Here is a 288,358-nt window from a genome sequence, read left to right as displayed (position 1 = left end):
CCGGTCCCCTGTTCCGGAACAGGAAGTTGATGTCAGATAGGGCAAGGGACCAGCAGAGCCGGCAGTCAATGCACCTACTCCATGCACATTCCTGTTGCAGGCACCCAGGGTGCAGCGCCACTACCAGCCCACCCTAGGTACACTAGAGACCTAAGGGTGAAGGGGTGAACATACATGTGGATAAAGGTGAGCTGGTCAATATTGTGTATCTGGATTTTCAAAAGGTGTTTGACAAAATACCTCATAAAAGACTCCAGAGGAAATTGGAGAGTCATGGGATAGGATTAAAAACTGGTTAAAAGATAGAAAACAGAGAGTAGGGTTAAAAGGTCAGTATTCTCAATGGAGAAGGGTAGATAGTGGGGTTTCCCAGGGGTCTGTGCTGGGACCGCTGCTTTTTAACATATTTATAGATGATCTAGAGATGGGAGTAACTAGTGAGGTAATTAAATTTGCTGATGACAAAAGTTATTCAAAGTTGTTAAATCGCAGGAGGATTGTGAAAAATTACAAGAGGACCTTACAAGACTGGGAGACTGGGCATCTAAATGGCAGATGACGTTTAATGTGAGCAAGTGCAAAGTGATGCATGTGGGAAAGAGGAACCCGAATTATAATGCCAGGTTCCACATTAGGAGTCACTGACCAGGAAAGACATCTAAGCGTCGTCGTTGATGATATGTTGAGGACGTGCAGGACGTCAGACTCAGAAACAGAACGAAGGAAGAAGAAGACCTCGGCTGGCGGGGGTTGGGGTCCCCCGCCAGCAAAGGTAGGTGACAGCGGGTTGATGGCGGGAGGGGGGGGGGGTCGAGAGGGTCATTGGCAGGGGGGTCCAGGGCCAAATCTACGGGGGTTCAGGCCCCCGTGGCCCCACGTAGCTACGACACTGCTCTGCAAACTCAGAAATTCAATGCTAGTGCCCGGACATGGCCTTAAATGAAATTCCCGGGTTTAGTGCTGGCAGTGGTCAACAAAATGCTGATCGCTGCCAGCTGTATATTGGGCCTCTGGTGTAAAAACTTGCACCTAGATTCAGAAGGTATGTGCACAACATATAACACTGTATAAATTACATGCATGGTGGGGTGTGGGGGGATGGGAGGAGTGGGGGGAGTTAATGGTATTTCAGTATAATTTGGGAGTGTTTTGGTGGGGGTTATATTTTTTTGTTTTATTCTAATAAAAATTTATTGAAACAACAACAACAAAATAATTCCATGCATAAGTGTGCGCCCCATCTGTGCTCCACCTACTACTACTACTACTACTTAGCATTTCTATAGCGCTGCTAGGGTTACGCAGCGCTGTACAAGTTTAGCATGGGGAAGGACAGTCCCTGCTCAAGAGAGCTTACAATCTAAAGGTTACAAACTATGTAGTCAGTGTAGGTAACTTACAACTTAGGTAGTCAATGTAGGTAGCTTACAATCTAAAGGTTATAAACTATGTAGTCAGTGTAGGTGACATGAATGGGGAAGGTGGTTAGGCGCCAAAAGCAAGGGGGAAGAGATGGGCTTTGAGTAAGGACTTGAAGATGGGCAGGGAGGGCGCATGGCGTATGGGCTCGGGAAGTCTGTTCCAGGCATAAGGTGATGCGAGGCAGAAGGGGCGGAGTCTGGAGTTAGCGGTGGTAGAGAAGGGTACAGATAGTAGTGATTTGTCCTGAGAGCGGAGGTTACGGGTGGGAACATATGGGGAGAGGAGAGTAGAGAGGTAAAGGGGGGCTGCAGATTGAGTGCACTTGAAGGTCAATAGGAGAAGCTTGAACTGTATATGGTAGCGGATCGGGAGCCAGTGAAGTGACTTGAAGAGAGGGGTGATATGAGAGTATCGATTCACGCGGTAGATAAGACGTGCGGCGGAATTTTGGACAGATTGAAGGAAGAAGAAGCTAAGCGGGAGGCCAGCGAGAAGAAGGTTGCAATAGTCAAGACGAGAGGTAACGAGCAAGTGGACGAGGGTTCGGGTGGTCTGTTCAGAGAGGACTGGGCAAATTTTGCTAATATTAAAGAGGAAGAAGCGACAGGTTTTAGCTGTCTGCTGGATATTGGCAGAGAAGGAGAGGGAGGAGTCGAAGATGACTCCGAGATTGCGGGCTGAAGAGACGGGGAGGATGAGGGCGTTGTCAACAGAGATGGAAAGTGGGGGAAGAGGAGAAGAGGGTTTGGGTGGAAAGACAAGGAGCTCGGTCTTTGCCATGTTCAGTTTCAGATGCCGGTTGGACATCCACCCTTATGAACATCCACCTGAAAAATATATGCATACTTGTAGAATAGTATGCAGCTGGCATATTGTTATTTATGTACATATGTGTTTATATATGCATGTAAATAACTAGCATACCAGCATTTACGTGTGTACTTGCTGTCTACCTTTAGGCGGTTCATAGAATTATGTCTGTACCGTCTGGCATGCTACGAGGTGATCCTGGAGCAGAAGGATGAAGGCCGCACTGATAGCTGGAAGGCAGTTATAAGCTGGCTGATCGAGTCCAATGATATACTGGTCCCAGACATAGAGTAACGTGCTCATACTCAGGAAGCCTGCCAAGAGAATGAATGTGGATTTCATCCTTTTGCACAATAATGTGAGTCTATGTGATTGCACACCTGTTTCTCAGGCCTATTGTTCAACACTGGGCCCCTAGGGCCAATAAGGGTCATGAGCCCCTAACCCCTATTAAAAGTGATTAAACTAGATGGAAGCTAGGAGAGAGCGGACCCCCTACTGCTGTGAACCCTTGGGCACTGCTCTATGGTCCCAATGGTCAGTCCCCCCTGCCAGAAACAGCAAAGTTTATCAAGAATCATACAAGTTTTAGATCAAAGTGCCATTCTGTACCCCTTGGTTAGAGGATGTTCAAGGGGCAGAGGAGGAGTATGGGGGCCCAACATGGGGGTGATGAGATATGTGGTGTTGTGTTTCTGAAAGGAACAACCTACTTAACTCGAACTACACAACAAAGCTCCAGTGGCAATGCCTTGAATAATACTGAAAGCAAACTATTATAGCAAATGAAATGGTGTCTTTGTGTAACATCATTCACCGGTCTTGTTAGTAAGTTGGAATACCTGCCTGCTTGCTTACAATGCCAGCATTTACGAGCAATGCTATTCTGGCATAGGAAGACCTTAAACTCTTCTGAGCTGCTTTCTCAGAATAAGGCAATAATCTCCAGAAATAAAACTAAAAAGGGAAGGGAAATGGGACTTGATATACCACCTTTCCGAGGTTTTTGCAACTACATTCAAAGCAGTTTACATATATTCAGGAGCTGCAGTGGGAATCAAACGCAGTTCCCCAGGATCAAAGTCCACTGCACTAACCACTAGGCTACTCCTCCAATGTTTAAATTTTGGTCATGAATTGAGCAGCCGAGAAACTTCAGGGAGTAATTTTATAATTTCGCACCCTGGCAAAAAAGTGTGTGTAAGGAAACAAAGGGGCAGACGATCTGCAAGCTCCAAGATGGAAAATATACAAAGCAGATCGTTGATGGATAAAAATGATTTTAATAATAAATTTTTTTTTTTTTCGGCATTCTGGGAGATAAGTGACTGTCTGATTGATTGTATGCTATTGATCATTGGTTTCAACATCTCTGAGAGAGCCGTTTTTTCAAGATATCAACTGTATATTATATCACAGTTGCTTTTATCATTTTACTCCTCCTTTGGTAGTGGAGAAACATTGAAGAGCCCCTGAAGCAGCCCAGTAGGGCGAAACACGGCCTGTGTCGGGCTATTGTATGCATATTCCAAAAAAAGTGTGTGTATACTTTTCATGCTGCAGACTTTGCTAGATTTACAAAGTAAACGTACATGCATGCTTTCACTTTTACAATTATCTCAGGAAAAGTGCTCACACGCGTTTAACACCTGCTAATTTGTATGGGCACTTTTCTCACTAAAAATACATGCATACTTTTGAAAATGCAAAATTGAGGGCCTAGTTGCAAATCCTGTTCCTGCTCCACCCATAAGAACATATCCCCATACAGAGGGTAAAATGATGCACAGAATGGCATCACATACATTCTTGTACCTGCATATGGGGGGTGGGGGTGGAGGAACAATTTAATTAAATCCCATATCTATAAGTAAAGCACTGCTTTGAAGATTACCCTCTAAGGGGGTGATTCTATAAAGTGGGCACTACCATGTATGTGATGATTACAACTCATAAATGTTTAGAATAGCAGCATATAAGCTACTCTAAATATGCACATATTTTACATAGCATGTGTTTTACACAGTGGCAGCACCATACTGCTCTCTCCCCTCTTTCCTCCACAGTATTTTCGGTATCTGCGTTTCTGTCTCTGAAACCCATCCTTCCCCAGTGTACTATACAGGCATCTTCGGCGCCTGCAGCAGTTCATTCTCGGTGCTTGCGCCAGCCCTGCAGGCTTCCATCTGCCATGTCACATCAGATAGGAAACAGGCAATGATGTCAGTGAGGGCGGGATACAGGCACATAACAGATGGAAGCCTGCGGGGCCGGCACAAGCAGCGAGAATGAATCGCTGCAGTCACTGAGAGTGCCTGTATGGTACACTGGGGAAGGATGGGGTTCAGAGACAGAAATATAGACGCTGGGATGCCGCAGAGAAGAGGAAGGGAGATGCGGAGTAGGTGAAAAAAATCTGTATTTTTAAAGTATCTCCTGAAAGATATTTTTTTTGGGGGGGGGAGGGGGGGGGGGAGGGTGGAAGGGCCTGTCCAAGTTACCTCTGGGCCTATCCAAAACACTGAGTCTGGCTACGCCTCTGGCACTATCTGGTTATATGCCACGGAGGGGAAGATTCTATATATGGCGCCTAAGAAATCCACACGGAAAACATTTCCGCCTAAGCATATTCTATAAGTGGCACCTAGATTTAGGCGCGGTATATAGAATATGCTTAGTTGACATCCCAGCACCTAAAATTATGCATGTTCATTTATACCAATAAAAACATGGCATAATTCCTGGCGCGTAGATTTAGGCGCACTGAACCACTTTCTATAAATATGCATGTAAATTTTAGAATGCCCATGAAATGCCCATTTTCCTGCCCACAACCATGCCCCTTTTTGCCTGTGCGCATTAAAATTTAGGCGCTCTGTATTACAGAATACGCTTAGTGATTTGTGCGTATAAATTCTAATTATTGTCAATTTTAGTGCTCATTATTGCTTGTTAAGTGCTGTTAACAATGCTTATTGGCTTGTTCAGCCAATTAAGTTAGACACGCTGTTAAAGAATCCGCTTGGATTTCGGCGCAGAACGCTAGGCGTGCTATATAAAATCTGGGGGTGAATGTCTCTGGATAGCCCCACCCAGGAGTCTCTCCTGCCTTGTTAACTCGCTTTGAATATTGACCCCCTGGATTCCTAAGTCTGACTGAAATGTTACCTTCCTTTAAGCTCCTAAAATTCAGGCACCTAGGTCAGACACTCAACTGTCTTTGAAAATAAGGCTGTGCAACTTTTTTCTCTTTCTGTGTGTATGGGAAACATATTTTAAGAAATCAGACATTTTGAAAACGTACCAGCAAAGAGAGCTTGAACCACTGGCTGCATCATGCACTGTACACCTGTCGGCACGGAATCCGGGGCTTTGTTAGCTACAATGTAACAGAGGGGAGACAGTTAAGAGAGCCTTAGGAACAATGATGCTACGGTGCACGAGTTTGATCTTATTCTTGATGATTGTCTGTGCTAAGGGTCTACACAACATTGTTTAAACAATGATTTGTGCTTTTTTGCTCTCTGAAAATATTGATCTGAGAGAGTGTTTGTGTGTAGCCAGGGGTGGTGAGTGGGGTGTCTGCCTCTGGCCTTGAGCCCCAAAGGGCCCTAGGCTTATCTCTTGATTTGTTGTAGAAGAGGCTCACAGAGCAATGAGTTGATTTTATTCTGCCATTGGCATCACCCTCCCCCCTACACACACACACTTTCCTTCAGCAACTTGTGCTGGAAATTGCCCATCCTCCTCTCCTCCCATAGCAGCACTCATCTGCCCTTGGCCCTGTACCCTCCTAGGCTCTGCCTGGTCTGTAGAAGTTCACTGCAATTCCCCTGGAAGAGCACACTGTACAAAGAATAAGAGGATTTGGAATGATCAGCTCATCCTATGAATCAATTCCCTAAATGCTCTCTAGTGCATTATAGTGGAAGAAGACAAATGTGCCAAAGCTTTTAGACAACCAATCATTATCTCAGAAACATAGCGATGAGATAGAAGTTCCATAATTCTCTGGCACTGAAAGACCTTGCTGGGTGTAAATGCCTTGAATGGTGTTGGCCAGATCACGGTTGATTTGATGTAACAGAGAAGCAACTTCCTCATACATATTTCTGCCAGTGGAATCCTGCAATATGAAGCATAAAAGATTTGGTGGGCAAGTTAAAGGTTTTGACGAACACACTTCTCTGCTGGTGTGCCACACAAATAAATGACTGAATACTGTGGAGCAAACATTTTTCTCAGAAAAGACCTGCAGCAAATAGATCAGATGCATTAGCAATACAGCAGAACATGAATGATTGTCTTGTGATCTAACCAGTCAACTTTACTTAAATGCAGTAATTACAGTGTCTGCTGGGTCAACAGTACAGCTGGCAGAATGACTTTTGCAGCAGCAGCAATAAACCACTGCAGTATATTTCTCAAAGAAACAACCTAGAGTTAATCAGTGTTTTTACCTGGCAACAGAAGTCTCTGATAGATCTATCTCCAAGCACATTGGGGGTAAGTCTAATTTTAAGTGGCAGAAAGATGTGTAAATATGCTATTTTAGTCATTTACACCTGTAAGTGACTGCTTATGCACTCCAGTGACCTCTTATAGAATACTGACTAGTGGGAAAAATATATCATTTGATGGTGTATCATTTGAAGGTGCATAATTTGCTGCTGGATGTACACCTGGGTGGAGTTTGAGTGGGGTATGGGCGGCATGTGCATGAACATGTGTAAATTATCATGGTGGCTGAGGAGAGCCCAACCCCATGGCACTAAATACCCACTTTGTTATAAAGGCAGCTGGAAAAAGGGAGGGTTTTCTTTAAGCAGTGGGACTACAAATCCCATAATGCAGTGAGCTGTGAGGTCAGCAGAGCCAGACTTGAAGGCTAACACCTGCATTAATATTATTGCTCTGGTTTCCTGGCAACAACTGACACCTGCAGTAATTAGCTGATAGGTAGATGTCCAAGAGGAATTTAAAAGAAGTATGCCTGAGGTAAGGAGGTACACAGCAGAGAGAAGGGAACTGAAAGAGAGGGGAAAGACTGAGCTCGGGAGAGGGACAGGCAGCCTGAAGCCAGAGAAAGGGAGAACAGGGGAAAGTTCTCCGGGAAGAAGGGGCTGGGATGAGGGTTCCCTCCAGCCTCCATGGCAGGCAGTCCATGGGGGCAGGTATGGGAGTAAGCTCCATCTCAGAAGCAGGCAATGGGGCCAAGGCTGTAGACAGATATCCACAGGGGGGAGGGTGGAACCTGGCAGGAAGAGGGGAGAGGCATATTCACAGGCCAGATTTTCTCTATCCTTGGGGGAAACAGGGTGCTTCAACTCTCCTACTAGCCAGAGGAAAGGGGTCAGAACAGTTTTAAAAATAGGTTTGGATAGCTTCCTAAAAGAAAAGACCACAAGCCATTATTAAAATGGACTTGGGGAAAATCCACTGCCTATTTCTAAGATAACCAGCATTAAAATATATTGTACTGTTTTGGGATCTTGCCAGGTACTTGTGACCTGGATTGGCCCCTGTTGGAAACAGTATGCTGGGCTTGATGGACCTTTGGTTTGTCCCAGTATGGCAACACTTATGTACTTATGTATGATATTCAAAACCATTTAACTGGCCAGAAATGGTACCTGGCTGGTTAAATGGTATTTAGCCGGCTGTAGGCAGTTTCCCCGCTGAATATCATCGGTTGGTGGCTAGCAGATAGCTGGTTATATCAGGTGATATAACTGATTATCCACAAATTTTTAGCGTCAGTTTGGTGGCCATGTTTGGCTGCGTGAATAGCAGGTATATCTTTGTCCGGTTCCAACTTAACCAACCAGCTTGGCTGGTTAAGATGGAACCGGCTAAAAATAAACTGGATATTCAATGCCAATCACGGGAAAGGGCTCAGTGCTGTGGGAGGCAGCCCGGCTACCTCCTGCAGTCTGAATATCTGTCCCCTTGTGTTTAAAGCGGAGCCTTTACTGCGAGTGAAAGTGGGAACTGGAAAACCTGGTCTGGAGTTTATTCCAGAGCAGACCAGGGACTCATCTCATGACAAGAGGAATACAAGCTTCCATGAAAAGCTTGAGGAAAGCATAATGTTTATGTTTAAATGGTATCTTCAAACTTGAGAAGGGGAAGATAACTGATTCTAAAGTTTATGTGTAAATAAAGACCTTTATATAGTGCCTGGATACATTGGAATCATTCTCTCTGGGATCCTGACCAAGTATCCGGAAGTGGAAATAGTGTCAACGAGCTTGGGTAACCGCAGTAACAAGGTCAGCAAGACTTGCCGAGCATGGCGGACATGACACGCTTGTGCCTAGATGTTAGCACAGGGGTGGGTGACCATGGTCCTCAAGGGCCACAACCCAGTTGGGTTTTCAAGATTTCCAGAATGAAAATGCATAAGATCTACTTGCATACAATGGAAGCAGTACATGCAAATCAATCTCATGCATATTTAATGTGGAAATCTTGAGAATCCAACTGAGCTGTGGCCCTCAAGGACCACGGTTGCCCACCCCTGTGCTAGCATCTAAGCAGAAGCATTTACACCAGGCATAGGGCTGGTGTAGGTGATCGTGTTTTAATATATGCTCGCTTTTGATCACTTGAACTAGTATTCTGTAAAGAAAAGTAAGCACTTCAGTTCTTCAGAGTGTTCCTCAGGGCTCACCTCTGTCTCCAGTGTTATTTAACCTTTTTTTATTGTTTTCTCTAGGAAAAATTAGTTTGATCGCTGGTGAATTCTTATTATCATATGTGGATGATATTTCGCTTTTGTTGCCAGTACCTCCTAATATTATCAATTTGCCTGATACTGTGTTATCAGGGATTAATAGAATTCAAAACTGGGCATTTACTAACAAATTAAAGCTGAACCCAAGTAAAACAAAGATCCTATGGTTAAAGAGGTCAGATGTAATAGGTACCTTCATCTTTGACTTTAGCTAACAATCAGGTGTTTACTGTTGAAACCGAATCACGTGTGTTGGGGGTTATTTTAGATTCCTCACTATCTTACAGTTCTCAAGTTAATCATTTATGGGAAAAAAACATTATTTAGAATGAAACAGCTGCGGCTAATATGGTAGTTTATTACTTAGGAGGCAATTTAACTCTTAGTCCAGATGTTATTACTTTATCTGGACTACTATAATGTACTTTATTTAGGGCTAAGTATTAAACATCTTAAAACGCTCTTGCTTATTCAGAAAACTACACTAAGGTTAATATTTAGGCTACATAAGTTTACAAGTGTTTCACTATTTATGGTGAAATTACATTGGCTCCCTGTGGTCAAACAGATTTTGTTTAAGGCATTTTGCCTACTGTTTCAAACTATCTATGGTTCTACTTCTCAGTTATTAATAAATATGATCTCTAAGTCATTATTGGTCACTTCTCTCGTTTACGGGGTCAGCTCACTCTCTGCCCTCCTTCTTTTGGTCAAGTGCGTTTTTTGAGGATGATCAGCTCTATCTTTTCAGTTATTATAATTCCTGAATGGAATTCTCTTCCATTGATAATCTGAATGGAACAGAACTATTTGACATTTCGTAAAATGCTGAAAACATATCTTTTTGGTCGGGCTTAATTAATACATTTTCTTCTCTGGTTATTATGTGTTAGAAGTTTATTACTATATTTGTATAACATTAGATGTTGCCTTTACTGTACACCGCGCTGAACCCTAATTTTGGGAAAGTAGTGTGGAGTGTTGCCACAATTTGGGTTTCTGCCAGGTACTTGTGACCTGGCTTGGCCACTGTTTGGAAAACAGGATACTGGACTAGATGGATCATCGGTCTGACCCAGTATGGCTACTCTTATGTTCCTATGTAAAGCAGTGGTCAGGAAGTATAGCATTGATATTGATATTGGCTTCTCAACCCAGTCCTCAGGGCATACCAAGTCCTAGTGGGTTTTCAGGATATCCACAATGAATACACATGAGATAGGTGGGCATGCACTTCCTCCTTGTATGCAAATCTATCTCATGCATATTCATTGTGGATATCCAGAAAACCCGATGGTGTACCCTGAGGACTGGGTTGAGAAGGCCTAGGCTTAAAATAATCACCATAAACACTATTTATAGGAGGCCATTCTATTTCTGCGGGCTGTGAGCCTATTCTATAGGCTGTGTTGGTATTACTGCACAGGCAGCTGCTAGTATGGCTTTGTAAAAGGGGGGTATATTATTACACGATTTCTTGACTTAATTCCCTTTTGTTCCCATTGAAGTGGGCTTGAAGTTGTAAGATTATTCTCCTGTTATACATTTTTATTGGATTGTACTGCTTTCTTTTTCCTTTTTAGTTGCTTTATGTAACAATTTAAATTTCAATGAAAAAACCCCCCACATATTACTGCTCTGTACCATGAAACTAAAAAAAGAATGACAAAGTCAGAGTAGCACTAATAGTTTTGCCTTGGCTGGAGAGAGAGATTTCTGGGGCTTTCTATGTCAGATCTGCAGCCAACCAGGAAGCCACATTGCCACATGAACATTTCATTGCATTTACCTCGGTGGATGCCAGCCTCATGTAAGAAGGTCGGAGCTCCATGAATGTAATGTATTCCTCAACCAGGAGGGTGGACACAGAGTCCACGGAGGTGCTGGGGGTGGATGTGTCAATCACAGCTTGGAGCAAAGGCACCAGCAGGAAATAGTCTGTGCGGCATAGGCCAGCTGGAAGGGACCGATGCTTATGGTAATAGGAGAGCACGTTTCTCATGGCCCTGAATGCAACTTCAAGAAAAACAAAATCAGATGCTCTCATTTGTAGCATCATAAAGTATCGGTCCTTACTAGTTAAAAACATAACAGTTTGAAAACAATTTTGCTCAGGACAGGGCCAACCTTATGCAGGGGTGACAGGGGTGGTGGCACAGGGCTCCACCGTGGTATGTCCTCCTTAAAACATGCATTTTTCTGTAGAGGGCTCAGGGCAGTGGCATTTGTATAGATTGTCTGCCGTCAACCCCAGAGCCTGGTCTTTCCTGCGTCCCATCTCCTTCTGACATAATTCCCTGCTTCCACAAGGGCAGGATGCAGCAGAGGGCAGACTCCAAGATCGGTGGCAGACTACCTATGTGAATTGCTGCTGCTGCTGCTTTGAGCGCTCTATGTAGAAATGCACGTTTTAAGGTGTGTGTGTGGGGGGGGGGGGGGGGGGGGGATCAGAGACAGGGGGACATACCAGACCGCCAGGGTAGGGTGGCCTCCCAAACTGGTCTACACAGGGGCCACCAATTAGTAAGGCTGGCTGTGCTTAGGGTGAATTACACTGATATTTTACCCACATTAAGCAAATGTCTGAGAACTGTCCTTCCACAACATGTACCTATAGTTGCTCTAAGAGGAGGCCTTCCAGAGGTTGTATTTAGGCCAGGGAAGGATCAGTGCTTGCAGAGATGACATTTTCAACTCCACATGCATATTTGGTTTAGAAAACGTCTGTCTGCAGAAAGACCAAATGCAAGTGACCACATGTACCTCCCCCCCCCCCCCCCCCCCCGATATTCAGTGGCGTTGCCCAACCAGGATCAGCACCTGGCCGGTTAAATGCCGGAAAATTATCTATCTGCTGATATTCAGTGGTACAAGGCTGGCCATGTACTGCTAAATATTGATGGTTAGTGGCTAGCGGATAGCTGGTTATATTGGGCGATATAACCTGCTATCCTCCAATGTGACCGGCCAAGTTTGGCGGCCATATTTGGCCATGTGTAACCCTAGAATATCTTTGGCCGGTCTGAATTTAACTGGCCAATGCTAAATATCAGCTTGGATGGTTAAATTCTGACCGGCAAAAGATAAACTGGATATTGAATGCTGGTCACCGAAAACGTCCCGGCATTGAATATGAGGTCTCTGTGCAGACTGCGGGAGTCAGCCAGTCTAATTCCCGCAGTCTAAAAATCGGCCTCTTCATCTTTCAAATTTTCTCTCCAGCGGCATTGATCACCTGCCAGGACAGTTGTAAAAAGTGCTTCAACAAAGATCTGGCACCAGCAAATGGAGGCTGAAACAAAATGGCTCCACATCTGTATGGATGATTTCACTGCAGCTGCTCAGGAGCAACTGTACTGGAAGAGACACATTATGAACACCCTTGCCAGGGGCGGCCCGTCCATTAGGCCACCTGAGGTGGGGGCCTCAGGCAGCACTCTTCAGGAGTGGCATCTCAGGGAGTGGCATCTCCCCCTTCACGGTGTTTCACCTCATCACAGTGATGTTCTAAACCCAGCAGTGGCAGCGATTCCCATAAACTGCCCTGCTGCCTCTGGCACCCGCCTCTTCCTTTTACTGCGGCTGCCTCTCTGAAGTAACTTCCTGTTTTGTCAGAGGCTCAGGCCGCAGTAAAGGGAAGAGGCAGGTGCCGACAATGGCAGGGCAGCGTATGGGAATCGCTGCCAGGTTTGGAACGTCACCATGATGAGGTAAAATGCCCAGGGGGTGGCATCTTGGCCCAAGGGGGGGGGATGCTAGCTCCGCCTCAGGTGGCATCTTGCCTTGGGCTGGCCCTAGCATTGCTATTGCTACCATAGCACCTGTAGAACTGCCCTTCTAATGAAGGGGCTGCCCTACTGGTGCTAGAGTATTGACTTGACTTGATCCACAGCAGATTTTAAAGCAAAAGAATTTCACTTTGAGAACTGGTGCAAAGCCACAGAAAGAAAGCATGTGTAATCTTTGACCCAGTGCAGTTTGACAGTTGGCTTCTCTATGCTCTGTTTCTGACTGATCCAATTTAAAGTTCTATTGTATTCTTTCCCTTTTTGGGCGATCACAAAGCTCTCTGTGAAAGCTCCGATTAAAACTTTCTACTAAACTGAACCATTATGCTCCAGTGTAAAGCCTACGTTCATCTCAGCGAAAACTGATATAATTGCCTTAACTAGATGCAGTGTAATTGTCTACTACTAGGAACAGAAGGGTTGATATTCAAAGTGATTGAAAGAATCAGAAACGGCTCCTGGCTGGTTAAATTGCTTGTCCAGGGCTAACTGGGCATATTCAGTGGCATTTAACTGGTTAGTGCTGCTGAAAATGTCCGGTTGGCACCCAACTTGAAACTGGCTATTTTGGGGGTGTTCTGGGGATGGAGTCAGTACTTGCCTGATTAAGTGCTGATAATCAACTCTTAACTGACTAAGATAACTGCATAAAATGCAGTCCTACTTTTATGTGGTTCACCATAGCCAGTTAAGTGCTAAGTATTCCACTATTTTATTTATTTAGATTTTGCTCACACCTTTTTCAGTAGTAGCTCAAGGTGAGTTACATTCAGGTACACTGGATATTTCTCTGTCCCAGGAGGGCTCACAATCTAAGTTTGTACCTGAGGCAATGGAAGGTTAAGTGACTTGCCCAAGATCACAAAGAGCAGCAGTGGGATTTGAACCGGCCACCTCTGGATTGCAAAACTGGTGATCTAACCACTAGGCTACTCCTCCACTAGCAACATTCTATGTAGAGGCCTGCCCTTGCAGATCACCAATGTGGCCGCGCAGGCTTCTGTTTCTGGAGCAACAGTGGGATTTGAACCGGCCACCTCTGCATTGCAAGACCGGTTATCACTGTCTCTGTATAACAGGAAATTCTAGAGCCCAGACATAGCATTACATTGAATTTCCAAGGATAACACCAGTGTATTGGGCCCAGAGTTTTTAGTTATGTCAGTCCTCATCGGTGTAAGTTGTGGAACATTTCTAGTTACCTAACTTTTAGGAAAGCCTTGAAGACTTGGCTGTTTAAACAGAGTTTGAGAGTATTTTTGATCCTATGTTTTAATATGAGGGCTTCCCCCCCCCCCTTTGGTTACTATTTAATATTTGTAATGTGTTATATTTTTATTCTAAAACAACTTTAATACTGTTGTGCTAAGAAGTATATTAAGCTAATAAATCAAATCTTTGATGCGTGTAAGTGATGGTACGTCCAGGTGCCATTTCATAGAATTGCCTGGAAAGTGCAGATGGCAGCGGAGTAATCCTCACCTTCCTGCCTTTAAGAAAATTAATCCTTCTGTAGAAAACTACTGTTGTTGCTGTTTTTAACATCACATCAATTTCAGTCATGCTCTGGGGTTACTCACGCTTATTATCCTTCAAGTGCTGGAATGTTCTTTCTGAGGAGAGCACAGACAGACACTGAAGTGAAATGTCTCTGTCCAGCACTGATGTGGCTTTGTTCATAGACACATGTGACAAATATTCCATGCGTGCTGGAAAAGATCCAAAAGCATTGATGGGGATGACATTCTGGGGAGAAAGAAATTTCAGCACCACTAATGCTGTCCAGCTACTAGGGTTATAAGGTTAAGGTTAAAATGTATTTCTTATCTACCTTTAACAAGGCGGACTACAATAAAACATGCATTTAACATATATCTACTAATCAAATATAAGAGGAAGGACAAAACATTCAACCGTCTGTGGTCAGTGTTTGGCTGACTGTTGCTGGCTTTAAGCCCAGATATTCAATGCCGAGCCATGTCCGGGTTCCAGCACTGAATATTTGGGCATATGTGGCCGGATAAAACTTAGCCCGTTTTGTGCAATTTTCAGTACTTAAGAGGAATGCAAAAAGATACGACTGTGTTTTATGTGGTCCCAATTATGCGGTTATCGTAGCCAGTTAAATGCCAAATATTGGCACTTAACCAGCTAAGTGACAACTGCGCCCCTGGAATACCCACAACATAGCCGGTTTCCGCTCGGGCCCTAACCGGACGTTTTCAGTGATACTATCCAGAGAAGTGCTGCTGAAAATGCCCAGTTAGCCCTGGACAGAGGATTTACATGGCCAGGAGCCTCTCATGGCTGCCCATAGTTCTCATCTGCAGTATGTTTAGAGCAAGGCAGTGAAACTGCTAGAAAGACAGTGCAGTCGCCCTGGTACTACCCTGCAGTTTCTGCGTGGAAGGAGAAGGAAGGGATTTAGTACATGGCTTTTTTCAGTTGTAGTTCAAGGTGAATTATATTCAGGTGCAGACGATATTTTGCTATCCTAAGGCAGCAACTCTATAACTTGGTGCTTTGATCTAGGCACCACAATGAGGCACATAGTACCAATTCTGTAACAGCACATAGGCTGGCGTAAGTGTGCCATGCAACGCACATAACAGTATTCTATAAGTTGCACACATCACTTGGCGACACACCCATAAATCTGCCTATGCTCCGTCCACATCTACATCCCCTTTGCAGTTATGTGCTATTGGCACATATGTGCTAACTTATAGAAGAGCACCTACTGTACATATGGGCCAGATTCTGTAAATGGTGTCTAAAAAACATTCGTGTCCAAAAATAGCACTTAGTGTTATTCTATAAACCATGTCTAAAGTTAGGTAAGGTTTACAGAATACAGCATAGGGCCTACATTTAGGCTTAGCCATTTATGCTACTGAAAACCTGCTGTAAATACCCGCTCCTAAATGTAGGCACGTTCCTCCGAATTCTATAACCAGACGTCAGCAAGTTCACACAAAAGAAAAGGCGAGAATTTTTGGGGCTTAGGTCTCGAACTCTCTCCCTGGGAGGAACATTTAAGCTGAAATTTGCATGCAGATGTCTTGTTTCTTTTGGTAATATTTATTATGTTTTCTTTGATCCTGAAAAATTGAAGCTCCTATTAATAAGTAAAGAAAGCAGGGATCTTCAAGCCTCTGAGGCACCCATAGGGAGCTGAAACCGCAGGCTAACTTGTGATTCTGTCCTCCTAATGTCTATTGTAAGAGTTTTTTTTTACTCTTTTATTTCCTCTGACTAATACCTTGTATCTTGATCATTAATAGTGGACTAAGTATAAAAGAAATTTTTTTGAAAATCCATGGAAATGTAATGGATGATTCCTTAATCTTTGGATGTATTTCCTGATTTCTATACATTTATTATTGTGAATGTATTAATTTTGAAATTTAATAAACAAATATTAAAAAAAAAAACAAAAAAACAAAAACCATGTCTAAAGTTAGGTAAGGTTTACAGAATACAGCATAGGGCCTACATTTAGGCTTAGCCATTTATGCTACTGAAAACCTGCTGTAAATACCCGCTCCTAAATGTAGGCACGTTCCTCCGAATTCTATAACCACGTGCGTAAATTTGTGGAATGCCCCCGACACGCCCACACTCCTCCCGTGGTTGCTCCTGCTTTTCAACTACATGTATTAAGATTTATGCGCACCTCTTTTCAGAATAGACCTAAAAAGATGCACACGTAAATCCTAATTATTGCCAATTAGTGCTGATAATTGGTTTGTTATTGGCCAATTATCGTCACTGATTGGCTCGTTAGTCAATTAAAGTGCATGCGTAAATTGGAAATGTGCCCAATTTAATGCGTGTAACTCACCACGCCGTATATAGAATCCAGGGGAAGGTGTGTAACTGGAAATGATTAGCACTGCTGATGCAAGTAAGTCTAGGTGCCAGTTTATAGAATTGACCTATTTGTACCTGAGGCACTGGAGGATCTTGGAAAACAGCAGTTGGATTTGAACCCTGGCTTCCCTGGTCCTCAAAAAGCAAAATAGTACGGGTAGGCCACAAACCTTCAGTGGCCAAATATAAGCTTACAAAACTATTGTCGAAGCACCTCACATAAAAAGACCCAATATGGGACTGTGTTTCGGCGGGCCCAGAGGATAGAGGAGAAGCCTTCCACCCTATGTCTCCACCACAGACGTGTAAGCTACAGAAGCTCTACTCAGAACCCTGGTGAGGATCTTCATCGATGTTTTACAGTAGTATTTCATCAGCACCTTTGCTTGAGCATTCATTTGTACTGCAGTTGACAGTGTATATGACCCCTTGAGGCAGGCGATTTTTCACCGAAGCACGGTCCCGTATTGGGTTTATTTTTAATGTAACATGCTTTGACAATAAAGTTTTTTAAACTTATATTTGGCTGCTGGGGGTTTGTGGCCTATCCCACCGTTTTGCTTTTTGTTCTCTACATAAGGTTTTTTTTTCTTGCTTTTTTAATTCTTAATTTTCCCTGGACATTGATTTCCATGGTTCTCAGCCTGCTGCTCTAACCGCTAGGGCCCCAGGCAGAAAAGTTAAGATGAGCCCCTATAACACCAGCTCTCCCAAGGTAGTGGGGACTCTGGGGGAGGATGGAAACCCCTTCAGAGCTCCAGTAATCATACCTCATAAAGGACAAACACATTCCAGACATATATACTGTAGAAAATCTATCACAATAAAGCAGCACTTATGTCCAGGACTCAAATAACAACAACCTTAGGGCAGCATCCTAGAATACCAATATATTTTTTGCTGGAAAAATATAACTACTCAGACTGCTACAGATCCCTACACTCCTATCACTTCTGCAGAATACAAACAGAGTTTCAAAAATCTGAATGTTTTTGTTGTTACATTTGTACCCCACACTTTTTCCCACTCATGGCAGGCTCAATGCGGCAGGCAATGGAGGGTTAAGTGACTTGCCCAGAGTCACAAGGAGCTGCCTATGCTGGGAATTGAACTCAGTTCCCCAGGACCAAAGTCCACCACCTTAACCACTAGGCCACTCCTCACCTTGTAATGCAACACTGGAGAAACAGAACAGCACTAACTCCCAGGACTCAAAGAGCAACAACCTTATCCAGAAAATGGGGCACTGTAAATATTAAACTTGGCCCTAAAACATCAATTCACTTACTGGAAAATAGAACATATGGGACTGCTACAAGATTTCTACATAGAAACTATATGCTAGCGTAGGTTTGTCCAACTTTGGTCCTCGAGGGTCGCAATCCAGTCAGATTTTCAGGTTTTCCCCAATGAAAATGCATGAGATCTTTTTCATGCCCATCCTTCATTGTAACATGGGGAAATCATGAAAACCTGACCTTGCGAGGGCTGAGGTTGGACACCCCTGATGACAGCTAGCAGAATACCACAACCCTATCACATGCAGATAACACAGACAGACTTTCAACAAATATGAAACAAGGGATGACAAATTAGTAATAAAAGTATGAATGTAAAAAACGGAACTAAAAACCTCAAGAAGTTAAACTCTGCACTTATAGCAAAACTAGAGAAATAGAAACTGAAATGTAAGATATCAGTGATACACATTTCCCAAAGCAACATATTCCAATTAATAAATTCACAATACAATTATTTTTTCTACCTTTGTGGTCTGAACATTTAATTTTTTTCATTTGCTTTGATCCCAGTGTCTCTTTTCTGCTTTTCTATGCTTTTTCCTAAGTCGTCTCTTGTCCATATAAAGTTTTTTCTCTAGCTATGTTTACCATCCATCTTCCCTTTGCATCCCTATCTGTCCTGACCAGAATGTGTCCTTGTGTCTATCCTCCCCCCATATTCAGCATCTTCCCTCTATGTCCTTATCTTAATCTGTCCAGCATCTCCCCTCTGTATCCCTGTCCTTATGCTCCCTCCATACCAGGCATCTCCTTTCTGTGTCCTTGTTACTCCCCATGTTTAGCTTCTCTCCTCTCTTTTTTCTTCCTCCCAAACCCCCATCCTGGGGCCAGCATCTCTCTCTCTCTTTCTGTCTCCTGCTGTTCCCCACCCTATGGACAGCAGCTCTCCATCCCTCTCCCCTGCCCCCCCACCCACAGTGCAGCATCTTGCCCTCCCTCCCCCCTTCCCTCTGTTGGTCTAGCTTTTGTCTCCTCTCCCTTCAACCACTCCTGGGTCTGGTCTTTTTCTCTCTCTCTGTCTCTCTCCTCCACCCCCTCCATGTGTTTGGCATCTCTCCCCCTCTCTTCCCCTCACTGTAAGTGTAGAGGACTGGGGGGGGGGGTACAAGAAGAGATGCCAGACCCACAGGAGAGGGGAAGGAAGAGAAGTGAAAGGAGAGAGAGAGAGAGAGAGAGAGAGAGATTCTAGACAGAGGGAGTGGAGAGCGAGAAACTAATGCCTGGGAGGAGGGCACTCCAGTCCAGCAGCAGGCAGCCCTGGGCTTTTCGCCAGGTTTGTTCAGTGGTAGTTACGTCCCTGAGTACATTGGCTCATCATGTCTTACTGCAATGTCAGCACTAGAACATCACCTCCAGCATTGTCAGCATTAAATAATGGGCTAGTCTTGGACCTGTGACCTAATATTTATATGCATAGATCTTGTTTATGAAAATTAAGGTAGGCAGTTTGTACAGATGGCATTATTTTTTCTGAAAAAATACATAGCTTGACTGAAGAGGAGTTTGTTCATGTTCTGCAGCACTTGAAGAGAGATCCTTTATGCACTGGAATAGTAGCGATTTGAGGAGCTGATACAGCTTCAGTCAAGCTAAGTACTTGTGGGACTGTATTTTGAAATAAGTCATGAACTACTAGTGGTGTGTGTTGGAACTTTGGGGATCTGATGTGGATATTTTTGTTTTTGGATGACTACAACAGACTATGTGGGTTTTATTTTTTCTCCGATTTTTTAGTTAGCAATTTTTTTGTTCCTCTCTTTTTTTTTCTGGAGATAGATAATTTAGTGGGGCCAATGATAATATCTGTGAATCCCTTTGGGGATAGACTGACACGTTTGGTCAGACCATTGCTCTTTGAGTTTTGAGGCCTCGTTTGTTTAAATTGGGAGATATTTCATAGCTCCCCACAGTCTGGGTTAGCCACCCTGTTAGCAAATTGCATATTTCATGCTCCTTTTGGATTATTATTTCAGAGACATGCTGAGATTTCTTACCCTTAGTATTGGACAGATGGAGTCTCCATGTTAATTTTCTCAAGGGTGCAGGCAAACACTGATTGAAAAGAACATGCAGTTTCCCCTTCATGTCTGGCCTTTTCTCCAGCAAGCTCATCTGAAAAGTGAATGCACAGCTGCTAAGGGTTTTCCAAAGCCCAGTCTTTCAGCACATTTCAGTATAGTCAATCCCAAGAATAGACTTGTATCTTGTATGGGAATCTTAAACACAAGGGATGATAATAAAGTCAGCTGACATCAGACATGCACACCTACATACAAACACCATACACAAACATACAGACACACAAACACGCTCTTCTGATACCACAGGCATAATACATCCTATGGACATGACCTGTTTATGCTCCCTTTTCTCTCTTCAGTGGCAGAAATTTGACAAAAATTAAGGGCCCTATTACTAAGCCATGCTGTAGGTACACTAGCATTTGTAGTGTGCGCTAATACTAGAGACACCCATATATTGCTATGGGTGTCTCTAGCATTAGTGTGTGCTAATATTTAGCACATGCTAAAATGCTAGCGCACCTTAGTAAACAAGGCCCTAAATGTGTCAAATATAGAGAGCAAAAATGAAGGAGTGCGCACTGACAAAAATACACACAAAAAAGAAAAAAAATACTTTATTTATTTATTTGTTACATTTGTATCCCACATTTTCCTACTTATTTGCAGGCTCAATGTGGCTTACAATTTTTCCGTCATGACTTATGTCATTTCAGAATACATATACAATTGGTAATATATATAGAACATGAATGCTAACAGTCGAATAAAAAGGAAAATAAATACAAATGGTATAAAAAAATACAAATGGTACCACATATTGAACATGGATTGCATATTAAAATTAAACAATACAGTGTAGGAAGAGAATGAACCTATTGTTAAGTAAATGATGGTGACATACAGTTCCAAGTTATTATGGTATGTCATGTTAAAGAGACGTGTCTTTAGTGCCTTATGGAAATTAATTAGGTTGTGGATTATTTTCAGGTCCAATGGTAGAGCATTCCACATTTGTGAACTCAAGTATGAAAAGCTGGATGCATGTATTAGTTTATATTTTAGACCCTTACAACTGGGGAAGTGAAGATTTAGGAATGTGCGTGCCAATCTTTGTTAAAACAACACAAAAATTAAAAATAATGTGATCATATAAGACCTGGTTGTCAATTGCTTTAAAACTGCTGATTGCCAGGGGCTGAATATCACTCCCACTGACTTTAGCTTCTTGTATATGAATTTTTGAAAGGTATAATTTAGGACTATATGTAAAGAAAGTTTTTAGATTTTTTTATTAACCCCTGACGCAGGTATAGGCTGAAACATGATCTTGTCAAATTTTATGGGATCACCTTCTAGTTGATATTCAACATGATTTAACTGGCCAGAAACAGCCACTGACCGGTTAAATTGCTTGTTTGAGGCTATCTGCTAATTTTCAGTGGCACTTAACCGGTTATCACCACTGAAAATTAGTGGTTAGCGCCTAAGTGTAAACTGGCTATTTTGGCGGTATTCCTGGGGCGGAGTCAGCATTTGCCAGTTAAGTGCCAATATTCAGCACTTAACTGGCTAGAGTAACCAAACAAATGGGACCACATAAAACACAGTCCTATCTTTATGTGGCAACCCATTGCTGGTTAAGTTCTAAATATTGACTTAATCAGCCATATGTTAGCCAGAGCTGTATAACTGGATATTCAATGCCAAAGCTCAGACATGGCCCGTCATTGGATATCTCGGAATAATACTGGCAGTGGTCAGTGAACACCCAGTGCCGCTGGTTGAATATTTACCCCATTATTTTTAATTTTTGTATTTTTAATAATGTATTCATTCATTTTTCAATTGCTTTTGTTTTTTTCTTTGTGAGTGTGCCCTCCCTTGTGTTTGCCATTTCATTTGTTTTGCACTTGCCTCTCTTTTATTGCTTCTTCCAAATATATTGAGTACACATAAGCTGGAACCAAACAGGGTCCTTTTACAAAGGTGCACTAGTGTTTTTAGCTTGAGCTAAAAATGAGAGAGGCCCATATATTCCTATGGGTGTCTCTAGCATTTAGCGTACGCTAAAAATGCTACCACGCCTTTGTAAAAGACTCCTTAAGACATTACAACCCCGGAGAGATACCGTACTCGAAAGGTCTTATTTTTATAAAGTAGAACTCATTACAAGAGGAGCACTTTTAAATTGAGGACATTGGTGAGCAACTCTTTAGTACTCTTTTTAGTACCTGGATGATCTTCTAGACTTTTCAAAAAGTGTTTCATTTATTTAAGTTCTTTTTCTTTGGGGGGTGGAAGGAGTAGCAGTTAAGCGGTGTAATTGTGTCTGTTATCATATACAATAGAGTTGACTTTTGATAATGAGCTTTGAACATACCATGCCTGTCCTCACATTGCTCATCACCAGTTCAGATCTGTTTTTCGGAAGGTGGTCATCTTGCATTTCCCGAGCAACAAATCTGTAGAGCTGTTCTTCTACGCAAGTGCTGATGTGAGTTGTGAGTGCAAGATACGAGTCACCTACAACAGGTAATAGGATCTATGAAGAAATAGGACCAAGAACCATTTCAAAAAATATAAGGATGGAAAAAATGAAGAATGTCATGTCCATCACTTACACTGTATGAGATTAACTCCTGATCTGACAATTGCAATGGCAGTAGGTGATAACTGAGATACTGGGTAGAGGAAAAGATGCCAATCGTGGAGGTCCCCAAGACCTTGGGTCTTTGTGGCTCATGTCATATGGGCCACAGCTCTTGAAAGCCTATTCACACTTCCACACCTGTACTTCATCTGCAATATCTTGCACTAGTATAACTACAGATTGTGAGAATAAGCCCCAAGTTCTGCACAGGAAGTCTCCAGAAAGGTTCGGAACTGAGCCTCTATTACTGATGGATGCATTCTCGCTGTAGAGAATATAGTCTCTTCAGGTAAGGGCATCGGTGGCAGTAAAGTAGTGTTGGAAAAGTTGAATGGAGGAGATAGCAGGGTGAAGATAGGCCCACTACATGCCCAACAGTAATTATTTACATTGATAGGAGTAGAAGAAAGGGCTTCATATTCTAATACTGGCAGTCCCTCAGTACTTCCACATTTACATATTCATTCTCAGAAACCATCACCAGCATCGAAAATAAATCAGCCACCAACACTGATTAAGTACAAACAGAAGGGTCAAGACAGAATAACACAGACTTTCTTCATTACCATCTTGGATTGTTCTGGTAGCTCTTTCCATGATAAAATTATTTTCTGTTTCCGAGAGGTCTGTGAAGAAGCTGATGTGGTTTTCATTCATTTGTTGCTGGACTGCATCAGATAGCTTCACTGTGAATTCCTTCCATTCCTGCTCAGTTCAAACAATATGGTGACATCAAGCTTAGTATTCCTGTTTAATGCAGTCCCTAAAGGTCCATTCCATAGTACCACTCTGAGCCAGGATATAATTATTGCCACCCTATCCACCAGTTTGACTGCAATCACTAAACCCCCGTTATACTAAAGGGTTTTTACCATTTGGTATGATAGGGAGAATCATAGGAGCCAGAAAGGGGTGGGCCATGGGAAATCATGGGCCAACCAACTTTATGGCGGTCAATGACTGTGGAAGAGATAGTGCCAGTTATATGGCATGTAATTAACTGGAGCCCTGGATTTATTGCCTGAGATGACTGAAGCAGCCCAGCAGAAGAAGGCAGGACAGAGGCATATACCATAAGAACATAAGACTAGCCATAATGGGTCAGACCAATGGTCCATCTAGCCCAGTATCTTGTTTCCAATAGTGGCCAAACCAGGTCACAAATACCTGGCAGAAACCCAAATAGTGGCAACATTCCATGTTACCAGTCTCAGGGCAAGCAGTTGCATCCCCATGTCTGTCTCAATAGCAGATTATGGACTTTTCCTCTAGGAATTTGTCCAAACCTTTTTTAAACCCAGATATGCTAACTGCTGTTACTATATCCTCCGACAAAGAGTTCCAGAGCTTAACTATTCATTGAGTGAAAAAATATTTCCTCCTATTTGTTTTAAAAGTATTTCCATGTAACTTCCTTGAGTGCTCCCTAGTCTTTGTACTTTTGGAACGAGTAAAAAACCCGATTTACTTACATAGTAACACAGTAAATGACGATAGATAAAGACCTGTATGGTCCATGCAGTCTGCCCAACAAGATAAACTCATTTTACATGGTATGTGATACTTTATATGTATACCCGAGTTTGATTTGTCCTTGCCATTCTCACAGACCGTAAAAGTCTGCCCAGTACTGTTCTTGTACTAAGTTCTGAAGCTAACGTCGAAGCCCCTTAAAATTTACACTCCAGCCCATCCCTATCCAGTTACGATCAGGGCATAGACCGTAGAAGTCTGCCGAGCTCCCGTTTTGTTTCCTACTTCTATTCATTTTACCATACCAGAGTGTGTGTGGGGTGAACCTGGCTTGGAGATTTTTCTGAAGATTGGAAGCCAGTGGGTATGTATCTGTGTGTGTGGGGGAGAGAGGAGAGGAGGTAGATTGTGGATCCCGTGGTGAAGAGAGGGGATTAAGGTGATGCTGGGAAATGAAGGCATAAAGAAATGGGGACAGGAGATAATGGGTAGGGAGCACAGGATAAAGATAAGCGGGGGATGTGGGGCAAGGAAGAGAGGGAGAAATGGAGTCAGGGGGTTTTAGGTGGAGAGACAGAGTGTCATGGAGATTCTAGGCAGTGGGTGGGGCAGAGAATCCTGATCAGGGTAGAATTAGATAAAAGAGGGACAGGAGCCATGGGAGGAGCTTGGTTGGTTTATCTACCTCCTCCCCAACTAAAATTACATTATGCTGCCCCTGGAAAAAATACTTAGAGGCCGTTTTATTAAGTCATGGCAAAATCTGGGCTTAATGCATGCTAACGCGGGACTTTCTTGCGTGCTAACTCATATTTATCACTGCCTATTGTTCAAGCTTTTTTTTTAAATTTTGTAGGTCATGCATTAATATCAACACGTGGTACCTGCAAGAAAATAACCACCTGCTATTTAGGAGGCACTCCATGTTCCCGCATTATTTATTTGTTTGGATTTTGCTCACATCTTTTTCAGTAGTAGCTGTAGGTGAGTTACATTCAGGTACACTGGACATTTCTCTGTCCCAGGAGGGCTCACAATCTAAGTTTGTACCTGAGGCAATGAAGGGTTAAGTGACTTGCCCAAGATCACAAGGAGCAGCAGTGGGAATTGTCTGCATTATTTAGTTTGCATGTGCTAATCAGAGCACGCTAGCTGGATAATGCTTCCCTGTTCGTTCCCTCCCCCCACCCCAGGCCACACTCCCTCCCAAAAAATATTTTTGAAAAGTACAGTAAATATTGCACAATTAGCGCAAGCTAAGAGGCAAACTACTGCAAAACACTTTAATGCATCTCGTGATAGGCCTTTTCTACTGCACTATGCGTGAGTTAACACTTAACATGGTTTAGTAAGTTAACATTCAGCTTGCACTATAGCTTTCCTGTAGATTTTACTCCTCAGAGTTCAGGCAAGTTGTTTCCTTACTGATCATATGTCCTGTGATTTTGTCTGATCTCTAGGAAGAGAAACGGATTGTAGAGATGAGCAGAAACTGTGGATAAACCAGATAGTCTTTAACTGCCATCATGTTCTATGTTTCTATACTTTAGCATCAGATCTAAAGACACGTAATTAAATAAACACCATTATTGTTTATTGGCTTGCTTGTACACTGCCTTTGGCAACGGCTATAAGCCTGGTGAAGAAACTTATTAAATTATTATTACAGATAATCACATGTAGCTTAACACTGACACCTGATTATGAGAAAACGGTATTGCTGTAAAGTAATTGAATGAGATAGAAACAAGATATGATGACAGAAAAGGACCATGAGGCTTGTCTAGTTTGATTTAATTCAGTTGAAGAAAACTACTCATGTTAGTTATTACTGAGAAATGGTGCCTCTAGAGTTTTGCTGCTAGGATTTCAGTCTAATTTAACTCTGGCTTACTGTCCCTAAATGGAAGAATTAAAAGCAAATACGCCTAGGGTAAGCAAGGTGAGTTTTTGAGTCTCAGGATATTCTACCCACTTCTCTGCATTTTCGTTGTTACCTGTGAATTCTCAATCTGGGTCCTAGCGTTCTCCAGCCAGGGAGAAGATTGTGAGGCTGCTGCCATGGTCCCACTCTGCTCACTTCCTGCCTTATTGCAATCAGTTGCTGTTACTAGGAAGACTGGTTACCACAGCAAACTTTACAAACCAGTTTCCACAGGTAACCTGCACTATGGAGGGAGGAAAAAGTCTGCATTCAGATGGATTCAACTTTGTTTTGACTGAATCTTAGAGCACTTTATTTTTGGCTTCCTCATTTCCTTCTCTTTTGGGTTCCCAGCTAGATCAGAACTGGTCCTTATTGGTTGACAGTGCTATAAGCCTTTATTTCCATAAACCTGAAATTTTTTTCCACTATTTTTCTATCCCTGACTCAGCTTAGCCATCTCAATGACAGTCCTCAGCCAGGGGCCATAGACTGTAGCTTCCTCTGAAACCCAGGACTCCAATTTTGCCCAAGAGGTGGTGCTGTTGTGCAATGACTGAGATGCCCTTTGCCCAGGGGTTTCAAATTCTGCCTTTACAACATCCTAACCCCAGCCAGCCCAGGGAGTAGAAACTTGGCTCACTAATCAAACTTTAGTCTTCTGAAGAGTCAATGTGTAGCAATGGCCCCCTGAGCTACAGGGTTGGCCCTGCAACCAAAGACAATTGCAATAATGAAATATATTATAATAATGAAAACAGCATTGTTTATTGTTTAGGTATTATATAAGACAAGACCCAAAAGCCACTATTCTGTGAAATCCACAGGTGTGCAGAACATTCTGCACTGAGATCATCCTCCAGGTTAGAGCCTCATATCCCTCAGTCCACAAACACATGCTTACCACAGTTTAAGAGGCTTACTATGGGATACACTGAGGTGTCCTGTAGTCATTTTGCACTCTGCACACGCACACCACATGCTAAAAATTTGTAAATATTTGTTTAAACAGAGGGGTACAGAGTGAGCATATCTGTGCTAATCAGTGCATCAGCATTCCCGTGTGCTAACTGATTAGCACATGTGGCCTTATTGCTTACAAAATAGGTGGTGGTAAGGGCTCACATGCCTATCTTTTTAATGGAATCCCCAAGGAAAACAGGGAGAAACTTCAACAAAGAAACAAGAAGCAGCATAGGGTAAAGGGTGACTCATGACTCTCAAGATGGGAGGAGCAGATGAAAAGTCTTTATTAAGGCACCAAAGTAAGACCCGGCATGGCTTTCTATTTCAGCGGACTAGCCTCCTGCTTCAGGGGTCACAAGACTGAAAGTTTGACAAAGGTGGGAGGCTGTGGAGTTAGTTCCGTTTTCCCAGATGAGCGAGGAGTTTTGGGAAAGCCAGGAGAGGGAAGGGTAAGAGTCTAACCTTCCAGCACAGTAGAAAGATTCTCTATGCATGCTGACAATAGGAAGCAGGGGTGGGTCATCCCTCTTCACAGCCTCCCACCTTTGTCAAACTTTCAGTCTTGTGACACCTGAAGCAGGCGGCTATTCAGCCGAAATACCTACCCTTGTCTGGTCTTATTTTGGTGCCTTAATAAAGACTTTTCATCTGTTAATCATTTTAATGGCAACATTAGTGCATGAACTCAAAGAAAAAATATCAACAAAAAGTGGACCATAGATTCACCGTATTCTTATTATGGAGAGATGGTTGCAGTACCTTCGTTATGTGGTTTATGTCGGAAGGGGATGCAGTGGCAAACATGGTTAAACAAAATTGGGACATAATGAGAACCCATCCTGTGTTTAAAGACCAGCATTTACGTGTGGCTTTTTCACATGCAAAAAATTTGAAGGAGCTATTAAGCGCTGCCCAATTTCCAAGAATGAATAGGGTTTCGACAACATCGCCGGCGGGTCATTTCAGATGTGAAGCTTCTGGTTGCAAAACATGTGAGATCACTGAACAAACCAGCAAGTTTTGCAATCCAGTAGACAAGAAATTGTATTATTTGAAGCAACATACCTCATGCCTCACCTCACATGTTATCTATGTGTTAAAATGTCCTTGTAATATGATATACATTGGTAAGACCAAGAGAATTCTACACACTCGCATTAACGAACATAGATCCTGCATCATGAGACAATGTGTGGGAGCTCCAATAGCCCAACATTGTATCACACTAGGGCACAGTTTCACAGATCTGAAATGTTTTGCAATTGACCATGTCTACCCTTCCTTGCGAGAAGGCAACATTAATAGAATTTTGTTACAGAGGGAACTTTTTTGGATTTTTCATTTACGCTTCCTAGAACTGTTGGGCCTCAATACTAGTTTACATAGGGATGTTTCATATAATCTGGAATTTCTACAGTAAGAAGATCACAAGTGCCATTAGCTTGACATAAGTTACTGATGTATATCATCGGTGATTTTCAACTTCCGGCGCTTTTCTCCAAAAAGAGACACTGCTGCCATCTTTTTGACAGCTGACTGTCAACAACATTTAGCGGGAGTTAAGTTACTGTGAGTCGGGTTTTTTGAATGTTTCACTGTATGTTCACTGTTTTTGAAGGATGACAGTTTTTAAACCTTTTTTGCAGGCATTCAGGCTCATATCCATTGATAAAGCAACGGCGAAACGGATGACCGTAGGGATTCAGCGAGCCAAAGACAAGTGCAGTCCTGCTTTAATTTTTTGAATTTATTGCCTGTCGCCCAGTAAAACATTTCCATTTTGACTGATCAATATTCAGCACTATTTAAAATATGATTTAAACACGTATCACTTTCAAGTTATTCTATATGGATGGAGGGTTTTTTTGTCGATGATTATATCAATCGCCTAAAGGGTTCTTCAATAAATTCCCCTATAACGGGGTAGAGTGTTACCTGGCAATAAATGAGACTTTTTTCCCCCCCATCTCTCCATAATAAGAATACGGTGAATCCACAGTCCACTTTTTGTTGATATTTTTTCTTTGAGTTTTTGAGACTGTGTTAAAAGCCTTTGAACAACTGAGTATTAAGTATTCTTAAATATTAGTGCATGGTCATTAAGCCAGAAATGGGAAATCAGCCATTTTTTGGCTGCGGGAAAAAATGGCCATAGCATGCGAGAAAGACCTGCATAAAGGCGTGCTAAGGCCTCTTTTTCCAGCCTTTGGAAAAAGACCCCAAAATCCCTAAGCAGTGGTGTACACCAGACCAGAAGGACTCACCAATGCAGCACAAACAGCACACAAAAGGAGTGTAGTCAGCTCTTCTCGTGGTTTGACTATGCTCTTATTATAAGCAGTGACGTACCCAGGACTCTTAGTGCCCTGTGCCGTTGCTACTTCAGACTGCTTGGACCCGATTCCAAAAGGAAGAGGTGCTATGATCCACCCATTGGTACACCCCTAACCATAAGAAGAATATTTTCAGAGTGCCAGACATTTAGAAGTTCCAGGAATTTGGCAGCATGGTGACCATGGTTCCCACGTCATCCCCACCTTCACCTCTCCAGTGAAGAAAAGTTTCTAGGCTAAGGCCGAGATTTGATAATGTAGGTGAGTAGGTTGAGAGGTAATTCAGTTGTTCATTCTGGAAAGGTGTCTAACTCTTTTCTCAGTGTGGCTGTTACATTACTAGCTGTTCCGAGGTGGATTAATGTCCTTCAAAAACTAGAGCTTCCTGACAAGCATAAACACTGTATTCACCAATCTCTGTGGAAAACATTTCTAAGAATGTAAAGATAACACTGACAGTGTGTTTGTTGCTATACAAAAGGATTACTCATCAAGATCCCTGCCTCAGAACCAGATTATCTCAATGGCTATCCTTCGTCTGATTTTCCTTTGTTTAGTTTCTTATGTTTTTTAATTAATATTTTGTCAAGCTTTTAAACTTTTAGTTATATTATTTTTTTTATAAAGTTATTGGTTGTATTTGATCGTGTACTGCCTCATTGCTAATAATGTGATAGATCAAATAGATAAATGGGAAGGAAAATAACCAGCTGAGTAAACCAAGGTACAGGGAGATGAAGTCAGGAACTGTCCTACACTCTCCCCTGTTAAAGCATTCCTTGTATCTTTGTGTCAGTGGAAAGGCCAGAATAATGACACACATTAGAGCATGCGGTGTTCCATTGTTCCTGAGGCCAAGATTCCACTGCTGTGCTGGTGTCATACTACCATGCTATTCTGAAGTTATGGATCATAGAAACAGGGCCGGCTTAACCACTGGACTAGATGAGGCTCTGGTCCAGGATGCCAACAATTAAGGGAGTCAAAATACCCAGCTTTTGACCTCACCAGGTCTAAAGATTAAGCCTTTTCTTCATCCCTCTTCCAGTCTGGTCTCTCCCAATTTTCCCAATTAGCGCATGGCCATTAGTGCATGAGCTCTTACCGCCACTATTTATGAGGCAGTAAGGGTCCCGTGCTAACCCTTTGCTAATCAGGAAGCATGCGGAAATTTACCTGAGCTACCCGATTAGAGCAGAGCACACCTACTCTCTGCCTCCAAACATGCCCCCTTGCTAAAAACATAAGACCTACTTTTTAGCATGTGGGTAGCGTGTGCCAAGTCCAAAACTACCATGTGATGCTTGAGCATGTCCCATGGTAGTGCCTTTTAGTATGCGGTAAGCACGCATTATTGTTTACCATTGCTTAGTAAAATGGCCCCTATATTTATCCAAATCATCTCTCCACTTTTCTCCTACTGGAAACAAAATGTGGATATCAGTTTCCAAAAAATGATACTAGAAATTTAGCATAACCAGCACTTTGCATATAGAGGCCATAAAGATATTAAACAGTCTGAGTAGGCTGGGGGTGGTACCACGGAAGGTAAGGTCCATTGCGCAGAACACCAACCCTCAACACTACTTGTTGTGTCCTCCTGTGAGGGATTGAGTAGTATTGGGGCAGGAAACACTCCCTCACTGATGCAGTTCAGCCCCCTTTCGGCCGATGGCGCTAGTCTGCTGAGGGGTGGCTGAGGCTGACTCAGTTCAGCCACCTTGCTGCAGGTGGCGCTAGGCTACAGAGGTGAGCCTGAGTCAGAGGAGTGGGGCTCAGGCCAGAAGGGTGTTACAAGCCCTCAGGCAGTACAGATCAGAGAGGCCTCGATACAGAGGCTCCAGATCCAAGGAGAGCAAGCAGGAGGCCCCGATACAGTGGGCTAGAGATGAGGGTAAGAAGGAAAGAGTTCCTCAAGAGAATCACAGCATGTCCAAGGTAGGAGGATTACATTTTGCAGTATCTATCTAACTTGCGATTGCAGTATTTGGAGTACAGTCCATGTGAAAAGTACCCAGATTAAAAAGGAAGTACTGAAGTGAGCCTGCTAGGAGTAGTCAGTGTGAGTGCTAGCAAGTGTGAGTCAATGAAACTGGACTTCAGATGTTTAGACAATGAAGTTTCTTTTTCTGTGAAGTGAATGCCATCTGTATCTGTAAGAGTAACAGACTTTTGGTACTTTTTGTTCTCAATAACTACTTTTCTTTTGGTTTACCCTGTTCTCTGCCTGTGTCTGTGAAGGGTCCAAGCCTGGCTGCTAGTGCACATTATCACACCTCACAATAGGAATGCAAAGTACTGAATCCTTAAGGCCCAAGCTAAATCTAGAAAATTTCCTACAACATCCAAACCATTATTAATCCAGTAACAAACTCTGCCCGTTTCAATGCTGTGGTATTTCCTGGATCCAGACTGAAACATTCAGAACAGATCATGTCTCTAAAAACTGCAGGTTGAGACTCTACACTTTTGTTTTCTCAATCAACTTTCCTATAAATGGAAAATTGAAAACTGCTTTATAATTTACCATAGCTTTAGCTTTCTTTAAGCTATCTGGAACCTAGAGAGAAATCATTTCCTATAGTCTGTGAATCAGTCCTGATCCAGCTGTCTGGACACTGAAGACCTTGTCATAGATGTCGTAATCTAGTCCAATAAAAAGGTCTCACCTAAAACTTATTTCTTGACCCTTATTTCTTACATGTGCAAGTGGATTAAGCTGGCTATGACACAGAATTTCTTCTGACATGGAGGTTATCAGCTTCAGTAGAATTTCCGTGGAACTCAGTAGCTCATATGAAGATATACCACAGAGTGGAGAATTAGCCTTGTGGTTAGAGCAGTGGGTTGAGAACCAGGGAAGTCAGATTCAAATCCCACTGATGTTCTTTGTGATCTTGGGCATGCTACTTAACCCTCTATATCCTCAGGCACATGCTTAGATTATAACTCTCCGGGGATAGGAAAATACATATTACCATCAGGTGCTAGTGCTGAAAAAGATGTGAGCTAAATTCAGAATCCCTTCCCTACAGACATGTCCATCAACTGAATCAAAATGGCGCACAAAATCTCTTTCTCCATGTCCCAGCTAGTGTAATTTACTCAAGACTGTGGCCTTTCTCCAGTGCCTGCCTGTAAGTTCTTAAATGTACAAAGAGAGCAGGGATGGTGCAAGGATATTAGGCACCCTAGTTGAACCTTTAATCTTGTGCCCACCCTGAATCCCCTTCACCTGCAATCCAGTATCTCATTGCACCCTCTTTTCCCCCATTGTCTAGCATCTTTCTGTCCTCCCCTCCCCCCCAGCAATCCATAGTCCAGCAACCCATGTCCTCCCTACCTGGTGGTCCAGCATCTCCCTTGTTCCTTGCCCCGTTTTAGTGCTGTGGCAGGTGAAACAGCGGGAACAAGCAGGCGAGCCAGTAGCTAAACAACAAGAAAGTCTGGGCCTCAGCTCATGTGTGGTTTGAGGGTTGCCGTGTCCCCACCACTCCGTAACAAGAAGTCTGTGTCAGGGTGGCCAAAGATACTGCAGACCTTCCTCACAGGCATGTACTGAGGCCCCAGGCTTCGCACCTGCTGTTCCTCTGGCCGCTAATTGAGAGGGAGAATGTAATACTTGTATGGGCTGCCCACATTTTTGTTACCCCTCAAATCTTGGCACGCTAGGCGACTGCATATTTCCCCTAATGGAAGTGCCAGTCCTTAAGATGCCCGTTCCTACTTCTTCCACTCTCACATCCCGTCTACAAGAAACTGGCAAGTAATGGGTGTCAGCAGCTCCTCCTCTCTTGGATAGCCGCTGTGCATCATCTGGAGAAAATGTTACTGTTTTCCCACTCTCTCCTTCCAGGAGTTATCTGTAGCAGTGCATCCTTTCCCTTGCTCTTTCTTCCCCTTGGATGAGCCTTCAGCTTTGACATCCAAAGGACTGAGGTCATTATGAGCCCTTTATAGTCTCTCCCTCAGGCCCCGTCCTTGGAGAATACGCTTAACAGTTACAAGCTCTGTTAAGGAACTGAAGTATTACACAATTGTCCCAGTATGTGTAAAGGTCATTTAGTTTCAGTCAATTATTGGTTTCCATGGTAATAAATACTTTGCTCTGACCGAAAAGAATGAAAATTTGAAGCGCACCTTTATGTAAAATGTTTGCATATAGCATATTTCCATGTCAGAGCTTTCCATACAGTGTATTTGCATGTAATGATATTTTGCATACAGGACTTTCATTTCTAACTCAGCTGCTTTTCCCACAGTCACTGGAGCCGGGTGAGCCTCTGACTGCTAATGAGGATAAACATCCATCCGGTCACATGGAAACCCTCAGACCTCTGTGGAGAATTTCCCACACACAGTCTCCATTTATAACTCATTGTCTTTTATGTGGTGCTGTTCAGGCTGGTTCTGTGGCCCTGTAAACCAGCCCTTGGTCAGAGAAGACACCACTGGACAATATACACTGCTATTTTTTTTTCACAGCTCGACAGGAGAAACATTCATTCTGAGGTTTATCAGGCATATTTAGCCTTTATTCCCTGGACTACTGAAATCTATCCTTGCTTTGAGGACTAGAAGTTTATGCATTGGCTTCCCACTTGTGCAGCAGGATCTCAGGGCTCCAGCTCACACATGCAATGAATCTGGCCTCTGTCTAGTCCCAAGAATGGCTATTTTGTCTTCAGAATAAAAGCATCAGTGGGGCATCACACTGGCAGTTTCATGACCAGGGCTGGATTGCAACAAGCTCCAGGAAAATCAGGAAGGCAAGTCACAAATCACACTGAAAACTAGACCATGGACTAGACTAACCCAGAGTTACAGTGGTCATCTGCCAGAGCAGTGAAATATTTCAGAACAGGGGGCTAACAAGGCACATAGGTGCAAATGTTGTGCCTATTTTATAACCCATGGCTGAAATGTTTCAATACTTATTAAAGTGGTGTAAGAAGTGCAGTAGATTCAGAGACTGAGGCTCTGATGCTCAAAAGTCACCTTTAAATACTGAATGCATCTATACCTGCAGTTGAAATGACCGATTTTGAAACAGCGATTGATGCTCAAAGGAACAGGGCTGCCAAGAAAGAGGGCAAAATTCCTTGAGCCCAGGCCTCCAAGGGGGGCCTGATGCTGGGGTCTCTCTCTCCTCCTGATGGGACCCAGGTGATCACGTCCCGACAGGAACAGGAGAGAGAAAATTCAGCCGCCGGGCCTCCCTTGGAGGCTGGGGAGGACCTGGAGGAGAAGACACAGCAGGACCTCTGGTTTGGCTGTTGGAGTTCAATGTGGCTTACAATAAACAGTACAGGATATATAACAAAGAATAATGCCTAAGAAAGTAATTTGTTGTAAGAATCCAATTCTACAATACAGTATCATTGAGGTGGCGCTAAGGGCTCCTGCTCTAACCTGGCGATAACTGGGCAGCACATGCCACTGAGCAATTACTGCCAGGTAAGCACCGCCAGAAATGGTATGTGCTGGAGGTGGGAACTACTGCTGGGCTCCTGTGGTAGCCTGGTGGTAGTTCTGGATTGGCACACGGCAAGCCTGTTGCCGCTCGCCAACCCTTTAGTAAAAGAGCCCCTCAATCTCTCTGTGCCTTGTTCATCTATACTCTCCCAGCCAATTTTATGTGCGTACTTGAACACATAAAGGGGTCCTCTTATTAAGCTGAGGTAAAAGGTGACCTTAGAGAACTTTTGCGCAGGATTTTCCTGTGCTTTCAGGCCATTTTTACCACAGCTGTAAAATGGCTGATTTTCTATTTGTTGTATTAATGGTCATGCTGCCACCCATATTGTAAGCAGTAAGGGCTCATGTGATAATCCTATACTAACCAGTTATCATGCAGTAATGTAGATGCCCACTCTCCGCTCCCTGACAGGGCCGCTGAGAGACTGAGCTGGGCCCGGGGCAGGGCCACTGCTGCCAGGCCCAGGGCAGAATCGTCATCGCTGCCCCTGCCGCCCCCCCCTAAATCATCACCACCGCTGCCGCCACTGCCCCCTTCCCGCCCCACCGAAGTACCTTGGCTGGCCCCACCAGCTGCAGGCAGCATGGCTCCTTCCTCTGCCCAGCATTGGCTGCTTTCCTCAGGCCACACATGCTCAGTCTCAAAACTGCAGCTATTCACAAAAAGTCCCACAGTCTTTGGTAAAAAAAAACAAATATGTTGAACAAGAACCAAGACTACTACTGCTACACTAGAATAGCTAACGATAATTTAACCACACATTATTAAGTCATAAGTGGAAGTATTTACTTCTGCATTTCTTTTTTACTTCCTATTTATATTTATTTTTCTTAAGAGTACCCTCAGCAAAAAAAACACTGTTTTCAGGCAATTACATTTCTATTGCTGAGTGGCATAGCACTTCTTTCATCGGGCTACTCTTTTTTTCATTTTTTGTATGTGCTATTTCATATCAAGTAGTGCTACAACTCAGAATATAAATAAATCAAGAAAATAAAAAAAACGTGAACTTATCTTTTAATATTTTATCGGCATTCACACTGAGTCCTTGCTTCACTCTCTCAAGGTACCACGACCACTATAGAGTCTCCGACTGCCTTCCACTGAAAACGCCTGACTCCATGGGTTTCAGAAGTCTTTCCTGGGTCTCAAAACTGAGCATGCATGGCCTGAGGGCCCAGCAGCTGCTAGGCAGGCAATCAATGCAAGGGGGGCCTGGCGCCGGAGTTTTGTCTCTCCTGCTCCTGTCAGGATGCGATCACCCAGGTCCCTTCAGGAGCAGGAGAGAGAGAGAGAGAGAGAGAGAGACCCCTGTGCCGGGCCTCCTCTGAAGGCTCGGGCCTGTGGAATTTTGCCCCCCTGCCCCCCTCTTGGTGGTTATGCTCCCTGACATGCCACCTCAAAAATATTTTAGTGTGTAATTAGTGTGTGTTGATTTGGCACTTACTGTGGCACGCCTGAGCTCCTCCCATGGTTTGCCATTTTAAGCTGCATTAGGCGTGTGTTAGCGCCTAATGCAGCAGCTTAGTAAAAGGACCCCAAAATGCTGCTCTATACACTTATACCTTCTTAAATTCTCCCTTAAGAGCACAAACTCCTAGTTAAAAGCAGAACATTGTCAGCTGCCAATGACTGTGATAAATCCACAGAGGTTTAGAGTTCTAGAGAAATTCATTTAGGGAAGTGATAAAAAAAAGGACAAACAGATAAGGGAAGTCTATGTCCTCTGTCCTCTCACACCCTGTGTAGGGAAGTTTCCTTGAATCTTTCAGTGCACAAGAGCTCACTTTTTTAACAGGTTGTTAAAGGTGAACCTTTTGTCTCAAGCAGTAGTAATTTAGGCCCCCTTTTACTAAGGCACGCTCACGTTTTTAGCGCACGCTAAAACTGTGGGCACTCTAAATGTTAGAGATGCCTATAGGAATTCATGGGCGTCTTTAACATTTAGCACGCCCACAGTTTTAGCGCACACTAAAAACGTAAGTGCGCCATAGTAAAGAGAATTCAGTTATTGCAGAACTGCTGAGTTGTCCAGTTTGAGGAGGGAGATTTTGGGCTAGTGCTGAATTTTTGATAACCTCATTCCGATGCAATATGGGACTTGAAGCACTGATTTCAATGGGTAACAATGGGGAGGGACTACAACTACCATACTGCTTTGGGATGTAAGTTCAAAATCAGGACTGGCTATCAAGTCTCTCTCCTGGAATCAGGCCCACCCAACAGCAGCAAACGTATTAGCGATAGCAGGTGGGGATCCCAAGCTCCGCCAGCAGAAGACTTCCCCCTGATGGTAATGAAAATGCTATTCTCCAGGATACCAGCACCTGCACGTGTTCAGTTTTCAGCGCATGCCTGCTGCAGACTGCTAAGGTGGAAAGAAGCGTTTTCCCGCCAGCTGAGATTTTTTTTTGCTGGTGGGTGAAGGGGAGAACATTTGGTGCCCACCCACTTCTTGCCTAGGCCCACCCAAAATCTGTTGTCTGGCTACACCCCTGCCTGGAACTAGATAACTTGACAGCTCCATTACTGTGTGGTTTTTTGTGAGCACATGTAAGGGACAGACTGACCTAGTCCAGGCTTTGCCTGATTGTATGCATGGACTCCTAGTTTAAAGTGTCTTAAGAAAAGGAGGTTGAACTGGTAAGTGGGCGAGATCAAGCAGCTCATCAGTATATGGAGAGGCCTCAGCATCTTGCAAAGCAAAATCTTTTTATCTTTACCAAAGTTCAATTAAAAAACTAAGTGGCCCTTTTACAAAGCAGCAGTAGAAGTAGCGTGTGGCAAATCGGCACCACCGCAGGGCACACCCAGGCACCCTGTGGTAGTTGTGTTTGCTGAGCAGCATTTCCCATGCCAGAAAATATTTTTCTATTTTCTAGCATGGGGGTGCGGTGTAGGTCTGCCCAGTGGTAATCGGCCATTGCCGTGTGCTGTTCGATTACAGTCTGGTTAGCGCTTGAACCCTTACCGCCTTCTAAATAGGTGGTGGTAAGGGCTCAGGCAGTAAATTGCTGTGCACCAGTATTTTTATTAGTGCACAGCCTCTTACAACTTACATGGTAACATAGTAAATGACGGCAGATAAAGACCTGTACAGTCCAGGGGCGTAGCCAGACTTCGGCGGGAGGGGGGTCCAGAGCCTGAGGTGAGGGGGCACATTTTAGACCCCCCCACCAGTTTAGACCCCCCTGCTGCCCCTACCACCTTTCGACCCCCCCTTCCCGCCATCGCCAACCCTCCCCCGCCGTGCAGGACGTCAGACTCACAGAAACAGAAGTCTTGCAGATCAGCAACGCGGCCGTGCCGGAGAAGAGGACTTCGGCTGGCGGGAGTTGGGGACCCCTGTCAGCAAAGGTAACCGACAGCGACGGCAGCAGCAGGGGAGGGTTGGTGGCGGGAGGGAGGTCGAAGGGGTCGGCAGTGGGGGGGGGGGGCCAGGGCCAAATCTATGGGGGCCCATGCCCCCATGGCCCCACGTAGCTACGCCCCTGGTACAGTCCATCCAGTCTGCCCAACAAGATAAACTCATTTTACATGGTATGTGATACTTTATATGTATACCCGTGTTTGATTTTTCCTTGCCTTTCTCAGGGCACAGACTGTAAAAGTCTGCCCAGCACTGTTCTTGAACTTTCCATATCTATTAAGTTACGATCAGGGCGTAGACCGTAGAAGTCTGCCCAATTACCGGCATTGCCACCCAATCTCCACTAAGATTCTGTAGATCCATTCCTTCTAAACAGGATTCCTTTGTGTTTATCCCACGTGTGTTTGAATATCATTACCGTTTTCATCTTCACCACCTCCCGCGGGAGGGCATTCCATGTATCTACCACTCTTTCCATGAAAAAATACTTCCTGACATTACTCCTGAGTCTGTCCCCTTCAACCTCAATTCATGTCCTTTAGTTCTACCACCTTCCCGTCTCCGGAAAAGGTTCGTTTGCAGATTAATACCTTTCAAATATTTGAACGTCTGTATCATATCACCCCTGTTTCTCCTTTCCTCCAAGGTATACATGTTCAGGTCAGCAAGTCTCTCCTCATACGGTTTGCAACGCAAATCCCATACCATTTTTGTAGCTTTTCTTTGCACTGTTTCCAGTCTTTTTACATCTTTCGCAAGATACGGCCTCCAAAACTGAACACAATACTCCAAGCGGGGCCTCGCCAACGACTTGTAGAGGGGCATCAACACCTCCTTTCTTCTGCTGGTTATATCCCTTTTTATGCAGCCTAGCATCCTTCTGGCCACAGCCATCGCCTTGTCACATTGTTTCTTCACCTTCATATCCTCTGACACCAACACCCCAAGGTCTCCCTCCTGAGTCGAGCTTACTAATCTCTCCCCTCCTATTCAGTAAATAATGGAAATTCCAGTTGTGGTAACAAGTGGCCTCGGCGTGCGGCAATTTCACGGGCCCATGCTACCACAAGTCACTTTTTACCGCAATTTTGTAATAGGAACCCTAACAGTGAAGAATTTAAATAAACCAACACATCAAAATAGGTATTAATGTCTCTCTCTATCCTCCTTACCAACACAAATTGAATGAAAACTCAAGTTAAATAAACATAAAATACAATTCCTCATATTCATTCAGATAACCTTGATCCAGAAGAATAAGAATCTTTATATTTTAACAAAGTTTTCCATACAACACAACTATGTATCTCACTTTCTTCATCCTTGAACAAAGTATTTTATCAAACAGCCCAGCTTAATGTCTTTCTCTGAGAATAACACTAAGGAATAACCTACAGGCAGTTCTTTCTCCCCTCAATTTCACAATTTTCATTGTATCCCATCTTTCAATCAGATTCAAAATTGCTTATACTCCATGGAAAAAGGTACAGTAATTTCATAGACACTACGGTGGCTATACAAAAAATATCCATATACTGGAAACCAACTGATGGAAGCAGCTACCTCCACAATGCCAGCATCCATCCTTCACACAGAAAAGAACTAAAAAAAAAAATCCAATATATAGAGTCAAGCCTTAGTATCATCCTATATGTTCAGACCTAGGAGACAGAGAAAACCAATCAAAATCGTTACCGAGGGCCAGTGGTGTTCCTAGGGGGGCTGGCACCCAGGGCGGATCGCCGATACGCCCCGCCCCCCGGGTGCAGTGCCCCCCCCCCAATGCAGCGCGGACCCCCCCCCCGGTGAAAGGACACCCCCGTGAAGGACCCCCCCCGCCGGGTGCACGCCGCCGGGGGGGGGGGGTGCCGCGCGCGCCTGTCCTCCATTGTTCCATGCTTCTTCTCTGCCCTGGAACAGGAAGTAACCTGTTCTGGGGCAGAGAAGAAGCATGGAACAACGGAGGGCAGGCGTGCGTGGCACCCCCCCCGGCGGGCGTGCACCCGGGGTGGACCTTAGTAAACAGGGCCCTGAATCCTTCATGCAGGATGGCTATAACCCAAAAATAACTTCTAGGAAGTTTGCCTCTTCATTCAAAGCACCTTGTAGTGACTTACAATCCAGACCTGGGAAAACAGAACAGCCATAAAAGTTCCTGCAATCACCATTCCACTATGATGAATTACTGATAGAGATATTCTCATCTCCATCAGTGTTGGCCTTCCAACAACCACCATAAATCCGAAGCAAAAATTAGTGAAAAACAAAATCCCAACAGAAGCTCAAAAAGAAGAGAATGGCACAAATCCCTGCAATATACCAAGCTGTAAATTGTACTGGCACATCTGACAGGACCCCACAGCCACAGTTGCCCATATGGGAAAAATATTCCACATAAAAGGATCCTACTTCTGCTCTTACTCAAATGTAGTATATCAATGCAGAAAATTTGAACAAGGGTGCTAAGTTGGGGAGATGGGCCAGATGCTGAAGACAAGAACCAATTCACATAGACACCACAAGGCAAACCAAGGCGATACTTTGGCGGGCGAGCATTTTTCTGCACCAGAGCACTGCCTCAATGATCTTAGGGTCAGAATACTGTTGAAAGTTTAAAACAATCCAGGAACGTGAGACCTTTGAAACTAAAATGATGATATATTTTGAAATCCACTAGACAGGACTTAAGCACATTATAAACCATAAAATTCCTCTGCTTTGTCATCTTCTGATCACCCATCCATCTCTCTCTGTTTCTCTCCCCTTCCACTTATTTTTCCCCCTGAGATTCATTAGAAATCTTTTATTTTCCACTTACATATTCTGATATTGTCATCTTTTGCTCAAATTGTTCTGACTTGAGGAAAAAGGTTTTGGCCTTTGAAAGCAAGTCAAAAATGTATTTAGTCCAATAAAAATGTATTATCTTCTTTTTCTTTTTTTTTGTTTGATTTCTATTTATTATCCCCTTGAAAATGGAAGTGTGAATAAATCAACAAGGAATAAAAAATGCCCTTGTCCCGGCTTCCTTTCTGTCCTCCAGGTTTTCAAGATGTCCACCTTAGGCTGTGCTTTTTCCTCTTCTAAATAAAATACTACTACCTGCCTTCAAGCTCATAAGAACATAAGAATAGCCATACTAGGCATAGCAGCCAGCTTTGTGGGTGCTGTGCTTGCTTGAGCACCCCTGATATTGAGAAAATTCCTTGTATGTCCAGGGAGGGGTTATTTCCATTGGGCTTAGCACCCCCAATCATTTTGAAAAGTTGGGTCCTATGATACTTTGCGGATGATACTAAACTCTGCAACAGGGTGGACACCCTGGAGGGTGTGAATGACATGAGGAAGGACCTAGCGAAGCTAGAGGAATGGACCGATATTTGGCAACTAAGGTTTAATCCCAAAAAATGCAGGGTCATGCACTTGGGTCGCAAAAATCCGAGAGAACGGTACAGTATAGGGGGTGAAGTGCTTCAGTATGCGAAGGAAGAGCGGGACTTGGGGGTGATTGTGTCTGATGATCTTAAAGCTTTCAAACAGGTAGAAAAAGCAACGGCCAAAGCCAGAAGGATGCTTGGGTGCATAAAGAGAGGCATGACCAGCAGGAAAAAGGAGGTGATAGTGCCCTTGTATATATAAGTCTCTGGTGAGGCCCCATTTGGAGTACTGCGTGCAGTTCTGGAGACCACACCTACGGAAAGATATAAACAGGATGGAGTCGGTCCAGAGGGCGGCTACGAAATTAGTAAACGGTCTTGAATGCAAAAATTATAGGGACAGGCTTATGAATCTCAACATGTATACGCTGGAAGAGAGGAGGGAGAGAGGAGACATGATAGAAACGTTTAAATATCTCAAGGGCATTTATGTACAGGAAGAGAGCCTTTTTCAAATGAAGGAGAGGTCTGGAATGAGGGGGCATATGAAAAAGTTAAGAGGGAATAGGCTTAGGAGTAACCTAAGGAAGTATTATTTCACAGAAAGGGTGGTGGAGGCGTGGAATGGCCTCCCAGTAGAGGTGGTGGAGTCGAGGACTGTTCCAGAATTTAAAAAGGCATGGGATAAGCACGTGGGATCGCTTAGGAATAGGTAGAATTGGGGGGGTTACAGATGATGGGCAGACTGGATGGGTCATTTGGCTTTTATCTGCCGTCATGTTTCTGTGTTTCTATGTTTCTATACTGGGTAAGACCAATGGTCCATCTAACCCAGTATCCTGTTTCCAACGATGACCAATCCAGGTCACAAGTACCTGGCAGAAAACCCAAATAGTAAAAAAAAAAAAAGGGAAATGAAGATACTCCATCAAAGATATCATCAGGGCAAAAGAATAGGAAGTACTTCAACTGGGCAACCAAAACTAAATATCTGGTACCAGACATTTAGAAACCCAAATAGTAGCAACATTCCATGCTACCAATCCTAGAGCAAGCAGCATGGGATGTTGCTACTATTTGAGTGTAAGAAGTCCTGCTAGAGCTACCACACCCACAGACTTCATAAATTTTCAGGGTTCACCTGCCTATAACTTCATGACTACAAGAGTGGTTCTCAAACCTTTTAAGCCCTGTCAAAATGTACAAAATGTGTAAAATGTGTTCACCCCCATCAGAGCCCACACATGGAACAAATCAAATTTAGGACTATTTCAGCCTATTTAATCCTTATGATCTGGATCCTTTCGGGAACCCTTGGAGAAGCCTGTATGTTGGAACAAAATAAACCAGAGAGAAGCTGTAAAGCTCTCACCACTGCAACCCCTTTGCATCCAAGCAAATCCTTTAGAACCCAGCCAGTTGGGTTTTTAGACATCCACTATAAATATGCATGAAAAGGAGTTGCATGTAATGGGGGCGGGGTGGGGTGGGGCGGGTCATTCTATCTCATGCATATTCTTTGCGCATATTCTGAAAACCTGACTGGCTGAGTATGTCCTAAAGACTGGGCTAAGAATCACTGTTATAGAATCTCATTTCATACATCAGTTGTGTTCCTGATGTCTGTACTTCCTTTCCTTTCAGCTGCCTGGGGGATAGGGCAGAGTGCTGGAGGTACCAGGCATCTGGATATGGCTCTTCTCTTCCCTTGGTTTTCTGGGCAGGAAAAGAACTAAAACCTCATGCAAAAATCTTACATTGTACTTTTCTGAACTACAGTTTCTTCTGTCCCCGGGCAGAGTAAAAGAAGAGGCCTGGAGGTTATCCTAATATATGCAGGCAGAAGGTTGGGCTTAAGTTGCTAAGAGAACCTTGATATTCTTTCACTTCTCACCTCTTGGCTGTAATGCCAGGGCTTCCATTAGTTTCCATTACTATCTGAGCTCTGCATTTATTCCATTTCCTGTGCTTACTCTGCCCTCTCATTCTTAACCGGATTTTTAAATTTATCTTTATAGCTTTGAGAAGTTTATACTCACAAAGAGAGAAACTCTTGTACCACACCAATACTTGTTCAAACAATATATACTGTGCAGTGGCTCCTAGCAGTCTTAATCCTAGCAGTGACCCTTTCCAGGGCTTTTTCTGAAAATGGTTATAACCCAATGAATGCAATGTCAATAGCAGCATCATTTTACAATTTGTGTGTGTCATTTTATGTTAGTTTATTTTATTATTTGAAGTGATTATTTGTTTGTAATATGAATTAGTCCCAAAATTAAGAATATAAAAGCACAATTTACATTATTTATTTATTTATTTGTATCATTTGTATCCCACATTTTCCCACCTATTTGCAGGTTCAATGTGGCTTACATTGTTCCGTAATGGTGAAGTACCACTTCCGGAAAAGAGAAATACATAGTTGAGGTATTGGAGACAGAGAGGATTAGGTATTCATGTAATAAAATACATTGTATAACGACCAATAAGAGGTATTGGATTAATCTTCTATCCTGATACACAACAATACATACATATTCCATAATAAAAAAAAACAATTCTAGAACTTTATAAACAAAACATCAACACACATCATAGCAGTTCACACAACATTTTGCTCTAACTCAGCTACCTAATTAGCCAGGTTTTTACTTTCCCTCTGAAACTCCATAATCTAAGTCAGACTGGATAGTCATCAGATTAGTTTCCTGGAGGAGAAGTCCATAGTCTGCTACTGAGACAGACATGGGAAGCAACTGCTTGCCCTGGGATTTGTAGTATGGAATGTTGCTACTCTTTGAGATTCTGCATGGAATCTTGTCACTCTTTAGGATTCCAGAATCTTGCTATTGTTTGGGGTTCTACATGGAATGTTGCCACGATTTGGGTTTCTGCCAAGTACTTGTGACCTGGCTTGGTCACTGTTTGGAAAACAAGATACTGGGCTAGATGGATCATTGGTCTGACCCAGTATGGCTACTCTTATGTTCTTATGGTTTATTTTAAAGAAGAAACGTATGTATGTATTAATAAAAATGCAGATGAATATGCCCTCTGAGTGACTTCACTGATCAAACACCAATATAAAACTTTGCTGCTAAGGAAGACAATAAATCATTCAGAAAACACTGTTATTTATTTATTTAGAACATTTATCATCCACACAATCCATAGAGCTCTTGGCGGTTTACAATAAGTACATTCACAGAGATGAAATGACATAAAAACAGAGACCATCACATAAAACACCATATCAAGGAATTCTTGCACAGACAGCAAATTAACATTAACTGCATATTACATACACCTTTACCTGAGCTGATAGGACTCATATCAATTCATAGGCATGCTGGTCACCAAATGCCTCTAAGAATAACAGCTCCTGCCTAAATTGATCCAAGACCTTCAAAGACCTTATATACACAGGCAATTCTTTCATAATTTAGGCTCCCAAACTTTAAAAGGAGAATTGTGATATTCATCAAGTTTGATAACTGAAAAAATGGCATCTCTAAAAGGTCTGTGCCAGAAGATCGCAAAGTTCTTGCAGGTTGGTACGCATGCAAAGTAGAGGAAATAACTGCAGAAACCAGATTATTTCTCACTTCAAACACTAATAATAAAGTTTTAAAAGCGATCCTTTGTTTAATAGGGAGCCAAAGCAAAGTTTTTAAAATAGGAGTTACATGCAGATATTGGGAATATCCAAAAAGGACTCTGGCTGCAGCATTTTGAGCAACCTGCAAGGCTCTTAAAACATTCCCGTGCAAGCCCAGAAGTAGACCATTACAGTAATCGAGCATGGAATAACTATAATCGGAACAATTAACCAGGGCCGCTGAGAGGGGAGGCAGGGGGGGGACAAAATTCCCCAGGCTCGGCCTCCAAGGGGGGTCTCTCTCTTTCTCCTGCTCCTGATGGGACCCGAGTGATCGCGTCCCGACAGGAGAAGGAGAGAGAAAACACCAGGCTCAGGCCCCCCTCTAGCGCTTCACTCTGCCGCAGTGCCAAGCGGCTGCTTTTCCCCTCAGGCCACGCATGCTCGGTTTTGAAACCGAGCATGCGCAACGTGATAGAAAAAGCAACTTCAGGAGAGGGCAGGCAATGCGGTGGAGTGAAGAGCAGAGCTGGAGGAAGACTTCCTCTGCTGGTGGGGCCTTGGGATCCTCGCCAGCCCCAAAGTATTTGGAGTTGTGGCAGCAATCCTGGGTGGGGAGGGGGGGGTGTGGCAGTGGCGACAGTGATCCTGGGGGGTCGGTGGCCCTGCCCTGGGCCCAGCTCAGTCTCTCGGCAGCCCTGCAATTAATGAAAGTTTGCGAAGGTAAGAAGATCACGCAGCCACCTAGTCAACCTTAGTCTGTAAAATATTTGCTTTATCACTGGTGGAGGACATTGCTCCCAAGACTGGAGAGATCTGTGTTTTCTTTTCATGGAGTTTTGGGAATTGATCTTCCTTAGCTTCCTGTAAAAGAAAGGGTACCTGTACCTGGTATTTATACAGTTTGCACAAAGTTTTGTTTTGTTTTTTTAAAATTCTAAATAAAATACCAGGAATACATATATGCAAAAGGAACCTAGAGCAAAAGTAATGCCTGTCACACACAGGATGAATGAAATACAGCGATGTCCTCCATCACACCCTGCCTGCTCATTATCACATTCTCACAGCCCAAGTAATGGGAATTTTGTATTTCTCTGATAACACCCAGCTGAGCTCATGTGAGAGAGTGTACGCTGGAAGCATGATGGGAGTTCATTGATCACAAACCACTGTTTGAGTTGAAAGGTTTTACAAGTAAAAAGCACACGGTGATGTATTTGTGTGAGAACATGTTTGGATGTGTGTCCATATATATGTAAGAGTACTTTTTTTTAGGTGCATTTCTTTTCATGTGTGTGATTGCATATGTATCCATTGTGATGCAGACACCTCCATGATCCCCAAGGTTGGAGACAGTAACAGGGCAACTAGGGAAATGTCCAGAGGAAACGTATTGGAGCAGGAGGGGAAGAAACACCGATTTATTTACAATAGTTACTTGAGTAAGACAAACCAAATAACATTATTATAAGTCCCCCCACCCACCCACACCAAAACCTTTCACCCCCTGGAGTCCAACAACTGAGCGACTTTAACCTGTGAATCCCAAAATTCTTCTCAAATTCATCTAAACTGTGTCCCCATAGCAGAAGTAAAATAAGCAGCCCCAAATAAAGATTCCCTCCTAGTCCGAGCATCCCTCCTACAAGCAGGCCTGTCACCTGCAGCCTGGGGACACTCCTTCCACAATGGCAGCCTTTTTTGTTTTGGGAGAAGATTTTAAAGCGGTCAGTCCCACCCATCAGCTCGATTAGCAGCTGTTTTCAGTTTATAGTTGACACAGGGGCAGTATATGTGTTCATGCATATTTGATGTGAATGGGTGTGTTTGTGTGGCTTTTGTCTTAAAGCATGTTTACATGTACACTTGCAGGTGAGTGTAAATGTCTATTTTTGGCATATTTATAGATGTGAATGGGTATTTCTGTGTGTGTGTGTTTGTATGTATGTGTGTGTACATATATGCATAAATTAGAACGCACACATATTGGATATGTATACATGCATATGCAGGTATATATGTGAATGTGTTTGTAGTCAAATTTTGGTCATGCTGAGTGTTCCGTGTTAGTGTGTGTGTGCTCTAATTACAAAGCCAATAGCAAGAGAACGTGTTGTTCTATTTCTTGGTTGTGCTTAGATTGATTGTAGTTCCGATGCTGTTTTAACCCCATTTGAACGAGAGGAAAACACCGTGCATACAGGTGCCTGGTAAGACAAACGGCCATTAGTCTCCTAACGTGTCTTTTTAATAGAAGAACCTTCAAAGCACAGCTGTTGGGTAAAATGATCTTTAGTAGAGATCTCAGGAAGTGCTTGAGGTTTTTTTATGGGGGGAGAGGGAAGGAAGAGAAGAGAGAGAGAGAGAAGGAAGGAAGGAAAAAAAAGATAGGGGGAAGGGGCGGAGAGAGACAGAGGAAGCATCCGAGCTGGAGTTTAGAAGTTAGCCTGTTACCTGCATCTGACAGATGTTCTGCGCTTTATGGCTTCACTTGCCTGCAGCCCGGGGATGAGTAGAGGGAGGTGGTACTGGTGATGAATATTATCCGGGCGGTGCTAGGTAGAGGCTGAGTTTGGAGCCTCCTTCCCTCGGTTGGTAGGAGCAGTGGCCCCCGTCCCGACCACACTCAGCTCCGGACTGCGCTCCCTTCGGACAGCGGTAAGTGCATTAGACAACTTATTCTAAACTTCTAGCATTATAACGCGCAGTCCATGTACTGGATCGCAAGATAGCGCACTTATGCGGGTTCGGAGCTAGAGAGATCTGTCTTACTGGCCGATCCTTTGCAAGGGTGGGACAAGTCTATTGAAAATGAGAAGTCTCTTCCTTTGGATCTGTTCAGAAGAATGTGCTTGTTTCGGGGGCTTCATTGGGCAACTTTTGGCATTTATTTGGGGCAAAGGAAGTGCAGGTCTTTAGATTCACCCCCCCCCCCCCCAAGTTCTCTCTTGCCAAATTCGCCTATGATTTGACATCCAAATATCAGAATCGAAATCACTTGATAACACAAAGATTAGTAACGGTCGTATTATCCTGCTGGGTTCTTGCTTTAATCAGATGTTATTCTGCTCTTCCTCCAACTGTGGACACTGCGATGGATTTTATAGGGCTAGAATTTATATGATCGTGTACAGTAACTGCCTTTTATTAACTTTTTAAGATCGGGTCATATTTAGGATGCTTAGTGCAGTATGTTACTCTTAATCTAAACTTTTATCTAGGCTTGCAAAAACCGACAGCTGCAAAAGAAGGGCAGGAAGGACTTTGAAGGCAGGGTGGGAATACATTTAAACGTAAATATAACTTTCTCAAAAGCAGCGTTACACCACAGAAAAGGCCAGAAGAGACGGAGGGAGAGAGAGAATTGGGTGACAACATGTTGAAAAGTTGTTGTAATTATCTTTCCACTACGTTCACTTTCCGGCTGGTGTATTTTTAATCTCTATAACTATGTAATCTCCCCCATTAGAGCACCACGATTAAGAAACCGTATATCCCAGAGTCCTGAACTGTAGCGCAGTAGTTCTGGGTGTCTTTCTTTATGAAATACGTTTGTTATGATCCCGCGAAATCCGGAGAAAATAATTCCGCACAGCAGTCCATTTCTGGAGGACAGAGGCGAATATCTCCCCACCTCCTTGCCCCAAACCCTTGCTGCAGCCGGATTGAAATTGCACAGACTCGGCCATTTACAGGCTCAGAAATGTTGCTGACTGAAAGCCTCCACTGTCCGTGCTTTACATCTCGTTTTAACTTTTAAACGTGCAAAACCACAGGCCGATGGGTGAACGGCCACACTTGTTGCTCTGCGCTTTTTATCACCCCAGTGCCACACCCTCTCCTACCATATCACACAGTGTAAGACATCCTCGGTGTACATCGCATGTTGTCATATGTTTTTACACAGAATACCACACCCTCTGCCGTGTTATAATATGGTGTATCAGCGTTTAATTATCGTACATCATAGATTTTTCGAGAGCACACCACACCTCTAGTGTCAACACAAATGTATATAATCTTGACACCTAGCAATCTAGACATTTTTTGATGCTTTATTTTAAAACCAGTTTATCAGAAACTCCTCTGTCGTGTATTCATTGTTACAGCACCATAATAGGAAAGAATGGGGGGGTGAAATTAATGTACCAAACACAAATTATGAAGAGCCAAGACAAACCCCATTAATTTCCAGGGGTGAAGCAGCTCAGGAACTGTTTTGTTTTGTCATCCAGTCGAGATGAGTTTGTTTTCAAGAATTCCATGTGGATTCTTTAAGAGTTTCAGTGAATTGAGGTTGTTTCAAGGACACCAGAAAATGAGATTAACATAGTTTGAGAGCATTTTGTGACTGCTATGCATCACTATTAAGAGAATTTGGAGATCGATGACTGAGTTTAGACCCCTACAAGCAGTAAACAATCTTTTGGGGCATTTTCTGAAATCTTTTTCTGCTTAAAAGTTCTTATACAAGTATAATATTATTAAATTAGTAATAATGTTTGAAGCAGACGAGGTTGTGAAGTCTATATAGAACGCCATAACGTCCATTGGGCATCTCTCTTCATTGTGTTGCAGAGTTCACAATTTTGTGAACCATTCAGGAAATGTTAGTTCACAGCAGAAGGGGGCATAAACCATGCCAGAATCTGAGTGAGCGGGTTTGGGGTCAGGGCTACTTTGAGTACTTATGGGGCCCTGGGCAAACCTTTGACGAAGGGTCCCCTTTTCCACATTGAGCCCCACCCAGCCCCACTCCCAGTGAATGCTTCCTTTCTAGTCCTCCCAGTCCAGCAGTAGCCTTTTGATCCACCCATACCCCCACCTCCACCCATCCAGTTACTTCCTTTCCCCCCATCCTGGTCCAGTAGCTTCCATACCCCCTGCCTGCCAAGCCACTTGCCAGTAAAAGAAATTAAAAAATAAAACAAAGACACAGAGCCACTGTCTAGCTCCTTCTGCTGATGGCTCTACTGGTCCTGTCCATTTGGGATTAGAAACTCAATTGTAGCTCGTCACACGACTGAGGAGTGAGAGTGTGTGTAGCACAATCGCCAATGTTGATTGACCAACAACGTCTATGGTTCATAGGAACCAAAGTTCAGTATCATAAGTGGCATTGGACTCCTGATGCAGGCCAGGTGGCCGAAACACAGGCCCATGTCAAGTCATGCCTTGTTTTGAATTAAAATATTAACAACGCCATCACTGACTGTGCGTTGTTTCATTGTCATCTTTGCTGCGTTTATTTGCCACTTGTCTCTCAGAAACAGGACGCCACCTCACAAGGGACAGGTCTGGCAGAGCCATCAGTGGCATGGTCTAGACAGTGGGTCCAGAGCTTTGTGCTGTATTTCTTTCTCCAAGAAGCAGCTTCACTGGTGAAGGGGAGGGGGGTAAGGAAGCTGCTAGATTGGGAGGGGGGATGGGAGAAATGAAACTGATGGACTGGGGGATATAAAGGGAGGGAAGGAAGCTGCTGTACCAGAGGGAAGCTAGACACCATTTAGCTCTGACTCCAAATGTTATCTGGTGGGATGACTTGCAGTTGGGAGGGAAGATCATGGCTGGGCTGGGGAAACTTAGCCTCCCCAAGTCGTTATATGAGCACTTGTGGGGAGCAGGAGTGAGCCTTGCGTTTAGGATTACTTTTACTTCTGGGCCCCTTGTTAACCTCAACTCAGGGCAGCTGCTCTTTTTGCCCATAGGTAAAAGCGGCCCTGTGTGGGGTGCAAGCCATGCTGCCTTCTGGGAAATGAATATGGCTGCAGTGGACTTCCAGAAAGGCTGGGGTAACTGTTATGGAGCAGTTATGGTTATAACATTAACCAACAAGAATGGGAGGAGGGGAGATTGAAGGCAGGGGGCGGACGTGCCAGAAAAAACGTCACTACTTTTGGTGGCTGCTTGGTGATGATGGGGAGCTGTGTGTTTAACTGGGGGTCATTTAAGAATCAAAAGAGAAGATATCAATGCCTGGAATAGCCAACCAACAGAAGTGATGGCCAGCAGTAGATTGAGTTTAGCCCACGATGGTCAGTATTTTTAAAAACACTGTCATAGGCTGAATTAGACCTGGATATTCAGTGCTGGGACCATATCTGGCTTCTGGCACGGAATATTTGCTCATCAGAGGTCACTATAGTTTATCTGGGTACTGCCAATATTAAGCGCAGGTACGTGGGTAAGTAACCGGGCATAATTAAGATGGATTTTTATGCAGTCCTACTTCCTGGGCACCAGCTCTGAACATCTGGTTCTGCCACAATTCTGCCCCTACACTACCCAGCACTTACAGGATGGTTATACAGTGGTCAGACATATTCAGCAGCATTAACCAGTTAAGTGCCAAGGAATATTCTTTCCCAATCTGGTTAGCGCAGCTTAACTGGGTAGGGGCCTCTCCTGTCTGGTTAATTAGTGCAGAATGTCTGCCCCTTAAATACGCTTGGGACAGACAAATCCAGATATAATGGGAACTGGGTTGACAAGTTGGATAGGGGACATTGGGGAAGATGCTGTTGTTTAAATATGGGGATTTATAAGCTCAGATGCCAAAGAGAAACAGAGAGAAAGACAACTGTGCAGAATGGATGGGCCAATTGGTACTTATCTGGCCTCATCGCTTAATGCAATCCAAACATTTATCAGCACATTTTCATAGGAGGCACTTAAGAAAATTGCATTTTCCATCTCACAATCTGAAGAGGTTTCTTGGTAATCAAATCTTGGGTCTTTAACTGTGCAGGAAACTCATAGCCAGAGGAGCAGAATCTATCAGGAAAGGCCATAAAATCAAGAAATACAAATTTGTAATTAAACTTTAATGTTTCTGTCTAGTACTGGTATTTGATGGGTAGAAAAGGCTACCAACAGGGATTTGTGGGCCCAGGTCAAGCCTAAATAAATGGGCCCCTTCCCACCCATCTCATCTGTTCTTGTAGCCTGCAGGGGGGAGACACCCTGAATGGCTGCCAGTCACTTCCTGCCCAGCAGACAACACTGAGAAGAAAGGATATACCAGTGACTGAGGATGTCATTGGAAATTAATGGCTCTAACTGGCAGGGCCTACGAGAGACAGAGTTTTAGTTTTGCTTATAATCCCTGAAGCAGCCCAAGGTGAAATGTGGTGCCATGTCATGGTATTTCTCTTTTGATACCAATAAAGGGATTTAATTTAAGGTGCGGTTTTCCTATTGTCTTTCCTGGATGCATCTGTGAGCTGGTCATACCCCTTCTTTCTATTTACCTTCCTGTTTCAGGTCCAGATTTGATCTGAAATGAGGTAGAGGGGGGTTGGGGGGGTCTGTGATACATTCATGTACTTTAATTACATTTATAGGGAGTCAAAGGACAAATTTTGACTTTGTATCATAGTGTGTGGTGAAACTGGTTCCATTTCATACAGAAATTTATTTTTCCATCATTCTGCTGAAATTCCTCAGGTTGGGCCAGTCTAATGCTAGGATCCAATTCGTTCATTTCAGTGAAATGATACTATCCAGTCTCTTGGCATGATTTGAGCAATTAGAATCTGTTTCTTTTCATCAGATCAAAAAGACCAGAATGTTTAGGGATGTGGATTTGAAAACCAGGACTGGACTAAATTCTTGATGACAGGAGTGGGTACAGAAAGGGGTCAAAGGCTGCTGCTGCACTAGGAGTCTTCAAAAGATTGAGAGTCAGGCCATGCTGCACATCAGAGCTAAAAAGTGAGCAGAAAGCATACTTCCTGACTGTGATTCTAATATTTACTTCCTCTTCCCCTGTCTTTCTCTTTAGCAAACGTCTGTGAGTCTTCTGGCTCTCCCTAGTGCATTGTTCAGTATCTGAGAACTTCACCCACAAGGAAGATGCCGAAATCAGACTCTGAATCGGACTCAGATTCTGATTCTAATTCAGAGCAGCAGGAACCTACCAATCGCAATAAGTTTTCTCTGGAAGCTCATGACAAGGATTCACTACCCCCAAGGTCAAAAGACAGCAAAGATGATGATGATAAGAGAAAAGCCCCCATGGAGTCCCCATACCAACCAGAGAGTAACTGCTTCCCTGAGATTATTGGCTTCAACTTGGATTTTTTGGAGACCATAGAAGTGAATGGAAACAAGTAGGTATTGCAGATCAAAGAGATGACACTACGCTGCGAGAGAGTGTCCAGGGTCCTGGGAGTCCTCCAGTGATTTACACTCCTGCTGAGGAATGCAGAGCTCTGGATGGTTCTTTCAGGAGCTGTGACATCATTGCTGGTAGAAGGATCTGTGCCTAGTGATATTACGTTTGGATCAAATACATCCTAAGTTTTGCAAGTACTGACAAGTCACTGAACATGCGAGAGAGGTGATTTTAACCAGAAAACAGCATTGCTACTAAGATAACCTTAAAGTCATTTTTATAGAGTAGCTCAGTGGTTCCCAAACTTAATCCTGGAGTTACCCCAGCCAGTCAGGTTTTTCAGTATATCCACAATGAATATTCACGAGAGAGATTTGCATGCACTGCCTCCACTGCATGCAAATCTCTCTTCTGATTATTCATTGTGGATATCCTGGAAACCTGACTGGCTGGGGTGCCTCCATGATTAGGTTTGGGAACCACTGGAGTAGCTTATTAGTGGGTATCCATTTTACCTGGAGTAGATGGGCATGATTCATGTCAGTTACTATTGAAGTGCTTTGCAGAGAGAGGTTATGCCAAGGACATTTGTTCCAAGCATCCTGTCTGCTTCTTTTCAGTTATAGCAGTCGACCCTTGGGAAGGTAACATCAGAGGTGAGATGCTCAGATCTGTTGGTCCATTTTGGTCCTGGAAAGAAGGAGGACAGGCTGTTATTAATTCTGGTTGATATTCAAAATGATTTAACCAGCTATTAAATGACCACTGACTGGTTAAGTCGGTTGTTTGGGACTATCGGCTAATTTTCAGTGGCACTTAACTGGTTATTGCTGCTGAAAATTAGCGGTTCGGGTCTAAGTGAAAACCAGCAATTTTAGGGCAGGGGCGTAGCCAGACAGCAGATTTTGGGTGGGCCTAGGCAAGAAGTGGGTGGGCACCAAATGTTCTCTCCCCCACCCCCACATCAAAAAAATATCTCAGCTGGTGGGAAAATGCTTCTCTCCAGTCTCCACCTTGGTAGTCTGCAGCAGGCATGCGCTGAAAACTGAACATGCGAAGGTGCCAGTATTGTGGACAGCAGCATTTTCATTACCATGTGCTACTGTTGGATGGGCCTGAGCCCTAAGTGGGTGGGCCCCAGCCCACCCAGGCCCACCTGTGGCTACGCCACTGTTTTAGGGGTGTTCCGGGGCGGAGTCAGCAGTTGGCCGGTTAAATGCTGATATTCATCACTTAACCAGCCAGGATAACTGTATAAATAAGAGACATAAAATGCAGTCCTTTCTTTATGTGGTAACCCATGGCCAGTTAAGGTCTGAATATTGGTTTAACCAGCCACGTGTTAGCTGGCACTGTATAAATTGAATATTCTAAGCCGAAGCTCGGACATGGCCATTCATTGACTATCTGGGAATACTGCCGGTGGTGGTCAGCAAAATGTTCTCCACTGCTGGCTGAATATTTACCTCATTATTTATAATTTTTAGAATTCATTTACTGCCTTTTTTGAAGAAATTCATCCAAGGTGCTGTACAGCAGGAATAAGCCAAACATAGGTTGGACTGCTTTTCTTTTTTTGTCAAAGCTTCACAACCAGGCAGGTTTTCAGGATCTCCACAGTGAATATGCATGAAATTAATTTGCATATATGCTGGGTCACCTGCATAGTTATTGTGGAGATTGTGAAAACCCAACAAGCTCTGGGGTCCTCAGGACTCTCTCCATGCTGGAGCCATTGTACTTTTCTCTGTTCACTTGATCATAGCTCACAATTTTGGAACAGCAGCAGTTAGGCAGGAAATGGAGCAAATGATAAAGGCACTAGACAATGTAAATTAGAAGAGCAACATGTTACCCCCTTCACACTCCTCCTCTGCCATGTCACCATCCATCAACACACATACATACACACACATATGTTTGCACAGATACACCTATACACAAACACATGTATATACACATGTGACATCCACAGACATACATACATACATACCTATACACATATATGTATACACAAAGATACACCTATACACACACACACACATGCACACACACATATACTGTATATATACACACACACACACACACATATGATACAAACATACACACACACACACACACACACCTATACACACATATGTATGCAGAGAATACACCTGTACACACTTACATGTATATATATACACATGATACACAACACAAGTGCACATACATACATACCTACATACACACATACCTATACATTAAGATATATATGCACAAAGATACACCTACGCTCACACATACATATACACAAACGCACATACACATTCATACATATCTATACATAACATGCTTGCACATATACACACCTACTTACAGGTACATATGCATATACACATATACATACACAGACATATACATAAAGACATGCATACACACACATACATTCACAAAACACATGTATACAAATACACGCAGACACACATGCAGGCATACAGATCCATACAGGATTTATTTGTGAGGATGTGGTGGTGGTGGTGGGGGGGAAAGACATTTGTTTGGAAGGGGACTAGAAATACAATTCAACAAAAACATGGCAGGGAGGAAACTCATTTTAAATTCAAGTTTTGTGAGTGGGACGTAGCTGGAACTCAGCTAAGGCTGAGGAGAGATTTAAGAACTTTTTGGAGCATGAGAGGGAGTCTATGTGGTGGCAGCTGTCCTCACTCCTGGCCAGTCTCAGCCTTTAACCAGTGCAGAAGCACTTGGGCTGGGTGTGGTGATTTCTGGGTTACCAACAGTTCTTGATCACACACATTACAATTATAGAATTCTTTTTTATATTTAAATAGCCCAAGATTGTGGTCAGAAATGATCTACTTCATCAAATTTCTCCATTCCCAATACACTGAAGTAGACCAGATGTTAATTTATACATCTACAATTAGAACTAACCAAACTAAGGCATCATTTATGTAGTTCAGCCTCACCCTATAGATTCCACTTCCTGCTGACATTAGAGTACTTTTTTGCATACAGGCTCCACTGTTCCTTGTTCATGACATTAGGACAGCTCCCTGACTTGATTACTTTAAATCAGAAGTCAAACAAAATACTTTGAAACTGCTATAGTTTATGTGCAAACTGCAAACGATGATTGGCTTTGTTCAAGAAGTAGTATCCTGAGGTCTGAAGTTGTATCATGCTCTCTGTAGAAGGCGGCCATCTTTATCAAGGACCTTAGGGGACAATTCGATAAATGGCAGCAAAAGTTGGGTGCCAAGATGCAGTGCACTGAGTGTGAATTCTATAATGACATCTGGGAATCCAAATTCTGTTATAAAATATTAGCATAATTGGCATTTATGTTTCAACATTTATTCATGCCCACTAATGCCATGTCAATAATAGGTGTAAATGCATGGGCCTAAATGCAGTGCTTTAATTCTATAAGTTATGCTTGTAATTGTTTACATGCCCAAGCCCCACCCATGCATCTCCTCCTGTGAGCACCCCTTTGCATTTATACACTAAGAGGACCTTTTACCAAGCTGTGGTAAAAAGGGCCCTTTTTGCCGCGTGCTGCGGCCCTTTTTACTGAGGTGGGTATAAAGGCCAAAAAATGGCATGACTGCGCGGTAAGACTTCACTTACCTCGTGGCCATGCATGGGGGGGGGGGGGGGGGGAGCACAATTCCACCCATTGAGGTGGCGTTAAGAACTCCTGTGCTAGCCCAGAGGTAACAGGCTTACCGCTGCTTTGTAAAAGGGCCCCTAAGCGAGTTGTGTGCTAAAAAGTTATAGAATACTGGTTTGGGCTCAGCTAGCACTTATGTAACAGTCATGCATGTGAGTACTAAGTATTCTATAATTTAAGCATGCAAATTGGGGCCTAACTTTAGGTGATGTTGGTGCCTTCACTGCATACAGAAGTTGATAAGCACATGATATAATCTGGACGAGTGATATGTTGGAAGGGGATCCGAGGCATATTTTCAAAGCACTTTGGGAGGCTAAGTTCCATAGGTTTCTATGGAACTTTGGGAGGCTAAGTGCTTTGAAAATGAGCCCGGATCATCGTGTCCTTGTTAAATTAATCTCTGTTTTTACTAAATATCTCCCTGAGGGCCATGCGGCAGGGAGAGCCCCTTGATATGAAGTTGATAGTACATTGCTGACTGATACTGTGTTACTGCCACATGGTGCTTATTAAGACCTGGAGTTGTAATTTTGTCACAATAGCCAGGTGACAGGTGTCCACTCCATTGCACTAGCTAGGAGTCATTCCTTTATAAAGTCACTATCACTCTGATTCTGCCTCTTCAAATGTTTCTATCGGAGACAATTCTTTTTGTCATCGAAGAGCTTTGAAATGGAGACATGGCTGCATCTACAGCCTTCTGCTGGGATAAATAATCTGTGAAACATTCTTCATAAATTTTGTCTTCTGAGTTTCAGCAATTTTTATAGATTTCCGTGGTTTGTACTTTTTAAAAGGATTTTTCTCCATTTGTTTTTGTAATTTCTTGATTCTTTATTGCTTAGAGAAGATAGGTACCTTTTACAATTCACACACTTCTCAGTCATTTATTAAGAGATCAATAAATTCAATTAGAACATGCTTAATTGACATTACCACTAGCTGGATTTTTTGACATAAGCTGGATATGAAATTGTGGAAAGTGAAGTTCATTTGAATTGAAAACTCCATCCATGACTAAGAATTTTTCACAGTTGTCCCCCATTGTTCCATGATGTCAGGGGCTTGGGGAGGCTGTTAGCATGGCTGATTTGTAATTTTTTCCTTGATTTAAGAGGCTCTAGACTAATCTGCATTTTATTCTGCAATGACAGGGACCCTTCAGCAGAGCCCAAGGATGTTTACAATCGGAAGAGGATCTTTGATGCTGTGGTGAAGGAGGACATAGAGGACCTGGGAGGCCTTTTTGACTACTTACACAGGACCATGAAACTTCTGATAAATTCAGAATACAGAGGTATCTCACAGTGCTGTTTCTTCTGAGATGCAAAGCCTCAGTCATCTCAGAGTCATTCTGTCACTGATCATCAAGCTAACATTTCATCCCAGCTTTAGAGATCATTATGGTACCCTCAATTCCTTGTATAAAACATTTACTTAAGTTTGATAAGTTTCCTTGACATGTCTTTGATATAAGGTAGAGAACCAAAAAAACAGACCAAGTACACCAAAGTAAATATCCACAATTAATAAATAATGCAATTAAAATATTTAAAACAGACCTGACATTATGCCTAAAAAGGCTGCATCAGGAGTTATATGAAGAGCCATTACTACCATTAGAGTGACAACGCTGTCATCTGTTTCTTTATACTAACTAAAGCATACCATCACATATAGTATTTTCACAATTTTTGCTGTAGACAGAGAAATACCACCAATTTAATTATTTGTGAAAGTATACACAATTATACCGAACACCGAGTAATTTGCATTTCAGAAAGATGCTGGGTCTGTTTTATATTGTTTCTTGCATTATTAAATCTAGACTACTTACTCTGGTGTTCTTGGACTGTAGACCACAGTCTCTTTTTTTCTGGGTTCTTGGTAGAAGATATCCTTGAAAAAATAACCAATTCATTCAGTAGGGCCAGGCATGCTCATCAAGTATGATGAAATGTGAGGAACATTGAATTTGCCATTTTCTCAGCTAACCAGTCACAGTAGTTCACATGAGTCCTCTTTAACAGCAGAAACTGTAGAGCTGAAACAGATTCAGCTTTGTTACAAGGTTATCTATTCCCTCCCTCCCTGCCCCTGTGGTCCAATATCTCTTCCTCTCTCTTCCTTCCTTCCCTGCCCTGCCCCTGTGGTCCAATATCTCTTCCCTCCTTTTCTGCCTCTGTGCTCCAATATCTCTTCCCTCCCTTCCTGCCCGTGTGTTCCAATATCTCTTCCTCTCTCTTCCTTCCCTCCCTGACCCTGAGGTGCAACATCTTTCTCCTTCTCCTCTGCCTTCAGGTCCATCACTTCTCTCTTTCTTCCACTCCATCCCTTGGATCCATCATTTCTTCCCTCCTTCTCCTCAGGTCTATCACTTCTCCCCCTCCACACCTCCTGTCCATGGCTTCTCCCTCCCTCCAGTCCATGGCTTCTCTCCCCTTTTAGTCCATGGCTTCTCTCTTCCCCCAGTTCATGGCTTCTCTCCCCTTCTAGTCCATGGCTTCTCCCCCCAACCCCAGTCCATGGCTTTTCTCTCTTTTATCCCTAACTCCCCTCAACTTCCCAGATTTAGAATTTTTCTCTTTCTTCCATATCCCTCCCACAGGTCCATCATTTTATTTTTCTTCTTTCCCTTCCTTTCATCTCCTCTCCACCCCCACTCCGGTCAACATCTCTCCCTCTTTCTTTCTCTCCAACCCCCACCGGTCAACCTCTCTCCCTCTCTCTTTCTCTCCCCTCCAGATCTACCTTAAACTGTGAACCGCATCTTCAAGGAGGATCCCCAGAAGTGGAAGTAATTCACTGCCGGTGCTTGGAGCCTCTCTTCTACTGCAACCCACCTGCTTCTGACACAACTTCCTGTTTATGTGGGGGTGGGTCAGGGCAGAAGAGATGCTCTAAGCAGCAGCAGCTGCTGTGAATTACTACTACTGCTGGGGAACTTCCTTCAAGACGTGGTTTAAGGTAGACATGGGGTGTGTGGTGTGTGGTGAGGGAGGAGAGTCAAAGAAACAGGGAGATGTGCAGCACTGGGCCCCCTGCTGCTCTGGGTCTTCGGTTGCCAGAACAGTCAGTCTGCTTCTGCCCGCAACACATCTGGGGAGCAGCTGTGACACACCAGTTCTGAGCTAGGTCATTAGTCTGAGGGCCAGTTTGGTGGCAGAATGGTGATGGTTTTTTTTTTTTTCTCTTTCTTTCCTCTGTCCGTTCCTTTAATGTTGTAGTTCCTTTTCCTTTACATAGATTCTCATTTAACTCAAGTGGTAGAAGACCTGTGTTAGTTCTAATTTTGCCAAGGGCCACAGATCTTTCATCCCTTCCTATGCAGGACTATGGAAGATAGTAGAAATGTCAGTCACTTATACCATAGAAATGCACTTTCATATATTCTTTCCTTTAACAGATCCGGTCACTGGAAAAACCTGCCTGCTAAAAGCAATGCTGAACCTAAAAAATGGGGAAAATAAAACCATCCCCTTGTTATTGGACATAGCCAAAAAAACAGGCAAACTGGAAGAGCTGGTGAATGCAGGATTCACAGACCAGCGCTACAAAGGTAAACCTACAGAAGGAGATTGCTGTTGAGAATCCAGGGGTTGCTGACCCCGGAAGTGGAAGGATCCATAAGGAGAGCAGGTCAACTGCTTGGAACTTATGATCCTTCCTTATTAGACTGCCTTCATTAATGATGCTATGGGATATCTTTGAAGAGGGATAAGACTGGCTTATTACCAACAACTGCCTCTAGAAATGCAGGTGCACAGACATGCAGACTGCATGTTGCATGGTGCACACGTTAATTACTGTGTAGGACATAAAGGGCCAGATTCAGTAAATGACACTCAAATTTAGGTGCCGGGGAAAATCCACGCTAAGCGCTATTCTATAAAGGGTGTTCCGGGCTGAATGCTCTTTATAGAATACTACCTAGAGTGGATTCCCACACCCAACTTTGGGTGTGAGGGCTTACGCCAGCTGAAATCTGGTATAAATCCTGGCACACAAGTTGGGTGTGTAACCCCAGAATTCTATAATATTGTGCCTAAATATTTGAAATGCCCCAACCCGCCCATGCTCCTCCTGTGGCCACGCCCCCTTTTGGTTTGGTGCAAGACACTTTTGGCATTCAGAGTTATGGAATAGTGCACAGGCAGATGTGCATGCAAATCCAAATTAGTGCCAATTAAATGCCAGCTAATTCCAATTAACATCAATAATTGGTTAGCACCCAATTGACTAATTAGTTTACATGCTCATCTGGGCTCTGTACCCAACTTTGGGCAACTTACATAGAATCCAGGGAACAATTCCAGGGGTTGCTTGTTGATCATAGAATTGCAATGTGAGCCTGGATACATCACTTGAAAAAATAACCATCTCTCATGAGGTCACTATCAGGGGCATAATCGAAAGAGAAGAGTGCCCTTCTTTTGACACAAATCGGAATATGGACATCCTTCTCTCAGGGTTGCCCAAATTGGCATAATCGAAAGCTGATTTTGGGCGTCCTCAACTGCTTTCCGTCATGGGGATGACCAAAGTTCAAGGGGGCGTGTTGGCAGCATAGCGAGGGCGGGACAGGGGTGTGGTTAAGAGATGGGTGTCCTTGGCTGATAATGGAAAAAAGAAGGGCGTCCCTGACGAGCATTTGGCCGACTTTACTTGGTCCCTTTTTTTTCACGACCAAGCCTCGAAAAGGTGCCCGAACTGACCAGATGACCACCAGAGGGAATCGGGGATGACCTCCCCTTACTCCCCCAGTGGTCACTAACCTCCTCCCACCCCCCAAAAAATTAAAAAACATTTTTTTGCCAGCCTCTATGCCAGCCTCAAATGTCATACCCAGCTCCATCACAGCACTATGCAGGTCCCTGGAGCAGTTTTTAGTGGGTGCAGTGCAGTTCAGGCAGGCAGACCCAGGCCCATCCCCCCCACCTGTTACACTTGTGGTGGTAAATGTGAGCCCTCTAAAACCCACCCTAAACCCACTGTACCCACATGTAGATGCCCCCCTTCATCCCTAAGGGCTATGGTATTGGTGTACAGTTGTGGGGAGTGGGTTTTGGGGGAGGGGTTGGGGGGCTCAGCACTGAAGGTAAGGGAGCTATGCACCTGGGAGCAATTTGTGAAGTCCCCTGCTGTGCCCACTTGGGTGCCCGGTTGGTATCCTGGCATGTGAGGGGGACCGTGCACTACGAATGCTGGCTCCTCCCATGACCAAATGCCTTGGATTTTTGAGATAGACATCCTCGGTTTCCATTATTGGCGAAAACCAAGGTCGCTCATCTCTAAGGTCGACCATCTCAACATTTAGGTCAACCATCTCGAAGGTCGACCTAAATGTTGAGATTTGGGCATCCCCAACCGTATTATCGAAACAAAAGATGGACGCCCATCTTGTTTCGATAATACGGGATGCCCCGCCCATTTGCAGGGACGTCCTCAGAGATGGGCATCCTTAGAGATGGTTGTCCCCGTTCGATTATGCCCCTCTATGTAACCCTTCCTTACTCAACATTTGTTCTTGATTATGACTGAAATAAGTAATAATCTAAATGTATCTATCCCTTCTTTTATAAATATTTTATAGCTTAATTTTCTTATCAAGCTTCTCAAATTTGGAATTCTCTACCAATCTTGGTGAAATCTCAATCACATTATTTATCTTTCTGCAAAATTTTAAAGTCAAACTTACAGTATTTAGGAAATATGTGCTTTCTAATTAGTTATTGATGTTACGTTTTTATTCTATATTAATTGATCATATTGTGGGCTCCCAGTTCTGTAGGCTGGTTTTATCTTGAATTGTAATCCACTCCGAACCTATTTTAAGGTGTTGAAGGGAATATAACATTAACATAACAAATATTGAATATCTTGCCAAATAGCTAAAAAATCCTCCTATCTTGCTTTCATACTGAGCAGATGGTATATGGACTCATGGCCATGAAAAACATAACTGAGTCAATACAAAAATACAATGAATGATTTGGCAAAGGGGAGGGCATGTGATAACAGATACACTACTTGGTATATTCAGAGGGTGGATCCCAGGCAGCTGTGTGTGACTATTGGCTTTGAATGAATGTCTCTATTGTAAAACTGAATATTTGAAAAAAAGTTTTCCACTTAAAACCAAATTTGTTTGTTTTAAATAAATGACTTTATGGCTCTTGCATTTCAATTACCAGTTTTCCTGCAACTTTTTCTCACTAGTTTTCTGCTCTCCTAATTTGCCCCAAGCAGAAATGCTGTAGGAATAGTCTCAAAGAGGAAAGATTTGAGGGCACTGCCATTATGGAGGATCATGTACAAACTGTGGACTAAACATACCCAAGAATGTTGGGTGGCTTATTAATTAAGTCATTCATTTAAAAATGCTCATATTTATAACTCCTGCCATCTATCTTTCTGAGCAGGGTACAATCTTAGCCTCCAAGAAGCAAAGAGCATCAGAGATCAGGTTTTCCCCACATATCTATTATTATAAAAGGGGATTTGATCACTAACTGCTATATTTTCAAACTCAAAAAGATTTTTGGAAGGTCCTGAAAAATGATATTTGGAGTGTGCAGGAGACAGAACCTGCTAATGATCTCCATTATTGGGATCCACTCCATCTGTTTCTGCCCTCATATAATGACTTACTCACCTAAATACATAGTTTTATTTACCTATCCTGGACCAGTCCTACCACTAAGTAACATAAAGTAGTTTTCTAGGGCACCAGAATTTGGAGGAGGAGAGGAAGGAGTGGCAAAACAGCCAGTACAGCAAGCCAGGTAGAACACCACCAACTGAAGAGAGAATTTAGCAAGTTTTTGGGGTGGCGGGAGCTGATATGTTGCTTCCCAAGCTCTTCCTCCTCTTCCTTATGGCTGGCACCATGAGCACGTTCAAAATGCATGGCCAGAGGACTAAACCAGTAAGTTCTGGCCTCCTGACCATGTAATGTGAACAAGCTCTTGGTGCTGGCCTAAAGGAAAAGTGGCAGGTAAGTCATGGTCAGCGGGGCAAGGAGGGGGAGGATTGATGTGGCAGGCACGAGGCTGATTTACCTAGGGCTTCCATTACCTTTGCACTGGCCCTGTACCTCCCTAAGACCTTCAAATCAAGTAGAGATAATTCAGCTGCAAGCAGGAATAAACCCGGGCAGCCTCCCTGTTGGCCACATAGCTCCAATTATTTCTTTTGGGAGGAAAAATGACATATTTTCTTTTCCTTTCATTGAAAGTTATGGGATCAGCTCATGTTACACAATTTCCTGTTACTGAAGGAATCAGGAAATAGTTTCAACAAAGTGCTCTTCGGAGGGACAGTACTGCAGTGGCCACGACATATTGCAAAACTTGCTTCTGGAAAAGCACCATTGACAGTCTCAGCACACTTATCTATACAGCCCTTTTCTCACTCTTAGCTCCTCCCATTTGTACCTTTCTCACAATCACTCTCACAAGAACACACCATTGAGAGCAACGCTGCACACACATGCTGGTTGTTTAAATCGCCTATCTGGAGCTAACTGGACATTTCCAGTGGCACTTAACCAGATACTGCTGCTGAAATTGCCCAGTTAGCGCCCATTTTGGGGGCATTCTGGGAGTGGAGTCGGCATTTAGCCGATTAAGAATTAATTTTCAGCACTTATCTGGCAAAGATAACCACATAAATAGAACCACATAAATTGCAGTCCTATCTTTATGTGGTTCTTCTTCATAGCCAGTTAGTGCTGAATATTGCACTTAACCGACTATGTTTTCGCTGGCTCCATATACCTGGAAATTGAATGCTGAAGCCTGGACACGGTCTGGCTTTGAATTTCTGGGTATAATGCCAGCAACAATCAGCAAAACGCTGATCACCGTTGGCTGAATATTGGTCCAACATTTATCACTAATCACTATTGCAGAAGATAGGAAATCCCTTTCCTAAGCAGTCCAAACGTTCTGGAGTAGGTGGCAGTAAAGAGTGCAGCTTCCACTGTAAGTTTTCCACCAATAAAAATTCTTTAAACTATTTTTCTTTAGGAATGGACTGATTTCAGGTGTGCCCAGGTACTGGGCAGCTTCTACACGTTGATTGAGCTGCTTGGCATGCATGCATCCTTTTGCTCCATAAAAGTCTAATTAAGATTTAATACATGGTGATGTCAGCAGTATCTGGACTCTATCTCCGCCTCTCAGAGTCCATTCCATTAGTTAGATCTAAGCATTACATTCCCTACTGAGAGAATCACCAGAAGTAATTAAGAAAGATAATGGATTTGCTGTGGAGTTAAGAGTATTGGGTTGTAGGCCAGGAGACTGGCTTAATACAACACAACACAACACAACGCAGCCCTACGCAACTCACCAGAGTGCAACACATTGCATTACAGCACAACACAATAAAACTCAACAGAGGTAAATCTCCAAAACAATTGCTCCCTAATACTGGGGTCCTTTTACTAAGCTGCGGTTAAAGGAGCCCAGCGCTAGTTGTGGCTGCTGTTTTTGCCTCGTGCTGAGGCCTTTTTTACTGTGAGTAAAAAGCCTGAAAAAAGTTTACTGCTGCTTAGAAAAAAGGACTCCTCTATATATATTGCTCAAAATTGTGTGAACAAATTTGGGTGCGCGCCCCATTTGTGCACATAATTTAATTACTTAATGAGCCAATTAGTACTGATAATTGGGCACTAACCATCAATTATTGGTGCTAATTGTCAACCACTGGAATTTTCATGCACACTTTATAGTTGCTATTCTATAAAGATGTGTGCTTAACTTTTTCTGCACAGATCCAAAAAGGAGGCATGGCTACTGGAGGGGCATGGGTAGATCAGGGGCGTTTCTAAGATTTGTGTGCTGTGTTATAGACTTCAGGGGATCTATGCCTATGTTAGATGTGGGGTTTAGACCAGGGTTCAGTTGGTGTAAATCCTTGTGCCCCAAATTGGGTGCGATCCCAGTGCTAAGCGCTATTCTATATATGATGCCCAACTTGGAGTGCTGTTTATAAAACAGTGCTTAGTGTGCATTTTTTTGGCACCCAAATTTGGGCACCATTTACCGAATTGAGTCCTTAATGTACTTTGCACAAAGGCTATGCACAGAGTAAAACTTGCTGGTTGATCCAGTATTTATCAGCTCGTACCCCTGCGTTGTAGCTGGGAGTCAGAATCTAAGTGATGCTCCAGCACTGGTATATTATCTTGTCTGACTTTGACTCCAGAAGTCATTGGGCCTGATGATGATTGATGTCTCTCCAGGTCAGACAGCGCTGCACATTGCTGTGGAAAGACGGAACTTGGATTTGGTGAAGCTGCTGATGAAGAACGGAGCGGACGTCCATGCCAAAGCAGATGGGGACCTCTTCAGAAAGAAGAAAAAGGGCATTTCATTTTATTTTGGTATGTTGTCACTAGAGAATCAGCAGATGATGGGGGGGGGGGGGGGGTGTCAGTCTGTTTGAATGATAGCAAGAGTCTGCTCCATACAGAAATTTTAAGCATGACATGTAGGTTTCTTCATTAGCCCAAGAAGCACCCAGCAGCCTTATGATTATGGGAAAATTTGTGTAGTACCAGAGAAGCAATTTTTTTCTCATTCCAAATTCTTTTCCAAGTCTCTTTTCTGATTTCTAGGTGAACTTCCTTTGTCTTTGGCTGCTTGCACCAATCAACCAAACATAGTCCGCTATCTATTGGATAACCCGTACCGGAGAGCTAACATCGCTGAACGGGATTATGAGGGTAACACAGTTCTCCATGCCCTGGTGATGGTGGCTGATAACACAGAACACAACACCAGGTTTGTCATCAGTATGTATGATGACATCTTAATGACAGCTGCAAAATCAAACCCAACGCTGAAGTTGGAGGAGATAACAAACTGTAATGGCTTAACACCATTGAAGCTGGCTGCAAAAACAGGAAAGATAGAGGTAAGTAGAACTGGATCCATTCAGATACCAGGTACAATGATCATGACAGTGCTTTACATATAATAAAAGATATTCCATTCAACAATAAGCCATCAGATATAGGTCAAGCCCTGCCAATTTTGTCAGCCAGTCCTAGAGGAGCAGACCTATATCCTTGTGCCTATTCCCCAGTCCTAGATGTGAGAGGCTCTGTATCTTTGTATCTGTCCCATGAGTCCTCCAGTCCTAGAGATGAAAGGCTTTATCCATGTGACCATCCACTAAGACCTCAGTCCTAGAGATGAAAGGCTCTAAATCCTTGCGACTTACTTCAATTGGCTGGTTGAATACATTACACCCAAGGATTCCAGCAGACAGGAATCTACAGTGTGATGATTCAGAAGGTCAGTGCAGTGGGCTATAAAAAAGAGACCATCCTTAATAATCCTCAAAGTCCTATTACTCCAGACCTCAAACAGAACTCCACACAGCAGTACATAGGTGACAGAGTTCCACAGGACTAGGCAATATTAAAAAATACGGCAAACCACTTACTAACTTGTATTACACAAGTTCAATATGATCCATAGGCAGAATACTGCCTGTTGAACTTTAAGCCAGTGGGAGTTAAACTGGAGATACACAAACTGCCTGCCTGCCTGTTCGCGGTCAGTAAAATCACATTAGCGGTCAGCTGGAAATGTACTGCTGTTCCATCTGAATATCAAGCGTTAAGAAGACTAGACTATGAGGGGCATAATCAAACGCAAATGCCCATCTCCATGGCTGTCTATTTCCAGGAACGTCTACGAGAAGGGGGGGTCCGAACTGTATTTTCGGAAAAAAATGGGCGGCCATTTTTTCTTTCAAAAATACGGTTTAAACCGGCCACTTTCCCTCCAGGCCCGCCCACCCAACATCCCATTGCCCGGCGTTTAAATCTTTTTTACCTCCGACGAAGCGGCTGCGTCATTGAAAGCCCTGCCTATCGAGCCTTCCCTTCGTGAGTTTGTTCCCTCAGAGTACTGCCTTCTGACGTCATTTCCTCTTTCCGCGAGGGCGGGACTCTGAGGGAACGAACTCACGAAGGGAGGGCTTGATGGGCAGGGCTTTCAATGACGCGGCCGCTTCGACGGAGGTAAAAAAGATTTAAACCAGAGGCTGGCCCCTGTGTCTTTCTGCTAGGAGGAGATCTTCTGCTGACGGGGCTTGTGGATCCCATGCCAGCTCAGGTATTTCTTTTGGTTTTATTGGGGAGAGGAGAGAACCAGAGGGGGGCTGAGGAGAGTAGGAGAGCACCGGAGGGGGAGAAGGAGGGCAGGAAGAACACTGGAGAGGGGCTGAGGAGGACAGGGAAGAGATGAGTTTTCGGGCCCACCTTCTTTGGGCTCAGGCCCACCCTATATTTGCCAGCTGGCTATGCTCCTGGTTGACGGCCATCCAGCACATGTTGCAGTTTCACAAAGTTTGGTCTATCTGTAAGGCCTGACGAATATACCACAGGGGGAACTGACCTTTGAAGCGTTATGTTGTGGGATGTAATTAATAAATTAATGACTAGTGTGGTTTGATGTCATGTAAGAGCAGGGTGGGGAGGGGGTAGGGAGGGCTAGGGTTTTGTGATGTTATGATTGCATTTTTTATAAACTGTGTTTTTCTGGAAAACTTAATAACACTATATATATTTAAAAAATTACGGCAAATCAGCCAACAAACATGCAGACTAAATTAATCCTAGATATTCAATGCTGACTGCAGCAACCTGGAGGTTAACCAGGCACTGGTCGATATTGAGACCAGTGCCAGGTTAACTCAGCAGAAAATGTTAGGACGGCACTTCAGCTGTTCTAACTTTGGGCCCCTTTTAAAAAGGCGCTGTAGGGTTACGGCGTGGGTAGCATGCGCCAAATCAACCCTCCGCCAGGGTACCACAGTAGTTCCAAAGTTGGTGTGCGAATTTCCTGGCGGTAATTGGCAGCATGGCCACATTGCCATGCGCTTCCTGATTACCATGGGGTTAATGCCGAGCCCTTACCGCCAAGTAAATAGGAAGTGGTAAAGGTTCAATCGGTAAATGGCCAGGCACTAATCTTGGACTTAGCGCCTGGCCATTATTGTAAAAAATAGAAATTTGGTCGGTACAATGCACTTTGGAGAAGGGGACCCAGGCCCATATCTTACTCTACCTGTCACACTTGTGATGGAAACTGTGGGCCCTACAAAACTCACCAAAAACCTACTGTACCCAAATATAGGTGACCCCTTCACCCATAAGGGCTATTGTAGTGGTATACCGTTGGGTACAGTAGGTTTTTGCTGGATTTTGGAGGGGTCAGCAGACAAGATAAGGGGGTAATGGTGAGATGTATACCTGGGACCTTTATGTGAAGTCCACAGCAATGCTCCCTAGGGTGCTCCACTGCTCTGCTGGGATGTCTGTGTGGCCAGTCACTAAGAATGCTGGCTCCTACTACATCTCAATGGCTTGATTTTGTGCATTTTTCACTTGGACGTTTTTTTTTTTTTTTCAAAAATGGTCCACAAAGATAGACCAAGCTTGTCCAACCTTTTCCTGCTGGGGGCCACATTTTAAATGTTTTAGCCATTCAGCGGGCCAAAACATATATCGTCATACTTTGCCACATGCTTTGTCAAATAGTGACAAAATAGTGCATCGTCCCCTCCTCAGCTTTTCCACAGTCTCGCTGTTGTTCATGTAACCCCCCCCCCCCAGCCTTCACCCAGTCTCTCTCTCTCATGTAACTTCCCCATCCTTCACCCAGTTTCTTTTCCCTCACCTGGTTTCAGCTGAAGGATTCCTGCTTCTCCACCACAACTTGGCTCTCTGCAAGCTTGGACAAGCCTGAGATAGACACACTGAGCACAAAAATATCTAGCAAGTAGCCATTTTTGAAAGAAAAAGATAAATGTTTTGCTGTTTTGAAAATCACTATGTTCGCCACTTGAATTTTGAACAAACCATCCAAAGTCACCTTGGAGTTATACACTATTGCACTTAGACATGTCTTTATAGAATAGTGCCAAGTGCACCTTTGTGTAAGGCATTGTGCAAATCTAGGCATGAGCTTATAGAATTGCCCTGTGCACTAAATCTATTTATATTCTACACACACCTTTTTCAGTAGTAGCTCAAGGTGAGTTACATTCAGGTACCGTGGGTATTTCTCTCTTTGTGAAGGACTCACAATCTAATTTTGTACCTGAGACAATAGAGGGCTAAGTGACTTGCCCAAGATCACAAGGAGCAGTAGTGGGATTTGAACCAGCCACTTCTGGATGTTAAGACTGGTGCTGTAACCACTAGGCCACCCCTCCACTCAGATTTATCAAGTTCATATTCCACACCAGAAAGAAATAAAAAAATAAATAATTTCATTCTCCTGCCTACATACGTATAATCATACTAAATATCATAATTTTTATTTATTTATTACATTTGTATCCCACATTTTCCCGCATAGCAGTAGGCTTAATGTGGCTTACAGGTTCCGGAGAGGAGAGTACCAACTCCAGGAATATATACAGAGTGGAAAATAGAGTAACAGTAGGTGCATGGAAGCTTAATAATAGTAATAATAATAAGAAACAGCATAAGGAGTATCAAGTCAAATGCAAAGCGCTAAGGAAGGCAAAGAGGGACGTTGAAAAAAAGATTGCGTTGAAAGCAAAAACACATAGTAAAAATTTTTTTAAGGTATATTAAAAGCAGGAAGCCGGCAAAAGATGTTTCCGGGATAGCCATGTATGTATCAAAGAATCCTAAATTTAAAGCTTGAACTCTCAAAACTAAATCAGATTTACTCAAAGACTAACAACAAAATCAAAAACCATACTGATTACGAGACACATGTTGGTTATTAGATTATACTACCATATGCTTTTTGAAATAACATAGTCTTAAGCTCCTTCGATTTAATGCATATTAATTTATGAATTAATGCACATTAAGGAGCCTTTTTACAAAGGTGCGGCAAGCCTACTGCAGGCTTGCTTTTCACCAATTTGACACTGTCGCTGGGCTACTGCAGGATCCTGGCAGTAGTTTGCGCCCCCTCTGTGCGCCATTTCTGGTACTTAAAAATATATTTTTCTGTTTTTAGCGCCAGAGCTTACCCAGGTTTGCGCAGGAGCCCTTACCGCCACCTAAATAGGTGGAGGTAAAGGCTCCCGTAGGAAATGGACACACGATAAGTATTGAACTTACTGCACAGCCATTTCTTTCTTTCTTTCTTTCTTTAAACCTTTTACCCGCTGCAGTAAAAGGGCGCCTTGGAGCACGGCTGTCCCACAGGGGCAAAGCTGATGCCACCACAGGGCCCCTTTTCCCACAGCTTGGTAAAAGGGACCCTAAGTTAATTAGTGCATTTTAAAAAAGAAGTGAACTAGCAAAATGTCAGATGAACTGGAAATTTTTGCATGTATACATTCTTAAAGGCTACTACTGAGAAAACACGTGACCTAATCCATTAGTACATTGTATTTCCAAAGATGCAGATAGACAAATCCCTGGGCTGGATTGCTTCACATGCCCTGGTCCATAGCTCACCACTTTGTCTTTAAGAGAAAAAAGACCAAGCCCTCACAGAGCCTTAAAAACAAGGATCATGATTTTAAGCTTGACTCTTCCCATCAGAAGCAACCAAACTGGAGTTATAAGGAAGCTAATTCATCACAGCTGGCTAGTGATAAAGACAAGTTAAAATTCATTCAATAACGGAACAGAAGCACTTTTGATTTTATGCCTGGCACTTACAATCTGTGTTTTTCTGTTCTGTGCTTGTCCATATTAGATTTTTAAGCACATTCTCCAACGGGAGATCACAGACCCACAATGCAGACACTTGTCGCGAAAGTTCACTGAGTGGACGTATGGACCAGTTTCCTCATCTATCTATGACCTGACATCAGTGGACACCTCTGAGAAGAACTCTGTGCTGGAGATCATTGCGTTTAGTGGTGACACACCCGTAAGTGAGCTCCTAAGCCATCACATTGTACCACTTGTTTCCAAGATCTTTATTGTTATCAATATTCTTTCTTTTAATTTGATGGATTTCCCTGGCGCTTATAGGATTTCAGCAATGAAGATGTAACTTGGCTTGGGTTACATAACCACCAGTAGTGTAGCTAGGAGGGGCCATGGGGGCAATTTCCTCTGGGCCCCTGGTTTTGCTGGCGGGGGTCCCCAACCCCTGCCAGCTGAAACATTGTCCAGTGCCGGTCTCCGGTGCTGCCGCGTTGCCTGCCCTGCTCTGTCTTCCCCTCATGTCCAGCATGCTCCTTTTAGTGAAACTGAGCATGCTCAATTTCACTAAAAGGTGTGTGCAGGATGTGAGGGGAAGACAGAGCAGGGCAGGCAACACAGAGGTGCCAGAGACTGGCGCTGGACAATGCTTCAGCTGGTGGGGGTTAGGGACCCCCACCAGCCAAGGTATTTGTTGCAGCAGTGGGTGTGGAGCAGCAGGGCAGCGGGGGGTGCAGCAGGGTGGTGAGGCGTGAGGGGGGTGAGACGGGGCAGCAGACCAAAATGTGCCCCCCACCTTGGGCTCTGGCCCCCTCCCATCGCGAGGTCTGGCAAGCTGTGGGAAGAACAGTAGGTCTGATATGTAGAAGCATTTATCGAAGTAATAGTAACTGCTACCCAGATAAAAAGTGTTATCTGGATAATGCCACTGAAAATCATTGCAGACTGCCCAGTCATTTAAAAGCAATGCCAATGATAGAGTTAATTTTTTAATCAACTTTATTTATTCAATTTCATTAATAAACAAGGCATAATACAATGCTATTTTAAACATATAGGAAACCATTTCATAGTTCAATATACAGAATCAAATGGATCCCTCCTCCCTACCTTTTCCTTCCCCCCCCCCCCTTTAAAGTCCCTCAAAAACTCAATAATAAGGGTAGTCGTGGCCTAAAACAGAATTCAAATTAAAAAAATAAGGTCTGGCAAAGGGTTGAGTATTAGGCTTGTGAAACAGCTGTCACTGTGGTTTGGGATCTCCACATAGTTTTATGATAAAGCAGGATCCGGCCATACTTTATAGTCATCTACTTGGACATTAAACATACTTAGTCCAGCTTTAAAAGAACCATCTCCAAAGGTAGAGTTTGTGGCTGTTTCCAACATCTTGCCAGAGTGAATTTGGCAGCTGTGAAAAGATGAGTTTCCAGTTTGTGAATTCCAGTCACTTCGTGATGAAGTAGACAATATTCTGCCGACATCTGTCCATGGTAGTTTTACAGATCTTGGTTAGACAAGCCGGAGTATAGTACCATTGATAAAATATTTTGAGAAGCCATTTTCAATCACACTACTATCCATTAATATTATAAACAAGGAAATGAACATCTTACTTAAATTTGTAAATTCCCAAGTGTGTGCTAACAATTTTCCCATTTGCCAATATAAAAAGACTGGTGTATGTTAGGTGAGTATGGCTCTATAAAGTCTACTTAACCCCCCTTCCCATGCATATATATACTGCTTTTTTCAGATCTGTTTCTCCTAGCTGTAAATCTTCCTGGGCCCTCAAGTATAAAATCACCAAGTTGTCTGTATTGAAAAGTATCTTGTTGTGTATCACCGTATTCCTTACTAAGATCAGATAAGGATAATATTTCTCCTTGCTCCTATACTTGCCCTAGGGTATGTAGTGAGGCTGAGGCCCACATCTTCTCATCCCAAGGGCAAAACCCTGTGCACATATGTTGGAAGTAGACTGATGATACTTTCTATCAGGGAATGTACTAGGCTGCACATTTGGTTTGCTATTCTCTAAACATGTTACAAAATATTACAGGCAAAAAATTCAACAGGAATTAGAGAGAATTAAAAGTCTTTTTATTCTTACTCAGGCTGTGGTGAGTATCCACCTCTTCTCTACCCTGGGCCAATCATAGGTGCTGCATATGTGCTGGAGACTTGTAATTGGGTCTTTCATATGTGCTGTAGGCTTGCAATTGGTGTCTTTGCCATACCTCTTCTCAGTAAATTACATTTGCAACAAGTTATACCAGGTAGCTGAGTTGCCCTAGCAACATGAGGCACCATCAGAGTTTGTGACCAGCCAGAAATTCCTACATGTGGCTGATAGGAAAATAGAGATGGGGGATGGGAAATAGTGCAGCATACCTAAAGTAGAACTTTATAGCTAAATAATTATAGACAGGAACCACCTAGTTCGCTGCACAAGCCATGTGGCCAAAGGATCTCTCATGTAAATAGTTGGACACAGAAGAAATCTCCTTGCTGGTTGCATAGGCAACAGGGGGCATCCCCAACTATGTTCTGCTCTATGACCAACCATAGTTTCTGAGATCCCTGCAGCCATTCGGATATTATCTGAAGTTGTGCTGCTGCATGGTAAAGAACAAAGTGTGGAACCCCCTTGCCCTCATCTTGTTTCAACTGCTGGAGCATAGCCCTATTCACTCTGGGTGTTATTTTCTCCAGATGTAGATAAAAGCCTTTCTATTTAATAAATGAAAGAGGCCCCTGGACAGAGCAATAGGGATGGCCAAGAAAAGATATAACAGTTTGGTAACACAATCATTATTTTTGCATTGATTCATCCCAACTAGGACAAATTCAAACCTTCCCAATGTTCTAATTCTAAAAGTAGCTCCCTGAGCTTAGGAAGAAAATTGAGTTTGTATAATTCCTGAAGTGAAGCAGACAACTGGATGCCCAAATACTGTATTGACTTTTGTGATAGAGTTTAAATATTGACCTGAGTGTTATTAGTTGAAGTACAGCCAGGGCTGGTGTTTGGGAAGTGCATTCTGGGCAATTGCCCTGGGCCCCTGTGCCATAAGGGGCCACAAGCCTGCCTGAAGCTGAAGAAGGAACAGCCTGTTGATGGACTTTGGGGTACCCTTCCAAATTTGTACTGAGGGTCCCAGCATATCTAACACCAGCTCTGTTTGCAGCAGTGTGTACTGCCTAGATCACAGTGGGCAACCTGTGGCCTGCAGGCTGAATGTGAGTGACCCACCATTGAATTTTATGTGATCCACAAGACCATGAGACGTATACACAAAAAATGTCATTAACTAGAGTTTTGGTGATTTTTAAATACTGTATTTCACAAATATATTCAGAATAGCCACTCTAACAGTTTGTTTCCATAATTTTTAGTAAAATATTTATTTATCAGAGAAAGGTCCAAGGAGCTCTGTGCATTTTCCTGTTCCAACATTAGGCAATGCCAGGGGTGGCCCGACCATTAGGCCACCTGAGGCAGGGGCCTCAGGCGGCACTCTTCAGGAGTGGCATATCCCCACTCTTCGGGAAGCGGCATCTCCCCCTTTTCTAGGGTTACCATATGGCTCCAGAAAAGGAGGACAGATTGAGCCAGTCTGGGTTTTACTTCCATTGCTTTCAATGGAAGCAAAACCCGAACTGGATCAATGTGTCCTTCTTTTTCTGGAGCCATATGATAACCCTACCCTTTGCAGCATTGTCACGTTTCAAACCCGGCAGCAGCAGCGATTCCCATAAGCTGCCCTGCCACTGGCACCTGCCTCTTTCCGTTACTGCAGCTGCCTCTGTGATGTAACTTCCTGTTTTGTCAGAAGCTCAGGCAGCTGCAGTAAAGGGAAGAGGCAGGTGCCGGTGACAGGGCAGCATATGGGAATTGCTGCTGGGGTTTGAATGTGACAAGGTAAATGCCACAAACGGGCTGAAGGTAGGAAGTGGGGAGGCATCTCGGCCTGGGGGAGGGGGTGGCATCTCAGTCTGGGAGGGGATGACATCCTAGCTCTGCCTCAGGTGGCATCTTGCCTTGGTCCAGCCCTGTGTAATGTTGTGGCCTGCCAGGGATAGTATTGAAATTCATGCAGCCCTCTGTGTATAAAGATTGCTCACCCCTGCCTTAGACACAACTCTAGCCACATACCAGAAAGGTTAGTACTGGAGGACAAGAAGGTTTAGTCTGAGGGACTGAATGTCTTTTCTAGGATGGCTCCTGCTTTCAATACCCATAATTCAGTTTCCCTCATTGTTTTCACAGAATGGACCTGAAATGGTCATTTTGGAGCCACTGAATAATCTTCTGCAAGAAAAGTGGGATAGATTTGCTAAACAAATATTTTTCATCAAGTTCTTGCTGTATGTGGCTTACATGATCATCTTCACTCTTGTGGCCTATCACCGGCCTCTTACAGGACAGGTAACAAATGCTTGATGCTAAGAGTACTTGTGTTAAGCACTGGCAGGACTGTACTGCCCTTACATTACCCCTTGTGATATAGACAGGTCAGTGTAATCACATCCAATAACCTTAATCTGCCTCCTACCAGGGGTCATTACATGAGTCCACAAAATCATGTACGGCGTAGTCCCAGGATACATGACAGATCTTATAGACTTACCAATAAGAAACAAAATCAGATCGTCAAGATCCTACCTAAACCTACACTACCAAATTGCAAAGGACTGAAATACAAAACAACTTACGTAGCCAGCTTCTCCTACATAAGCGCACAACTATGGAATGGGCTCCCAAAAGCTGTGAAACAATCCACGACCACTTGAACTTCAGGAAATCACTAAAAACCTATTTCTTCAAAAAGGCCTACCCCAATGACTCCACGTAACCCTCTTCACCTACCAACACAGCATGACTATGATCGAACAGGACATCACGCAATCTTCATCCATTCCGACCCTCCACTTATACCTCATACGATCACTATACAACTTTGTATTTGTTATCCACCAACTGGGCAAACGCCTTTGACGGTACTATGTAAGCCACATTGAGCCTGCAAATAGGTGGGAAAATGTGGGGTACAAATGCAACAAGTAAATTTGCCAGTGTGTTCCCCCTCACTGTTTCAATTCATGGATTTCTTTCGCGTTACATCCTTTCTTTAGATTATCAAAGATAATATGCCACTTGTCCATCCATCATACATCACTAGGCCATGGAGGTACTTTGGGAAACTACTGAGTTTAGGAGCTTCATGCTTTGTTCTGACAGGTCCCTCATGTTAACAGAGCCCAACAATGCCAGCTGCGGCTTTATCCTCTATCTAATGTATCATAGCATTATGACTGCTGCATATGTGCACATGTTATATATATTTATATAGAAAGTGATAGCTCCATATGCTCACAAGGGGTTGCAATGAAAGGAGATTCCCCCCCCCACCAGCCATAAACTCTGATGCTGAAGGATTATCTTAGAGGTATGCCATCATAGGGGCAGCAGCGTACTATTGTATTGTTAAATAACCTCAATAAAGATGATTTTAAAAAAAGATGGATACATTCCTTACTCCTAGACACATTATTTACTCCTAGACTCTGGAGAAATAACCTAGTAGTTAGTGCAGCAGGCTTTGATCCTGGGGAACTGGGTTCAGTTCTCAGTGCACTCCTTGTGACACTGGGCAAGTCAGTTAACTCTCCACTACCCCAGGTACAAAATAAGTACCTGTATATAATATGCAAATCACATTGATTGATTGTAACCACAGAAAAGCAGTATATCAAGTCCCATCACCTTCCCCTTTCTCATCTGGTAACAGCTCACTTCTGCCATTGTAACTTGATTTTCTCTTTTGCAGCCTCCATTCCCAGTGGAACAAACCTCACAGGGCCGCCTTCGCTTCGTTGGTGAAATCCTGGTCATGCTGGGAGGAATTTATTTCTTCATTGCCCAGGTGGGCATCGTTTGAGGTGGAAGAATGACAATATGGCAATCCAGTTTAGGATAGGCTGGAAAGGACTTCAATGGCAACTTCAGTATCTGGAACTGAGGACTGTGCTGGGCAGACTTTTACGGTCTGTGTCTCACAAATGACAAGATGGATTTGGATAGGCTGGAGTGGGCTTTGATGGCAACTCCACTAGTTGGAGCATAAGGACAGAGCCAGGTGGACTTCTATGGTCTATGTCCCAGAAACACTAAAGAAAGACCATGATCAAGTATATAATATCAAATTCATTGTTGATTTAATCATGAATTGATAATGAGTGTGACTGTTGGACAGACTGGATGGACCGTTCAGGTCTTCCTCTGCTGTCACTTACTATGTTACTGTAAGGAAGGCGGGACAAAAATGTATATCATTCCCCTTAGACACCCCAGTATCTAGTGATCATCCTGACACTTTTCTGTTCTGGGAACATTTCTTTGCATAACAAGAAAAGCATAGCTCGGAGCAACTCTTGGATTGTCCAAAGTAGTTGGTTGACTTTTCTTTGCATCTGGTACAGGTAACATTAGTTATCACTGTGGACCTTTTCTTCTCTTGCAGATCGTTTACTTCTTGAAACGACGATTGAAACGACAACTATCTTTAAGGATGGTGTTAATCGATGGTTACTGCGAGGCACTTTTGTACGTTCACATATTTGGTAGATCCAGCCTTTATCACGTTTTGATGTAGTTTCTTGTTGACATTGTCTGTTGCCTGTTCCAGGAGTCACACAGGATAAGATCACACTGTTGCTTGTGTGATGAGGTTGCATGTAACATTTCACTCATGGGGACTGAGCGGTTTGAAATAGGTTTCATGTCTGCTAATGCTGGTCAGGGGGTAGCTTCCAATGAAATACACCAATACAATAAATCTGAATGAGAAGAGAATGGGAAAAATGAGAACATTTCTGGCTAAGGACAAGTCAATTTTCTTCATAAACAGGGGAAGCTGGCATTTCCATTGTCACTAAAACAATAGGGTCAATATCAAGTAACACCAGCAAGTTTTGTTTAAACGCTGAATGTGATGTTTAAAAAAATATGCATACTCAACATTGCTATATAGATAGCTGGCAGCATGACTATACATGTAAAGCACTTGCTGCCAGTGACTGTATTCTTACAGAGCTATTTTAGATAGGTTGTAGAAGTAGGAATTGAGACATATATTTCAATTCATCTTTCAATTTTCACATGTATTTTAGAACAGAATCCGCCAGCATAGACTCTGTTCTAAAATACAGGGAAATGGACAATTATATGCTGGGTATGTGCAGCATAAACATCCATTACAAAAAACCCCAAAACAAAACCTGTACCAGCCGATATTCAACACTATTTAACCAGCCAGAAATGGCCGCTGACTAGTTACAGTGGGGGAAATAAGTATTTGATCCCTTGCTGATTTTGTAAGTTTGCCCACTGACAAAGACATGAGCAGCCCATAATTGAAGGGTAGGTTATTGGTAACAGTGAGAGATAGCACATCACAAATTAAATCCGGAAAATCACATTGTGGAAAGTATATGAATTTATTTGCATTCTGCAGAGGGAAATAAGTATTTAATCCCTCTGGCAAACAAGACCTAATACTTGGTGGCAAAACCCTTGTTGGCAAGCACAGCGGTCAGACGTCTTCTGTAGTTGATGATGAGGTTTGCACACATGTCAGGAGGAATTTTGGTCCACTCCTCTTTGCAGATCATCTCTAAATCATTAAGAGTTCTGGGCTGTCGCTTGGCAACTCGCAGCTTCAGCTCCCTCCATAAGTTTTCAATGGGATTAAGGTCTGGTGACTGGCTAGGCCACTCCATGACCCTAATGTGCTTCTTCCTGAGCCACTCCTTTGTTGCCTTGGCTGTATGTTTTGGGTCATTGTCGTGCTGGAAGACCCAGCCACGACCCATTTTTAAGGCCCTGGCGGAGGGAAGGAGGTTGTCACTCAGAATTGTACGGTACATGGCCCCATCCATTCTCCCATTGATGCGGTGAAGTAATCCTGTGCCCTTAGCAGAGAAACACCCCCAAAACATAACATTTCCACCTCCATGCTTGACAGTGGGGACGGTGTTCTTTGGGTCATAGGCAGCATTTCTCTTCCTCCAAACATGGCGAGTTGAGTTCATGCCAAAGAGCTCAATTTTTGTCTCATCTGACCACAGCATCTTCTCCCAATCACTCTCGGCATCATCCAGGTGTTCACTGGCAAACTTCAGACGGGCCGTCACATGTGCCTTCCGGAGCAGGGGGACCTTGCGGGCACTGCAGGATTGCAATCCGTTATGTCGTAATGTGTTACCAATGGTTTTCGTGGTGACAGTGGTCCCAGCTGCCTTGAGATCATTGACAAGTTCCCCCCTTGTAGTTGTAGGCTGATTTCTAACCTTCCTCATGATCAAGGATACCCCACGAGGTGAGATTTTGCGTGGAGCCCCAGATCTTTGTCGATTGACAGTCATTTTGTACTTCTTCCATTTTCTTACTATGGCACCAACAGTTGTCTCCTTCTCGCCCAGCGTCTTACTGATGGTTTTGTAGCCCATTCCAGCCTTGTGCAGGTGTATGATCTTGTCCCTGACATCCTTAGACAGCTCCTTGCTCTTGGCCATTTTGTAGAGGTTAGAGTCTGACTGATTCACTGAGTCTGTGGACAGGTGTCTTTCATACAGGTGACCATTGCCGACAGCTGTCTGTCATGCAGGTAACGAGTTGATTTGGAGCATCTACCTGGTCTGTAGGGGCCAGATCTCTTACTGGTTGGTGGGGGATCAAATACTTATTTCCCTCTGCAGAATGCAAATAAATTCATATACTTTCCACAATGTGATTTTCCGGATTTAATTTGTGATGTGCTATCTCTCACTGTTACCAATAACCTACCCTTCAATTATGGGCTGCTCATGTCTTTGTCAGTGGGCAAACTTACAAAATCAGCAAGGGATCAAATACTTATTTCCCCCACTGTAAATAGCGTTTTATTTATTTATTTATTGCACTTGTATCCCACATTTTCCCACCTACTTGCAGGCTCAATGTGGCTTACAAAGACCTGTTATGGCATCGCCATATCAGGGTACAGAGTACAATTGGTGTTACAAAGAAATCAAGGCAGACACGAGGGTCTGGTCAAGCAGTTCTAGAAAGAGACATTCTGAGTAAAGGTGTGTAGGTGTTGTGTTATAGTTAGTTATGGGTTATCGTGGTAGGCCTTGTTGAAGAGATAGGTTTTCAGAGATTTGCGGAAGCTAATTTCTTCGTTGATTGTTTTCAGGTGAGTTGGTAGTGCATTCCACAGCTGTGTGCTCATGTAAGAAAAGCTGGTCGCGTGTGTTAGTTTGTATTTCAGTACTTTACAGCTGGGGAAGTGTAGGTTATGAAAGATGCGAGAAGATCTTTTGGCGTTTCTGGGTGGGAGGTCCACGAGGTCTAGCATGTAGGTCAGGGCCTCTCCGTAAATGATTTTATGAACAATCATGCAGATCTTGAACGTGATACGCTCTTTAAGTGGGAGCCAGTGTAATTTCTTTCTTAGGGGTTTTGCACTTTCATATTTTGTTTTTCCAAATATGAGTCTTGCTGCGGTATTCTGGGCTGTTTGAAGTTTCTTGATGATCTGTTCTTTACAGCCAGCGTAGAGTGCATTGCAGTAGTCCAGCCTGCTTATAATCGAACGAGAATAACGCCCAAGTTCCGACCTAAATCGGGAGATGGGCGTTTATCTCACAAAAACGAATAACGCGGTATAATCAAAAGCCGAATTTGGGTCGCTTTCAACTGCACTCCGTCGCGGATGCGGACAAAGTGGACGGGGGCGTGTCGAAGGCGTGTCGAAGGAGGAACTGGGGCGTGGTTATCGGGCGAACAGAGATGGGCGCCCTTCGCCGATAATGGAACAGTTTTGAGCTAGAATTTAGAACACTTTCCTGGACCCTGTTTTTTTACGAATAAGGCCCCCAAAAGTGCCCTAAATTACCAGATGACCCCCAGAGGGAGTCGGGGATGACCTCCCCTGACTCCCCCAGTGGTCACTAACCCCCTCCCACCACAACAAATGATGTTTCACAACTTTTTACTTTCACCCTCAAATGTCATACCCTCCTCCCAAGCAGCAGTATGCAGGTCCCTGGAGCAGTTGTTAGGGGGTGCAGTGGACGTCAGGCAGGTGGACCCAGGCCCATCCCCCCCCCTACCTGTTACAATTGTGCTGCTTAATGCTATTAGTCGTCCAACCCTCCCCAAACCCACTGTACCCACATGTAGGTGCCCCCCTTCACCTCTTAGGGCTATAGTAATGATGTAGACTTGTGGGCAGTGGGTTTTGAGGGGGATTTGGGGGGCTCAACACCCAAGGGAAGGGTGCTATGCACCTGGGAGCTCTTTTACCTTTTATTTGTTTTTTGTAAAAGTGCCCCCTAGGGTGCCCGGTTGGTGTCCTGCCATGTGAGGGGGACCAGTGCACTATGAATCCTGGCCCCTCCCACGAACAAATGCCTTGGATTTATTCGTTTTTGAGCTGGGCGATTTCATTTTCCATTATCGCTGAAAAGCAAAATCGCCCAGCTCACACCTTGACGAATAAAACATGGGCGTCTTTTTCTTTTAAAAAATACGATCCGCCCCGCCCCTTCACGGACCCGTTCTCGGAGATTAACGCCCATGGAGATAGGCGTTTCTGTTCCATTATGCCCCGACAGGTGACTTAGTACCATTGACTGTACCAGGTTGCAGAAAATGGCTCTCGGGAAGAAAGGTTGTACTCTTTTGAGTTTCCACATAGAGTGGAACATTTTCTTAGTTGTATTCTTCACGTGGTTTTCAAGTGTGAGGTTTCGATCAATGGTAACTCCCAGAACTTTCAAATTGTTTGAGACGGGGAGGGAAAAGTTTGGGGTGGTTATGGTGGTGAATTTATTTGTGTTGAGGTAAGTATAAGACATTGTGTTTTTTTTGTGTTGAGTTTGAGCTGAAATGCATCCGCCCAGGAGTGCATGATTTGGAAGCTTTGGTTGATTTTGTTGGTGATTTCCTTTAGGTCATGTTTGAACGGGATGTAAATCGTGACATCGTCTGCATATTTGTATGGGTTCAGATTTGGATTGTCTAATAGCTTGGCTAGGGGTATCATCATGAGGTTAAAGAGGGTTGGTGAGAGGGGGGATTCTTGGGGGACTCCGCATTCGGGTATCCATGGGTCTGATATCGCCGCGTTAGTTGTTACTTGGTATGATCCTGTTGTCAGGAATCCTCTAAACCATTTAAGAATGCTACCTCCAACTCCAAAGTATTCCAGGAGTAGATGGCATGGATGACCAGACTGGATGGGTCACATAGGCTTTATCTGCCTACATTTTTCTGTGTTTCTATGTTTCTAAATAGGACCACAGAAATAGCTGTCCTATCTTTAACCACTAAAAGGTTAACTGGTTAGTGCTGAAATTAGCATAATGTTTTAGTGATTAAAAAAACCCTGGATATTCACTGCTAGTCACCAGAAATGGCCCGGCATTGAATATATGGGTTTAATACTGGCAGTGGACAGCAAAAGTGCTGCCCACTGCCAGCTGAATTTTGGGCCCATAAGTCCCTCTGAATATTGGCCCAAATGTTACTTTACACATAAAAGATACAAAAAAGGATTGAATTAGGTCAAGTTTGAGATTTGTAAACTGTAGCACGAGTTCTCAAGGCTTCAACATTGGGCTTTATGGTCTTTGGTCTGACTCGGCATGGCTTTTCTTGTGTTCTTAATGCAAAGGAGGAATGGCATGGACTGGATCCACTCCTTGTAGAGCCCAACAGAATTTTGATTTTGGTTTTGATGCTGAAATCGGCCCAGAATTCGGGCTCGGGTTTTGGCCAAAAATGCCTTTGCATTTTCGGCTGAAACGGAACCTCTCCCCCACCCCCACCCCCGCAATCACTCTCCCATGTCCTCCCTTCCTGCCCGACCACCCGTAGGCCCTTTCTGGGCCTACCTTAGTGAAACCCTGGTGATCTTGTGGCCTCTCCAGGGGCAGGAAAAGACTCCTCTCGTTTCTGCCTTGTGCCCTACTCCAATCCAAATGGCTGCTGAGATTTACCACGGCAGCCTCATGAAACTGCTGCGGGAGGTCCAGGCAGCCATTTTCCGATTGGAACCAGCACACGCAGAGGACTCACTCCTGCCCATGTTAGTTCCAATTGGAAAAAGGCTGCCAGGACCTCCTGCGGCAGTCTTGGCAGCCATTTGGATTGGAGTAGCACATGGGCAGGAACAAATGGGGTCCATTCCTGTCCCCAAAGAGGCCACTAGATCACTGGGGTCACTTTGAAGGAGCAGTGGCATGGGGCAGGAACAAGTGAGGTTTGTTCCTGCCCCCAAAGAAGCCACTAGACTTCCAGGCTTTCACTAAGGTAGGCCTGGGAGGGTAGGGGGGGGCATAGGAGAGTGATCACGGGGGGGGGGGGGGAGCTTTCAGTCATCGACAGGAGGGGGGTTTTTATGGTCCAAGGGATGGAGTAGGGGGCAGTTTTGTTTATGGTTTTGATTTTTGCCTAAACCAAGCAGCCAATTTTGGCTTCAGATTTGGTTTCAGCAGAAACGAATGATCCTGGGTTCGGTCAGGCTTTAAGTCCTAGTGGCAGTGGGATGGGGCAAAACACAATAGAAACACAATAGAATCTCTAATGCATGGGACAAATACTGAAGACTTTTAGCTCCAGGCAGTGAGGGGAAAGCTAGTGATCAAGTATCGATCTACAGTATTGCAGTAGAAAGGGAAAATGGGCAGACCGGATGGAACTTGGAGGTCTCACTCTCTATCATTTCATCTCTGTGATTCTAGCTTTTTTCAGTCCGCTGTGCTGCTTTTGTCTGGCGTGATCTATTTGGCGGGACATGAGGAGTACGTTGCCCTGATGGTTCTCTCTTTGGTGGCTGGCTGGATGAACATGTTATATTATACCCGAGGATTCCAGCTGACAGGAATCTACAGTGTGATGATTCAGAAGGTCAGTGCAGTGGGCTTTAAGAAAAAAGACCATCCTTAATAATGCTGTTGTTTGGCATTTACAGATCCCTTTTCATTTTTGGCTCCAAATCTTGTGGATTTTTTTAACACCTGAAATAGTGTTATAGGTATGTCAATGGACCAGTTAGATACTGGATGAATTTGAAAAGGGCCTAATTGCAGTTATCTGAAATTTGACATGGGACAAGATGAACCGGGTGGAGGTTCAGTGTCCCACTGACTGCAGAGAGCACACTTTCTGTCATGTGTTAATATTGTGGCTAACAAGAAGCCAGCCTCATACTCAGGCTGGGTTCTAGGTACCTGATACTGATTAGAAATTTGTCCTCTCTTCTATGAGTTCAATATTCAGCCAACTGCCAATGCATAAAGTAAAATGAATATTTATGTATTTAACTTTATGCATATTTTTCTTGGAGCTGACAGTCCAGGAATAAATGCTGAAGATGCCAGCGTAACTTTAAATGCATAACTCATTCCTGCTAGTTCTGCTCTTTGATCTAGACATATAGGGGCCGATATTCAGATCGTGGGAGGCATTCCGCCTAACTCCTGAAGTCGGCATTGAACCTGGAAATTCAATGCCGGGCCATATCCGGTGACTGCCATTGAATTTCCATGTTTTTCGGGCCACTGTGAACATAGCCAGTTAAGCCGATATTTATCGGCTGACTGGCTAAGTTATAGTAGCCAAAGATAGACCTGCTATTTATGTGGGTCTATCTGGCCACTAAACTTAGCTGGTCAGCCTTATGAATATTGGTACTAACCGGCTATGTTGTGTGACGTGGAGGGGCATAATGGAATGGGGCCGGCCATCTATTTGGGCGGCTATCTCTAAGGCCGGCCCCATAAAGCGCCATACTCGACCGTGTTATGGAAACAAGATGGCCGGCCATCTTTCGTTTTGATAATATGGTCGGGGCCGGCTAAATCTCAACATTTGGGCCGGCGTTAGAGATGGCCGCCATTGGTTTTTTTCCGATAATGGAAACTAATGGCGGCCATCTCAAACCCGGCCAAATCCAAGCCATCATGGGAGGAGCCAGCATTTATAGTGCACTGGTCCCCCTGACATGCCAGGACACCAACTGGGCACCCTAGGGGGCACTGCAGTGGACTTCAAAATGATCCCAGGTGCATAGCTCCCTTACCTTGGGTGCTGAGCCCCCCAACCCCCCAAAACCCACTACCCACAACTGTACACCACTACCATAGCCCTTACAGGGTAAAGGGGGGCACCTACATGTGGGTACAGTGGGTTTTGGAGGGCTCCCATTTACCACCACAAGTGTAAGAGATGGGGGGGGGGGATGGGCCTGGGTCCGCCTGCCTGAAGTGCACTGCAGTACCCACTAAAAACTGCTCCAGGGACCTGCATAGTGCTGTGATGGAGCCGAGTATGACATTTGAGACTGGCATAGAGGCTGGCAAAAAAATGTTTAATTTTTTTTTTTTTGGGTGGGAGGGGGTTGGTGACCACTGGGGGAGTAAGGGGAGGTGATCCCCGATTCCCTCCGGTGGTCAGTTGGGGCACTTTTTTGAGGCTTGGTCCTAAAAATAAATGGACCAAGTAAAGCTGGCTAAGTGCTCGTCAGAGCCGGCCTTCTTTTTTCCATTATCGGCCGAAGCCGGCCATCTCGTAACCACGCGCCGTCCCGCCTTCCGTACCCTGCCAACAAGCCCCCTTCAACTTTGGCTGGCCCTGCAACGGAAAGCAGTTGAAGCCGGCCAAAATCAGCTTTCGATTATACCGATTTGGCCGGGTTTAGGAGATGGCTGACCATCTCCCGATTTGTGTTGGAAGATGGCCGGCCTTCTCCTTCGAAAATAAGCAGGATAGCTGGTGATCTGGCTAGCTGCTAAGCACTAATATTCAGCCGAGATAGCCAGCTATCGTGCACTGAACATTAGCACTTAGCCAGCTTAAGAATATTTAACTGGCCAGGATTAATTCCTGACCGATTAAAAAGTGCTGAACATTGGGGGTGGGGTGGGGATAAACTATACAGAAGATGGCTAAATACGCTGTGTGCTGGATAACTTTTAGACCTACCCTGAACCACCCCAAATTTCACTCCAATTTAAAACCGTTCACTTTAGCCATTTAGAAATGTAAATAGCCAAATTATCCATTTGTGCCACTTATTTCCTTTTTTAAATGTACCTTCTGCTGGCTGTGTAAGTGTTTTTGCATACCAGGCCCTGTGTGCACAACCCGGCTGGGATGGATAAAATCAGGAGTGAAACGCTGTTCTGGCTTTGTCTTTAGATAGATGGGGCTGCTGCAGCATTTCCACAACTGTTTATGGGCTAGAGCACAACTGGCTCTTGGAGTATATCTTGGCTGAACATTGGTTGTGTTGTGTTTAACGATTTAACCCCTTGTAACCCACATTCTGACACTGTATTTCAGACCATCCTGAGGGACATCTTACGCTTCCTGTTTGTCTACATTGTCTTTCTCTTTGGATTTGCAGCTGGTGAGTGATGGTGAGATTTACTCTGCTCTGCTCCATTTATTGCTAGCTTTATTTTGATGTCTGAGTGATTTGATGCCTCAGCTGCTGAGTGTATCACAAGTGTCCATCACTAGTTATCACATGCTTAGGAACATTCTGCACATCTGTTTCTTGTACACTCACTGCACTTTGTGTGCTTGTTCCTTGACGCTGCACCTCTGGTTCCGATGCGTACCACATGACATCTTCAATTCTTATGCATCTTAGATGTTTTTGACACTTCTGTTTGTTTACTGTGATAGCTTTAGTCACACTGAACGGAGGAGCCCCTGCTGAGACGGGGAACAGCACTAGCACCAATGATGACCGTGGAAACTATGGTGGACTCTATATCACCACCCTAGAACTCTTCAAGTTCACTATCGGCATGGGAGACCTGGAGTTCAATGAGAACCTGAAGTTTAAGCACCTCTTCATGTTCCTGTTGATCCTGTATGTGGTACTGACCTACATCCTCCTCCTGAACATGCTGATTGCACTGATGAACGACACTGTTAGCAAAGTGTCCAAAGAGAGCAAGAGTATCTGGAAGCTGCAGGTGAGCTCTCTTCAGCCTCTCTTCTGATGAAACAGCTTGCAAAGTCTTCTGTGCATAAACCACCAAAGAAAGTATCACTTCCTGGCAGTCGCACACTGCAGGAGACATGTTGTCAGCCACAGTGCTGCAGTTTCCTGTGGGACTGGTAATGCCCTTCGTTCACCGTTGGCAATGCCAGAGGCCATGATAGGGTGTGCTACTTCCACAAATCAATGAAATGTGGCTGTAATATATAATTCCTTTGACAAAACTGCAAAACTAACTCACAACTCTGATGCGCCTCCATGACAAATAACAATGGGCCAGGTACTCAAAATGATTAAAGCGCTTAAATCATGCTCAGTGGTCTGTCCGCAGATATTCAATGACCTTTAATTGGGCAGTGGTGCCGAATATCGGCACCAAAGAGAATTTATTACAGGAGACGGCATGACATCAAAAAGTTGAAGCCGTCTCCCCCGCGCAACTGTCATATTGTGTGACCCCAAACATTTGCAGATGCTATTGAAAGCAATAGCAGACTTGTCAGGTTTATGACCGCTTATGTTGTGTGTGTGTTTTAAAATTTGACAGCTTATTTATTTATGTGAAAGCTTTCCATAAGTAACCTGAGGTTTTTTTAAACATCTGTGGTGGTGGTGGTGGTGGTGGGGGCTCACAACTTGGTCCCGAGACAGTTGCCCCCTATAAAAATTGAGCCTCCCATGGCTCCAAAAAAGGTCTGATGCTCTAGAGTGCCCACACCAGCAGACCGCAGCTCATGTCCCAGGACCCCTACAGGTTAAAAAAATACCCCCAAAAACCTTGGGTTATGTATTGGAAGCTTTCAAATAACCTCCCCCCCCCCCCCCCCCACCAACACATACATAGGCAGTCATAAACCTCACAAGTTTGCTATTGTTTTCAATAGTGTCTGCACGTGTTTGGGGTCACACAATATGGCTGTAAGCTCCGCCCACTGGCTTCAGCTCATAGAATGAGCCAGATAGGCTCACGCCATCTTCTGTCAAAATCTCCTTGATCAGCACTATACAGCCATTTTGAAAGTGAGCAGGAGAAGGGTGTAACAGGAGCAGAGTTGGTGAGGAGCCAGCAGTTATGCGGGTGCTGGTGATGGCAGTTATGTGAATGCTTTAATGACGGTGTTCACATAGCTAACCAGGCATGCAGGACCATATAAATAGCAGTCCTAACTTTGCCAAGTTAGCTATGCAGGTGCTGGCACTGAATATCAGCTGGCACCTGCATAACTTCTGGGTACTGGCCTGTAGCAGTCCAAAGTTCTCTGCTCCCTCCTGGACTCCCTCTAGTGGTAGTACTGCAAGACCACCGTTAGAGTTCATGGCTGCCATTTTCAAGCTGCAGCCACTACAGGTAGGAGCGAGTGGGCTTTGCTCCTGTCCTGTTTACCCATTAGACCACTGATAAAATTAAAGCAGATCTGGAAGGGCTTACTACAGTGGGGGTGGGGGAGGGGCTACTATTTTTGTAAGGGGCCTGGATGGGGGATCGGTATCAGGGTGTGGGCTTCTATTGTTAAGATGGGGATCTTACTGTATTATTAGAAGTTCAGGTACAATAAGTTGTGACAGTCATTCACAGCTTGAAACACATATGTCCATTAATTCCATGAACCCTATATGTGCTATCTGTCTGTCTCTCTGTCCGCTTCAACAAGCCCTTTCTTTCTTAGAGAGCTGTCACTATCCTGAATATTGAGAACTGTTTGCCACAGTTTGTGAGGAAGAAACTGAGATCTGGAAGCATCATCAAGGTGGGCAAGAGCCCCGATGGGAAGGATGATGAGAGATTGTGCTTTAGGTAAATGATACATGCCATGGGATCCCCCCATTCCATTTATTGTCATGACTCAGTAACCTCATGACTCATTTTGTAGGTGCATGGTGTGCAAGGGAACATATTTATAATTTGAGTGTTCAAATATCTGTACAACAAGGCTGTACATGTTCATATTTTAATGCTGTGTCTTTGTTTTCTGTGGGACCAATATTGAGAATGCGGGAGGGAGCCAGGCTAACTGCTGCGGTTGGCGGCGAACCTGGAATTTCAGTACCAGGACTGTATTCAGTGACTGGCATTGAATTTCTGGGTTTTTTTGGGCCACTAAAACATAGCTGGTTAAGCCAATATTCAGCAGCTGACCGGCTAAGTTATAGTGGTTAAAAATAGACCTGCTATTTACGTGGGTCTATCTGGCCACTAAACTTAGCTGGTCAGCCAGTGAATATTGGTGCTAGCCAGCTATGTCAAACTGAATATTATCACTTAGCCACCTTTAGGCTATTTAGTGACCAGGAGCCATTCCTGGCCGGTTAAGTAGTTTTAAATACTGACCAGTGTGTCTTTACTTTTGAACTTCTTGATAATTGGGAGGAGAAAACCAGACTGAGGGTGTCTGTGGCAGAGTCAACCCAGCAGTGGTGTTCCTAGGTTGGCTGCCACCTGGGGCGGATCGCTGCTGCGCACCCCCCGGGGTTTAGCGGTGTCCATCCCCCCAGGGTGCAGCACGACACCCCCCCCCCCCCGGGTGCATTCTTAGCTGCAGAGAGCAGCCGCGTGGCTGTCGGCTCCGCTGGCTCCCCCTGCCCCGGAACAGGAAGTAATCTGTTCCAGGGCAGAGGGAGCAGGGAACCAGCGGAGCCAACAGGCGCGTGGCTGCTCTCTGCATCCCTCCACCAGCATGCACCTGGGGCAGACCGCCCCCTCCGCCCTGCCCTTGCTACACCACTGCAACCCAGTCTTTTTTTACTAAGATGTTTATTATACCCCTACAGCTCTGATTATCTAAATATGGAAGCAGCTTTCGTCCTCAGGTACCACCAACCATTTTGGATTTCAGGATGCCCAAGATAGATATTCATCAGATGTTTGCATATGTCTGACCTATGGGTTGGGTTATTCTGCATATTTTAATCAGAGCTGTTAGCAACCTTTGAAAGGCTATAGGCCCTGTTAACTAAGCTGTGCTAGAAGTGCATTAGCATTTTTAGCGCGTGCTAAGCATTAGTACGCACTAACCATGTAGACGTCCATAATATTCCTATGGGTGTCTACATGATTAGTGCATGCTAATTTTTAGTAGGCGCTAAAAATGCTAGTGCACCTTAGTAAACAAGGCCCTATATTTGCTATCGTTGATGTAAAGAAACAAATCTTGCCTTCATAGTTTGTAAAAAATGTAAGTGGCTGGAATTCTACTGACAGTTTGAGTTTATGTGGCACCTAGCTAACTAAACTGGAGACCAAATCAGTTATTGGGTCATCACTGTCCACTTGATCCTTGATTTCTGCTTCCTTGATTGAGCTGTATACAATTATAATATTGTGTGATAATCCACCCCTGATTGAACAGAGGAGAGCAGTATGAGGCATTCTTATAGCAATTGTGTGTAAGTCAAAGGAGGTTTTTTAAGCCGATGAAGATTCCATCCCGCAAAAGCAGATTCTAATATATTCTGAACCAGGAATTCAGAGGCTTTTTCCTCCACAAACACATATATGGCCATTCTTTAGAATTAAATAACATGTAAGTCAAATATAACATTTATGCTTAGCAATGGGACATGGCTGATTTAATTGTCTGTCCAACATTAGTGGATAAATATTTAATAAGACAACTGGGATAATTTCATAATAGGGCACCTATGTGAAATGTCCAAAAAGTCATCTCTTTTATGCCTTTTTTTTTTTTTTAGAAAGATCGCATGTAGTCTCAAGCTATCCTCAGTACTGTTCTCAATGTACAGTTGGATTGGCGAGTTCAGTAGTTAACTTCATTACTGGCCACCCACTCACCCATTTTCCGAGTGTTAATTATGCATTACAATGGAAAATACTTTAGAAAATGATCCCCTGAAATGCAAGGTTGCACATGCAGTAATAAACTTACACAGAGAAAGGCAAATTTCAAACACAAGAACAGCAATTCTAGAAATGGCAACAGCAGTTACATGTGCCTCGTGTGTAAAGGGGAACCTGTATTGGCAGTTGTGCATACAAAGGCACTATGTGCTCTTCTGTAAGGTAGCGTGCACCTGCAAAGCGAGCGTACAAGTGGGCAGGCCATGGGCATGTCCACCATTAATGTGGGCGTCTTATAGAATAATATCTGATGCATGTGTTCTGCGGTGCGTTTAGGCATGCCCACTTAATCCTGCCATTGATTTGGCCTTAACGGGTGCACCTTCTGTTTGAGCATAAGAACATAAGAGTAGCCATACTGGGTCAGACCAGTGGTCCATTTAGCCCAGTATCCTGTTTTCCAAACAATGGCCAAGCCAGGTCACAAGTACCTGGCAGAAACCTAAATCCATACTACAAATCCCAGGGCAAACAGTTGCTTCCCATGTCTGCCTCAATAGCAGACTATGGACTTTTCCTCCAGGAATTTGTCCAAACCTTTTTTAAACCCCAATACGCTAACCACTGTTACCATATCCTCTGCAAAGAGTTCCAGAGCTTAACTATTTGTTGAGTGAAAAAAATATTTCTTCCTATTTGTTTTAAAAGTATTTCCATGCAACTTCCCTAGTCTTTGTAGTTTTGGAACGAATAAAAAATCGATTTACTTCTACTTGTTCTACACCACTCGGGATTTTGTAGACCTGAATCCAGTGCTGTAGCCAAGGGTGGGCCTGCGTGGGCTTAGGTCCACTCAGTAGCAGCACACCTATGATGTGGCTAGCAGGGATCCCCCATATCTACTAGCCAAAAACTCCCAACAGCTGTCCCTCCTGCATACCTACAGACCTTCGCCTGCAGCGAGCAGCGACTGATACATACTGCTCGCACCGGCCCCACAGCCTTCCCTCTGATATATACCCACCTATGTGGAAACAGGAAGTTGCATCATCAGAAAGAAGGCTGTGGGGCCAACATGAGCAGTATGTATTAGTTGCTGCTCGCTGCCAGTGAAAATCTGCTATTTAAAAGGTATGCGGGGGAGGAAGGATGTTTGAGAGACCATATGGCATGCAGGCAAGAGAGGGAAAGATTAAATCACTTGTGGGACAAGGCGTTCTTCTTCTGCCCACCCATCTTGGGTCCAGGCCCACCCAAAATTGGAAGTCTGGCTACGCCCTCGCCTGAATCATATCTCCCCTCATCTGTCTCTTTTCCAAGCTGAAGAGCCCTGATCTCTTTAGCCTTTCCTCATATGAAAGGAGTTCCATCCAGGAGCACACGGATGTAGGTTAGTACTAGAATTCTAGAATTGCCCCTAAGGTGCTCATGTTTAACATTAACGCTATACTATGGAGAGCAAGGAAAGAGATACTGAGGCTACCGACATCTTTTGCCTTGCCTGGTGCCAGCCCAGCTATTTCCTAGTCTGAACTGAGAAATAGATGGAGTAGAATTAGGTAGAGGAAAAGCTGCAACTTAGAAACATTAACCATGTACACTGGTTTGAAAACCAGGTTGTTATGCTGGTAGATGTGTGTGCATACACTTAGGAGACGTAAAACAGGACAGCAAGGAAGGACGTTTTGCTGGACTGTTGTCTATCAGGTGAATTTTCAAATGAGAAGGACGCCCATCTTCCGACACAAATCGGGATAATGGAAAAAAGAAGGGCGTCCCTGACGAGCATTTGGCCGACTTTACTTGGTCCATTTTTTTTCACGACCAAGCCTCGAAAAGGTGCCCGAACTGACCAGATGACCACCGGAGGGAATCAGGGATGACCTCCCCTTACTCCCCCAGTGGTCACCAACCCCCTCCCACCCCCCCAAAAAAATTAAAAAACATTTTTTGCCAGCCTCTATGTCAGCCTCAAATGTCATACCCTGCTCCATCACAGCAATATGCAGGTCCCTGGAGCAGTTTTTAGTGGGTGCAGTGCAGTTCAGGCAGGCGGACCCAGGCCCTTCCCCCCCTACCTGTTACATTTGTGGTGGTACATGTTGAGCCCTCCAACCCCCCCCCCCCCAAAACCCATTGTACCCACATGTAGGTGCCCCCTTCACCCCTTAGGGCTATGGTAGTGGTGTACAGTTGTGGGGAGTGGGTTTTTGTTTTTGGGGGGGTTGGGGGGCTCAGCACCCAAGGTAAGGGAGCTATGCACCTGGGAGCAATTTGTGACATCTACTGCAGTGCCCCCTAGGGTGCCCGGTTGGTGTCCTGGCATGTGAGGGGGACCAGTGCACTACGAATGTTGGTTCCTCCGAAGACCAAATAGCTTGTATTTCATAGTTTTTGAGATGGGCGTCCATGGTTCCCATTATCGCCGAAAACCGGGGACGACCATCTCAAAAACGACCTAAGGACGACCATCTCTAAGGTCGACCTATATTTCATGATTTGGGCGCCCTGACCGTATTATCGAAACAAAAGATGGACGCCCATCTTGCTTCGATAATACGGGTTGCCCCGCCCCTTTACCGGGCCATCCTGCGAGGACGCCCTCATAAGAACTTGGGGGCCCTGTTCGATTATGCCCCTCCACAGGTGCACTTTTGGAAACTGTAACATACATGCCAACAGATCTCCATTTCCCTCACTCCCTCCCACTGGAGCAAAGCATCTTATTCTTTACAGCTCAGCTTGCATGTACTTTCAGCTGGTTGAAAATCAACTTAGTTTCACACAGCTGCATTACACAGGTATATTCAGTTTTTATCTGCACAACAGACAATTAAGAGGACAAATTATCACCAGCCTGCGGTATATCAGTTCCACAGTTGATGACTACTCTAGTGAATGAATTACTGCTTGAGAGCCACCCTTCAAGCAGCGTTATTCTAGTGGCCTGAAGTATTGGGCTGTGGCTGTGACCTTCAGGATACCCCCATCAAAGTAAACCCCACCCCAATCCTGACCCCCCCGATCCAACTTCCCCCGATACAGACCCCTTGATCTAACCCCCCCAAAGTAGAGCTCCCTGATCCTGACCCCTTGATCCAACCCCCCCAGAAGTTAGAGCTCCATGATCTTGACCCCTTGATCTAATCCCCAAATCCAGACCCCTTGATTCAACCCCCCCCCAGAGTAGAGCCCTCTGATTCAACTGCCCCAAAGTAGAGCCTCCGATCCAGACCCCTCTTAACCTGGTCCCCCCCACCAAATTAGAACCTCCAACAAGGTTCCCCCTGATACAGGCCTTCTAAAAGAAGAGGCCTCTCTGAAGTAGACCCCCTGATCAAGTCCCCTATCCCTAAAGGAACCCCCCATATCCATACCTTAATTCTCTGGTGTTCTGGGGGAGGTCCCCAGGCAGAAGCGATCCCCAGTTGCTCCTACTTTCCAGTGCTATCAATCACGTGACAACCACTAGGGGTTATGTTTCCATATCTGTCCTGCACTAGAACCCTGGTGGTAAGAGATATCAGCTCTGGAAGCATGCCTGTGTATATGTCTTGAACTATAATCTTGATAGTAAGAGATATCAGTTCTAGAAGTGTGCCAGTGTATCTGTCTGGCACCAGAACCTTAGCAGTAAGAGACAACAGCTTTGGAAGTGTGTCATCGGTGAAGGATGGTATCTTTGCTGACCTATCTGCCTCTAAGCGCCATTATTAAAAGCTCTTTATGACTTTATTTTCCCAGAGTGGAGGAAATGAACTGGTGTGACTGGAACCGGGACCTGGGCTTCCTGCATGAAGCACCTGACTACTATGAGGAATCCAGTCAGAGCAGCTCTGATGACTCTGGCATTTCCCCTCGTAGAGGTGAGGATCATATATTGTGAACAGGCCCAGTGCAGACGTCAGCCCCTAATCCTTCGTTCCTTCAATCCTTAATTCCTTCAAAAAGGCGGTAAATAAATCCTAATAAATAAATAATCCTGACTTGGATATTTCACTGAACTGAGGGTGGGGTTCTTTCTTTGCTATGCCTGCACTGCACGGTATCAGCCCTGAAAAATGTCAGTCTACTGTGGACATAAGTGGCTATCTGCAGCCAGTTCCACAGAAATCATTGATAACTTTTCTATTTTTCTCACGCCTTTTCAGTGGTAGCTCAAGATGAGTTACATTCAGGTATACTAGGTATTTCCCTGTCCCTGGGGGACTCACAATCTAATTTTGTACCCGAGGCAATAGAGGGTTAAGTAACTTACCCAGGATCACAAGGAACAGCAGTGGGATTTGAACTGGGCATCAAGCCTGGTGCTGTAACCACTAGGCTACTCCTCCACTCAAACCCAGTTGTCTGCCTCTGTAAGCTAGGCCAGGGTTGGAATTTAATCATGACCCTGGAAAAACATTTCTTTATCAGGGAAGTACCCTTGGACCTCCTGGGTTTATAGAACAAATAGGACCCTAGAAAAATGTCTCACCTGAAAGGTGGTAGAGTGCCCCTTAATTTGACAACAGAGGAGTAGCGTGATCAAAAAGACTCTTCCAAAAAGCTAAGGCGACGGGATAAAGAGATATGCTCTTTACTGGTAATAAGAATGGACTCAACACTGCACCGTGTTTCAGCAAAAGTGTCTGCCTCAGGAGTCTAAAAATCACAATAAAAACACATAAAATTATATGGAAATCCAATACAAAGCCATGTATACAAGTACATGTGATGTAAAGAGATTTACAAAGACAAGGAGTTATGTTAAAGCCATCGTGAGTTGCAAAGTAGGCTATAAAAGGAGGTATGGAAGGGACTTATAAAATATATCGGTGAATTTAAATAAAAGTATGAGTACAGGTAAACAAACATATAGGTGACAATCCAGCTTATTTTTGAAAGTGATCACTGGCCATCTTCCGACACAAATCAGGAGATGGCCGGCCATCTCCTGAACCCGGCCAAATCGGTATAATGGAAAGCCGATTTTGGCCGGCTCCAACTGCTTTCCGTCGCAGAGCCAGCCAAACTTCAAGGGGGCGTTTCGGCAGGGTAGAGAAGGCGGAATGGGGCGTGGTTACGAGATGGCCGGCTTCAGCTGATAATGGAAAAAAGATGGCCGGCTCTGACGAGCATTTCACCGGCTTCACTTGGTCCAATTATTTTCAGGACCAAGTCTCAAAAAAGTGCCTCAATTGACCAGATGACCACCGGAGGGAATCAGGGATCATCTCCCCTTACTCCCCCAGTGGTCACCAACCCCCTCCCACCCCAAAGAAAAAACCTTTTTTTGCCAGCCTCTATGCCAGCCTGAAATATCATACCCAGCTCCCTGTCAGCAGTATGCAAGTCCCTGGAGCAGTTTTTAGTGGGTGCAGTGCACTTCAGGCAGGTGGACCCAGGCCCATCCCCCCCACCTGTTACACTTGTGGTGGTAAATGGGAGCCCTTCAACCCTCCCCCCAAAACCCACTGTACCCACATCTAGGTGCCCCCCTTCACCCATAAGGGCTATGGTAATGGTGTAGAGTTGTAAGGAGTGGGTTTTGGGGGGATTTGGGGGGCTCAGCACCGAAGGTAAGGGAGCTATGCACCTTGGAGGTATTTTAATGTTTTCTTTTTAATTTTTAGAAGTGCCCCCTAGGGTGCCCGGTTGGTGTCCTGGCATGTCGGGGGGACCAGTGCACTACAAATGCTGGCTTCTCCCATGACCAAATGCCTTGGATTTGGCCGAGTTTGAAATGCCTGAGATTTAGCCGGCCCCAACCGTATTATTGAAACAAAAGATGGCCGGCCATCTTTTTCGATAATATGGTTCGGGACCGCCTTTAATTATGCTCCTCTATATAACAAGCTATCACATGAAGCTGACCTGTGTATAGTTGTAGCATGCAAGATAAAATTACGTTGAAGTAAAACGTGGAAATAAGCCAGTTCAAGCCTACAAACAAAATAGAAAAACAAAATTTATATGTAAAAACAATGGTATGTCAAAGAAAGAGAAAATGCATTTGGGTATGCACTTGCCCACTTTTATCACACACACATACCCAAATGCATTCTCTCTTTCTTTGACATACCATTTACATATACATTTTGTTTTTCTATTTTGTTTGTAGGCTTGATCTGGCTTATTTCTGCTTTGTACATCAACACAATTTTATCTTGCATGCTACAATGGGTCAGCTTCATGTGATAGCTTGTTATATTGTCACCGATATGTTTGTTTATCTGTTCTCATACTTTTATTTAAATTCACTGATATATTTTATAAGTCCCTTCCATACTTCCTTTTATAGCCTACTTTGCAACTCACGATGGCTTTAACATAACTCCTTGTCATTGTAAATCTCTTTACATCATATATATACATGGCTTTGTACTGGATTTCCATATGATTGTATTTATGTGTTTTTATTGTGATTTTTAGACTCCTGAGGCAGGCACTTTTGCCGAAACACAGTGCCCTGTCGAGTCCATTCTTATTACCAATAAACAGCATATCTCTTTATCCCGTCTCCTTGGCTTTTTGGAAGAGTCTTGTTGATCACACTACTCCACTATTGTCGAATTGATTTTTTCATAGCAGATCCAGTTTCTCCACCTTGGTGGTTTATCCCTAGCATGCCCCTTAAAGCATACTGGGACATTAGCTGAATAGGAGGTGCCCCCTTATACTTTGCTTAGACTCTGCTCAGAGGGAAGAGTGACCCTCACTGAGACACTGGGTAAGGTTGGATCAGAGGGAAGAGTGTGCCATCAGTACCATGCTGGGACATTGTCTTTAGCATAGATGCAAAATGGAGAGTGCCCTCCACAAGTAATAAACAGCCTAGATTCTCCTTTAGTGCCTCAGATGATGTGAAGAACATTCTAGAACTCTGAATAATAGGAACAAATTTAATTCTGATTCCTTGTTATTTAATTTACAGCAAAGAGTTGGAAGAACCCATTAGCATGGTTAAAATCCATGGAACAGGATCAGGACACAGAGGAGAAGGTGCATTTAAATTCAGTTTCTGTAATCCCTTCAGAGGAATCTCCTGGAACAGAGACCACGACTAGTCCCACAGATGCCCAGAAGGCATAGACCACTGGAAATGTAGCTTCCATCAGCGCTCTTTCACTGAACACTTCAGCCCAGTTCCATTACTGGATTTTGGACCTAGTGAACTTCTATTATTACAAAGGAAGGTGTCTTCTATTGGACACCTGGCCTTTTAGTTGTATCATTGGTCTCAGAGGTCATGCTGACAGATTCACTTCTTGATTTAAAACCTTCAGGATACTCTGCTGTGCATATGTGCCACTGCCTAGCCCATCAAAAACAGAAATGTGCTCACTTGCCACCAGCTAAAGTGGCTCAGAAGGAGACTTAGGGAAGAAAGAAGAAAGAGTTCTTCATCTGCTCTAAAACTGTACCAGAGTTGGGAACTTTTGGAAGAGAAGATGTGAAAAGTGTTCCTTTAAAAAAAAAAAAAAAAAAAAGATCAAAAGGTCTCCCTCCCCAAAGGAAATTATAGCAACTATTCCATGTTTGTAGCCATTAGTAGCCAGTGAAGACTTCCAAACCATGGTCCACTGTCCAAGGAGGATGTGGTTAGTGATACTTACGGATGGGACTATGGCTTATTTGTTTTGTCTTGAATAAAACACTGATTTGAAAATCACCTTTTCAGATGTGGATCCAAATTGGGACTCACAACCAGATGAACATATCCTATATTATGACCCCATCTCTCTATCCCCTGCCTGGATTACAGATTCTGATTTGTGAATCTTTCGATCCTAATCTAACAGCCAAGAGAGACATCAAAATGTCTGAGGCCAGACAGGGAGTTCATCAGTGCCTTAGGAATGTGCACAGGGCAAAAATGTTTGGTTCATTTTTGGTTTGTTTAGGCTTTTGCCTAAATTTAAGAAGGTTTTTCAATTCATTTCAGACATTTATTTTAATAAAAACTTCCTAATGTATTTTAGAAATGTTTAACATGCACAAATTGTTTTATTGTGCATTCAACCATAATTTGCAAGAAGGCACATCAATGGGGGGTTTCTAGTCATTGAGGAGCCCTTTTACAAAGCGGTGGCAAGCCCAGAGTGGGCTTAGGTTCTTCTGGGTCTACCACTTGCCCAACAAGGCCACTGGTGGTAGTTCCGTGCTGAGCATGCGCCATTTCCGAGGAAAAATGGCTTGCATGGCAATAACCCGGTAGTACTCAGGCATCACCGCACGCTTTAGCATGGAAGCTCTTATTGCTACCTCAATGGGTGGCAGTAAGGTCTCCCCGCCGCATGGCCATGCGGTAAGAGTTATCTCACTGCATGGCCATTTTTTGGGGCTTTTACCGGCTGTGGAAAAATGGCCCCCGGCGCTAGTGCAGGGTCATTTTTCCCCGCAGCTTTGTAAAAGGACCCCTGGAAGATGCCCTCCATGGGTTGCAATGAAGTCCAAGAGAGAGTCTTCACTGTTTCTGAGTCTGGCAGAGTCAGTGGCAGCATGCAAGGGGAACGTCCCTATGCCTGCCTTTTGCATGCTGCTGCCACCACAGCTATGGTGAAGACATAAGCAACGGACTGGTGCAAGAGCTTCAGATCACCTATAATGAGTGAGCCAGCAGGAGGGATAGAGGATAGGGAGACAAGACAGGGCAATGCAGAATACAGGAAGGCAGGAATAGATGGAGCAATGCAGGATATGGGGGTGGTGGTGAGGAGAGACAGAGCAGTGCAGACTATAGGGAGGGAAAAAGATGGGGCAATGCAGGATATGGAAGATGCAGAGAGATGGAGCAGTGCAGACCATAGGAGGGGGGGGGGGGAGAGATGGGGCAATGCAGGATATGGAAGGTGGGGACAGATGGAGCAATGCAGAATATTGGGAGAGAGAGATGGGGCAATGCAGGACATAGGGGAAAGCAAGGCCATACTAGATGGTTGGGGGTAGAGAAGAGAGAGATGGGGCAATGAGGGATGATTGTTTTGTTTTTGTGGTAGTGGTGGTGGGGAGAGGAGGAGAGATGGATGGGGGCAGAACCAAGAGATGGGGCAATACTGGATGGTGATGGTGTGTGAGAGGGAAGAGATGGGTGATACTGCATGGTGGAGGGAGAGACACACAGAGAGGTGATGCTGGATGGTGAGGGTAAGAGAGAGTGAGATGGGTCGATGGTGGATGATGGAGAGAGAGGAGCAATGATGGATGGTTGGGGAAGAGAGGGACAGATGTAAATGGGGGATGGAAGAAAGAAAAAAAAGAAGGGAGATAATGAACATGAACAGAGGGTAGGAGAAGGGAAGAGAGGGGAAACACACAGATGGCAGGGAATGGAAGAGAAGGGTGGAGAAGCCGCCCATGAATGGAGGGAAAGGGAAGAGCCTGAAACTAAATAGATTTGAGAAGGAGGCAGAAAAATGGAAAAAAGATGGGCATGAAAGATGGATATAGGGCAGGGAGTGAAGAAGAAAGGAGATGAGAAAAGAAAAAGTGAATGGACAGTAGGCCCTGGAAACAGAACACAGAAAGAGGAAAGCAGAACCAGAGACAGGGAATAAAATGATTAGAAAAATAAAATTATCAGACAACAAATGTAAGAAAAATTATTTTATTTTTAATTTTAGTAATTGAAACGTCAGTTCTGAGAATTTACTTCTGCTGTCTATATTTTACACTGTATAGGAGGAAATGTGAGGGAGGACACTTTATGTGATTAAAAAGTTTAATTGCGATTAATCATGTGATTAACATTTTTAATTGATGTGCAGCCCTAGAAAATACAGATGTTTTTTCTTTAGAATATTCATATGTGTTGACTTTTCAAAATAATTAATGTCAAAGATACACATAGGTTGAGACATATCAGTCAGGAATGAATGAATTAGCCTATGAAAGCTGCTTCTTATGTTTAAGAAAGGTGTTAGAATGGGGGAAGGTAAGTGGTGCCTTAGCACCTTGACATACACAGTGAGAATCCAGCTCTGTGATTGTATTACAGGCAGCTGAGGGACTGAAATGCAGGTCATGGAAAACGAGCCCTCGCACATGATGTGAGAAGAAAAAACTACCTGCAACTTTTTTCTGCTAAGCAGAAATGGCAGCTAAACTTTGATGTGTGGACAGATAAAGATCAGAGTGGAAAGTCTGAGTCTCTCTATTTTTATGGGTGTCTATCACCCATGTAGGGCTCTGATATTGCTAGCGCGTACACTCCAAGCTGAAGGTTAGGGCTCTTCAGCTTAGAGAAGAGGCGGCTGAGGGGTGATATGATAGAAGTCTACAAGTTAATGAGCGGAGTAGAGTGAACACTTTCAAACAACAATAGAACCAGGGGACACAAGATGAAGCTATAATATGGCAGATTTAAAACAAACAGGAGAAAGTTTTTCTTTACTCAGCGTGTAGTTGGAGGAACTCGTTGCCGGAAAATGTAGTGACAGCAGCTGGCATTACGGAGTTTAAAGGGGGTTTGGACAGATTCCTGAGGGAAAAGTCCATTGAACATTATTAAAAATTAAAAAAAAAAATTTATGGGTTTTGCTGGGTTCTTGAAGCCTGGATTGGCCTCTGTCGGAGACAGGATGCTGGGCTTGATGGACCCGTGGTCTTTTCCCAGTATGGCGGTGCTTATGTTCTTATGTAATACTGCACTGCACTTCAATTGTTACTGACAGGTTAGGTGGTAGTTTTCAAAACGTGCAGAAGTGAAGTGCAGAGGCTGTGGAGTATTTTCACTTGTAAATTTTGCACCAGTTCTGAAAGGAACAATATGCTTGGATTTCCCCTTTGAAAATTACCCAAGGAATAAGCACTTTGCAGAGAACTGAAGCTGCTTTTTTGGGGGACTTTTCTGTGAAAATTAACTTGGGTAGTTGCTTTTGAAAATATAAAAGTACACACCTTTAGGCCAGTATTTAGCTCACATTATGTTACATGTTATAATACATGCTGGCACTGGTGCTTCACTTAATGGAGGCAATTCTGTAAGAATTTGGCACCAGGAACACACATAACTTACCAGAATACTGGCATAGTTACATGTATGGGCACACATATGCACAAAAATGCCAATATTTTATAACATGGCATCTAATCACATTAATTTGCAGGTGGACATTCGCATGGGCATGGCACAAACCTACCAATGTAGGTTATAGAATACTGTAATCTATGTCCGTGCAATCATTTACACTAGCTGTAGGGCCAGTGCCAGTGATCATGCCTTAAATGTAAGTGGATATTTGACCTGTTATGCTGGTAGTCTAGAATGGACTACAAACAAAGGCATTGGAGGTGCCCCTTTATAGAAACTGCCCTTTACATGATTATTTAGTGCTGCTCAAACAAAAAGGACGGTGAGAATGACCTCTCCGTGTTTCCAGTGTTTCCGCAACTCTGTGTGCATGCAAAGCTGAGGACTTTAAACCTAGTCTCTAGAGTTGCTTGCCTTCTCTTCAGTACAATGTTCATATTGACCTAGGCTCTGGACTTCTGATGAAGGCATAGGCCGAAACACGGACCTTGTTGAGTGAAGCCTGCTGTTTTCTTCTGATGTGCTGCTTTCAAGCAAATGCTGATGTAAATATAAATAAAGAACTTGTGTTTTTTTACTTTGATTCATCGCATTGGTCATTACCACCCTCCTTTTTGTTTGCCTTGATTCTTGTGGGTTTTGTTGGTACTCAGTGCTGCTCTCCATTCTGTCATATACATAAGTACCTTCAGCCAGTTTGTGGTATGGATGGTACTATAGTCATTTACAAAACTACAGGTAAGAAAAATCCTTTTACAAGGCTACAGGTAAGAAATGGCTTTAATGCGTTTTTAAGTGGGTCATTTCTGTGCGATAAGGCCATTTATACTGTGGCCATAAACCCCCCAATTTTCTAATTTTTTCATTAATGCCCATGCGTTAATGTTGTCATGTCCATTTTTAAAAATGACCACAGGAACACTTACCATCACCTCTGTATGCAGTAAGGGCTCCTGCGTTATCTGTGCACTAGCCAGTTAGTGTGCCATAATGTGGATGTTCTAACTAGTTAGCGTAGGAACACCCACTCTCCGCCCCTGACACACCCCCTAAAAATTTCCCCCCAAATATTTACTGTTTCTGTGCGCACACCTGTGATAGAGTTACATCCAGGATAGTTGGGTTAAGGCAGTTTCAGTCTGAAATACAAGTCCCAGATGGCACTGCAGGCAAGGAGCCAGGGGGTGAGATGAAGAACCCGGACTGGACTCCTAGCTGCAATAGGGGAAGACATGGGTGTAAGCTGGCAGGATGTGTAGATTGGCTGCCACTAGGGGGAAAGAGAGATAGGAAACCCTGTGTGCAGGAGCTCATCATTAGTCTAATGCTTAACTCAGCTGGTATGGGTGTGGGGGAAGCTAATGACAGGAGAATGATTGGTTGTGGTAGCAGAAGCCAGGGATTGATTAGGCAGGTGGAAGGAGAAGCAGAAGGAGAGAAGAGGGTAGAGTGAAGCAGATGCAGGATGAAATCCCTTGGGGGTGAGAAAGTCCCAAAAGTATTTGCAGGCTGAAAACCCTTGGGTAATAGAGGTCCTTAAAGTATTGAATCTACCAGTGAAGCAGATGCAGGGTGGAATCCCTTGGGTATGAGAAGTCCCTAAAGTATGGAGGTATGAAGGTAAAGAGAGTAGAAGGTAGAAACCTCTGCTTTGTGATTTAACTGTGATGATGAACTGAAAGAACTGCTTCTATTTGGAATTGAACTACTGTTTATTGTGCACTGGATAAAGAACCCAGACTGGAGCTGACCGTGAGCCTGTATTGAATCCTGGTATGTGCTGATAGCCTACTGCTTAAAGGGGACTATTTGCCACACACTTTCAGGTAGCTTACATGTGCTTAAGATTGAAGGTGAATGCTGCTGTTGGAACTGTGTATCAGGTCTACTAGAAACCTGCATGGAATAAAGTCCTTAAGATTGAAGTTGCTGGTGGACATTTATTTCTTGACTGTACCGGGAGCCTATGGTTGGAGCAGATTGTTCTATCCTTGGCTGCACCTAGAGGTACCTGGTTACACACCCCAAAATTAATGTGCAAAGCTTTAGAATTTCCCGTGTTCGGCCATTTTTTGCTGTGTTAGATGTGTGTTGGCACCTAACAGCTTTAGTAAAAGGCCCCTAAAATTGTTATAAGAAAATTCCACTTATAAGAACATCTTTCCCCAGACGCAATGTGTGTGCTTTTCTTTGTGAACTTTTCTACTTATAAAGCACCCTTCTCTTCCCAGTAGGATTTCCAGTGTAAGGACTGAACTTGCTGTCGCCAAGTTGCATTCCCAGCATGGGTACAGCAGGCAAAGTTTTCAGGCCTGTCTCCAGCATTATGCTTGTGTTAGGAACCAGTGCGCTAAGCCGTCAACACATCGCTCTAATGCAAGCTTACTGCACCAGCCCTTGAGGTAGCAGGGAAAACTTATCCATGGCAGACTGATTGCATCCTTCCTTCCTTCCTCTTTCTTATCACCCATCATCCTAAAAAGAGGTTTAGATTTTTAAAAACATGTTTTGACTGTTCTGAAGTTCTGAGAGGAAGCATGGATACTAAGGGCAGCTGAGGGCCTGGGAGGATTTTATGAGCAACCAGGTGAGCAGTTTTCAAGGAGTCAGACATCTCTGCTATCTGCTGCTTATCAATGTGAATCTGCCTGATTACTGCCAGGTTAGCATGTGAGCCCTTACCGCCTACTAAATAAGACTTGGTTATGGCTCAGGCAGTAAATGGATTCATGCCAATTTTTATATTAGCACATGGCCATTAACAACTTCCATATAAAAATAGTGCTGGGGTTTACTAAGCCGGTAGTGTGGCTGGCTGTGCATTAGTGCCAACCCAGTGCCAACCCAGTCCTTTCACTTTAAATGAGCTGCATTGGCAATGCTGCGCAGAAGCCGCTAGCACGGTTTAGTAAACAGAGCCCTTGTTTTTTCCCCACTGCAGTAAAAAGTGGCCTGGTGTGCAGCGATTCCACGTGCCCACACTAGCACAGGCCACTTTTTACTGTAGTTTGGTAAAAAAAAAAAAAAAGCCCCTTAATTTGTAATTTGTCAATTTGTACTTTGTATTTCTTAACTGTTCGTTACTTTTTATTCTTTAATTTATTTAGGGCTGAATTTTGATTAAATTTTATATTGTGATTAATCACGCGATCAAAGGTATGTTATTTATTTTTTCCCCCACTGCAGCTCCTTGTGACCCTGGGCAACAGAGGGTTAAGATATTTGCCCATAATCACAAGGAGCTTCAGTGGGGAAAAAAATAACAAACATTTAATTGTGCAATTAATCACAATTACAATTTTAATCAAAATGCAGCCCTAATAACAATGAATGAGAAATTTACCAAACAATCTTCCCGCTTTGTGCAGTGGCTGCAAGATTTGAAAAGCCTTCTGACTCAAATGACAAGTTTCCTAGGGGCCTGTAGCCCCTGCATCCCCCCAGTCCTGATATAAGGTTGTCCAGTGAGGTGGAGTTCAAAGTTTTGAGAGCTCTAAGAAGGAGGGCAAGACAAAGTTTTCTTTTTACCCCCTACCCAGCTTCCTAATGTTCCTCTTTCAACTGCTCCCCAATCCCACTTCCATATTTTCTCTGCTCTCCCTCAATCCTGCCTCTTTACACTGCCACTCAATCCTTTCCTGGGCCCTCCAGATCTTTCAAACCATCTCTAGACTCTCTTTCCTCCTTCTCACCTCTTCTTCCCACTAGACAACATTCTTCTCCTCTTCTCACCCCTCCATCCTTCCTCTCCTATAGAGGTTCTTCCTTCCCCATCCACCCACACAGTGCAAGTTATTCCTTCCCTCATCCTATTCCTCTCTCCATCCCTGCTCTAGAGCATTGGTTCTCAACCTTTCAGCTGTTGTGACACACATAGTAACACTAGTAAAAAAGGCCCGTTTCTGACACAAATGAAACGGGCGCTAGCAAGGTTTTCCTCGGAGTGTGTATGTTTGGGAGAGTGTATGTGAGAGTGACTGTTTGAGAGTCAGAGTGAAAGAGTGAGTGTGTGAGAGAGAGAGTGAGTCTCTCCCTGAGCCCTGCCCTCCCAATCCATGGCCATCCATGTTTCTCTGTCACCTGCCCCCTCCATTCATCCCTATCCTGCATTTCCCCTCTCTGCCTGAGGCCTGCCCTGCAATCCATATCCATCCATGCCCATCTGTCCCCTCTATTCATCCCTATCCAGCAATTTCCCTCTCTCCCTGAGTCCTGCCCTCCCAATCCATGCCCATCCATGCTCCTCTGTCCCCTGCCCCCTCCATTCATCCATTTCCAGCAATTCCCCTCTCTCCATGGGCACTGCCCCCTCCATTCATCCCTATCCAGCATTTCCCCTCTCTGCCTGTGGCCTGCCCTGCAATCCATATCCATCCATGCCCATCTGTCCCCTCCATTCATCCCTATCCAGCAATTCCCCTCTCCCTGAGTCCTGCCCTTCCAATCCATGCCCATCCATGCTCCTCTGTCACCTGGCCCCTCCATTCATCCCTATCCAGCAATTGCCCTCTCTGCCTGAGGCCTGTCCTGCAATCCATATCCATCCATGCCCATCTGTCCCCTCTATTCATCCCTATCCAGCAATTTCCCTCTCTCCCTGAGTCCTGCCCTCCCAACCCATGCCCATCCATGCTCCTCTGTCCCTTGCCCCCTCCATTCATTCCTTTTCAGCAATTTCCCTCTTTCCCTGAGCCCTGCCCTCCCAATCCATGCCCATCCATGCTCCTCTGTCCCCTGCCGCCTCCATTCATCCTTTTCCAGCAAGTCCCCTCTCTCCCTTCCATGGCCCCCCCCCTCGCATCCATGCTCCTCTCTCTCCCATGTCCCAGCCTGGCCCGCCCCCCCCCCTTCGCATCCATGCATCCCTTTTTTGTTTTTTTTTATTCTTTTTAACTTTACCTCCGTGGCGTTTCCGGCAGCGAAGCGTCAGGGAAGGAGGCGGCGCTCCCGACGTCTAGCTTTCCCTTCGCTGTGTTCCGCCTTTTTTTGAAGGCGAAACACAGCGAAGGGAAGGCTAGACGTCGGGAGCGCCGCCTCCTTCCCTGATGCTTCGCTTCCGGATTTGTTTGTTTAGACGCGAGGGCGGGGCAGAGACGGCTGGCTGGCTTGAAGGCTTCACACCACGAATCCACGAACCCTTCAGCCTGGGAGTGACGTCAGATGGCTTCATGGCTTCACGGCTTCACAGAACGTTGTCCTCAGAACGTTGAGGGTGCGTTTTATTATATTAGATAGTAGATGACGGCAGAAAAAGACCTGCATGCTCCATCCAGTCTGCCCAACAAGATAATTTCACATGTGCTACTTTTTGTGTATACCTTACCTTGATTTGCATCTGCCATTGTCAGGGCACAGACTGTACAAGTCTGCCCAGCACTAGCCCCGCCTCCCACCACTGGTCTGGCACAGACCGTATAAGTCTGCCCAGCACTATCCCCGCCTCCCACCACCGGTTCTGGCACAGACCGTATAAGTCTGCCCAGCACTATCCCCGCCTCCCAACCATCAGTCCTGCCTCCCACCACCGGCTCTGGCACAAACTGTATAAGTCTGCCCAGCACTATCCCCACCTCCCAACCACCTGCCCTGCCTCCCAGCACCGGCTCTGCCACCCACACCTGACAGATATTCTCATGTGTGACACACAAAACAAAGAAAAAAACCCTATATATCATTTCACTGTTGCTAACAATGATGCATGGAAAATACAGATGCAAATACAGATGCAACTGTGGTGCGTGCCGAGGAGGAGGAGGCGGGCCAGAGGTTTTCAGTCATTAATCAATGAACAGAGCTGCACTTACAAAGGAGTTTCTAGTGGTTTTTCTTTTCTCTATACTTTTGGTATTTTGACCTATTGGTACTTTGAAACCATTGGATGTTTTCCTACAGATATAGCATCAAGACTCCTGAAGCAGGCCTTTGGTCAAAACGCTGTACTGTGTTGAGTCTTCAATCACTAATAAACAGTGTTTCATTGAATTCTTGAGGTTTTCTCCATTTGTCCTTAGAGGGTCATAGTCCATTTCCCACAGTCTTCTTATCCTCATATCCTTCATAGGATTCCTGTGTTCTTCCACTGCGGTGGACAGTTTTGACATAAATCACACAAACAGAAAAGCAGGTGCAGGGCATTTTGGGTCACATGAACCAAAGACCCCAACTTCCTAGTTACAGGATTTCTGAGTAGCTCACTTCTCTAACAAACATGATCTTGAGTTTCTGAAGGTCATATCAAGAGCACCCTTGTTCACTGTAGGAAACTCCCTCATGACTCACTCTAAAAATCTGCTCCTGAGAAGATTCTCTACCATCTTGTTCACAAATCCAACTGAGCTGTGAGCAAAGAAGTGAAACTGGACAGAAGGATCAGCAGAAAATGTTTATTACAGTCGACCGCTTCTGCTTCGCCTCTGACTTTCTCACAAACAAGAGCCTCAGGTCTGTTGGGGCTGGGGAGCATCCCTGGTTAATGAGACTGTTACTACAATGACCAGATTATGCTGCTAATGGGAGAAGAAGGATTATTATAAAAAAGGGGAGAAAGATCCTGAATAGTTGTGATTGATGGATTATGGTAGTAGGGAAGGGATGTTGGCCAACCAAAGAATAAGAAATTCAGAGGCTGACTGCAGTGAGTTGCATATATTTAACAAATGTCAAAAATAGAAATAGACTCGACATGGAACCATGTTTCCGCAATGAAATGCCTATCTCAGGAGTCAATGTATCTGATATTTAATCCCTGTATGTTTTGCAGTCCTTATAGCTAAGGAAAAACACCAAATGTCACTTTAATATGAAACAACAAACTGCCTTTGCAGTGCGTACACTCAGGCGGTTTGCAGTTTCATATTAGCTGATCAGCTCATTAATCAATTATGTTGCATGGACAAATTGGCTTTAGAATCCAGGGGTTTGTGTCTACTCCATCCCTTTGCTTTTCATATAAATCCTTAGGGCCTTATACTTGGACCATCCTTGGAAATGTTCACAAGGGTGTTTGGATTTATTTCATGCCTTTTTCAGTTGTAGTTCATGGTGAGTTACATTCAGGTACAATGGGTATTTCCCTGTCCCTGGAGGGCTTACATTCTAAGGGAGCAATTCCATCCCCATAACTCATAGCATTCTATTTCCCAGGCTTGATATACCGCAAGGTTGCCAATAAAGGCAGTTTACAAAAAAACAAAACAAAAATGGGGGCAGGGAGAAAATGACCTCTCCCATGATCCAGTCACGTGTATAATAGCGCATAATCCACTCTATATATGCAAGTTTTGCTTTTCTGTGCACTTCCACAAGCCTAGTTATAGAATTGCCTTACGCATTTTTTTGCTGAAGTAATGGAGATTTAAGTAACCTGCCCAAGATCACAAAGAGTAGTAGTGGGATTTGAACCCTAGTATCACTGGTTCTCAGGCCGCTGCTCTAAAGATGTGAGAATAGAACTGCACGGGGAGCTCAAACTGCAAGTGCAGAGGAAACCACAAGATACGTAGACACAAAAGAAAAAAGACCTTGATACACACACACACACACACACCACGTCTCAGAGGTCTGTTGAGGCGCCTTAGTACATCAACACTTCTGGATGATTTCAACTCCAGGGAAAAGACAAAAACATGAAGACAGATATCTTTCTGAGCTGTCTCCTCCTTCTGAATGGTAAGACTTTCTGGCATTTTTACTAGAAACGTTTTGGTTACTTGTAGAAGGAGAGATAGCACGGAGATTGTGGGACTTGCCTTTGTCTGACTGGAAAGAAGAAAACTTCCTCTATGTTTTATAATATAAATAAATCATTTGCTTGGAACAGATGATTACAGCATATTTTGATTTGTTGAGTTATAGGGTTTTGCTCTTTGCATTTCTGGACAGCTACAGAGCTGACTGCTTAGTTCTGATGTTAGCTAGCTGTGCTCAAGTCTTTGGGAGCTGAGTAAAAGGCCATGTTAAAAGACAGAACCAAGTGTCGCCACACTCATATATGACAAAACACGTGAAGGGCGATTCTATAACCAGCTGCCCACATTTGTGTGTGTAAATGTAGAGAATACTAGCACTTTCATGGGTGAGTGTATATTTACATGCGTATGACAGCAAAGTGGCTAAGCTCTCCTCTGTAAGGGCGTGTGTAACTAGCACAGCATGGAAATGCAAGGGGGCATTTACAAGGGTACAGCATGGTAGGGGCACAGGCAGTGCTGCATGTGTACAACTTACAGGGTACTGTTAAGATATGCATGTCCTTACTGCATTTATGACCCTGAAGCTATGCCAGGTCTATGGCTGATGTAACTGCAGGCACCTAGGCATGCCGACGCAGGGTTATGCTTGTATTCAAAAAAAAGAATCTGGGCTCCCAGTGAGGCCACACAGGGCATAAGAGAGGCCGGGGCACCAAAATTGTGCCCCATCCATTGGCTGACCTTGCTGAAGTCACAAAAGTGGGTGGGGTGGGACCACAATGGGAGCACTTGAGGGCGTCTTGCTCAGGGTGCTTTTGTGGCTTGTGATGCTCCTGGCATTCAGTTATAGAATTGCCTCCATGGAGGATATTGAGTTTGGTTTTTTTTTTTTGCTTTTTTTAGAAAATTGATGTGGTCATGATAATTTGGCTGGAACAGAAATATGGTTCTCTGCCCAGTGCAAAATGTGCTCTGGTTTTTATTACATTCTCAAAGATTTTTATAAACTATATGCTGATTTTTGTAAGTTATTTAGTATTTCATGATATCTGCATTTCTTTTAAATAATGATTTCTTCCCAACTGTTTTTCCTGACATTAAGCTTGTGTAATAAGGACAGTATTTATTTATTTCACAGACTTGATATACCGCTATGGACTGAACATAGGCATAAACTGGTTTATGTAATATAAAACAAAGAAGGAGAGGGGACTACGGGAAATATCTAAGTAGTACTAGAGAAAGAGATGGAGAAGAGGTGGGTTTTGAGATCCTGCTTGGATTTAGGGAGGGAAGTCTGATTTCGACATGTAGTGGCAGGTCGTTCCACAGTTTGGGGCCAAGGTAACAGAAGGCAAACTCACAGGTGGAAGATAGGCATACACGGGAGGGAGGTGGAAGAGTAAGGAGGTTATTGTCGGCTGAGCGCAGACCGTGGAGGGGAGTGTAGGGAATGTGGAGGTTATTGAGGTAGGCAGGAGCAGATAGGAGTTTTGACTTGAATACCAGCAGGAGGATTTTGAATTTAATTCGTGAGGAAACAGGAAGCCAGTGTTCTGTGCGTAGGAGTGGAGTGACATGGTCAAATCGATGTGCGTTGTGTAGAAGTTTGATGGTTGCTGACTGAACCAATTGTGGGCATTTCAGAGAATGAAGAGGTAAACTGGCATAGAAAGAATTACAGTAATCGAGGTGAGAGATGACCAGGGCCAGTATGATAGGATGTAGAGGGGCAGCAGGGAGGATGGGGCAGACTGAGCGGGCACGGTGAAGGGCAAAGAAAGCAGAACGGAGGACAGCATTGATCTGCAGTTTAAAGGTGAGGGAAGAGTCAACTGTGACATCAATTAGATATTGTGCTTGATCCTCTGCATCCCCGCATCCCTCTCCCCTGCTGTTTCCCTCTCTTCCCCTCATCTACTTTTTCTACCCTGATTTGCACTAGTATTGTTATGCTGAAGTTTACCTCAAAAGCTGTAAGCAACATAGAGCCTGCCTTGGTGGGATTATGTGGGATATAAATGTTCACAATAAATAAATAAATAAATAACAATTTCCTCATTAGGAAGGTAACTAGGCCTGTAAAATGTTACCAGGGTGATCAACTGTGGTCTTAATATTGAAAAGTGCAAACAGACAAGCGTCACTGTGTTGTTATCTTTTACAGATTAACCAAACATATACATTAATTAACCTATTACATGCAAGGCTTTCTTATTATTTTTGACAGATCTGATATTCAGAAAAAGCTGATCAGTCAATATTCAGCCGGTGAGGGTCAGTCAGTGTTTCTTTAAATGCTGGCTGCTGTTAGCTGAATTAAACCTGGATATTCATTGCAAGCCCTTTTTCAGATACTGTCAATGAATGTCCAGCCACAAGGCAGCCATCGGGAGTTACCCAGGCTCCACCAAAATTTAGCCACCCAGTTAAATTAGGACAGTGACAGTCAGAGCAGATGTTGGCACTATCCGGTCAAGTGCCACTAAATATCTGCTCTAGAGCCAGTCAGCGCAATTTAAATGAGCAGGAGCCTCTTCTGCCCGTAAAACTGCTTTCAACGTTGACCCCTGAGTTACTAAATTTGTCACCTATTTTCAGCCAAACTTAGGGGCCTAAGTTTTCAGCTGATTCTTGAATGTAGGCCTGCCTTTCATTTGTGTAGATTTAGGAGCGTAATTTAGCTGCCTAGTGCTGGAAATCATTTCTAAGTTCCTACATTTTTCTCCTTATTCTAAATCTGCCCCTGTTGTTACCATGTTTTAGGATCCTAAATTTGGGAACCTGGTGAAAACAGGAGTACAAATTTAGGCACCCAGATTTAGTAAATTTTCAAAGAGGCCAATTTAGTAGTACTTTTCCTTAAATCTAGCCTTAGGTCTTCAGATTCTGGTTAACTGAGTTGAATGTGTCTCTTGTATAAAGTTAATTTTGTGTCATAGATTAAGCTATTATGGTATGTAGATCCTAGACACTTGATCTGGCCTCTTTCCAGTTGTAATCCGTCCTGAATTATGTAGGTTGTGGCAGAATACAAGACATAACATAGCATAACATAACATAACTTAAACCCTTTGAATATTGGTCTCCATCTTTTCACTTTCTTTTAGAAACACAAAAAGTGAGAGTAGCCAAGGCCTCAAAAAGCTTATTTAATGAACCCATTTTAATTGCTGGTGCACTGTCAAAGGCCTCAGCTTATCTCTGATTTTCCTTCACTTTTGCATAAGACTTTCTTTCTTCTGACCTTGGATGTCACTTAATCCTCCATTGCCTCAGGACGAACTTAAGATTGCAAGCTTTTTGGGGATAAGGAAATACCTACCATACCTCTATGTATCTCACCTTGAGCTACTACTGAAAATGTGTCAGCTAAATCCAAAAATCCCCTTTCTTTTCTCTTTCAGTTTTTGTCTCCATCATCTCCCTCTGGGAGTCGAGTTCACCTTAAAATAAATTGGGCTTACTAGCTGGGCACAGCTGGGTACAGAGACTATGAGGGCAGAGATATCTGCCCTCATAGTCTTTGTTTATAGGTATTAGGAGGGAGGCCAAAGATTGCACAGGGATGGCGACTGATTGACCCTATTACCCTTGGAAGTAGTACTCCTGGACAGGGCAAGGCTGAGAACCTGGGGAGTAGGGTTCAATTCCCTCTGCAGTTCCTTATGATCCTGGGCAAGTCACTTACCCTAAGCCAGTGGCATAGCCATGGGGGGTGTCTGGGTACCCCACTTTGGGCTCAGGCCCCCTCCAGAACTGCAGCACCCCTTTACCTTTGCTGGCAGGGATGCTAAGGCTCTGCCAGCCAAATAAATACAGTGCCGCTGCTTCCCTTCTCCTCGCACTGCTTCCCTGCTGCTCTGAGCATGCCAAGATTGATGTGTGAGAAGGACCGGCACATGCTCAGAGCATTGTCAGAGAAAATGACAATGTTCTTGAGAAGGACCTTGTGACAAGGCGGTGGCCGTAGCGAGAAGGTTGCTAGGCTGTATAGAGAGAGGTGTGATCAGCAGAAGAAAGGAAGTGTTGATGCCCCTGTACAAGTCGTTGGTGAGGCCCCACCTGGAGTATTGTGTTCAGTTTTGGCGGCCGTACCTTGCGAAGGATGTTAAAAAAATGGAAGCGGTGCAAAGAAAAGCTACGAGAATGGTATGGGATTTGCGTTCCAAGATGTATGAGCAAAGACTTGCTGACCTGAACATGTAGACCCTGGAGGAAAGGAGGAACAGGGGTGATATGATACAGACGTTCAAATACTTGAAAGGTATTAATCCGCAAAAAAAATCTTTTCCGGAGATGGGAAGGCGGTAGAACGAGAGGACATGAAATGAGATTGAAGGGGGGCAGACTCAAAAAAGATGTCAGGAAGTATTTTTTCACGGAGAGGGTGGTGGATGCTTGGAATGCCCTCCCGCGGGAGGTGGTGGAGATGAAAACGGTAACGGAATTCAAACATGCGTGGGATATGCATAAAGGAATCCTGTGCAGCAGGAATGGATCCTCAGAAGCTTAGCTGAAATTGGGTGGCGGAGCAGGTGGGGGGGAAGAGGGGTTGGTGGTTGGGAGGCTAGGATAGGGGAGGGCAGACTTGTATGGTCTGTACCAGAGCCGGTGATGGGAGACGGGACTGGTGGTTGGGAGGCGGGAAATACTGCTGGGCAGACTTATACGGTCTGTGCCCTGGAAAAGACAGGTACAAATTCAAGATATGAGTTTATCTTGGGCAGACTAGATGGACCATGCAGGTCTTTTTCTGCCGTCATCTACTATGTTACTATGTATGATTTAATGCTGGGAGAAGCCACTATTGATTAGAGATGTTACATCATAGATATGGGTGTTACACCAAATTGAGAAGCAGCTGCGGGAAAGCGTTCCATTTTTTCCCCCTGATGAAGCTAAGTAATCTTTCCTTTGGGCTACCATCTATGCATTACTGATTTTTGAAATTGTTCTTCCAATAGTAGTTATTCGGTTTGTAATACATATTGGTTTTGCTTGTGCACTTTGAAAATAGATTTGTCACAATTAAACCTCTCCGTTTTTTCTTACTGCAGATCTTTTTTTCTCCATTTTGGAGTTGTTTTGCTCTGCAGGTGTTTTCAGAGGTGGTTTGGGGCCTATGATGAAAGCCATTTCAGGTTGTGTCCATAATATTGGTACCCAGGGCTTATGAGGCTTATTTGTTTAAATCATAAGAAGTGACTCTTTACATAGGTGCACAAGTAACACCAGTTCTTTAGAACAAACAATATATTAGTTTCTGAAATTATTGCTCTGAGCAGATTTTTAGATTTTTGATACTATACTACTTACAATGTCAACACAATACATAATAAAACATTTTAATAGACAGCGTAGGGTATAAGCAAAGATGGAACATATAGATAGGTAAAAGAGTAAGAGGAGTTAGAAAATAAGGGGACTAATTTAAATAAATAATAATAAATGTAAACTGCTTTGGTTGTACCACAGAAAGGTGGTATCTTCAAACACATCACACTTTACCCCCATTACCCAGTGTGGAGAATCTTGCTGAGTTGAAAGAGGTGAGTCTTATACTTGTTTCTCTCATGGACTGGCCAGAAATCACCCAGTGACTTTTCTGTGTGTGCCAAAGACCAGGCCCCAAATTTTGCTTTTGGCATGTGCTTGGGCCTGTGATTCAGGCACTTGGCCATGCTGCTCAGGGTTAGGGTTACCATATGGCTCCAGAAAAAGGAGGACACATTGATCCAGTCTGGGTTTTGCTTCCATTGAAAGCAGTGGCATTCCTAGGGGGGCTGACACCCGGGGCGGATCACCGATGCGCCCCGCCCCCCCGGGTGCAGTGTGACCCCCCCTCGGCGAAAGGACACCCCCCGGCGAAAGAACCCCCCCGGGTGCATGCCACTGGGGGGGGGGGGGTGTGCCTGTCCGCTTCGTTCGTTTCCATGCTCCCTCTGCCCCGGAACAGGAAGTAACCTGTTCTGGGTCAGAGGGAGCACAGAACGAACGTAGCGGACAGGATCGCGGCACCCCCCCAGCGGCGTGCACCCGGGGCGGACCGCCCCCACCGCCCCCACCTTAGTACGCCACTGATTGAAAGCAATGGAAGCAAAACCCAGACTGGCTCAATCTACCCTCCTTTTTCTTGAGCCTTATGGTAACCCTACTCAGGGTGATTGCACGAGTTCTGCTTTCTGCTGAGGTTTCAGTCACTCTCAGATTTGTAATGATAGAAAACATGGTAGATGTGTTTCTGCAAGTATGGGATTTGGTATATCACCTTTCTGTGGTTACAATATAGGTGCTTATTTTGTACCTGGGGCAATGAAGGGTTTAAGTGACTTGCCCAGGGTCAGAAGGAGCTTCAGTGGGAACTGAACCCAATTCTCCTGGCCATTTGCTACGCTTCCACATACATATGTGGGACCCATACTGACCCTGTACTTATTATACCTATTGAAAAACTCAGAAGGGCATGTTTTTTTCACTGATCTGTGTATCAGGGGGTTACAAGGATGACTTCGGTGGCTTGTTGAACTTAGAACATAAAAAAAGATGGTGGCTTGGAATGTCCAGAGTTCATGTATTTGCTTCTGAAAAGCCAACAGCATGATATATGTGATTGTATTCCTGACAATATTATGCACTGTTAAGGATGATATATAATGCCAATAAAAAGAATTATTAAACAACAAAAAAACAGAAGCGTAACTGACCTGTATCAGGATGAATATATAGAAATCCATCAAGCCTCTCCCTTCTGGGAGGTGGGGGGAGGGGCTGCGCTATTGCTGCTGGTGATCCACTTGTAATGTACAAGTTCCTCAGAGCATTAGATGAACGGCAGCTCTGGGCTAAAGTTGGTGTGACTAGGCATGTTTCCGGAATGAAGCTGAAATGCAAATATAGCCAGGCTTGAGCCTTCATTGACATAGGTAAATATGGTAATTTTCAAAGACCTTTCTATGAATAAAGCTGTGCTTTACTCACAGCAATGACTTGCTACAAAACTGCCTGCCCAATACATGGGTAAACCTACTGCCAGACAATCTGTAGGTGCCTCTAAGTACACCGGCTGTTTGAGGAGTTGTTTCTCAGGGCAGGAATGGGAAAAGATTTTTATTTACATACAAACCTTTGAAAATTCAAGCATGTGTGCATAATTTATTCCACATCACAAAGATTAAGGAGTGAAGTCTTCCTGATGCCCATAGCCAATACACTTAACTGAAAACGTGTTCAGTACAATGCTTTCTTTTAGAGCAAAAGTTGTTTACATCTATACAAATATAGACGTAGATCATTCAAAAAGAATGGGGAGGAAAAAGCCTCAGAAATTGCAGGTCAATCCAGTAATTCAAACGAATCTGCTATATCAATAATTGGCATAAAAAGCCATCCCCGGACATTAAAGATTCACTTTCTTTACTTATTTTCCTTTTCACTTTTCCTTTTTATATACATATTTTTTTCAAACTTAATTCAAAAAATTCCAAAAACCAGCCATTTAGCTTCAGTATAACAGCTACTGTTATTAAGGGGCTGGTTGCTGGAATTTTTTGAATTAGGTTTGAAAAAAATCTCTCTATATAAAAGGCACCACCAACGTTCTAAATGAAGCCTCCAGCCGGAAGTGTGAAGGGGGAGAGATATCTGGTTTCCCCATGAGTGTTTGCCCCGCCCTCGCTCTCTCTGTAACACAAACAGTGAAGAAAAACACAGCAAAGCATGAAATCAAATCTCTCTCTCTGTAACAGTGAAGGACTCAGAGGGGGGAGGGGAGAGAGGGCAGAAGCCCTCACTATCTCTGTAACACAAACACAGCACAGCAGGAAACTTAACACTGAAGGACTCGACTCCGAGGGGGGAGGGGACAGAGAGCAGAGGGAACAGACAGCACAGGGGAAGGGAGAGAGGGCAGAGGGCAGGGACACACACACTCCCACATGCACACAGAAGAAAACCTTGCTAGTCCCCGTTTCATTTGCATCAGAAACGGGGCTTTTTTACTAGTATATATATAAAGGAGAAGTGAAAAGGAAAATAAGTAAAGAAAGTGAATCTTTAAGTCTGGTGACGGTTTTGAATGCTAAAAATTGATATAGCAGGTTTGTTTGAATTACTGGATTGACCTGCAGTTTCTGAGACTTTTTCCTCTCCGTTCTTTTTGACTGACTTACATCTATATTTTTATAGATTTAAACAACTTTTGCTTTAAAAGAAAGCACTGTACTGAGCACATTTCCAGTGAAGTGTATTAGCTATTGGTGTTCAGAATTTATTCCATGAAATTTATGCGTTTCAAATAGTATGGGTAAATGAAAGTACACCGTTTTCTGTGGCAATTTTCAAAGTGGCAGAACATGCATAACTTCAGAGAAGAATACACACAGAAAAAAGCATGCACAAACGTTGTACCCATGCGGATATTTATAAAAGTATCCCTTAAGAAGGATTCTTCCGCTATGGAAAAAAATTCATCTAGGGCACTCCATTTCAAGTGCAGTTTTCTGAAGTGTTTTTAACTTTCGGATGTTGGTCATCTTCTATCTACCTCATGGTACCATTCTTTTGTCTTATGTTTCTTTATAGCAACAGCAACTCTGAAATGTTTCAACATTGATACCAAGAAGAAGTGGACTTATGCATCATCCCATCGAGATTCTCTCTTTGGACAGAAAGTTCTTCTGCATCCTACTAAGACCCAAAATTGGTAAGACCAATAGTAAATTCTAAAGTGCCCATATGTGCTGGTGGGATGGGTTTATTTCTATGAAGGAGGATCAAGAAGGAGAGTTGAAGGGGGAAGGCACCAGAGCTTCATATCTTTCTTAACCAACACTGAAAGGAGATGATCAAAGCCACTGAAACCTATTCATGCATCAATTAAAATGAAAACTTAAAATCTGAGAACTAGCTTGAACCAACTTCCTCTAGAATTTTTCCACAAAGGGAATTTGACTTTGACACTTGTCCATTTGTTTAATCCAACCACAAACTACCCATATTATTCCAAAGCCAACCCAGTCTAACTATTTGCCTAAATAGGCTGGGTTGGCTTTGGACTGCGGCTAATAGTACCAGACGATGAGGCTGGGTGTTTCTTCATTCCTCACCCTGTGTTAGGGATTATTCTTCTCATTATATTTTAAGCACTGATTCTTTTCCCTTCAGAATTATTATTGATGTAGCAACACCATATGTCTAGTAAGGAGCAGGTATGTAAAGGGGAGGACTTGGGGGTTGCCAGGCTGGACAACTTGTACCTACCTCTCTGAGCTGCAAGCAGAATCTGAGCCAAGCTGACACTGTGGTTCCAACAGGTTGATTGTTCTACAGTCTGAGCAAACCAACTCCAGGAAACTGATGCGGGTCACCATGGAGACAGCCTTCCTCTCTCTCACTAGAACAGAGTAATGGTGGTTAAAATTCAGGTACCAAAACTTCCTGCTTCAGTGCAACATGTGCAAGTACTTTGAAAATTAGGGACATGGTTTATGGGTACAAAGATAAGCTAAATGCAGTTTTATTTTATTTTTTATTTTTGTTACATTTGTACCCCGCGCTTTCCCACTCATGGCAGGCTCAATGCGGCTTAGTTGATGTTCAGCTCAACAGCGAATGCATAACTTTAAGTAGATAAGTTATTTGTTTTAAAATCATGTAAATTTTCATGCACTACGAGCTCAAGTATGAATAATAACTTTACATGGATGCCTTATCCGAACATAAGAACTTAAGAACAATAAGCTTGCAATACTGGGACAGACCAAAAATCCATTAAGCCCAGTATCCTTTTTCCAACAGTGACCAATCCAGGCCACAGTATAACAGATTTTATGCTGCTTATCCTAGCAGTGGATTTTCCCAAGTCCATCTTAATAATGGCTTATGGACTTTTCTTTTAGGAAATGATCCAAACCTTTTTTAAACCCTCTTCTCCAAGTTGAAGGGCCTTAGCCGCTTTAGCCTTTCCTCATAGGGGAGTCTTCCCATCCCCTTTATAATTTTCATCGCTCTTCTCTGTACCTTTTTTAATTCTGCTATATATTTTTTGAGATGTGGTGACCAGAATTGCACACAGTATTTGAGGTACGGTCGCACCATGGAGTGGTGCAAAGGCATTATAACATTCTCACTTTTGTTTTTCATTCCTTTCCTAATAATTCCTACCATTCTAGTTGCTTTCTTAGTCACCACTGCATACTGAGCAGAGGGTTTCAACGTATCATCAATGATGACACTTAGATCCTTTTCCTGGGCAGTGATTCCTAATGTGGAACCTTGCATTGTGTAGCTATAGTTTGGGTTCCTCTTTCCCACATGCATCACTTTACACTTGCTCACTTTAAACATCATCTGTCATTTGGATGCCCAGACTTGTAAGGTCCTCTTGCAATTTTTCACAATCCTCTTGCAATTTAACAACTTTGAGTAACTTTGTGTCATCAGCAAATTGAATTACCTCACTAGTTATTCCCATCTCTAGAACATTTATAAATATGTTAAAAAGCAGAGGTCCCTGGGGAACCCCATTATCTACCCTTCTCCTTTGAGAATATTGCAATTTAACCTTACTCTCTGTTTTCTATCCTTTAACTTGTTTTTAATCCACAATAGGCCTCCTATCCCATGACTTTCTAATTTCCTCTGGAGTCTTTCATGAGGTACTTTGTCAAATGCCTTTTGAAAATCCAGATACACAATATTGACCGGCTCACCTTTATACACATGCTTATTCACCCACTTCAAAGAAGATTTCCCTTGACTAAATCCATGTTGGCTTTATCGCATTAATTCATGATTATTTACATGCTTTGTAATTGTGTTCTTTATAATAATCTCTATAATTTTGCCCAGCATTAATGCCAGGCTCACTAGTCTATAATTTCTCAGATCACATCTGTAACACTTTTTAAAAATTGACATTGCATTGACCACCCTTCAATCTTCTGGTGCCATGCTTTATTTTAAAGATAAATTACATATTACTAACAAAAGCTCTGCAAGTTTTTAGTTCTATCAGTACTCTGGGATGTATACCATCTGGTCCAGGTGATTTGTGACTCTTCAGTTTGTCATATTGCCCTATTACATCTTCCAAGTTTACAGAGATCTGTTTCAGTTTCTCTGAATCATCAGCACAGAATACATTTCCAGCACTGGCATTTTTCCCACATCTTCCTCGGTGGAAACCAAAGCAAAGAATTCATTTAATCTCTCTGCTATGGCCTTGTCTTCCCTAAGAGCCCCTTATATCCCCTTGATCATCTAGCAGTCCGACTGATTCTGTTACCAACTTCTTGCTTCTAATATACCTAAACAAGTTTTTACTATATGTTTTTGCCTCCTACACAATCTTCTTTTCAAAGTCTCTCTTTGCCTTCTTAATCAGTGCATTGCATTTGACTTGCCATTCCTTATGCTGTTTCCTATTATTCCTGATATTTTGGCTTTCAGAGTTGAACACATAAGTTAGACACACAGAGGCTGAATTTTGTCTCTCTCCATGCAATTTTTAGCCCTGCCCCTGGACAGTTCCATATCCTGCCCCAAATAAAAAAAATACATAACTTTGGCTGTGCAGTATGTTACACACCAAAAGCTAATTGGTGGCCTGGGAGGCCTGGGAAATTTAAGGCAGAGCTGTCATGTGGTCAGCAACTACTGTTAACTGCACAACTGCTTCTAAATATTTGTTTTCCTTGTATGAAGAGCTCATGAACTTTTGCACCTACCTTTTCTGTGGGTAAACTTTTATACAGAAAATAATGCATGTAGATTGAAAAAATACTATTCATGCGTGTTATTTTCTAAAAGTGCCAAAATAACACCCATAGAAATGCTTCCTCCAATCCAACTAAAAGTACCTGTGGTCTGGAATCTTGTGCAAACATTTAGCCAAATTGAGTTAGAGCAATTTTCAGACAGTTTACCCACTCAAGTGGTTTTGAAAATTGCTCTCTATAGGTAGTGCAGATCTGCAGAAAGAGACAGTTCAGTACTAGTTTCAAATGGTAGAAGCAGGAACTTCATGTCCCATTGTATTAATTGGGAGGGAGTGTTATTTTTCAGCAGTATGAGGGGGATATAGAGGTCTGCATCTAGGTGTCATTATAGACAATATGCTGAAATCTTCTGCCCAGTGTGAAGCGATGGCCAAAAAAAGCAAACAGGATGCTAGGAATCATTAGGAAAGGGATGGTAAATAAGACCAAGAATATTATAATACCCCTGTATCACTCCATGCTGCAACCTCACCTTCAGTATTGCGTTCAATTCTGGTCGCCATATCTCAAAAAAAGATATAGCGGAATTAGAAAAGGTTCAAAGAAATGATAAAGGGGTTGGAACTCCTCTCATATGAGGAAAGGCTAAAGAATTTAGGGCTCTTCAGCTTGGAAGAGAGATGGCTGAAGGGGAATAAGATTGAGGTCCACAAAATCCTGAGTGATAGAACAGGTAAAAGTGAATCAATTTTTCATTCGTTCAAAAAGTACAAAGACCAAGGGACACTCAATGAAATTACACGGAAATACTTTTAAAATGGACAGAAGGAAATATTTTTTCACTCAATCAATAGTTAAGCTCGAGAACTCGTTGTTAGAGGATGTTGTATCAACAGTTAGTGTATCTGAGTTTAAAAAAAGGTTTGGAGAAATTCCTGGAGGAAAAGTCCATAGTCTGCTATTGAGACAGACACGGGGAAAGCCACTGCTTGTCCCTGGGATCAGTAGCATGAATCTTGCTACTATTTGGGATTCTGTCAGGTATTATGCCCTGAATTGGCCACTGTTAGATTGACCCTTGGTTTGACCCGGTGTGGCTATTCTTATGTTCTTCTGTTCTTAGGGGAGCACTCATGAATGGAGAATGTGTGTCTAACGTCTGGGTGGGTTCCCATTTGGGCAGCAGTGATAATCACACAGTGTGGTTTGATATACAAGCTAAGTGAAACCAAAAAGTCCTGAACTTCAAACATGCTAACTTCAGTAAAATAGAGAAGTTCTTGACAGAGGAGCTGACAGGGTGGGAGGAAATAAAGGAAGTGGAAAAACTGTGGAATAAACTGAAAGGGGCCTTTAAAAAGGAAACAGATCTTTGTGTAAGGAAAGTAAATAAAAGCAAGAGGATAAGGAAACCAATATAAGTCACCCTCAATGAAACAAACCATTCCTTAAACCACCCAAGTACACCAAATTACCTCTCTCACAACCTTACCTAAAACCTTCTACCTAAATTCCCCTTTCACCTCAGCTTATGATTGAACAACTGTTTTCTTAGATTATGTAATGACGTTCTCATTTCTTCACACTGTAAGCCACATTGAGCCTGCAAAAAGGTGGGATAATGTGGGGTACAAATACAATAAATAAATAAATAAATAAAATATGGCTTTCCAAAGAAGTGACTGCAAAATAAAGGCAAAACAGGAAGTGTACGGAAAATACAGAAAATCACAAGAACAAAACAGAAAAGAATACCAGACAAAGCTGAAGGAGACACAGAGAGAAATCAGAATGGCAAAAGCATACAAAGGAAAAAAGATGGAGTGGAGGAGTGGCCTAGTGGTTAGGGTGGTGGACTTTGGTCCTGGGGAACTGAGGAACTGAGTTCGATTTCCAGCACAGGCAGCTCCTTGTGACTCTGGGCAAGTCACTTAACCCTCCATTGCCCGCCGCATTGAGCCTGCCATGAGTGGGAAAGCGCAGGGTACAAATGTAACAAAAAAAAAAAAAGTGAGGTGACAAGACTGTTTTCAGGTATATGGGGCAGAAAAGGATGACCAGAGGTGGCATTGCAATACTCAAAGATTCTGAAGAGAGTGATGTGAAAAAGAGGAAATGGTAAACAAATACTTCTGTTTTGGTGTTCACAAAAGAAAATCCCAGAGGAGGAATGCAAATGATTAGCAAAGGAACATGTGGAAATGGAGTAGATACCACTCATTCATGGAAGAAAGTGTTTATGAACATCTTGCAAAGCTAAAAGTGAAAAAAGCGCCAGATGAGATACATCCTAGGATACTGAGAGACTTTCTAGAGGATATAGTGAGACCTCTAAAGGATGTATTTAACAGATCCTTAGAGATGGTAGAGGTTTCATGAGATTAGAGAAGTATTGATGTGGTCCTTCATAAAAGTGGTAACAGAGAAGAAATGGGTAACTACAGGCTAATAAGCCTTACCTTAGTGGTGGGAAAAGTCATGGAGATGCTGCTGAAGGAAAGGATAGTGAACTTTCTAGAGTCAAATGGATTGCAAGAGATCTGAGGCAACATGGTTTTACCAAAGGAAGACTTCATGCCAAGCAATCTGATTGATTTATTTGACTTGGTGATCAAAGAACTAGATTGAGAGCATGCATTGCATATGTTCTATTTGGATTTCATCAAAGCCTTTGATACTGTTCCTCATAGGAGGCTTATAAGTAAAATGACTGCCCTTGGGGTGGACCACAAAGTAGTGAACTGGATCACAGTTGACTGACAGATGACAGAGGATAATGGTAAATGGAATTCACTTGGTAGAAAGAATGGTGAGTGGTGGTGTGCCTCAGGGATCGGTCCTGGGACCAATTCCATTCAATGTCTTTGTGAGGGACATGACTAAAGATTTGCAACAGAGTGGATACCCTGGAGGGAGAAGGCAACATGAAAAGTGGTCTACAAAAATTAGAAGTGTGGGCTAAAGCTTGGCACTTAAGCTTTAATGCAAAGAAATGCAAAGTGATGCGATGTGGGTGCAAAAAAACAACAGTAGGCTATTTCTCCACATAGCTGTCTATATGGCCATTTTATAAGATGGATGTTCCTCAGCTGCCACAAAGCCATCCATGTTCCTCATTTTGCCCCTTTCATAATTTGCACGTTTCAGTTTGTAAAATGGATGCTCAAGCTGGATGTTCCAGCACATGGAGGTCCATCTCGCATGTATTTTAGAACAAGCTAAAATACAAGCAAAGAAGGGCGACAAAGATGATACAGGGGATGGGACGACTTCTCTATGAGGAAAGGTTGAAGAGGCTGGGGCTCTTCAGCTTGGAGAAAAGGCAGCTGAGGGGAGATTTGATAGAGGTCTATAAGATAATGAGTGGAATGGAACGGGTCGATGTGGAGCGTCTGTTTACGCTTTACAAAAATACTAGGACAAGGGGGCATATGATGAAGCTGCAGTGCAGTGGTGTAGCAAGGGTGGGGCGGTGGGGGCGGTCCGCCATGGGTGCACGTCGCTCGGGGGGTGTTGGCTTCGCTGTTCCGGGGCAGAGGGAGCAGGGAACCAGTGGAACCGACACCCCCCCCAGCGGCGTGCACACGGCAGGCAAGAATGCACTCGGAGGGGGGGGGGCTTGGGTGATGCACCGAGGGGGGGGGGCTTGGGTGATGCGCTGAGGGGGGTGTCATGCTGCACCCGAGGGGGTGTGTGCAGTGGCGAACTGCCCCAGGTGGCAGCCACCCTCGCTGCAGTTTAGTCAATTTAAAACGAATCAGAGGAAATTTTTCTTCACTCAACGCATAGTTAGACTCTGGAATTCGTTGCCGGAAAAAGTGGTTAAGGCGGTTGACTTAGCAGAATTTAAAAAAAGGGTTGGACAGCTTCCTGGAGGAAAAGGCCATAGAATGTTATTGAATGGAAGTGGGAATAATCCAAAATTTCTGGGATGGGTGGAACAAATTGTTCTTTTGGCTGCTGTTGGAGACAGGGTGCTGGGCTCAATGGACCCTTGGTCTGTCCCGGCATGGCGATGCTTATGTACTTATGCACTTATTTATGATGTACTGACTGGGGCGTTCACATTCTGTGTTGGACATACTTTTAAAAATGCCCCTCCACATATATTACTATATCTTTGTGTTCTGCACAGTGAAAGAGGAAATGCACTGTTTCTATTTCATCAGTATTGCATTGCCTGCAAAGTCTGGCTTCTTGTTTTTTTTTTTTTATTGTTTTAAGCTTAGTGTTTGCATGTTTCTATTTTCAATTTGTGTTTTTTTATTCTGTTTTTAAGATCTCATGTACTTCAATACAAGAATATTCATGGTTGGTACATGTTTTTATGAAAACAAGCCGCAGACAAGCTTGTGGCTCATTTACATCCCTGAGTTAATGTTGTGTGAAATTTCTTGCACACTGCTGGCTGTGGCAATGCAAGAGAAACATGATAAAAGAGCATGTTCGCATGGTGGCAGTGGGCAGATTTAAAGGGACCAAAACAGAGGACCCCTGGATCCTGGGGGCCTCTAATCCCTGGTATCTAGTGGTCCTCCTTCCCTGCCCTGTTGCAGAGCATAAACGTCAGTCTTCATTTTGACAAAGTTCAATGCCTTAAATAAATCAATCTGAGGGATGGCCTGGCCCAGCCCTCTGCCCTCCATCTCCCCATATGACCCGTATTCACTGTAAGTGGAGTGAATGGTAGACCTGAATTACTTGTTTACTTTTTCCAAAAATACAAGGACTAGGGAGCACACAATGAATCTACTAAGCAATACATTTAAAACAAATCAGAGAAAATATTTCTTCACTCAAGATGTAATTAAACTCTGGAATTCATTGCCAGAGAATGTGGTGAAAGCAATTAGCTTAGAAGGGTTTAAAAAAGGTTTGGACAAGTTCCTAAAATAAAAGTCCATAAGCCATTATTAAGATTGACTTTTTAAAGTGGGTTAACAGCATAAAGTCTGTTTTACTCTTTTGGGATCTTGCCAAGTACTTGTGACCTGGATTGACCACTGTTGGAAACAGGATACTGGGCTTGATGGACTGTTGGTCTGTTCCAGTATGGCAATACATACGTTCTTATGTAATGGGGGAGGGGGTGGGGGGGCAGGAGCAATCCCTACTTGCTCTTGCCTCAGTGGCTGCCTCTTCAAAAAAGTTGCAGATTGACGTTTTGGATTTTGTCTTAGTAGTAGTTACATGATCATATAATTTATTCCCGCTTTATAGTCAGACAAATATTTTACTAGCACTTGTAGATTCATAAATAGGACCAAGAGTAATCAGCTCATCTTCGTGTTTCACAATTTCAGCTTCTGCTGCTTTTTGCATTCAAAAGAACACTAGAACTGAGATAACATCTCCCTTCCATTTCAGCTCTGTACAGTTTGATTTTGCAGGCACAGAGAAGTACCATACACCATTGTTTCGTCTACTACTTGGATCATTACATGTATGCAAATGTTAATAACCTAGAGGAATAACCTGATATTCACATATCTCAGTATATGCACCTGCAATGTGTCTCCAGGTCCTGATACAATTTTGTACACGATATGAATTCTGTGGCTAATGTGTACCAAATACAGTTATGTATTTAGTCCTATATTTATTTATTTTTGTTACATTTGTACCCTGCGCTCAATGCGGCTTACATGGGGCAATGGAGGGTTAAGTGACTTGCCCAGAGTCACAAGGAGCTGCCTGTGCCTGAAGTGGGAATCGAACTCAGTTCCTCAGGACCAAAGTCCACCACCCTAACCACTAGGCCACTTCTCCAGTGTTGCTACTATTTGAGATTCTACATGGAATGTTGCTATTCCACTAGCAACATTCCATGTAGAAGTCGGCCCTTGCGGATCACCAATGTGGCCGCGCAGGCTTCTGATTCTGTGAGTCTGACGTCCTGCACGTACGTGCAGGACGTCAGACTCACAGAAACAGAAGCCTGCGCAGCCTTCTACATGGAATGTTGCTAGTGGAATAGCAACATTCCATGTAGAATCTCCAAGAGTAGCAACATTCCATGTAGAATCTCCAATAGTATCTATTTTATTTTTGTTACATTTGTACCCCACGCTTTCCCACTCATGGCAGGCTCAATGTGGCTTACATGGGGCAATGGAGGTTTAAGTGACTTGCCCAGAGTCACAAGGAGCTGCCTGTGCCTGAAGTGGGAATCAAACTCAGTTCCTCAGTTCCCCAGGACCAAAGTCCACCACCCTAACCACTAGGCCACTCCTATATATTGTCACAACTTGATTATTGCAATTCTGTTTATGTTGGCCTTCCTAAAAAGCAACTAGACAGACTGCAACTCTTACAGAGTGTCATGGAGAAGCTAGGCAGTGGGTGAGGGAGCGTGAAAGGGGCAGAGAATCCTGATCAGGGTAGAATTAGATAAAGAGAATGGAGCCATGGGAGGAGCTTAGTTGGTTTATCTACCTCCTCCCCCCCCCCCCCCAATTAAAATTGGATTCTGCTGCCTCTGGAAAGAATACTTTGAGGCCCTTTTATTAAGCCATGGTAAAATCTGGGCTTAACGCGGGACTTTCTTGCATAGTAACCAAGATTTACCACATTCTATTTTTCAAGCTTTTTCCAAAAAACATTTTGTAGGTCCTGCACTAATGTTCGTATTAGCACCCTGAGGTTGTGCGGTGAGATCCTTTTCTGTAATGGCATTTGGACACTCAGATTTATTTATTAAAAATATTCATGAGCCACACAATCCACTATTCTAGGCGAGGTTCAAAAATTACATACAGTACATAATATATAAACAAACAAAACATTACAATGACATTTACCACAGCATCATTCATCTATTGCTACACTTAAAATTTCATTTGTTAAATGCTTGTATAAAGAACAATCTGGCTTATATCAATGCTATTTAAGCAGCCAGGAATAGCTCCTGGCCGGTTAAATAACACTTAACCAGCTAAACGCTAATATTCAGCTCGAGATAGCCAGTTATCTTTGCTGAATATTATCACTTAGTGCTTACCCTGAAATTCTATGTATTATGCCTTCATTTCCACAAGGAAATCAAAGCGTATTCTATTACAAGGCGCGTAACTTAACTAGTTAACTAGCTAATCAGCGCTGCAATTGGATGTTAACAAGCAATTATTAGCACTAATTGGCATTAATTAGGATTTACGTGCACAACTCGCTAGGTGTATTCTGCAACATAGTGCATGCAAATTCTAAGTCACATAGTTGAAAAGGGGCGTGGCCATGGGCAGGGCATGGGCGTTTCTACCATCTATGTGCATTATTATAGAATACACCCACTCTGCACCTAATTTAGGCGACGGGATTTACACCGTGTAAAACATGGCCTAAATGGATGCGACCAAATTTGGTCTCGTGGAGAGATGCTCAGCTTAATTCTATATACTGTGGAAATTTAAGCCTATTCTATAAAATGTAAGCATACTATAAAGAATATGCCTAGGCGTCATTTTTTTTTTTACTGTGTGGATTTTTCAGGTGCTATATATGGAGTCTAGCCCAAAGTGGCTAACCAGCTATTTTGCATGATATAACTGGCTAGCCACGAATATTCAGCGCACTGATGACTAAGTTTAGCGGCCAAATCAGATTGCCTAAATAGCAACTCTATCTTTGACCACTATAAACTTAACCAGCCAGCGCTGAATATTAACTTGGGGGTCAATGCTGGCTTACCACTTACCGCTTGCTAAAAAGGAAGTACCGCCAGGGCTACCACAGCAACCCGGCGGTAGTTCTCACCCCTTGCATGCGCCATTTCTGGCGTTACAAAAATATTTTAATTTTTGTAGCGTTGGTGTGTACCCAGCGGTAATCAGGCAGTGCCATGTGCTGCCTGGTTACTGCTGGTGTAGCGTGGGAGCCCTTACCGCCACCTCAATGGGTGGTGGTATGTGCTCCCATCTGAAATGGGTGCATGGCAAGTGCTTCACTTGCCGCACATCTATTTCTTAAAAAAAAAAACCCTGCCTTTTACCCACTGCAGTAAAAGGGGGCCGCGGCGTGAATCAAAAACACGTGCTGATGCCAACGCAGGCCCCCTTTTGCTGCAGCTTCATAAAAGGACCCCTTGGCTAGTTAAGTTTACACCAGCCCCCCCCCCCCCCCCAAAAAAAAAGGATATGCAGTGCTGGCCTCTGGAAACAGCCCGCCAATCACAGGACTTAGCCAGTCTGCCTCCCGCAGGCTGAATATCAGCCGGACTGTTTTCAAGTGTTTTCTAAAGAGGCTATAACTCTCAGCCAGTCTGATATCGCTTCCTAATTTATTCCATTCAAAAGGACTTGATAGCTTAAAAGATCTTTTATGTGTTTCCATCAAATAATATTGCTTACATAAAGGAAGTTGCAATTTTCTATTTCTGAATGTATTATATTGTAATGTCCGTTTCCGGTGAATGGCATTGAATATCTGATTTAACTGGCCAGTCCGATTTTAACCTGCCACGCTGATATTCAGCGCTGGCCGCTTAAAGTGAGACTGGCCAAAGTTGTTCCACCTATTTGGCCGCCAAACTTGGCTCTCTCACTTTAAAAATCGGCGGATAGATGGTTATATCGCCCAATATAACCGGCTATCTTTAAGCTGCTAAGCGGCGATATTCAGTGCCTGATAGCTGGCTATCTGGCACTGAATATCACCGGATAGCCGCTTAAGTGCCATTGTAGTGGCCATTTTTATTTGAATATCAGGCGGAAAGTATTTTAAATTTGACTCTCCAGACAACCGGGAGCCAATGGAGGGAAGAAAGAACTGGTGCAATATGTTCAAATGTGGATTTTATTTATTTATTTGTTACATTTGTACCCTGCGCTTTCCCACTCATGGCAGGCTCAATGCGGCTTACATGGGGCAATGGAGGCTTAAGTGACTTGCCCAGAGTCACAAGGAGCTGCCTGTGCCTGAAGTGGGAATCAAACTCAGTTCCTCAGGACCAAAGTCCACCACCCTAACCACTAGGCCACTCCTAGGCAGGGGGGGGGGGGGGGGGAGATTCTATAAATGATGGTTAAAAAATCATCACCCAACAAAGCGAGTAGCAGTAGTCTATAAACTTCACCTAAACGGGTCCTTTTACCAAGCTGCAGTAAAAAGGGCCCTGTGCTAGCGGTGGGAGCTGATTTAAAAAAAAGGAACATTGGTTACTTTCTGTAGTTCTTTCTTAGGCATCCTTATAAAATTACCTTCTATGAAGGCAACTTCTAAAAGTCATTTACTAGAATAAATGAGCAATTTGAAAATTGCTTGCTCTCCTTGCAAGTCAAAATGTGCACTGACGAGTCTTTGAGAGCCTATCAGGGCCTATTGTGTGTTTGACTACAGCTGCTTTTTGCCACCTCCTGCCCTTCCAGAAGGTGCCGCTATAGGTTATTGTCTAATCTATCTAATGGTTGTACCAGCCCTGAAAGGCATGAATACTAAAACAGTTTTTTTTCTTATTCATTGTAACTTTCTTCTTCTTTGTTAGGGTTCTAGCTGTTGCCCCTACAGACAATATTTGGAGCCGAAAGTTTGGAGGGCTACATAAGTGTACAGTCAAGTCCCCTGCCCCAACACTGTCATGTGAAGCGATAGATCTCACCAGAGGTAAACTAGCAATATATTCACTGTCACCTTTCTTCCAGACAGCTAGGGGGAGGGGGTGGAGGGGGGCTAGTGATTCATTGATCATGGATCTATCTCCAGACCAGAGTTCAGGTACATTAGTAGAGCTGGTTATGAAGGTAAACCTTTCCTACTGTTGCCTATGCTTAGGGCTCTGATAGGTGCTTATAAATTTAGAGGTCGAAATTAAAAGTGAATTAACAGACCAGAAACAGCTCCTGGGCAGTTAAATCACCTGTTCCGGGCTAACTGCTAATTTTCAGCTGCATTAGGGGGGTCTTTTACTAAGCCATGGTAGCGTTTTTAGCTCATGGTAGCAATGAACTGGCGGTAAACGCTGAGACTTCCATTATATTCCTGTGGGAGTCTCCGTGTTTACAGCCAGCTGATTTCTACTGTGAGCTAAAAACGCTACCGCGGTTTAGTAAAAGTCCCCTTAACTGGTTAGTGCCATTGAAAATAATCAATTATTGCCAAACTGAAAACCAGCTGTTTTGGGGGGCAGAAGAGTTGGCACTTGGCCGGTTAAGATCTGATATTCAGCACTTAACCAGTCAGGTTAAGTGACTAAATATCAGTCCTATCTTTATGCAGTAACCCATAGCCGGTTAACTGCTGAATATCGCACTGAACCGGTTGTGTATTAGCCAGTTCTAGAAACCCGGAAATTCAATGCTGGTGCTTCGACATGAATTTCCAGGTTTGATGCTCAGAGATTCTTTGAGCAATAAAACATTGCTTTGGTGTTTCTGTGCCACAGGTATTTATTTATTTATTTTTGACATTTATATCCCACATTATCCCAAACAAGTTTGAGTTCAATGTGGCTTACAATAAACAGTATAGGATACATAAAAGAGATTAATGCATAAGAAGTAATTTTTTGTAGAACCAAATTATACAATACAATACAATACAATTATACAATTTGGCGTGCCTGTTGCGACACCTAGCAACTGGGTGTTGGCTTGAAGGAGTTTACTCCTTGGGGGGTGGAATGGGAGCTCTTTAAACCACTCCATCCTCATTACTTATTGCATGCCCCCCCCCCCCAAGGAACCTCCTTCACCTTTGGAAGCATCACATATTATTAAACCCCATGCTGATAATCTGGCAAATTTGTTACTTATCTATGCCAGAATCTGACATGTATGGATTTTATACCTCTTATTGGTAATTCTGATTTTGGGTCTGGATTGGAGGTAGGGATATTTTATTGATGAGCAACTAAACGGATGGTATATGTAGCGAACGTACTACAAGATAATGGTACTTTGAAAACCAGAGCCATGTTACAGTAGATTTTGGGATCCCATTGTTCGGATCACTTTGCATATCTCCAAGCATCTCGTTATGCTTCACAATTGCTTAGGAATAATTGTTCTCTGGACCTGTTCCATTTGCTAAAACAGTTGCTATGTGTATGCCTGCGTCACTTGGTGTTCATGCACACAGAAAAGGCACAAAAACTGATTGGAGGATACACGACAAGCCAAGGGAGGGGTGAGAGAGTAGTAGGGGAAGTGTTGTTTTTTCAGTATTTATCCAATATCTCTTTTAGGGGCCCTTTTACTAAGATGCGTAAGCATCTATGCACGCCAAAATGAAGTTAACTCCCTGATTACTACATGGCTCTTGCAGTAATTTCATTTTTGGCGCGCATCTGAAAAATATTTTTTATTTTTGGGTGCATGTAATGGACGTGCGCCAAGTGGCATTTGACACACGTAGGTCATTACTGCCCAGATTCTTTACCGCTAGGTCAATGGCTGGCGGTAAGGTCTCAGACCCAAAATGGAAGCGCGGCAATTTTGATTTTGCCGCCCGTCCATTTCGGCAAAAAAGGGCCTTTTTTACAGGTACTCTAAAAAGTGGATCGGCGTGTGCCCAAAACCTGTGCCTACACTACTGCAAGCCATTTTTCAGCGTGCCTTTGTAAAAGGACCCCTTAATTTTTTCACGGGGTGTGGGGAGAGGGAGTTATTGGTGTTTTCCAGTTAAAACTTCTCGTGCTGTATCTGTTCTCTGGTGGATGAGTGTGTCCAAAACTTGAGCTGCTGTGCTGAGTTTGATCTCTGGAGGAGGAACATGAATGTATGAGATGTTTTGGAGGCCCTACTGCAGTAGCAGGGGGCCTGGAGTGGATTCCCACTTCCCTGCCACCTAACATTCCAATTTAGAAGTGTTTGCCTCTGGTTGGAAGGGACATCAATGAAATAAATAAATTACAGTTAGTTTGTGTTAAAAGAGAACAATTATATCTCTGGTGGCATCAATTAATACAATCTAAAATCTTTGAGGCAAGCCTACAAAGAAACACATTAGATTTCATATATCAGATATATAAAACACATTTCTGAGATTTGAATGGATAAGATAAACCACTGTATAACATTCAGGAGAGAAAGCAAAGCAGGACTACACACAGGAAATCAGAACAGGCGGTTAGATCTCACATACAAATAGCTAACTGCTTCTCTGAAGTTACAGAACAACTCGAATGATGATGTCTCATTGGAGTGGGCCATAAGACACAAGACCTCCTACTTTAATTGAAATATATTGGTGGCCTACAGGATGGGGGGTGGTCTTCAGAGGGAGGGATTGGGGCTTAGTATAGGAGGATGGGAAGGGATGGAGGGAGAAGATATGGCTGTGGTAGAAAGTGGGAATGGAGGGTTTGGAGTTTTGGGTTCTAGAAGGAGGTTATAAGAACACAGAGTTCTTTAGACTTTGGCATTGGCTGCATATTAGAAAGGGACTGGGGGAGGGGGCACATAAAAGAGTAAAAACTTGTTACAGTATAGTACATTATACTGGTTGTTCATATATTGGTTTCCTGCTTTGTATACAATGAAGTGTTTGGACCTTAATAAAAAAGATTAAATCTTAAGTTACAGGGCAAATGAGAAAAAGGTAGGGACTTTGGTGTCACGTTTTCAAAGCTGGAACTAGGTTTGTGAGCCCTTGGGCCACTGCTGAGGAGTGGCAGTGGCAGGCAAAACCACCCCACACCGGAGACTAGGCAGAACAGGACTGGAACCCCGGACTGGAGTTGCAGCAGAGGCAAACAAGCAGGAATAAGCAGAGCAGGCACACTTAAACTTCACCTGCACTTGGCCGCCTTTCACCAGGAGTTGAGCCCCTGTCTGCAGGTGGCCGGCAGGACTTACTGGGCAAGGCAGGACTGGATACCCACTAGGCTGAACCAGGACTGAGGGTCAGAGGGGAAAGGAACATACAGGGGCAGCAGGGCAAGGAAGGGAAAGCTAAAGGGCAGGACTGAAAGCTGCAAGCAGCCACTAAAACAGGGAACAAAACACTGATAACAAGACACAGAAGTGAAAGCTGCAGAGCAGCCACAAAGACACAAACAGACAAAGACTAAACACAAAACTATAACCCAGAGACAGGACTAGCAAACAAACAACAACCTAATCTAAACTACACACAGCCTAACTAGAAACAAACAAGAATCTCAGGCAAGAACTTAAACAGAAGTGCAACAAGCAGCAACATACCAGGGCCTAAGGCGATGCAAAGGCAAAGGCAGAGAATTTCCAACTGACTAACAGTGGCGTAGGAAGGGGGGGCGGGGGGGGGGGGGCGGTTCGCCCCGGGTGCACGCTGCTGGGGGGTGTCGGCTCCGTGCTGGTGCACTGCCCTCTCTGCCCCGGAACAAGTTACTTCCTGTTCCGGGACAGAGAGAGCAGTGAACCAGCGCGGAGCCGACACACCCAGCAACGTGCAGTCGGGGCGGATCGGCTCTCCCGCCCGTCCCTCGCCGCAGGTATGCGCTCCGGGGGGGGGAGAGGTATGCACTCCGGGGGGGATATGCGCTCCGGGGGGGGGGGGGTGCGCTCCAGCGGGAGGAGGTGCGCCGTGCTGTACCCGGGGGGGGGGGGGTGCGCAGCGGCGACCCACCCCAGGTGTCAGCTCCCCTCGCTACGGCTCTGCTGACTAAGAAGCCCCGCAGCAGCTGAGGCTTAGCTGCAGCAATCACCAGGCAACTACGGGTGCTGTGTAGGTTCAATCCAAGCAAGCAAGTCTGGCGGCCCGGAAGATCTGGACCGGACTGCGCTGAAATCTGGAACGGCTGACAATAACCAGACAGTCCATTGCAGCCACCAGGTCTGGCCACCAGGTGGCGAGAGGAAGGAGAGCATGAAACATGGGCACAACCGTGACATTTGGTAGGTCTTTTTCTCTTTTCTTCCAACAGCTGCAAAAACGTCTACATCTGAAGTATAGCTAGAAAACATTGTCACCAAAGCTGCTGTCTCCAATACAACGTCTGCCTCTGTCCAGACAGAAAGCATGATCCAAGGCAAAGGACCGGTTCCACATGCAAGATATCTGCAGACTGAATCCCTCATGGAAGAAGTGGAGAAACTGAGAGAGGAGATGGTGAGGCTGAGAAGCATCTATGACAATGACAAATACATTGATGAAATGCTGCTACGCACATCAAGGATCTCTAGCAGTGGGCAGGAAGAAACTATGATGAAGAAGGGTATATGAACACAGATCACCAAACCCTGAAAAATTGATACCCTGATTCCACCTTCCCTCCAATTCAAGAACCAGTATACAGTCCAGGAAGTGGAGGAGGTGAGAAGATCCCTGGAGCATGAAGAATCAAAGTTCAACCCCCCCCCCCCCAAAGTTGCTGGATTGATGACCACTAGGAAATGAAGGATAGTAGTGGGTGGTGATTCCCTTTTGAGGGGTACAGAGGCATCCATCTGTCAACCAGACATGATGTCATGGGAGGTGTGCTGTCTGTGAGGTGCCAAAATTCAAGATGTTATGAAGAGTTTGCCAAGACTCATCAAACCTACTAACCATTATCCGATTCTGCTCATCCATGCTGGCATGAATGATACTGCTAGGTACCTCACTGAACATATCAAAAGTGGCTTTATGGCTCTGGGAGAGAGGGTGAAGCAGATAGGTGTGCAGGTGGTGTTCTTGTCAATCCCTCCTGACAAAGGTAAAGATTGAAGCAGAGAATTTTGCATCCTGGAGATGAATGCCTGGCTGTGCAGATGGCTCATCAAGAGCATTTCAGCTTCCTGGACCACAGGACTATTTTCCAAGAACCACTGAGCAGAGATGCAGTGGTGTAGCTAGGGTAGTTGACACCCGGGGCCGGTCATTTTTTAACACCCCCCCCCCCCAAATCCAGTACAAGGCATACCGAGAATACAAAACACTCAGGACCTATATATAGAGCAATTATACCATACCATAAGCAGTAATTTGTACGAGTCACACAAGGAAAAGGAAAGCATCTTAAACACTACAGTGAGCACTAGAACATCAATTCACCTACTGTAAAACGAAAACAGACAAAATAGTACAGATCGTCAATCCTGCACAGTCAATGCCAACCAAAAGCCATGTCTTTTTCACAAACACAGATACACCCTAATCCACTATAGAATAAGTAATAATAAACTTTCCATTTAGACAAAAATTAAACTGAACCCCCGATGCCAGACTCTGCATACAATGCAACACCACAGAAACAGAAAATGTCCCCTAGTACTGTGCAAAATATAAAGACAGCAGATGTAAATTTGAAAAAAAACTAACAAATACCAATCACCGCTTTACAAATTAACAAATAGAAATAAAACAAATACAGAAAATAAAATAATACCATTTTACTGGACTAATACATTTAGCTTCCAGAGGCCAAAATCTCCTTCCTCAGGTCAGTACAGTATAGTGCTGTTACAGTATCTTATCCTGACCTGCGGAAGGGGGTTTTGTTCTCTGAAAGTTAAGTCAAAATGTATTAAAATTAGTCCAATAAAAAGATTACCTTATTTACATGTTAAAGCAAAAAATTAAAAATATGTATTTTATTTACAGTTTGTTGGCTCTGGTTTCTGCTTTCCTCATCTTCTTTTCAGTCTTCCTTCCATCCAGCATCTGTCTTCGCTCTCTCTCTCTCTCTCTGCCATCCAGTGTCTGCCCTCTCTAATGTCCCTTCCATCCAGTGTCTGCCCTCTCTCTCTGCCCCTTCCATCCACTGTCTGCCCTCTCTCTTCCTTCCATCCACATCTGTCCTCTATTTCTGCCCCTTCCATCCACCAGCTGCCCCAGTCTGCCATCTCTCTCTCTCCCTTCCATCCACATCTGCCCTCTATCTCTGCCCCTTCCATCCACCATTTGCCCCAGTCTGCCCTCTTTCTCTCTCCCCCTTCCACCCACCATCTGCCCTTTCTCCCTGCCCCTTCAATCCGTCTGCCCTCCCTCTCCCATCCATCCATCCAGGGTCTGCCCTCCCTCACACTCCCCCCTTCCATCCAGGGTATGTCCCCTCTCTCTCTGCCCCCTCTTTTCAGCCCCCAGTTCCAGCCCCCTTATTCCACCTGCCCCTGGTTCCAGCCCCAGCCCACATCTCCCACCTGCCCCCCTTTTCAGCCTCACTATCCCACCAGTCCCCAGCCCTTTTCTTCCATTAGTCCCGAGCTTCAGCCCCCAGCCACTTCTCCCTGTCTCCTTTTCAGCCCCCAGTTCCAGCCCCCTTCATCCACCACATGCCTTGCATCCCCCCTTTTCAGCCCCAGACACATTCTCCCACCTGCCCCAGGCATGGACCCAATTTCCCTCCTGCCCCTTGTCAGACCCCAGTTCCAGCTTCAGACCCCTTCTCCCATCTGAGCAATCCCCTCTGAGCACCCCCACCCCTCCCCAATCCCCTTCTTCCCATCTGAGCACTCCCCTCTGAGCACCCCCACCCCTCCCCAATCCCCTTCTCCCCTCCGAGCGCCCATCTGGGCTCCCCCACCCTCCCCAATCCCCTTCTCCCCTCCGAGCACCCATCTGAGAACCCCTCTGGGCTCACCCACCCTCCCTCCCCAATCCCCTTCTCCCCTCTGGGCTCCCCCACCTTCCCCTTCTCTCCTCTGAGCTCCCCTCTGGGCTTCCCCACCCTCCCCAATCAACTTCTCCCCTCTGAACACCCCTCTGGGCTCCCCCACCCCTTCCCAATCCCCTTCTCCCATCTGAGCTCCCCCACCCCTTCTCCCATCTGAGCACTCCCCTTCTCCCCTCTGAGCTCCTCCTCTCCCATCTGACCCCCCGACCCGGTCCCGTCCCTGTCCCCCCTCGTGGAGAGCTGACAGAGCCCTGTCTCCTGCCATCACCCTTCGTTTTTTTTAATCCATTGCAGCGACGCAGGCAGCGCTTCGCGCCTGCCCTGCGTGTGCTGTGAAGATAGAAAATCACCTCGTTAGCGTCGGGCCTTCCCCCGTTGTGTCCCGCCCTCTTCTGAGGTAACTTCCTATTTCCTCGAGGGCGAGACACAACGGGGGAAGGCCCGACGCTAACGAGGTGATTTTCTATCTTCACAGCACACGCAGGGCAGACGCGAAGCGCTGCCTGCGTCGCTGCAATGGATTTAAAAAAAACAAAGGGGGCAGGAGACGAGGGCTATCCGGAGCACCCCCCCACCCGCTGACACCCGGGGCGGACCGCCCCCACCGCCCCGCCCTTCCTACGTCACTGCAGAGATGGTGTCCAGCTATCATAGAACAGACGAAGTGTGGTAGACCATGAATGATTTTCAAAGGACTGTGTTTGTGAAAAGCTAGCTAAACTAAAGGTGGACAAGGGGCCAGATGGCATCTGAAGATACTGAAGGAACTTATGGAAGTTCTACCGGCTCCACTGTCTGACCTTCTCAGTGCTTCTCTAGAGGTCAGGCATGGTGTCGGAGGACTAGAGAAGGGCAGGAAGAGGTTGGGAACTTCAGGATGGTTAATCTGACATGTGTGATGAGTATATTAACGGAAACACTTCTAAAACAGAGGAGAGTAAGATTTCTGGAATCCAGTGGATTGCAGGATCCAAGGGTTTGCCAGAGGTAAGTCTTGTCAGAATAATCTGATTAATTTCTTTGACTTGGTGACCAGAAAGTTGAGGGAGAGTGCTAAATGTGGTGTACTTAGATTTTAACAGAGCCTTTACCATGATTCCTGATAGATGACTTATAAATAAACTGAGTGCCCTTGGTATGGGCACTAAAGTGACTGACTTGGTTAGAAACTAGTTGAGTGGAATGTGACAGAGAGAAGTGGTAAATGGAGTTGTCGCTGAGGAAAGAGATGCTACTAGTGGTGTGATGCAGGGATTGGTCCTTGTCTGGCTCTTTTTAACATTTTTGTGAGCAATATTGCAAAACAGCTGTCTGGTAAAGCTTGCCTTTTTGCCAATAGTATCAAACTTGGGGGCCCTTTTACTAAGGTGCACTGACATAGACACATGTATTGGACGTGGGCAGGTCCATTTTTCAGTGGGTCTGCAAAAAAAGGCCTTTTTTTGCCACAAATGGACTTGTGGCAAAATAAAAAATCAGCGTGCATCCATTTTGGGCCTGAGATCTTACTGCCACCCATTGACTTAGTGGTAAGGTCTCATGCGTTAACCGGGCGGTAATTGTCACCGCGCGTACACTGCTGATTACCACCCAGTTAGTGCCACGAGGTAGAAAATAGAAATAAGTTTCTGCTGCGCTTTTTGGACACGCGTAGAAATTAGAATTACTGCCCAGGGCACATGGTAGCCGGGTGGTGGTTCTAATTTGATGCGCATTGTATGCGCGTAGGTGTCTCTTTGTCATAGTAACAGGGCCCCTCTGTAATTTGGTAGACACCCTTGATGGTTTGGATAGCATGAGGAGGGATCTGGTGAAGCTTAAAGAATAGTTTACAATTTGTCAGCTAACATTTAATGCCAAAAAAATGCAGGGTCGAAACCCAACTGGCTGGGTGTGCCCAGTACTGCTCCACCAGAAATGGAGACCCCATTAGTCCTGAGCATTTTTATTTTTCAGTTAGGCCAGACACTTTGAAAAGTAACACAGAACCCTGCAAAAAGGCACTCCAAACCTATATAGAAAACTTACCAAATCATAATAGCCCTAACCCACCCATGAAGACGGGCCCTAGAGCACCGAAATAACTTGCTACTGGGAAACTGGAACAAGATGGACTGTTACATAATCCTACACAGACACCACATGCCAGCAGAATCCTTCACCTCAGTTGCAGATGCAGAACATGATTCTCACCAGATACAAAATAGGGAACCGCCAAAAACATGCAGACAGAAACTGAAAGCAGAGATACCAGACTCTGCATGTTGTGCTACACCAGAGAAACAGAAAGAAATGCAAAATAAAGCCGACAGATGAACACTCTCAATACCGATAAAATTCAATCACCTAACTAAAAATAAAATCATTTTTCCTATCTTTGTTGTCTTGTGATTTTATTATTCTAATCATCTTGTTTCCTATCTCTGGTTCTGCTTTCCTCTGTCTGTGCCCTTAACTCTGTTTCCAGGGTCTCCTTTCCATTTCATTTGTAGTTCCTTTTCTTACCACTTCCTGCCTTATGTCTGTTTGGCACTGATCTTTCACATTCAGCTTTCTTTAATTTTTCTGCCGCCTTCGCAAATCTATCTAGCTTTCCCCTCTTCCCTTCCCTTCATGTGCAGCATGTTTCCCCTCTTCCCTTCATATGTAGCCTTTCATCCTCTCCCTCCCCTTCCATTTCATCCATATGCATTTCCCTCTCTCCCTGCCCCCCTAAGTGCACCATTCCCCCCTCTCCCTTCTCTCCTATCCAAGTGCAGCATTTCTCCCTCTCCCTTCCCTCCTATCCAAGTGCAGCAGTATTTTCCCTCTCCCTTCCATTCCATTCATGTGCAGCCTTTCCCCCTCCCTTCCCTTCCATCATATCCATGTGCATTTCCCTTCTTTCCCTTCCATTAATATGTAGCCTTTTCCTCTCCCTTCCCTTCCCTGCCCTCCTATCCAAGTGCAGCAATTCCCCCTCCCCCTTCCATACCACTCACCTGCAGCCTTTCCACCTCTCCCTTCCATTCATGTGCATTCCCCTCTCTTCCTGCCCTCCTATCCAAGTGCAGCCTTTCTCTCTCCCTTCCCTTCCATCCATGTACATTTCCCCCTCCTTCCCCTTCCATTCATATGCAGCCTTTCCCTCTTCATTGCCCTCCTATCCAAGTGCAGCCTTTCTCTCTCCCTTCCCTTCCATCCATGTACATTTCCCCCTCCTTTCCCTTCCATTCATATGCAACCTTTCTCACTTTTCTCTTCCCTACTATCTCCCTCTCCCTTCCCATCAAGTAGTACCTCTCTCTCCTTGCCCCCGATGCAGCACCTCTCTCCCTCAGGCAGCAGTGTTCCCCAGTTGCTGCTGCCTGTGCCGGCTACAAGAATCAAAATAGTAGTTGTGGTCTCTTGCAGTAGTCTCGTGGCCACCATTTAGAACTGAGGAACAGTCACGGGAAGCAGCGATTGGGGGATCACTGCTGCTCGACCAACACCAAAGCCTCCTCCATAAATTGGGAAAGCCCCAAGTCCCAGGCCTACTCGAACCATTTGGATAGGTCTGTTGACTCATGGATTTCACCTATGGCCTGACATGGAACCTTTTCCTCATACATGTGTATTCCCTTTGTAACGTAGATAATGCATGTGTAGATTTTAGTCCCATCCACATCATGCCCTCTTGAAACCGCTGTGTGGTGTGGATCTCTACATGTAAATAGCATTTTTTTATGAAATCGGTATTTACATATGTATGTAATATACACATGTACATGGCACTATTTACACTTAGCTCTGTTTCTAAAATAATGGCCAGTGTGTTTTGTGATACGTGAAAAAAAACAACGGCGCCTCATGTAGCAGCAACCAGAACAAAACATCAGGGCAATAAAATACAAGAACCAGTCCAATAAAAGCATCAAAAGTGTTTAATATTCAGTCCATCAATACATGTCTGGGGCACAAATGGAATGACTCAAAAGACTCGACATGGTTGTGTTTCTGCCAACAGTGCCTGCGTCAGGAATAAGAACATAAGAATAGCCATACTGGGTCAGACCAATGGTCCATCTAGCCCACTATCCTGCTTCCAACAGCAGCCAATCCAGGCCAAAAACACCCAGCAGAAACCCAAACAGTAGCAACACTCCACACTACCAATCTCAGGGCAAGCAGTGGCTTCCCTCATGTCTATATCAATAACAGACTATGGAACTTTCCTCCAGGAACTTGTCCAAACCCTTTTTTAAACCCAGACAGGCTAACTGCTGTCACCACATCCCCCGGCAACGAGTTCCAGAGCTCAACTATTTGTTGAGTGAAAAAATATTTCCTACTATTTCTTTTAAAAGTAGTTCCATGTAACTTCATTGAGTGACCCCCTAGTCTTCATACTTTTTGAAAGAGTAAAAAAATTGATTCACTTCTACTTATGCAGTACTTAAATGTGTCAACAAATACTTAAGTGATGAGCAGATGTAAGCAGCCAAATATGACTAGTGACCGCAAAATGGTATCGAAAGTTTGTAGCAGGACTGCCGCAAAGCAAACGTTATTGCAAAGAAAGTATGTCTTGTACCATGATGTGTATATTCGAAGTCACACTAAGAGAAGGTGTTCCAAGGGCACTGTGTTTCATTCAGGCGATGGAAAGTAGATGGCATTTTCACATCTTAGGGTGTAACTGAGTGTTTCCATTTAGGTGCCCCGAGGCCACATAGCGAGAGCTATTCTATAATGGAACCTAGGCAGCCAGGTTCCAAAATAGAACTCTAGTGTAACAGGTATTGGTATGCCTAATATTTAGGTGCCCACAGTTACACTAGCCAAAGACCTGGCGTATGTGTGGGAGGCTAAATGCAGCAGGGATGTGCGTGACTTACAGTATTCTGTAAGTCCTGCCCATACTCCACCCATGTGTATGCTCCCCCTTGCAAATACACACGTGGGGCCCTTTTACCAAAGGGTGGTGAGGCTACTGCCAGCCTGGCTCATGGCAACTGGGCGAGCCCAGTAGTAGTTCTGGTTTTCCCATGCGCCATTTCTGGTGCTAGAAAATACTTTTGTATATTCTAGTGCTAGGGGGGGGGGGGGGGGGGGGGGTGTGCTCAGTGGTAACCGGTCAATACCACACGCTTCTCGATTACCGGGTTGATGCTGGAGCCTTCACCGCCTCCTAAATTGGAAGTGGTAAGGGCTCCAGCAGTAAATGATCGTGCAGCAATTTTTAAATTACTGTCAGCCATTTACTGGTCCTTTAAAAAAGGTCTTTTCACAGCAGTGGTAAAAGGTGGCCTTGGCACGTGGCAATCCCATGAGCTTACACTACCGTGAGCCACCTTTTACCGCCATTTTGGTAAAAGGGCCCCATTGCTGCTTATAATCGAATGAGAAAAACGCCCAAGTTCCGACCTAAATCGGGAGATGGACGTTTATCTCACAAAAACGAATAACGCGGTATAATCGAAAGCCGAACTTGGACATTTTCAACTGCACGCCATAGCAGAAGCGTACAAAGTTGACGGGGGCGTGTCGGAGGCGTGGTGAAGGCAGGACTGGGGCATGGTTATCACCCGAACAGAGATGGGCGCCTTTCGCCGATAATGGAAAAAAAGTATGCGTTTGTAGCTAGAATTTAGGGCACTTTTCCTGGACCCTGTTTTTTCACGAATAAGGCCTCAAAAAGTGCCCTAAATGACCAGATTACCCCCAGAGGGAATCCGGGATGACCTCCCCTGACTCCCCCAGTGGTCACTAACCCCCTCCCACCACAAAAAAAATGATGTTTCACAACTTTTTATTTTCACCCTCAAATGTCATACCCACCTCCCTGGCAGCAGTATGCAGGTTCCTGGAGCAGTTGTTAGGGGGTGCAGTGGACTTCAGGCAGGTGGACCCAGGCCCATTCCCCCCCCCCCACCTGTTACAATTGTGCTGCTTAATGCTTAGTCGTCCAACCCCCCCAAACCCACTGTACCCACATGTAGGTGCCCCCCTTCACCCCTTAGGGCTATAGTAATGGTGTAGACTTGTGGGCAGTGGGCTTTGAGGGGGATTTGGGGGGCTCAACACACAAGGGAAGGGTGCTATGCACCTGGGAGCTCTTTTACCTTTTTTTTTTTGTTTTGTAAAAGTGCCCCCTAGGGTGCCCGGTTGGTGTCCTGGCATGTGAGGGGGACCAGTGCACTATGAATCCTGGCTCCTCCCACGAACAAATGCCTTGGATTTATTCGTTTTTGAGCTGGGCGCTTTCATTTTCCATTATCGCTGAAAAACAAAAACGCCCAGCTCACAAATTGTCGAATAAAACATGGACGTCTATTTTTTTTGAAAATACGGTTCGGTCCGCCCCTTCACGGACCCGTTCTCGGAAATAAACGCCCATGGAGATAGACGTTTTCGTTCGATTATGCCCCTCTATGTAATTTAGGTTGGTATTTGCAGAGTAGCACTTAGGTGCCTGCTAGCCATCACACGGATAACTGTACACTTACACATGTATTCTGTACATCTACGTGCATAAGAGGATTGTAAATGCAGGCACTTACATTACGATATTGTCCTTTATGTGCCTGCCAGCAAAACTCTACCTGTAGATAAATCAGGGACCACTGACAGCATGGTCCATCCATGACAGGCTTCAAAGCAAAAGTACTCGTGTAGCAGTGAGCTTCTTCTTGACAGAGATACCAATAAAATACAAATACAAATGTTCTTATATTCCACATCTACCTCATGGTTCACTGAATCCAACCTTCCAATAAATTTACAGGAGTCCTGCAAGACTAAATTAAAAACCTAGGGAACTCATCAACAGATTGAACAAGGTCGGTGACAGGGGTGATCCCCGAGGCACCCTATAATCTGATCTCCAGAAAACAGTATGTGTATCCTGAAATTTTACACTATAAGTTCTAAGAGTCAAAAATGCTTGGACCCAGTCCAGCACTCTTCCCAAAACACCAAGGTCATGCAAAATCAATAATATACCTTCATGATCCACCAAGTCAAAAGCACATGGTAGATCAAACTGGAGTGGCCCTCTGATCTTTACTCAATAAAACTTCTTTCCCCTACAATCGTACCAATTATTGTCTCCATACTATATTGTTTTCTAATCCTGACTGTGAATCATGAAGAACCTCAAATGATTATAAATAAGATTGAAATTAATCTGTTGCTAAGCCCTCCATAATCTAACAAATAGTGGAATAGAGGCCACAAGCCTATAATTTGTGACCTTGTGAAGACCTAGCTTAGGATTCTTTGGGACAGGTGTTAACACTATTGCTCCCTTATTTCCTGGAAACTGGCCTAGTGATAATAGAACATTTATCCAGTCTAATAATTTATAAAACAAATAAGAAGGAGCAGCTTTTATTAAATACAGTGGACAGATATCCAGTGAACAAAAGGGGGTATTGTTTCTAGAGAAGGCTCTTTGAAACTCCTCGACAGTACAAGGTCTAAAATTTGTCCAATATCTATCTGTGGGACATGCATGCAAGGGAATAGTAGCATCCTCTTGACTCATCATTGTCAAAGGTTGTAATAATAAATTTTGATGAACTGACTGAACCTTATCCTGAAAAGATAGAGCTAATGATTCTGCTGAGGGACAATTCTGTAGAAACTCAGTAGGATTCTTTAGAAAATTCACCAACTTAAAAAGTTTCTTACTATTTATTTATTTATTTGTAGCATTTGTATCCCACATTTTCCCAATTTGCAGGCTCAATGTGGCTTACATTTGCCGTAATGGCGGTTGCCATTTCCAGGTAACAGAATTACAAATGGTAATGTGTTAAGTTGCATACATACATGGTAACATACATGTAACATAACATACGTGAACAGATCATGGTATAGATATATATCATGTGCATATATATGTTAAGGAAGAATAAATTATGGTAATACATGAACGTTTCTAAGTACGAAATTGGGTTGTATCATTCTTTAGGTCATCGACTATGGCGAGACCATATTCGACATAGAGATTAAAGTGGTTATGCTTATTCATTAGTGGTAAGGAGGTTGATCAGTCAAGTGATAAGATTTCAATTATGCCTATGTCGTGTAAAGTCTTATTTTTTGGTGTTTAAGATGGGTGTTTATGGTATGCCTTCTTGAACAAATCTGCATCAACTATCTGTTTAGAATAATAATCTTTCTTTTTTTTTTCTTCAATAAGGATTTTTACAACCTTAGTGCTTCTCTCCATTATTAGTAGCCAAACTAGTTTTCTTCCATTTTCTTTCTAACTGCAAACCTGTTTATGATGTAATAAAATGTTATCAAACCATGGATTTAATTTCCTATTCTCCTTAAATTTTTAATTTCATTGGAGCAAGATCATCTAGTATTAAAGCACTTACTGAGTTCCAATCTTCTATTAAACTCAAGGAAGGCGTAGCCTGTAATTGCGATGCTACTTGATTCCAAAACTCTTCCACGGGTAACTTATTCTTTGTACTATATGAACATTTGATTGGGTGGTTTAAAACATTTCTCTTTCCATCTTATAGAAAATGTTAAAGTAAAGTGATTGGATCACACAACAGGTTCCCAATAAATATCAATTATGAAATTTTACAAAACGTAATTTGTATAAACCATTAAATCTAAATGATGACCTTTTACATGTGACTTCCAAATGAGATCTAATGATATAAGAAAATCAATTAGATCCCTAGTTTTATAATCAAATACATCTTCAAGGTGTAAATTAATGTTGCAGACTACAAGCAGACTTTGATGTCCATGGCCTGTTTAGTTAAAAATCATTAAAAAAACAGTCCTAGCTTCACTCCATTTCTCTGGAGGACAATAAAATATCATAAATCAAAACTTATCTTCAAATGCGCTATCTGAAACCTCACAGGTGCTAAATAACTATTTTGTGTGAATTTTGATTCTTGGTTCTTTGCAGGATATCCTCAGAAGTTAAAAAATGCTCAGCCCAGTGCATCATTGGCAAGGGATGCTTCCGGAATCCTGGTGAGTGGAGAGTGAGGAGGGTGGTTAGAAGGAAGGATTGGAAGATTTGGCTGTCATCAGGTTTTGGTGTCCCTTTGTCTCTCTAGGCCATCATTATCTTAGCTGAGTGAGGGCTTGACCCAGTTTATTTCCTAGATACATCTACTTGGATCAAAGCTTGTTCACCTTGTGTTATGGTTTTCTTCTAGGCTTGCGTGCAGCAAAAAAAGCTTCAGAAGAGGAGCATTACCGAAGAGCTAAATGGGATGTGCACTCTGCTCTCAGCAGAGTTTCACGATGAGACACTCCTTAACATTACAGAGATCGGTATGCAAGCAAAACAATGATGTGTCTTATGTTTTGGCAGAGGGAGGTTAAATCAGGAATTAATAATAGGTGTTGCAACTGCCATACTTCACTAAATCACCACAATGAAATGGTACATTGTTCTTCATGGGGACCATACCCTACTGCATGCTCCTAGTACAGATACACAGCCCTGTAATGTGGTGCTTCTTAACCCTCTCCTGGAGACACACCTAGCCAGTCAGGTTTTAAAGATTATCACAATGAATATGTATGAGATAGATTTTCATATACTGGAAGCCCATTGTACACAAATCTTTCTCATGCATATTCAGGCCCCCTTTTATCAAACTGCGGCAAAAGGAGGCCGGGGCTGGTGTCGGCAAGTGTTTTACACGTGTACCGAAGCCCCCTTTTACCCCAGATGGTAAGAGGGAAGTCTCACTTTCCAACAGGAAATGGCCGGGTGGCAAGTAAAGCACTTGCCACGCAGCCATTTGGGGGGGAAGCCCTTACCGCCATCCATTGAGGTGGCAGTAAGGGCTCCCCCGTTAACCCGGCGGTAACTGGGCAGCACATGGCACTGCCCGATTACCACCGGGTGTACTCCAGTGCTACAAAAATAAATAAATTTTTGTAGTGTATAAAATGACAGAGTTTCTGATTCCTGACGTCCTCCATGCACGTCCTGTATGTAGCCCCATGCAGGACGTGCACGTTGGACATCAGGAGTCAGAAACAGATCAACAGTGAAGGCATTGGAGTCGACCAGCGCTGAAGAAGACCGGCTGGCAGGGGTTGGGCACTGAGAATGAGTTCTAGCCTTAAGTAGCTTTTTAAAAATTTCTTACCATCATCTGGATTGTGATCTGAGTTCAGATGTTTCAGGTCCATAGTGGGGGAGGCGGGATCTGTGAATCTCAGACTGAAAGTTTCCTGTTTGCTCCTTAGTAGAAGATCATCTAGCCAACAAGAACCAGTACTACCTCTACAATCGCAGAGAAGAGCCCCAAAGCAGAGGTAAGAGGAGATGAAACCAAGACATCTGTCATAAAGAATTAGAAAGTATTCTGAAGGATCTCCCTAACAATTTGCTAAACTACAGGCTTGAAGTTTATCAGTGTATGCAAAGTAGACAAAGAGTGGGAGAAGGGAAGCAGGCTGAACAAGCAATGGAATAAACACACCGGTTTATTTACAGCAATATATAAGACTTGACACAGTACCGTGTTTCGGCACAGAAGTACCTGCCCAATGTTTTATTGAGATAAACTACAAAAACCATGCGTGAACAAATATTGCACTCCTGAAAGGATAAATCGCTGGTTAAGTAATGCCGAACAAGCATGCTCAGTGCCTACCACCTCTGTGGTAGGAAACATTCTAGTTCTCTTCTATCTTAAAGAAAATGTTGATTTGGATGACTGTACTTCCTCTTCTGCCCCCCTCACATGTTTTAGATGAAGAATTTCCAGAAGGCAAATCTTTGCAACAGAATAGTGATAAAATGAATAGAAACCATAAGAACAGGAGGAGGAGGAGGAATGTGGAGGAAGAGCAGAACAGAAGTAGAGAGGATGAGACAGGTGAGTATAAAGTTCTAAAAGGAAGGTGTAGGAGCATGGGGCAATGAAAACAGATGTCCAGTTCCTGCTCTCGTTCCATTAAGCTGTGTGTTCTACACTAGCTTGCAGAGTTTCTGGGTTTGGAGGGTCCCATGCTAGTCTCAGGGGGCTCTACCTCAACTACCTGGTCCCTACAGAGAGAAAGAGCTAAAGACAGAGCTGTCACCTGACCCATTTCCTGGTATAGGCCAGTCCTGTCTTTTGGACACTCCTTCTTCATACACTTTGAGAACTGTGCTGTTGATAAGAAATGGAAGAAAGACTACAAATCCCACCATGGCAACTATGCAGCCAAAGAGCAATGGAAGAAGTTGTGGCCATCCCCAAGTCTATCTTAATAAACGTTTATGGACTTTTCCTCCAGGAACTTGTCCAAACCTTTTTTAAACCCAATTACAATAACTGCTTTTGGTATATCCTCTAGCAACAAATTAGGTGTTAAGTGAAAAAAAAATACTTTCTCTAATTTGTTTTAAATGTACTGCTTAGTAGTTCATGGTGTGTCCCCTCATCATTGTACTTTTTGAAAGAGTAAACAATCGATTTGCATTTACCTGTTCCATTCTACTCAGGATTTTATAGTCCTGTATTATATTTCTCCTTAGCCGTCTCTTCTTTGAGCTGAAGAAACCTAACTTTTTTTTAGTTTTTCCTTATATAAGAGTCATTCCATCCCCTTTATAACTTTGGTTGCCCTTCTTTGTACCTTTTCTAATTTCACTACATCTTTTGATATGCAATAATCAGAACAGTGCACAGTACTTGAGGTACAGTTGCACAATGGAGCACTACAGAGACGTTATAATATTCTTTGGGCCCCATATTCAGCTGGTGGCAATCAGCATTTTGTTGACCATCACCAGTATTAAATTTGAAAATTCAATGCCAGGACATGTCTGGGCTCCGACATTGAATTTCAAGATACAGAGAGCCGACTAACTCATAGCCGGTTAAGGGGCCCTTTTACTAAGCTGCGGTAGGCTCTATGCATGTGCAGCATGCGCCAAAATGAGACTACCACCAGGCCAGTACACCCTCCTGGCTGTAATTTCAGATTTGGCACGTGCCCATAATGCCTGGTTGAATTATTTATTTATTTCCTCCTACGTGTGCCAGTTCCGGCAATAATCAGCAGTTGGCGTGCACCAACCGGTCACTACACATGTAGCCTTTACTGCTAGAAAAATGGATGGCGTTAAGGCCTCAGGCCGGTTTTCGGTGCGCGCTGTTTTCATTATTACTGCAGGCCCTTTTCCCTTCCCATTAAAAAAACCCATTTTTTGTAGATGCGGTAAAAACTGGCCCGGCATTCCCAATACACGTGCATACACTACCACAGGCCACCTTTTACCGTGGCTTAGTAAAAGCACCCCGACGTGTGTTATTCAGCACTTAACAAGCTATGAAGAGCCACATAAAGATAGGACTGCTTTTTTATGTGGTTATCTTTAACCACTTAAGTGCCAAATGTCTCTTTTTCCCTGCAAATTGCCAGTTTGTGTAAATCCGGGTTTTTTTGTTTTACGCCAGTTACGCTCTGTTTGTAGGTTTTCTGATCAATCTACTTTTCACACTCTTGCTTTGTCACTACTCATTACTCATCTAGATTACTGTAATATTATTTATCTTGGCAGTTCTCATTCAAACCTGAAAAAGCTTCAGTCAGTACACAATACGATGATTAAACTCATGTCCGTAAATTTGATCATGTTTCTCCTCTTTTTCAAAAACTGCACTGGTTACCAATTGAACAGCGTGTCATTTTCAAATTGCTTATCTTTACTTTCAAGGCATTTCGGGTTAGTCTTCCAGATTATCTCACAACATTGAACATTCCCTTTTCTCCTATTCGTCTCCTCCGTTCCATACATGACTATCGCTTAGTCCTTCCTAACCCTAAGGCTGCCCAATTTGAATGTACACATCATTGTGCTTTTTTTTCACTGCCCCCCTTTCATTAGAATGCTCTCCCCCTTCCTCTTCGGGCTGAATTGTCTTTTAAAATGTTTGAGGTAGCTTTAAAAATGCACCTTTTTAAGCAAGCTTTTTCTCTAGAAAGAATTATGGAGAGGTCTCAGGTTTAGTGTCACCAACTCCTACCTTGCTTTTTCCCCTCCCTCTTTCCCTATTCTCAAATTTCCCTCCCCCCCTTCCGTAGTGCTACTATAATTGTCTTGGTGTGATTAAGTACATAAGCACTGCCACGCTGGGAAAAGACAAAGGTCCATCAAGCCCAGCACTCTGTCTCCGACAGCGGCCAATCCAAGCCCCAAGAACCTGGCAAAACCCCCAAATTTAATAACAATCAATGGACTTTTCCTTCAGGAATCTGTCCAGATCCCCTTTAAACTCAGCAAGGCCAGCTGCCGTCACTACCTTCTCCAGCAATGATTGTTCTTTTGCTTTCCTGTCGCATTGTTGTAACATAGTAACGTAGTAAGTGACGGCAGATAAAGACCTGAATGGTCCATCTTGATTGCTCAACAGTCACATTCATTCTCAATTCTAAATTAAATCAGCAATGAATGTGATATTATATACTTGATCATGGTCTTTCTTTGATGTTTCTGGGACACAAACCGTAGAAGTCCGCCCGGCTCTGTCCTTGTGTTCCAACTACTGGAGTTGCTGTCAAATCCTATCTGAATCCATCTTGACAATTGCGGGACACGGTCCATAAAAGTCTGCCCGACACTGTCCTCACGTTCCAAATGATTGGAGTTTCCATTGAAGCTCTCTCCAGCCCATCCTAAACCAGATTGCTGTATGCGGCACTCAGACCGTACAAGCCAGCCTAGTACTGGCCTTAGTTGATACAGCCAGAGTTGCCATCTAAGCACCACTTGACATGCAAACACATATGCAACCCTTTGTTTTGTTTTTTATACCATTCATTTTCTAATTAGAGATCCTCTGTGTTCATCCCATGCCTTTTTTGAATTCCGCCACAGTGTTTTTCTCCATCACCTCCCTCGGGTAGTTCCTTTCTTACTATTTTGTTTTAATTTGTAAACTACTCAGTTCTGCAAGTCAGCTTGGATGTGTTTGTGCTTTTTCGTGTGGCCTCCAGAGTCTCTAATCACGGTCCACACTACTTACACAATCCAATTCCTCCCAATCGTTATCTTAAGAGCTGGACAGCGGATAAAACTTATTTAGACTGAAATAAAGAAAAAAGGACCAGAGAAGCGCTTCTCGGGGTTAACACTGGTTTATTTAATTATCCAGAGATTAGGATAAAAAATTAAGAAGATAGTCATAAGAATAGTCTAGGTAGGATATGGTAGAAATAAGAACATATTACAGAAATAGAAATTACAAATGAAAAGTAGGCCAGGGCAGACTCCCAGTTCTCTGGCATGAGACAGGAGCACTGCACACTGACCTGCCTCCTGTCTGGCAGAGAGATATTATATAGGATTTCTTTTTCCCTTTCAATACCAGAGGAGCACAGGAAGGGGGAAGGGTTTCTTCTTACCCCCCTTAATTAGCATCCCATGTTCAGGCAGGATCTCCTGACAATAAAGAAATATATAGCATCTGTTTCTATTTCCTTTTGAGGATGCATTTGGTCTGCTGTCCAAGTGTCTTGGACATACCTTTCTTAAACCTTTTAATTAGTATTTTCTCCTATTCTGAAAGAGGAGAAAAAGGTTAATTATTGTTTCCTTATAGAGTTGTTATAGAGGTGTTATGTTTCTCTTGTCAATAGAACTATTGCTTTTGACTCCAGGGACCAGGGAGATAGTGCTTGAATTGTTCTAGGCAGAGAAGGAAATAAGGTGTTACCTGATTGTGGTTGTAAAAGGGAAATTCTGTCCTGGATATATTAGCCTTACTTCCAAGGGCATGGGAAAGAGTTCTGTTTCTCATGGGAAAGAATTCTGTCTCTTGGCCATATTAAAAGGGGAGAGATTCTCCCCCTTCTGCAATAATGTTTTCTTATCCAGTCCTTATTACAGGATTTCTATCTCTCTCTCCTCTGTCAACCCTGCCCCCTACACCTGGAACTTCCTTTGATCTGCATCCTAAAAGTCTCTCAAAGGCTAATACACACATTCATGTGAACAGCAAATGGACAACAAATGGCAGGAGCTCATTGTCTTTCACTTGCTTGGTCAGAGGACTGTGGGGGGAAGAGGTGGGGGTACTTGCTTCACCTGGCCTGCTTAATATCATTGTAATTTACAGAAAAAAGAGACATTTCCACTTCTCCTCGTCTGTACATTAATTCTTAGATATTAGATATTTAGCAGCACTGAAACTGCTTGGTTCAGGCCTTCATAAGTACAATGTACACCTCCACCAACAGATGGTATTTCAAGTTTTAATAAATTATAAACTATAAACGATCACACTTAACCGCTTACGTGCTGACTCTGCCCCTGGAATGTCCCCAAAATAGCCGGTTTTGGCTTGGCCGCTAACCTGGCATTTTAGCAACACAGTCCAGTTAGGGGCCGCTGGAAATGCCTGATTAGCCCCAGACAGGCTCCTGGCCATTTAAATTATTTTGCATATCGGGCCCATCATTTTGACCTCTATTCCTTTTCTAATAATTCCCAACATTCTGTTTACTTTTTGGGCAACTGCGACACACTGAGCAGAAAATTTCAACATAATGTTCATAACGATGCCTAGATCCTTTTCCTGGCTGGTGACTCTTAATGTGGGACCCAGTATGGATTATTTTGCCCAGTGTACATTACTGTGCGCTTATCCACATTAAATTTTGTTTGCCATCTGGATGCCCAATGTGGCAAGGTCTTCCTGCAATTTTTCAGAATCTGTAGGTAATTTAACAGCTTTGAATAATTTTATGTCATCTGCAAATCTGATCACTCGTTCTGATTTCCAAATCATTTACAGATATGTTAAAATTCACTAGTCACAGAACAGAACCCTATGGTACTATTCACTATCCTTCACTAAGAAAATTGGTCATTTAGCCCTACTTTCTGTTTCCTATCTTTTAACCAGTTCCCAATTCACAATGGCTTTTTGATTTCCTCAGGAGTCTCCCATGAGGGACTTTGTCAAATGCTTTCTGAAAACCCAGTGCATTTAACCACAGGCACTTTAGAAGCAGGGGGCCAAGCCAAGGATCATATTCAGCTCGTTTGCTGAGCTGTAGAAATCCTGAACCATTGAACCAGCAAAAGAGACACTGATCTTGCAATCTGGACCACAGGATCTCTTGGGCAGACTGGATGGACCGTGCAGGTCTTTTTCTGCCGTCATCTACTATGTTACTATGTTACTACTTTATATATTCTGAGACACATTTGAGGAATGGCACTTCTCACAAATCCAGAGGTAGGGATAATGGTCTTACACTGGGAGGGACAGAGCCCCTCCCCATTTTTTGATGTGCTAGTTTTCTTCAGCTGCTATTTATTCCAGCTCAGTCAGAACCTGGCTGGTTTGCACTGCCAAGGAATCCCTCCCCTATTTTTATCACCCCACTCCAGAGGGCCCAACCTGTCAGAAATCATATCAGTGCATACTATTTGAGCCATCAGGCAGAGACTAGAAGCATGGGACTGGTTCTGAGTGCATGGAGGTGGAAGAATTTGCTGAACAATGTAGAAAATGACCCAACCATTTTACACATATCCACAAAAATATTCATCCAACCCAGGTGTGTTTCAGTGTAGCTTTCCCAGTCCCCCTTTTCTTATGACACGTAGCCCAAAATAGCCCTAAAATACCATTTGAAAATTGGACACGTTTACAGCAACCGGGTGTAAAGCTGGCAAAGAGATTCTGCTCTGAGTGCTGATTTCGCCACATGCTCTGCTCTAAGTCTGCCACCTTCTGGTTTCAGATGACTCTGGAACAGAGATTGCAATTGTTCTGGATGGATCAGGAAGCATTGAGCCTGAAGATTTCCAAAGGGCTAAGGACTTTATCTCCACCATGATGAAGACGTTTTGGAGAAAATGCATAGAGGTGTGAAGCACTAAATTCTAAATAAGTTCAAGACTTGAATAGTCTAGATAAAGTCTGTAATAGATCTAAGCAGAGCAGTATAGAGACTATCACTGAGTCCTATTGTGATAACCCATTCTAAGCCTAGGGAGACTGTACTGATTGAAAGGATGTGAGAAATGAAAACTAGAACCCCCTCCTCCCAGATGTAATGGATACTACAAGTTTGCTTTACACTACCACTGGGTGTTATTAACAGAGAAACACTAGTTACTTTTAACGTTAAGCCTGGCCTCAGTATCTGGACTCTTGCATCCCTAAAACCAATTCATTTTAGCAGTGTATGCTTCATATTTCACTGACAATAATACTATTTTGTTGCATTATACAGTAAATACAAACAGGGCTGGCCTTAGGAATTGTGGCGGCTTGGGTCTGACAAGTTTCTTCCTGCCTGCTTCCAGGTCTGTCAGCTTCTGCTCCTGCGTGCTGCTCAGTACCTGGATGATTATATTAATGCGAAATTGCGTTAATGCAATTATCCAGGTCCCAAGTGCTCTTGGCACACAGGAGCACTCGAGCAGGAGAGGACAGATCGAGGGAACAGTGCAGTAGAGACTCGGAGACAGAAAGGTACGGCTGCGGGGGTGGCCTGGGGGGCAGTGGTGGTGGAGCAGCCCAAGGGGGGGCAGCAGCAATGGCAGCCCGGGGAGGGGGGCATACGCACGCAGTGGTCCAGTCCTACCCTGGGCCCAGCTCTGTCTCTTGGCGGCCCTGCAAAGATGTCCTCTCCTCTGTCTTATTGGACAGTAGTGTTAGAAACTATCATGGAACTTCAGTTGTGAATACAAACATAGGAGATGCATTTCGTGAAGAAATGAGACTAGGGCCTGTGCTTCTATTAGGCAAACTAAGCAGCTGTCTAGAATATCAGCAAAAGGGCAGCAATCAGGCTTTAAAAATTTGCTGGGGATTCAGCAGTTCCAGAGGCTGGAGGAAGAAGGAGAATAAGAGCATATTGCTTTCCTCTAAGGCATGGGTGACAGGAAGCTGATACTCTCTTAAGCACCCTTCATCCTGCTGTGGCTTCAGGAGCTTAGCCTCATGTACGGACCCTGCACCTCAGAGGAATCTGATGCGCTCTTAAGCACTCTTCCCTCTCCAGCCTCAAGAACTGAGCTGCATGTACTGATCCTGAACCTCAGAGGAAAGCAATGCAGTCTTATGCAGGGGTAGGCAATTCTGGTTCTTGAGAGCCTGAGGCAGGTCAGGTTTTCAGGATATCCACAATGAATAGGTAGGAGATAGATTTGCATGAACTGTCTTTTTTTTTTTTTTTACATTTGTACCCCGCGCTTTCCCACTCATGGCAGGCTCAATGCGGCTTACATGGGGCAATGAAGGGTTAAGTGACTTGCCCAGAGTCACAAGGAGCTGCCTGTGCCTGAAGTGGGAATCGAACTCAGTTCCTCAGTTCCCCAGGACCAAAGTCCACCACCCTAACCACTAGGCCACTCCTCCACTCATGAACTGTCTTCTTGGTATGCAAATATATCTCCTACACATTCATTGTGGATATCCTGAAAACCTGACCTGTCTGGGGCTCTCGAGGTCCGAAATCACCTACGCCTGCTCTTAAGTGTCCTCCTTCCTCTGGCTTCACAAGCTGAGACACTAGGGTTCATGCTTGCAGCGGGTTAGAGAGTTTAGAATTGACAGGAAGGTGTAAGGTTGACAATTTACCTAGGGCACAAGATATCCTTTCAGTAGAATTCACTGAGATTTTCTTTGCTGCCCTTTTCCAGTGTGAGTTTGCCGTGGTGCAGTATGGAGAAGATATTCAGACTGAGTTTAATCTGCAAGAAAGCCGAAATAGTCATTTTGCTTTACAGAAAGTCCAAGAAATACAACAGCTTAATCATACGACTAAAACAGCCTCTGCCATACATCATGTCTTGTGAGTAACAATACTTCTGTATACCACATCCTGCCAGTAACAATACTACTGTATTCCATGACTGCCTGTGAGTAACAATCCTGTACTAAAAACTACCTCCTGTGAATAACAATACAGTCATTAATTACCTCCTGCAAGTAGCAATCCCTTCCTATACACAATTCATGGTGTCTCCAACTCAGAGCAGCAACTCTTTGGTCATTGTTTCCGAACACTATTAGAGCTTTGCCTAGTTTTGACTATTTTAAGAAGGTGATCAAAACCTATTTGCTTAGGAAATATGTTTTGTATACTGTTAATTAATTAGTATATCTCCTGGGGAATATTGATGTACATCCTAGATGTATATTTAAGTCTTTTTTACTGTAATCCACTTAGAACTATATTTGGTAAAAGTGGATTATAAGAACAGTAACTGTAGCTGTAATGATTTACACTGAATTTACATACATAAATGCAACATTACAAATTATCATTATAATGTATATAAAAATCCAACTCATCGTGTTGTAGAAGACTCTAACAAAGTAACTTGGTCACTTTTTAGTTTCTTCTCCAAATGTCAACTGTTGAATCTCTCAAGCCCAAAATTTTCTACTTAGGATCATTTAACTGGCATTGTGGGAATAAGAATGGGTGGGATGCATGAGAGGATAGCATGGTAGGTTGGAGGTACAAGCTGTGGATAGAGGAGTGGAATGGTCTCTACAAGTCTATAGTTGGGGGTCTAAGTGTGTCTGTGCTTCACTGAACAGTAGGGTGTGTGACTGAGTGAACATGGGTGCATGCATGTGTGTATGTGACTACATGACTGCATAGGTAGTTACTAGGTGTGATAAATTTAAGTTGGTGGGATATGGGTGTGACTGGCTGCAGAGTGCTTTCTTCAAATGTGTAGGTGGGATCAGGGTGTACAAGTGTTGTGTATGTGCCAGCGAGTGGATGGGGATGAAGATGTGACTGAGTGAATGGATTTAGGTGCCTTTGATTGCATGGGTAGTGAGTGAGTAGGTATGGTGTGATACATTTGAGAGGATGTGATGAGTCTCCTCTTTCTTCCCCCTCCACTCTCCCTCAGTCCTCTCTCCTTCTGCCTGTTTTCACTCTCCTCCCATTCCTTCCCATTCTCCCCCCTCTCTTCCTTTTCCCCTTACATTTTCTTCCCTTCCCTCTCTCTCTCCAACCAAAGGCTCACAGCCCTCCAAACACAACTATTCATCCAATCTATCCCCTAGATTCAAGCACTCCACCCCAGCTCACCCCCTATCTCTCACACCCCCATGTGCATTGCCTCAGGCACATTCTTGTCATCTCTTCCAGGCTTACCCTCTCTCTTCCTTCTCTCCAGGCTCTGTTCCCCAGACACATCCCTTCTCTTAACCACTACTAAAGGCTCATTATCCTTTCATCTCCCAGGATTCACTCCCAGCATCCTTTGCCCCTGTTTCTCTCCCTCCTCTATGCATCTGCCTTCTTTTCCCTTCCCACTCCCTTAACATGTGCCAGCATCATGGCAGCAGGGGCGTAGCCAGACAACAGATTTTAGGTGGGCCTAGGCAAGAAGTGGGTGGGCACCAAGTGTTCTCCACACCACCACCAAAAAAATATCTAAGCTGGCAGGAAAATGCTTCTTTCCACCTTGGCAGTCTGCAGAAGGCATGTGCTGAAAACTGAGCACGTGCAGGTTCCGGTATTGTTGAGAGCAACGTTTTTGTTACCATTAGGCTGAAGTCTTCAGCTGACAGAGCTTTGGATCCCCACCAGCTACTGCTAAATGTCTGCTACTGTTGGGTGGGCCTGAGCCCTAAGTGGGTGGGCCCTGGCCCACCCAGGCCCACCTGTGGCTACGCCACTGCATGGCAGGTTTGTGTCTCTTCACTCAACTCTGCTCTGCATTTTCCATCATCGTGCCAGTGTGTGCAGAAGCTTTCTGTTACTCACCAATAACAGGATATGTGTTTCAAATGTGCTTGTGGTAGTAGCCCCATGATAGAAGAGGCAGAGTTGTGTGGACTGAAAGGGAACCACTGTGGCTGAACACAGGAATCCCACAAGGACCGTGACACAGAAAAAAGGGAGTGGGAGACAGAAGAAGGCTCAAAAAAACCATGGGACTCAGAAAAATAGATAAAACAGTTTCTTTATTCCTGCTGTGTAAAAAAAACTCTGCTTGAAAGACTCGACATGGCACCGTGTTTCAGCCTGCAGTGCCTGCCTCAGGAGTCTGTAAAAAATAAACAGCTCTAATCTATATACATCGACAACATATTTCACCAAGAACAATTTTAAAAAATGTACACAATTAAAAAGTATGTGTGTATATATGTATATATATATATATATATATATATATATATATATATATATATATATATATATATATGTGTGTGTGTGTGTGTGTGTGTGTGTGTGTGTGTGTGTGTATGTGTGCACATCCCTCAAAAACATTGGTGTAATGCAATGACTAAAAAACGTTGAAAATATGCATATGTCGGTGCCATGTCGAGTCTTTCAAGCAGAATTTTTTTTACACAACAGGAATAAAGAAATTGTTTTATCTATTTTTCTGAGTCCCATGGTTTTTTTGAGCCTTCTTCCATCTCTCACCTCCTTTGTGTTGAGTTTTCCTGCCAGGTACGTGGATCTGAGAAATATCCCATTCTGGACAGCCCAGTTCCACATCCCGAGAGCTTCCTGACACAGAGGGTAGGATTCTGTACCCCCCTGCTTGCTGATGTGATACATCACAACCTGATTGTCTGTTTAAATGAACACAATTTGGTTCAGCACCTGATCTCTGAAAGCCTTTAGAGTGTTTCAGATTGCCCAGAGCTCCAGAAGGTTGATCCCAAGGTCTATGGTCAGCCCATTTCCTGGGCTGACCATAGACCTTGAGTGTGGAGCCTATCTAAATTATTATTTGTTACATTTGTACCCCACATTTTCCCACCTATTTGCAGGTTCAATGTGGCTTACGTGGAGGGGCATAATCGGAACGCGAACGTCTATCTCCATGGGCGTCTATGTCCGAAAATGGGTACATGAAGAGGCGGGACAGACCGTATTTTCGAAAAAATGGACGTTTTTCAGTTGGGCGTTTGTTTTTTTTAGCGATAATGGAAACTAAAAACGCCCAGCTCAAAAACGCCCTAATCCGAGCCATTTAGTCTTGGGAGGGGCCAGGATTCGTAGTACACAGGCCCCTCTGATATGCCAGAACACCAACTGGGCACCCTAGAGGTCAGTGCGGTGGACTTCAGAAACAGCTCCCACATGCATAGCTCCCTTACCACTGGTGCTGAGCACCCAACCCCCCTCCCCTAAAACCCACTACCCACAAATGTACAACACTACCATAGCTCTTAGGGGTGAAGGGGGCATCTACATGTGGGTAAAGTGGGTTTTGGAGACCTCCCATTTATCAGCACAAGTGGTACAGGTAGGGGGGGATGGGCCTGGGTCCACCTGGCTGAAGTGCACTACGGTACCCACTAAAAGTGCTCCAGGGAACTGCTTGCACGCAGGCCTCTAGGACTTGTTGCTGCTATATAACATTGGCACACCAGTTGACACCTGAAGACTAATCTCTCCGAAAACGTCCTTTATTGGAATAAGCACGCTTACTCACAGTTAACTGCAGATCAGAGGTTGTGCCCCACTGGCAAAGAGTCTCCCTGAGATGAGCAGTAGGTCAGAGCTGGCAGAATGCTGTACAATGCCCACTTTCAGCCACATTCAAGGTAAGAACTAAGTTCTGTAACGTGGCTAACACGTGAAAGGGAGCTAAAACTGGCTTACAAAAATGGCCACTACCTCATGGACTACCGGAAACAAAACAGGGCACACTCTGACCCAGTAGGCACGGGGAAAAGCACCATGGGAGTAGAGCCTACCAACTACCAATATCGTGAGCATTGAACACAAGCTAGTGGAATCATGAAGCCCAATACCCTACACCCACCATAATACATTGCTGATGTGACTCTGCAGTGCGCATAACAGAAAAGGTGTCACACTCACCTGAGAGCCACATCAGAACCAGGGAAAGGCTGTCACAGGATAGAACACATTCTGCTGTCATGGAGGTGGGTACGGCATTTGAGGCTGGCATAGAGGCTGGAAAAAAAGTTTTTAAAGTGTTTTTTTTTTTGGTGGGAGGGGGTTAATGACCACTGGGGGAGTCCGGGGAGGTCATCCCCAATTCCCTCCAGTGGTCATCTGGGCAGTTGGGGCACTTTTTTGGGACTTGTTCGTGAAAAAAAAGGGTAAAAAAAAAGTGACCCAAAATCGCGGTAAAAACGCCTTTTTTTTTGATTATCAGCTAAAGACGCCCATCTCTCCTCGGCCGATAACCATGCCCCAGTTCCGCCTTCACCACGCCTCTGACACGCCCCCATCAACTTTACCCATTTCCGCGATGGATTGCAGTTGGAAACGCGCAAAATCGGCTTTCAATTATACCAATTTGGGCGCCCACGGGAGAAAGACGCCCATCTCCCGATTTGGGTCGCAATATAGGCATTTTTCTCTTTCGATTATAAGCAGGATAGTACCGTAATGGCGTTCGCCAAGTCGGTAGATAACAAATAAATAAACAAATGAGCTCCCCACCCCCCATTTGATGCATCCATAGCCAGCACCTTCTGGGGCTGAGGAATTTGGAAAGGTAGTCCCACTAGTTTTCCTGAAACCTGAAACTACTGGAAAGCTAGGGTCCACTGGGCAATTCTCATACGAAGATGTGCCAAGGGCATGACATGCATGGTGGAGGCCATGTGGCCCAGCAACCTCAACATCTGCAGAGCTGTGACCTGCTGGCTGCTGCGAACTTGAGCAGCAAAAGCAACAAGGGTGTTTGCCTGTGCTGGTGGGAGAAAAGCTCATGCTTGCACCGTGTCTAGCAGGGCTCCTATAAACTCCAATTGCTGAACTGGTGGCAGATGGGACTTGGGGTAGTTGATAACGAACCCTAGTTGTTTCAACACCAAATAGTTCTCTGTGTAGACTCCTGAGCACCCTTCTTCAACATGCTGTTCACCAACCAATCGTCCAGGTAAGGAAACACATGGACTCCCAGTTTGCTTAGTGATGCTGCAACCACTGCTAGACGTTTGGTAAACATCCTGGGAGCTGATAAAAGGCCAAATGGCAGAATGCAGTACTGAAAGTGATGTGTCCCCACCCAAAATCTGAGATACTTCCTGTGACCTAGAAGTATCGAGATGTGAGTATAGGCATCCTTTAAATCCAGAGAGCATAGCCGGTCTTGTTCTATTCAATTCTATTCCGCTTCTTGTATACCGCTTTTAACAAAATTTCAAAGTGGTTCACAACAAGAATAATATTTCATTCAGATATAATATACAATTATATATTACAATGTTCCTGAATCATTGGGAGAAGGGAGCCCAGGGAAACCATCTCAAACATTTCTTTGAGCAGATATTTGTTCAGGACCCTTAGGCCTAGAATGGGACACATCCCTCCCATCTTTTTTGGTACAAGGAAGTACCTGGAACAGAATCCCTTCCCTTTTTTCCCCTGGTGGAATGTGTTCAACTGCATAGGCCTTGAGAAGGGCGGAGAGTTCCTCTACAAGTACTTCCCTGTTGTGAGAATTGAGGTAAGTAGTTCTCGTTGGGCAATTTGGTGGTTTCTTTTGCCAATGAAGAGCACAACTAAGACAGACTATTTGAAGAATCCACTGGTCAGAGGTTACAAGGACCACCTTTCTTGGAAAACACTTAGCCTCTCCATTACCGGAAGGTCATCCAGGACAGTCACTGTGACTGCGGCTATGGTCTCTTGGAGCCAGTCAAAAACTCGTCCCCTTTTTTGACTAGGGAGCTGACTGGGCCTTTTGCGCATGCTATTGATGAGAACGAGCACACTGGGGTTGAACAGGCTGAGCGGGGTGAGAAAGAGGAGTGTACCTATGCCTTTGAGAGTAGTAGGGACCTTGCTTCGACTTGCCAGAAGAAGAGGAGAGCACAGAAGGCGTCTGCTGAGAGAGGGTATTGATGATATCAGTATACTTTTTGATCAGGACCATGACCTCTTCCACCTTTTCCCCCAAATATTTGTCTCCATGGCAAGTGGAATTCACCAATCTCTGCTGGATCTCTGGGTCCAAGTCAGAGACACACAACCATGAGAGTCTGTGCATTGCTATACTCTGAGCAGATATCCTGGACGCTATGTCAAAAGTGTCAAAGATGCCCCTAGCCAGAAATTTATGACAGGCCTTCTGCTTTTTGGCCATCTAGTGATGTGAATTGGCCTGCTCCAAAGGGAGAGTGTCTGCCAAGTCAGTCATACTGTGCACCAAGGACTGCAAGTACAAGCTTGTGTATAGCTGGTATGATTGTATACAGGAGATGAGCATTGGAGCCTGATAGATCTTACGCGCAAATGAGTCCAGTGTCCGGGTTTCCCTGCCTGGGGGAGCTGTGGCAAAGTCCCTGAAGCTTCTGGCTTACTTGAGCGCAGATTCAACCACCAAAGAATGATGAGGCAACCGCGGTGCACTCTGAATCCGGTATATCGTGTCGATCTTCTTGGGAAAAACCAGGACAGACAGAGGGGACTCCCAATTCTTCACCTGAACATCTTGTGGGATCCTGTGAAGAGGAACAGTCACAATCTCTCTAGGAGGAGAGATGTAGTCCAGAACCTTGAAAATCTCAGCCCTGGGCTTGTTCTCCATCTCTAACTTAATGGCCGGCTAAGTTTAGCGGACAAATCAAATCATATAAATATCAGTCCTATCTTTGCCCGCTATTAACTTAACTGGCTAGCGCTGAATATTCACATAGCCAATTAAGTTATGGGCAGCCAACCTCTCCCCCCCTGCATATTAAATGCCGGTCACTGGAAATGGCCCACCATTGAATATCTGGGGTCAGCGTCGATCGTAGGACTTATGCGGGCTGCCTCCCATTGGCTGAATATTGGGCCCCAGTGTTTTTATATCCAATGGCAGCCAGCATTTAGAAAAATGCTGACCACTGCATGCCAGTGCCGTAGTGAGGGCGGCTGACACCCGGGGGCGGGTCACAGCTGCGCACCCCCCCCCCCCCGGGTGCAGCACAGCGCCCCCCCTCGGCACCCCCCCCCCTCAGCATGTACCCCTCCCTCCGGCGCGCACCCTCCCTCAGAGCGCAATCTTACTTACTTTAGAAGCGAGGGGTGGGCGGGAGGGCTGATCCGCCCCCCGAGTCCACGTCTCTGGGAGCTGCGTCGGCTCCATTGGTTCCTTGCTCTCTCTGCCCTGGAACAGGAAGTAACCTGTTCCAGGGCAGAGGGAGCAAGGAACCAACGGAGACGACACCCCCCCCAGCGGCGTGCACCCGGGGCGAACCGCCCCACCGCCCCCCCCCTTCCTACGCCACTGCTGTATGCTTAATATCACCTTGAGATCGATGATTGTATATTTTATGCACTACCCCAGGATCTGGCAGCCATGATGAATGAACTGTTCAACAAAGTGCTTTGGGATGTAAAATACACAGTGCGCCCTATGGAATGCTCGATCTGTCTGCAACAAACTCTCCTTTACCCATGACCTCTTCATCTCCCATTCTTTCCAACTCCTCGCCCTAACTGAAACCTGGCTCACCCCTGATGACTCTGCCTCAGTCGCGGCCCTATGCCATGGAGGCTATCTCTTCTCCCATTCTCCCCGCCCAGTTGGCCGCGGTGGCGGCGTCGGGTTACTACTTTCGCCCTCCTGCAGTTTTCAACCTCTTCTCCTACCGCAGTCTCACTGCTTCTCATCCTTTGAAGTTCACTCCATCCGTCTATTCTACCCGCTGCCACTCAGAGTTGCAGTCATTTACCGCCCCCCTGATAAGTCCCTATCTTCCTTCCTTACCGACTTCGATGCCTGGCTCTCCGTTTTTCTTGAACCCTCATCCCCATCCCTCATTCTCGGAGACTTTAACATACACGTTGATGACCAATCCGACCCTCACGCTTCTCAGTTCCTCACTCTAGCATCCTCCTTCAACCTCCAGCTATGCTCCACCACCCCTACTCACCGAGATGGCCATTGTCTTGACCTTGTCCTCTCCTCTACCTGCTCACCCTCCAATTTCTGTGCCTCAGCTCTTCCTCCCTCTGACCATCACCTGATCACCTTCACACTTCATCACCCTCCCCCGCAGTCCCGCCCAATACTAACCACTACTTCCAGGAATCTCCAGGCTGTCGACCCTCCCACCTTATCCTCCATTATCTCTAATCTCCTCCCTTCCATCATGTCCTCCGAGTCTGTCGACAAGGCTGTCTCCGCTTACAATGCCACTCTCTCCTCTGCTCTGGACACCCTTGCACCATCCATCTCCCGTCCCACAAGACGTACTAATCCTCAGCCCTGGCTGACCCCTTGCATCCGTTACCTTCGCTCGTGCGCCCGATCTGCTGAACGCCTGTGGAGGAAATCTCGTACCCATTCAGATTTCCTTCATTACAAATTCATGCTATCCTCCTTCCAGTCCTCCCTATTCCTTGCCAAACAGGACTATTACACCCAATTGACCAATTCTCTCAGCGCCAACCCTCGTCGTCTCTTCGCCACCCTTAACTCCCTCTTCAAAGTGCCCTCCACTCCCACCCCCCCCTCACTCTCACCTCAATCACTGGCTGACTACTTCCGCGACAAGGTGCAAAAGATCAACCTTGAGTTCACTACCAAGGCACCTCTTCCTCTTCACCCTTCAACCCTCTCCCTCAACCAACCAACCCAGGCCTCTTTCTCCTCCTTTCCTGATATCACCGAGGAGGAAACCGCCCACATTCTTTCCTCCTCGAAATGCACCACTTGTTCCTCTGATCCCATCCCCACCAACTTACTTAACACCATCTCTCATACTGTCACCCCCTCCATCTGTCATATCCTCAACCTCTCTCTCTCCACTGCAACTGTCCCTGACACCTTCAAGCATGCCGTAGTCACACCTCTCCTCAAAAAAACATCACTTGACCCTACCAGTCCCTCCAACTACCGCCCCATCTCCCTCCTACCCTTCCTCTCCAAAATACTTGAGCGTGCTGTTCACAGCCGCTGCCTTGATTTTCTCTCCTCTCATGCCATCCTCGATCCGCTTCAATCCGGTTTTCGCCCTCTACACTCGACAGAAATGGCACTCTCTAAAGTCTGTAATGACCTGTTCCTTGACAAATCCAGAGGCCACTACTCCATCCTCATCCTCCTTGATCTATCCGCTGCTTTTGATACTGTCAATCATGATTTACTTCTTGCCACACTGTCCTCATTTGGGTTCCAGGGTTCTGTCCTCTCCTGGTTCTCCTCCTATCTTTTCCACCGCACCTTCAGAGTACACTCTCATGGATCTTCCTCCACCCCCATCCCGCTCTCTGTTGGAGTTCCCCAGGGATCTGTCCTTGGACCCCTTCTTTTTTCAATCTACACCTCTTCCCTGGGCTCACTGATCTCATCTCATGGTTTCCAGTATCATCTTTATGCTGATGACACCCAGCTATATCTCTCCACACCAGACATCACCACGGAGACCCAGGCCAAGGTATCGGCCTGCTTATCTGACATTGCTGCATGGATGTCCAACCGCCACCTGAAACTGAACATGTCCAAGACCGAGCTTATCGTCTTTCCACCAAAACCCACTTCTCCTCTTCCTCCGCTCTCTATCTCAGTTGATGGCACCCTCATCCTCCCCGTTTCATCTGCCCGTAATCTCGGAGTCATCTTCGACTCCTCCCTCTCCTTTTCTGCGCATATCCAGCAGATAGCCAAGACCTGTCGCTTCTTTCTCTTTAACATCAGCAAAATTCGCCCTTTCCTCTCTGAGCACACCACCCGTACTCTCGTCCACACTCTCATTACCTCTCGCCTTGACTACTGCAACCTACTCCTTACTGGCCTCTCACTTAGCCATCTATCCCCCCTTCAATCTGTTCAGAACTCTGCTGCACGTCTTATATTCCGCCTGAACCGATATACTCATATCACCCCTCTTCTCAGGTCACTTCACTGGCTTCCAATCAGATACCGCATACAGTTCAAGCTTCTCCTTCTTACCTACAAATGCACTCAGTCTGCAGCCCCTCATTACCTCTCTACCCTCATTTCCCCTTACGTTCCCGCCCGTAACCTCTGCTCACAGGACAAATCCCTCCTCTCAGTACCCTTCTCCACCACCGCCAACTCCAGGCTCCGCTCATTCTGCCTCGCCTCACCCTATGCTTGGAATAAACTTCCTGAGCCCTTACACCAAGCCCCCTCCCTACCCATCTTCAAATCCTTGCTCAAAGCCCACCTCTTCAATGTTGCTTTCGGCACCTAACCTTTATACCTTTCAGGAAATCTAGACTGCCCCTATTTGACTCACTGTACATTTGTCCTTTAGATTGTAAGCTCCTTTGAGCAGGGACTGTCCTTCTATGTTAAATTGTACAGTGCTGCGTAACCCTAGTAGTGCTTTAGAAATGTCAAGCAGTAGTAGTAGTAGTAATAATAATTATTTATTATTATTATTTGTTATATTTGTATCCCACATTTTCCCACCTTTTGCAGGCTCAATGTGGCTTACATATAACTGTTAACAGCGTTAGCCAATTACGGTCTGAACAAATACATGGTATGAATGAATACAAAGTGATATTGTGATAGAATGAGGTACATGTAATTATTTGGGTGCCAAAGAAAAAAGGTGGGCTAAATATGGTAAACCCTTTGATATACTGTGCCATTATATGCATTCATTTTAACCTGAACCAATGGTTCAGTTTTGGTTTGTGTTAATGATATAATGTATTTTGCCTCGGTGGGTTATGCCCCTATTGTTGGCATGGAACAGAAGGTTACAGATGACCATCCCATACCCAGGCTCTGAAAAGATATCTGACATCACTCTCCAGGACAGAGTTGTACAAACTCATTCCTTTCCCTGTATCTAACATTGTTTTTGTACAATTAACTGTTTCTTGTGCTTGACAAGTGATATATCATGTTTTTAATTAAGTTGTCTTGTGTTTCTAATTGAAATTAGAACTGAGATCTTCAATAAAAGTAACGGACACAAGGAAGGAGCAACTAAAATCATTGTGGTCTTGACTGATGGGGAAATATTTCGGGACTCCCGGAATTTAGAAGACGTGATTAACATGCCTGAAATGAAAGACGTTGAGCGCTATGCGATAGGGGTAGGTAACATGATTTGTGTATTGGGTACACAGAAAGGACACAGACATTGAAACACAAACCAGGATCTGCAGAATTTCATCTTCTGTTGACATCATGTCTCCTAGAATACACTTATTCTGTAAACATTGACCACCTGATATTTAAAACCATTTAACTGGCCAGGCACTTAACAGGCCATCCTGCAATATTCAGCGGGAGATAGATGGTTATTTCTCACTGAATACTGCAAGTTAGCGCTTAGCAGATAACCAGTTATTTCATACGATATAACTGGCTTTCCGCTGATATTGATCATGTTGCTGGCTAAGTTTGTTGGCCAAATTAGGCCACCGAAATAGCATGCCTATCTTTGGCCAGGTTCAATTTAATCAGCCAGTGCTGAATATTGGCTTGGCCGGTTAAGTTGAAAGCAGCCAAAAAAACACTCAGATATTCAGTGCCGGTCACTGGAAGCAGCCCAGCATTGAATATCCGGGCTCAGCGCCAACCGTAAAAATCAGCCCGGCTTACTCCTGTGGTTTAAATATCGGGCCCTGAGAGGCTGACATTTCAAAAGATTTCACTGAGTAATTTTGTGAGATACCCAGACAAATCTTTTCCTTTTTAAATTCTCCTTCCCTTTACTAGTTAAATTTGTCAGACAGAAAAAAATTTAGCTGCCACCAGAGAGGGAGTAGTGTCATGGTTGTGGCCGTGCCCTTATGTTCAGACCTACTGTTTCTCTGTATCTAGCTCTGTGACTTCTCCAGTCTGCCTTTTTTCCTGTTGTTGTTCTTCCTGTTAGCCAAGCCTTGCTTTGGTGTCCCTGAAGCCAAGCCTCGCTTTGGTCTCCCTGCTTCTGCTTCATTTCCTACTTGTGAGATCACCAGCCTACTCCTTTATAAGGACCCAGGGAGCTTTCTTATGTGGCCTTTGCAACAGGTCTATTTTTCTTTTTCTTGTTGTTTGATTCTGAGGGAACTGGTCTTCTTGTTAATCTGTGTCTTTGGGCACAGCCCTGAGCCCTGTGTGAGTGGTTTTGGTTTGAAACAGTATGGATTACCTTCCTGTTAGGTTTGCTTTCAAGCAAAGCCCTCTTCTGTTTCTGTGTGTGTGTTCTGGTTTAAACCTGTATGGGTTACTTGTCTGTTAACTTTGCTCCTCAAGCAAAGTCCTGTTCTGTGTGGTTCTGGTTTGAACCTGAATAGACTCTTTTCTTGTTGTTTAGGCTCCCCAGCTTAAGCCTGTTCCGTTTCCTTGTGTGGTTTCCCTTGTTACCTTTCACTGTTCAGAGAGCCGGTTGTTGCCAGCCCAGCTGCATTTCTTGATTACTTTGCTTCCACAGCCTAGCTGCTTCCCTGATTACCTTGCTCCTGTGCAGCTGGGTGTACTCTGTCTCTGCCTGCTTTTCCCTTCCTTTCCTGGCTGAGTTCTGGTAAGAACATTGCTTGTGTTTTCCTTTGTTTGCTTTATACCTTTGACTGCAGTGTAAGCCCTGCTTCTTTCTGAGGTGTTTTAGAAGCAGCCCTTCCCTTTAGCCCGCTTTACCTCTTTGTCTGTTGTGTCTGTCTCCTGATTCTTGTGAACATTCCTCCTTAGCTGATTTGTGTATGTAAAGGCAGCCTTTCCTGTTTGCTTGATTTTCCCTTTGACTTTAGTGTCTGTTATTTGATTGTGTCGCACAGCCTTGTGTATTCTTATGAGTGGCTTCCCCTTTCCTTTGAGTCCTGTATGGCTAGCTTTATGTAGTCTTATGAGTGGATTCCCTTTACCCTTGAGTGCTGTGTGGCACAGCCTTGTGTATTTCTATAGGTGGTTTCCCTTTACTCTTTCCCTGAGTGCTGTATGGTACAGCCTAGAGTATTCCTTTGAGTAGCTTCCTCTTTTCCCTGAGTGCTGTATGGTATAATCTAGAGTATTCTTTTGAGTGGCTTCCCTTTTCCCTGAGTGCTGTAAGGTACAGCCTAGAGTGTTTTATGAGTGGATTCCCTTTCCCTTGAGTGCTGTGTGGCACAGCCTTGTGTATTCCTATAGGTGGCTTCCCTTTACCCTTGAGTGCTGTATGGTACAGCCTAGAGTGTTCCTATGAGTGGCTTCCCCTTTCCCTGAGTGCTGTATGGTACAGCCTAGAGTGTTCGTATGAGTGGCTTCCCCTTTCCTTGAGTGCTGTATGGTTCAGCCTAGAGTGTTCCTTTGAGTGGCTTCCTCTTTTCCCTGAGTGCTGTATGGTACAGCCTAGAGTATTCCTTTGAGTGGCTTCCCTTTTTCCTGAGTGCTGTATGGTACAGCCTACAGTGTGTCTATGAGTGGCTTCCCCTTTCCCTGTGTGCTGTATGGCCAGTCTTATGTATTTCTATGAGTGGCTTCCCTTTTTCCTTGAGTGCTGTGTGGCACAGCCTAGTGTATTCCTATGAGTGGTTTCCCTTTTTCCTTGAATGCCTAGTGGCACACCCTTGAGTATTCCTTTGAGTGGCTTCCCTTTTCCCTGAGTGCTGTATGGTATAGCTTAGAGTGTTCCCTCATGAGTGGTTTCCCTTATCCTTGAGTTCTGTATGGCTGTTACGATTGTGCCCTTGTTTCATGCTCTCCTTCCTCTCGCCACCTGGTGGCTGCAATAGACTGTCTGTTTACTGTCACCCATTCCAGACTTCAGCTCAGTTCAGTCCATATCTTCCGGGCTGCCAGAATTGCTTTTCTTGTTTGTACCTGAACAGCACCCGTAGTTGTCTTGTGATTGCTGCAGCTGAACTTCAGCTGCTGAGGGGCTTATTAGCTATCTGGAAACTTCTGTGTTTGCCTTTGCATTGCCTAAGGCTCTGGTTTGTTGGTGCTGGTTGCACTTCTGCCTAGTTTGGGTTTATTCTGGTTCCTTGTCTGATTCTAGTTAGTCTGTATGTAGTTTAGCTTAGGGATTGCTTGTTTCCTAGTCTTTTTTCTTGCTTGTCTTTCTGTGTTTAGTTTCTGTTTGTCTGTGTCTCTTGCTTAGTGGCTGCTTTGCAGCTTTCAGTCCTGTCTCTTGTCTGTCAGTATTGGTTCCCTGTTTCAGTGGCTGCTTAGCAGCTTTCAGTTCCTGTCCTTTAGCTTGTCCTTTTCCTGCTTTGTGTAGTTTGTCTGTCTGTGTGTCCTTGCCCAGTTTCCTGCCTTGCTGCCCATGTACTTTCCCCTCTGACCCTCAGCCCCTGTTCAGCCTAGTGGGGATTCTGTTCCTGTTCTATCCTGCAAGTCCTGCCGGCCGCCTAGAACCAGGGGCTCAACTCCTGGGGAAGGGTGGCCAAGTGCAGGTGAAGTCTAGCCGTCCCTGTCAGAGCTCTGTCAGTGTCTCTGGTGTGGGGTGGTTTTGCCTGCCACTGATGCTCCTCGGCAGTGGCCCAAGGGCTCACAAACCTAGCTTTTGCCTGGAAAACCTAACAATGGCATTGCTGTGAGTGTTCCTTTGTGTGGCCTTGTCTTGAGAGTTCCCTGTGTGACTTTTATTTGAGCCCTCTCTTTGTGATATCTGTTTGACTTGGTTAGGATTATTTGTTTATAGCTGTGAATCTAGCACAGCCCTGAGTGTCCTCTCTGTTTGTTTGGTTCTGTTTCTGCTTGAGTGGGTGGTTCTTCTGTTTAGCTGGGACTACTAGCCCAGCCCTGTGCTACCTCCCTGTGTGATGTCTGTTTGACTTGGTTAGGACTATTCATTTATAGCTAGGGTTCTAAGCCCAGTCCTGTGCTGCCTTCCTGTGTGGTTTCCTTATCTTTTACTCATAGTTTCTACCATGTGAGTCTAGTGGGGTTGTTTCTCCCCCTTCAGTTTATTTGTGCTTGTGTGTAGGGTCTTTTGACCTCTTGTTTGTGGCTCTGTGTGGTGCAGTGTGTGTGCGCACTGCTTGAGTAGTACTTGCTCAAGAGATTCTGTTCTGTTTCTTTCCTCTTCCCTCTGATATGATTTGGTTCCAGTTCGGCCATGAGGCCTGTACTCTTGGACTCTGTATGAGTGGGTTCCGGGTAGGCCGTGAGGCCCACCTGAGTGGTCTATCTCCCTTTTCTGGTGGTGCTTGTTGCTTGTCTTGAGTGTTCTCTGTCTATTTGCCATGTCTAGTATTCTGTTTCTATTCAGTGACTAGTTTGCCTCTGCTCTGTGCCTCCCCAAAGGACTTGTCTGCTGCAGCCTGGCTGTAGCCCAAGGGCTCACCATCCTGGGTTCCATGACAAGTAGGAGTTATTTTAGCGGAATGGTAATAGTTTAGTCAGGATGGTACTGAATCTAGCTCGATAACTTTGGTCACTGGCAGAAGCTGGCCTAAAACGAACTGGAAGTCTTTATCCAGTTATATTTATTTATTTATTAGGATTTATTTACCGCCTTTTTGAAGGAATTCACTCAAGGCGGTGTACAGTAAGAATAGATCAAACATGAGCAATAGGCACTTTATTTAGTGGCACTTCAGTACTGTTAGGTATCAGCAAGTCTTCTCAGGAGTAGCCTCCACACAAGAACTCTCCCAGAGGGGCTACAACAAACTCAAGACTACCTTTATTTCAGGAAGCAGGTGAAAGCCCGACCCTTCCCCCAAGCTTTCAATATGTCCCGCACACTCCTTTAAGTGAAATTGAGCATGCTCAGTTCACTAAAAGGAGCGTGCCAGACATGAGGGGAAGAGCGAGCAAGGCAGGCAAAACGGTAGCACCGAGACTGGCACTGGATGAAGGCTTCAGTTGGTGGGGGTTGGGGACCCCCGCCAGCAAAACCAGGGGCCAAGAAGAAATTTGAGGGGGCCCAGGTCCCCGTCGCCCCACTTAGCTATGCCACTGCTTTGTACTACCCATCTTGTCCTGTCTATATATCTCAACTGCATTTGGCCCCTCTCCCCCTGTTTTTAAACTGCCTGTGCCACTGACCTTTTCCTTGAGTCTGGCTGCTGCAAGTGCAGCTCAGCCTCCAAGTACCTTAAAGCGTCCTTTCTTCTTTGCAGGTAGTGGCACCAGCAGCTACATTCGCAGTCTGCTGCTGACGCTGGAACTTCCCTCTGCTGTGGCACGCCTTGTGGAAGAAGAAAGTTACATCAGAAGGGGGACGGGCCATGACCAAGAGAAGTTCCGGCATCTGTAATAGACAGCCAATGTAGCTGCCAGTGCCCCTGCACAGAGGAAGGGGGGGGGGTGTCTGAGACTGGATCGCGGGAGGGGGAGAGAGAAGGGCGTCCCAATCCTGGTCCTGGACCTAGGGACGGAAGGGAGAGAGGGATGTACTGGCAAATGGGAGGGAAGTTCTGGGCCCCCCATTGCCCTGGGCCCTTGGGCACTACCTGGTTGCCCATATGGTCAGCCTGCCTCTGCTGGGACCTCTTACTGTGCACTAGCCTGGCCCTCTGTGATTCTCTGGAAAGCATTAAATATGACAATTAATTGTTGGTAATTCCAGTTATCAGGTGGTTGTGTTCCTTTTCTTCCTTTAAGGTTGGAGAAGTCTTTAAGAAGACCAAGGCCATGCAAGAGCTGGAGCTCATTGCATCGGACCCCGACGATAAACACTTATTTCGTGTGACTAACTATTCTGCTCTAGATGGTCTACTCTCCATGCTACAACAGAAGATTTTTCAGGTGGAAGGTTAGCTAACCATTATCCTTTTTTTCCAACTTTTTGCTGTGTTCACAGAACAAGGTCAAAGATGGTTTTCTTTCCAATTCAGGCTTGCGCATTGATTCTGCTCTTGAGCCTGGTGATGGGTGTGCAGGAAAGACAGAGACTTATTGGGTTAAACACAGGGTGCTGTTGCTGAAACAATTCCAGATATTCAGCACCAATATCTGGGTAGTGGCTGGTGCTGAATGTTTGGATCAGGCAGTGAGTGCTGGTGCTAGCAGGGTAGCAGTGATATTCAGTCTACTACCCAGATAGCTATTTGGACGGCTTGTTTGTTCTCCTAATTTTATATGGATAATTATCTGGTTAGTGAACTGAATATTACCACTAACTGGATAACTCTGGGGACTGCACTTCCTCTGCTTATAGACCACCCTAGAGTTATCTGGATAACGCTGGAGTAGTCTGTAATGCTTTTCAGCGGCATTAGTGGAGGAGTGGCCTAGTGGTTAGGGTGGTGGACTTTGGTCCTGGGGAACTGAGGAACTGAGTTCAATTCCTGGCACAAGCAGCTCCTTGTGACTCTGGGCAAGTCACTTAACCCTCCATTGCCTGCCGCATTGAGCCTGCCATGAGTGGGAAAGCGCGGGGTACAAATGTAACAAAAATAAATAAAAAATAAATTATCCAGGTAATGCCGCTGAAAAGGTTGACCTTGGTCAGTGGCACTTATCTAGATGGCAGATGCTGCTATTCAGATAGGTGCTTTGAATGTTGAGCTGTCTGCATATATCACAATGTACTTATTACACACAGTCAGAAGAAGACATATCATATACATCATTCTCATACAGCTATAATTTACATATGACGTGCACAGTCAGAAGCAGATATATCATATAAATTGTTCTCATACAGTCACAATGTATATATCACACAATGTATGGAATTTTGTATGTCTAAATCAGGCTTGCCCAACCATTTCCTGTTGGGGGCCACATTTTACATATTTTAACATTCAGAGGGCCACATATGCCATCATATTTTGCTGCATGTTTTGTCAGCTAGTGGCGAAATATGACAGAGCATCATCCCCTCACAAATTTTTCCCAGTCTCACCCTTGTTCATGTAACCCCCTCCCCCCAGCCTTCACCCAGTCTCTCTTTCATGTAACCTCCCCATCCTTCACCCAGTTTCTTTTCCTTCACCTGCTTTCAGGTGTAGAAGAAACAGTGGGATTCCTTCTTCCCCACCACAACTTGGCTTTCTGCAAGCTTTAACCAAGTAGTGCTAGAAGTTTGGGTTGGTCTCACAATTTCAGTTCTTGCAAGACTTGAAACCACCAGATCAAACTAAATTTCTGGCACAGAGATCTGAGTTATGGGGGGAAGCAGAATCCTGCTGTAAGCAGCACAAGAATTGCTAAGCTTCTGAGGGCTGGGTTGTGGCCCATGGGCCATAGAATGGTCAAGCCTGGTCTACGTGCTTTGAAAATGAGCCTCATAGTCACATAGTAAATGGTACATATAAGAACCAATTGTCCCATCCAGTTTCCCCAGCTGTGTTGTTGGGCACATGAGCATATAACTTCCCACAGTTAAAACAGCATCAGCTCCTTGTCCATAACAATCCACCTTTTATCTGTCCCAAACATGTTTAAATGTAGATTACAGTGCTATCTTCTGTTCCTCCACTGGTGGTCCATCCCAGGTCGTCTTTCCTTTAGGTTCTTACACAATGCATATTTAAACCAGGCCCCGGGCCTCCTCCCATGCCTTACTACTGAGTTTTGTAATAATCCACATAGCCACCAACACTACTGACTCACAATTGCAAAGGGAGATACTGCATATCAGTCACACAAATCACAAGGAGCAATACCCTGTTTTTCTTACCCATGCTTCTCTTCTAGGTACCAAGGGAGAAGCTTTCCAGTTTGAATTGGCACAGATCGGTTTCAGCACCCAGATGCTGGAAAAGGTACAAGATTTTTAAAAGCATGTGCTGTCAGTTTGAAATGATTGATGAGAGGAGAGAGGGGCATCTGCTGATCGGTCTTACAGTGAGATGCCAAAGTTCATATCAGAATAATAAGAATAATTTGTATAACACATACAAGATGTACACAGTTCTTTACAGAGACGAATGCAGGGCAATTTTATAACAGGAGCATGAAGGCACAGAGGTACATATGCTGTCTGCTTTGTGCCTTTGTAACTTTTCACCTAAATTTGCATGGATATATGTGCATTTTATAACATATGGGGGGAAGGAATTTGATATATGGCCTTTCTGTGGTTACAATCAAATCGGTTTACATATTATATACAGGCACTTTTTCTTTTGTACCTGGGGCAATGGAGAATTAAGGGATCCTTTTACCAAGCTGCGGCAAAATGTTTTTGACGCACATCAGGGCCCCTTTTACTGCAGTGGGTAAAAGGTAGGTCTTTCTTTTTTTAAAGAAATGGCTGTGTGGCAAGTGACTTGACCAGAGTCACAAGAAGTTGCAATGGGAATCAAACCCAGTCCCCCAGGTTGTTAAGCCACTGCACTAACCATTAGGTCACTCCCCCATTCATATAGGCACATCTCTTACCTGTGGTCCAGCTTGGCCCAATCTACACTCTCAGGAATGCCTACATATATACTATCAGGTTTATTTTCGAAAGAGAAGGACGTTCATCTTTCGACACAAATTGGGAGATGGGCGTCCTTCTCCCAGGGTTGCCCAAATCGGCATAATCGAAAGCCGATTTTGGGCATCCTCAACTGCTTTCCATCGCGGGGACGCCCAAAGTTCCTGGGGGCGTGTTGGAGGCGTAGCGAAGCCGAGACTGGGGCGTGCTTAACACATGGGCGTCCTCGGCCGATAATGGAAAAAAGAAGGGCATCCCTGACGAGCACTTGGACAACTTTACTTGGTCCATTTTTTCTTACGACCAAGCCTCAAAAAGTTGCCCGAACTGACCAGATGACCACCGCAGGAAATCGGGGATGACCTGCCGTTACTTCCCCAGAAGTCACTAACCCCTTCCCACCCTAAAAAAAAAACTTTAAAAATATATTTTGCCAGCCTCAAATGTCATACCCAGCTCCCTGACAGCAGTATGCAGGTCCCTGGAGCAGTTTTAGTACTACTACTATTACTACTATTTTGCATTTCTATAGCGCTACAAGGCGTACGCAGCGTTGCACAAACATAGAAGAAAGACAGGCCCTGCTCAAAGAGCTTACAATATAATAGACAAAAAATAAAGTAAGCAAATCAAATCAATTAATGTGTACAGGAAGGAGGAGAGGAGGGTAGGTGGAGGCGAGTGATTACAAGTGGTTACGAGTCAAAAGCAATGTTAAAGAGGTGGGCTTTCAGTCTAGATTTAAAGGTGGCCAAGGATGGGGCAAGACGTAGGGGCTCAGGAAGTTTATTCCAGGCGTAGGGTGCAGCGAGACAGAAGGCACGAAGTCTGGAGTTGGCAGTAGTGGAGAAGGGAACAGATAAGAAGGATTTATCCATGGAGCGGAGTGCACGGGAAGGGGTGTAGGGAAGGACGAGTGTGGAGAGATATTGGGGAGCAGCAGAGTGAGTAAATTTATAGGTTAGTAGAAGAAGTTTGAACAGGATGCGAAAATGGATAGGGAGCCAGTGAAGCGACTTGAGGAGAGGGGTAGTATGAGTAAAGCGACCCTGGCGGAACACGAGATGGGCAGCAGAGTTTTGAACCAATTGGAGAAGGGAGAGGTGACTAAGTGGGAGGCCAGCAAGAAGCAGATTGCAGTAGTCTAAACGAGAGGTGACAAGGTGAAAGGACCCTTGGTCTTTTCACAGTGTGACATTACTTATGGGTGTGGATGATGGTTTTGGTAGAGTGCTCGGAAAGAAAGGGGCGGATTTTACGGATGTTGTAAAGAAAGAAACAACAGGTCTTGGCGATCTGCTGGATATGAGCAGAGAAGGAGAGAGAAGAGTCAAAGATGACCCCAAGGTTTCAAACTTCAGGCAGGCGGACCCAGGCCCATCCCCCCTCCCACCTGTTACACTTGTGGTGGTAAATGTGAGCCCTTCAAAACCCACCACAAACCCACTGTACCCACATCTAGGTGCCCCCCCTTCACCCCTTAGGGCTATGGTAGTGGTGTACAGTTGTGGGGAGTGGGCTTTAGGGGGGTTTGGGGGTCTCAGCACCCAAGATAAGGGAGCTATGCACCTGGGAGAAATTTCTGAAGTCCACTGTAGTGCCCCCTAGGGTGCCCAGTTGGTGTCCTGGCATGTGAGAGGTACCAGTGCACTACGAATGCTGGCTCCTCCCACGACCAAATGGCTTGGATTTGGTCTTTTCTGAGATGGGCGTCCTCGGTTTCCATTATCGCTGAAAACCGGGGATGAGCATCTCTAAGGACAACCATCAATAAGGTCAACCTAAATGTTGAGATTTGGGCGTCCCCGATCATATTATCAAAACGAAAGATGGACGCCCATCTTTTTTCGATAATATGGGTTTCCCCGCCCCTTCGCGAGGACGTCCTGTGAGGAAGCCCTCAGGAAAACTTGGGCGCCCCGTTCGATTATGCCCCTCCACATGTCAACTGTATGCCCTTTATTTTATTTGGATTTAGCTCACACCGTTAGTAGTTCAAAGCAAGTTACATTCAGGTACAACAGATATTTCCCTGTCGCAAGTGGTCTTACAGTTTGTAACTGAGGCAATTGAAGAGTAATGTGACTTTGTGTATACCCTTAGGCATAGTTTGGGGTAGGCATGAAATGTGATGCCCCCCCCCCCCCAAATGTTGCATGTGCTAATGCTATATTGGTCCCCCTCCCCCACTATCAATATGACTTTATTACCCTATGCCCTTCCAAAATAAGAAAGCAAACTACACCAATGCCCTGGGGCAATTTTATGTGCCTATTTCTGCATATGGAATACTGTTTTACATGCCAAAAAGAGTTATAAAATTACCCTCAAAATGAACAGCCCCTGCTCTTTGGAGTTTTTAGTCTACTCAAGATGGACAGACAGATGGGGTGGTTAAAGCAGTGGGCTGAGAACCAAGGAAGTCCAGTTCAAATCCCACTGCAGCTCCTTGTGACCTTGGGCAAGCCATCCTCCATTGTCTCAGGTGCAAACTTAGGGGTCCTTTTACTAAGGTGTGCTAACGGATGTAGTTCACACTAGTAAATTAGTATGCTCTTAGTACCATGCTGCACAAAGGGATACAGTGGGATGCACTGCATTTAGCACGCACTAAATCCATTAGTGTGCCTTAATAAAAAGATTGGAAGCCCTCCAGGGACAGGGAAATACCTATTTCACCTGAAGGTACACCGCTTCAATAGTTTTCAGGCTTGTAGGCTCTATGTAAGAAACAAAATAAACAGGACTCATAAACGAAAAACTATTAAGGAGGACAGTGTGGCTCCATGGAGGATGTTGATGATTACCAAATGTGATTTTGGAGCTGTAAATATTTAGTATAAGCTCTTTTTATAGATATTGTTACCAATTAGTCTGTTGTGATTTGAGTGCAAAAAAACATAGAATACCCATCATTGTCTTCTTGTTAAAGAAACCATGTCTAAAGATTTGCACCAGCTACCAAAAATAAATGTCCTATCTGATGTCCCAAACCAGTTAGTGAAAGCTGGTTGCCAGCTCTGGATCTGAGGTATTCATGCTTTTTTAAAAATAAATCAAAGATGTTTACCAACCTAATGGATAAATTGTTTTTTTTTTTTATTTATAGAGGTGGCAATTCTATAAAGTCTCGCCAAAATATAGGTTCCACAAAGAGGCAATGTGGGTAAGGTGTACCTTCTCCTAGGTTTGCCCACCATGAATCTACAGGGAAAGCAAAAGAGAATCCACAGACGTGGAGAACTCATGAAGTCCCACGGAGAAACTCAATAACAAAATGAAGTGGGAATAAAACCCAGGATTCCCAGAGACTGGACCACAACAGTAGTGAAAATGAAGCAAAGTTTATTAAACAATAAAATGATTCGACACAACGTTGTGTTTCGGCCAGAGGGCCTACATCAGGAGTCTACAAATAAAAACAATGTGTGATAGTAAGATACTGACAAAAACAAGATGTATTACAGAAAACACATGTAGTATTGAACATTAATAGATGTCTATGTTTATGACTTACGTATAGCATTGAAATCTTGAGCAAACTTGCTATGAAATGTAAAAACATGAATATGCAACAGAAATATATTTGTACTTGAGAAATCATATATAGAAAAAATATATAAAAAAATAAAACATATAGGTTAGTCCCTTTTCAATTATACTTACCCATAACCCAAATACAAAAATGTTTTAAAATTTGTTTATTTCTTAAGCTGAGTTATATGTTTAAAATATTACCTATTGAATAAAAGTGTATCGTCTGCTCTGTAATATTTCCTCAGATATCTATCTTTGTAAACCTAATGTTTAAAATGAATAAATAAATAAATAAATAAATAAATAAATAAATTTTGTTTATTTCTTTCACAATTTTCTTTATCATTTCCTCTTCTGGAAGTCAGATTCTACATATTTTAATGTATCTTTTTTAGAAATTTTTTTATTCATTTTGCCTATACATTTACACATATGGATGGTTACCTTGCACACCATTACTATGTAAATGCCATTTTTACATTTTCCTTTACTTTTATTTATTTTTTTTTCTATATATTTTTTCTATATATATGATTTCTCAAGTATATATTCATATTTCTGTTGCATATTCATGTTTTTACATTTCTTAGCAAGTTTGCACAAGATTTCAATGCTATACGTAAGTCATAAAAGTAGACATCTATTAATGTTCAATACTACATGTGTTTTCTGTTATATATCTTGTTTTTGCTAGTATCTTACTATCAAACTAATCCTAATATGAAGGAAGTCTCCTCTAATTTCAATTATTACAACAATCTAGAGTAGTGAGGAAATCAAAAATAGTGTATACTCAATTGGCGTATATCCAAAACCGTTGAAGTTGGGAATACCTTGAACGGAGATCAACGCATACCATAGGACCCTGAAGCAGGTGACAAAACGTTGGCCACCGTTGGTCATGGTCACGATTGGCGTTGATAAAGTCCCGTTGCAAGGAGGACCAGATCCATATAAGCTAAGTAGCTGTTAAATTCATGAGCCTTTTGAATTGCTTGTACAGTTTTGGTGAGACTATTTATATAAAGAAGAAAAGAACAAGAAAAATAATAGTTTAAAAATTGTAGTTCAGAGGTTTTTGGGCTGATGATGAAGCAGCCCAGCCCCCGTGAGCTATAGAGATACATAGCCGGGGGCTTCTTGAGGTCTTTCCTCTATACACTAATTGTGTGTTTTGGATATACGCCAATTGAGTATACACTATTTTTTTATCTCCTCACTACTCTAGATTGTTGTAGTATCTTATTATCACACATTGCTTTTATTTGTAAACTCCTGATGTAGGTGTGACTGCTTATGTCATGTCAATGCCGTGCTTAAGTGCGCCTTGCAGTGCATGTGCAACTCATAGTGTTCCATTAGTTGCATGTGTTGCTAGGCAGAATGCCCATGACATGCTCACGCTCTGGCTTCTTGTTGTTGCATGCTAAGTGATATGCATGCCATGTTTACAGATAGTGGCAGCCCTACTAAGGCAGGGGCATCAGGCAGCACTCTCCAGGGAGTGGCACTCTCCCCTTCCCTCCTGAACCCTCTTCCCCGTGTTTACCCTATTTTTTTCTTTTCCAAAAGGCGGCATTGGCAGCTGCAGCGGCAGTGATTCCCATAGGCTGCCCTGCTGCTGGCACCAGCCTCTTCTCCCTACTGCGGCCCGCCTCTTGATGTAACTTCCTGTTTCCTCAGAGGTGGACGCCACAGGCCAGCCTATGGAAATCATAAATGAAATGTTGCTGTCGTCACCTTTTATAAAAGGAAAAAAAAAAGGTAAATGCAGGGAACAGAGTTGAGGAAGGAAGGGGGGAGATGCCAGATTGGGCAGGGGGTGGCATCTCATCCCTGCCTTGGTTGGCAGATTGCCTTGGCCGCCCCTGTTTACAAAATAGTGCCTAGCACTTAGATGCGTATTTGCCAATTGAAGGCCTGAAACACAAATGTTTGTGCTAGTATTCTGTAAATGCTGGCATGCAATTGGCACCTTAATTTGGGCATGCCTTATAGAGTTGTCCTTAAAGTGCTTTCATGATATGGCATTACACCTAATCAGTACAATAACAATATTCTGAGTGAACTGGATAAATAATTTAGCAACCTGAATCCCCAGCCTTTGGAAGAAATTTACTAAGGATCACCTCAGTGATCAATGAAGAGTAGGTTTTGCACAATAAGCCTCCCTCTCCTATATAGGATAATGTCCTTTTTAAACTCCCAGTCAGAAAGAACCATATGATTCTTGTGTATATATCCTCTGTAGGGTCCTCAGGGCTGCATCATAAATAGTCATATTGCCTCTGGCAGACTTCCAGAACTAACTTGTCCTCTTTCCACTCTACAGGACTGCCTCTTGATGGGGGCAGTTGGTGCTTATGACTGGTCTGGAGGGCTTGTACAATATGATATACAGAAGGCAGAAATGGTATTTCTGAATGAATCTCATGAGAATATCGAGAGAGCAAAATATGGATACCTAGGTAAAGGAAGAGCAGATGTTTTACATGATTTGTGCCGTTTGGAAAGACTTGTGACTTGTGAAAGGACTTTGTGTATTGCATGAATCTGCATCTTGCTATTATTCAAACATATATAAAATCTTGGAACTAAAGTTTCTATGTAGTAAAACCTGGGGGCATTTTATAGTGGAGGCCAGGAAGGAGGGATAATATAGTAACACAGTAAATGATGGCAGATTAAGACCAACGTGGGCCATCCAAGCTGCCCAAAGAAGTAGTTTTCCACAGAATATTCTGCCAGAAAGTATAGTAGAAAGAAGGAAGACTCAGCCCAGAATGCACTAGACAGAAAGCAAGAGTAGGGTTACCATATGGCTCCAGAAAAAGTTGGAGGGGGGTGGGTTGGAGCTTGGAGCCTGATGTGAATAGATGCATGGAATGAGAGCTCCTCAGCTTGATCATCAAGTATGATTATTGTAGCCAAAATATATCTTTTACACTACTCTCACCACTTTCTGGATATGGCAGGGAACAAAACTCCAAAATCTGATTAACAATTCTCGGTGTTCTCCAGTTTGAAAAGACTGAAGACTAATCCTCCAACTCCAGCCAAGATGGCTGACAGAGTCAAATCAAAACTGCCAGACTCTGTTCTTGCAAAGATTGACACACTAAAAGACATGCTCAAAATGCAACTGGAACTGACAAAAAATCTTCAAAAAGAACTGGAGAATTTAAATGCTAAATCTAATCTATCTCATCAACCACTAAATAATCTAGAATAGAGAACATCAACTTTGAAAAATGAAACCAACACCCAGAAGCTTCAACTCAACCTGGAAGACTTATCTAACCGCAATCGTAGAAGCAACATAAGAATTTTGGGATTGCCAGAAATTTAAGAGGGCTCTGATATGATTGCCTTTCTTTCCTCATGGCTCCTGAAAATACTAGATCTCTCCTTTGAGCCTCAATTGGAAATTGAACGGGTTCATAGAGTTCCTTTGAGGCCTTCCTCTACTGATAAACATCCAAGGCCTATTGTAGTGAAAATCCTTCATTACCAGCGTGCTCTGAAAATTCTCACTAACTGCAAAGTCTAAACAACATACCCTCTTTCAGGGTAAGAAAATATTTCTCATTTTAGATCTAGTGAAAACAACTGCACTTAAAAGAAAAACATTTCTGACATAGAGCGTTCAGGGCTGCCCTACGACCCTTGGATGATTGCCCCAAGTGTGCGGGACCTGGGGCGCACTTGGGACACATGTTCTGGTTGTGCCCCCCGGTCCGTGCCTTCTGGGTGCAACTTTGTACCTTTGTCTCGACCGTCTGGGGGTTGACATGGTGCCCCTTACCCACTTTATTGTTTGACAAATACAGAGTGAGGGGGAACCGGAGAAGGGGCATGCTACCTTTCCTCCGTAGGGCGGCGGCTATGGGAAAGAAAACGATCCTACTGAACTGGATCTCATCAGAGCCACCTTCTATGTCACGATGGCGATCCCTAATGATCTCCCTGGGTGCCCTGGAACGTAGGGAGGTGAATGACTTAGCATCTCCAAGGGGAGATCGACTATTACAATGTTGGTTACTGTTTTGGGATACCTTGACTCCCACGGCTCGCAGTAGAATTTTGAACGGGTAAGCTCGCGGGGAGGGAGGGTGGGTGGGGGGTGGGAAGGAGGGGGGTTAGAAGGAATAAGGTGGGAAAGAATAAAATTATGGATGGCCAGTTTGAGTATGTTGGATGTTCGTTAAACTGTTTGAATATACTTGTAATGTAATGCATCCCGTCACTTCAATATTATTTGTATACTTATGACCACCAATAAAAATGATATATAAAAAAAAAAAAAAAAAAAAGAAAAACATTTCTGAATATGAGACAAGACTTTAAAGATCTAGGAGCTAAATTTGGCCTGCTGTACCCCACATGGATTATTGTGACATATGCTAATAAAACAACTACCTATATTGATCCTGCTCTTCTACAAGATTTTATTGATAGACATAAAATGCAGTGAATATAATGCCATGTCTTTAAACTGACTATCTTCGAATGCTGGTATTGAATCTTTGATTTGCAGTAACAAATTTCACTACAATTCACCTTTAGATACCTGAAATATATATAAGATTATTCCAGGTCAAGATGATATATTGTTTTATACTTGATTCTATTCCAGATATACTGACTTATTTTCTTGAAGATTGATCCAGTCTGGGCTTTACTTCCACTGACTGGCCCAATCTGACCTCCTTTTTCTGAAGCCATATGGTAACCCTAAGCAAGAGGAAAAGAGGACATTGACCAGAATGCATTGGGAGGAGGAGTCAGAAGAGGAGGACATGAGACAGAATGCATTGTGAAGGGGCTCAGAGAGCAGGAGGAGGAGAGGGCCCAGAATGTACTGGGGGGGGGGGGGGGGGAGAGTCAAAAAGGAGGGAACTATGGTCCAAAATGCACTGGGATGGGAATCATAGAACAAGAAATGAACTGAGATGGAAGTCAAAGACCAGGGCAGAACTCAGAAAGCTGCCAAGTTACCCAGTTCTAGGAGAAACATTTCAGGTTGGCCTCGGATCTCTAACCAGTGGCATACCAAGGGTGGGGCGATGGGGGCTGTCTACCCCAGTTGCACATTGCAAGGGGGTACAGGGAGCAGTTGTGTGGCTGTTGGCTTTGCCGGTTCCCTGCTCCTTCTGATGTTACTTCCTGTTCTGGGGCAGGGAACCGGCGGAGCCGACAGCTGCGCAACTGCTCCCTGCACCCCCTAGGAGGTAAGAGCGATGCACTTGGGGAGATGGAGGAGATGCGCTGGAGTGTGTGTGTTGTGATTCGCAGGGGGGGGGGCGTGTGATTCGATGGGGGTTGATGTGCTGGGTGGGGGGGGGGGGGGGTGCAGTGGTGATTTCCCTTGGGTGGCAGCCGACCTAGGAACACCACTGTCTCTAACAACCCATATTCTGGTGCATTATGGGACCTTCAGCTCAGATTTCAATGACTAGAATTATGGACTATAAATACCATATTACTTTTGTATGGAATCTCAAACCTGGACTCACCAGGGTTGAGCTGGGGTTTTCTAGCCTCCTAGTACTGTAGTCCTTCAATGTAGCTCCTTTCCTGCTGCTCAACTTGGGGCCAGCCTGAATTGTTGCGTACTGCTTCAGCACTTCTTTTGCTTAGATTCATCATGGTTAGACTGGATTTTCCCAGTTGAAACCCTCCAGAGCCCTAATAATACAACTTAAATAATTTTTATAGCACTACTTAACCTAACTGTAAACCTTTCTCATCCAATGAGCATCAGGGCAGGCTAGTATCAGTATTTTCTAGGACAGTTTGTGATGTCAGGGTGAGGACCAGCAAGCTCAGAGGCCCAAAGGCACCATAGATCCACTCATTCAGCACGCTCTTCTCAATGTCAGTCAAGGTCAGAAGGTGCAATTTTAATTAATGGTTTATTTAACCTGGAGGAAGTAGGAAAAAACAAAGGACAACTTCTCTCAGTATCTATATAAACTCACAAGACTTAGGGAGTCTTTTACTAAGGTGTGCCAGCGTCTCAGTGTTTAGCACCAGCTGATTTTTAGCATGAGCTAAAACGCTAGTGCACTTAGTAAGATACCCCCTTAATTACTATAAAAGTAGTCTCTAACATGTAGTCACTCAGGTGGTAGGTCTTTGAACCATCTGCCTTGGAAACGGTTCTTTAAAGAGCTTTACAGCTGCTCTTTCTCTTTCTGGTCTCTGGTTAAAGAAAAGGGCTGATATGAGGTAGATGGTTCCTCAGGTAGCTGGGCACTTTGAGCCTGTAGGTACCCAGTCCTAGTAGATGATCCTACACCACTAAGGTTCTCTGCCCAGGGCCGCCGAGAGGGGGAGGAGCAAAATTCCCCCAGCCCAGGCCTCCAAGGGGGGCCCAGTGCTGGGGTCTCTCTCTCTCCTGCTCCTGATGGGACTCAAGTGATTGCATCCTGACAGGAGCAGGAGAGAGAAAACTCCGGCGCTGGGCCCCTCTTGGAGGCTGGGGAGGAACCGGAGCTTCAAGCACTGCTCTTCTGCTCATTGCTGAGTGGCTGCTTTTCCTCTCAGGCGCGCATACTCCAGGCCCAGTTCAGTCTCTCAGTGGCCCTGCTCTGTCCTGGTGCTTCTCCTGGATAGATGAATGCAGTGGTGGTGGTCTGGTCTACATTCCAGTGGTGGACTTTGGTCCTGGTGTACTGAGGAACTTCCCACCTCAGGCACAGGCAGCTCCTTGTGACTCTGGGCAAGTCACTTAACCCTCCATGGCCCCATGTAAGCCGCATTGAGCCTGCCATGAGTGGGAAAGCGCGGGGTACAAATGTAACAAAAAAAAATTCCAACTCTACCTGGAAATCAAAGCAGCAAATTGGTGGATGCCTCATTCTCCCCTGTGCACTGGCTGTGTTAGTAAGTCAAGTTCCTTCTTACTAAATGGTACAATGACCAGGAAAACAAAAAGCCCATGGGCTTGGTATTTCTAGTCCCTCATTTCCCTTCATAAGGGTCCCTCCTCTTACCAATGTCATGGAAGAGGGTCAGCCCTGATTCTAGAAACTGCAAGAGCTTTCCAAGTCAAAAGTTCACATACCTAACACTAGTAGAGGCAATAGAGATCACTGCCAAGCTGTTTCCAACAGTAGAACCTGTATGTCCTCTATATACACAATGCTGTACAATGGTGATATGTCAGGGGTGGGCAATCATGGTCCTTGAGAGCCACAATCCAATCTGGTTTTTAAAATTTCCACAATGAAAATGCAGGAGATTGATTTCCATTTCTTTCTCATCTCTGCCTCTCTTTGGTGCAGGATACAGTGTGACTGTGGTGCATGGGATTTCGGGTCCTTTGTATGTTTCTGGAGCTCCACGCCATGGAAATAAAGGCAAGGTGCTGGTGTTTGAAAAAGACGTTATATCCTATAAACTGCTTCCATATCTGGAGGGAGACCAGGTAATGTGTGTTCTCTGCACCACTGCTGTCATAGGTTGGGCTCCAGGGTGCACAGTATGTATTTAAGCAGCTGTGTTGATTCATCCTCTTCGCTGGATAATTCTTTTGTTGGTTTGCTTACTGTGTGGAATCCATAGAGTGGGAGAACACATTAGATTATTATTTTTTTTATTAGCAATTTTCAAGTTTAATACAAAGAAAACACATTCTGGCAGGAAATAGAAATTCTAAATTCCAAAGGAAACAAGAATCATCTGAAAACATACCATTCCTAGTCATTGAAAATATAGTGAAAAAAAAAGAAAAGAAAAGAAAAACAATTTTATAGAAGAAGGGCAACCTTCGAAAGCTAATCAAGAAATGTATTAAGTTATGTCCAATAAAAAAGGTATCATCTTATTTTCTTTTCCATGTTTTATTTTGTTTGATTTCTATTGATAACCTTAAGAGTGGACTAACACGGCTACCACACTCCTCTACTTATAGAAGAAAGAAAAAGAGACAAAAAAGTCCGAAGACAATTAGGGCCTCTTTTATTAAGCCACACTAGCAATTCCTGTGCGACAATGACAATGGAGCCCATTCAAAGTGAATGGGCTTTGTCGGCATTGCTGCACTGGGAACCACTAGTGTGGCTTGATAAAAGAGGCCCTCAGACTCAACATAACCCTGATAAACTTTTAACCTCTACAGCCATCTCAGTTATCTCAATCATTCTGCTGATGTTACATTAATTTTCTCTGCTTCCTGAGCTTGTAACAACTTTTCTAGTTGTGAGGGATCTAAGACAAATATTCCTTCCCCTGAAATTTCACCTGACATTGTCTAGGAAACTTCAGAAAGAAAGTTATGTCAAGAGACAAAGTCTTGGCCTCACCAAGGTACCTCTCAATGTAGCTTCTTGAATAGATGTTTCCAGCATAGTGGTCAGGTCAACATCTAACACCTCTTCTATCACTCCATCTGAAATATTCTTAATAGAAGCAGAAATATAAGGGTACTTTTACTAAGGCACGCTAATGGATGTATTGTGCGCTAATGATTAGTGTGCATTAAATGATAAGAAGCTTGTTATATTCCTATGGGTGTCTTATCATTTAGCTTGTGCTAAATCTCTTAGTGCATCTTAGTAAAAGGACCTCATAATAAATTTTAGAAATTCTTGGGAGGGATGAAGGGTCAAGAGACAAGACCTCCACCAAATACTACTTCAACATCTCACTTGGAGCAATCATATTATTATATGGAAAATTAATAAAATGAAGATTATTAGCTCTCAATTGGTTCGCCACCTTTTCCAATCTATTTTCCAACAAATTATTCCCTTTCACTAAGGAATGTTTTTATTTTCCCAGAATGTTTCTTCAGTGTCCCACTATGCAGATTAATATCAGTTTCCAGAGTAGTCACTTTAGGTTGATGCTTCACCAGTAACGGAACATAACTGAGATAGACAGTTGGTCAAAGTACCTTCCATTTTAGATATTAATTTCCAAATGTCAACATTAGAAACATCAATAGGAGATGTAACTGAAACCAGTTCATTTCCCATACATGTTCAAAATGAAACTGGCTTTAAAAGCAGCTTAGAAGCAAATATTGCATTAAAGGAACTTTCAATGGGAGAGTCTGGAAGAGCGATATTTAGAGGAGTGCCTCCTACTGGAACTGCATTGAGCATTTCTTATTGATATATCTCAACCCCAGTCTCACCCACACCTGACAAAGTACAGGATGTAGCTGGGGCGAAGTCCAATGAAATATTGGGTTACTTGGGTGGTGAGTGGGTATCAGTACTGAAGGAGGGGGCCTCCGGGCTCACTATTTCTTTAATAGAGGATTTGAAATCTTTAACAGATGGAGTAACCCCTTTAGAGGCAGCGAACCTGTCCATTGGACTTTGTACCTTCGATATTCTCACTTGACTAGTTCTATTAGTGACTCCCTTCCTTTTACCCATGATATAGAACCAAAGCAATCAGTACCTGGAGACTGTGAAAGCAGTCCTGGTGGGTGTAAACCTTCAGTTGACTCCTCAGATGGCTCCAAAGGGGTAGGTGTACCCCTTTAGTCTTGCCCCTTCAGGCATGTGCCCACTGGTCACATTCTGTAGCAGGAAACTGCTTTTGAAGAAGCCTAAGGTGTCAAAAGATGATGTTAGATGCCAAGATGGAACTCTGCTTCTGGGATTCTGCCTCTTTCTCTCGCAGTCCCCTACTCAACTATACTATACTATTCTATTGGAGTTTTTCTATATTGCTATTATTCCAGAAGGATTCAAAGTGGTTTACAATAGGCAGGAAAAGCTCCAACAATAAGGAAAACTTAACAATGTAAGAATACAAATAAAAATCAAATAAGTACTTAAAGTCCAAAAACAAGTTAAAAATCCAAATATTAAAAAAATAACAAAAAATGATTGTTCAAAAAGATATGTTTTTAGCAGTTTGCTAAAGAAAAGTAGGAAAGGACAGATCTCAAATTCAAAGGTAGTTTGTTCTATACTCTAGCCCCTACAGAAGGAAAAGACAGCTCAAAGACAGACATAAATCGAATATTTGTTAAAGAAGAAAAGCACACAGCTGTCCTTCAGAACACATTGGATTATGAGTTTTGACAATGGGTTTTTGCCCCAGAGCTGCTCTAACTGATGGCGCCACCTGAGGTGACAGGGTGCTGACTACATGTGCTTGGAACAAACTGTTTTTTTAAACTGAGACTACATTGGAGTTGAGGGAGTTGTTAGAATGTGGATAATACTGTAGAATTTCTTTTGAAAGTTTTCATAGATCTGTATCAGCCCCCTGTCCTTCTCTGGATCCAGTCCTGATTTCCCCAGGTAGGCTTTTAGCTGTATCAGTGCATGTGATGCTCACTCTTCACACAACAGTTTGGAGTTTATGCAGTGTTGCTTTGACATTTGCCATTTACTGCTTTGTGATTATTTGCTAAGAGTTAGCACTGGTTACTAGGCTCCCTATACCATTGTTCCACCTAGCTGTGATCAACAATTGCCTGCCACGGTCTCTCTTTTTGGGATACAGGTGGGATCCTATTTTGGCTCTGAGCTCTGCCCTCTGGACGTGGACAATGATAACGTGACAGACTACCTTCTCGTGGGAGCCCCGTTTTATCACATCAGAGGGGAAGAAGGAAGAGTTTATGTGTATAAGTTTGATAAACAGGTAAAATTATGGCACTGCTAACAAAATTCCTTGCAGTAGGCAATATAACCTGTGGGGAGTATTATAATCTGCTTGAAGTGATACTTAATTAGCAAGCCATATATAGAAGTTAATTCTGTAACTGTGCACCTATAATTAGACAATCAGATGGCATCTGGCGGCAGCCTATTCTATGCACCTACCTTCCTTTATAGAATACTGGCATAACAGTAACAATATGTGTCTATAAATTAGGTGCGAGCAGGGGCGGACTGACCATTTGGGCAACCGGGCAGTGAGGACCCAGAGCACTTTGGGAGGGGAGCCTAGTACCTCCTCCCCACATGACCAACATCTCTCTGCCTTCCGTTTCCAGGTCCAGCACTCCCCTTCTCTCTCAGCTCGTTCCCTGCTCTGGCATTTCCCCTGTCTCTGACACTCCCTCTTCCGGGCGTTTACCTCAAAAGTTCCTTTCTCCGGATCAGGGGAGGGCATGACCCTTATTGCCCAGATCCCTGTCAGTCCACCCCTGAGTGTGAACACTTACATCTGCCATAGAGCTGGCATATGTGTGTGCACCTAAGTTCTGTTGTTATGTATGTAACATTTAGTATTTTATAAATTGGAGTGTTAGTCCCTCCCATGCTCTGCCAAGACTGTACCCGGAAAATACACACTATCGCCTATGTTTAATAAGGTGTGCTATGGGCACGTTAATGTTTTTAACGCGCATAAATGGTTTACACGCGTTAAACGCTAATTCGCCCATAGAAATGTATAGGCATGTTAGCATTTACCATGCCTTAAATTTAAAGGTGCGTTAGAAACGCTAACTCACCTTAGCAAACATACCTCTAAGTGAGATGTGCATGTATTTACGGACTAGCACGTAGGTGGATTTCTGGTATTTACATTCATATGTACACACATATGCATATATATGCCATTATTCTAATAATTTACATGCATAGCACATAATTGTTAGCACGTACATTTTAGAATTACCTCCATAATATAAGAGATAGCATATGCAATGATCAGCATGTGGGTGGTGATGTAACATTTGCACAATTAAGCCTACGAAATGAGACTCAACGTTGACTAGATTCTTGCAGCTCATGGAGTTGTGGGATGTCATAGGAGGATTATGGCATTGCCTCTTCTTCAGTCCTTGCACTGGGCTACCTACTGGTGGTCATGAAAAAATTAATTTTCTTACATTATGGCCTCTTTTACTAAACCGTGCTAGCAATTCCCGACACAGCAAATGAGAGGAAGCCCAAAGGAATTGATTGTGAAAAACAATTTTATAGATTAGGAGGTAACATTTAGGCGTCCTTTCATGCATAAATGTTTAGAATATTATTACATGGGAGTGCATGTGCGCACATACCTGTGTAAGTAGCGGGGTGCCTAATCACATGATATAAATACCCACTAACGCACTACCACCTGGCTAGCCCCATGAGCTGCCAACACCAGACTTCGCGCCTTCTGTCTCGCTGCACCCTACGCCTGGAATAAACTTCCTAAACCTCTACGTCTTGCCCCATCCTTGGCCACCTTTAAATCTAGACTGAAAGCCCACCTCTTTAACATTGCTTTTGACTTGTAACCACTTGTAACCACTCTCCTCCACCTACCCTCCTCTCCTCCTTCCTGTACACATTAATTGATTTGATTTGCTTACTTTACTTTTTGTCTATTATATTGTAAGCTCTTTGAGCAGGGACTGTCTTTTTTCTATGTTTGTGCAGCGCTGCGTACGCCTTGTAGCGCTATAGAAATGCTAAATAGTAGTAGTAGTAGTCAGTGGCGTTCCGACCATAGCTGACACCTGGGGCGGATCGCCGATGCGCCCCCCCGGGTGCAGCGTGACACCCCCCCCCCAGAAAAATGACACCTCTTCCCCCCCCCAGTGAAATGACACCCCCCGGGTGCACGCCGCTGGGGGGGGGGGGGGGTGCTGCGGTGCGCGCCTGTTGCCCTGTCTCTGAGTTCGCAATTCGCATGTGTTCACTGCTCCTTCTGAGTCTGCCCCGGAACAGGAAGTAACCTGTTCCGGGGCAGAGGGAGCAGTGAACACATGCAAATTGCGAACTCAGACTGAGACAGGGCAACAGGCGCGTGCCGCGGCATCCCCCCAGCGGTGTGCACCCGGAGCGGACCGCCCCCACCGCCCCCCCCCTTGGAACGCCACTGGTAGTAGTAGTAGTAGTAATTTGGCATGTGCCGAATCCCACGGTAGAAAATAATTGCCTTGCACAAAATGTGTTTGTACATTTTGCTGAGGAAATAACTATTTTGTTTCTTCCTGTAGGACACTTTTACATATGTTAAATACCTGGGAGGGCTGCAGCAGTACCTGTTTGCAAGGTTTGGATTTGCTGTGGCCAGTATAGGTGATATCAATAGAGATGGCTTCAATGATATAGCAATAGGAGCACCCCTGGAGGGAAATCTTCTAGACCCAGATTCTTTTGGGAGCATTTACATCTATAATACAGACAGTAACGGTATTATGGATACCTTCTCTCAGGTGAGATGAGACCTTTGTAAACTCTGTGCAGGCCTGCTGGGGTTTTGGATGCTACTGTACTGTGAGTGTGGTGAATAGGGAGCTGGGGAGAGAATTGATGGAGAGAGCATAGAGGTATCTAAAATACAGAATCCTGACAGTCATTATAAACCTCTTCCATTTTCATAGAATTCAATGGTTGCTATTGTCTTATGGCTCTAGGTTAGTGCAAGGACATATAGATCTTGTAGTGCAGAGTAGAAAATGCTGGGAGTGGGGTCCCAAGATCTAGTCAAGCCCATCTATTCAGAAATTAAATTAATACATTATCAAATGTCAATGCACATCTCTATTCCAGAAACCGTGGCTTTCACTTGAGTGACAGGAGGCTCCATTGGCTGAATGTGCTAGATAGTCTGTTGTCACAAGAGGGCGCTGCATGCAGCAAGAGTCTCCTTCATAACTGGCTCTCGATCTTTTTCTCACATCTTGAGTTAGTAGCAATTTCAAGCTATCATCGTGTGGTGCCCAATTCATAACAAACTGTTTCACACAGACACAGAATAAGAGAGGATGCCTTGTATATGCAGGAATCAGTGAGTACTGGGGACCCGGTTCTAATCTTCTCAGTGGATGGCACTGCAGTCAATCTCTGGTAACCCATATCAGAGGGCTTTGATTTACTGCATGGGTTACCAGCTTAGTTGGCTCCAGTTTTCATCTGGACAGGGTGAATCGTTGAATGCATCTTCAGTAAAAGCAGGAACACATGAACGTGCATGCAATGGGATAAAGCCAGGACTGGATTAATCTTTCTGGAAAAAGTGGAGCCAGTTGTTACTCCTGCCCTATTATTAGCTCTCAGCAGAAATACTAAGCAGTGGTGGATTTATACTTGGCTGTCCTTAGACATGTGGAAAGACAGCATAACACCACAGCTGATGATGTAACACAAGTGACTCATGCAGCAGGGCAGCTGTCCCACTGTGGTGGCTGCCCATATGCACTTGCCTTTTCTGCCTATTGGTAAGTCCATCCCTGACTGTATTCCTCTGTTTTAGGATAACATGGGTCAGGATGTATGACTAATTTTTGATATGAACTTTTCATCAATGAATACGCTTATCTAGACTTAACAAATGGCTCCATCACGGGCAGGAGAAGCCAATTTTGAATTTGATCAGAGGCAATCTCTAGACTTGTTTCTCTGATGTTCCTTGCTACTGGTCCATATAGGCACTAGGCTGGGAACTTAAATCTAGCACAGTTGCAGTATGACATTCTCTAGTGTCCTTCCAGAAGTCTGGTACAGAATAATTACAGGTTTGGGTGGTCAGAGTCATGGTGTTGGGAAGAACACCACATCTCTGATCTTGACCTTTTGGGGTTTTTTTTTTACAGCGGATAAAAGCTTCTGATATTGACTCTACACTCCGTTATTTTGGACAATCCATTGATGGTGGCCTGGACCTGACCAAAGATGGTCTTATTGATATTACGGTGGGGTCGTTTGGGAAGATCTTTGTGTTACGGTAGGTACAATACTCTTCTGCATTTTCCTCGCTTACCACCAGAATTCCAGTTTGGATAGTGGAAACTATCAATAGTGTTTTAAAAGCGTTGTTTTCTGATTGTCCTTGTAAGAGATATAGGGTAAGCCTAACAGTCATTCTAGTCAAGGGATTAGCCATTTTATTTTTGACATGACTGATGAATTGAAGCCCTTTAGTATATTTCAGTTATGGCCCATCTTAGCAACTTGGTATTCTAGTCCATAGAAGGACTCTGTTTGTGTTCTGGACCCTGTCATAGGTTTCTGGCTATAAATCATTTTACATTTTCTGTCAATCCATCTATCAATTTTACTCACTGTCAACCTGAAGTCACCTTAATGTTGATATCGAGCAAAATGTTGTCAGTTTGCAACATTGTTAGATTGTTGGTTTAATCAAGTATTGACAATAAATATGATTATGCTGTAACCAAAATAATAAAACCACTCTTCCAATGTTGTATCAGATGCAACTAGTGATATGTGGTTGGCATTATGGCAAATTGCCGACTGCCTTATTGTGATGCCAGTATCTGATCATGAAGGAATGTAATGTACAAGGAGTGGCAAATGCAGCTCTGGTCCCCATGTTGGGCAGATAGGATGGACTGTGCCAGCCTTTGTAAGTCTAGACTTTGTAAGTCTAAGTGCTTTGAAAATATGCCTCATAGTAAACTATGAGGCGTATTTTCAAAGCACTTAGACTTACAAAGTTACAATAGTAACCTTTGGAACTTTGTAAGTCTAAGTGCTTTGAAAATGAACCCCTATGTTACTAAGTAATCCTGAAAAAAACCCCATGGCACTGCCTCAAAGGCAGCTGATGTAGACATATGGGAACCACCCCTGGTATGTGGGGGCAATTTTCAAAGCCATATGCCTGGGTAGATAGGCTTGCCTGAAAGTTATCCTTCACAGAGTCCTTACATGTTTTAAATAAGTATTATATGTATTGAATTTTATTTTAGGCTAGTATGTCGTCACTTTCCCTTGGCTCTTAGCAGATTATTGTAACTGTTCATGTCTGCAATTGTTAGTTTGGTTCTGTGTATTGTCTTACCTTTTATATTAAACTGTCTTAATGTGTAAACCAAAGGCGGTATATCAAGTCAATAAACCCATAAATCATAGTATACATTGACATATTTGATTATTGTATTATTTTGTTTATTGTAAACTGCTTTGGGTCAAAGTTTTGTTTGAGGAAAACAGTATATAAGCTTAATAGAACAGAACAGAATAAAATTGACCCAGCTGCTCTGCTTTGCCCTCTAGATCCAGGCCGGTCATTAATCTCAAGGCTAATCTGACATTTTTGCCGGATAAAGTGCCCATTGTACCAGTGGAAAAAACAATCCAAGCATGCTTGTGCTTCACAATCCTGTCAGCTTTCAGTGGCAAAGAGCGAGGTAATATAGGAACGAGCATCAGAATTTAGTGCTAGATGAGCTCTGTCCTGCATCTCTGTTTTACAAGTCACTAATATGACCAATCAAGTCTATAGAAAGGAATGATGATGCCCCAGCTGCTGTGATCCTTCCTTAATGTCACTAGAGGGGGCTCCTTACAGCTCTTTAAGAACCTTTGTAATATCTGGGAGGTTGATATCCTTATGTTCCTTTGCAGACATTCAGAAATCTTACATCACTTATACTCTGGAGTTAGATGTGAATATGGAGCAGAAACGTATCACCTTTGACAACAGGAAACACATCATAGAAAACAAGCTGAGAATTGCTGAGTCATACTGTAATGCATATCCTATTTTTGTCCTGGTAAGTGTTATCCAGGGATGATGTATACAGTATATTGTCCCTGGGATTTTTGTTTTCTTTTGACCCAGCAGGGTCTCTAGCTCAGTTGTAATCAGCACTGGGATTCTGGTTCTGTGAGATTTCATTCACAATTACCTGGGATTTTTCTCCTACTTTGTAACCCCACCCCCACCGTCTTCCTAACATACCTATTCTGGTCTCTGTAGTGACAGTCCTTCAGCTGAAGGCCATGTACCAGGGTTCCCTCTGGAGCTCTGAAGTCATAGGCGCTATATTTAGCCATTAGGTGTCCATCCTTGAAGAGAGTGACCAAGATTTCCTCCCATCAAGGGCTGTGATCAGTGCCTGTGCTTTATGCCCAGTCCTATCCAATCTGGGGACTGGAAGGTACTTCTCAAGGATCAACCCAGGGATCTTCTATGCCCCAGCAGGCCAGCCAACACTGCCTATGTTGTAATGATGTTTAGGAGTCATTTGGGATTTTGCCATTAACCATAATTGAACCCTCAGGGGTTTATGGAAATGTCTTTTCCAATAAATATTATGTAATTGCAGTAGCCAGATGAGTTTGGCCTTTTTTGGATCTTCTTTGAACTCTTGGTTCTTGTAGACACTAATTAATATTGAACCCGTGGCAGTCAACATTTTTTGAACCCTGGTCGCTGGATATTTAGTACTAGGACATACCTGGATTCTGGCGCTGAATATGTGGGTATTATGGGGCCACTGGGGTTATCTGGGTACCGCTCATATTCAGTAGAGGCACCCAGATAGTCTTTTTTCTGTCCTAAGTTAACTGGGTACCGCTGCTGAATATCGTCAGAGCTTGGATAATTTCCAGCTCCACTCATCTGACTGCCCAGATAGTTCCAAGGTTGTCTGGCTGGATTTTCGGCCTCAGTATTCAGACAGATGCTGCTGATAATCCGGATTAGACCCATTCCCCCTGATATTCAAAACCATTGAACCAGCCGGTTAAATGGTACTTAGCCGGCTATCTGGCAATATTCAGTGGGAGATAGCTGGCTCCCTCTGAATATCGGCGGTTAGCAGCCAGCGGCTAGCTGGCTACCTCGCTTGATATAATCGGCTATCTGCCAATCTTCAGTGCGACTTTGATGGTCATATTTGACTGCGTGAAACCTTGGAATATCTTTGGACGGTTTAAACATAGCTGGCCAGTTCTGAATATCGGCACAACCAGTTATGTTTAGACGGCTAAAAATAAACTGGATATTCAATGCCAGTTATTGGAAACGGCCCAGATTTGAATATCCAGGCTCAGCACTGACAGCGGGAGGCAGCCCGGCTACCTCCTGCAGTCTGAATATCGGCCCCATTGAGTAGGCGTTATCTGGGTAGGAGTCAGTTTTGACCCCTAGGGCCCGATATTCAAAGCACTTGTGCGATTGGCAGCAGGTGTTGACCATGTGCATGCTATGATTTATAAATTGCCAGTTCTCCGAGGACAAGCAGGCTGCTTGTTCTCACAAATGGGTGACGTCCACGGCAGCCCCTCCGATCGGAGATCTTCCTAGCAACAGAGTTTGCTAGTTCTCGCGCGCGCCCATGATGCGCACATGCACGGCCGTCTTCCCGCCCGAAATCGCTCGTGTTCGCTAGTCTCCTTTTTTCCGTGGCTCAGGACGGCTGTTTTTTGGTTGCTCCGCGCCCCTTGGAGATCCCTCGCGATTCGCGGTTTTTTGCTAAACATTTTCTAACTTTTTCCTTTATCTCTAGTGTTGGCCGGTAAGTTTTCTTTCGTGGTCGATTGCGGCTTTTTTCACCGCCCATTCGTTTTTTGGTGAGCTTTTGGTGCCCCTTTTTTCACCATCGCGGACTTCGATTTTGCCAGCGAGATTTTTCCGCCCATGTCATCGAAGCCTTCCAGCGGCTTCAAACCGTGCACCCAGTGTGGCCGGATAATCTCTCTCACTGATAGGCGCGCTTCTTGCCTTCAGTGTCTGAGGGCTGGGCACCGTCCTCAGGCCTGTAATCTCTGTCTTCTTTTGAAGAGGAGAACTCAGGCGGTGAGATTAGCCCAGTGGAACAGTTTGTTCGGGGCTTCATCCGGCGCGTTGACATCCTCAGTCCCGCGGTCCTCGGCATCGGAGCCTTCGGTACCGCGCTCATCATCGACTTTGGTACCGCGTCCATCGGTACCGGCATCGGCATCAAGGCCTTAGGTATCGAGGTCATCGTCAGGTGCAGCTACGAGACCGGGATCGTTCCTCCTGAGGATGTCGTCGGAGGGTGCTTCGATGTCTGGAGTGCAGGTGAGGGCTGTCCATTCCCCTGCTGGTGGCGGTGAGCCCATGAGCAGGTCTCCGCCTGTCTCGAGGGCTCCCGCAGTACAGCCCCCCTGGGATTGACCCTCTTTGGACCCGGACCTGAGGAAGCGTTTGGATTTGACGTCTTCCTCTTCGGTACCGAGGGGTACCGATGCCGTGCGTCGTGCGAAGGCAAATAAGCACCGGCATCGGTCACCCTCTAAGCGTGGTACCGAGAGCTCTGGGTCACCGGTACCACCGGCACCCAAGCGTCGACATCGGGAGGACCGCTCACCCTCCATTCAGGAGGTGTCGATACGTTCCCCTGTGGACAACCCGGTACCGCCTCCATCCCTGGAACAGGTTCGCAGCTCGACGCCGGTACCGGCCCCACTGCCTTTCTCCACAGCCTCTCTGAACGAGAGCCTCAGGGCCGTCCTTCCGGGGATCCTGGAAGAGCTGTTTTGCCCTTCTCCGGTACCGGGGGTGCTTGCGCCGCCGGTGCCGTCGAGTGAGGCAATGGCTGGGCCCTCGTCTGCGGTGAGGGCGCCCGCCCCGGTACCGCTTGTGGTGCCGGTGCCGGCCGCCTCCCAGGAGGGCTCCCCGGCGACATCGATGGAGGGAGCTCCGTCGCCCCCGCCTCGGGAGTCCTCTTCTCGACGCTCCCACCGTGGCCGTGTTTCCACGGAGTTGAGGCGGGTGCAGCTTCGGACCGAAGTCCACCAGCTGGTGTCCGACACTGATGAGGAGGCCTCGTGGGAAGCAGAGGAAGACGTCAGATATTTCTCTGACGAGGAGTCTGACGGTCTTCCTTCTGATCCTACTCCCTCGCCTGAAAGACAGCTTTCTCCTCCGGAGAGTCTCTCTTTCACGGCCTTTGTCCGGGAAATGTCTACGGCAATTCCCTTTCCCGTGGTCACGGAGGATGAGCCAAGAGCTGAGATGCTGGAGCACTTGGACTATCCTTCGCCACCTAAAGAATCATCCACAGTACCCATGCATCATGTCTTCAAAAAGACGTTGCTGGCGAACTGGGCGAAACCTTTAACTATGCCCCACATCCCCAAGAAGATCGAATCTCAATATCGGATCCATGGGGACCCGGAGTTGATGCGGACTCAGTTGCCACACGACTCTGGTGTGGTGGATCTGGCCCTCAAGAAGGCCAAGAGCTCTAGAGAGTATGCTTCAGCGCCCCCGGGCAAAGACTCTAGAACCTTGGACTCTTTTGGGCGGAAGGCCTACCATTCTGCAATGCTCATCGCCAAGATTCAGTCCTACCAGCTCTACACGAGCATATATATGCGGAACAATGTGGGGCAGTTGGCGGACTTGGTCGACAAGCTCCCTTCTGAGCAGGCCAAGCCTTTTCAGCAGGTGGTCAGGCAGCTGAAGGCGTGTAGGAAATTCCTGGCCAGGGGGGTCTTTGACTCTTTTGATGTTGCATCCAGGGCCGCTGCGCAGGGTGTGGTGATGCGCAGGCTCTCATGGCTGCGTGCCTCCGACCTGGAAAATCGAATCCAGCAGCGGATTGCGGATGCCTCTTGCTGGAGGGACAATGTTTTTGGGGACAAGGTCGAACAGGTGGTTGAACAGCTCCACCAGCGGGATACCGCTTTTGACAAGTTCTCCCGCCGGCCGCCTTCAGCCTCTACCTCTTCGGGTAGACGTTTTATGGGGGAAGGAGGATGGTTCCCTATTCTTCCGGCAAGCGTAGGTACAATCCTCCTTCTCGCCAGCCTGCTGCTCAGGCTAAACCCCAGCGCGCTTGCTCTCATCAGCAGCGCGCGCCTCAGGCCCCTGCGGCTCCCCAGCAAAAGTCATGGGCGGGCTTTTGACTGGCTCCTCCAGAGCATAGCCGACGTTCCAGTGCCTGTGCCGGACGGCCTACTGGTCGGGGGGAGGTTAACATTTTTTCACCAAAGGTGGCCTCTTGTAACCTCCGATCAGTGGGTTCTCAAAATAGTCCGGCTAGGGTACTCTCTGAATTTGACCTCAATGCCTCCAAATTGCCCACCGGGAGCTCAATCCTTCAGCTTCCAGCACAGGCAGGCACTTGCAGAGGAACTCTCCACCCTTCTCAGCACCAATGCGGTCGAGCCCGTGCCACCGGGGCAGGAAGGGCTGGGATTCTATTCCACGTACTTCCTTGTGGAAAAGGAAAACAGGGGGGATGCGTCCCATCCTAGACCTAAGGGCCCTGAACAAATATCTGGTCAAGGAAAAGTTCAGGATGCTTTCCCTGGGCACCCTTCTTCCCATGATTCAACAGGATGATTGGCTATGCTCTCTGGACTTAAAGGATGCCTATACGCACATCCCGATTCTGCCAGCTCACAGGCAGTATCTTCGATTTCGTCTGGGAACACGGCATTTTCAGTACTGTGTGCTGCCCTTTGGGCTCGCCTCCGCACCCAGGGTATTCACCAAATGCCTAGCCGTAGTAGCTGCTTCTCTCCACAGGCTGGGAGTGCATGTGTTCCCTTACCTCGACGATTGGCTGGTAAAGAACACCTCCGAGGCAGGAGCTCAGCAGTCCATGCAGGTGACTATTCGACTCCTGGAGCTGCTAGGGTTTGTGATAAATTATCCAAAGTCCCACCTTCTTCCAGTTCAGAAACTCGAATTCATAGGAGCTCTGCTGGATTCCCAGACGGCCCATGCCTACCTCCCAGAGACCAGGGCCGACAATCTGCTGACCCTTGTCTCCTCGGTGCGGGCGTCGCAGCAGATCACAGCTCGGCAGATGTTGAGATTGCTCGGCCACATGGCCTCCACGGTTCACGTGACTCCCATGGCCCGCCTTTTTATGAGATCTGCTCAATGGACCCTAGCCTCTCAGTGGTGCCAAGCTGCTGGGAGCCTAGAGGACGTGGTCCATCTGTCCACAAGGTTTCTCCTCTCCCTTCATTGGTGGACAATTCGATCCAATTTGACCCTGGGACGTCCCTTCCAGATTCCTCAGCCGCAAAAAGTGCTGACCACGGACGCGTCACTCCTGGGGTGGGGAGCGCATGTCGATGGGCTCCACACCCAGGGGACTTGGTCCGTCCAGGAACAAGGTCTACAGATCAACCTCCTGGAGTTGCGAGCAGTATGGAACGCTCTGAAGGCTTTCAGGGATTGGCTGTCCCATCAAATTATCCAAATTCAGACAGACAACCAGGTTGCTATGTATTACATCAACAAGCAGGGGGCACTGGATCTCGCCCCCTGTGTCAGGAAGCCGTCAGCTTGTGGCACTGGGCACGCCGGTTCAGCATGTGGCTCCAGGCCACGTATCTGGCCGACAGATTGAGCAGGATCATGCAACCGCACGAGTGGTCGCTCAGTTCCAGAGTGGTTCGCGAGATCTTCCAAGTGTGGGGCACCCCCTTGGTGGACCTCTTTGCCACTCAGACCAATCACAAGGTCCCTCAGTTCTGTTCCAGGCTGCAGGCCCACAGCAGACTAGCGTCGGATGCTTTCCTTCTGTTTTGGGGGGAAGGTCTCCTGTACGCGTATCCTCCCATTCCTTTGATAGGGAGGACTTTGCTGAAACTCAAGCAAGACAGGGGAATCATGATTCTGATTGCTCCTTTTTGGCCTCATCAGATCTGGTTCCCTCTTCTTCTGGAATTGTCTTCCGAAGAACCGTGGAGATTGGACTGCTTTCCAACCTTCATCACACAGAACGAGGGGGCGCTCCTCCATCCCAACCTTCGGTCTCTGGCCCTCACAGCCTGGATGTTGAGAGCGTAGACTTCGCCTCCTTGGGTCTGTCAGAGGGTGTCTCCCGAGTCTTGCTTGCTTCCAAGAAAGATTCTACCAAGAGGAGTTATTTTTTCCTCTGGTGACGGTTTGCTGTGTGGTGTGATGGCAAGGCCTTAGATCCTCGTTCTTGTCCTACACAGACCCTGCTTGAATTCCTTCTACATTTATCGGAGTCTGGTCTTAAAACCAACTCTGTAAGGGTTCATCTTAGTGCGATTAGTACATACCATTACCATGTGGAAGGTAAGCCGATCTCGGGACAGCCTTTAGTTGTTCGCTTCATGAGAGGTTTGCTTTTGTCGAAGCCCCCAGTCAAACCTCCTACAGTGTCATGGGATCTCAATGTCGTTCTCACCCAGCTGATGAAACCTCCTTTTGAGCCACTGGATTCCTGTCATCTGAAGTACTTGACCTGGAAGGTCATTTACTTGGTGGCAGTTACTTCAGCTCGCAGAGTCAGTGAGCTGCAAGCCTTGGTAGCTCATGCTCCTTATACCAAATTTCATCATAACAGAGTAATCCTCCGCACTCACCCTAAGTTCTTGCCGAAGGTGGTGTCGGAGTTCCATCTGAACCAGTCAATTGTCTTGCCAACATTCTTCCCTCGTCCTCATACCCGCCCTGTTGAACGTCAACTGCACACATTGGACTGCAAGCGAGCATTGGCCTTCTATCTGGAGCGGACAAGCCCACACAGACAGTCCGCCCAACTTTTTGTTTCTTTTGATCCCAACAAGAGGGGAGTGGCTGTGGGGAAACGCACCATTTCAAATTGGCTAGCAGACTGCATTTCCTTCACTTACGCCCAGGCTGGGCTGACTCTTGAGGGTCATGTCACGGCTCATAGTGTTCGAGCCATGGCGGCGTCAGTGGCCCACTTGAAGTCAGCCACTATTGAAGAGATTTGCAAGGCTGCGACGTGGTCATCTGTCCACACATTCACATCTCACTACTGCCTTCAGCAGGATTCCCGATGCGACAGTCGGTTCGGGCAGTCGGTGCTGCAGAATCTGTTTGGGGTTTAGAATCCAACTCCACCCCCCTAGGCCCATTTTTATTCTGTTCCAGGCTGCACTCTCAGTTAGTTTGAAAACTTTAGGTCAATCTCAGTTATGTCCTCGTTGTTGCGAGGCCCTATTGACCATGTTTGTTGTTTTGAGTGAGCCTGGGGGCTAGGGATACCCCATTTGTGAGAACAAGCAGCCTGCTTGTCCTCGGAGAAAGCGAATGCTACATACCTGTAGAAGGTATTCTCCGAGGACAGCAGGCTGATTGTTCTCACCTACCCGCCCACCTCCCCTTTGGAGTTGTGTCTTCCCTTGTCTTGTTTTTGCTTGATACGGGACTAGCGAACACGAGCGATTTCGGGCGGGAAGACAGCCGCGCATGTGCGCATCGCGGGCGCGCGCGAGAACTAGCAAACTCTGTTGCTAGGAAGATCTCCGATCGGAGGGGCTGCCGTGGACGTCACCCATTTGTGAGAACAATCAGCCTGCTGTCCTCGGAGAATACCTTCTACAGGTATGTAGCATTCGCTTTATTGTGGTGAGTGCAATGAGGAGCATGGCACTGGCCTTCCTGTTCCCTCTTGATAGCAGGGTAAATGAATATGCATGAGATCTATTTTCATGCACTGCTTCCATAGACCTCATGCATATTCATTGGGGAAATCCTGAAAACCCGAGTGGGTTGTGGTCGTTGAGAGCCAAGGTTTCTCACTCCTGCCATATAGAATTGGGTCTCTCAAAGCTCTAAAATCTCCTCCCCTTTGTGGGATCCCAGCCCTGGTAACAAAACCTGCATTTTGGGTCACGACTTAGGCGAGCTTAACATTGGTGCATCATTATTCTGCATCTCCAGGGAACTGCATAGATCTTTTTAGCTGTGATAATGGGTCATAGCCACAAAACGATTGATAAGCACTGTACTAGGCTGTCTTTATATTGAGAGGTTAACAGGAATGGGGATGTCCAGTTATAGTCATCATGCTATTGTCTGGATAAGTTGTCGTATTAGAGTTTAATTTGGAGCAGTCTGGGGGCAGGATTAAAAGTTAAATTGGGAGCAGTGAAATTCAGCCACTCTTCATCTAATTTATGCATAAAGCAAAAATAACTTTAAGGGGATAATTTTATAAGTTTTGGGTGCTAAGATCACATGTAAATGCTAGTACTTTAGTCATTTATGCATGTTAAGTGTACACTTAAGTGCATAAATGACATCTTCTAAAAACTGGCAACTGTGAAGGAATATATGTAAATTTCATGGTATGTGCTGGGGGAACAGCCTGGAACACAGTTCCACAACTTCTTTCCAGACTCCAGAGCAGCAGAGGTTTTCTGTTCCAGACCCTCCCTTCCAGATAGCCTGCAGGGAAGTGGAAAGGAGGGGGTGAACACAGAACAAAGCTGAGAACAGTCCCTGTAATCCAGCCCCTCCCCTTCTGCTGCTCTTACCCCTGTCCTACTCCCCTTTGGAAAATTCACAGGTCCATTTCCTTTTGGAGGAGTAGCCTAGTGGTTAGTGCAGTGGACTTTGATCCTGGGGAACTGAGTTCGATTCCCACTGCAGCTCCTTGTGACTCTGGGCAAGTCACTTAACCCTCCATTGCCCCTGGTACAAAATAAGTACCTGAATATATGTAAACCGCTTTGAATGTGGTTGCAAAAACCTCAGAAAGGCAGTATTTATTTTTGTTACATTTGTACCCTGCACTTTCCCCACTCATGGCAGGCTCAATGTGGCTTACATGGGGCAATGGAGGGTTAAGTGACTTGGCCAGAGTCACAAGGAGCTGCCTGTGCCTGAAGTGGGAACTGAATTCAGTTCCTCAGGACCAAAGTCCACCACCCTAACCACTAGGCCACTCCTCCACTCCATTCCCTTCCCCCCCTTTATGTCTACAAATTAAGCCCTGGTGCTTTCACTGTGTTGTGCACAGTATGGGTGGAGAGTGGAAGGAATTCACACTTACACCTGTGGATTGCCGAATTGTATTAGTCTGCATGTCTACTTGGTGGAAGCACTACTAACATTTACACAAGCCCTCGAGCTGGTATGACTCCTAGCATCAGTATGTATGTGACTTTATAAAAACAAGGCATATCATAGGCAAATGAAAACACATTACCTAGACACAACTTTATATAATTACCATCCAAGGGGGCAATTTGATAACTGGGCTCCAAAGTTAGGCACCTACTACCTGATATTTAAAACCATTTAACTGTCCAGGAATGGCTCCTGGCACTTAACCAGCTATCCGGCAATATTCAGCGGGAGATCGCCGGTTATCTTTTGCTGAATATTGCCGGTTAGCTGTTGGTGGGTAACTGATTATAATCGTGATATAAGCGACTACCCACTAATATTCTGCGCATCGACAGCTAAGTTTGGCAGCCAGATTAGGCTGCTGAAATAGCAGGTATATCTTTGGCTGGTTTAAACTTAACCAGCCGGTGCTGAATATTGGCTCGGCCTGTTATTAGGGGCAAATGTATATCTTGTCTGTTTAAAGTTATGTGGATATTCAGTGGAGCTATGTGTTTAAGTGTAAATGCTGAAAATGTTTGCTTAACTTTAAACAGACAACTTGCATGTTTAAAGTTATGCGTTGTCAAATCCTTTCAGATTTCTGTGTCGTGTTATATTACCTTCTTTATATTAGGAGGAAAAGCCTCACGTAGCGTGATGTACCTGCGCTCCTTGCAGTAAACTGTCACACTTAAGCGGGGTATTTCACTAGCATCATCGGCATAAAAACCTCCTTTCTGTTGCTGTTTTCTATGTGAATGTATTTTCAAATTAACTCTTGAGTTAAATTGTCTTATGCATATGCTTATCTAAATAGTCCTGTAGTCCGCTGCTGTGGACTGGAGGACTATTAAGATAAGTCTAAGCATATGTATGACAATTTAACTTAAGAGTTAAACAGAAAGGAGGTTTTTATGTCGATGATGCTAGTGAAATACCCCGTTTAAGTGTGACAGTTTACTGCAAGGAGCGCAGGTACAGCACGATACGTGAGGCTTTTCCTCCTAATATAAAGAAGGTAATATAACACGACACAGAAATCTGAAAGGATTTGACTTGATGAGTTTTAGATAGCAATTATATCCTGACATAACACTCATTTTGGATTAAGTAAAGTTATGCGTTGGCCATCCTGCAAAATACGTCAAAGAGTGTCTAAGCTAGGAATCTGTTTCCACTGTGCTGTGAGTGTGTAATTGTTTCTGTACATCCACTGTGCTTAGACGCATTTATGATGGTTTAGATTTGAGTATTTCTGCAGAGGGACCATCCCAGGGCTGCTTCCCGCATTAAAGGCACAGCAGTGCTTTTACAGGGTCAGTAGTCCCATGGAGGCATAAGTGACCATGGCATGTTTGGAGTGATTTATTGCTAAAATATTTAAAAATATACTCACTGAACTGGAGGCATGAATCCCACCTGAATCAGATAGTGGTTTTGCTGTTCCGAGTGGTACTGGGATAGTTGAGTGGCAAGATAACAAGGCAGGGATTTGGAAAAAGGCTTAAATATGACGCTGTGCTCCTCTTACTCTTGTACTGCTTCAGCCCTGTCAACGGGACTGTTTCACCAACATCACTGTCAAAATCAGCTACTCCCTGGAGAACTCGGATGAGATGCGGGATGTTCCTGTTCCTCTTCTGGATAAGAATGGTCCTACTCAGGCATTCTTTGAGGTAAAGGCAAAACCAGAGAGAAAATGAGTGTGTGTGTCTGTGCAAGGGATGTGGAAAGCTGCCTCTCCCATTCCTCCACCATTTTCTCTTTACAGCCACTTCATTTTCCTACTGACAGTTCTCTGGGAGAGTCAGAATTTGAAGGCTTGCTTTTTCTGTTGGCATTAGCAGAGTTACTGGAATGGATACCATTATGTAATATAGAGACGACAAAGATAGTCACTTATGGAAATCAGACTCTCTCTGTATGAAACACGAAGACTTTATGTTGGGAAAGTCCTAGGTGTAATAACATCTTTCTCTGCTGAGTACAGCAAGGCGGAACCTGCTGTTTTTATCCTGCAGTTTCCACCCAGTACTCTCTCAAAAAGTCAAATACAGAATGTTCTGGAAGCTTAAAATAAAAAACAAATGTACCTGCTTTTCCACAGAAGAGTCTTTGGAAACAAAGACCTCAGTGTGCTCTGCTCTGACAATTGAACATTGATTTAAGAGCTCTATGTCTTCAGTCTGGTTGTATTTTCTCTGCTGCTAGTTCTCCCCCACCACTTGGGCAGCTTCTCTCTGCCTCTGCCCTATGTGAAATCAAATAGACTGCATGGTATACTTGAATTAGCTCAGTGGTTTTCAGTTGTGTCTCTTGTGGTCTGGCTCTCAAGGCATCCATTTTGCCTAACAGCTTACTTAATTTATACATGGTCTGGGACCACGAGCTGAGGCTCTGAACCACAGGATGAAGCTGATTCACTCTGCTTATTGATTTGAAGAGTGGCCTTTTTTCTCCTGGGGAGCTGCTGGTTTGGGTCTTTGCTTACCGCCTTATATCATTACTTGAACTGCACTAAAAAGTTTGCTGCTGTATGTAGTCCAAGAAAATATGGGATGCTTTAGGCTGTGACTTTAGAAAACAGACTATTTTATGTGAGCATTGGGGCTGTTGTAAGAAAGAACTCAGAGGACCTAACTGATGTCCAGAAAGTTCTTTGTGTAACAGCTTTCCCTACAGACAAACAGGATGTGTAGCTCTTATAGGAGGGTGATGTTATCAGGCTGGAGAAATGCAAACAAAGCTTCAAGCTTTCTAGATCAGTGCATTGAGCATGTGCAGGGCTTCCAGTATCAGTGCTGTTATCACTTGGGGCCATAGGCGGTCGGTGGCCCAACTGTTTGGGGAGGCTAAAGGGGGCGGGATTAGGGGTGGGGCTTACATCCATAATTGTCTGACAACATAGAAAAAAATAAGTAAAAAATAAGTCACAATTAATACATTTTATTAAATTTAGATATTAAATATGTATCATATGTCAAAGAATAAAGTGGCTGCTCAAAGCATGTACTAACCACAATTGCTCAACTGCAAAACACTATGCACAAATTTATGCAAAAACACACTCATAAACCTTACTGTACCATAACACTGGGCAGACCCTAATAAACCAATATACCACCCATACGGAAAATGCAGACCGTCAACAATATGAAACAAGGGATCATAATATCACAATTCTCATGTAGAGCAACAAAACACCCTTTTAGGGTGGAAAGTGTTCACAATGAGCTCCTTTTATGTAGATCCTTCAAGAGGCAGTGTGTCATGATTTAGGCTCTAAAACCTTTTCTGATGATTTGGTGCCACTTCAGTAAGGCCAATACACAATCTCTCCACTGCAAAACACTATACACAAACTTGTGCAAAAACACACTCATAACCTTACCAAACCATAACAGTACTAATTCCAAGGACAGGACAAGCTACAACCTTATGCATGGAAAGGCAGCACTGTAATTACACCGGGCTCTAAAACACCAGTGCACAACCTAGTGAAACAAAAAAAACCCAAAAAGGGCTGAAAATACTACACGCTAGCAGAATACTGCACCTTGATCACATGAAAAACACATGACACAACAGATATGAAGGCAAAATACTGAACTGGAAAGTTACCTCAAGAAGTCAGACTCAGCATGCAGCAATACTAGAAAAATTGAAACTTACATGCAAACCATCACAGATGCACATTTCCAAAAGCTGACATATTCCAGTTAATAAATTTTGAATAAAATACTTTTTTCTACCTTTGTTGTCTGATCATTTAGTTTTTCTATTCGCTTTGGTCCCAGTGTCTTCTGTTTTATGCAGTGTCTTCTTTCCATTTGATATTTTTCTCTCACCATGTCCACCATCCTCCTGTGTCCTTATGCCTCCTGTCTACCATCTGTAGCCCTGTCCCTATCCTTCAGTATCCCGATCCAGCTCTTAAATTCAACAGTTTCCCCTCCATCCATATCCAGCATTTCTCCTCACTCCCCTCCATCCATGTGCATATACTTCCCTCCCCTCCATCCATGTCCAGCACCTTCCTTCTTTCTCTCCTACCCTTCCATCCAGTGTCATCCCTCTTTCTCTCTCCATCCTTCCACCCATTACCCTCTCCCAATCCTTCCGTCCATTGTCTCCCTCTATCTCCCCTTCCTTCTAGACAGTTCTCTCTCTTGACCCTTTTCCATTCAGCATGTCCTCTCTCACCCCATCCTTCCAGTGTCTTTCCTCTTTCCCTCCCTACCAGTTTCTTCCCTCCTTCCAGCATTTTTCCTCTTTCTCCTTCCTTTCATCCAGCCAGCATTTCTCAGTCCGACAGCTAGGGTCTCCCCCAGTCTCTCCCCAGCAGCTTCTCTCTCTCTCTCTCTCCTGCCCATGTCCCCTCTTTCTCTCCCCATCTTTTTCTGGCTCTCCCCCTGCTTTTTTCCATGTCCCTGGCTCTCCTCTGCTCTTTTCCATGGCCCCTCTTTCTCTCCCCATCTCTTTCTGGCTCTCCCCTGCTTTTTTTCCATGTCCCTGGCTCTCCTCTGCTCTTTTCCATGGCCCCTCTTTCTCTCCCCATCTCTTTCTGGCTCTCCCCTGCTCGTTTCCATGGCCCCTCTTTCTCTCCCCATCTCTTTCTGGCTCTCCCTTGCTTTTTTCCATGTCCCTGGCTCTCCTCTGCTCTTTTCCATGGCCCCTCTTTCTCTCCCCATCTCTTTCTGGCTCTCCCCTGCTCTTTTCCATGGCCCCTCTTTCTCTCCCCATCTCTTTCTGGCTCTCCCCTGCTTTTTTCCATGTCCCTGGCTCTCCTCTGCTCTTTTCCATGGCCCCTCTTTCTCTCCCCATCTCTTTCTGGCTCTCCCCTGCTTTTTTTCCATGTCCCTGGCTCTCCCCTGCTCTTTTCCACGGCCCCGCTTTCTCTCCCTATCGCTCTCTGGCTCTCCACTGCTCTTGTCCATGCCCCCTGGCTCTCCCCTGCTCTCCCTCTCTCTCCTCCTACCATTTCCAGCCAGTGGTCACGTTCTCTTCTCTCCCTCCGGCCCGGGCCTCTTAACAGCAGTGCTGACAGAAGAAGAAAAAGAAGCGCGGGGCCGCAGCAGCCTTCAGACATGCGCTGTCGGCTCTGCCGGTCCTCTGACCCCGGAACGGGAAATTGATGTCATGGGGCAGAGACCGGCAGAGCCGACAGCGCATGTCTGAAGGCTGCTGCGGCCCTGCGCTTCTTTTTTTTCTTATGTTATGCTGGCTGTGTGTGGAGAGTAGCGATGGCAGGTCTCGTTCCTGGCTGCCGCTGTGCTGCTCAACAGAAGATTTCGTCGAGTCTTGTCTCGGGCTCCATTTAGAGGTAGGCGGGGCTGCGGGAAAGTTCACAGCTGGGCTGGGAGGCTTAGCCTCCCCAAGCCTCTTATACGGGGCGCCTATGCTTGGGGCCACCGCAGTTCCAGATTTAGTTTTTCATCGCTGTGGTTTTTCACAGTCATGAGTAACTTAAAGATCTCAATATGCATACTCTGGAACAAAGGCAGGTAAGGGGAGATATGATAGAGACATGTAAATACCTCAGTGGCATAAATGCACAGGCAGTGAGTGTCTTTCAATTGAAAGGGTGCTCTGGAATGAGGGGGCATAGGATGAAGGTGAAAGGAGAAACACGAGAGTAACCGGAGGAAATACTTCTTCTCAGAAAGGGTGGTGGAGTCATGGAACGGCCTCCCGGTGTAAGTGGTAGAGACAAAAACTGTATCTGAAGTTAAGAAAGCTTGGGATGAGTACATAGGATTTCTAGGAGAGAGGAAGGGATTGTAGATGACATGGATAGGCAGACTGGCTAGACCATATGGTCTTTATCTGCCTCCATATTTTTGTGTTTCTATGTTTTCCATTGGGTCACTGCAGTTTCCCATTTCCTTCTTTTAGAAATCCCTCCGGTAGGGTTTTTGGTCATTTTTGAAGTTTTCTTAATTTTTGGCTTAGCCATGACTTGCACCAGCATTGATGCTTTGAGTGGCAGTTTACATTTTTAGCATTGATTCATTTGATTTTGCATTGGCTGTTTTTCTACCAGTATTCCAGAGACAGAAGAATACCTGCAGCTTCAAGAAATCCAGATGGTGTAACAGGACATTGTTAGTCATGAGCACCCATGAATGAATGAATCACCCATTTAGGCACCCCAGGATGAGCGGTGGGAGCCTGTTCTACAATGGAACCCAGCTTACTAGATTCCGTTATAGAATACAAATGTAATCCAGTATTGGCATACCTAACATTTACATGCCCACAGTTATACCATCTACAGAGCCAGGGATATGCAAAACTTACAGTATTCTGTAAGCTACCAGTGAAAGAGGAAGGCATCAACCCCAAGGGCCGTGAGGCAGTAGTGGACACTGGGGGTGACTCAACATTAAAGAAACATTAGTTTCCCCTCAAGGTCTATCATTGACAAAGGCCATTGGGACAGATCATTGTCAAAGACTCACCTAATGCATGTGGAGGATTCTGCTGCATTGCTATCACTTTTGAGGGATCCTGATGCTGAGCAAAGCATCAAAATTGATCCTCTTCAGTATATGATGCCAAGAGCAAGGATATTGACATAAATTTCAATGCTCAACACTCTACAGTTACAAAAAATCATGGACCTCAGCAGCAACTTGTTTCATATGGGCAAACTACCCATGATTTAACTGCCTCTTCATTGGCCCTAATACTTTATTTAATCAACATTTTCTTGCTTAAAGTCTTCATTTAAGATAAATATATATAAGAACTTCAGCTTAGCTTATTGTTTTTATGTAGATCTGCTGCCTACATGGACCATGTTGCTCTAGGCAGTAAACTTGAGCTTTGTCAGGGTTCAGACCTCATATAATCAGGATTTGAACATCAACGCAATATGAATGTCTAAATGCCAGTTTTTAGATGTCAAAAACAAGAATAGTATGTTAAAAATAACCACCAAAGCATCTAATTTGGAAGGTCTTAATTTTAGTGCTGGTTACTTTGATATACAGAATCTGTAAACTCCAGTGTTCTGACTGTTTATCCTAAGTTCCAGTTAAACATGGTGTCAGATTTCCACCTTTATTTATTTAGATTTTGCTCACACCTTTTTTCAGTAGTAGCTCAAGGTGAGTTACATTCAAGTACACTGGATATTTCTCTGTCCCAGGAGAGCTCACAATCTAAGCTTGTACCTGAGGCAATAGAGGGTTAAGTGACTTGCCCAAGATCATACAGAGCAGCAGTGGGATTTGAACTGACCACCTCTGGATTACAAGACCAGTACTCTAACCACTAGGCCACTCCTCCACCTTAACCTCTCAGTTATACTTCCTGCATTTTCCCTCAGGTCACATGTCCATGACGGTAAACTTGGATTGTAAAAGAGTCTTATTTTTCTACTAGAAACCCTAAGAAGGGATTATTTTATAAAAACCACACAGTGGTATGCATGCAGTGACAAGATGGCATGACATAATTATACATGTGCTGCATTTAAGCATTCCTGGAGACGTAGTTTGGGAAGACTGGGGTGGAGTTGTGATGTGTGCACATATATCAGCTTCAGAGGAGGTGAAAATATATGTGTTGGCATTTGCACACTACCAGGGTTGCTTATTTTATAAAGGTACGTAAACATCTATGTCTTAAAATAGATGCCTTTTCAGAATTCTAACATAGACCTCCTATTTTAAAATTAGATCCAGAAAGTACTACTACTACTACTATTTAGCATTTCTATAGCGCTACAAGGCGTACACAGCGCTGCACAAACATAGAAGACAGTCCCTGCTCAAAGAGCTTACAATCTAATAGACAAAAAATAAAGTAAGCAAATCAAATCAATTAATGTGTACAGGAAAGCCCACACAACTTTGTTTCTCTTGATCCCAGTAACACTGGGACTGCTGTAGCCAAGTGCATACTGTCTTTATTGGATAGCAGACTTGCCCAGAGTCACAGGGAGCTGCAGTGGGAATTGAGCTCAGTTCCCCAGGATCAAAGTCCACTGCACTAGCCACTAGGCTACTCCAGAGCCATAGCCAGAGATATAGCAATATTGATGGCTCACCTGAGCTTACCTTTCACGGAAGAGACTTTCAAGACTGTGATGTGAACTTCTATCCACACAGTCACATTGCATTACCGTTTGGCGAAGGATTTCCCTGTGTAATAGTAGATTTGGGCAGTCTGTCCTTCAGAATTGTTCTGAAGTTTAGAATCCAACTCCATGCCCCCTAGGACCGGGTTTAATTATTTTCAGGTTGCTTTTGCTTATATCAATATGAAAAGTACATAAAAAGGCCCACTACCAACAACAAAAAAAATAGTTGTTTGTTGCTCTTTGACATTATTCATCTGTTTTCCCTTTTTATTGTCTAAAGCTGCATGTAGCTAAGGATGTGTGAGGACTGCATATCCTATGTGTTATTTTTTTATTTTTACATTTGTACCCCGCGCTTTCCCACTCATGGCAGGCTCAATGCGGCTTACATGGGGCATTGGAGGGTTAAGTGACTTGCCCAGAGTCACAAGGAGCTGCCTGTGCCTGAAGTGGGAATCAAACAGAAACAGAAGCCTGCACAGCCTTCTACATGGAATGTTGCTAGTGGAATAGCAACATTCCATGTAGAATCTCCAATGGTATCTATTTTATTTTTGTTACATTTATACCCCGCGCTTTCCCACTCATGGCAGGCTCAATGCGGCTTACATGGGGCATTGGAGGGTTAAGTGACTTGCCCAGAGTCACAAGGAGCAGCCTGTGCCTGAAGTGGGAATCAAACTCAGTTCCTCAGTTCCCCAGGACCAAAGTCCACCACCCTAACCACTAGGCCACTCTTCCACTCCACTAGTCAGAGAAAGCAAAGTTGCTTACCTGCAACATAAGTTTTGCAAGGACAACAAGGTATCAGTCTTCACAAAACCTATCCACCTTCCCAGCAGTTGGCTTATCCAAATTATAGCTTTATATGGAACTGAGGTAGCCCCGCACATGTGTGGTGCACAGTTGTAGAAAACTCATAAAGCTTTGTTAATATTTTCTGGCCTAAACTCAGTTGGATAACATCGCCCATGTATCCTCAGAGAACACCTGTTACAAGTAAGCACCACCACTGCTTTATTATTGGTCCAATAAAAGTGTGATTGAAAGTAGGTGTGTCTCACTTGTTTTTAATTATTATTATTTGCTCACATCTTTTTTTTTTAGTAGTAACTCAAGTTGAGTTACATTCAGGTACACTGGGTATTTCTCTGTCCCTGGAGAGGCTCACAATCTAATTATGCTTTACAATACATTAATAGACTTCTGCAACTCTTATTTCCTTAAAAAACAAAACTCAGAACTACAAATCCATGCATGCAGTAGGTCAAAGCCAGAACTAGATCAATGCTTCAAGTGGGCCTGACTGAGGAAGCAGTGCTCTATAGGTTTCTGTGCTGTAGGAAAAGGATGTGGGTGGCTGGGTGGCTCCACAGTCTAAGTCCGCTACTAAATGGACTTGGGAAAAATCCACAATTCCGGGAATAACATGTATATGTTTGTATGTTTGGGAAGCTTGCCAGGTGCCCTTGGCCTGGATTGGCCGCTGTCGTGGACGGGATGCTGGGCTCGATGGACCCTTGGTCTTTTCCCAGTGTGGCATTACTTATGTACTTATCTGTAAATCATTGTTCAGCTCGCTTTCTTTCTTCTGCCTTTCAGTTCCCATATTTGACCAGAACAGCAAGTCTCCTGTGGCATGGCTGTGTCCCAGAGAGCTTGGTATTCAGATTGGTGGGGCTCATCCTTTAGTATAGCTAAGCATCAGTGAACAGAGCCCCTAACTGACCATCATAGCATGGCCCAGCTCTTACCTTATGGCGTTTCCAGGAACAGTGGCAGCCACAATGATTTTGGCTTATTTACTTTGTGATTTGGAAGTAGTGGTTTAAACCTGCATAGAGTTTTGCTCACACTGTCTCAGAGGAGAAAACAAATGCATGTTATTAAATCTGACTAGCTTTTTATTTCTTATCCTTTCAGCTGCCCTATGAGAGAGATTGTAACAACAAACCAAAATGTGTTGCTGCCTTGAATCTGACCACAAACTTATCAGGGTAAGTTTCTGACCCTTTGCTCTGCATGTTCTTTTCCTGGCTCTGGCATTGGTCTGAATCCTACGTCATTTGCTCTCTTCTGCCCTGGATTAATTTAGATGCAGCACTCAATGAGTTTTCCCTGTACCCATTCAGCTTTTCACCTCTGAGAGGTTCTGGCATTTTCCCATAGTCTTTATGTATTTTATCTGAGTCTATGCACTAAAGGGTTAAAGTGTGCTGCCACTATCCCATGGTGAAGTCTTATCAACCAGTGTAAAACTTTACAGACCTCCAGAAGGCATCCCCTTCCAGAATCCCTACGTGGAATCTCTGCCTTACTGAGGGATATTAGTTTATCAACAGAAACTCAAAACTCATTAAGAAAATTTGTCAAGTTTAAAATATATGGCCTGGGAGGAAGGGACGGTCACTTCCAGGATGGCTGCCTAATTGAGAACTCTGTGTGGCCTGCATTTAAAATGCTGGATTCCAAAGCTTAACATTAGCAGTTGCAACCCTCTATTCAAGTAACAAGTGGCAAAATGTTTTGAGGGATGACTGCCTGCTGTCCTTACCCCCTTTCACATCTCCATCTTGACATCTGTTGAGATACCTACCACCTTCTCTTACCTTGGCCCGCAGCTATGGAATGCCCTCCCTGTTGAATCCTGACCTGAAAGCTGTTTTTCCAGTTTCAAAAAAATAAGTTAAGATATCAGTCCTCACAAGATACTTTTTTCAACTCAAATATAGCCAACGCAACTGACCCTCCTATCTCTACCTGACCACTCCATTCCACACTATCTCTATGTCAGGAAATTCTTTTTCATGGAGAGGGTAGTTGATACCTGGAATGCCCTCCAGTTTCCTGCTCTGCCAAGCTTCAGCCTTGTCTCCTGGTTCCTGCTCTGCCAAGCTTCAGCCTTATCTCCGAGTTCCTGCTTTGCCAGCTCCTGCCTTGTCTCCAAGCTTCCTGCTGTGGTAAGCTCCTGTCTTGCCTGTTCTCCTTCGGATTCGAAGGTGACCTGACTGCCATAGGTGTTTTGGTCATATAGCTTTTCTGATATAGATTTGCCTATCTATATGTTAATCATCTCTCTGACCTCATGTGCACCTTTCTTTAGATTAGTCACCTTACTTTCTAACTCCTCTTACTCTCTTACCTATTTATATGTTAACAATGACTCAAATTCACACAAGCTAGAAAAACTTTAAACAAGAAAATCTATATCAGAAAAGCTATATAGCAGACAAGTGGGTTATCTCTGTAGCGGGAAAACACTTGACCAACACACCCAAAAAAGTGGAGAAAAAAGATCTCAGTGATACCACTCAAGCCACCCAAGGTTTAAGGCATTGAGAACAGTACACCATCACAGATCAGGAAGTGGAGGTTAAGGAATGTTCGGGAAGATCTTTTAGCGTTTCTGGGTAGCGTTTCAGGTCTGACATGTAGGCTGGGGCCTCTCCATGAATGATTTTATGAGTTAGAGAGCATACTTTGAACGCGATACGTTCTTTGAGTGGAAGCCAATGTAGTTTTTCCCTTAAGGGTGTAGCACTTTCATATTTTGTTTTACCGAATATGAGTCTGGCTGCGGTGTTCTGGGCGGTTTGGACTTTCTTTATGATTTGTTCTTTACATCCGACGTATAGTGCATTGCAGTAGTCTAGGTGACTAAGCACTAGTGACTGTACCAGGTTGCGAAAGATGGTCCTTGGGAAGAAAGGTCTTATTCTTTTTAGTTTCCACATTGAATGGAACATCTTCTTGGTTGTATTTTTTGCATGATTTTCAAGTGTAATATATCGGTCAATGGTGACTCCAAGAATTTTCAGTGTGTCCGAGACGGGAAGGGACAAGTCTGGTGTGTTTATATTGGTGAATTTGTTCGTGTTATGTTTTGAGGTGATTATAAGGCATTGTGTTTTTTCTGCATTGAGTTTCAACTGAAATGTATCTGCCCAAGAATGCATGATATGGAAGCTTTGGTTTATGTCGTTAGTAAATTCCTTTAAATCATTTTTGAACGGGATGTAGATCATTACATCATCTGCATATATATATAGGTTGAGATTTTGGTTGGATAGTAGTTTGGCCAAGGGTGTCATCATTAGGTTGAAGAGGGTTGGCGAGAGAGGAGATCCTTGGGGAACTCCACATTCCGGTGTCCATGTGGCTGAGGTATTCGAGTTAGATACCACTTGGTATGATCGTGTGGTTAGGAAGCCTTTGAACTAATTGAGAACATTGCCTCCAATTCCGAAGTATTCAAGGATATATAGTAGTATTCCATGATCAACCATATCGAAGGCGCTGGACATGTCGAATTGTAGAAGAAGAATGTTTTTGCCGGTTGCAATCACTTGTTTAAATTTTGACATGAGGGTAACTAGAACTGTTTCGGTGCTAAATTAGTCATCTTATTTTCTAACTCCTCTTACTCTCTTACCTATCTACATGTTCCTTCTTTGCTTATACACTACACTGTCCTTCTTTGTTAAACTGTACAGCCAGTGGCGTAGCCAGACTGCCAATTTTGGGTGGGCCTGAACCCAAAGTGGGTGGGCACAAAATTTTCTCTCTACCCCCCCCCCCCCCCCAGCAAAATGTAGTCACACTCAGATGCATTTGTCACACAGGGTAAAGTGCTGCTTTTCAGTGCATCAGATTTCAGACAATTTATTTAATAGCCTAATCCTTTTCAGTGAGCTTTCAGAGGCCAAAACCTCCTGCCTCAGGTCAGTATAATGCTGTTACGGTATCCTCTCCTGACCTAAGGAAGGAAGTATTGGTCTCTGAAACTTTATTAACACCATATTACTTTATCCTAAATTAAAAATAAAATTATTTTCTTTACCTTTGTTGTATGGCCATTTACTTTTTCTCATTGTATTGCTCCCAGTCTCTAGATTCTGCTTTCCTTCGTTTTCGCTTAACTCTTCTGCCAGGGTTTCCTGGCCATTTGTCATTTTTCTCTCCTTTTCCTTTGCTTTCTTCAATATTTTTCTGCCTCTCTCTGTGTCCAGATTTAATTCATTCTTACTATCCATTCTTTAATTTCCTTCATCTACTTATGGCTTTTCATCTTTTTCTCACCCTTGTTCTCCCCATGCCCCTTCCTCTTATTCTCCAATCTTTCACTACTCCCCCTTTCCATGCAGCCTCTCCTCTTTCTCTCCCCATCCTTCCAGTGTCTCCCCTCTCTCTCCCCATCCTTCCAATAGTCTCCCCTCTTTCTTTCTGCATCCTTCCATCCAGTGTCACCTCTTTCTCCCTACCCTTCCATCCAGCGTCTTCCCTCTTTCTCTCCCCATCCTTCCATTTTCCCTCTTTCTCTGCCATCCTCCCATCTGTTTTCCCTCTTTCTCTCCACATCCTTCCATTTTCCCTCTTTCTCCCCCATCCTGCCATCTGTTTTCCCTCTTTCTCTCCCCATCCTTCCGTTTTCCCTCTTTCTCTGCCATCCTCCCATCTGTTTTCCCTCTTTCTCTCCCCATCCTTCTGTTTTCCCTCTTTCTCTGCCATCCTCCCGTTTTCCCTCTTTCTCTCCCCATCCTTCCGTTTTCCCTCTTTCTCCCCATCCTGCCATCTGTTTTCCCTCTTTCTCTCCCCATCCTTCCATTTTCCCTCTTTCTCTGCCATCCTCCCATCTGTATTCCCTCTTTCTCTCCCCATCCTTCTGTTTTCCCTCTTTCTCTGCCATCCTCCCATCTGTATTCCCTCTTTCTCTCCCCATCCTTCTGTTTTCCCTCTTTCTCTGCCATCCTCCCATCTGTTTTCCCTCTTTCTCTCCCCATCCTTCCATTTTCCCTCTTTCTCCCCATCCTGCCATCCATTTTCCCTCTCCCATTCAGGCCCACCAGCCCCAGCTCCCATTGCCGGCCACTGCTGCTTTTCCTGATGAGCAGCAGGGCCGGCGCTACAAAAAGAAGAAGCGCTCAGCTGACTGAGCTGAGCGCCAACGCTAACCCGACGAGAAAAAATGTTTAAAAAAAAACGCGGCACTGCAGGCAGCCTCGAAGCATTGGCTGCTGGCTCTGCAGGCTCCTTCCGTCTCTTACGTCACTGCCCCTGCTTCGCTACAGGGGAAGTGATGTAAGAGATGGGAGGAGCCTGCAGAGCCAGCAGCCAATGATTTGAGGCTGCCTGCGGTGCCGCATTTTTTTTAAAAACATTTTTTTCTCGTCCTTAGCAACGCGTTGGCGCTCAGCTCAGTCAGCTGAGCGCTTCTTCTTTTTGTAGCGCCGGCCACTGCTGCTCATCAGGAAAAGCAGCAGTGGCCGGCAATGGGAGCTGGCGCTGGCGCTGGGCGGGCCTGGACTGAAATTGAGTGGGCCTGGGCCCACCCAGGCCCACCCGTAGCTACGCCCCTGTGTACAGCGCTGCGTAACCCTAGTAGCGCTCTAGAAATGTTAAGTAGTAGTAGTAGTATACACTACACTGTCAGTTAAAATGTTCTATTACATATTGTGTTGACATTGTAAGTAGTATACTAAGCCATACTTTGTGTTGTTGTTTGAATATTTTTGCTGCTGTAATTGTCTATTGCTCATGTTTAATTTATTCTTACTGTACACCGTCTTGAGTGAATTCCTTCATAAAGGTGGTAAATAAATCCTAATAAATAAATAAACGTAATAACAGAACTGATGTTAAACCATTATTTACCTTTTTGTGGTCAACCTGTGATGTTGTTTCCTGATGTCTCAAAATCCACTCAAATGTGCAGTAAAACTTTTCTTCAATTAAAAAGTAAGGTATTGGCAATTGGTGCCACTTTTTTTTTCTAAAGTTCCCCTGCAAATGCTTGGTGGATTATGAGATCTGAAAATCTTAAGATCATTTGATCCTTATTAGGGATTGGAACCATAATGGGTCCCTACAAAGAAGCCCTATTAGTTTACACATGCTCCTTTCAGCTCCCAGTAACCTGTGCTGTTTCTTCAAGGAATTTCCTGTCCATGCTTGTCCAAGGCCAACTGTCTGTGCTCTGAGTGTGGGTCTGTTTGACTGGACTTTTCTGGCAGCAGGTGGGCCACTATTTCCTTGCACATTGCTACCAGTGCAAGAGTGGAGCAGAGGAAGATCTTTCTGCACCCTGGCGATGACTAACTATTAACATTCTTCATATTGGCTTACAGGGAGGAGTTGGTGGTGGGGGAAACCAAGGACGTGACTATGAATGTGTCTCTAGCCAACGATGGAGATGATTCTTACCTGACGACCCTGGTTATGACATATCCTAAGAATCTGCAGTTCAGAAAAATTGTGGAGGTGAGAGAGAAGCCTAGAGATGCTGAAGGCAGCATTTGGGTTTGGTTAAAGACAATAGTGGGAAGACCAGGTCTTTTGCCAGGGTGCTCTCTGTGCATTCTTCACCAGCAGACTGCAGTGTTAGCACCAGGAAAAGGAGCAGCTGTCTCCTGTGTCTGCCAGTCTGATCCACATGACTTCCCCTTCTTTTCTAGGACACACCATGGCTGGAAACATTGGGCTTAATATTTAGCCGGGGTGCCCTTCATTCAAAGTTAAGTGTTGGCCCCTCTAAACAGATAGTTTCTAACACTAACCCAGCTCCCCTCCTTTTTTAAATATAAATAATACCAGACTGTTTAGTGAGTTGAATGCCTGGAGAAGAAGGGGAGGGCGGAGAGAGGACAGGGAAGGGAAAAGTTATACTAGATAAAAATTATTGGAAAAGTTATACTGGATATAAGGGGTCTGATATTCCTCTGGGCTGATCAGTGTATAAAGTTAAGCTGTAGTACAGGTACTTTACTGTAATTGTATGTTCAGCAGTACTATCCATTTAACTAGTTTGACCAGCAACTGCACTGGCAACTATCCAGTTAAAGTTAGGGCTGCTGTATCCTTTTAGTAGCTGAATATTGCCTCTAAGGGGACAATTTCTCAGTTGCACATGTAAGTGATAGGATTCTATAACTTATGTGTAAAAGCGCAAGACACGCCCCTGATGCGCCCATGTGCACGCCCCCTTTCTAGTTGCGCACTATAGCATTTATAACATTATAGAATAGTGCGTAAGTACAGTTACACGTGTAACTACAAATTAGTGCCAGTTAGCACCAATTAAGGCCATTTAAGGGCTATGTGAGACCCCGAGCGAGGGTTGTGAGTAGACCGGAGAAAGAACGCAGCCATCCAAAAGGGATGAACACAAAACTTAACAACATAAGTATTGCCATACTGGGACTGACTGCAGCATCCTGCATCAAGCCCAGCATCCTGTTTCCAACAGTGGCCAATCCAGGTTACAAGTACCTGGCAAGATCCCAAAACAGTACAATACATTTTATGCTGCTTATCCTAGAAATACTGTAAAAAGAATTAGGCGTTCTACTTGTTAAGTTGTCAAAACTCAGCAAACAAATACACAAAGTAGAAGAATAGATAAGTGGGTGTCACATAGTACAATACAACATGAGTTTTTAGGGGTGTCTCATAGATAATGATTTGGCTGTATGTTATGACAAAATACTTTTGTCTGTCAGCCGTAATAGTCTTTAATCATTGACTACCCCCTCCATCCAAATTTAAATGAAAATAGATATTCATGTGAAAAAGTACTTAGGGCACACACCTATAATGGTAGGAAGAAAACTATTTGAACTACCACTAATCAATTATCAGAATAACTTATCTTATACGTATATCTTGTGAATATAATGAGGAGCATCCAGGAACCTTCGTTATCCCGACAGGACCTGTTTCGCCAGATTGCTTTGTCAAGGGATAATCGGTTCCAGCTTCCTGGTATATCTTATGCTGATAATTGATTAGTGGTAGTTCAAATAGTTTTCTTCCTACCATTATAGGTGTGTGCCCTAAGTACTTTTTCACATGAATATCTATTTTCATTTAAATTTGGATGGAGGGGGTAGTCAATGATTAAAGACTATTACGGCTGACAGACAAAAGTATTTTGTCATAACATACAGCCAAATCATTATCTATGAGACACCCCTAAAAACTCATGTTGTATTGTACTATGTGACACCCACTTATCTATCCTAGAAATAAGCAGTAAATTTTCCTCAAGTCCATTTTAATAATGGCTTATGGACTTTTCTTATAGGAAGCTATCCAAACTTTTTTAAAACCTCGCTAAGATTTTACTACATCATCTGGCAAAGAATTCCAGAGTTTAATTACACATTGAGTGAAGAAATATGTTCTCTGATTTGTTTTAAATTTACTACTTTGTAGCTTCAATGCGTACCTCCTAATATTTTTGGAAACAGTAAAGAAGCAATTCACATACCCGTTCCTCTCCACTCATTATTTTATAGACTTCTATATCTCCCCTCAGCTGTCTTTTCTCTAAGCTGAAGAGTCCTAGCCACTTTAGCTTTTCCTCATGGGGAAGTCGTCTCATCCCTTTTATCATTTTCATCGCCTCAGGCCTGTTCCTTCATAGGGGCCCAGACATAGTGTGGGTAAAACTCTGCGGTTTAGGAAACATAGTTATTAAGCAGGCCTCTAGCGGCAGACCTAACACAAGTTGTGACAGCCGGGGTTGCCACTCCCCAGTCACAGCCTATAGTTCTTGTTTTCCCTCAGAGGTCCAGGTCTGGCTCCAGTCAGATCTCAGCAAAGCTTGTGAGTCTTAACAAAAGCACAATGTTGGCTTACTTCAGCCAGGTCACAGCAGCTAGATGTATTTAGTCAGGGCATAGACTGGGGCTTCTGTTCTTCCTTTTCTGGGCCTCCTTAACCTCAGCCTGGCCCTGTCTTTTATACTCTCCAGTATGGTTTCCGCCTCTCCTGATGGGACCAGTGCTCTTGAAGTGGTCCAGGCTATTGGAGGGACTTTAACTAAGGGTTCTTAAGGCCAATTGACACCTAATTTAACAATTAAGTAAAGTGCACAACTGGCACTATTCTGTAACTTGAATGCCCAAATTTGCATGCTAGTGTGCAAGTTTATGGAATCTGACCCAATATGTATAAGAGGTGCTTTACATTTCTTCTCCCTAATGCTGGCCCCTTATTTGGATAACATTTTCCTATTTAGTGAGTTAAATGACCCTATTCTATCCATAGAAAGCTGAAAATACACGTAAACAAAAACATATAATTCATGTTGAATATCAGGCCCAAGATGTTTACTTGTCCTCGTTCCAGAATCCTTTATCACAAATGTCTGTGATTTTTTTTTTACCTAGTGGTTTTATCCTGCTCCTCTGAGATTCATACTCAATTAGATCCAGTGCCGTGAGCCTTAAGTCATATCTATCCTGGGATTTCCCCTCTCCCCCCCCCCCCCCCCGATTGACTTAACCTAGTCATTGAAGTGACAGTTCTCAGCCTTCAGGTAGGGAAGAAGAAAGGTGAAAGGGGTGAGGACCATGCATTCTCTAAATCCAGCCATTTGATGTCACTGTTACATGAGGATTGAGACACCCTCTCCCAAGGGCTATGAGCTCCTCATTTTCTCTAGCTCTAGCTTACCAGTGGAATGGAAGGCCTGAGCCAGGAATCGAAGCCACATCTCTGCATGTCAGTGTACAATACTACAATTGAAGCATTGGGTCAGCCCCCAAAGTGTCTTCTTGTTATAACTGTCTTACTATGTACTGATTGGATTTTCAATGTGTTCTAGCTTCTCTCTCTCAGCATTGAATGCACCAAACCTGTATCTATTACCTTCTACTCCTCCATGACCTGCAAGATCAGTCATCCTATCTTCAAGAAATCAGTTGTAAGTCTGTTTTCTCTCCCCTACTTTACCTTTTCACCATGATTTTTTGACCCATAGGCTGTTCCCATTTACTTGGTCGTGCCTTTGCAGGTTTCTCCTTTCAGATGGCTTTTCAGTCTGGAAGTTCCACATATGCTATGCTGTGTTTCTCTCTGAATGTCTGATGTAATTTTATTTTCTGTTAAAATTATTTATTTTTGGAGTGGTCTGCTATTTCATCAGCTTCAGCGGAGTCCAGGGGTTTCTTTTTCACCTCACCAACTGTTTTGTTCCATGGCAGCGGCACAGCCAGACAGATGGAGGGTGGGCCTGACCCCAAAGAGGGTGGGCCCGAAACTTTATCTCTTGACCACCTTCCTCATCCCTCCTCCAGTGCTCTCCTCCTCAAACCAAAAGAAACATCTGCGCTAGCGGGGATCCGCAAGCCCCACCAGCTGAAGACCTCCTCCTGGCAGAAAGAATGCTTACATCCTGTACAGCTGATGAAAGGGTCCCAGAGTCACTGACACAGCCAGCCTCTGTGTATGAGCACAAACTGAGCATGCACGAGGGGTGGGGTGGCAGCGGTTCGGGGATACCGCCACCAGCTGCACAGGATGTAAGTGTTCTTTTTGCTGGGAGAAGATCTTCAGCTGGCAGGGCTTACAGATCTCCAAGCCAGCCATTCTGATGGAGTATTGATTTTGGGCAGGCCTGAGCCCAAAGTGAATGGGGCCCTGGCCCATCTGTGTCTATGCCACTGTCCAATGGACCATACAGCAAGTGTAATGTCTGTTTCAGCAAACTGAAGTCATTATAAAAATTGCATCCTTCTGTCATTTCACATCTCCTTGTATGTGGCCTTGTGGGTCCACTTATTTCATTGTTTCTGTCAGCTACACTCTCCAGATCTGACGAGAAGGAGAATTTTGGGATTTACAAAGTAATGAGGTTTTATATTTTCTAATAGAACATTAGGCTAGAAATGACTAATTCACATCTTTTCTTCATGAACAGGCACATTTTTCTGTGATTTGGCAATTAGATGAAGCCGTGTTTCCAGATCCAGGATTACCGGCAACAATAAGTATAAATATTACCAGGTGAGTCCGTGGCAGAGTGCTAAGCGTTGGCAGGGCTGGTGGTATGGTTGGAGCGTTTCAGCTTGACAGACTAGCGGTGCCATCATGCGGTTCTCTTTATGACATGATTGCGGCCATTTGAAGCATTCTGTTTTCAAGTTTATATGTTGTATGTTTGTGGTTATACTTTTTTGATATATGCGTTGAGAAGTGTCCAGTTTTCAATACTTTTTGCCCCTGACGCAGCCCATGAGTGGGTGAAACACGGCCTGTTCGGGCCTTGTTGTTCGATTAAACTTACTCTGGACATTCCTTTGTGATTTTTATGCTTTTTGTTTCGCCAACTTTCTGGGTTGGGGCTGGGAATACAATAGAGAGCATTCATAGTCCTTGATGAGAGGAGTTGTAGTCATCATGCAATGATGACATCTGGAAAGTAATCCCATAAAAAGGGGTGGGGGCTATTTTTAGGTGCCAAGAAAGTGCCTAATTGGATCCTATTCTGTAAAGGAAAATAAGCACAATTAGACGCATGTAATTTAGAAATGACCACTTACCCCAGCCATATAGCTGGTGTAAATGCTCATACATGAATTACTACAAAGACACACAAAATGATAATATTCTAAAATGTACATGTGTAATTATGTGCTGTGCTCATGTTTCAGCCAGACTTTGCCCATGTGTATGCCCATTTTCAAACTATGCGCCATCGCATTTAGATACCATTTTATAAAATAATTGGTATTTTATGCATATATGTACACATATACATGTGTATACGCCAGTATTTTGATCCTTTGCACACGTTCTTGGTGCCTAAATGTTGGTCCCCTCCTTATAGAATTACCCCTTAGTGGCTAGATTAAACACCCTTGGGTACAGGGTTATGGAAGGAATCTGGTATGTGGCCCCTGGCTGTTGCTGCACTGACTGAACTAAAGAAGGTTGGGAGGCAGTATAAAATGGTGGAAAATTCCTGGGTAGTTGCGAATGATGGCTCAAGGTGCCAGATCCCAGCCCTGGTTCTGAATGAACCATAAGTACAAAGGAGCAGGAGGAAACTCCCAGAACCAAACCAAAACAAAAAAGAATGTGAATCATTATTTGTATAGCCCAGGTGATCATGAACTAATGTCCTCACTTCCTGGAATTATGCAGAGAGGCCGGTAAACAAAGTAGTGTATGGGCTTGTATGAATACTAACACCCTCTTTATGTGGCACATCTTTCCTTCAGCCCTGCGTTTCCTGTTGAGTCAGTAAAGGATGACAGAGCTGTCTGTGGATCTGCTCTTGTCAAACAGTTTTCTTAAATTTTCTGTGGGTATTTCCACCAGATTCTGTATAGCTCACCTAAATATGGGCACAGATCGCAGATGCGTGCATAAAACGAATTAGGCGTTAACAATCAATTATTGGAGTTAATCGACACTAACTTGGAGTTACACGCACATCTGCCCTACACTTTATAACATGTGCGCCTAAATGTCATAGCGTGCGACTCAAAAGAGGATGTGGCAATGGGAGAGGTATGGGCGGGGCAGGTTGTTCCCAGAAATTAGGCACGATGTTAGAGAATACTTGGATTTGCGTGCGAGCATTTACACTAGCGTTTGGCAGGTAAAGGTGCTTGTGCCCAAAGTTTGGCAAAGGAAGTGTGAAAGTACCATTTACAGAATATTAGCGCAGATCATAACAGCACCTAACTGTGGGCGCCTTTTACTGATCTGGCCCATTATATTTAATATATTTAATAGAACTTAATGTATCACCTTTCACTTAAAAGAAAATCCAAGCGCTGAAACATCTGGCTTGTTGAGTGCCCTAGTGATACCCCTGCAGCTCAACAAAAGCTATTATAGGGAGTGGACACAGTTTAATTTCCTCCTGCAACTTTGCCCTTCAAGTTCAATTACAGCTGATCTTAAGCTGGATTATAGTAATAGGAATATTTTTTTACCGTTACCCAAGGATCTTTCCCACTTGAAATACCCCCTCCCTTAGCTCAGTCTTCAAATTTAGAAGTACAGCCTGTGGCTCCCTCCAGAACATACAGGAAACAGCAAAGGTGACTCAAAAGGAGGACCGGCCAATGTTCTTGAGTACAGAGTTTATTGAACGATCTACAGACTCGACACGGCTGTGTTTCAGCAAACAGGCCTGCCTCAGGAGTCTAGGTACAAGAAGCAAATGAAAACAGTCACAAAATGGAAAATGTGTCTGAATAATAAAAGAATAAAAACTATTTAAAATTAAACCAATGTAAGATCAAAGAGAAGGGATAGCAAACAGAACACTGGTAAAAATGCTTAAACAAACAGGGATAAGATTAATAATTTGAAATCATAAGCATTTTTACCAGTGTTCTGTTTGCTGTCCCTTCACTTTGATCTTACATTGGCTTAATTTTAAATAGTTTTTATATTTTTATTATTCAGACGTATTTTCCATTTTGTGACTGTTTTCATTGCTTCTTGTACCTAAACTCCTGGGGCAGGCTCGTTGGCCAAAACACGGCCATGTCGAGTCTGTAGATTGTTCAGTAAACTGTGTACTCAAGAGTATTGTCCGGTCCTCCTTTTGAGTCACCTTTGCTGTTTCCTGTGTGATTGCAAGCCTGTGAGGGTTTTTGTTCTTCTGTGCATACATCGACCATCTCCCTCCAGAACACAGCACGAGTCTACCTTTAACTAGCCAGTAGGTGTCACTGTGATGCAGTAGCAAGGATATCTTATCCCATGGCGCCAATTGCAGCTAGTGTATTCAGCTGTTACTTTATCCTCCCTTATATGTCCTCCTTCATCTGTCCTCCTCAACATCACCCAGTGCCCTCCTTACCTTTGCGTCTCCATTGCCTCTTTGTACATTGGACCCCTCCACCTTCCCGCCATCATCCTTCTCCATTACTATTTTTCAGTTTCTGGATTATGTATTTTTGTTGGAGGGATCACACGTACACACTGCATTTTGAATCTGCTGTCTGGTACCCCTCTGGTATGTTTCCTTTGCCGTTCTTATCTGCTAACGTCTTCCCCAGCTACAGAAGCCAGTGCTAGGAATAAAACCCAGATCTCCCATGCGACACTGTAGAGCAACATTAGTTAACTCCCTGCTTCATGTCTGTAATTCTTATTCATTCTCAGTGCAAATGAAGGTGCTGAGCCCATCGTGGAACATAAGAACATTCCTGTCAAGCACTTCTTCAATGCAGTTCTTACCAAGTAAGTGTTATATATAAATAGCCATGATAGACTGGCAAAAATACCACATGAGGTTCTGTGATGAGGAGCCTATAGGATTCTGGAAGAGGAAAAAAATTAGCATGAGATGGTTTGGGTTGGTTTCCTTTATTGTTCCCTTCTTACTTTCCTCTGTATCTCCTTTTGTCTTTCTCATTCCCTCTCTTTTGGTTTTTTTCTTATTCTCATTCTGTCCTGCTTTTCTAGCTCTTCTCTTGCCTGGCAGCTGTACAGGAGATACCTATACACACAAAAATGCTGATGGAGGGCTGCCACACATACTAATGTGATGAGGGGCAGCAGCTTAACTCCCGTGGACAGAGCCAAAGAAACAGCATGGGTAGGGGGTTCCAGTTGAGTTACATGTCAAGTTCAAGGTTCTTTTGCTTGCTTTTTGGGTCTTTCATCAAGGTACACCATCTTATTTATATATTAAAGATTCTATATTCTTCAGTAAGAATGTTGAGGCCTTTAAATGACCATCATATGATTCTTGGGTGCCTGTATAGGTCAATTGGAGAGCACTTGCTATAGTGCATTTTATTTTTTGGCTCCATTTTATTTTGAACTCTCTGCCCCTTTATTTAAGAAGTGAACTCTCATTAAAGATATCCAAATCATTATTAAAGGCCCAGCTTTTTGAGCAGGCCTATCCTGCATGATAGATCTGGCAACAATGCCTATGAAGCACAATCTAGAAATTTTGCTTAATTCTTTAGTGTGTGTTCTTTCCTATCCTTTGTTCTACTTCCTTTTCTACTTTATTTGAATTAGTATGTAAACCGCTTTGCCCTGCCTGACAGTTAAAGCGGTATAGAAAGTTTGGAAAGTTGGAGGAGTGGCCTAGTGGTTAGGGTGGTGGACTTTGGTCCTGGGGAGCTGTGGAACTGAGTTTGATTCCCAGCACAGGCAGCTCCTTGTGACTCTGGGCAAGTCACTTAACCCTCCATTGCCTGCCGCATTGAGCCTGCCATGAGTGGGAAAGCGCAGGGTACAAATGTAATAAAAATAAATAAATACAATCTCTTTCACTGATGGGGCTTGGCCATCCCCACCAGCAAAGGTATGATGCAGTGCTGGCTGGAGGAAGAACTGAGAGGAAATGTGTGGCTCCCATCCACTCCTGAATTTCTCCCCCCCCCCCCCCCACACACACAAAAAATGTTCTCACTGCCCCTTTTTATGGATAATGCCTTGAAAAGTAGGAACTATTTATTTATTTTACAGACTTTCACTATATTTCTTAAGCATGAACATGGTGCTTAAGTCCATAGGTTTCAGTCCATTGCTATGGGAGCTGAAATCAGTATAGTACTGGTCTATGGGGAAGTTAGAAGCCCTACTCAGTAGACGGTACTGGGTATTCATTATAGGCATCATGCCATGCCATGGTGTTCATGCTTGGAGTCACTGTGTAACTATTAGAGGTTGTGTGCCTGAAGAGCAATGATTAAGGTCTGACAAAACTTTGCAGAGCTGCCCTGGGGAAAAGATTTCAGCCCTTTGAAAGTGCCTTCTTTTTTTTTACAACTTCAGGCAAACTCCTGACACATATGTGAACATCAGCCAAGGATCCAACGAGAGAAAGAACATTGACTTCAGGTTTAATGTAGGTATCCAAAAATGACAAATTCTTCAGTGATGCTCGGCTCTGCCACCAGTTCTGATGTGTGTATCTTTCTTTTCAGATCAATGGAGAAAATCCTTATGGAGTCCCAGTAATATTAAAAGTTCTGATTCCAACTGAAAAAAAAGGTCACAAAATAATGTCAGTGAAGGAGTTCCACAAGACCCAGGTGATGCTTAATTTGTCCTCATGGTCACTGCTGTGCCCCAACTAGAATGTCAGAGCTTAGGATTGAGATGTGGGGTCACTCTGGCCTCCCTTTGCGTGTTTAGCTTGTGGTCTGATTCTCACAACTAATAACTACAGAGGGTCTTTTTCTAAGGCGTGCTGGTGTTTTTAGGGCTCGCTAAAAATAGACACACACTAAATGCTAAAGACGCCCATAGGAATGCATTGGCGTCTATAGTGTTTAGCGTGTGCCTATTTTTAGTGCGTGCTAAAAACACCAGCGCACCTTAGTAAAAGACCCTCTTAATTAGGACATTGCTCTTCCCTTTCATTGGAAACCACTTTTTTTCAGACAAACCACTGAGCTACCCTCATGTATTACTTTAACTTAATTTTTGAATACAAAAATTTATATTTTGCTTTACTGTGATGTTCAAGGTGGATTCCAAAAGTGCATAGTATGAATGTAGTACATCCTTATACTCAGAAAAGGCTTGTGAATTTCACCCCCATGCATAAAAGCCAATCTTCTTCTGTGAAATTTTAGTTCAAATACACTCTTATCCACTCACATTGACTTACTACATAGGAGGAGGAAAAAGACTTCAGTGACTGAATCGGCTTATGATAATAATTGTCAAATTGCCTCACAACTGACACATCTTTAGTCTAAAAAAAAAACCTCTCCTCATTTAACTTAAAGGTGAAACTTTCTTTTTTTTTCTTTTTGTTCCTTACACTCCCAATATTATAGAGCTCAATGATTCAATTCAGATACAATGTCCACAAAAATACATATTATTCATTCCAAGAGGTTTTCAATGCAATAATAAATATAGTGCAAATATTTCTCAACACTTATCTTCGAAGCTGTACTCATCTGCTCAACCGAGCTGCCGTTTCACTGGACACTTTATCAGGAGCTGCCTCAATGTTTGCACCAGCACCAGCCTCTCCAACGGAGCTGATTCTGTGCTTGTCTGAGTTAACCTTATACCAAACAAATACATCACAAGTGTATAACAAGAGTACAAGACATCCTTTTGCAATAATAAAATACACCAGAATTCAAGGAAGTAAAATAGACAAATAAGTAGACAGAAATAACATAGCTAAAATATGCAAATAAGTATAGAATAATCAAGTTTTAAGGGCACACCAAAATTGTCCATATGCAATGCTTTGAGAAAGGACTGCCACAATTCGGGACCTCTTCCTGGAAGATTTGTTCCGGGATTTCTTGCATACAGCAGGACTAATCTGACATTCCCTGCTCAATGCAACTGATGATGTGGAATTCAAATAATCTGGTGCCAGGCCATGCAATATCTTAAACACAGACAGCAAAAGCTTAAACAGAATCTACTACTACTACTACTATTTAGCATTTCTATAGCGCTACAAGGCATACGCAGCGCTGTACAAACATAGAAGAAAGACAGTCCCTGCTCAAAGAGCTTACAATCTAATAGACAAAAAATAAATAAAGTAAGCAAATCAAATCAATTAATGTGAACGGGAAGGAAGAGAGGAGGGTAGGTGGAGGCGAGTGGTTACAAGTGGTTACGAGTCAAAAGCAATGTTAAAGAGGTGGGTTTTCAGTCTAGATTTAAAGGTGGCCAAGGATGGGGCAAGACGTAGGGGCTCAGGAAGTTTATTCCAGGCGTAGGGTGCAGCGAGACAGAAGGCGCGAAGTCTGGAGTTGGCAGTAGTGGAGAAGGGAACAGATAAGAAGGATTTATCCATGGAGCGGAGTGCACGGGAAGGGGTGTAGGGAAGGACGAGTGTGGAGAGATACTGGGGAGCAGCAGAGTGAGTACATTTATAGGTTAGTAGAAGAAGTTTGAACAGGATGCGAAAACGGATAGGGAGCCAGTGAAGGGTCTTGAGGAGAGGGGTAGTATGAGTAAAGCGACCCTGGCGGAAGATGAGACGGGCAGCAGAGTTTTGAACTGACTGGAGAGGGGAGAGGTGACTAAGTGGGAGGCCAGCAAGAAGCAGATTGCAGTAGTCTAAACGAGAGGTGACAAGGGTGTGGATGAGGGTTTTGGTAGAGTGCTCGGAAAGAAAGGGGCGGATTTTACGGATGTTGTAAAGAAAGAAACGACAGGTCTTGGCGGTCTGCTGGATATGAGCAGAGAAGGAGAGAGAAGAGTCAAAGATGACCCCAAGGTTTCGAGCTGAGGAGACAGGGAGAATGAGAGAGCCATCAACAGAAATAGAAAACGGGGGGAGCGGGGAGGTGGGTTTGGGGGGGAAAATGAGAAGCTCGGTTTTGGTCATATTTAATTTCAGGTGGCGTTGAGACATCCAGGCAGCAATGTCAGACAAGCACACTGAAACTTTGGTTTGGATGCAAGGTGAGATATCAGGGGTAGAAAGGTAGATTTGGGAGTCATCAGCATAGAGGTGGTAGGAAAAGCCATGGGATGAGATTAATGAACCAAGGGAAGAAGTGTAGATAGAAAAGAGGAGGGGACCAAGAACAGAACCCTGAGGTACGCCGACAGGCAGAGGGATAGAAGTAGAAGAGGATCCACCAGAGTGAACACTAAAGGTGCGGAGGGAGAGGTAGGAAGAGAACCAGGAAAGGACAGAGCCCTGGAATCCAAGTGAGGACAGGGTATCGAGAAGTATGCTGTGATCGACAGTGTCAAAAGCAGCGGAAAGATCAAGAAGAATGAGGATGGAATATTGACCTCTGGATTTAGCCAGTAATAGGTCATTGGAGACTTTAGTAAGCGCAGTTTCGGTTGAGTGGAGAGGGCGAAAACCAGATTGTAATGGGTCAAGAATAGCATGTGAGGAGAGAAAATCAAGGCAGCGGCGGTGAACAGCACGCTCAAGTAATTTGGAGAGAAAAGGAAGGAGGGAGATGGGTCGGTAATTAGAGGGACAAGTAGGGTCAAGTGAAGGCTTCTTAAGGAGAGGTGTGACCACAGCATGTTTAAAGGCAGCAGGGACAGTCGCAGTGGAAAGTGAGAGGTTGAGAATGTGACAGATAAAAGGAATGAGAGTAGGAGAGATGGCATTAAGAAGGTGGGTGGGAATGGGATCAGAGGAACAGGTGGTACATTTTGAAGAAGAAAGGAGAAGTGTAGTTTCCTCAATAGTAACTTCAGGAAAGGAGGAAAGGGAATGAGGGGAAGGAGAGAGAGGGGAACGGACTAGTGGAGGGAGAAAGTTAGTGCAGTTTGTGCAGTTTGATCAAATTGGGTGTTGCCCTTTCATACTTGAATCCCTCCCCCATCCCACATTTTGTAGTATCTGTAACTTGTGTAGCTTGGTTGTATTACAGCAAGGTTATATTAAAGGGTAAAGGTAATGGGACTTGATATACCACCTGTGGTTTTTGCAACTACACTCAAAGTGGTTTATATAGTATATATAGATACTTATTTGTACCTGGGGCAATGGAGGGTTAAGTGACTTGCCCTGAGTCACAAGGAGCTGCAGTGGGAATTGAACGCAGTTTCCCAGGATCAGTCTGCTGCACTAACCACTAGGCTACTCCTCCACCAATAGCACAAATGGGCCAGGATGACAGATTGCACAACCATCAAGGTGCATCCTGGGACGTCCTCACCAGAACAGTTAGCTGATATTCCATAGTGAGGCTGGAAACCATACAATGCTAAATATTTTTGACTTACAACAAAGGGGAATGCTAATACCTGCTAGAATGGGCCTCGTTAGAGATAGTTCCGCATTTTGTTCTCCCCAGTGCTTTTTTTGTAGAAAAAAAGGTTCTGGTACTCATTATGGGTGGGGTCACCACATATGGCTCCACCCCTGTGGTAGCTACACCCATATTAACCACACCCCTTATACCAGCCATGGCGCATATAAACAGACATCATTGAAAATATTATACTAGTACAGGAGAAAAAAAATAACGTGATTTTTTTTCATTATAAATAATTTCTGTAAGCTGTTATAGCTCCAGTATACCCAGTGCAAAATAAGACAGCAGATGTAAATTCTCAAATTGGACATATTCCAAACACTAAAATGAAAATAAAATGATTTTCTACCTTTGTTGTCTGGTGACTTTGTTTTTCTATCCATATTGGTCCCAGTCTCTGATTCTACTGCTCTCTATCTGTTCTCTTAACACTGTTTCCAGGGCTTCCTTTCCATTTATTTCTTTACTTTCCTCCTTTCTTCTTCATTTCTTCCCTATATCCATAAGTAAAAGCTGAGTCCTCCTCTGTAGAATTGACTGGAGGAGGTATATTGTGGATCCAGCTTTTGCCTGTTTTCTCCATCCATGTATAGTTTTTCTCCTCTCTTCCCTTTCCCTCATCTCCATCCATGTGCATCTTCTTCTTTTTTCTTTCCTCCCCTCCATCCATGTTCAGCACTTCTGCTTCCCTCCATCCATGTCCATCATTTCTCCTCTCTCTTCCCTCCTCTGTATCCATATAAAGCAATAATTCTTTCTCCCCTCTCTTCCATCCAAGTCCAGCATTTCTCCTTTCTCCCCTCCAACCCCTCCATCCATCTAGCCATGTCCAGCAATTCTCTATCTCCTGCTCTCCTCTCCATCCATTTCCAGCATGTCTCCTCTCTCCCCTCTCATCCATGTCCAATGATTCTCCTCTCTCCCCTGCCCTCCATGTCCAGTGAATTACTCTTCACTGACCTCCCCTCCCCTCCAAGTCCAGTATGTTTCCTCTGCCCCCTGCCCTCCCCTCTCATCCATCCAGCAATTCTCTCTCCCCTCCCCTCCATGTCCAGCATGTCTCCTCTCTTCCCTGCCCTCCCCTCTCATCCATGCCCAGCGATTCTCCTCTCTCCCCTGCCCATGTCCAGCAATTCTCTCTTCCCTGCCCTCCTCTCCCTTCCATATCCAGCATGTCTCCTCTCTTCCCTGCCCTCCCCTCTCATCCATGCCCAGCGATTCTCCTCTCTCCCCTGCCCATGTCCAGCAATTCTCTCTTCCCTGCCCTCCTCTCCCTTCCATGTCCAGCATGTCTCCTCTCTCCCCTGCCCTCCCCTGCCCATGCCCAGCAATTCTCTCTTCCCTGCTCTCCTCTCCCCTTCCCTCCATGTCCAGCATGTCTCCTCTCCCCCCTGCCCTCCCCTCCATGTCCAACAATTCTCTCTTCCCTGCCCTCCCCCCTCCATGTCCAGCATGTCTCCTCTCTCCCATGACCTCCCCTGTCCATGTCCAGCATGTCTCCTTTCCCTTTGCCCTCCCCTCCATGTCCAGCAATTCTCCTCTCTGCCCTGCCCTCCCCTTCATGTCCAGCAATTCTCTCTTCCCTCCTTTGCCATCCCCTGCCCTCCATGTCCAGCATGTTGCCTCCCTCCCCTGCCCTCGTCTCTCATCCAAGTCGCGGTGAACCGGTAGTGAAGGCAGCAGTGCTCACTGAGGCAGGCAGGCAGGCACGCAGGCAGGTTCGTCTCCTCTCGTGTTGCTTCCCTCTCAGCGCGTCCTGCCCTCAAAGGCGGGACACGCTGAGAGGGAAGCGATGCAAGAGGAGACGAACCTGCCTGCGTGCCTGCCTCAGTGAGCACTGCTGCCTTCACTTCCAGTTCACTGCGACTTGGAGAGGGGAGGGCAGGGGAAAGCGGCGACATGCTGGACATGGAGGGCAGGGGAGGGGAGAGAGAATTGCTGGACATGGAGGGGAGGGCAGGGGAGAGAGGAGAATCATGACTTCGGGTAATCAAAAGATTTCAACAGAGCATGGGAGCACGAACGGACGGGAGCAGGCAGATGAGCCGGAACTCAGGAAAAAGGTGCCGGTACGCTGTACCGGCGTGTACCGGCACAAAAATAGCACTGGTTCTCCCACCCACAAGATCTTAATCTTTTCTGGATTAATTTTCAAGCCACTTGTTGCAAACAGCATTGTATACATTCAAAGAGTGCACTCATGTAATCGTAACTTTCTGACCATGTGGACACCATGGGAAATATAATATTATCATTAGTATACCCATATACCTGGACTGGACTTGAACCAGTAAGCAGGAAGTAAAAATGGCCCTAAATCCCTTTTTTTTTTTTTTTAAATCTTTGATGCTGCTTAATTTAATATGTTAATGCAGAGAACCCCCCCCCCCCATCTTTTATGACATCATCAGGGAGACATCAGCAGATTGGTTGATGAGTTCATGTGACGGGAGTAAGTGCCAAGGTGATATTCATAGACAGGGCCCAGTACAAGAGTACTAGGCACCCTAGGCAAACCTTCAGCTTTGCACCTCCCTCCCAGTTAACTTTTAGGCCCCTTCTCCCCCCCACCCAATAATCATGATCACCCCCAACACTGCACTTCCCAGAAAAACCTGGGTAAACGGGCTGTTTGAAATCCGCCCACTCTCTGTGCTGGTAGAAGAACCTCCTGTTTCTTTGAGTTTGTGCAGGTGTCAGGCTCTATTGATTTGCTTTGACTACCCTCAAAAACTGGTGCCCTAGGCGGCGGCCTACTCCTGCCTAATGGTTGGGCCTGTCCTGTTCTTGGATATGCGACGGAAATCACAGAGCAGCCACATCTGATCGATGTTATATGGACCACAGCTGTAAATGGTCATTTTTCTTTGCAGAATACAACGCAATGTGAAATTTTAAACTCATGTGGTTTGCCAACCCAGACCCAGTTCTCAGGAACTAATTGGGTGAGTGGTTTTCTTATTTATAGCTGGTAGCTGGGATCTGGGCCATATAAAGGGGATAATTCTATAAGGAGCCACCTAGTTGTGAGCAGCAAGAAAGCATGTAAATGGTGATATTTACATATGCAAGGAATAAGAAATAATGGAAAATGATTTGATGGCACATAGTTTGATGTGGATTTGTGCTTGGGCAAGGCGCACAGGTACAGTGGGGGAAATAAGTATTTGATCCCTTGCTGATTTTGTAAGTTTGCCCACTGACAAAGACATGAGCAGCCCATAATTGAAGGGTAGGTTATTGGTAACAGTGAGAGATAGCACATCACAAATTAAATCCGGAAAATCACATTGTGGAAAGTATATGAATTTATTTGCATTCTGCAGAGGGAAATAAGTATTTGATCCCCCACCAACCAGTAAGAGATCTGGCCCCTACAGACCAGGTAGATGCTCCAAATCAACTCGTTACCTGCATGACAGACAGCTGTCGGCAATGGTCACCTGTATGAAAGACACCTGTCCACAGACTCAGTGAATCAGTCAGACTCTAACCTCTACAAAATGGCCAAGAGCAAGGAGCTGTCTAAGGATGTCAGGGACAAGATCATACACCTGCACAAGGCTGGAATGGGCTACAAAACCATCAGTAAGACGCTGGGCGAGAAGGAGACAACTGTTGGTGCCATAGTAAGAAAATGGAAGAAGTACAAAATGACTGTCAATCGACAAAGATCTGGGGCTCCACGCAAAATCTCACCTCGTGGGGTATCCTTGATCATGAGGAAGGTTAGAAATCAGCCTACTACTACAAGGGGGGAACTTGTCAATGATCTCAAGGCAGCTGGGACCACTGTCACCACGAAAACCATTGGTAACACATTACGACATAATGGATTGCAATCCTGCACTGCCCGCAAGGTCCCCCTGCTCCGGAAGGCACATGTGACGGCCCGTCTGAAGTTTGCCAGTGAACACCTGGATGATGCCGAGAGTGATTGGGAGAAGGTGCTGTGGTCAGATGAGACAAAAATTGAGCTCTTTGGCATGAACTCAACTCGCCGTGTTTGGAGGAAGAGAAATGCTGCCTATGACCCAAAGAACACCGTCCCCACTGTCAAGCATGGAGGTGGAAATGTTATGTTTTGGGGGTGTTTCTCTGCTAAGGGCACAGGACTACTTCACCGCATCAATGGGAGAATGGATGGGGCCATGTACCGTACAATTCTGAGTGACAACCTCCTTCCCTCCGCCAGGGCCTTAAAAATGGGTCGTGGCTGGGTCTTCCAGCACGACAATGACCCAAAACATACAGCCAAGGCAACAAAGGAGTGGCTCAGGAAGAAGCACATTAGGGTCATGGAGTGGCCTAGCCAGTCACCAGACCTTAATCCCATTGAAAACTTATGGAGGGAGCTGAAGCTGCGAGTTGCCAAGCGACAGCCCAGAACTCTTAATGATTTAGAGATGATCTGCAAAGAGGAGTGGACCAAAATTCCTCCTGACATGTGTGCAAACCTCATCATCAACTACAGAAGACGTCTGACCGCTGTGCTTGCCAACAAGGGTTTTGCCACCAAGTATTAGGTCTTGTTTGCCAGAGGGATTAAATACTTATTTCCCTCTGCAGAATGCAAATAAATTCATATACTTTCCACAATGTGATTTTCCGGATTTAATTTGTGATGTGCTATCTCTCACTGTTACCAATAACCTACCCTTCAATTATGGGCTGCTCATGTCTTTGTCAGTGGGCAAACTTACAAAATCAGCAAGGGATCAAATACTTATTTCCCCCACTGTACATACATAAAATTTATTCATTGAGATTTATTAACCACCTTTATGAAGAGATTTACCCAAAGCAGTATACAGCAGATACTGCTTGACATAAAACGTACAATTTTGTTAGCAGCATAAACATAAGTACAATCAGTGAGGTAAACTATTGAATACTATAATTTACATGCATTCTGGCACCAGCTTTCATGGCTGGTGTGAGTTGATTGTGAGTCCGCTAGGGAGAGAAAGTACCAATAGTTTTATACCACAGGAAGGCGGCATATCAAATGTATTACGCATACTCTTTGATCTGCACTTGTGTTTTTTTCCAGGACTGTACGATGGTAAAATGTAAATGTGTGCAGTGTATCACCAGGACAGACACGGAGGACATTACGGTTCGAGCAGAGCTGGCTCTGAATTCCTTGCAGCAGGTGTGTCTATAGCTTGTCTATTTGTCTATATCTCTGAGTATAGCTGTTCTGTGACAGATGCTGACAATAGTGTGACCCGCTGACAACCACAGCTTCCCCTCACTGCAGCATGTGGGCCCATACAAGGGACACAGTGGACCCGCATTTCTATAGGGCTCCTAAGACCACATCATATCTAATTACCTGTGGAGGAGCATTTTCGATATGATGTCTAAGTCCGACTTTGAACGTTTTGCAAAAAACATCCAAAATCTGAATAGGAAAGAAGATCATTTTCAAAAAAAGAAAAACATCTCTCTTTTGTTTTTGAAAATACAAGGTTTTGTGATTTGGACGTATTGTTTCTTGGTCCATTTTCGGAAAAAAAAAACGTCCAAGTGCAAAATGCACAAAATCAAGCCATTGGGATGTAGGAGGAGCCAGCATTTTTAGTAGACTAGTCCCCCTGACATTCCAGTACAGCAATAGGGCACCCTAGGGGGCACTGCAGTGGACTTCATAAAATGCTCCCAGGTGCACATCTCACCATTGCTCCCTTACCTTGTCTGCTGAGCCCCCCCCCCCCCCCAAAACCCATTACCTCCAACTGTACACCACTACCATAGCCCTTATGGGTGAAGGGAGCACCTATATTTATTTTTGTTACATTTGTACCCCACGCTTTCCCACTCATGGCAGGCTCAATGTGGCTTACATGGGGCAATGGAGGGTTAAGTGACTTGCCCAGAGTCACAAGGAGCTGCCTGTGCCTGAAGTGGGAATTGAACTCAGTTCCTCAGGACCAAAGTCCACCACCCTAACCACTAGGCCACTCCTATGTGGATTCAGTGAGTTTTTGGTGAGTTCTAGAGGGCTTACAGTTTCATCCACAAGTGTAACAGGTAGGGGGAGGTAGGAGCCTGGGTCCACCTATCTGCAGAGCACTGCACCCACCACTAGACTACTCCAGGGACCTGTATGCTGTTCTAATGGACCTGAGTATAACATCTGAGGCTGGCATACAGACTGGCAAGTAATGTTTTTCATCACATTTTTGGGTTGTGGGAGGGGGTTAGTGACCACTGTGGGAGTAAGGGGAGGTCATCCCTGATTCCCTTCAGTGGTCATCATGGTATTTAAGGCACCTTTTTGTGCCTTATTTGTTATAAAAACAGGTCTAGTTCAAAACGTCTAAGTTTTAGTCCTGGGCGTTTTTGTTTTGTTCCGTTATGGCTCAAAAACGTCGAAGTGCTAGGAATGCCCAGATCCCACCTTTAACATGCCCCTGTCATACCCCCTTGTGATTTGGATGTACTTCTGATGGACTTCATAGAAAAACGTCTAAAAATAGGTTTCGAAAATACTGATTTGGACGTTGTGAGAAAAATGTCCAAATGCTGCTTTATGACACTTTTTAGACGCTTTTCAGTTTTGAAAATGAGCCCAATAGGTGGTTGGTATGATGGAGAATTGCCAACCAGTGTTTAAACATGAATGACTATAACCTGCACAGAGTGGCGAGTGCAGCTTCACCTTTGTTGGGCAGGCTGGATGAGTCGTGTGGGTCTTTTTCTGTCGTCATTTACCATGTTACTGTGTAATACCTCCTGAGTGCTGGAATGTCAGTACAGTCCAAGGATCAGATTTAGAAAAATATTAAGAGGTCTCTAACAGTAGAAGCTGCTGGTCATGGTTGGACAGTGCAGAAGAGGTGGGAGAGCACAGCTGATAATCTGCTCTCACTGAGCAGTAACCAAGTCTCAAAAGATGCTTTTGGAACCCATTGTTAAATTTTAAATCTCCAATTTTAATGAGAAAATAACAAATAAGTAACTCTAATGTTAACTCTAGCACATTTTTCTTGTGGAGAGGGTTTATTAGCTCTTTTCCTGTTCTGTCTGCTTTTTCTAGATTGTAGAAGATAATGCAGAGCTGCTGATTTCTGGGGAGATTAGCTTTAATGAGACACTCTACAAATCCATGAAACACATCAGATGCAGAGTTGAGGTATGTTGGTACCGAGTGGAACACTGGAGCCAGCTTTTCAAAATGATTGAAGGTACTGCACTAGTGAACTCAACATAACTCATCCAGAAAAAAAAAAAAAAGAAGAAAAACAAGGTACAGCTGGTGGGAAGATTGAATGACTAGTCCGTACCTCAATGTCAAGAGCAGGGCAGGTAATGTGGACTTTGAGAAGACTCATGTGGCCAAATCAAAAACTACAGCAAGAGTCCTCAAATCCAGTCCTCGAGGTCCACAACCTAGCCTGATTTTCAGGATTTCCACAATGAATATGTACGAGATCCATTTGCATTCCCTGCTTTCATTGCATGCAAATAAATCTCACACATATTTTCATGTCATATGTTCTCTGCTCAGCTCATCTGTACCACACTGCCGTACTCATATGCTCAGATTCCCCTAATTTCTCCTTCTCTCTGTACTTAATTAAAGTCTTCTTTTCCTGCACAAATATAGTGTGACTTTTTAGATTTGGGGGCAGAGAAGTTTAATAGCTCTTTGCCTGCTCCAGTCCTTACATCATCTTGGCCTGCTGTGCTCCTCACTTCTTCATGACCCAGCCTTCTGTTTCCCTCCACTCCCTAACAGTTTCCAACTTGGCCACCCCTCCTTAGCTAGTCCCCCTTCCATGCAGATTTGGCTCACCCATCCCTTCACTGCTTACCACTTCTGGCTCTTCTCTGCAGGTGAGACTTCTTAATTTGTGACTTCCCATCTCCCTGGCTCCAGGCATATCCCTATTTTCTGGGACTGGCCATACTTCTCCAGTCCCTGAAGCACTTCTGGCACTCAACAATCTTGAAGAAACAAAAAAAGGGGGGGAGGAAAACCTTTGCACAAAGCAAAAGCAGCACACAAATAGCAAATGTGACAACAAAAAGTCCCAAAAGTGCAGAGTTTTATTCGTTTATACCTTATCAATAAAACTCTGCACCGCACCATTGTTTTGGGACTTTTTTGTTGTCATTCAACAATCTCGATCATCTAAGTCAGTGACAGCCTCATGCCTTTAGAGTCCATATGAAATGCTCTGTCGGGAAGCACAGCATAGATCACAACAAGAAACTTCAGAGATCATAAACTGGGTGGGAGAGCATGTTCCAGCAGTCCCGGATGTGAGAGCGTGAACCTATACTATATCACTTTGTTCTGGCCTGCCTACCTGATACTGCTGCAGTGGCTGAGCATCCAGCTTGGGGGGCTGAGGTGGGAGCTGAGACGTGGCTTGTAGAGCCCCACCAATGTCAAGAAAGGGAGCATGAATTCAGCAAATGAGTAGGAGGGAAGCCAGGGAGCCAAAGTGGAAAACACACTTAGAGGAACTTCAATAAAATATTCCCAGATAGGGTCTTTTTATGACCTGCTACCATGATAAGTTTAACCTTCTATAATTTCCTCAGATATTAATTGCAAGTACATTCAGAATCAGAAATGTATTCCTCAGGACTGCATTTTTCTTGCACTTTCTATTTCTCTCTCCTGTCCTATGCATTTATATCCAGACTTCTCCTCCTCGTTCAAATGTACTCCTATCTCACCAAATTCTCTGCTCAACCTTTGTTATCACACTTTTAGAGGGAAAGGAAAGGTTTGATTGAACGTGCGCATCTGCAACTATTTCTCATCCCCATGTGCTGCTGTTAACAAGCATTCGCTTAGGTCCAACTAGAATTTATGATTACTACTCATGATGTATTTGAGCTAGATTCATTTTCTTTTACAAAATACTTATGAAAGTTTGAAAAAAATCCAATGTATGTTTCTTAAATTACTGAGAATTATCCACCATTCAATACCATCTATTATGAGTGGGTTTTTTGGTGAGAAAAACATGCACTGGCAACTGGATTGGGATTATGAATACCCTTGAAGAGCTTCAAGGTGGCATTGAGTTTTTTTGTTGAATTGAGGGGGTATGATGTCAGCCGTCAGCATGAGATGGCTGGTAAAGTTCCTCTGATTCAGCGTTAAGTCAGGCTTCATAGTGCGGAAAAGCTTAGCCACATTATAACCTTTGTATAACAATGTCAAGGTCAACAGCCTTTGTGAGAGTTACAGTATTCTATCATCCAGCAATACTGATGTTAACCAACAAATGATTCTCTGGAGAAGTATGTTTAATTCCCTAAATGAAAAAAATCTTTTCTTTCCAGATTATGCTAGTGTTGCGGAAAGACAAAGTCTTCAACCTCTTGCCTATTGCTGTTGGTAGCGCCACTGGGGGATTCTTGCTGCTGGCTTTGATTATTGTCATCATGTGGAAGGTAAAAAAGGGAAACCTTAAGTCAAATTACCTGAAAATTGAGGGGGTCTTTTACAAAGCAACAGTAAGCTCAATGCGGGCTTACCACACGCTAAATTGGAACTACTGCTGGCCCAAAGTGGCCGCCGGCGGTAGTTCTGGCTGGAATTTTTTTTTTCTCTAGCACGGCACTAACCTGGCGGTAATCAGGCATTGATGCACACTGTGCGGTTACCGCCGGGTTATTGCAGGAGCCCTTACCACTACCTCAATGGGTGGCGGTAAGTTCTTCCTGCCGCGTGGCCACGTGGTAAGGGTTATCTTACCGCATGGCCATTTTGGGTTTTTTTTTTACCTGCTGTGGTAAAAAAGGCCCTGGCACATGGGAAAATGGTCCCTGCCGCTACCACAGGGCCCTTTTTCCCGTAGCTTAGTAAAAGGACCCCTGAAAGAGTACATTGATGCCCTCAAATTCAGGAACTGGTGGTATAGCCCAGGAAGTAGCACACAGCTGTGAAATCTATGGAACCCAGGCCCAGTCCCACCTCCTCAATACACTATGGGGAGAATTCAGTAAAGTTAGATGCCGAGATGATGCTCGCTACGCTAGTATTCTATAAAGATAGTTCCATGTGAAACTGTTTTTATAGAATATTAGCTTAGCGTGCCATTTTGCACCTAACTTTGGGCACAAGCACTTATGCCAGACAAAGGCTGGTGCAAGTGCTCATGCCCAGCTAGTCAGCTAGGCGTGGAAATGCAAGTATTCTATAACTGCATGTCTAAATCCCTGGAATGAAAGTGAAGAGGTAGTGGAGGTGGACCACGAACTCAAGAGACTGAGACGATAATCGTAAATCTTAGAAACTTTATTGATCAAAGACTTGACACGGTGCCATGTTTTGGCCACCGGCCTGCCTCAGAAGTCTTATTACATGAATGTATATCAAAACCTCCAATATCGAATCTTTTGTATCATTACACAAGAAAGATTTGATATTAGAGATTTTGATATACATTCATGTAATAAGACTCCTGAGCAGACAGATGGCTGAAACACGGTACCGTGTCGAGTCTTTGATCCATACATTTTCTAAGATTTACGATAATTGTCCCAGTCTATTGAGTTCGTGGTCCACCTCCCACTACCTCTTCACTTCTGTATCTGCTTGTGGGAATTCAGAGGTCTTCTGCTCAGTTGGGTTTCTACTGGACCTAAATCCCAGGAATGCCCATGACCTGCTGATGCCCCTCCCCTGGCCACACCCTCTTTGCAGCTCCACACGAGATAAGTTAGGCATGCATGTTATAGAGTAGGGGCTTAGGGCACATCCGTGCATAACTACTAATGACTGCCAGTTAGTGCTTGTTAATGCCAATTATTGATTGGTATCACCTATTTAGCCAATTAGTTTATGCAAGGATCTGTGATCTGCACTCAACTTTGGGTGACCTATACAGAATCCATGGGAGAGGGGAAGGGAGGTGTGACCTTTAGTAAATCACCTTCTCTATCCTAAAACAGAGGTTTGCACATATTGTGTGTCTCTGTGTACACTGATAGTGCCATAGGCAGAGTGTGTTACTGTTATGGAGTATCTCTCCATGACCTAGTGGTGTACTGGGGAGAGGGGTAGTTGGAGGCCATCGACTTTGGGCACCAGTCTGAGGGGGCTGCTGGAGGAGAAGCCAGAAGGTCAAAACACAAAAATGAGCATGGTGCCTTTGTAATGTGGTATACGCTTTGGAGGGCAAATGTAAACATTGGCCCCCAGGCCACTGCCATACCTGTTACATGGAAAAGTGCAGGAGAATCTCTTAAGTGGTGAGGATATTCTGCCAGGTCATGCCATATCACCAACCTGGAACCTGACCTCAACCTAGTGCCATTTTAATTAGCATAAATATCATTGCTCTTAAGTGAAGGTATTTTCAGTGCTTGTTTCCCACATCATATGTTAATGAATATGATGAAATAAGATGGAGGGGAAATGAGAGCAAGACCAAGAGCTCTCAGACTATTACAGATTACTGAAGACTAGCAACATGACAAGAAGTGCTGGTTTATTTATCTATTCCATCTTATTTATTTATTTATTAGGATTTATTTACTGCCTTTTTGAAGGAATTCACTCAAGGCGGTGTACAGTAAGAATAGATCAAATAAATCATAGCCCTATTATCTAACACAGGGGTGGGCAACTATTTGCATACAATGGAAGCATACATGCAAATCAATCTCGTGCATATTCATTGTGGAACTCTTGAAAATCCAACTGGGTTGTAGCCCTCAAGGTCCATGGTTGCCCATCCTTGATCTAACACCAAGGCGTGAAAGCCAGTTTATACTCAGTGACATTCCCTAATCTGATTTTAATTACTATCTAAGGAAAAACCTTAAAAGACAACAAATCATACAGTACAAATCGGTGCAGGCTTAGCTGGGGCCAGTTATTCCTTTGTAACAGGTTCTGTCACTTCTCTTTCTTACAGTGTGGCTTTTTTATAAGAAACTACAAAGATATGAAAAAGGAGTAAACCAAATCCAGAGAGGATGTAGTGGACCAAAAAAGAAGTTTATTTTCTATAGACTTGAGTCTGGGGAACAGTCATCAAGACTCCATTGATCGCACTCTTAGAGATCCACCGATCCCATCATTAGTCACTTCCTCCATGACTCCAGCTATGACAGCTTTAAGGGTTCTGCTGATCCCATCATAACCTCTTTCACCGGGACTTCATCTGTGGCAACTAGAAGGGATTCACCAGTCCCATCCCTAATTACTTCCAGTTTTAGCTGCAGGCTTTGTTGAGTGTTCACTGAACTGGGGTGCTCACTGTGTACGCTCCCAGATTATTGCCTCCTATGTTCTCTATCCTTTTGAGCCACTCGTTTAATGATACATTATCAAATACTCTGTTCTCCCAGATCTGGTTCCTTGTTCTAGCTACTTCCATAATTCTCCAGGGATACAATGTGACCTGGTTTCTAGAGGGAGACTTTTGACTGGGCCTGGTTTTTAACCTCCTCTCCTGATGGGTTGTGGTAGTTGTAATTCAAATTGTAAATGAAAGTGGACCTCCAAACCCCACAATACACTGGGATGGAAGGTCATTAACCAAAAATTTGGGAAAGCCTTCCTTTACAACAAAGCCATATCGCATCCCTGATTTCTCTTTGAATGTTTCAGCCTAAACCAACCAGCACAGACACAGGCACAACCAAAGTGATATCACATTTCTGAATGCTTTGGTTCCACCAAGCCCAAACCAACCAATGCAGCAATGGCTGGACTTTGTGACCATTATAGCTATGCATCCGGGCAGCTTTTCACATAATAATAATAACATAGTTGGTTGACTAATTTGTTCCTTTTGCATATTGCCACCATTTTGTTTTTATATTTATTAACATCCAACAGTATTTTCTATAAAAGTTACCGAATCATTTTTTATTCTTTCCATACCTAATGAAAGCTGGAAAGAATCATACATAAGGAGTTGAGAATATCTGGAAGTGAACTAATTCTCCCAAAACACTGTATGCTTGTGTGTTACTCTTCCTGACTTTCTGGGCTACCTAAGTTTCTTTCTTTTCAGAACTTGCCCGGATTTTTGAGGAATTCTGTTGGAAAACCTAAGTGCAGAGACACAAAAGAGAGGATAAAACAGCATACAAAATAATACAGATACAAAAAAGCAACACTGGGCCTTCAGGATTGAGATGATCAAAGTCTCTTGTTTATTAATTGAAAGATAGATCCGACAGTTTGGCGTTTTTTTTAGACTGACAGCGTTGTCCATGCTGATTACGCTCTCGGAGCAATTGAGACTCTATTCCATATAAAAGGTGCTACACTGTGACAGTACTACCTACAATTTTTGACCAGGATTAGCTGACCCCTGAGGCAGGCGCCGGTGTGCCGAAGCACGGCCCGTGTTGGGTCTATCCGTCAATTAATAAACAAGAGACTTTGATCATCTCAATCCTGAAGGCCTAGTGTTGCTTTTTAAAACCTAAGTGCCACATGTCCAGTGTTTTGAAACCTTCTTCAGGGTAATAGTTTGGATTGGCTGGGAGGTAGACTGTGTTGAATATATATCTCCCTGCATGTATTATACTTGAGCCCATCACAATAGATCTAAGTAAGATACATGCATATTTACCAAATAATGCTTTAGGTTTTCACTGCAAATTAGTTTCAGAAATCTGACATTTTTCCTATCTAATATAAAAGATAATTGAAACTTCCCTACTTGTTGTACTTTTCCTATATTGTCTCAACAATCAATTAAATTATATATATATATATATATATATATAAAAAACGCACCTCCAACGTTCTAATGAAGCCTCACTTTCCCAACATTCTAAAAGTGAGGCGGCAGAGACCACTTTCGAGCCATGAGTGTCTGCCCCGCCCATGCATCAAACGTGATGACGTTGAGGGCGGAGCACTGACACTGAACGAATGGGATCGCCAACCCGCTGCCATGCGACGAAACATGACGACAGACGCACCAAGGACCTATGAAAACCAGCTGACAAACAAGGGATCGCTGACCCGTTGAATCACTACAACCACCCGTGCACACTAACCGCGCTCAACCCCCCCCCCCCACACGCAGACAAAAGCATCCCTCCGGCGCACAAACCCCCCCCCCCCCAACAAACAACAGCCAAAAGGATCCCTCCGGATTAATGAAAACTTTAAGTACATACAAACAGCCAACCTGAGTGCCGTGCAGAATTCAGTGCCTACAACGGAGACCTCCAGACACATGCGCCCTCAGCCCTGCCCCCCCTACAGAACGCCACCCACATTCCACACTCTAACCAATCCACCCCCCCCAAACAAAAAGCACCCAAACGGAACCCTCCGGTGCACAAACCCCCCCCCCCTCAAAAAAAACCAAACATCACTCCGGTTTAATGAAAACTTTAAGTACATACAAACAGCCCACCTGAGTGCCGTGCAGAATTCAGAGCCTACAATGGAGACTTCCAGACACATGCGCCCTCAGCCCTGCCCCCCCTACAGAACGCCACCCACATTCCACACTCGAAACAAACCCATATCTACTCCACCTCCTGCCTGCCTGCAACGGATTCCTCCGGTCTCATCAAAAATACAAGTGCCTACAAATAGCACATCAGACTGCCCTGCTGAATTCAGATTACTGTCTCACACTCACACGCAGACAATCACCCCCTACCAGCCACAAAAAAAAATAATAATAAAAACACATCTAATATGGGCAATCAGCATCACTCACTAACACACATACATACAGTACAACCAAACTCCCCACCCCCCAAAATGCCACACACTGCCATGGACAGACAGCATCTTGCTTTCACACTCATACACACATACTCCCTCCCCTAACCCCCTTAATACAGAAACTGAAACAGTAAAAACCAACATCTCTCTCTTACAGACACAAAGAGACTCCCACAACCCCCTCCCCCCCCTACAGAACACCACCCACATTCCACACTCAAACCAACCCATATCTACTCCTCCTCCTGCCTGCCTGCAAGGGATCCCTAAAAAAATTTATATCCCTTAATATCAAACAGAAAAAGAAAAAAAAAACCCACATGCTAGCGCCCGTTTCATTTTTTTCCGAAACGGGCCTTTTTTTTTACTAGTATATATATATATATATATATATATATGCTCCCTGTGACCCTGGGCAAGTCACCTAACCCTCCATTGCCTCAGGTACAACAACCAAGATTGTGAGCCCTCTAGGGACAGAGATTGTACCTGCTTATAATTGGATTGTAAGCCACATTGAATGGATAACGCAGGATACAAATGTCATAATAAAATAAATTAAAAGTATATGGTATTCAACTAAAAAAAGAATAAATTAATAAAGGCTACAAAAAGAAAATAACTTCTATGCTGGGACCAATGATAATTGAAAGCATTTATCTGCTAAATGTATAGCAGTTACAAAGAAAAAAAGTATGCATTTTCTGAAGGTCCATAAGCTTTTTTCTGTGAGGAGATTATAGTATTTAGTTATGAGATGATGTATATTTATATGAAGAGTGCATAAATAGTTTGGATTGGCTGGGAGGTAGACTGTTTTGTATCTTACTTAGTGCATATTTTATAGGTAGGTGTACACATGGATAGTCTGGGCAGGACACATACATACATGCACAAATTATGTACATATTTCCGGCAGTTAGGCATTAGGGGGAGGGGTAGCATTTTACGCCAACACCATGGCTGGCATATTTGCACCTAACTTACAGGTGTGCATTTTTGCAATTATGCTGGTACCTATTTTCCTTTATAGAATAAACTCCATTACCAGGCATGGTTAGAATTTGTTCTGTAACATAACCTTACATTAATGCGCCCACAGTTACAACAACCATGGAGCTAGCATTACTTCAGCCATGTCAATACAGCAGGGATACAAGTAACTTCCAATATGTGTAACTGGGGAACATGCCTATGTCCTGCCTATGCTTCGCCCATGTGTACGCCTCCCTTACATTTATTTGCTACGCCACTCACACTTGAGGTAGTTAAATTTTCTGACAACACAAAGTTATTCAAAGTTGTTAAATCACAAGAGGTTACAAGAGGACCTTATGAGACTGGGCATTCAAATGGCAGATGACGTTTAATGTGAGCAAGTGCAAAGTGGTGCATGTGGGAAAGAGGAACCCAAACTATAGCTACGTAATACAAAGTTCCACATTAGGAGACACCGACCAGGAAAGGGATCTAGGTGTCATCATTGATGATCCGTTGAAACCCTCTGCTCATTGTGTGGCGACGGCTAAGAAAGCAAATAGAATGCTAGGTATTATTGGGAAAGGAATGGAAAACAAAAATGAGGACGTTATAATGCCTTTGTATCGCTCCATGGTGCCACCGCACTTCGAATATTGTGTGCAGTTCTGGTCACCACATCTCAAAAAAGATGTGGTGGAATTAGAAAAGGTACAGAGAAGGGTGATGAAAATGATAAAGGGGATGGGCTTGACGGACCTTCGGTCTGTCCCAGTACTTATGTACTTATGTAAAGAATAGGCATCCAGATAGCCAATGCACTTAAGTGTACATTTTCCTGCACAAGTGCTAGTATTTTCTACATTTACATGCTCAAGAGGCACATACGTGTTTCTGCCCAGGTATACTACTACTACTACTATTAGCATTTATATAGCGCTACCAGAAGCATGCAGCGCTGAACAATTGACATAGAGAGACAGTCCCTGCTCAAAGAGCTTACAATCTAGGTAAAACAGACAGACAAGACATTACGGGCAAGGGAATTACAGGGTAAAGAGGAACAGGGAGGAGGACAAATGGGTAGTGGCTAGGAGCCAAAGGCAGCAGTGAAAAGGTGAGCCTTCAGCATAGATTTAAAAACAGGTAGAGATGGAGCTAGACATATGGGCTTGGGAAGGCGGTTCCAGGCATAAGGTGCAGCAAGATAAAAGGAGCGAAGTCTGGAGTTAGCGATGGAGGAGAAGGGGGACGACAAGAGAGACTTGCTCAGAGAGCGGAGTTCACGGGGAGGAATGTAGGGAGAAATGAGGAGAGGTAATGAGGGGTCATAGAGTGGATGCATTTAAAGGTCAGTAAGAGAAGTTTGAACTGTATACAGAAGCGGACAGGGAGCCAGTGAAGTGACTTGAGAAGTGGGCTAGTGTGGGCATAATGATTCTGACGGAAAATAAGTCGAGCTGCAGAATTCTGGATAGATTGGAGAGGAGAAAGATGATTGAGTGGAAGACCAGTGAGAAGTAAATTGCAATAGTCCAAGCGAGAAGTAACAAGGGCATGAATAAGGGTTTTGGTGGCATGTTCAGAAAGGAAGGGGCTAATGTTGAAGATAAAGAAGCGGCAGGTTTTGGCGATTTGTTGAATATGAGCAGAGAAGGAGAGAGAAGAGTCTAAGACAACTCCAAGGTTACGAGCCAGGGAGACAGGGAGAATATGAGAGCCATTAACAGAGATAGAGAATGGGGGAAGAGGGGAGGAGGGTTTAGGGGGAAAAATGAGAAGTTCAGTTTTAGCCATGTTTAATTTGAGATGGCGTTGAGACATCCAGGCAGCAATGTCAGACAAGCAGGCAGAGATTTTGTCTTGGATCAAGGTTGAGATTTCAGGGGTGGAGATGAAGATCTGAGAGTCATCAGCGTAAAGATGGTAATGAAAACCATGGGATGAGATCAGGGCACCAAGGGAAGAGGTATAGATGAAGAAAAGGAGTGGTCCAAGGACAAAACCCTGAGGCACACCTACTGAAAGCGGGAGGGAAGTTGAAGAGGATCCACCAGAGTGAACACTGAAAGTACGGAGTGAGAGGTAGGAATAGAACCAGGAAAGAACAGGGCCCTGTAATCCAAGTGAGGACAGCGTATCAAGGAGTAATGTGTGGTCAACGGTGTCGAAAGCAGCAGAAAGGTCAAGAAGGATGAGGATGGAGTACAGACCTCTGGATTTAGCCAGAAGCAGATCATTAGAGACTTTAGTAAGTGCAGTTTCAGTAGAGTGAAGAGGGCGAAATCCAGATTGAAGTGGATCAAGAACAGGTTGAGAAGCAAGAAAGTCAAGACAACGACGAGGAAAGGGAGAAGGGAGATGGGGCAATAGTTGGAGAGACAGGTAGGGTCAAGTGAGGGTTTTTTAAGGAATGGAGTGACAATGGCATGTTTGAAGGTCGTAGGAACAGTTGCAGTGGAGAGTGAAAGATTAAGGATGTGACAGATGACAGGGATGATAGTAGAAGAGATGGTGTTAATTAGGTAAGTGGGAATGGGATCAGAGGAACAGGTAGTACATTTAGAGGAGGAAAGAAGAAGGGCAGTTTCTTCAGTAGAAACTTCTGAGAAAGAGGAGAAAGAAGGAGAGGAAGGAGAGTAGGGGATGTGGACTAAGGGAGAGAGAGGTGGGGAGGGTTTAGATGAAAATTCAAGGTTAATCTTACGGATTTTATCATGGAAGTAATCAGCTAGAGTCTGTGGAGAAAGAGAAGGGGAATAGGAGACGGAGGTACTTTGAGAAGAGAGTTCAGTGTGGCGAAAAGAAGTTGAGGGTTAGAACCGAGGGAATTAGTCAAGTGGGTGAAGTAATCCTGTTTGGCAAGTGAAAGGGCAGACTGGAAGGAGTTCAGCATGAATTTGAAATGGGTGAAGTCGGCGAGGGTATGGGTAGTGGTGTGCTGGTAAATTTTTAACAGGCTCTCTCCCCAGTCCACCTCGGCGCCCCCCCCCCCATCCACCTCTGCGCCCCGCCCCATCCACCTCTGCGCCCCCCCAAAATTGCAGAGCTGGCTATAGCCGGGGGGGGGGGGGGAGGGGGCAATGTATTACTCTCTCCAGGAAAAAAAAATTAAATGATCCCAGGTTCCAATCTAATTCATGTTTAATATAGGATAAAATGCCATAAATAAGTAAATAAATATAAACTTTTAACGTTCAGCACCTGATTCTCAAAGTGGACATATTCCAAACACTATAATGAAAATAAAATTATTTTTTTCTACCTTTGTTGTCTGGTGACTTTGTTTCTCTGATCATGCTGGACCAGTATCTGATTCTGCTGCTCTCCATCTGTTCTCTTGACTCCATTTCCAGGGCTTCCTTTCCATTTATTTCTTTTCTTTCCTCCTCTCTTCTTCATTTCTGGTCCTCCGCAGACTTGACTGTACAGTGGATGCAGCTTCTGCCTATTTTCTCCATCCATGTGCAGTTTCTCTCCTCACTTCCTTTTCCCTCATTTAATCTCCTTCCTCTATCTTCCCTCCATGTCCAGCATTTCTTCTCTCTCCCTTCCCTCCCCTCCATCCATGTCCAGAATTTCTCTTGCCCTCCCCTTCATCCATGTCCTGAAACTCTCCTCTCTCCCCTGCCCCCTCTATCCATCTATACCCAGAAATTACTACTACTACTATTTAGCATTTCTATAGCGCTATAAGGCATACGCAGCGCTGCACAAACATAACTGCGGGCACCTAAATGCGACCGATCCCAGGTTACGTTAATGTTCAATAATGGAACAGGGTTCTGTTAAAGAATAGTGGGAACCAGCATTTTATAAAAAAAACATTTAACAAAAAGTGGCATCGCTTGGGGCTTTGCGCCTACAAGTGGTAGATTTTGTTACTGCAAGTATCCGATTTTGCAAAACTGCATGTCCAAGGGGAGCCAGTTAAGGATTTGAGTTCCTAAACTCAGTTTCTGTGCTGTTTGATATGGCCTTCAACACTACAGTATTGAGCACAATGTGCCCCCTCATTCATTCCTCCAAACCCCAGGTTCAAACGAGTAGTTAGCTGATGGGTAGGGGGACATTTGTTGAACTATACAAGGGCAAATCTATAATCTAGGCCAATTGTGTGCACGAATGTCTAGAATATCAGCACTTACATAGTTTTAAGAGTTATCCTGCAAATACGGATTTCAATTACATGGCACTTTTGTAAGGGGCATACACATAGGCGGAGCTTGAGCAGGTCATAGGAAGGGATCCCACCCACATCCCTACTGCACTTAGGTGCCCTATGGCTGTTGTAACTGTGAGAGACTAAATGTTAGGCTATACAAATCATGGTAGGAGTTCATCTACGGTCTGACTTCCAAAAACACTGCTTGTACAGGAGGAAAAAGCCTCAAGAAGCTCTCAAGTGTTATAGGCACATAGATCAGGATTGCTTCATCATCGACATGAAAAAACCTCCTTCGATACATTCAACAGCATCCAAACAGCTTGTATTACCACTGCAAAGAATGCTAAGCTTGATATAGAAAAGCACGTATCTTCAGGCGTATCTTCCTTAGCTCCTCTCCTCCTGACAGACCGCGACCAACGGTGGCCAGACCGTATAATGTGATCTCTCGATAACTCCCAACCGTTGTACCCCGAAGCAGGCAAGAAAATGTTTGGCCACTGTTGGTCGCGATCTGTCAGGAGGAGAGGAGCTAAGAAAGATACGCCTGAAGCTACGTGCTTTTCTGTATATCATATCAAGCTAAGTGCTTTTTCCACACAGTTTTGAAGTACAGCGTAGCATTCTTTGCAGTGGTGATACAAGCTGTTTGGATGCTGTCGAATGTATCGAAGGAGGTTTTTTCATGTCGATGATGAAGCAATCCTGATCTATGTGCCTATAACACTTGAGAGCTTCTTGAGGCTTTTTCCTCCTGTACAAGCTCTCGATAAGCTTGATCTGTGTGGTCTCTAAACCTCTTCAATTTCGCATAGTTTGCAAGAACAGCGTACAAGTTTTTATGTTCTATAACTCAAACACACTGAGAGCCATAAAGTACTGAAGAAAATCAGAGCAGTTGTGCTGGAGACATTGGTAGCAGCAAGCCTCTGGTCAAGATGGGGGAAAAATACGCATTATTTATTTAAAAATTTCTATCCCGCTTACACATAAGTGGTTTAGAAAGAAAAATACATACATAAAATCATAAATCCACAAAGACAATCACAATAGTGCTGAACCACCCTCCACTTCACATCATGCTGTAAACAGCATCTGCAAAAGCTCATTACAGAAAACCCGGTTTATTATTTAGAAAAAGGCCTGCACAAGAAAGTGGGTCTTCAATAATCTTTTAAATCGCATCTTATCTGCACATAAACGCAATGAGCCTGGCAACTTATTCCACAACTGTGGACCAGCCAAAGAAGATGATGTAGCCTTTGTATAAGCATAACCTAATGCAGACATCATGTCCTCAGAAAGGCGCATTGCGGTCTCAGAACATAACGCTCTTCTGGGTTGATAAACAGTCAAAACTCCTGAGATATATTCTGGTACTTTTCCATACAGCGCCTGATGAACAGTTGTCAAAACCTTATACTGTGTCCTCTGTTCCACTGGTAACCAATGAAGTTGTTTCAAGATAGGTGTCATGTGCTCAAATGTTTTCGCTCTAGCAGAGCAGAGAGTTAAGAGGCCACACTTAGGGTATAGGGACCACCACTGGCCCCCAAGCTTTCCAATGAAGAACAGTGCTGGTAGGAGAGCATAAACCCATGCGTCTGGAGTGGTCGGAGGGATAATAAAGAACAGATCTCTTGCCTCTACTGGATCTCCTAGGGAACCTCTATATCATAAATTCAATTGACTATATATGAATCAATATACACTCCAATCTACTTATTCCTACTGTAAAGGCAACCTCATCACCTTCATTATTTCAAGGTGACACTCCCATTTCTCTTGCTCTTCTGTGTTGCATAACCATCTACATAATCCACTGAGAGCACTTGGTTAAAGACCACTATATCGCAATCTTGTAACCAGAATTCAATTATGCAAGGCTGGCCAGCCCGCTATGCCTAGGCTGTCACAATTTGAGGGGGTGGTGGTGCAACACCAATGTGGTAGAAATCTGGCTGAGCTGTGCTAAATAAGAATTGGGTCGAATGACAAGGTGCATTGAGCATCTACATTTATTTATTTATTTATTACATTTGTATCCTGCACTTTCCCACTAAAAGCAGGCTCAATGCGGCTTACATAGTAATAGGTAACACATGGCTCAGGCCCAAGGTACCCTGCCTCCTACAAAACAGGAAATTTAGGAGGGATTGGGTCATAATAGATCTTGAGCATGCATCTCAGCTCTGCCTCAGGTGGCATCTTGCCTTGGGCCACCCCTGAGTATGTGCAAATATTTACACCTGCCTCAGAGCAAGTGTAACTTTGTGAAAGCGAATTTATACGCCATGGGGACTGCTTTTGGATGATCATTATATAAAAACACATGGAGGAGCATTTTCAAAAGAATGTCCAAGTCAGAATTGGAACTTCCTGCTCATAACATCGAAAAAAAAGTCCCTCTCACAACCATTTTCAAACAGGAAAAATGTTGAGGTTTCCTGTTCGAAAATATGTGAGAATGTCCAAAATGAACAGCCATTTTCCAACACAAAACATCCAAACTAGAAGTCTGCCTGGCAGCATTTGTACGAAAATGGCCACACAGACGTCCTTGCAGAGCAGAGGGAAAGCCTAGTGGTCAGTGCAGTGGACTTTAGTCCAGGGCACCCAGGTTCATATTCCACTGCAACTCTGTTATTTTTCATGGCATGCCCTCCAGAGACAGAGAAATACCTACTGCACCTGAATGTGCACCACCTCAATAGCCCTCAGGCTTGCAGGTGTCTTTAATATTTAGGTACAGTAGATATATCTCTGTCCCTGGAGGGCTCACAATTTAAAGGTGAAAAAATAAAAAAGAAAGTTGAAGTGGGATTTGAACCTGGGTCTCCTAGCGTGCAGTCCACTAGGCCACCCTTCAGACCTGCTTGCTTTGTGTTAAGAATGCCCACAATACCTGATGTTGTCAGGGAGCCTAGTTTCATTTTCAGGGGTGAGAGAAGGAGTGGCATAGCCAAGGGTGGGCCTGTGTGGGCCCCTGGCCCACCCACTTTGGGCCCAGGCCCACCCAGTAGCAGCACACCTATGATATGGTTGGCATGGATCCACAAACCCCACCAGCCGAAAACTCCCAATAACTGTCCTTCCTGCATACCTTGTAAATAGCAGATCTTCGCCTGCCTCAAGCAGCACTGATACACACTGCTCGCACTGGCCCCACAGCCTTCCCTCTGATGAATTCCTTCCTATGTGTAAGCAAGAACTTGCATCAGAGGGAAAGCTGTGAGGCCAACATGAGCAGTTGGTATTAGTTGTTGCTCGCTGCCGGTGAAAATTTGCTATTTATGGGGTATGCGGGAGGGGGGGGGGGGATGTTTGAGAGACCATATGGTATGCAGGCGAGAAAGGGAGAGACCAAATCACTTGTGGGACAAGGCAGAGTTCTTCTGCCCGCCCATCTTGGGCCTAGGCCCACCCAAAATTGGGTGTCTGGCTACGCCCCCGGAGAGAAGGGGACAGTAACCACTGGGGGATTTGTGAGGGTCATGTCTTAATCCCTCTGCTCAATCAGAGCACCTTTTTGTACCCTGGACATGATTGAAACAGGTATAAATAAAAACGTCCTTCTTTTTAGACTTAGACGTTTCTGCCATGGAAGGGTAATCTTTTATTGTTAATTTCTCGAAGACGCACCGGAGGAAGGGTGGGAGGTAGGGGGAAGTTAAATGAGAAAAAAAGAACAACTCATGGATGTGATTTGGACTGTATTTTGAGTATCTGTTCAATAAAAATTGTTTAAACATAGACTTAGATGTTTCTTCCCATTTGATTATCGCTGTTGAATGTCCTAATTTTGGGCCCTCCCTAGTCCCATCCAAAGCACACCCACAACATGTGCCCTTACTGTTTGGACACATTGTAGTGTAGGACATCCAAATTTTGCTGTTCCAAATTTGCAATTTGGACATGTTGGGAAGATGGACTTTTTGGGGGGTATTTTGAGACATCCATCTGCTTTCAAAATGAGTGCCGTAGGCTCCTACATTGTTTTTATTAAATAGGTGCCCTGTTCTAAAATGACCTGCCCATATTTTTTTAAAACTAGGCAAGTGCAGGCAAAATCTACTGGCAGCCTCTGAACAGTCAGAAAGGCACAATGACTTGTAAATGTTGTGGGACCTGGTTCTGAAACAGAAGACAGCTTACTCAACATGTTGTAGATTCATGAAATGACTAACAGTTCTGGAGCTGAAGTGACCTCACCCAGTTCTGTTGAGACAGGTGTAGCATGTGCTTCCTTTTCAGCTGCACCCTCTCATTACCCAGTGTAATTATGTAGGTGGGAGCTTATACAGTAATATTATTGCTCATGTAACCCACTTACAGAATCAGCCGCCATTCCTTCATCCCTCAACTGTTCAGCTGCTGTGACTTCCCACTGGAATTTTATCCTCAAACTGCTTTATGTCTTGTACTCTGAGCTCTGTAGCAAGAGCAGCCTTTACTATGCACCATTCTGTCTCCATGCTAAAAATGAAAATGCCAACACTTACAATGGGCATTATTAGAAGCTAAGAACCATTGTGCTTAAACAAGTTTTGAGATGGCTACTCAGATTTTATAGAATTTCCCTGAAATGCGTGAGAACCGATGTATATGTAAGTTATTAAACGAACAGCTCTGGCAGCCTAGCTATGTGACAATAGCAAGCTGCATGTGGATTGTTTAATTATTGTAAACCACTCTGGCTATATGTTTACAGGGAAGATGGTCTATACATTTTTATAAATAAATAAATATCTAGGGACTCAGTCACAGACTGATTGTAACCTAGGACTTCCCGCATGCACCTCTGTGTATTCTGATACTGTATTTGCTGTAGGCAACACCTCCTGGATTTTAAAAAGCTAAAGTTTTGTTCATTTTGCAACTCATTTTCAGACCAGCTACATCGAACTGCACCAGAAAAATGTACCGTACTGAAATAAATTCTCACCTAATCTTGTTTAAAAGCAGTGGGGCTGATATTCAAAAGAACTAATCTTGTTAGCAGATGCTACTAATTGAATAAGTAGATAAAAAAAGAGGGAATCAAACCACAACAGGATAAACCAAGAAGTAAAAAAACACAGAGGTCCTTCAAGAACAGGTTAGCATCGAGATGTGGCTCATAGTAGATGACAATTATTATCAAGATCCCTGACACAGGCAAGTGTCAAAACACGGACTGTGACGTGTCTTTAATAAAGCTACATCTCCTTGCTAACCTGTCCATGAAGGCCCTCTGTGCTTTTTTACTTGTTGGCTAACAGAACAAGTGCCAGCAAGAGGGATATTCAGCGGAGCTAACCGAATAGTGCCTCTGAATATGTCCCCCTCAGCACTACATAGACAATGCAGGGACCATCAGTGCGCAGAGCTTGGGCAGAATGGGAGGTTATCCAGTTAGAGTAAATATTCAGACCACTAACTGGACTGTCCTAACTTTTCCCAGATAGCTATCCAGTCAGTGGTCTGAATATTGCTGCCAACCAAATAGCACTTCCAGGTTGGCACCAACATCGGAGGCTGGTATCCAGATACTGGCACTTAACATCTGGTTTAATTTGAACCAAGGCAGACAGTGATTCATTTAATCATTGGCCATCATGGTTAAATATCGGGCCCATTGTTATTTTCTTATTATCCTGGCAACCTCCTCCCAAGTGTTGGGCATCAACCCATCCATCAAGAGTGACTGTAGGAGCACACATTTCGTCAAAACCTTGCGGAGGGCTTGAGCCTCTCAATAAACCCAGGAGGAAGGGGGGGGAGGAGTGATTTACTATAAAACAAGCAGGTCATCTGTTACACATCACTGACAGGATGAAAACCAAAAGTAAAAAAATGAGACAAAGGTTACTGTTCAGTCTCTGTGGGTAATCTCCTTCACAATGAACTTACTTTACATTACATTAGGGGCTTATATCCTGCTAATACCTTCTCAGTTCTAAGTGGTTTACAAATATCCTAAGGGATATAGAGATCAGAACATTCCTCAGAGAATTACAATGGTTATTTTGGTGACAAGCAGAAATCTAATTAAGGTACATATTTCTTGAATAAGAATGATTTCGTCTTCTTTCGAAATGTGAGGTATGGTTGCATGGGAGAGAACACTTCAACAATGTTTTCCCAAAGTCTGGCCACTTGAATGGCAAGAGATTTGTCAAAGAGTGCTAGTCTCTTCTTACCCTTAAATGAGGAGAAAGTGAAAAAGTTGGCAGCTTCCTGTCTTTTAGTTTTGGTTGGGGTTGCAAAGCAGAAGTGAGTTAGCAGGCAGCTGGGGATCAGTCCTTGTAGTGTTTTGAAAAGGAGGTATGCCAGTTTGAAAATCACTCTCGCCTCAGTGGGCAGCCAGTGTAGTTTGATGGAAAAAGGGGAGACCCTGTCAAATGTTGACAGCCTGAAGATTAGTCTGATTGCCATGTTTTGAATGGTTTGACGTCTCTTAAGTAAGGTCTTTGTGCAACTGAGGTATATCATGTTACAGTAATCAAGAGAGGATATTAGCAGCGCATGTACCAAGCGTTCATATTGACTGATTTCAAAGTATTTCGGAACGGTACAGAGCTTTCTCATTAGAAAGAAGCATTTTTGGCAAAGGCGTTAACTTTTGCCTGTAGGGAAAGAGTGCAGTCAATATGAATGCCTAGGAGTTTAATGGTAGGAGAAAGAGTGCAGTCCATTTGGTTGACGGTAATCATCTTAGGGATTTGAAACATAAGAATTGGGGGGGGGGGGGGTTTGGTATTGAGATTTAATTTATGAGAGTGCATCCATGAACTTACTTACTTACTTACTTATTTCTAAGTCTTGATAACATGCTTCACCAAGTAGTCTGAAGCAGACCTTTCTGCTTCCCAACCCCCCCCCCCCCAGCCCCCATATAAAAACTGTCCACTTATGCTGCTCTTTTTCTAACTTCCAAGCCTCTCTGCCAAGATCTTTCCTCATCTGTGGAAAACACACCCTTCTTCACAGTCAACACACCCTCTTTTCTTTAGGAAAACTGCTGTGCAGCAACTCCGAAGAACTTGTAATTCACTGGTACTCTAATCCTCTCCTCCAGGGCTCTCTTCACTGATCATAGGTTTCACAATCGCCTTAATATGTGTTAATTTTCCTTGTGAAGAAAAAAATTCAGCATTGGGGCCTCAGTCCTCCTCCATTTTCATTACATAGTAAATGACGGCAGATAAAGACCTGTATGGTCCATCCAGTCTGCCCAACAAGATAAACTCATTTACATGGTATGTGATACTTTATATGTATACCCGAGTTTGATTTGTCCTTGCCTTTCTCAGGGCACAGAGTGTAGAAGTCTGCCCAGCACTGTTCTGGAGCTAATGTCGAAGCCCTTAAAATTTACACTCCAGCCCATCCCTATCTATTCAGTCACAATCAGGGCATAGACCGTAGAAGTCTGCCCAGCTCCCATTTTGTTTCCCAATTACCGGTGTTGCCACCCAACCTCCGCTAAGATTCCATGGATCCATTCCTTCTAAACAGGATTCCTTTGTGTTTATCCTACGCATGTTTGAATTCCATTACCATTTTCATATCCACCACCTCCTGCAGGAGGGCATTTCACATATCCACCACCCTCTCCGTGAAAAAATACTTCCTGACATTAGTCCTAAGTCTGCCCCCCTTCAACCTCAATTCATGTCCTCTAGTTCTACTGCCTTCCTGTTTCCGAAAAAGGTTCATTTGCGGATTAATATCTTTCAAATATTTGAATGTCTGTATCATGTCACCCCGGTTTCTCCTTTCCTCTAAGGTATACATGTTCAGGTCAGTAAGTCTCTAATCATATGGTTTGCAAAGCAAATCCCATACCATTTTTGTACTGGTGAAAGAAGGCAAAACTTGCACATTCTCTTTCCTCTTTGTCCTGGGCTTCAGTCAGCACTACAAGTCATACTGCCTCAGAAACCCTGGTAATGCCTTTTGCCTGGAGGTAGAAAACTCAAGTAGATACCCCTACTCCCTTTTGCTTACCCTATTACCTCATCAAACTCTTCATCTGGCTTTCCAAATTGGGAGCCAGCTGGAATATTCCTCACATATTGGGCCAGATTCTATATATGGTGCTTAAAAAAAATCAGTGTGGAAAGCATTTCTGTCTAAGCGTATTCTACAAGCCTATATTTAGGTGCTGTATATGCTTAGTCGATATTCTAGTGCCCAAATTATATGCATCCATTTACACCAACGAAAATGTGTAAATACTGGCACGTAGATTTAGGTACAGAGGGCCATATTCTATAACAATGCACGTAAATTTTGGAACACCCATTTCCCTGCTCATAACTATGCCCCTTTTTGCCCGCACACATTAAAATTTAGGCACAGTGCATTACAGAATACGCTTAGGGAGTTTTGCGCGTTAATTCTAATTATTGCCAATTAGTGTTCATTATTGCTGGTTAAGTGCTATTAACAATGCTGATTGGCTTGTTATGCCAATTAAGTTACGCGCGTTGTTATAGAATATGCTTGGATTTCAGCACAGAACGCTAGGCGCGCTGTATAGAATCCGGGGGATAATTCTGTAAAGTGCACTTACATTTAGGGCCTCTTTTATCAAGCTGTGCTAGTGGCTCTCTTTGCGGTAATGCCAACAAAGCCCATTCACTTTTTATGGGCTCCGTCGGCATTGCCTCACGGCTTTGTAAAAGAGGCCCTTAGATTGCTAGAGGGTGCCTATGTGGCACTTATTCTGTACAGAAAAGTAGATCCTTCCTTTCTTTTATAGAATATTAGTGTAACTGGGTATATACATGCCTATAATTTAGGGAAGAACACTTATACCAGCCACACAGCTGCTATAAGTGTTCTCATCTTAATGTCAGAGATAACCACATAACTTATTGTACTCTATAAGTTACATGTGTGTGAGTCCCTCCCATGCTCCACCCAGACTCCACTTATGTGTACGCCCGCCTGTAAAATACACGCTGTGTAAGATATGCACGTATTTACAGAATAGTGCTTTGCCAGATTTCTGGCATATCGTATGAATGTGTCACAGTTGTGGCCATGCCCTTATGTTCAGACCTACTGTTTCTCTGTATCTAGCTCTGTGACCTTTCCAGTTTGCCTTTTTCCTATTGTTGTTCTTCCTGTAAGCCAAGCCTCGCTTTGGTCTCTCTGCTTCTGCTTCAATTCCTGTTGTTGTTCTTCCTGTTAGCCAAGTCTCACTTTGGTGTCCCTGAAGCCAAGCATCACTTTCGTCTCCCTGCTTCTGCTTCATTTCCTACTTGTGACATCATCAGCCTACTCCTTTATAAGGACCTAGGGAGCTTTCCTACATTGCCTTTGCAAGAGGTCTCTTAATCTTGTGTTATCTGTTTAGAGCATTTCCCTGCTTGGCTTTGTTCCTGAGAATCTTGCTCCTGAAGGTCTGTTCTGTGTTTCTTTGAGTCTTGTGTTTCAGTGCTTTGCTTTGTTTCTGTGTGTTTGCTTTTGTACCTTGATCCTGAAAGACTGGCTCTAGAGTCACATCCTGCCCTTGGTGTCTGCTGCCTCTCAGTCTGCCTGGCCTTTTCCTTTCCAGCTGTGGGTGCTGGTAAGCACATTGCTTCTTTCTTTCTTTGTTTGCCTTCCTTTAGTCTGCTTAATCCTTTGTCTGCTATGTTTGCTTCCTGGTTCTTGAGCTCTGTTTCTGCCAAGTTCTGTTCCTGTTGTGTGTTTGAGCCAGGTTCTGCTCCTGCTCTATGTTTGAGCTAGTTCTGTCCCAGTTTCCTGCTAAGCCAAGTCCCTTTCAGAATCCTGTTCCAGTCAACCCAAGTCAAGTCTGATCCAGAATCCTGTTCCAGCCAAGCCAAGTCTGTTCCAGTATCCTGTTCCAGCCAAGCCTGTTTGAGAATCCTGAATCCTGTTCCAGCCAAGCCTGTTCGAGAATCCTGAATCCTGTTTGAGAATCCTAAATCCTGTTCCAGTCAAGCCTGTTTGAGAATCCTGAATCCTGTTCCAGCCAAGCCTGTTTGAGAGTCTTGAATCCTGTCCCTGCCTTGTTTATTGTCTTGCTTCTGTTATTCTGGTTGCCTAGCTCCTACCCTGTCTTGCCTGTCTAGTTGTGCTTTGTCTTGTCTCTTTCAGTCTAGTCCTATCTGGATCCAGTTCTTGCCTTGTCCTTGTCTTGTCCCTTTCTGGACCCAGTTTTAATCTACTTCCGTGTTTTGCCTTGTCTTACATTTCTGGTCCCAGTTTTAATCCAGTTCTGAGTTTTGCCTTATCCTGTCTGGGTTCCAGTTCTGGCCCTTTGCCTTCTTTACCTTGCCTCGTCTGGATCCAGTTCTTGTTTTGTCCATTGTGTTTAGTTCCTCTGTCCTGCCTTGTTGAGTCTGTTAGTTTATCCTAGTCCAGTCTGTTCTGATTCCTGCCTGTGCCAGCCCAGGTGATTTGTCTGCCAAAGCTCCAGCTTGGGTCCAAGGGCTCACCATTCCTGACAGTTGTGACAGATTGCAAAGGCCATGAGCCCGATGAGTCATCTGGTGTTGGTGTTTCTGCCTTGACCTTGATTATGTCTTCTGTCCTGTCCTGCTTTATAGTGTCATGTCTTCAGTGTTCCTTCTGTTTTTGTCTAGTTTTGCCTAGGGCCAGCCCAGGTGATTTGTCTGCCAAAGCTCCGGCTTTGGTCCAAGGGCTCACCATTCCTGAGAGTTGTGACAGAATGTGCATATATCTGTCATTATTCTAATCATTTATGTGCATAATTGGCACCCGATTTATATAATTAGCCCATTATACTTTTAGGCAGCTGCTAGAGCCAGTAGTGACTCTGCATGTCTACCAATAAACAAAATCCATCACCAAGGGAGACATCTTGCAACTTACCCCTTAACTCATATAGCACCATGTGACCGGGAGGGGGTGGAGAATTACAAAAGATTTAGACTGTGTTAGTCCACTTTTGTAACTTTCAACGATTTTTACTGATGACAAACAAATATCATGAAAATTTACTATGGAATGTACAGGATATTCAGCTACAAAAGACATCAAGTATAAATAAAAGGCAAGATAACAAGTGTCATCAAACAATTCCAAGCAAACTCCCTCAACTCCCAACCTCCCATCCCCTCAAAATGTAGCATAGAGCACCATAAAATATGCCCACGAAGTTGAACTCTTTAGAATGTTAAGAATCCCAACTGGATACAACCCTAAGATCATCTATGTTAGTCCACTTTTAAAGGTAATGAATAGAAATAAAAAAGAACAAAAAAAGAAGGCAAGATGATAACTTTTTTTTATTGGACTAACTTAATATATTTTTGACTGGCTTTCAAAGTCAAAAAGGGATTAGCCAAATTAATGGAATATAGGTCCACCGCAGGGTGTTTAATATATGTTTAAAAGGGGATTAGCCAAATTTATGGGATATAGGTCCACCGCAGGGTGTTTAATATATGTTTAAAAAGGGATTAGACAAAGTTATGGGATATAGGTCCAGCGCAGGGTGTTTAATATATGTTTGATAATGGATCAGACTAAATTATAGAATATAGCTCCATTGCAGGGTGTTTAATTTATGTTTCCAGGCTCAATGTGTCCCTAAACCATGACTGCAGGAAACTGGAAGGCTCTGGCAGGGATGAACAAATCTACGCACACCCATCTTATATACTTCTTCTGAGCATATGTCGCTTGCTGTTGTCATAGAGAGGACATTAGGGACAATGGACCTAGGTCTTACCTGGTTTTGCAGGTCTCCTGTTTTTGTTCCAGTGATGTGCTTATATGTCAAACCCTGACCCAGATAAGCAGGGGAAGCAACAACAGTGACGCTCTCTAAGATGCATAAAGTCCAATTATCAAAGCGAAGTCATATGAGCATGAATGTCAAAGCAGAAACAGCTTTCTGCAAATGAGACACACATTCTTATTACTCACAGGAATGATTTCTGTCATTGTTCCCATTTGTTTGCTGACACAAGGGCTTCTGTATTCTCAATGATAGGGGTTTTGTTATGGAATGTGCTCCCTGGCTAGATACGTTTGTGTGCCAATGTGTTGCAGTTTACAAAATTATTGAAGATGCAACTTTTTGTTACAGCATTCTTTTGAATGATTGGATTATAGGCTAGATTTGCGGATGGCAGAGCAGTATTGTTAAATGTGAAGGTATTTCTGTGATGTAAATTTTATTTGTTTGTATTGTGTATGTATATTTGGAAAGCGGCTAGGGTTTAGTCGGGGTGTAAATTTTTAAAAGAAAGAAAGCGTTAACAGCACATAAATATTCATACTGCTAAAGGAAGTGTGGTTTTTGTTAATAGGGATGTTATTTCCTGAAAGCAGGTCAAGAAATGCATTGACTCAGTACAATGAAAGATATCACCTGATATATTTTGTATTTTTATGTGGATTTAGCCAGACACTTACCATACTGGTTGCAGTAGCTCAGAATTTGACTGCTAGATTAATCTTCTTGGTACCGTGCCAGGCTTCAGCACATCCACTACAGATTTGTTGCCCTGGCTACCCTTACAAGCCTGATCACAATTCAAGATATGGTGCATGACATTTAGAACTATTCATGGCGATGTCCCTAGATGTCTGGCCCAGAAATTAGTGCCCTATGCACTGAAAAATAATCTGCGTTCTAGCTAGGGGGGCCTACTGGAAGTCCCATCATTGCAAATCTTGCGGTACGCTCATTGTAGGCCCATGCTGTGGAACAAAATGGCTGCTGAACTACATCTGTTGAACCACTGTATATCAATTTTTTTGTGGCTGTGATGTGATCACATGTTTGAGATGAAATGAAATTATATGACCCCCTGGTGGTACAAAATAATGATGCACCTATGATGAGCCTACCAGATTGTGACCCCAAGTGGGATTCCAACCATTAGTTTGGGAAGCTCTATGATGGATCATTATGAGTCTTTTCGTAAAGCGTTACCCATAATGACAGAATAGTGGATATGGTAGGTGTATGGGTTTTTATTTAGTTTTTATATTTGAAGTACTAAAGAGTTAGCTCAAGATAGGTCAGGAAGTAGGGAAATCTTTTGTAACCAGGAAATGTTAAAGGTTTTATTAAGGAGGGTGGAAAAGGGAAGATTTTGAATGACGATTTCATCAATTGTTTTCATTGACATGTAGATGATATATAAATATCTGTATAACTAACTAACTAACTAACTAACTAACTAAATAAATATCTGATAGCAGTCTAAGTCACAATGACCTGATAACTCCATGAGTAACAGGAAGTTGTGTGTACTATCTTTCTTCGTTTGGGCATGGGAGCACCTGCTGGCACAGATCAGCACAGGGAGCTTTCATCTGCTTTCATACAGGAGGAAAACACCTTTCATTTCTTCAGTTGATTAACTTACAGTAGGAATCAAACTTGCAGCTTACAGCTTAAAGTCTTGTTTCATCAAAACAAATTGGGTTTTTTTTTTAAAAACGAAATAGCCTCTGTTCATTTTCTGGGAGATGTGGGCTTAATTCCCAGCTCTGCTCTGGGTCTTTGAGTGTGCAGTGATAGCGGCACTCGCAGACCCTGGCAATATGGGCTGGTGTGGGAGCTGCACTGGAGACTGTGCATCCTGCTCTTCCAGATACACACTCATAGGTGGTCAGTGACTCAGATGTTTGAGGAGGCTAAAGTGGGGACAGGGCTAGGGAGGGTGGGGAAAGTTTAAATCCTTGAGGCAGGGGTGACACCTGTGTTAGCAGTAAAGATTCAGTGGGGGCACTTTTGAACACAGCAGGGAAAGACACCTTCACTATGCTGTTCTGCTGCATCTGCACCAGCTGCCTCCCCCCTTAGTACCTGTAATATACACACTGAACACACTTGAGGGAATTATGTGCCAAAAACAATGTTTCCAGTCAATATTCAGCTGGTGGTGGTCAGCATACTTTTATGCGCTGACTGTCTCAGGCTAATTAGGCCTGGATATTCAATGCCAGACCATGGCCAGGCACCAGCATTGAATATTTGAGTCTGGCCAGATGGCAGCTGGTTGCTAGGACTTATGTAGGCCCTGGCCAATATTCAGCTGGGATCTGCATAAGACAATTATGCTGGTCTGAGCTGAATATCGGTCAGGACCTGCATATGGGTATCTCCACTTTCCCGCTTCCTAATTACAACCCCACACCCAAAGAGCAATGAGCCCCCTCCCTCCCACCTCAAAAGCAACAGACTTCTCCTTCCAAATCTCTGAAAGAGCAATAGGCCCCTTCCTAAAAAAAAAACCCAACCCCCCCTAACCCATATAGGCCTCCCCGGGCCTACCTTAAACCTTTCCTGGTGGTCCAGCAAGTTCTTCAGACAAAAGTGATCCCGAGTTGTTCCTGCCCATGCCAGCTTCAGCCTCAAAATGGCTGCAGTGATCTCTAGCATCAGTCTCACAGTACTATTGCAGTACTGCACGACTGCCACTTGAGGTGTCGGCAAGCATTTTGAGGCCACAGCTGGCTTGGACAGGAAAAACTGAGAATTGTTTCTGCCTGAAGACCCCAGTGGACCACCAGGGAAGGTTAAGACATGCTCAGAGGGGTGGGGTCTATAAGGGTTGGGGGCTTTCTGAGGAAGTCAGGTAGAAAGAGGCCTATTGTTATTTGGAGTAGAGGTCAAGAAGAAGGGGAGCTATTCCTCTTTGGGAGGATGGGAGGGAGGGAAGGAAGGAGGGGGCCTATTGCTTGGGGGGGGGGGGGATTGAGATTAAGGGAGGGAGCCTGTTGCTTTTTTGAGGGAAAAGGTCAAGATGGAGGGAAGACCACATACTGCTCCAGGCTACTACCCAGAAGTTATCCAGGTGCTGGCTAATTTCAGTGCCGGTACCAGCACAGCTAACTGGGCAAATTTAAGATTGCTATTTATATGGTCCTACATGGCCAGTTAGCTATGCAGGCATTGGCACTGAATATTGCTGGGACCTGTATAACTCCCAGCTATTCCCCAACTCTGCCTGGAATACCCCTTGCCTGCACACTTTGAAAATGGCCAGTTAGTGCCCACATAAGTGTTGTTGAATATCAGAAGATGGTCTGTTGAGCATAATTTAAGCAGGCAAGAGCTTCTCCTGTCCCCTTAAATCACTTTGAATATTGGACCTTTTTGTTTATATTTATTTGGATAGATTTAATACGCTGCCTTTGTGCAGGAGCAGAACAAGGTGGTTCACAATAACAATAAATATAAGAAAAGGAAAGGAACTCCATAAATAGACAGGACAACAATTGAGGAATGCCATAAATAGACAGGACAGCAATTAGCATGAAGGGAGGAAAGAAAAATGGAAGGTAAGGCAAGCAAGCTCTCCTGAAGCCAATGCAATCCACAGCATCTAGGGATCAATAAAAGCTTGGGCAAAGAAGTAGGTCTTTAAAGCAGACCTGAATCTAATGTAGAATGGTTAGAGTTGGAGAACTAAGGGGAGTGTAGTCAAAAGTGTTGGTGCTCGAAAAAAAAAAAAAAGAATGTGCAATGTCTAGTAGAGTCAAGGTGTGAGAGAGAGAGAGCTAGTCTGAGCCTAGTAGATGAATATAGCAAAAGAGAGGATGTATGGCATATAGTATGTGAAGCTAAGCCTGTGTAGATGGTCTTGTGAATGAGAAACAAGATTTTGAACAGAACGCTAAACTTGATAGGAAGCCAGTGGTGTTGAATGAGGAGGGGAGTGACATGATCAAATTTTCAGACATGACACAGAATCCAAATAGCTGTATGTTGGACTGATTGAAGATGTTTGGCTAGGGTGTTGGTAATACCAGCATAAACAAGTTAGAGAAGGGAAAGCTGAGCCGGTTTATCAAGAAAAGAATAGACTGAGGGAAACTGGCGGAGGACTCCAAAACATTTCACAATGTGTGACACCTGTGGTTCACAGAACAAAAGCTGGTCAATGATTGTGCCAAGGTATTTAAAGAAATTGACAAGAGTAATCAGGCAGTCAAGTAACTGAAGGCCCAGAGAGGGACTACATTATCTTGAACCAGCAGGCAACCATTTCAGCAGGGTTTAGGATGAAGTGATGATTACAAAGCCAAATGGCTGTTGCATCTAAACACGATTGAAGTGGGTTAACGTCTGGATAGGAGGGATCAAACTGAGCCTAGAATAAGATATCATCAGCGTAGCAGAAGGCGTAAATTCGTAAGGTGTGAACTACAATTGCTAGAGGACTGAGAAAGATGTTGAAAGGGGGGGGTGGGAGGGGAGGGAATGAGAACCAAATCCTGGGGAACCCCAGAAAGGCCAGTAACAGCAAACCTGTTAAACAACAAGCTGTGATCTACCACATCGAATGTGGATGACAAATCAAGGGAAACCTATCAGTATCAAGGATACTGTGAAGCTCTCTGAGACCCATCAGAGTGGTCTCTATGCTGGGCAACAATGGAAGCCAGACTAATGGGTATGTAGGACGTGCAAACTTTCCACATGCTGCAGGAGTTAAGTAAAAGTTGCCTTCTCAGTTAGTTTTGAGAGGTAGAAGTTAAAATGGAGTCATGGATTTGATATATTGCCTTTCTGTGGTACCTACAACCAAAGCAGTTTACATTTATTATATGCAAGTACTTTCTTTGTCCTTAGTTAGCTCACAATATACATTTTTTGAACCTGAAGCAATAGAGTGTTAGGTGACTTGCCCAGGATCACAAGGAGCCACAGTGGGAATTGAACCCAGTTCCCCAGCTTCTCAGCCCAATTACTCTATTAGGCTGCTCCTCACTGTCCAATAGGAGATAGAACAATAGGATAAAGTTAAAGAAGAATGAAGAGAGGGTTTTTGTTTTTTTTAAGGAGGGCACAAACAAGGGTCTGTTTCTAAGCAGTAGGGACTTTACCACTGGTGAGACTGTGATTAATGATAGACAGGATAAAGGAAAGGATTAAGCAGATGGGTGGTCTTTTAAAAAGAGGACAGCGGTTTTGTAAGGGGAAAAACTAGTAACCTGGTTGAAAGAAGTCCAAGATTGGGTCAGTGTATCCTATTATAGAGAGACTGGGCCAACCAGGTTAAGAGGGTTAGTCTATTTGTTAAGCGAAGGCTGAATTAGACCTGGATATTGTTTCTCGTTTAATAATTCGTTATACTGACTCTTTTGTGCACGAGTCGAGGTGGTTTACATAAAAATTCTAAAAAAATGTAACATAAAAACATAGTAAAAAGCTTATGAAAAACATCAGTTTTGATAGGACAGAACAAAACACACATCAAATATCATGCAGAGATAATTTATTCCAAGACAGCATATACATTAGGTAACATCAGGAGGTCATACTGGCCCCTATCTGGGTACTAGCGTTGAATTTCTGGGACTCTGGCAGTTTCTGTTTCTGTACTTGTGTAACTAGCTGGTCTTACTTGCCTGGTTAGTTATCTGGGCATCAGCACTGAATATCAACAGTGCTCAGATAACTTATGGGTCCACCCTGGACTGCCCTGGCACTAATCAAATGGTGTTGCAGCGCTCTGTCTGGATATTCAGCAGTACTATCAGGGTAAGTGTTACTGAAAATCCAGGTATGACCTGGTCAGCAGGACTTATCCAGTTAGGAGCCTCTCCTGCTTAAATAAGTCCTGCTGAATATCAACCCCATAGTTTCTATTTTTAGAGTAAGCAAAATAAACTGTGAGGGTCAAGAAAAGGAAAAAGAGAATCCCCAGATGTACAAACCAAACAGAAAAACAAAAAAGAATGGGGGAAGACATTGAGGCACCAAAACCTCAGAAACCAAGCCTTGTCTTGACACCCGTTGAAAAAAATCTGATTGAAGTATATTGTATACACATATATTTTTTATATTTACATGATGTTATGATTTCTGATGTCTGTGCATATTCACTATGTAAGTTATATTTTTATGTATTTTATTTTTATTTATCAATTGCTATTTGTATGTTGTTTGCAGAATTGTTTTGACTCCTGAGGCAGGCGCCTATAGCGCTGAAACGCAGGGTTACATTGTCAGTTATTTAATAAACTTTTACCCTTGTGTTGGAATCTGATTGGTCTTCCCTCATTCTTTTTTGCTTTTTCTGTAGGGATGAGAAAGGAAAATGTCTGCTAAGTCTTCAGCCTCCTTTGATGACTTTTTCATTATACACAGATCTTATGACATCTATAAATCCTAAACAAATAACACCTCAGGAATGAAAGTATTGGAGAACGCTCTTATTTGGAAGACCTTTGAACCCATGACAATCATTTTTTTTAAAGGGACTGTAATATTTGGATACCTTCAAATGATATCCTGAAAAACTGGTTGTGAAGGAGGCATTTGCAGCAGTGTTGCAAAATTAAGGTAACTGAAGTAATTATAACAATTATGTTGCTTGAATTAGAAAAATGTATTAAGTGTAATAATGACAGTGTTGAGAACGGGGTGTGGAGTTTCAGATCAGAGTCACTGCCTCTGAGCACCGCAGTATATATAGCATGTCACAGGAGAGCTAGGCAGTTGGTACAATCAGGAGAAGGTACTGAAAGCACCTGCAATTCTTGTGTGAAAATCAAGGTAAGGTATGCATTTTAATCTCTACATAAGAACTTTGGAACAGTCCATTATAGGGCTTGGAAAGTGGTTTATACATTTTTCTAATGAATAATTGAGGAGGTCTACTGTTGAGGTATTTTACCACATCGGGTTATTTTATTACAAGTTAGGTTATTTAGCACAGGGTCCCATTTTGTGCAATGAGACCCTGTGCTAAAATAACTCCACTTGTGGTAAAATAATTCAGCTTAACAGTAGACCAAATTGATAACTCCCCCCCTCAATGTATAGTGCCATGAGCAACTTCTCTTCAATTCCAGTTTCTGGGGAAGATGGGGGGGGGCGAGGTGCAGTTATGAGATATATTTATCTATCTTTTTCTATATCAATCTCGGTATCTGGAAAAAACAGGATCCATTACATATTTTCAGAATATTTTACAATTGTTTAAACTTTTAGTATGACCTTTGAAAATACATTAGTAAAATGTTTTTTTTCCTTAGTTAACTCATAATTTGTGTTCAAAGTGTCCTTCTTCAACCTTGACACATTCACAAAGTCTTTTGACACCACTAAGCTGTTGGCTCAATGAATTCTGGGGTTTCATTAAGGGCCCCTTTTACCAAGCTGCAGCAAAAGGAGGCCTGTGCTGGTGTCGGTGCGTGTTTTTGATGCACACCGAGGCCCCCTTTTACGGCAGTGAGTAAAGGGTAGGTCTTTCATTTTGGCAGGAAATGGCCATGCGGCAAGTAAAGCACTTGCCATGTGGCCATGTTTTTTTTGGGGGGGGAGGGAGCATTACAGCCACCCATTGAGGTGGCGGTAAGAGCTCCCGCACTAACCCAGCGGTAACCGGGCAGCGCGTGACACTGCCCAATTACCACTGGGTACACAACGGCGCTACAAAAATGAATATATTTTTGTAGCGATGGATATGACAGCGTGCTGGGGGTGAGAAGTACCACCAGGCTGCTGCAGTAGCCCGGCGGTACTTCCTGTTTAGCAAGTGGTAAGTTCACGTTGGGCTTACCAGCACTTTGTAAAAGGGACCCTCAGTGTTTTGTGAGCTCGATATGCTGGAGCTCCATCCTGTTGAAAAATGAAGTACTCAGAAATGTCTCAAATTTCAGGCAGAAGTTTTGCTGCGGGGGGGGGGGGGGGGGGGGTCCTTTTTTTCCAGACACTGTATATCTATATCTGTATATATGGAGAGAGAGAGAGAGAGAGAGATTGATATAGATACACACAAAGACACACACAACATTTTTTTTTTGGGGGGGGGGGGTAATAGTTCAATATCTGGTAGTAGTTTAACAGGAGCATTGCTTAGTCATTCATGAATTTTGAGACAATTCTGAGGATCTGCAGACTAGCAGTGAGAACTTCAGAGATTTGGCTTGCAGAACAGGATTCAAGGGGATTCCAGGGAACAACAAAAAGAAAAGTCACGGGAGTTATAAAAGATGAATGTGCCTATTGTGATATTTCAAATACAGCACAATAGTTTCCATAAGCCATCCCAACTTCTCAATTCTACAGGACTTGAATTTCTTTAATACATTTATCTCTATAACTCTACCACTTTATGAGTCCTGACTTCCATTCTAGAGTATCCAAGTCCTTGCTACGTTGCATTAGAACTGGGAGGATGATGATGACGGTATATATTGAGATAGGAGTTAGAAAGCCAAGGCCATTCTCAAAATATGATGAGATGAAACTAGAGTAGGTCCATAACATTATAAGACATTTCTGTCTCTGAAAATTCTCTTTAGTTCTTGAACCAAATTAATGCAGAACTGGAAATGACTTTTGGTCCTAACGCCCCACCTCAATCACCTACAAGTTGAGACATGTCAACAAAGGAAAAGTTTTCAAGATTTGAGCAATGAATTTGTGGTAGACAAAATGAAGGTCTTAGGTTCTTTGTCTGAATACTGTTTTATTCTTGATAGGTTACAATGCAGATCTTTGTGAAAACTCTGACTGGGAAAACTATCACCTTGGAAGTAGAACCCAGTGACACCATTGAGAATGTGAAATGCAAAATCCAGGACAAAGAAGGTATTCCACCTGACCAGCAGAGATTGATCTTTGCTGGCAAACAGCTGGAAGATGGTCGCACCCTTTCTGATTACAATATCCAGAAGGAATCTACTCTTCACCTTGTGTTGAGGCTCAGAGGAGGTATGCAGATCTTTGTGAAAACCCTGACAGGCAAGACCATCACACTAGAAGTAGAACCCAGTGACACCATTGAGAACGTGAAATGCAAAATCCAGGACAAAGAAGGCATTCCTCCTGACCAGCAGAGATTGATCTTTGCCGGCAAGCAGCTGGAAGATGGTCGCACCCTTTCTGATTACAATATCCAGAAGGAATCCACTCTTCACCTTGTGTTGAGGCTCAGAGGAGGTATGCAAATCTTTGTGAAAACCCTGACAGGCAAGACCATCACACTAGAAGTAGAACCCAGTGACACCATTGAGAACGTGAAATGCAAAATCCAGGACAAAGAAGGCATTCCTCCTGACCAGCAGAGATTGATCTTTGCTGGCAAACAGCTGGAGGATGGTCGCACCCTTTCTGATTACAATATCCAGAAGGAATCTACTCTTCACCTTGTGTTGAGGCTCAGAGGAGGTATGCAGATCTTTGTGAAAACCCTGACAGGCAAGACCATCACACTAGAAGTAGAACCCAGTGACACCATTGAGAACGTGAAATGCAAAATCCAGGACAAAGAAGGCATTCCTCCTGACCAGCAGAGATTGATCTTTGCCGGCAAACAGCTGGAAGATGGTCGCACCCTTTCTGATTACAACATCCAGAAGGAATCTACGCTCCACCTTGTGCTAAGGCTCAGAGGAGGTATGCAGATCTTTGTGAAAACCTTGACAGGGAAGACTATCACACTAGAAGTGGAACCCAGTGACACCATTGAGAATGTGAAATGCAAAATTCAGGACAAAGAAGGCATTCCTCCTGATCAGCAGAGATTGATCTTTGCCGGCAAACAGCTGGAAGATGGTCGCACCCTTTCTGATTACAACATCCAGAAGGAATCTACACTCCACCTTGTGCTAAGGCTCAGAGGAGGTATGCAGATCTTTGTGAAAACCCTGACAGGCAAGACCATCACACTAGAAGTAGAACCCAGTGACACCATTGAGAATGTGAAATGCAAAATCCAGGACAAAGAAGGCATTCCTCCAGACCAGCAGAGATTGATCTTTGCCGGCAAACAGCTGGAAGATGGTCGCACCCTTTCTGATTACAATATCCAGAAGGAATCCACTCTTCACCTTGTGTTGAGGCTCAGAGGAGGTATGCAGATCTTTGTGAAAACCCTGACAGGCAAGACCATCACACTAGAAGTAGAACCCAGTGACACCATTGAGAACGTGAAATGCAAAATCCAGGACAAAGAAGGCATTCCTCCTGACCAGCAGAGATTGATCTTTGCCGGCAAACAGCTGGAAGATGGTCGCACCCTTTCTGATTACAACATCCAGAAGGAATCTACGCTCCACCTTGTGCTAAGGCTCAGAGGAGGTATGCAGATCTTTGTGAAAACCTTGACAGGGAAGACCATCACACTAGAAGTGGAACCCAGTGACTCCATTGAGAACGTGAAATGCAAAATTCAGGACAAAGAAGGCATTCCTCCTGACCAGCAGAGATTGATCTTTGCCGGCAAACAGCTGGAGGATGGTCGCACCCTTTCTGACTATAACATCCAGAAGGAATCTACTCTTCACCTTGTATTGAGACTCAGGGGAGGTATGTCAGTGTATATGTAAACATTGACTGGCGAGACTATCACACTAGAAGTGGAACCCAGTGATACCACTGAGAATGTCAATTCTATAATCCAGGGCATACAAGGCATTTCTCCTGACCAGCAGAGATTGATCTTTGCTGGCAAACAGTTGGAAGGTGATCATAGTTTTAGTAGCTATAGCATCCACAAAGAATTCAGTCTTCACATGGTGGTGTTGCGACTCTGGGGATTTTCACATTAACTTTTGTGAAATCCCAAATAAGTAAAATCATTACTTTAGAAGTAGAACCCAATGCCTTCACCAAGAATATAAAATGCACAATTCAAGACATTCCATCTGACCAGCAAAGATTGATCTTTGTTGGCAAATAGCTGGAAGAGTGTAGATATGATTATTATGTATATAGATGATGGAATCCGCCCAGAACACTGGTGATAGTGTGGAATACAAATTTTTAAATAAATCAGTTCAAAAATTTGCTGCTAGTCCCACTACCTCTCTTTGCTTCTCAGAGCAGGAACAGAGATTTTATGAAAATACAAGCAAAAGGATGCACCTACTATAGGTTTGCGGTAGTGATTTCTCAAGACTTTTTGAACAGAAAAGTAGCAAGTCTCAGAATTCAATGGGACAATAAACTGCTCTTAACAGCCTTGGTATGCAACATTCAGCAAATGTTCTAAAAAGAAATTTAAGATGTAGCTCAATCAAGTTATATATTCCTTTCTAACTGGAACCTAGAGTCTATTGTCACCCATTGCTGTATCTATGTTAAAAATCTTACTTGTATTCCAATTTTTTTATGCCAAATTGTGAATTAATTGGGTTTCCACTGTGTAGTTTTTAGATATCCGTTGACAATTTTTTTGAATGGTTTAATAAAGCATGAGTGCTTAAACCAATAACTGATTGACAAAAGGTTTCTTTATACAGCAAACATGAACCTCTGTGATTATATAACTAGAAAATACATTAATGAATTATGCAGTGACAGAAGATGTGGCCCACTGTCTGCAGTCCAGAAAAGAAGCTTGTCAGACCTGCCATCCTAACTCTTCTGAGAAGGTGATAGGTTCTGCTGAGGAAGATCAGGAAATTTAGGATGTTGAATCCCATTGATGCCTTAAGAAGATGCTGTCTCCTGACCATGGGGAACATAATGTTCTTCCCGGAGTGTAGCAGAAATAGGGATATGCATTTATTTTAAGAAAGTCAGGAACCCAATCCCAATGAAATCCATTAGTGTGTTTTACAGAAAGAGGGAGGGGGTAATCTGCACACAGCAGCAGTTATAACCCTAACAACAAAGGGGGCAGGATAACCTGCACAGTGACTGGATGGACCATGTTGGTCTTTATCTGCTGTCATTTACTGTGTACTATGTTTGTATTTTTTTTTATGTAGTTTAGTGTGTGCTATTTGCAATAGGTCACACTGAGATGAAAGTAAAAACAAAACAAAATGAAACAAAAGAATCCTCTGGGTACTCCCCTCCACCGTGTATCGAGATGGTAAGTTAGAAGGATCGAAATGGTTCCACATGGTATGTGGTGGTTGCACATTCCCCAGTCTTATTTTTCAATTCCAGCTTTTAAATTTGAAACTAAGTTTTCTAGCAGGCAAAAGGAACAGCATCCCAGAATGAACTAATAAGTACAGATGAGCTGTCGTTTGCAACAAGGGAAATGTCAATGACATAGCCCATGTCGTTAACAAATGAAATAATAAAAAAAAAAAACATGGAGGTTGATATTCAGCCAGTGGCACTCAGTGGTTTGCTGACTGCCACCGACATTATGCGAATACCTTGGTCAGTCACGTGAGCACTTTTTTAACCAGTCAAGTGCTGCACCCCTACAACACCCCCAAAATAGCCAGTTTTGAGTTGGGCACTAACTGGACATTTTCAGCAGCACTAACTGGTTAAATACTGCTGAAAATGAGTGGTTAGCCCTGAACAAGTGATTTAAACTGGCCAGGAGCCATTTCTGGCCAGTTAAATCGCTTTGAATATCAACCCCATGATATTATGTGTTTTTCCTTTGCCAATAATAGTGTGCAGTGTTTGCAAAGAGTGTGGATTATGTGCAAAGAGGATGTACTATTCCTAAGGGAAGTGCAATATTTGCAAAGAATGAGCACTCTTTTCTGGATAGTACGAATCATTGTGTGTGTGCACGATGCGTGCACTATAAGGATAAGATGCGCCCTCTTTGCAAAGAGTGTGCACTCTAGAAAAACGTAGGCAGATAAAGACCATATGTACTTGACTCAAGCTCTCTTGAATTGAGATACTGATTTTGTCTCCACCACTTCCACCAGGAGGCCTTTCCGCAAATTCACCACCCTTTCTGTGAAGAAGAATTTCCTCAGGTCAGTGGCATTCCTAGCCTGTTCGCCACCCGGGGAGGATTGCTGCTGTGCCCCCCCCCTAGTGCATCACCCATCTGGTGCATCATTCCCCCCCCAAGACCTGTGTGGAGCTGGCACATGGCTGTCGGCTCTGCCGGTCCTCTTCCGGCAGAGGAAGGCAGGGGACCGGCAGAGCCAACAGCCGTGTGCCTGCTCCACACATCCTCTTGCTGCTTGCACCCAGGGCAGACCGCCCCCATCGCCCATCCCTTGGTACCCTACTGCTTCAGGTTACTTCTGAGTCTGTCCCCTTTCACCTTCATTCTATGTCCCCTCATTGCAGAGCTTTCTTTCATTTGAAAGAGACTTGCCTTGAGTGCATTTATGCTGCATAGGTATTTAAATGTCTCTATTAAATCTTCCCCCTCCCATCTTTCTTTCTTTTTAAGTTTTTTTTTATTTTTAAGAAATTTACAAATCTAATTCCAAGAATAAATCTTGATACATTAAAGATAAGTAATATTAAACATTAATATACAATCACAAAAGCAAAAATAGGAAATGTGTTATATTATTACATCTTCAATCCACAATTAACTGGATGAACTGGACACAATACCTAGGAAAATGAGAAAGAATAACAATTTCCTCACTATTCAAAAAGTAGCTAGGAAGGAGTATTCAAGATTATACTTAATACAAAATTACGGAATAGAAGTAACTACTGATCTTGGCTGCGAAAGTGGAGTTACAACAGTCTTGGAATCCAAAAATGAAGTTAGATGTGTAGGGTCATAAAATACATATGTCACTGAGTTCAATTTCAATACAAATTTGCAGGGGAAATTCAACCAAAGAAGACCTCCCAATTGGACAACTCATGGATGAAGTTTAAGGAAAAGTTGCCCCTCCCATCTTTCTTCCAAAGTAAACATATTGAGATGTTTAAGTCTTTACCCATACGCTTTATGTTGAAGACCACTGACCATTTTAGTAACCACCCTCTGGACCGACTCCATCCTGTTTATGTCTTTTTGAAGGTGTGGTTTCCAGAATTGTACACAATGTTCTAAATGAGGTCTCACAAGAGTCTTATACAGGGGCATCATCACCTCCTTTTTCCTACTGGCCATTGCTCTCCCTATGCACCCAAGCATCCTTCTAGCTTTCACCCTCGCCTTTTCGTCCTGTTTTCCACCTTAACATCATCACATTTTCACAACCAAGTCTCACTCTTCTTTCGTGCACAAAAGTTAACAGTACTGTTCCCTCAGGTTTCTGCAGAGCAAATACATGACCCTGTATTTTTCAGCATTAAATTTAAGCTGCCAAATTACAGACCATTCCTCTAGCTCCTGTGACGAACAAATGCCCAGAAAAAAAAGATGAACAAAACAAACATTCCCAAAAATGACATGGGAAACAACACAAAATGAAAATTTTCTGGCGTCCATAACTACTAAGTGATCCCTAAATATATTAGCTTAATTGTTAAAGCAACTCTTCCAGTATGGAGATCTTCCCTACCTCTTCACACACAGCTCTCTGCCAATACTCCTCACTGCTGCCTAGCAGTACCTCTTCACACTCCAGGACAGAGATCCTTACACACACTTTGACAATTCACCTCACTCCTGCCTGGCAGCATCTTTTGCTATTACAGAGCTAGGCTTCTTCTGATTCGAGACAATCATGAAAGTTGGTATTGTGGGCAAACATCTCATAGGAAATTGGTTAATCCCAGGAAACTCATTTCACTTATACTTCTTTCAATCAAATTCCAACCCCAGTCTTTAAAGATGAAATACAGATCTGCAGAGTGTACCTACCGGCTTTGCCTAGCTCACCACTTTTTTATTGTGCTATTATATTATATTTTTATTGTGCAGTAAGATAAAAAGCTTCAGTGCCATATTAATAGCACTCTGATGTTTCAACCTGATAACACAGTGATTTCCTTTTAGCACTGAGTAAAATGATCATCAATTCATGTATCAGCACAAACGCATTCAGATTTACAGCAGAGGGAATACTCATGTAAATAATTATGTTCTGTGACTTTTTCCAGTCCTTGCTGCCAGCTTTCTGCCTCCCCTGGGCACACTCTGTGAAGGGATTTGCTGATGCTAAATTAGTTAGATTCACAGACTATCAACAAGTGCAACTGTATTTCTCTTCCTTTTACAGTTCCTCATTTTCCTCTCATAGAAAGGGAAAGAAAGACCCGGGGAATGCCTTGGCACTGTGGCAGAAATTCCACCCAAACAGCCCCTACAGTGCAAGGGGAAGAGACCAGAAAAGAAGGGGGTCCACACGGCTAGTGACTCCATACCGAACGTGGAGGAAGAATGTGACAGACACCGTTTACTTTGAAATAACTTTGCCATGCCGCTGCCTCCCTTTCCCTCTCTCTATTAAAAGTATTCTTTCCTAGTGCCTACTGCTGGGATGAAGTCTTGAGATGAGGGTGGGCTTAGGGCATTCCTAACACATGGATATTTTACAGCCAAAATGGAACACAATGAAAACGTCTAGGGCTGGAACTTCAACATTTTGGTCTAGACCTGTTTTTCTAATGAATCAGACACAAAAAGGTGCCCTAAAAGACCAGATGACCACTGGAGGGATTCAGGGATGACTCCTTCCTTAATCCCCCAGTGGTCACTGACCCCCTCCCACCACCAAAAATGTTGAATAAAATTAGTACTCATCAGCCTCTACGACAGCCTCAGATGTTACAGCCAGGTCTATTAGAGCAGCATGCAGGTCCCTGGAGTAGTGTAGTGGTGGGTGCAGTGCACTGTAGACAGATGGACCCAGGCCCATACCTCCTCCTACCTGTTACACTTATGGTATAAACTGTGATGCCTCCAAAACTCACCAGAAACCCACTGTACCCACATATAGGTGTCCCCTTCACCTATAATGGCTATTGTGGTGGTGTACAGTTGGGGATAGTGGGTTTTGGAGGACTCAGCAAACAAGATAAGGGAACAACAGTGAGATGTGTACCTGGGAGCATTTATATGAAATCCACAGCAATGCCCCCTAAGGTGCCCCATTGCTCTCCTGGGATGTCTGGGGGACCAGTCTACTAAAAATGCTGGCACCTCCTACATCTCAATGACTTGATTTGTGCATTTTGCACTAGTATGTTTTTTTTTTAAGATAAATGCACAAAGCACAAAAAAATATAACACAAATGGTATTAAAAAAAGATAACACATTTTGTTTTTTTGAAAATGGCTATATTTCTTATTTGGATTTGGGTCGTTTAGTGCAAAACGTCCTAAATTTGACTTAGACATCATATTGAAAATGCCCCTTCACATAATTTTGTAATTGTAAGTCTAAATGCTTTGAAAGTATGCCTCTGTGTAGACTATTACAAAATTTGTTAGGAAGATGTGGAAGGAGACCTGGAGATCAGATTTAATGTTTGTTTTGTAAAACTCAGAGAGGAAGATGACAAGATATGAACTGGTCCACCAGTAAAGGCTGCCAATGTAAAAGATTTTGGACATGTTTTGTGCAGATGTGATGGCCAATAGTGGCTTGGGGACTGAGAGGTCAGCTGGGAGATACAACAGGGGCTGAAGCTGGTTTTCTTATGGGAATTGGTATGCTCATCCTCTAGCGAATCAAGGGAAGCATGGAGGGTGAAGTCCAACCTAGGTGCAGGCAACAAGGGGATGCTTGGAGCAGTTGCGTGGCTGTCGCCTCGGCCAGTTCCCTGCCCCCCCCCAATGTTACTTCCTCTTCCAGGGCAGGGGACCGGCAGAGTCAACAGCCGCACAACTGTTCCGTGCACCCCCAGGTGGTGAGGCTGATGTGCTTCGGAGAAGGGGGAGGTGGGTGATTCGCTGAGAAGGGGGAGGGGGTTGATGCATCAGGGGGTTTGATGCGCTGGAGGAGGGGGTGTAGTGGCGACCCGCCCCAGGTGGCAGCCAATCTAGGTACGTCACTGTGCTCATCTACCCAGAATAGCAGGAAAATAGAGAAAAAATTTCCACTTACCAGACAGAATGGGCCACTTTGGGGCTTGAAATTTAACCATCGTGGTCAGTGGTGAAGTAAAACACCAGCTCTCTGGTTAAAATGAAACCACATATTCAACACCAGCAACTGGCAGGGCTTCACATTTCTGGGGTGCTGCCAACCCAACCTCAATGTGAGCTAGGTGTCGTGGAAGGGCCTGTGCCTCTCCCTGTTTGACTACTAGACAGAGAAAAGTGGGGATTCTGTATCGAGCTACGCAGCTGGCTGTTCTGTCTTATCTCTTCTCATGGGGTAACGTACACATCGGACTGGGAGGTTAATGCTTTTTATATTCATCAGCTGGAAGCATTCTTTCTCACCTGCCAGTTTGGTGTATTAGGGGATTTGATTTTTTTTAACAGTATATTAGATGAAGCCTATTTACTCCAGCCTATATTGAACGTAGCCTAGGAAGAGACAGACACAGGCGGAGAATTTAATCATCAGTTCAACGTGTGCTGTCTCTATACTAGAGTGCACTCCTTTGTTCTTCTTTCAGTTCTCTTCTTCCTCACTAACTAGCGCCCTGTTCTGCATCCTGCAGGGGAATCACGGGACTGTCTCTGGACGAATAAGCTGTGTGTCTTTCAGATCATTTTCCAGCTCCCAGGTGTTGAGGGGTTCTTAGGCAGACAGCTGCCTTGTGATTCCCTGTGATGCAGCCAAAAACGTCTCGCACTTCTTACACCAAATGCTGGAGGCGATACTGGGTGGCACAAATGTGCAATCAACTTCTAAACAAGAGATGGGAGTTTTCTGGGGACATTATTGGAAGGGAAGAGTAGGTGTGATGTCCTGACATAGGCTTGGCCCCACTTATATCAGAGGTGGATTTAGGTTCATTTGGATTTGGGTTACATCATCATAGATTTGACGTGCATTGTTCTTATACTGGTCTCCCTTAAGAAAATCTCTTAACCCCATGTTGTCACACAGTCAAAATATTAAATATATCAAAATTCCCTCCTAGGAATGGTATTTGTTTCAGAATGTCTTTCCACTTGGATATCCTATTCTAATTTTTCTGTACCTGATGGCAGAGGATGGTGTTGTCCTCCAGGGGGCTCCCCGTTTGTACTTTTCCATAACACGGAGTGGGATACGAGGAGAACATTGGAGAGGGCTGGAAACACAGGCTGGGCAAGAACAAGAGAGGCTTAGCATGGCTGTACAGAGTGCCACTGTCCTTTTCATGTGTTTCAAATCCTGAATTGATGGGTGTAGCAGCTGGAATGATTTTTGTCTGCATTTGACTTAACTGTTAGCAAACACCCAGCTGGAAAATATGTTTTGGCATGCCAATAAACAAAACCCCACCCCGCTTACAAGTCATAAAAGTCAGGTTGTAGGACACGAGACTCTAACAAATGTTGTATATAGGGATTGTTACATGAACTAATCAGTGCTATTATTGACATCATTTTTTGTCATTTTCCCATCTGATCTGAAATGGCACAAAAGAGCAGCAAAATGTAATTTTGTGTCATTAAGGCTTAGCAAATGCTATTAGTAAAGTACACAGTAAAAATATAGCATCCACCTAAATGAAACTCTAGCAACATTATAAGTCCAAAATGATATAAAGGCATGAAAAGAAGGCTCGATATTGAAATGATAGAAGCGGGTAGGAGAGGCTTAACTGAGCAGTGCCACTGATTCTCAGCACTAACCATCCATTTTGCAAGTGGGCAGGCGGAAGCAAGGCCACCGAGAGATTGAACCGGACCTGGGGCAGGGCCGCCGCCGCCCCTCCCCCCACCACAGTCATCACCACTGCCTTCCTCCAGATCGCTGCCCAATTGAAATACCTTGTTGGCTGGCGGGGATCCTGAGGCCTCGCAAGCATAAGGCTCTTCTGCTGACTGCCTGCCCCTGCTTCTCCTCTCAGGGCATGCTTGGTTTCAAAACCAAGCATGCGCGCCTGAGAGAAAAAGCAGCCACTCAGATGGGCAGAAGAGCAGCGCTGGAGGTGCTCCTCCGGGTCCCCACCCCCCCCCCCAGCCTCCAAGGGGGGCCCAGCTGCGGCACCGGAGTTTTTTCTCTCCTGCTCCTGTTGGGATGTGATCACTTGGGTCCTGTCAGAAGCAGGAGAGAGACAGAGACCCCGGCACTGGGCCCCCCTTGGAGGCCCAGGCCCAGGGAACTTTGCCCCCCCTCTTGGCGGCCCTGGGCAGAAGTTGGACAGGTGCTGGCAATATTTAGTGCTGGTACCTGCATAGCTAACTTGGCATGTAGGGCTGCATAAATAACAGTCCTAACGCCAACCCTCACTACCTCTGGTTGAAAATGGTCACCACAACCTCTAGTGGTAGTCTCATGGTACTGCTGCTTGGGGTCAGCCTGACTGCAGCCAGCTCACGTCTGGTGAGAGCTGGGTATTCATTGCTGGTGCCCGGACATGGCCTGGTATTGAATATCCGGGGTTAATACACTTAAAAAAACCCACTGACCACCGCTGGCTGAATATTGACCAGGAATCTTTTTCCATGCATAACCCTAGTTGTATGTTTTGCAAAGTTGTCAAAATGTGTATAATCAAGGTAGAGTCAGATTCATTCCTTCTACAGCAGTGTTTCCCAAGTCCGGTCCTGGCGTACCTCTTGCCAGTCAGGTTTTCAGGATATCCACAATTGTAAATTGTACCTTTTCTTTATATCTTTTTTGAGATGCGGTGACCAGAATTGCACACAGCATTCGAGGTGCAGTCGCACCATGACGCGATACAAAGGCATTATAACATTCTCATTTTTGTTTTCCATTCCTTTCCTAATAATTCCTGTTTACTTTCTTAGATGCCACTGCACACTGAGCAAAGGGTTTCAACTATCATCAACAATGACACCTAGATCCTTTTCCTGGGCAGTGATTCCTAATATGGAACCTTGCATTACATAACTATAGTTCGGGTTCCTCTTTCTCACATGCATCACTTTGCACTTGCTCACATTAAATATCATCTGCCATTTGGAGGCTCAGTCTCCCAGCTTGTAATGTCCTCTTGTGATTTAACAACTTTGAAAACCTTTGCGTGGTCAGCAAATTTAATTACCTCACTAGTTACTTCCATCTCTATATCATTTATAAATATGTTAAAAAAAGCAGCTGTCCCAGAACAGACTCCTGGGGAACCCCACTATCTAACCTTCTCCATTGAGAATACTGATCATTTAATCCTACTCTCTGTTTTCTATCTTTTAACCAGCTTTTAATCCACAATAGGACATTACCTCCTATCCCATAACTTTCTAATTTCCTCAGGAGTATTTCATAACAAGTCTTGTCAAATGCCTTTAGAAAATCCAGGTACACAATATTGACCAGCTCACCTTTAATTACATTATAGTAAGTTCTGCGTTGTGGAACCAGCTGCCAACTGCTCTGAGGTTGGAAACCTCTTTGGTAATTGCTTAAAGCCCAATTTTTTTTTTTTTTAGGAAGCCTTTCTAGTTAACTCATAATCTGACTTTCCCTGGGGAAGAGCTGGCGGTGGGTTTGGAGTTATATATCAGGACCTGGAGCTATGGTGACACGGGAGGTTCCCCCCCCCCCCCCCCCCCCCCCATGTCATTTCCTGTTAAAAGTTGGCATACTTTGCTATTTTTGATTTTAGTTTTTATTATCGCTTGTACTTCTCTTTGATGGTTGTCCTTAAGCAATTAATCAAATTAAATAAACCTGAATCTTGACTAAATCAATGTTAGCTTTGTCTCATTAATCCATGCTTATGTATATGCGCTGCAGAGTGAATTGAACCAGGTTCTCCAGGTCTGCAACTCGCTGCCTAACCATTAGGCCACTCCTCCTCATCTTGTCTGCTGAGCCCTCCAAAACCCACTTCCCCCAACAGTACACCACTACAATAGGCCTTATGGATGAAGGGGGGCAGCTAGATGTGGGTACAGTGGATTTCTGGTGCATTTTGGAGGGCTCACAGTTTCCACCACGTGTAACAGGTAGGAGGCATGGGCCTGGGTCCACCTGTCCAGAGCACTGCACCAACCACTACACTACTCCGGGGACCTGCATGCTGCTCTAATGGACCTGGTTATAACATCTGAGGCTGTCATAGAGGCTGGTGAGTACTATTTTTAGTCACATTTTTTGGAGGTGGGAGGTGTTCATCCCTGAATCCCTCCAGTGGTCATCTGGTCATTTAGGGCATCTTTTTGTGTCTTATTCATTAGAAAAACAGGTCTAGACCAAAACATTGACATTTTCCCCTTAGACGTTTTGGTTTTGTTCCATTATGGCTGTAAAATATCCCAAGTCCTAAGTTTGCCTTCAAAATGCCAAGACACACCCCTTGTGATTTGGATGCACTGCAGACAAAATGTATAGGCTTCTAGAAAACAGGTTTTGAAAATACCAATTTGGACATTTTGAAAAGAAACCATTCAAATTGTATTTTATGACACTTTTTGGATGTTTTTTCTCTTTCGAAAATGAGCAGGCGATTTGCTACTCTTCAGTTTGTCAAATTACCTCATTACATCTTTCAGGTTTAGAGTTGTTTCAGTTGCTCTGACTCATCAGCATTGAATACCATTTCTAGCACTGGTCTCTCATTTTGCAAAGTGGGATGAAATAGCTATTACCCAGATATAGCGCATACACACAGTGAGATGCATTTCTGTCATGTTTTCCAGAGCTTCAATGTTTCAGGCACCTTGTGCACAAAGAATGGTGAGTGTCCAAACAGTGAAGCTGGCATAGTGGGCAAGGTATGCAGCCCTGGAATCTTGACCTACAGAAATTCTTCCATCTAGACATCAGCCTGTTTTGTCAAGTGAGAACAGGGCCATTAATTACTGCAAAATGGAGCACTTCTTTATCCATAGGGTTCAGTGGCATAGCCAGAACACAATTTTTGGGGGTGCCTACAGTAATCATGAATGGGCACTAGGCACCTCAATTCTATGCTTCCTCTTTCCTCCCCCCCCCCCCTAATTATCTTAGTTGGCAGGGATCGCCAAGCCCTGTCATACAAATCTGTAGCCAGCCCCAATCCCCCAGAATCTGACTGCCAGTGGCTGAAAGGGCTGCTAGACCTGTACCCATGCTCCATTCAATGCATTAACTGAGCATGTATGCAGTACAGCACATGCATGATGCTGGCATCAGTGGCAGCACCTTGTGCTGCTGGTATCGTGATATAGGGGATTTGGGCTGGCTCTGGATTTCTGTAGCTGGTGGGGCTTGGTGAGCTCTGCCAGCTACAAAAGGGTACATCCGGCTGCTGGGTAGGTCTGAGGCAAAAGTGGATGGGCCCAAGTCAGGCCAAGCCTACCCATGGCTCCGCCCCTAATAGGCATGCAAATTTGATAAAATAAGCAGTATCCACAAAGAGTCACCACAGAGTTTAATGCATAAAAATGCCAATCCAGTCAACAGGCAAACATGGAACAGCAAGGGATAGAACCTGGCAGTTGTAAGAGGTGAGCGCATGTGTTTCTCTCAGTAGTGAAACAGTAGGGGATGTTATAATACTGAACTGAGATGCATTGGTATGGCCATGGGAGGGTCCTGGGCAGATCAGGGCCACTCCTGCAATTTAGGTGTACTGTTATAGAATAAGTGGGGGGGTGGGGGATCTGCACCTAGTTTAGGCACAAGGATTTACACCAATGTTTAGTTGGTGTAAATGCTCACACCTAAAAGCAGTCATGGATCCTGGCACTAAGCACCACTGTATAAATGGCACAAAGCACTTTTTCTTTCGGCATCATTTACAGACTTTA

General features: G+C 44.1%; 4 protein-coding genes across 7 annotated transcripts in view; 3 read left to right on the top strand and 1 right to left on the bottom strand.

The window, feature by feature from the left end:
- The window catches only part of LOC115482553, an 88,777-nt gene extending 41,178 nt beyond the window's left edge, over nt 1–47,599 (bottom strand). The window contains exons 1-9 of one of the 2 annotated variants that reach the window (XM_030222429.1): nt 26,075–26,141; nt 23,171–23,309; nt 22,335–22,496; nt 19,925–20,042; nt 14,337–14,465; nt 10,758–10,984; nt 6,259–6,358; nt 5,537–5,611; nt 2,407–2,546 (exon numbers count right to left, since the gene is read on the bottom strand). In XM_030222429.1, the coding sequence (XP_030078289.1) occupies nt 2,407–2,546; nt 5,537–5,611; nt 6,259–6,358; nt 10,758–10,984; nt 14,337–14,465; nt 19,925–20,042; nt 22,335–22,496; nt 23,171–23,257 (1,038 nt within the window). In that variant the 5' untranslated portion in view covers nt 23,258–23,309; nt 26,075–26,141. Of the gene's footprint in view, nt 1–2,406; nt 2,547–5,536; nt 5,612–6,258; nt 6,359–10,757; nt 10,985–14,336; nt 14,466–19,924; nt 20,043–22,334; nt 22,497–23,170; nt 23,310–26,074; nt 26,142–47,584 lie in introns of those variants that run through there. The other variant, XM_030222430.1, reaches the window with a different exon arrangement.
- Nucleotides 47,316–100,662, top strand: LOC115482552 (transient receptor potential cation channel subfamily V member 1-like). 2 transcript variants are annotated; one of them, XM_030222428.1, is made up of 16 exons: nt 47,316–47,340; nt 52,914–53,241; nt 58,083–58,225; nt 60,335–60,487; nt 66,179–66,319; nt 66,554–66,852; nt 71,643–71,819; nt 75,870–76,028; nt 77,431–77,526; nt 78,124–78,206; nt 84,392–84,557; nt 86,994–87,060; nt 87,342–87,637; nt 89,331–89,458; nt 95,204–95,325; nt 98,376–100,662. In XM_030222428.1, the coding sequence occupies exons 2-16, from the start codon at nt 52,985–52,987 to the stop codon at nt 98,531–98,533; spliced, it is 2,445 nt and encodes an 814-aa protein (XP_030078288.1). In that variant the 5' UTR covers nt 47,316–47,340; nt 52,914–52,984; the 3' UTR covers nt 98,534–100,662. The 2 variants fall into 2 exon arrangements, with proteins under 2 accessions (XP_030078288.1, XP_030078287.1); XM_030222427.1 differs by lacking the exon at nt 47,316–47,340 and adding an exon at nt 47,618–47,788.
- Nucleotides 100,663–110,030: 9,368 nt separating this feature from the next.
- ITGAE (integrin subunit alpha E) lies at nt 110,031–247,803 on the top strand. Of its 2 annotated transcripts, none has more exons than XM_030222426.1 (32): nt 110,031–110,141; nt 118,748–118,868; nt 131,363–131,481; nt 147,300–147,367; nt 147,556–147,673; nt 148,607–148,672; nt 149,113–149,238; nt 155,105–155,229; nt 157,014–157,165; nt 168,196–168,349; nt 173,769–173,919; nt 175,809–175,876; nt 182,405–182,540; nt 187,362–187,504; nt 190,549–190,689; nt 192,989–193,207; nt 194,588–194,718; nt 196,014–196,147; nt 196,365–196,513; nt 207,117–207,245; nt 215,582–215,655; nt 220,783–220,915; nt 224,265–224,363; nt 225,360–225,445; nt 228,569–228,646; nt 230,201–230,273; nt 230,353–230,460; nt 237,018–237,089; nt 239,198–239,299; nt 241,190–241,285; nt 243,457–243,567; nt 246,039–247,803. In XM_030222426.1, exons 1-32 carry the CDS (start codon nt 110,099–110,101, stop codon nt 246,081–246,083), a joined length of 3,570 nt encoding a protein of 1,189 aa, XP_030078286.1. In that variant the 5' UTR covers nt 110,031–110,098; the 3' UTR covers nt 246,084–247,803. The 2 variants fall into 2 exon arrangements, with proteins under 2 accessions (XP_030078286.1, XP_030078284.1); XM_030222424.1 differs by having other exon boundaries at nt 148,604–148,672.
- Nucleotides 247,804–272,388: 24,585 nt separating this feature from the next.
- Nucleotides 272,389–277,135, top strand: LOC115482554 (polyubiquitin-C-like). The gene is made up of 2 exons (XM_030222431.1): nt 272,389–272,466; nt 274,401–277,135. The coding sequence occupies exon 2, from the start codon at nt 274,407–274,409 to the stop codon at nt 276,246–276,248; it is 1,842 nt and encodes a 613-aa protein (XP_030078291.1). The 5' UTR covers nt 272,389–272,466; nt 274,401–274,406; the 3' UTR covers nt 276,249–277,135.
- The last annotated feature ends 11,223 nt before the right edge of the window (nt 277,136–288,358 follow it).

This window comes from Microcaecilia unicolor, chromosome 13, assembly GCF_901765095.1.
Source record: "Microcaecilia unicolor chromosome 13, aMicUni1.1, whole genome shotgun sequence".
In the NCBI taxonomy this organism is placed as follows: Eukaryota; Metazoa; Chordata; class Amphibia; order Gymnophiona; family Siphonopidae; genus Microcaecilia; species Microcaecilia unicolor.
Note: the sequence above shows the minus strand (reverse complement) of the source record. Positions and strands in the feature narration are given on the sequence as shown.

Bases quoted from the DNA above. Each gene is read 5' to 3' on its own strand.
- ITGAE (XM_030222424.1), top strand. From the start codon at position 110,099: ATGAAGACAGATATCTTTCTGAGCTGTCTCCTCCTTCTGAATG. The intron at 157,166-168,195 runs GTGAGTAACAAT...AATTGAAATTAG, and splicing joins TCTGCCATACATCATGTCTT to AACTGAGATCTTCAATAAAA. The intron at 175,877-182,404 runs GTACAAGATTTT...TCCACTCTACAG, and splicing joins GCACCCAGATGCTGGAAAAG to GACTGCCTCTTGATGGGGGC.
- LOC115482554 (XM_030222431.1), top strand. From the start codon at position 274,407: ATGCAGATCTTTGTGAAAACTCTGACTGGGAAAACTATCACCTTGGAA.
- LOC115482552 (XM_030222428.1), top strand. From the start codon at position 52,985: ATGCCGAAATCAGACTCTGAATCGGACTCAGATTCTGATTCTAATTCA. The intron at 53,242-58,082 runs GTAGGTATTGCA...CTGCAATGACAG, and splicing joins ATAGAAGTGAATGGAAACAA to GGACCCTTCAGCAGAGCCCA. The intron at 66,320-66,553 runs GTATGTTGTCAC...TCTGATTTCTAG, and splicing joins GGGCATTTCATTTTATTTTG to GTGAACTTCCTTTGTCTTTG.